Source organism: Excalfactoria chinensis, chromosome 6, assembly GCF_039878825.1.
Source record: "Excalfactoria chinensis isolate bCotChi1 chromosome 6, bCotChi1.hap2, whole genome shotgun sequence".
NCBI classification, from domain to species: Eukaryota; Metazoa; Chordata; class Aves; order Galliformes; family Phasianidae; genus Excalfactoria; species Excalfactoria chinensis.
Window position 1 is genome coordinate 2,331,896 of NC_092830.1, and position 278,007 is coordinate 2,609,902.

General features: G+C 44.5%; 6 protein-coding genes and 1 long non-coding RNA gene across 19 annotated transcripts; 4 read left to right on the plus strand and 3 right to left on the minus strand.

The window, feature by feature from the left end:
* Positions 1-8,412: 8,412 nt before the first annotated feature.
* Positions 8,413-24,083, minus strand: LOC140254221 (putative neutral ceramidase C). Its single transcript, XM_072340597.1, has 20 exons — positions 23,948-24,083; positions 20,629-20,738; positions 20,178-20,327; positions 19,440-19,616; positions 18,836-18,963; positions 18,236-18,313; positions 17,171-17,291; positions 16,166-16,291; positions 15,708-15,794; positions 15,062-15,166; positions 14,826-14,907; positions 14,267-14,382; positions 13,921-14,015; positions 13,546-13,585; positions 12,859-12,954; positions 12,209-12,304; positions 11,927-12,076; positions 10,926-10,985; positions 10,174-10,262; positions 8,413-8,590 (listed from the first exon to the last, which is right to left on the minus strand). Exons 1-20 carry the CDS (start codon positions 24,081-24,083, stop codon positions 8,413-8,415), a joined length of 2,220 nt encoding a protein of 739 aa, XP_072196698.1.
* Positions 24,084-29,084: 5,001 nt separating this feature from the next.
* Positions 29,085-99,398, minus strand: SGMS1 (sphingomyelin synthase 1). Of its 8 annotated transcripts, XM_072340724.1 has the most exons (7): positions 99,251-99,398; positions 84,307-84,418; positions 42,649-43,491; positions 36,782-36,899; positions 34,564-34,717; positions 33,290-33,456; positions 29,085-31,577 (listed from the first exon to the last, which is right to left on the minus strand). In XM_072340724.1, the coding sequence occupies exons 3-7, from the start codon at positions 43,269-43,271 to the stop codon at positions 31,398-31,400; spliced, it is 1,242 nt and encodes a 413-aa protein (XP_072196825.1). In that variant the 5' UTR covers positions 43,272-43,491; positions 84,307-84,418; positions 99,251-99,398; the 3' UTR covers positions 29,085-31,397. The 8 variants fall into 8 exon arrangements, with proteins under 8 accessions (XP_072196825.1, XP_072196830.1, XP_072196826.1 ...); XM_072340729.1 differs by lacking the exons at positions 84,307-84,418; positions 99,251-99,398 and adding an exon at positions 64,402-64,542; XM_072340725.1 differs by lacking the exons at positions 84,307-84,418; positions 99,251-99,398 and adding an exon at positions 56,595-56,812.
* A 78-nt stretch (positions 99,399-99,476) lies between these two features.
* On the plus strand, positions 99,477-105,000 carry LOC140254328 (uncharacterized). 2 transcript variants are annotated; one of them, XR_011904152.1, is made up of 4 exons: positions 99,515-99,604; positions 100,103-100,196; positions 101,215-101,818; positions 104,424-105,000. It is a non-coding gene; the product is annotated as an uncharacterized lncRNA (long non-coding RNA). The 2 variants fall into 2 exon arrangements; XR_011904154.1 differs by lacking the exon at positions 100,103-100,196 and having other exon boundaries at positions 99,477-99,604.
* Positions 105,001-113,104: 8,104 nt separating this feature from the next.
* On the plus strand, positions 113,105-132,350 carry MINPP1 (multiple inositol-polyphosphate phosphatase 1). Its single transcript, XM_072340732.1, has 5 exons — positions 113,105-114,181; positions 114,298-114,486; positions 115,315-115,412; positions 116,399-116,532; positions 128,588-132,350. The coding sequence occupies exons 1-5, from the start codon at positions 113,260-113,262 to the stop codon at positions 128,985-128,987; spliced, it is 1,743 nt and encodes a 580-aa protein (XP_072196833.1). The 5' UTR covers positions 113,105-113,259; the 3' UTR covers positions 128,988-132,350.
* Positions 132,351-144,012: 11,662 nt separating this feature from the next.
* On the plus strand, positions 144,013-167,577 carry PAPSS2 (3'-phosphoadenosine 5'-phosphosulfate synthase 2). Of its 2 annotated transcripts, XM_072340922.1 has the most exons (13): positions 144,013-146,744; positions 156,431-156,536; positions 157,723-157,958; positions 158,606-158,744; positions 159,014-159,132; positions 159,247-159,360; positions 159,800-159,911; positions 161,866-162,071; positions 163,416-163,551; positions 164,532-164,800; positions 165,121-165,350; positions 165,567-165,743; positions 166,255-167,575. In XM_072340922.1, the coding sequence occupies exons 1-12, from the start codon at positions 146,724-146,726 to the stop codon at positions 165,706-165,708; spliced, it is 1,830 nt and encodes a 609-aa protein (XP_072197023.1). In that variant the 5' UTR covers positions 144,013-146,723; the 3' UTR covers positions 165,709-165,743; positions 166,255-167,575. The 2 variants fall into 2 exon arrangements, with proteins under 2 accessions (XP_072197023.1, XP_072197024.1); XM_072340923.1 differs by having other exon boundaries at positions 146,415-146,744; positions 165,567-167,577.
* An 809-nt stretch (positions 167,578-168,386) lies between these two features.
* ATAD1 (ATPase family AAA domain containing 1) lies at positions 168,387-188,061 on the minus strand. 4 transcript variants are annotated; one of them, XM_072339459.1, is made up of 10 exons: positions 187,914-188,061; positions 181,190-181,365; positions 179,872-179,970; positions 179,453-179,573; positions 177,713-177,913; positions 176,487-176,593; positions 174,162-174,251; positions 172,976-173,026; positions 170,348-170,484; positions 168,387-169,599 (listed from the first exon to the last, which is right to left on the minus strand). In XM_072339459.1, exons 2-10 carry the CDS (start codon positions 181,349-181,351, stop codon positions 169,479-169,481), a joined length of 1,089 nt encoding a protein of 362 aa, XP_072195560.1. In that variant the 5' UTR covers positions 181,352-181,365; positions 187,914-188,061; the 3' UTR covers positions 168,387-169,478. The 4 variants fall into 4 exon arrangements, with proteins under 4 accessions (XP_072195560.1, XP_072195558.1, XP_072195559.1 ...); XM_072339457.1 differs by lacking the exon at positions 187,914-188,061 and adding an exon at positions 182,450-182,588; XM_072339458.1 differs by lacking the exon at positions 187,914-188,061 and adding an exon at positions 182,409-182,524.
* PTEN (phosphatase and tensin homolog) lies at positions 187,693-230,894 on the plus strand. The gene is made up of 9 exons (XM_072339461.1): positions 187,693-187,915; positions 201,452-201,536; positions 203,542-203,586; positions 209,597-209,640; positions 213,010-213,248; positions 217,666-217,807; positions 219,772-219,938; positions 228,886-229,110; positions 230,096-230,894. Exons 1-9 carry the CDS (start codon positions 187,837-187,839, stop codon positions 230,279-230,281), a joined length of 1,212 nt encoding a protein of 403 aa, XP_072195562.1. The 5' UTR covers positions 187,693-187,836; the 3' UTR covers positions 230,282-230,894.
* The last annotated feature ends 47,113 nt before the right edge of the window (positions 230,895-278,007 follow it).

A 278,007-nucleotide genomic window follows, 5' to 3' on the forward strand; every position in this document is an offset into this window, starting at 1 on the left:
CACACTAAGAAGACTTGAAACAGCTCAGCCTAGCATACTAACCTGGAGAATTTATGACCTGAAAGGCTGAATCCCTGCCTGGTTCTACCATGGCACTACCTCACCTCTGTGTTATCCTCCTTTGAAGGGTAAACCCAAGTTTCTTAGCCAAAATCATAGTAGCAGAAGTCATCCAGGGTGGGCTGGCATTGCCCGTCAGTTCCAACTTATCTGGCCCCCAGATTTACCATCCAGTCTAAATGAAGTACTGTGGCACCATGCGAGCGGTTTTGTCATTCGAAATGAAGCTTTTCCCACATCCCTAAAGCTGTACCAGCTATGATGGTCTGGGCAAAGTGCTGATGAGCAGGCTCCAAGCGTTTTGCATTCTCATACTTGGGCTGAATTGATTTTGCTTAGGAATGGAACAAATATATATAAACTGTATAGTTTGGGGCACTATGAGACTATTTCTATTTATAAAGTAGCTCATTAGGGTGGTCCAAAAGGTATTACAGCCCTCTGTGGTTACTGTTCAACACACTTTGATTTGCAGACAATGACAATCCTGTTCACAGAGGCTGAAATAACCAAGAGTGTTACTAGTACCATGGCTTTACTTTCTCTTCTGCCTATTTTGTGTTTGAGAAAACTGCCGATGAATAATATATCCAAGTATCTCTCTAAGAAAAAATAATGCTAAGATTGGCAGAAAACATTTCTTGCTTTTCATGTTCGGTAACTTCTGTCTGCTTTTTCAGTTATTTATAGAAGTTCAGAAAGGTGTCAAAGAAAAGGACAAGAAACAGTATTAAAGCGTGTGCATGAAGCACTTATTTTTGTACACTTAGTACAATGTTTGTATAGAGTTTTAACACTATGAAGTGTAGAAAAATCACATTATCCATTTACTGGAGGACAATCGTGTATGTTTAAAGAGAATTAAGTGAAAATAGCATCTTGATCATCCATTATGAGGAAATGATAACTGGGATTAAATTCTGTGAAGCAAATCTGTAATTCTAGAGTAATCAAAGGGCATTAACTGGACTTTGAAATCTCATTAAAACTTTTAAAACCAGTATGAATGCCTCTGTTTTTTCATACCATAAGTTTTACCTGAAAGAGTCATCCTGTACAATGTAAATAAGAGTGCACTTACCACTGCAGGAATGGATCTGAGATCATGCAGACAAGGTCACAAACTGCTTGGCAACACTGAATGTTTTCAACGTGCATTTTGGTGCCACCGTCATTTGTATGCAGCAGAAAATATTGTTGTACTTCTGCACATCTACATTAAAAATCAAGAGTCCGGGCTTTTTTCCTCCATCTCTTCAGTGAATATTTGTTTCCTTGTCACTGCAGGAAGCACTTTCATGATAAATGTATGACCTTTGTTCCTTACTTGATCCCGGTTAAGATGTCTTGGGGTGAAAAGTAAGAGGATAGACAGGGCGATACAGCATTTAAGGCTGGCCCCACCATGGGAAGAGCCTATCACCAGGTCTCCAGTGGGTAAATCTGCTACCACCTTGGCCATTTTAAGAGGATGAGGACTTGACAGATTTTTAACAGCTGAACAACTGAGTGGTAGCAGTTCCTGCTTCCACACCCAGCATTCAAACAGTGCAAGCCCTCAGTTCTTGTTTTACGCATTTGGGACCTTTCTCTAGGGAGACCCTGACCCCAAGAAAAATGGGAAAACCTACTGCTAGCATACAACATGTAACTCTGCAGGCATCCCTAGCAAACCAAACAGGATTTCTCCAAAGTAGTCTGGCATCGTTTTTAAACACTTACAAAGAGGTCAGCTGTATTCTGGTCTTTAGCAAGAGCAGCAGCTCTGCCAGTCCTGTTATTTCACCTCATTAAATGTTCCTGGTGTCCTGCTTTCATTTGTTTGAAATCAGGGCAATGGCAGGACTCACATTTGTGCTGTAACACTTCCCCTCCTACTTTTCAGAGAACACAGATTCCCTCTTTGCTCCACAGTTGGCTGATGAATTTTGAAGAGCATAACACTATAACAGGATGATAATAGCAGGGTCTTTGGCTACAGCAAATGAGAACAAGCCCAAACACAGCAGCCACAAATACATAAACAAAGGAAAAAAAGCTGCTTACCTTTAGAGGATCCCAGGGAGGCAGGAACCTCTAACAAAAAGTAGCCTCACCTCCACTCCCAGACTTTCAGTGAGGTCTGGGAAAAGGTGAATCCTGGCTCCACCCCTTGCGGTCATTCTACTGCATTGCTTACACCTGAGCTCCCCTGGGCTGGCCCTGCCTTCCCTCCAGGTGCTCAGTCACTTCTTCAGGCCACGACTCAGCATTTCTGCTACAGAGAGTAAGGAGGATTTTCAAGACAACTGGAAAACTGGAACTCACATTCTAACTTGAAATGAAAACAGTAATTCTGATTTGTAAAGGTAGTTTCCTATTGGATAGCGAGACAGAGCCAAAAATCATGGACATCCTCCAACAAATAAGTCCCAGATATGTTTCAGCTATGAGCAATAAGAAGACAAATGGTGAGAAATCAGCAGACTCCACTGGAGCTGGATAAACCCTGAAACATCCCACTTGGAAAGTATCTTTCATGTCCCACTGAAACCTCTTCTAGAAGCTTATGAAACAGAGTCTTCAGGGAGACTGAAAGTGATTGCTCTAGTTTTGAGTTTGCATGGCTCCCATAGCTCCCACAGACCATCTCTTCTCATCTCCCAATCACACACGTAGCTGGATCTCCCCTTTTTTGGGAAAAATACTCTCAAGTATGACATTAAAGTCGGGGACAAGCAGCCTGGGGTCACTTTTATGGGATGCTCCTTTCCTTTAAGGAGTGGAAATTATTGTCCCTGTCAGTACTGAGATCCACCACCTTGGACACCTCTCCAGACCCAGATCCTTGCTGTAGCTGCTGGCTGGTTGACCTGCAAAGGTCTTCCGTGAAACACGCAAACACTCAAAAGCCCACAAGAAAACCAAGAGACTGCAGAGCGAGATTCTCCTCTTTTTCTCCCAAGCCTTGGGTCAGATCCTAATTTATCATCTCTACTACAGAACCAAATACTGTTGGTAATTTGGGAGGGTCAATTGCAGCATGATCGAGCTTTGCAAAGCAGGTCAGCAGAGCCAAGATTAGCACAGACGTGTGCACCTCCTGGATAAGTTTCTGAAGTTCATATTAGTTTATGTTCTGTGATAAAAAAAGGTGGAACTTCTGCTCTCCTTTCTAGCACGTACGCAAGGCACAAACGGCTCTATATCAGAGGAGAGCAGCCCTGTCGAGCAACTGTGATGCGTAAAGCTAAATTTAGCAACTGGCAAGTTGCCTAAATTCTTAAAAAAAGTTGCATGTGCTTTGGCTCTGTTCAATAGAGAACTTGTTCTCATGTAAAACTGCACTGGCACCTAGTGGCTTCTGAATTCATCACAGCCCCTTAGCGTGGTGTGAAATACTCAAAAAGGGCCATTTTTTGTTGTATGTGAGTGGCAGATGACAGCCACAAAGCTGTCTGAAAGCAAATAACACAATGAGTGGTGCTCAGCAGCATTCCTCTCACTGCAGCACTTGAGCTGTTGAGTTCTATAAAAATAAAAATTACAAAAGTCTCCAAACACTCCCCCAAAACTTAAATAAAGCTGTGCCCACTGGTAAGACGGCAGTAGGGCAGCTTGCCACAAGGAACAGTACAGAACTCTCTTTGACACCCTAATTCTGACTCTTGACACTTCATGTAAGAAACACCAGCTTGGTGACCCAAACACTCTTATGGGTCAAATGTTGAAGTTTTAGAGATACACGTGTGCTATACAAGTATGGCCTAAAATTCCACTGTTACTGTAATGCAATTATGCAAACAAAAACATCAGAAGCAATGAAATTAACCATCTTAGTGCTTCCTGGGCTAGGAAATGAAGCGCCATTTCATTTATCTAAATGCATTTATTTTCAAAAGCACCTCCATGCAAAGTCTTATAAAGTGTAGAAAATAAGCTGGCAGAAAGAGAATGATAGTTATATTGGGATCCATCCAAGGCAACACAGCGTTCGGACCAGAAAACTCTTCCTGCGTCTCATGAAAATGATCTAATTCTGTTTGAAGGGGATGCTTGGTACTTTACTGTGCCTGCAAGGAAATGTGAGCAGAGCAAAGTAGGGAAGAAAACTGAGGAAACTTTCTGATAGTCCAACAATGGCAGAGTCATTTTGCAGACAGAAGTGGGGTGGATGGACTAATAGGGCCAGCTGTTTGAAAAGGACATTAAGAGCACCTCTGAGGATTTAATTCCCTGCCTTGTTCCAAAACTCTCTCTTTTATGATTCAAAATTGCAATTGCTTTGAGCTCCTCCACATAGGAGTCTCTGAGACTCACTGCAGATGGTTTAAAATGAATAATTCATTTTCTCCTACTGATTTTAAAGAGAGGCAAAATTATCTGACTGACAATTCTCTGAAGAATTAAAGAGATCACATACAAAATTAATATACATTGTTGGAGCTTATTAAACATTTACAATTGTTTAGCCATGAGACACTACAAGAATCAGAGAATCCAGCTTGGGCTGGAAAGGACCTCAGAGTTCATTCATTTCCAATCTGCTGGCTGTGCACAGGGTTGCCGTCCATCAGAACAGGCTGCCCAGGGCCTGCTGGAGCGCCCTGAGGGTTAAAGGTTCATGAGGTCTGAGTGGGCAGGACCAGTTTGACTGGCAGATCCCCAAGTGCTGACAAGCCAGGTGGCTTTTGCTGAATGTGTTTCCCAGTGTTTAAATGTCTCAGCACCTGCTGCTCTCAGCATAGCCTTTAAGGGTCCATTGCACAATTCAATGTTCCTGAGGCTGGTGCATGATAGGGGGTGCGATATACCCACTCAATGCCATGCTCTTTGGCCCAGGCAGTTATGAGATTGTTTTGGAAATGAGTCCCATCACCCAACTCAGTTCTTTCTGGGGTGCTGTGTTACCACAAGGCTTACCTCACAAGACCCAGGACTGCATTTTAGGTGGTGGCATGGGATATGTTTCCAGACAGCTGGTGGTTTCTTCCATCATTGTAGCATACGGTTTGCCACGGTGTGTTTGTGGGAGTGATATAACCTACCTGACAGGTATCTTTGTATTGTATTTCAGCTATCATCCTCCATACTGAAGAGGTTTTATCCCCTTGGCTTGCTTAATTGCAGTGCATGTTTCACATTCATGGATACACTGTGCAACAGCATCCATGGACAAGTCCATCCCATCTATAAGCTGCAGCTCTTCCTTGATGGCCGGTGTGACATGAGCCTGTTTCTGAGAGCGGTGTCCCAATGCTCCCTGAGCTGCAGCAGCTTGCGGCCATCCCCACTGACCTGGGCAGTCTTCTCCATGCCCATCGCCTGCTGGTGCAGACCCTTTCCCTCACCCCTGACAGCTCCATACCATTCCCTTGGGCCCTGTCACTGTCACACAGAGCAGAGCTCAGCACTGTCCCTCTGCTCCCTGTGAAGAGCTGCAGCCACCATGAGGGCTCCTCTTGGCTTGCTCTGCTCTGGGCTGAGCAAACCCAGGGACCTCAGTCACTTCTCACACACTGTGCCCTCAGACCCTTCCCCATCTCTGTATCCCTCCTTTGGACTCTCTACTAGATTTATGCAGTGGCACTCAAACCTGCACCCAGTGCTGGAGATGAGGCCATGCAGCACAGAGCAGAGCAGGACAGCTGCTTCCTTCACCCAGCAGTGCTGAGACACACCAGAGTACAGTTGGCCCTTCTAGCTGTCAGGGCGCACTGATGGCTCAGATTTGAGTTGCCACCAACCTGAGTGCCCAGGTCTCTTCTTCTAGCAGTTTATTACACAGTGGAGACTCTTCAGCACATCACCTCCTCTTCTGGTGATATTCCAAAATCTTTGCCTTCAGGCCAGTCCTGAACTGCCTCTAAGATTCATGGACAACTGTGGGATTCCCTGTTTAAGCCTACTGTGTGACTGATGTGACTCATGTACTCCACTTAGCATCAGCAGCGTGATGTATGGAGGGGACCCTTCCTTCAAACCTCCCACCCATCATAGGCAGTCAGGGTGTCAAGGGGAGTTGTGTTTTAGTACCAGTTGTTTCCAGAGCTGCCCGGACACCTTCATATGCCAATATCTGTTTTTCAGTTGCAGTATAGTGGGCCTCAGGTGGGGCATTCCCCCTGGCTGCCTTGCAGAGCACATTTTTACATCTTGTCCTGTCCCCAGACTGTCCCAAGGCTACTATGCAAACTGCCTCCTTTTTAACCTTTTCAGAGGCTGTTGTTGCTCAGGGCTCCATGTGAAATCATTCTTCTGAGCCACTCAATAGAAAGAGTTCACAATCAGATTTAATGCAGAATATTTGTTCTCCAGAAACCCACAACACCTAGGAAAGCTTGTATTTCCTCTCTGTTAGTCAGTGGGGAAATAGCAGTTATTTTATTGATCACATCCTCGGGGATTTGAAAACGTCCATCCTGCCATTTTATTCCTATGAACTGGATCTCCTGTGCAGGTTCCTTGTCCTTACTTTGCTTTATAGCAAAACTGGCATTCAGAAGGATTTGAATTCTCCTTGAGGATGCTGATCAGAACTCAGTAGGCCTGGGCCAGGTCCCAGCATCCTGCAGTGATCTGTGTCTCTTTAGGATTGCCAGGCTGATGGCAGACCTTTTGCAAATATTCTACTAGTTTTTCATAATTCTGCAGCTGTTCAGAGGTGAAGTTTCAAACCCCTGGGGGTGTTCACTGTTAGAGGCACCTGCCCATACCACCCCACACTCCCTGCCTCTCAGATCTATCCTGTGGCAGGGCAGAGATCTCTGGGTTATTTTAAAATAGTTGTTTAACCTCAAACATAACCTGAAACACATTCACAACACACTGCAATAGGAGCAGCCGTGAATGGCTTGGAGAATATGGCCTATGAAGAGAGACTGAAGGAACTGGGCCTGTTTAGTCTAAGGAAAAGGAGACTGAGGGGAGACCTTATTGATCTCTTCCAAGATCTGAAAGGTGCTTACAGTAGAACGGGATTGGTCTCTTCTCGCTGTTGACAGGTGACAGGATGAGGGGAAATAGCCTCAAGTTGCACCAGGGGAGATTTAGATTCAATATCAGGAAAAACTTCTTTACAGAAAGGCTTGTTAAGCACTGGAATAGGCTCCTCATCCCCAAATGTGTTTAAAAACTGTTTGGATGTGGTGCTCAGGGACATGATTTAGCTGTGAGTTGTTAAGTGTTGGGTAGTATTGCGAGGTTGCAGTTGGACTTGATGATCATTAAGGTGTTATCCAACCTGAGCAATTTTATGGTTCTATGATTAGTTTCTCAGCAGCCATTTTTTTGTGATGTAAGCCAAGACCACAGAGCATAGCAAAACAAAATCCTCAATCCAACACCCAGAGATGACAAACAATGCAGAAGAGAAAATAAGCAGCAAGCAAGGTGCTACACAATATAGTTCCATGAGAAGACTCTGGAAGTGCCCCATAAATAGGAAAAAAACAAATTAACATTGTGACCAGCAATTATCAAAGTACCACAGCACCCTGCGTTAACATGGTCAGGTCAGATCTGCTGTTATTTCAAGCACTGTGTTGGGTGCCAAAATCACCATGGTGGCTCATCCAGGCAGGTGGCTCAGCACCACACAGCTGCTCACTCACTGCTCGCTTCCCAGTGGGGTGGGGGAGAGAATCAAAAAACAAAGTAGGACTTTTTGGGCTGAGATCAAACTATCTACTAAGGAAAAGGATAATAGTTCTGACAAATATATGTATGTGAATGTATATAACAAGTGATGAACAAGCAATTGCTCACCATTTGATGATCAGTGCCCAGCTAGACTCTGAGCAGCGGAAGAGAGAGAGATGAACTCCCACCCCTTCGAAACTCCTCCTGCATGGCGTCATAATGGTGTGGAATATCCCTTTGGCCAATTTAAGTCAGTTGTCCTAGTCCTGTCCCAGCTGCAACTAAGACATCTTTTCTGATGTCTTCTGAATTCAGCAGTTCTTCCCTGCTATGTGGATTAGGCTCAATTTTATGGACTATTTTATTGTCTCGATTATGTCTCGTTATGCATTAGTTCTCTCTGAGAGCCTGTTCACAATCAATAAGCATTTATTTAGCGAGTAAAGAAAAACAGATCATTTTGTAGTACAGTAAGAATCAATGAGATCCATCTGGGACTGGTACTATTTGAATGAAAATATGTCAAACTAATGAGGCTGAATTGCAGGTAAAAGTCAAAACTTTGCAGAAGGCTGAGCTTTGCACAGCAAAGGACAATGAGAAGCACATAATGGACAACATTTTTCCTACAGAGGAAGAATGCCACAGAAAACCTCCCAGGTGTTCACATGAACATCACAGGTATCAAATCCACTGTTTGAAGGCAACAGTTCTTTTAATGAAAATGGTTGGCTACAGATTTGTAATTTCAAATGCTGCGGATGTGCCTTTAAAGGGATAGAATTGCTTGAACAGCTTCCTGTAGTGCCCGAAGTACTGGATCCTGTAGGTGCCAGGCTCTGTGCCACTAGGGATGTGCCATTCAATTGTCACGTTGCTCTGGCCAGACGACCCTTTGGTCCAGTAAAACCTAGAGGGCAAAACCAAACTGGAGTCAGAGAGAAAATACATTCGTTTTAACATAAGATGAATGTTAAATGAGCATATTTTAAGAGCTTCTATTACCCTTTTGCTCATATATTTAGGCTATCAGAGCAGCAACCAGCAAGCCAACCCCAAGCTCAGCAGGATTGACAAATGTTTAGAGAAATGTTTGGCTGTGTGTAGTGCTGTGACCCCAAAACGCTGCTGTGATGGACCTGTGTCACCACACTCTCTCTGTTCCACTCAACAGACTCTGAACCAGGACTACACCTCAGGGACTCAGGAACTAGAATTCAGCCTAGATCCCACCTGGGAAGAACTTTGGGTAGATGAGCTCATGGGGATCTAGCCACCGTTTATCTGTGTTGCCTGCCTTTAATAAAAGGCATGGCCAGACAAATTGCTGCCCATCCTCCTGAGCAGTTCCAAGGCAGCATTGACTGCCCACACTGTAGATGTGGAGTCTGGGCTAACGCTGGGCTATACTGTGCTGTATTTTTGGGAAGGAGGAGGCATCTTTTCAGATCTTTTTCTAGGCAGAGCAATATACCATCTGTACATCAGTGATCAAATGGCAGTGCTGTCTAGGTAGGAAACTTGATGGAAAGGGTGAAACCAATGAGAGGGTCAACACAGCTTAGTGCTAGTATTAAACAGAGGCAAAACACCCAGAGCTCCAAGTATGTCAGCTTTTGTCTTAGGGAGCCAGCACCATGCTTGCTTCTGTTGCCATATGAGAGAGTGCCTAGGAGAGGCTGTGGATTTATGCTGGACTCCTGGCTACCAGATTATACTTACAGAGCTGTCGTACATGAGCAGAGAGAATTCTGCCGTACCAAATGCTCATCATAAATTCAGAGTAAGGCTTTCTCAGCTGAGAACGTTGTCTCTCTGATGCCTGATGTTATATGCAGTGTGACACGCTAAAGCCAGAAGATCCCAAGATGGATGTGTTCCACTTTCTTATTGGTTTGTGTGTTCTTACAGGTGCATTGGAAGACAGGCAAATGCCTGGGTTTATTGTAGCAGGAGAGTAACTGCAAAATGAAACATCTGACCGAAGACTCCCTTGATGTATTTTATATATTGGCTTCTGGGACAGCTCTGAAAGGTGACATCAGTTTTGCTGCATAATGGATGTTTTTCCTCATGATAGGCATCTCTAACCTTGACTTTCTTTTTTTATAGACTTTTTAAATTGGTATCTGTTTCTGCTCTATGATGTACAGCAAAGTCAGACAGTCTTTTCCTATAAAAACCCTACTGCCGTCTGGGCCTCTTATTTGGTATCCATTGGCACAATGCAAAGGATGGATGGATGATCATAGGCTGTGGACAAATAGAACACTGATCCTGCTCCAGTTCTTACTTAGACTTATAAGCCTTAATTGCAGAAAATATGCCAAGGGGAAGACTGAATGTGTTGTTCTGGACACGTTAACCAAACAAATGTGGACTGATATATTCCCAAAGAGCACTGTCTGAAGGAACAAAATCAACCTAATATTGGATTAAACTCAAAGCCCGTGTAGAGACTATGAAGCAGTGAAATCTGTCAGGGACACAGACCTGGTGTCCCAGGAGGCATCGTTCTGTACCACCTGCCAGCTCCCTGAAATGCTGGTGTATCTCTCCACCGTCAGGAAGTTGTGTTCAGTCTGGAATAAAAACAAGAGAGTTGGCCAGATGCTGAGCAGACAGGCATGTCCCTGCTCTTCTGTGTCATTTCAAGTGGAGAAGGGGCTATGCTTCTGAACTTAAACTTACAAATGAAACAGGGAATATGTGAAGTACTTGACCATTGGACAAGCAAGTTATTTGCTACCAGTTTCTGTCTAAGATAACTGCTGGAGTGAATTATTTACATTTCTAATCTTCTTCAGCTAACTAAATGAATGCACTGGGCAGATAGGATGGAGACTAGAGACCACTCTTGCTCCAGCTGTAGGGCATTTTATACTGAGAAAGCATCTGGACTGTTGCATGGCATAAGTACCTTCAATAGTGTGAATAGATCATGGATGGTTTGTGTACGACATTGAGTGTGGATTTCATATTGAACATGTCAAATACGAGCCAACATGATCTCTAACAAACAAAAGACCAGAGTAAGGACTTTGATCCGAAAACCTTCTGTTGGAGTGAACTCCCCAAGAAAATCCCTGTAGGAAAAACTGTCTTCTGAACTTGCAGCAAAACAAAAAGCACTGGAAGCACACAGTCTTACTCCTTTTGAAATGAGAACATCAGTGAGTTAAATGCATAAGGCAGATGCACTAACTATAGCATCTCCAGCTCCAACACTGCTGTGTTATATTTACCATGTTCTCTGCAGAGTTCCTGGGGTTTGCACCTACAAAAGTTACTGTGGCGACTTCACCCTGAGGGGGAAATTGAAATTGATGTTAAAGTCTGAGCAGCACAATGCACATTAATAACATCCTTTGAAGATGCCTTAAGAGTATTTTGTTTGTTGTATTAAAATAATTTCACTTGTTGCAATAGCAGTGGACAGTTTATATTCTGAACTGGTGTTCTATGCCTCTCCTGGTTGTTGGACAAACATCATAGCATGTACAGTTTCTTTGTAAAAGAGGGAGGGAAATAGGTGAGATTTTGGGAATAGCTCCCTGCCTTCTTCCTATCTTACTGCTGGACACTGCAATGAAATGAAAGCTCTTGCTCTGAACTCCTTATCTACATTCTAGATATTGAGAACTGAACCCTTTCTGACATTTTTATTTCATTGACATTCCATCCCAGAGACATCAAAGGTGTCCTGATTTCTGCTTGTAAAGAAATCACTGTACAATTTTTGACCACTTCATTATCACAGTTACTTTATGTAGAAGCAGAAGGGGGAATCTTCTCCCTGTTGATTACCATAGGGACTTATTTTTTCCTGCATTTTAACCACATTCAGTACAATGACATTGGCATGAAAACTCTGTCTCTCCTCTGCTACTCTGATCTGAAGAGCTTTGTAAAATTATCGGTGTGTTTAACCATTTTGCAGAAAATTTCATGATCAAGGGGTAATTTTGGTTCATTACCAGAAATAAGGGAGAAGGGAAGCATTTTGAAGGAGCTTTTAAAATTCAAGAGGGCTGACTCTCTGAAGATACCAAAAGAAAGTGCACGACATATGCATGGATGGGTACAGCTAAAATCTGCTTTTTCACCTATGGCCAATAAGAGCAATGATGTCTTTTAGGTTTGAGATCATCACAACTGTTTAGAAAATTCAGACATTTTAGCAAGATAATTAAGCATTTAAAGATTATTTTCCAAACAGGTTTTTGCGAATGCTTGAAGTTCTCACCACTCGATACTGCACGTTCACTTCTTGAAGCACATCCCCAAATGTCTTATTCACCAGTGCTCTATCCGGAGTGACAGCAGGCACCAAGGTCAGGCTGGTTACATTGAAAAGTGGGGGCTCAGGGCCACTTGGCAAGTCCTGCACTGTGTTCTGTTGGAGGGAAGGTGTGTTCGTTATGCATAAGTACTTATAACCACACTCTCCGTTTCAAATCATATCGGTGCTCTGGTTCTTTATCCAAGCACATATCCAAGCATATGGCATATAGAAAATTTTGGTTACCATAGCAATAGCCCTTGCAAGTCTTCTGTACAGCTGGATATAAGCAGAAAGTGTGTGCGGTCCGTAAATTGTCGATGCTGCCTCATATCGTTGAACCTAGGAAAGGACAGGGTTGGAAAAGGAGGGTTGAAAGGACTCATGAACGGTGTATGTGTCTCATCCAGCTGCAGCAAAACAAGAACAGTACTGCACCAGCGAGGGTTTACTTAGTGATTAATATTTAATTTATAATCCTTATTTAAATAGTTGGCTTCCTGAATCTCAGTTAGGGGACAGTCCCAATGCTAACCCAGGTATTTCTGCTGTGACTTCAGGTTCTTCTTCTTTCTCCCGTCCATCCCAAACAGGGAGAACCAGCTGTCTCTCTCCTCTTTTTCATAGCTCTTTCACTCTCTCTAAGGCTTACATTGTAGGTTTTTTTGTCTCCAGCTCTTGGGTTTGGACAATCCCAGTTCACCCAGCCTCTCCTCCCAGGTCAGTTTCCACAGTCTTGGAAATGGTCTGCACTTTGGCACTTGCACCATCCAAAATAAACAAGATTGTCTTGGGATTTTGGCCACGGAATCTTCAGCTTTTCATAGCAAAGTATTCGGTGTGTGCATAATTTCACATGAATTATCATGCCATATAAGAAAAACTGAATCAGTTACCTGGTATTCTTCATAGGTGGTAATGTAATGGGTGTAGACATTACACAGACCTGCAATTACAACATCCATCCCTGCTGTACCATGAGAGCCAAATTCCTAAGAAGAGAAATAAATAAATCACTCGTCTTTTATCAACCTCTTAATGCACAGTATTATTATTATGTTGCAATGTTATTATTTACCAGGGCAGGTTACAAAGTTACAGTGGGTATGGGTTGGATGTTCATGAAAGCCACACTGTATTAATGATTCTTTTTCACTTTCCACACAAAGAGAGGAAAAATGGCCTCATGCTCCAGTGAATACAATTAATTTAAGGGTGTTGTGAAGTCTGATGTCTGTATTCTGCTAAATACCTTGGCGGTATAACACTGTGAGATATCCTCAGCGTGCTGAGGGAGCAGTAGGCAAAATTAAGTATTCAGAGCAAAAACTGAGAATGAGATGTATCCATCATGAAAAGCGACCTTAATGGATTGAAATCTAATCAGTTTGCCTCTTTGGGGGAGGATGTTCGTTATTTCTCTTACATATCAGTAAATGCATGCAAAGTGAGCATGAAGGAACCATGAGGAGAGCTCTGTAAAACACGAGGTGGGAGGGGGTGAGGGAAAGATCAGAAGGATCCAGAAATGTGAAGTTCCAGGTGCAGTGCCCCCTTGGGGAATCTCTGCTTTGACAACTCACGCTTTTAACAGCTTCCCGCAGCCTGCGTCCCGACATGGTCCTAGGGGTGTTAAGGGAACAATGTCAGCCTACAGAAACAGATGGAGCTGAAGCAGGAGTCACTTGTTCATCACACAGCACAACAGGGTAGAGGGGAGGCCACCAGAAGCTCACTGAGCACATTCATTTTCATCTTATTCATTTATACAACAGGGAAGAGAATGGGAATCTCCAAGGAACCAGAGAAGACAGCATACAGGCAGTTCAGTGCAGTGGACGTATACATGTGCTGCCTGCAGAGCTATCATGTATTTGGGGGACAATTTTTAGCCTGCCCTCTCCCTTTCTACAATAGTAATGCTCCCAGCTGTGATAAGTGGAACAAGAAATACATACGTAAACTCTCCAGGAACAGCAACAATTGCCAATGACCCGATAGTAGCAATCTGAACGTCTACGATGTCAGGGTGCCAGGGGTGAGGCCAAGTCATCTGAGAGGGAAAAAATACATTCATATGACCTTTATAGGAGAGCAGCAATCTAACCCTGGCTTCAAGCCACCCCATAGCATGGACAACACCATCCTTGAACACCGCTGAGCAGCATTTCAGTTTGAAAAAAAGCGACTTTAGGAAAAAAAAAAGAATGTTGGTTAAAGAGAAACTGAAATCAAGAACTTGAGAACGATGCAGAATCCCGCCCAATATGAAGGCTCAGAGCACACATGCTGCTCTGTTCTTACCTCCCCAGTGCTAAATAGGACCGGCTTTGGTTGGTGGCAAGCCTTTGTTTCATTGGATGGCTCTCCCAGGAGCTGGTCCCGGATGTTGTCCCAGAATGGGTCCCCTTCTACTGAGCCTGGAGGAAAACCATCTTTTAAACACTTCTGCTGCACAGTCTCTGCAGGAGCTGGCAGGCAGAAGTCTCATATATTGCCCACCCCTTCCTCATGTCAGGTCAGCTGTTTGGATTCCAATCATTTCCCTTCCTGGGGTGATTTGAAACGCCAGCTGTGGATCAGGGCAATGAGAACAAGTGGGAAAGCTGATCTTCTTCTACCCCGTTCCACATTCAGAGCTCCCCTTCCTGCAGGGCAGGACCACATCCTTCTCCAGGATCTCTCTAATGGACACAGACAAGCTTCCATGGGGCTGTAAAGCCACACCTTCCTCAAAGCATCTCTTTGGGGAATGTGGCTCAATGTGCTGTCTGTGTTTTGTAAAGAAGCAGTAGGATTTGAATCCAAATTGGACATGCCTTTATGAGCATACAGCCGCATTGAAACCCTTTCCCCAGATCACCTTGTGTGAAGTTGAAAGCCCCCACTCCATCTATGGTCCCTGCGGCAAAACTATGTCCCAAGGCTGGTTTGCATGTTTTAACCTTAATCAAAAGAGAAAAAAGGAAAAAAACAAAAAACAAAAACAAACAAAAACAAAAACAAACAAACAAACAAACAAACAAACAAAAAAAGAGATTTTAAAGCCGCTTCCCTCCAGTCTGTCACATATCACTGTGAGAGCTCAACACTTCTTACCGTGTGCGTGGCATTGAGCTGCACCTGGACATCACTCATGTTGACCCACTGGTGAGCAGAGCGGAGGGGCCCAGTGAGCTCCTGGGCAGCAGTGGCATACAGCTCCTAGGGGACACACTGAGTCAGCACCCCAAGCAGGACACAGTGCAGGGCCTGCTGGAGTGGGAGACCCCGGGAACAAGCAGAATTCCTTGAGGAAGGATAAATTGGGCATCTAGCCCTTCTGAGTTTCATTTAGAAGGGTCATTTCTCCATTCTGCAGATGTATTCCAGCAATGCCAGTAAGCAGCATGTGATGGTGTCCTGGAGCTCTTCAGGAGCCTCCAACACCCCTGGTTTTCCCATCTGATCTCTCTGAGCTGCATGCACTTGGAGGGAAGGCTGTAAGGGAGCAACACCCTGATTGTGTAGCAGCGAGGAAGAGATTAAAACCTCAAAAAAGCCTTTTCAAACTGCAAGGCCTATGATGGCATATCTAGATGTGTGCGCTTTCTGAATAACAGGGAAATTTTCTTCGAGTATATTAACATGGATTTTATAGAAATCTAAAAGAAAGAGCAAGTGCAAGAAATCTGCTCAGATTAATGCCTGTTTGTTTTTGTAATAAGAGCACTCAGGCACATTTGTAAAGCAGAACATCACTCACCTTTGCTTTCAAGTAGATATTTTGTGCAATAATTCTTGTACTGTCAAACATGTCAGTGCCAGGTCCCATGGCCATGCACATTGACGCCTGTTAAGAAATGTACTTAAATGACAGTGGCCTGTTAATATGGAGAGCATTTCACTGCCAAGCGGGTGAAGGCACAAGTGATTTTCTTCACATGGGAATTAATAGCTTCTTGTTAGCCACCTAGAACGTAGGAAATCTGGTTACAGCAGCACTGCAACTTTGCAGCATGACACTCTCGGATCTGGGCTGACTGGTCAGAAAATAGGGAGGACAACACACGTTATGCTTATTAAAAGGGTGCCCGGAGCAGTCCCAAAGGGGTCCTTTACATGAAGGATTGTAGGAAAACACCACACAGTGCTGTATTTGCAGCTCCAGTTCAAGCTTTCTCCTCTGTCATAACTTATGTGGACTGAGCAATCCATACGTACCCCCCCCACAGGACAGGTGCTCTGTGGGTTATCACACGATTCCCCTGTGTTTATGCAGAACGGACCTTTGGTGTTGGGAGACACATCCCCCAGGTTGGAGGATGCAAAGGCAGCAACAAAAGAGCCCTGTGAAACAAAGACATGGTCAGATGGGTTTTACTGACGTATAGCAATTGCAGACACCCCCTGCATCCTTTCTCTTGGGGCTGCAAGTGTGCAATTTACCTTTTCCTTTCTTGTGGCCCTGCATCACCAGCTCTGTGTGTTACTGATCACACACTGAGGGCTCATTGCAGCAATCTCATCTGGGTTTTCCTTCTGCTAGGCTCTTACCACTATAGATTTATAGGGTGAGAGCCATTGGATACAGATGCAGGAGGTAGCATCAAGAGCAGCAAGGCTGGGTGCACACCAAGTGTGGCTGAACTCAGCTCTCAGCTCACCTCCTCATTTCCCCCCTTCAGGAGATGGCATGTGTCAACACCAGCTATTTTCATCACCTATCAGCTCTTTAGTCATTTGTGAGACTGCTAGACAAATCTGTCCAGCCAACCATACAGTGAATGGTAAGTCCTACAAACATGTCCACACATACCTAGCGTTGTGTGCATGTAAGCGTGCACCAACTTGCATCCATAACCATGAGCTATGTCAAGGGAAATAATGCTTTATAAAGAAGCTGTCTTTGCATCTGGACGTATGAAGACCAGGAGACCAAACTGGCTGGAAGCCACAGTAAACAAGCAACCAGAGGCTTGATCCTATACTACATATGCAGTGTATGTGATCTACTACTATCCCACACTTGCCTTTCTGGTGTTTTCCAGTGTTTCCAGTAGTAAATAGATCAAGGGATGCATCTTCAGCCTCCTTTTGCTGCATTTACCCCACAGTCCTATTTCACCATTCAAAGGAACCAACTATGGACCACAGTAAGCATCACCCATCCCCTCCCTGTTGCACTTTTTTACCCCATTGTTTTCAGTCATCTGAAAATGCTCCCACCTCTCCAGGAAGCATGCCCTTGTTCTTCTCCTGCTCAAACAGGACAGATGCATAGCCCATGTTGTCACTGTTGACGAGATGGTTTGTATTGTTCATGCTGACAGGGTGCACAGCAAACCAGCTGAAGAGAAGACACACGTGAGGAAATCCATTATCTAAATGCATCGTAATCACCAGGGCCACCGAGAGTTAACTGAACCCCAAATTAGCTCCAAGGTTCACTGCAGCTTGGAAGGGCCCTCCCTCCATGGATAAAACTGTTTTCAGCAGATTGCTCAACTCCCACTGGGCAGAGGTTTCCAACAGCACGTTTAATGATTGTGCATGACACCCAGTGGGACAGGAACATACCGTAAGACTGCTGAGCCTTGGTTCTTCCTCACCCCATTGACTGTGACACAAGTATTGGGAAAATCACAGAGGAAAATGCTCCTCATACAGACAGACTCAGTTCTGTTTCCTGAGTGTAAAAATCACACCACTGTTTTCCAGGACTGCCTCTGATTTCACTGGCCCAGCCTTGAGCTCTGAACTTTGAACGGCCAAGAAGATGTGCTGATAGGATGGCTGTCATAAATGGGCACCAGGCACCCAGCACCAGGAACAGCATGCTTTGAGTGAAATACAGAGTGTTGAATGAGCCTCAAGGGCTGGCAGTGTGATCTTCATCCCCTGTTCTACACTGTTGAGCTGGATGAGCCTTAAACATCCAACATCCAGCTGGTAGGAGGTTTCTGCACTCCTGTAAGTGAAATCCAGTCCTGGTCATCTTCCCCAGGCTCCTCTGCAAGCCACAGTGTAGGAGCTCCCATTGCAGTTCCATAGCAGATGAGAGACACTGACCTGCTTTATGCCCTCAAGGACTCTCATCATTACTTGTTCTTCCCTCAGATACTCTTGACTGACCATACCAAGAATGGCATATAGGAAAGTCATGTAGACCTTCCTGAAAAGCGGGAAGGCTTGTGCAATTAGGGAAGTACAGAACTGCCCCTGAACCACATTCCTGGCATTCTCTGGTTTATGTGAATTCGGAGAGAAGTGTGTTGCTCCAGTATTCAGTACCTGATGAGTCCTAGGTCATGTCCATCCTCATCTACCATCTTCAGCATCACCATTTCTTTATCTGTGTTGGCTGAGTACCTGAGAAATAAAGTGGAGAAATCGCATTAACACCAGGGCCACAATCAGAATCCATGTTGTTAAATCTCCAGTGGGCTGAGCAAGAAAACAAAGAGGATATTACAGATATTACCAGGACATGGTGAGACCTTATGGAACCATTCTAAAATAGCTGTGAATATAAAGCAATTATGCTTCCTTTAGTGACAGAGAGAAGCTCTCTTCAAATACAGCCTCATGCATTTTAATGCTGTCTGACATACAGTGTCTACTAAGGACATTCTTTTTCTGTTGTAGTTAATAATGCAGAAGGTCACATCTTAAGCCAATTCCTCACATGCTTGGAAGGAACAACCACAACTTCCAAGCCTGCATGTACAACTCCTTTTTGGGAAGACAGATGCCAGAGGACCCAGGATGGTGACAGTGTCATTCTGCTGAGGACTTGCCTCCATATTTGAACCATCCTATAAATGACCAGGAACAACTGGCAGCAAAGACAGCTGGGCCCCAACACAGCGTGTCTCTCATTTTTGAGTTTACCTGCTACGTTCAGATGCTGGATTCTGGAGGTACGAGTAAGGGCTGCGGTTGATCTGACTGTTTTCTACCATGCCTCTGTTTAAAAAAAGCCTTCCTCTCTTCATGTTCTGATGTGCTATATCGATGCTCTGAGAATCAGAAGGATACCAGACCACAAATGTGAGCAATATATGAGATTTGGTCAATTCCTTCCCTGCCAATCCTAACACTTGGGATTTTGGGGGTTTTGTTTGCTTTGCTTTTCTTAAATAGCTGAAAATCTCAGAAAATTATAAGCTAATTATAAGTAGCATTTCAAAATCAGCCACAGCCACCTCTTTCTAAAGGAACCCTTTTGTTTTCTGACCTGATCTCGCTGGCAAGCAGAAAACCACTTCTGAGTGTATTTTAAGGCAGCGATTGGAAATGGATGATTTTTAAGGCCTCCTCCACCCAAAACTGTTCTGTGATTTAGAGGTTGCTTTGATTTAGAGGTGCTGCATCCCCAGCACCCTTGAGGTGCTACCGTGAACATCACCACAAGGGTTCATTTGGTCACAGATGCATCTCCCCTACCTTTTCTGTGTTCATGGACTTTTGTGTCACCCATCCTGGTGACCCCTACCTTTACAATGCCATTCACTATAGCATTGAGGTTTGGTTTGATCAACCCCTTGCTAGTGATCCAGAAGAGTGTGTACTGGAAGTAACCACCAGGTCCTGAGTGCGTGTGGGTGCCGCTCAAGATGACGTTGTCCCTTCGGTACAGCTCACCATACTTACTCTTCAGTACCTTCAACACCTAGGGGAAAAGAAGTGGTCCTAAAACCCCTTTTTCATGTCCAAGGGCTGTGAGGATCTGTACCAAACCCTACAGTAAACCCAGCCTCTCTTCTGGCTTCACGCTTCTCACTTTCCAACTGATAGTCTTATACCAGTGGCCAAACAAGTAGGTTGCAGTTGTTGACTTGACAACAGTCTTAAAACAATAATATATTAAATAATGATGTATTTAAAAGTGAAGACCTCTATGGCCAACTTGCAGCCCACCCCAAGTTATCCAGGGAGTCTCCACTTCTTAAGGATCTCCTTTCGTCCTCTGTGGTGCAGGTTTACTCAGGCACCAAGTGTCACATATTTTTTTTTACATAATTTTTCTGCTGAGAAAAGCCTCATTTTCTGAGGAATCAGCAGCTCTTCTTCAGAAGAGGCAGGGCATCTCTCAAGATCACGGTGCAAAGAGATACCCAAGCAAACAGTCATGGTGCTGCTAGATTCATTATTATTTTGTAGTATCTACAGCCTTAATACTAACACCAGCAACCACTCAGACCTTGCAGACTGATATCTTCCAACCACATACCTCCAGCCTCAGCCTCTGGGACACCATCCCTATGTCAATGCTGACAAACACCATTCTCCTGGAGTCGCTGGGCTCAGCCACGATGAAGGCTCGGCTGTAGAGGCGTGTGAGAAGCCCAGCACCCACCTGGTCAGGATTGGCATAGCCCATCTGGAAGGGAGGAGCTCCATCAGACAAAATATGGGATGTGTTCGTTGGCATATATTTTTCTAAGCATATTTTCCAGAAGATCAGAGAAATCTTTCAAACTCAGAGATGCAACTATCTTGCCTTTTGATTACAAGACAATTCACATTATGATTAATGAAGACAACCATTTGTTAAAGCAGAGCTTGTAAGTCAGAAGTTCTGGGGAAAAAAAAAAAACAACAAACAACAAACCCTCCACACCACTTAGAGGTGATGAAAAATCAGCATTTAACTGGACTTCTGAGCAATTCCCCATACATACCAGAGGAATTTCTGCCACAGGCCCTGTGCAGTCTGCGCGACCTACACCCAGTAAGTAGTTTTCTGAGCCACCAGTTGTTGGTTTCTGGGTTGGTGATGGTTCATCGTAATCTGTAATAAGAATAAATAGAAATTTTATTTTAATAAATAGGAGATGATAGTAGATTTCAACCACTCAGAAATCTACTGGGAAAATGACACAGCGAGCTGCAAGCGATCCAGAGTCCCATGGGGTCCATTGATGACAGTGTCAGGTGTTGGACAAACTCACTAGAGGTGAAGCATTGCTGGACCAGACACTCCTCAATGCAGAGACCATTAAAGGCATTGAGATTGGAGGCAGCTGGAGCTGCAGCAACCATGCACTGGTCCAGTTCATGAACTAGAGGAATGTGGGCCTGTCAAAGAGTGGATTCAGGACCCAGAACTTTGGGAGAGCAAGCTTCAGTTTATTTAAGGAACTGTTGGATGAGATCCCCCTTACAGACAAAGGAGAGGTGCAAAGCTGGCTTGTCTTTAAGGATTTGTTTCTGAGACAAGCAAGAGTTCTCCAGCCCTCAGAATAAGAAAGCAGGATGGGAGGCAGGAAACTGGCTTGGCTAGGCAAGCTCATGGAAAAGAAGGGCAAGTACAGACAGTGAGAGCAAGGATATGTCACCTGGGAAGAATATAGGGATGCTGTGCAGATGTGCAGAGATGGGATCAGGAAAGCCAAGGCACAGATGGAATTGAACGTGGTGACGGATGGTAAAAACAACAAGGGATTCTATAAGTACAAAAGTCAGAAGAAACAGGCCAAGGAGAGAGTAGCTTCTTTGGTAAATGAGAAGGAGAAATGGCTACAGCAGACATGGAGGAGGCTGAGGTACTCAATGAGTTCTCTGTCCCAGCCTTCACTGTCAGCTAGGCTTCTTGTGTCTCTCCCATCCCTGGACCTTTTGTCACTGAAGCTCTTGGTGGGACCCAGGGGAGCAAAATTCCCTCAACTGTTAGAGCAGACATGAGATGACCTCAAGAGGTTGAATGTTCACAAGTCTCTGGGGCCAGATTATACGCATCCCAGGGTTCTGAGGGCACTGGCTGATGTAGTTGCCAAGCTGCTCTCCATCATATTTGAATAGTTGTGCCTGACAGGTGAAGTCCCTGGTGACTGGAGAAAGGAAAACATCACTCCATTCTTAAGAAAGGGAGAAAGTAAGATCTGAGGAACTACAGCTGAGGAATCTCACCTCTCTGCTTGGGAAGATCATGGAGCAGATCCTCCTGGAAGCTATGCTAAAGCACGTGTGGGATGAGCAGCTGATGGGAGACAGTCAGCACGGCCTCACCAAGGCCAGATCACACCTGGTCAACCTGATGGCATTCTTTGACAACATCAGTGGACAAAGGAAGGGCAACTGATGTCATCTACCTGGACTTCTGCAAGGCCTTTGACATGGTCCTGTGCCACATCCTTGTCTCTAAGCTGGAGAGATTTGAAGGGTGGACAATTCAGTGGATAAAGAATTAGATGGAAGGTCACAGCCAGAGGGTGTGGTCAATGGCTCTGCGTCCAGGTGGAGACCAGTAGTAAACAGTGTCCCCCAGGGGGCTGTCTTTGGACCACTACTCTTTAACATCTTTATCAATGACGTAGGTGATGGGATTGAGTGCTTCTTCAGCAAGTTTGCCAATGACACCAAGCTGAGTGGTGCAGTTATCATGGCAGAAGGAATGAATGCCATCGGAGGAACCTTAATAAACTTGAAAGGTGGGCCCTTGTGAAATTAATGAGGTTCAACCAGGCAAAGTGCAACACTTTGCACTTGGTTTCAGGGGAATCCCTGCAATGTATACAGACTGGGAGAACAAATCCTTAAGAGTAGCCCTGCAGAGAAGAACCTGGGGGTTCTGGTTGATGACAAACTAACTGGCCATGAGCCAGCAAAGTGCTCTTGCAGCTCAGAAGGCCAGTGGTACCCTGGGTGCCATCAGAAGAAGGGTGGCCAGCAGGGACAGGGAAAGCTGGTACACCTCTTATATGAAGACAGACTGAATAAGTTGGGCTTGCTCAGGCTGGAGAAGAAAAGGCTGCGGGGAGACCTTATTACAGCCTTCCAGTATTTAAAGGGAGATTATAAACAGGAGGAAAAACAACTTTTTCCACAGGTAGGTAGTGATGGGACAGGGGGGAATGGTTTTAAACTAAAGGAGGAAAGATTTAGCTTAGATACCAGGGAGAAGTTTTACTGAGAGAGTGGTGAAGTGCTGGAACAGGCTGCTCAGAGAGCTGTGGGTGCTCCATCCCTGGAGGTGTTTAAGGCCAGGTTGGATGGAGCCCTGGGCAGCCTGATCCAGTGCTTGATCTGGTGGCTGGAACCCTGCCTGTGGCAGGGGATTGGAACTGGATGATCCTTGAGGTCTCTCCCAACCCAAGCCATTCTATGATTCTGTGAGATTAGTGGCCACAAGAACAAGAATTAGGGTCAGAAGAGTCAGTGTAGCCTTTGCAAAGTGTGTCTGAAACCTGCTAAACATCCTTGGGAGCTTAGGAAACCTACGGACAAGAGATCCAGTTGATGCTCAAAGCATCTGGACAGTGTCACAGAAGAAAAAACACTGAGGGTTAATAAGTGAATAAGTAAGTAAAATTCTCTGTGCTTCAGGAAATCCCACAGCCACAAATCACTGTCTGCGATAACACCATGGGAAAATATTTGTGTGTGCTCAATCTGCTCTTCCTGCTCTGCTGGGATTGGTCTTCTCACCAGGCCCTTTCCTTGGCTGTCATGTAAAACGCAGGAGAAAAGACATTGGCCACAGACTGACCACAGGAGCAGCAGACAGATATTGCTCATGCTCAAAGCAGCATAAAGGAAGAGGAATCCCATTAAAACCTCCCCTACCAGTATTTTATCTTTTCCGAGGATAAGAATGGGGTATATTAGAAGTGATCCAAGGGTTCCCTTGGGCAGGTCCTGCCACCCCAGTGTCCCATGCCTGGTGATGGGGTTGGAGGCATAAATGGTTGGTGATGGCATTGCAAACACGTGTCAGGCGCATGAAATGTGGCATCCCTGCTGAACTGGGCAGAAATGGGGCTGGTGTTCAGATACAAGCAAAAACCATTGATTAGTGCAAATAAGGAGCACATCTGTAAAGGCTTCAGACTGAGAATGATTTGGAAATGAGACAGCACCATGTCGCTGTTTCGTTGTGGTGTGGATATCACTGGTTTCTGCTTTAAAAAGAAATCTGATGATTGTGCATCTCCACTCCCTCCTGATCCACCCTCCTTCCCAGCAAACCCTCTTGAGCTGAACCAAAAGAGCTCAACTTGCCATTGCTGGAGCTGTTCTCCCCAGTGACAAAGTGGAGGACAAGGAGGGCCACAGTCACCGCCGTCATCAGCACCAGGAGAGTGATGAGGACTATCTCCAGGAAGGAGTAGGGGAGCTTGGTCCTCTGTCTGCACATGGCCCTGTGTGAGCAGAGAGGAGCTGGTGGGATGGCAGACAGGACACCCGCAGAGAGCCAGTGATGGTTTGTGTGCTTCACATCCCCTCGTTGAACAGTGACGCCTGGCATGCTTTCCTGAACAAATCTTTCAAATAAACCCCAGGTATTTTGCCAGGTTGTATATTTGCCAAGCAGCCAAAGGAGATGCCTGAAACCTCACTGAATTTTTGCAGCTTATGCTCAGAACACACAATATTTTCATCACAACAATGGTTAATTTAGGAAACTTCAGGCAAGACAAACATCTCCATGGCATGTGCAAATGCATTTCTCTCCAGGATATAAAAAGTAGTGCTTGCGATAGCTTTCCTAGATAGGCCCTATTGTAGAGATGTTAGCCTTCCTGCTATGCAGAGCTTCTTGTCTTAGAAGTATCTGTGCAAGGCAGAAATAAGCCTTTAAGATAACTCTGGACATTTTCAGACATGCTTGGGTGTATCTGGAGGCAAAATGGCCACAGATGCTGTTCCTTTATATACTTCTGCCCTTGACTGATGCACACACCTGCCCAAAGGGGCAGATTTCTGAGGGTCCTTGGGGATCTCCATTCTTGGTGGTGGCCCCAAATTTCCTGGAGATGGCCCCATGCAGTGTGGGAACTACCAGCAACCAGTGACTGGGTTTTGCCCCTGTGGCTATGTCTCAACATGGAGGATGGACACACAATTGGAGAGGGAATTTATGGTCTCAGAAGCACGGCAATGAGAAATGCCACCACCAGCCGGTCACCCAAACTTGCTATAGATGACCTCTCTATCAGTTTATTTTACAGCAGTGAGATAAAGCAGCTGTGGTCACTGCTGAACTTCACCTAACAGATCTTGTAGTGGCAAGAAACCTTCCCCTTTCTTGGCTTTGCATTTTATTACAGAAACTAGGAGCAGGCAACCTATCAAACATCGCAACCTATCCAGGCAATCGATATCACAGTGCCATCCCGAAACACATTCACACAATATGCAATTTGTTTTTCCAAGTGATTAAATAGCTGAAGTAACAGTAAAAAGCGAAAAATAGTACCAGAGAATCTCAACAACACCTCACGCAAACTCACCTTGCAGCGCAGCCTCCAAGGGTTTTGGTGCTCTGGGTGCTGTCAGGCTTTGGTACACTCAGTTCTGTCTCTGTACCTGTGGTCTCTCACGTGTCCCAGGGGTTGGAGGAACATCTTCCTGCTTGAAACCTGCTGAAAAGTCCAGCTTGAAAATTATTGCTGTTACAGCCCTGTGAGTCAGGCTCCACGCAAGATAAGGGGAAACAGATCAATAATTTTTACTGCAAAAGCAGGCAGAGGTTTTCCGTGCATTTAAGTAATGAATGGTGCCCGTCTCTTCAACGCAACCTTTTTAGGACTGTGTAGATCGCCTCTGGTGCACCAGGAACTTGGGAACAGGCCTGTTTCCTCCTCTTTGCTTCATCACTGCCTGATCAGCCTGCAGGATCCTGCTGTGAGCCCCAGTCCTCATGGAAGATCGGTCCCAATGTTTTACAGACTTCACTCAATTATAGGGTTGTGCTCTTCTAAGGCCTGCTTTATCCAAAGAGCTGTGTCTGTTCTTCCCAAACGTGGTGGGAGCCATCACATCCCTGAGACAGCAGCCACTTGCTCTTGCTTGCAGTCGGGTTAAGGCCCTACAACTGATTGGGGGTTTTAAGGATGGGACCACATACATTTTCCATCCCACTCAGCTTCCCAACATTAAAGGAGACACGATTTTCCACTTTTATCCCCATTTTTATCATACTCCTAATCCAAAGGGTTCATATATCAGTGAGCAACCTGAGTCATGGCTTCAAGGTCCCCTCCAGTATCTTGCTCAGTCTCAGCAGATTTCAGACAGGCTGGTGGGGAGAAGTAAGATTTCTCGATACGTTATCTCCTTGCTGTGATACCAATGGAACGTGCTGGCCCTGCTGTTGGTGGAAAACAGCCTGCAAGGCAGGATGCCACGGGAGCAGGCGGGGCATTGGCAGAACATGAACTCTTTCCAAAGGTGATGTATTGCTATTCATTGTGAGACTGAATTTTCAAGAGTCGGTATAGTGATGGTCTGCTCATCTTATAGAACCATAGAATGGCTTGGGTTGGAAGGGACCCGAACGTCCACCCATTAACAGGCATCCTCCCTGGATGAGGCTGCCCAGGCCCCCATCCAGCCTGGCCTTGAGCACATCCAGGGGTGGGGAAGCCAAAGCTTCTTTGGGCAGCCTGTGATAGAGATTTACTGCTCTTCTCTTACAAACTCACAGGAGGCCACAATCTTCTTCATGAACCTCCTGAACCTGAATCCTTCCATCCTTATGGTCCAGCGCTGGCACTCAGGAAAGGTGATGGAGGAGACACAACTGGAGGTACCCATGGGACATCATCTGGGACTTCCATCTGTCCTTGCTTTCTAGATGCTCTTTCAATGGGGAAAACAAGAGACTAACTGAATAGAGTGCTTTTTTGTCTATTCTTCCCCTTTGCTTTCCTTCTCTCTCAATTCTCATTCTAACCCAGCTCACTGGCCATGTGGTAGACATTCATGCAAACCACTGAGACTCCTCACAACTGATTTTGGTAACCCACAGGCGTGCAGTGTCTGAGCCCAGCCAGGATGCCATTTATCCCCACCAAGAATTTACCTCAAATTTACCTTTCCTCAAGAAAAAAATGCACAGCACTGCCCAGGCTTCTCTTCCTTAGGCTGGAACATGCTGTGACACTCTGACACCTGGTTGGATTTCTGCAGACACTGAGACCAGCAGCATCAACACCACATTACTTGGGACTTGGGGAAGCCACAGCAGGTAACCCCAAAGCAATGACACACCACAGACCTTGGCATTCAGAGAATGGAAACATCCGTTTGGACCTGTTCATCAAAGCCCAGCTGGTGCCCATAGCAGGGGCCTGGAACAAGGATCAGCTCTCAGTAAGAGTTTGCTGTTTGTCCAGGCTCGGGATGTCCACCAAAGCTTGGAATCCCAGCTGTGAGGAGGGAAAGCAGTTCTGAAGCCTTTTGCATAACGCTGCTTATTTAATACAGAACGTCCAAAGTCCTTTTTATATGGATCCTGATGGCAGGAGATAAGGTTTCTGAGCAGAGCTATCAGCAAAATCCTTTGGGGCTCTGGCAGAGACAGCAGGGCGACTCAGGCAGCACCACGTAGATCTCTCCTCCTGATTTCCCAGCCAAAGCACCCGGACAGCAGCAGGTAACTCCATCAGGTGAAGAGCTGGCCTTGGGGAAAACCATGGAAATGGTGATATGTAGAACCAGATGCCATCTCAGCGACAGCCTCTGAGCTCCTCCTCGTTCCATTTTCCTTGTAGCCTATAAAACACTAGGTGGGAATGAAAACATAAGTAATAGCAGAGGCTCAACCACCCTGTCTGCATAAGCAGGCAAACAGATCTGTCCGTGCCCAGATTTACAGTCCTGGCTGCTGAACCCACATACAAGAAGCTGAGATAGACCAAAATTAACCTAAACCAACCGCTACTCATTGCTCATCTGACTGTGCCAGATGGGCAACAGTGGTAACGCACACAAAGCTTTGAAACAGCACCTCAAAGGTCCGCAGCAGTAACCCAAAGCATCACAAGCTGCAAGGGAGACCCCTGGGCTCCAGAATTGCATTGCAATGTCTGGGGATGGAGATGTTCCCTGCAGCTGCAGAAGGACTGGTGGGGGTTGGCAGAAGTGGAGGCTGGGACCCACAGGGCAGCCAGCAACGCTTTCTGTACTTAGGAGACATCAGAAGAAACCACGGAGCAAATTTAGGCTTCATTCAGCCCATGCTCTCCTGGATGAAGCGCACTGCCCCAAGCTGATTCCCTCCCCCTGGAGGCCTTCGCTAACTTGGTGTCTGGTCATGTTTGGAAGCCAAATTGCTCCACTACAAGACCAGGAAACTCTCCTTGGGAATCTCTTCCAGCTCACTGTTCCAGAGATGGGAACATGACAAAGTAGAACAGGAGGGGGGCCTTCCCAAGCTAGCATCAGCTGAATTTTTCTGGTCAAAAATTGAGCAGAAAGCAACTCAGATGGGCTGCTCTACATGCATCCATGCCTGCGCTTCAGCTGCCTGCCAATGATGGCAACCAGCAGGGCTGGGGATGCTGCTTGCACCCTGTAAGCAAATTTCACAAAGTGCCAGCAAAAAGCACCTCCTGCTGCAGGACATCGCGATTTCAGCCCTGTGCTCACCAGCCACACTCAGAGCACAGATAAACTGTGGTTTGGAGAAAAACAGAGGTGCTGACCAAACACTGGGCTGGTGCAAGAGTCCATTTTCTGCAGTGTGTGTCCCTGCTGGGTTACAGACACGTGGGAACACCAGGAGGCACCATGCAAAGGCTTCCCCACCTCTGCTCTTTGCAGAGAGTACCAAAGCACAAAGGTTTTGTTGCCCTTGCTTGACTTGCGCTCAAGAACCTCCCCTCTATGCACTTTAAGAGTCATGAAACCTTCTCCACCTGGAAGGGCCAAGAACAAAGCCACAGTGGCTTGCAGCAACAACGTGGGGACTCGTCCACATCCGCTCCCAGGGCAAAGACCTCGGCTTCTTCTCCCGGACACCAACTACTGCAGGGTCCTTCTCAGCTCCGAGACCTCTTTTTATTCTCCAACTTGTACTTCTGGACATGCTATTTTACCTCAGAAAAACCGTCATGCCTTAAAACCTTGCTTCTCATTATTTTTAAGTGCCCTTACAGATGTCCATCGAAGGAGGAAGTGGGTACACACACCATACCTGAGTGCCCTAGGGGAAATGCAGAACTCAACATAGCATTACTGGGCTCAGCATTCCTGCCTGCCCCATTGATTTCTCAGGACAGCACAGCAAGCTTTACCAAAGCACAGCTCTGCCGCCAACAAACAAAACAGAACCACGTTCAGCAAGACCCATGCAGTAAGTCAGACACTACAATGCAGAATTTAGCAGATTCCATTTAATGTCATGTGCATATATCCGTACATTACTTATGTCAATGGTTTTGATGTGCGTGATGCCAGGTCTTGAAAAATCTACTTATTCATTTACATCTGGGAGCGTCAATTCTCTCAAGCAATCGCCTCGGGATGGATTTGCTGTTTTAAAAATCAGCTTTCAACCGCACACTTGCAAAGACAATTACTGTGAACTGAAGGCAAAGCATGCAGAGCTAATCCCTACAACTTGCAGATGGCTCTGCAAGTGCTGCTGCAAAGGGCTTTTGCCAAGAAACGTGGAGTAGGAAGAAATCCTCTCCCTTCCAGGGAGAGCTGTGAAGGAACGGGCTCGTCTTGCTCAGCATCCCAGGCAACAGCAAGGCAAAGCAGCAGAAGTAACACAGAAATGATTCAAGGAAGTTGAGAAAGAGGGCGGAGAAGTGAAGATAAACCACCACCAGCAGCAGCAGCAGCCCTAACATAAAACAGAAGGAACAAAAAATGATACTGTCACCATGAAGTACTCACAGCACTGGGCCATTTTTGGCAGCTCCTGGGGCCGCTAGGCCTGCCTGCCCTGCCACGCGCTCTGCCACAGCTCTTTTGGGGTAGATTTTTCAAGCCCTGGGGATGGCTCCAAGGAGGGCTTCTCAGATCCGCTCCCAGCTCCCCCGCATGGTCAGAATGTATTGCATAGTACTTATTTCAGATAAGGCACCGGTTTGCCAAAGGTGAACAGCAATTCAACAGCAATGCAGTTTCCATACAATCCAAATTTGATGGCCTACAGTGCAATTACATGTAAAAAAAAATCAAAGGCAAGGTTGGGAAAATCAAGCCCAGGTAAAATTTAAGTTTAATACTAAAAACATAAAGGAAACTACATTTTTCAAAAGCCTTTTTATTTTCCTTCACCATTGTTGTTTTACAATACAAATATCACCTTGTGAATACACAAAAACCCTACAGAAGATAACTCTGCTTCACGTAAAATACAGAATGTATATATATATATATTTATATATATATTCATATATTTTTCTCTTCTTCATTCTTTAAAAAAAACTATTTTGTTCTGCACATTGGCAAGTTTAGGATAGAATACTTCCCCAAACATACAGTATGTATGGTAGGAGTGAAACTTAATAGTTACATGCAGTTTCTGCACAAGTATTTTAAAGAAATAGATTATCTTTGTTGTTTTTCCAACAACAGCTCAATATGGGATGGAGAAACCATTTATAGTTCACTCAGTGATCATTTGTAAAATTCTTAAAAAACAGGAATTCATGGCTGTTTTCTTATTAAAATACAGCTACCAAGTAGACAATAAAGTGATTTCTTTTGGTGTGACCTGCTCACAATGTGTGAACAAGATCTGACCCTTCTCATTTGGTTTATCCCTACCCATGGCAATTTCAACATCATAAGCAAATTTCCAGTTTAATTTAGCTATAAATGCAAAAATTAGTAGTTATACAGTATATATAATTCTGCTTTCATGGAATACTTTATTTTAAATAAAAACATTAAAGACTGCCTACTGACCGTACAATCAAGACAAGAAAGGCACTAGAAACATAGACAAATCTCTCTCTCCCAAGAAGCATCTTCTTTACATTTTAACTCTCTATTCTCTGACACGTAAAAATCTGTTTTAAATTGAATTTTCATACACATTTTGAAAAATAAAGTTAGGAAATACTTAGAAAATCACTTTACAACTCTTTTTTTTTTTTATTCTTTTTTTTTTTTTTTTTTTGCACTTTTTGACACAGTCACTGCAGATTCTACAAAACCAATGTTAGCAAACCTTCCTGTGTCTATCATCTCGTTTGTAGCGCGGTGCAACAGGTAGAAAGACTTCTCGATTTTACCCGAGGCAGGTATTCAGAAACCTTCACAGAGTCATTAGCTAGAAAATGGCTTACAGCCCAATCTTTGGGGCAAGAGATATGAAAAGTATGTTTTCCCAAGAAAATAATACGCATTATTCCCAGACGTGACTGGAAAAGACCAGAACTTATGATATAAAAGCTTTCATTTATGCTGTCGCATCATATACAAAGGAACATGGTGATGGGTAATGTAAATCCCAAATCTATTAACAAGAAATGTATAACAGTGCGTGGTAAGTTAAATTCTCTTTATTGTTGTCCAACGCAGATCCTTTGGAGAGAAAAAAAAGATCACAGTGCTTACCAGGTAACTGAATAGGTTAAGTCAAGGGAGCTGTTAAAAGAAAAGGGTTAGGGAGGGGCTGGGGTTCTTTTCTTGTTTTTTTATGGCATCTTGCATGGAGTTTTAGCACTTGGGACAGGCCCTTTCCCCTCTGTCCGCCAACATGCTGTTATGTGTCATTCACCAGCCGGCTGTACTTCACCTGCCTGCCCCGGTGCAGCACTGGCCAGGGGAAGGGCCAGTGGTAGGAGCGAGGTACGATTCCTTGGACATTCTTTTCAAAGTACTGGAAAGGCTTGTACCACCAGACCCTTGCGAGGAGGTTGGTTTGGGAAGCTTCTTTTAGCACCTGCAGAAAGATAATCAGAAAACAGGATTACAAGAGAGCACATCACTTGCATGGCTTCACTGTTTGCCAATTACTACCATCTATCAGTGGTGGTCTTTGTTTACAGCTGTTCCCAAAAACCTCTTGGCACCTTCAGGTATCTGCTGAACAAATCTGTACAGATAAAGATCACGAGGAGCCAAGCTGCTTTTCCACAGCCTTCCCGCATGCAGGACCTGCTGCACCTCCATGACACTCACCATCATTTCCAAGCCTTCAGCTGCTCAACAACAGCCCCAAGTGGAAAAACTGCATGTCAAAAAAAGTCAATCTCACCTCTCTACTGTGAGCAAAAAAACCATCCAAAGTGTGTCAAAACTACCTCTGAAACTCACTGTGGCTCCAGAATTATTTTTGAGCCCAACTGTGTGCATGCCTTGACTCATCTGGAAGAGGTAAAAAGCCCTTCCCTGGCCTTGGTGTGCTCTCACACCACAGCCACCACCACCCTTTTTACTCCTCATGGCTATGAGCAAGCCACAGCTTGAAATAAAAGGAGTGGGCAGGTGATAACACAGTCATGCGAGCACCTTGCTGCATGTCCACTGTGCCACAGCAGGAAAGCCAGGCATCAGCCCACTGGGCAGTGCAAGCACAGGGCCTGCACACCAAGCTTTCTTTCTATGCCATAAACTCACAAGTAAAAAAATCCACTTTCTGGGAGCACAAACAAGTGATGGCACAGGGAGCAGCACCAGGGACAGACAATAAGGACAAAAACACATGCTCAGGAAAGGATCCAGCAATCAGTATTTCCCAGCATCTTAGCAGATGAGGGAAATGGTGCTGAGCCATCTCCTTTGAGCCTCAGTGCACTGCAAAAGAGATACACATCCATACAGTAAGGCAAAGAGCTCTTTCTAAAGCACGTTCTCATCAGAACTCAAAGCTTCAGTAGCTTCCCAGCTGGAAACATGGCCACTCAGCACCGCCATTTTGATAGACTTTGGGAAATCTGAGGCGTGGAGGTCAACCGAGTGTTGTGTGACAATAGGAAGTTCAGGCACAGACTGTTATCATACACAGTGGCACCCTAACTGAATGAGCATGAAACTGCGTGACCTGCAGTCAGGCATTTGAAAGCAGAAATGTGCAACAAGGTTGCGGGTGCTGCCTCAAGTAGCACAAAAAATAGGAACAGCACACAACACAGGAGCTACCATAGATTTTGGTATGAACTGAAAATCAGCACCGCTGTAGTATGAACTCATTCCCTGTCATCATACTGGGTCTTTGTCAAACATAAACTGGAATTGAATGCAGCACCTATGTAAAATACCTTCCCCATGTTGGGCAGAAAATATCTGGACACTGATTAGTTGTTACAGGCCTAAGAGAAGCCTAGGATAACTTCTCTCACTGCGTGCAAAAAACATTACCTCTATGAGCTATGTTAAAGCACAACAAAAGCTGCCAGTTGGCTCAAATTCAGAGGGATTTCAAAACCTGAGGTTACACAGCCTACATCAAGCCTTCAGATTTTTTGCAGTCCAGACACCAGATGAAACCAAACAACAATGACTCTTCACTCCTTCCAGCATGAAAGGGGAGCGCAAAATGCTCCAGAGGGGCAGGCTCCTGCAGAAAGGCTCGGGGCAACATGTGGATATTCACCCCCCCGCCGCAATATAGCAAACAGAGTTATGAGGATCCAAAGACTGGGAGAAACTCACTTGCTGGTTGGCCATTGTGTGATACCACCAGAAAAGTCTTGTAGTGATGTAGTAAGCCACCACCACGTCCACAGTGTAGTGGTCATGAGCAAGGAGGATGCAGAACATCCCAACCATGCTGAGTGTCCAGCAAAGCCAGTGATACCACCAGAGTCGCCGTGGGGAATCTGCAAAGAAGCACAAGCAGGCGGTTAAGGAGCATGCAGAGGAGGGCCGCCAAAATGACCCAAGGGATGGAACACCTCTCCTAACAGGGCAGGCTGAGAGAGCTGGGGCTTTTCAGACTGGATGAAAAAAGGCTCTAGGGAGACCTGAGAGCAGCCTCTCAGTATCTAAAGGGGAGCTGTAAGAAAGAAGGGGACAGTCTTTAGCAGGGTCTGTTTGACAGGACAAGGAGAAATGGTTTCAAACTAACAGAGGGGAGATTTAAATTGGATATATGGAAGAAGTTTTTTACAATAAGGGTAATGAGGCAATGGCACAGACTGCCTGAAGAGGCAGCGGCTGCCCCATCCCTGGGGTCAGGAAGGGTCAGACTGGACAGGACAGGATCTGAGCACCTGATGGAGCTGTAGGCATCTCTGTTCATTGCAGAGGGATTGAACTAAATGACCCTTAAGGGTTTCTTCCAACGCAAATGATTCTATGATTTCAAAACATCATCAACACTCAGGACTATTGCTGTAATTAGAAGAGGATGCAGACTGCAATCCTGGGTAGGTAGACGAGTTAAGATTAAGAGCAGAAATGCTGAGATGACAGAAGCATCACCATTCTGTCAAGGTGCAGCTTAACATCGTACTTAGAGGTAATGAGACACTTGAAAAATAGAAGGGTTACGAAACCTTTGAGAGACAGGCCAGATACATAAAAATCTAACATATCCTGGTATGTAAAATTAACTGTTGTGAACTTCAATATCAATTCTACATAGATGACAACCCATTCCTCCATCTTTTCGCAGCTCTGGCATGCATCCCTCTAGACAAGATGATGCTGTTAAAATACCATCCATGGGGCATGATTCAATGAAGGTATAAACTATATTCTAGACAAAACACTGGAAATAAATTTTATACTTCAGACATGCATGGGAAGGTGTTGTATTTTGCCTCCAAAGTTTTCTTTTTCAGTAAAATCCATGTCCTTGAAGTTACATTTCTTTTATTTAATGGGAATGGGTGCACTTTCACTTACATGGTATTCACCAATTGGCACATTCTTTGGTGAGCTGGGAATTTATACAGCAGGAGATTCCTGACGAACATACTTACACTCTTTGATAAATAAGTACGTGAGAGTTAATATGACGGTGTGGCCGCTGTACAGATAGTCGCCGCACATGTTGTGGGATCCTGTGATGGACAATCCTCCGCCAGCTATCAGCTTCATTATCCTTCGCAGGTGAGATTCCCAGTCTCCAAAAAGCTGGTGGAAGAGCAAACTGCAAATGAATGACGTCAAAGCACTGCTAGCCTTCCCAAATTTAAAGCACGCCATTAGTCAGCAACTTTCTGTTTCACTTGTCCTCTCTTTTTGCCTTGATATATAAGAATTTACTCAGTAATGTGTGCACAAGGTCAAGGCTACATGCACCTGCTTCCATTTGTTTTTTGAAGCATTCTCAAGAGAGAAAAACAAGAAAATTATTACAACTTCCCCACAAATACAGTATCCCAAAGGATAGAGTTTTTTCTCCTGCAGGAAAATACTGTGGTGGGAATCTTCAAGACCACATAAGGGGTTCAGATTTTTCATTGTTGTACCCTTTTATAAGCCTCGCATGTACAGCAAGGAGCAGAATAATGACTACTAGAAAACCTGCGGATCTTGTAATAGTCTCAAAAAATCCAGCTTCACAAAAAGAAAAGGAGATAAAAATATTTCCAGTTATAGTTAGAAATCTCTCACGAATCATCTGTTTCCCTTTCTGTGCAAGAGGCAACACAATTTAAATAAATCAAGCTGAATTTAATTCATCTTGTTCATAACAAAGCAGGCCCTGCAGATGATAATCCAATATTGAGACAACCTGCCCAAGCTGTACATCCAAGCTGCCTAAAGCCAGATTTAACACGCATGTTGAGTTTCTCACTACAAACACCAAAGGATCCCCCTGCTCTGCCCTGAGAAGTTATAAAATGATTTCTTTCCACTTCACATCAGAAAAGAAATATAAATGGTGTTTGTCATAGCACAGTGCCAAACCTCCGCATGGGCACCAGCTCACAACATCCACACTACCAATAGGGATGGACCTCCACACCTGAGGGGTCTGCTCAGCATGACCTCCAATTTATACTGTTGGCTCAGAAGGCATTCCTGAAAAACTTCTATTTGCCTCTAGAAAGCCAAAGCACGTCAAGTCTTGGATTTGTTGCCCGACAGGTTGCTGGCACTGTCCCAGCACCATGCATTTGCTGCTCACAGCTCTAACATAAATCCAGCCATTAAAGAAATCCTCAAAGATAATGTGGGGAAAGCACAACTAGGAGGTACTGAGCGCTGCCAGGACCCAATGGGACACAGGAACCATCTGAGTTTGGAGGAGGCCAAATGGATCAGCATACTCAACTACACGTCTGCTGGCTCCTTACCTCATTTCACTAAGTTTTACAGTCCATTTAATGGTCAGAAGGGAACACAGAATGCCCTGGTTGGCCATCGCAGGAACCTTGTTCCTTTGCTTTAAAGTTCTTTCTTGCTTCAACAAGTGGAAATTGTACTTTTTGGACAGATCTACACAGAAACTTTATAGCAATTAAATATTTCCTGCTAGCAATTCCTTATAAAACATTAAAGTGCTCCCAAAGCACACCCTATGATTGTTAGGAGTATAGTAATGAGACGATATTTTTTCCCACCAGGGTACTTAAAGCTTTCAGGAAAGCTCAGCTAATCTTGCCTTTACTTGAGTAATGAGTCCTACTCGCTGTAAATTTCCGGAGGTGACAGATTTACTCAGGTTAGCCCATAAATATCCTTGTGGGTTTTTTTATTTCATAATGGCTGACTGATCAAATACATTGTTGACTCTATACCCTCTACTTCTTTTTACAAAAGACTGACGTCCCTCATGAAGCCACACGTGGCTTGGCAAACCTCTGTGCTGCCAAACAAACAATAAAGCACATTTGTTGGCTTTACCTCCCTGAGGAACCCAAGTGTTTTAGCTCTGTTTGCACCACAGGTTTGTATGTTTCAGCAGACCTCATAAAAACAGTGACAGCACGTGCCTCAAAGTTGAATCATGGGTTCGATTTATGGTTTTACTGCCTGTCATCTGCCTTATGGCTGTGCACACAACCTTGTTGAACTCTGCATGACACAGACGTTTCACACAAATTACGTTTCTGTCCTTTCTCCTACTTAAGTTATAGCACAAACAGCAGAGGAAAGGAGATGACAATCACTGTGAAACCACTGCACACAGTTCTGTCAGTAGCAGGTAAAGGGAATCATTAAAATACAGAAAGTCAGTAAGAAGTTTACCTTTGGAGAACACTTGAAATGCATGCCAGGTACTGGAAGTGTAGTTACATACATCGTAATACACCGATACAGGTATAGTGTGCCAACTATACAGAAAAATCTTCTGCTAATTATAGACCTAGAGGAAGGAAAAAAGAAAAAGAAAATACAGTAAGCAAAGGTAAGGAAAACACACAAACTTTGGTCTTCTTGATGCTCCACCTAGGAATACTGACTTCCTTCACAAATGTTCCCACGCTTTGCGGGTCAGAAATACACAAAGGACTCAACTAACGTTACCCATGAAGTTGATTACAGGAAATTTAAGGATTAGAATACAAATGCCTGAGCAGATTTAGTGCTGAAAACATTCCAAAGGATTTCATGCCCGCACCCTTCCATTAGCTTAGAATGGTCACTAATTTTCTATTCAAGGCAGGGGATAAACTTACAATATTTTCATTAAAAGATGAAAAGGACTAAGTTAATTTCTGCTGACACGCACCTCTTAGTAATTATAAAGGAATGCTGTGGAAGGAATAGCTTGTATGACCCAAATGAATGAGAACATTTATTTCCTGAGCAGCATTAAGAGAGAAAGCAGATCACATCAGCAACAGAACATCCAAAATACCAACTAAGAGCCTCAACAGCTTCAGAATGGGGTGTTTTCACAAAAGGGCACTCTCCAGGCAAGCAGTCACAGTTGCAACCAGATTCATTCATTGAAGTCTGACAGAAAATTGCTCAGTTTTGGGGTAACGTAGGGAAGTTCCGTAAACACGGTGAGAGCAGGGCACAGAGAGCTGTAAGTTTGACTCAGAAGCAACAGCCAGCCCCAAAACAGGCCTACTGTTACTGCTACATATCGGGCAACACCACCACAAGAAATAAACTTCCAGCACATCCATCAGGATGGAAGCAAACTGCACACAAGCTTGCACAACCTTTCATGAAAAAAAAATCACCAATAGCTTTACATAACAGAGACCAGACCCAGCTACAGCAGCTCAAGACTTTAACCACTGCTGTATCCTGCTGGCTACAGAACCAGCACTAAACCACTGTTATCTAGAGTTGAGGTTACTTGGGGAATACAAGGGTTACAATACGAGTGCAAGTCCTCACATTCATGTTTTCCTGTTCTGAAGCTTTCACTTTGAAAGATACGATAATAATTTTTCTACAAAGTTGAGCTCTTTCACAGTCCAACATTTGTCATCTTTTCCTTTTTAATAGCTTTTGGCAGAGTTATTAAACTGAAGTGCTCCGCTCTCAGAGGAGTTCAACTTTGCAGCTCCGGATCAATAACCTTAGACTCTACAGAACTGGTAGCCCAGGGTAAGCAGCCGAGTTCCATGCATCCTCCACACTCCTGCTCTATGGTGAAACCAACCTAACCCCCTTACCAAAACTACTGGGGCAGGATTCTGTGAAGATATGCAAAGAAAGAAGGCACTTATCTTCCTGTAACACACCAAAGCCCTTGCTGCTGAGCAGACCCACTCAGCAGGCAGAAACCTCCAGTATCTACCTTAATTTAAAATTATTTTTCAGAGAAAAAAAGAACTAGCAGGAGCCAGTGGAAAATCTGCACCACGGTTAGGTGGATGGTTACAACCAGCATCCACTTCCACTTCAGGTCTGGTTTTGTAGCACATCAGAAGACACATAGGTCCTGTTCACCTTCATCACGTAGTGCCTGGACAAAATGAGGAAGAGATCGCTATCATGAATGATACATCTCTGTCAGCCTCCATCACTTGGGAGAAAAACATGGGCTATTGGTAAATAACAGATACAGTGTGAGAAGCAATAAGAGATTCACTGCTTAACAGTGACAGCCTCATGGGTAAACATGCTTCTGGCTCATCAGTGATCCTGAACTTTCCCTCAGAGACATCCACGAGTAGCAGCTCTGTCAACCAAGTAGAAGAAACGGATCTCCTGCCTAGCAACCACCAGGCTTCACAGCTCACCCTCACATCTGCTACAATGGCTTTCCCTGACACCGCTGATGCTCAAGGAAACGAGAAAAGTCCATCTGCCTTCCTCCCTTCATTCCTGAATTAAGTTTCAAAGAGCATTATCACTGATAATGCTCTCCACAAAATGATTCAGTTCTTTTCTGGCACTTGGTGGATCACCAACCAAAGCCATGAGAATGAGGTATTCTAGACAAAGCTGTAACACCAGACCCTGTTCCCTTCTGTTCCCTAGTGACAACCCAGGCCTCTCAGACCTCGACGGCTCTTTTCTATATACACAAGAAGAAAGGCCTCTAATGTGTTATGTGACCAGTACTCACGCTGACTGGCACAGAACAGCCATTCCAGGACTGATACTGAAAATGGAAAGCCCTGTTATTCTATGACATTGTCACCTTATAGCCAAAGCAGAAGAACACACAAAGCAAATGGAAGGAAAACTCTCCACATCTATCAAGGATGCCAAAATACTTTGTCATTACTTCAACCCACCTCATTGCTTTGAAATCTCCAAGAACATCATGGATTCTGCTGCTCTTAATCCATCACAGTGTACTTGAACACTGCCCAATTAACCCAACACACTTTTGAAAGCAATCCCCCATAGCCTTCTCTAGGTGCTTCCCTTGGTTTTGAACAACATTTCTGCTCTGGGACACCAAGTTTAAGGCTCCCCTTTTCATTGCTACAGCAGCAAGGAGAGCTCAGTATTGCATCTACCACCATGGGAGCCTGATACAGAAGCCTACACAGCAAGAGACCATGTAAGGATAGATGCTTCCTCCTGTACGTACATGAACACACACAAAAAAAAGCAATTTCACAGTTTCTAAGCATCCTACCACACTACAATAAGAATGGACTAAATTAACCATTCTAGAAACTTGCCTTTAAGGAGCTCTGTGGAAGTGCACAATGGTCTTAAAATTCCAGCAGAGAAAATGCAATAACTTGTATAAAGCAACAGTAAAGGTGAATAAACAGCAGTCTCAAAAATGATTTATTTTTCCAGTATTCATTAACGACCTTTGCATTTCATAAAATAAGGCGTGAGGGTTTTTTTGGATAGCAGGTGCTTGTCCACAGTTAAAACAAAAAGAACAGGCAAAGAAAGAGACCTCGCGTTAGCAGAGGAGGAAAACCCCTTTGGATGAGGCAGCTGTAGGGCATACTTCTGCCTGGACTTAGAAAGGAAAGGTGACATGCCACCTGATATTACTTAGAGCCACCTGACTCTAAACACTCCTCAGGCACAGCAGCACGAGCATGTATATCAGACCACTCATGCTAATACAGTCCATAGTATGGCACTGTAAAGAAATTGAATTAAGCATCCACTTCCACAGTAACTTTGTAAAGGATGAGAGGTAGGTGATTGGCACTGGCAAGCAAACTCACTGTTGCAATTCTGAGCAGGTATGAGCAAGTACCCAGACAACCTTGCAAATTCACTATGTATCTGCACTTCTGCATATTTTATGATAAGCTTTCAACATACTCTGTTCTTGACATTACCTGTACTACCTAACGTCAAGCAGAAAATGCCCTTTAGAAGTTTTAATGCAGCACTGCTTCGGTTCACATCACTGCCTGCCGTTTAGTGCCTGCTGAGGCAGCCTGCTGATGAGGCCTGCTACCTCCAGCTACAAGAGGCATCGCAATCACAAGTGCTCGTCCTGCTGGGGGACTTCAACCACTCAGACATCTGCTGGAAAACTAGCAGGGAGAGCTGCAGGCAATCCAGGAGGCTCCTAGAATGCACTAACTTTCTCAGTAAAGTAATATGTGGCCCCACCAGGGGGGGATGCAATACTGAACTTCCTCACCAATTCAAATGACCTGGTTGGTGACATTGGAATTGGAGGCTGCCTGTGCTGCAGTGACTGTGCTAAGGTGGAGTTCATGGTCCTGAGGGATATGAGACAGGTAAAGAGTAACATCAGAATGCTAGATTTTATGAGAGTTAACTTGTAGCTCTTCCGAGAGTTAGTCAACAAAACACCCTGGGAAACTGTCCCATGGGTAAGGGCATGGAGCAGAGCTGGCAGATCTTTAAGGAAGCTTTTCTCAGTGCACAAGAGCTCTCCATCCCCAGGTGAAGCAAGCCAAGAAAAGAAGGCAAGGAACCTGCTGGTCAAAATGAAGAGCAAGAAGAAAATGCACAAGCAGTGGAAGCAGGGACATATACCATGGGAAGAGTATAAGGAAGCTGCTGGGATGTGTAGGGATGGGGTCAGGAAGCCAAGGCCCAGTTTGAACTGAACATGGCTAGGAATGCCAAGAATACAAAAGACTTCTACAGGTACCTCAACCAGAAAAGGAAAGTCTAGGAGGGCGTACTCCCCATAGTGAGTGACACAGACAGGCTGGTAACAACAGACAAGGAGAAGGCTGAGGTACTTCACAACTTTTTTTAAGGGATTTTATGGGTGGACTGTTCAATGGATAAGAACTGTTCAATGGATAAGAACTGGCTGCAGAGAGTGGTGGTCAATAGCTCAACATCTGGATGGAGATCAGTGACAAGTGGTGTCCCACAAGGGCCAGTGCTGGGACTGATATTCTTTAATATCTTTATCAGTGACAATGACAGTGGGGTTGACTACACCCACAGCAAGTTTGCCAATGACACCAAGCTGTGGGGTGCAGTGACACATCAGAGGGATGGGATGTCATCCAGAGGGATCAAGACAGGCTGAGCAGTGGGCCCAGGTGAGCCTCACAAGGTTCAACAAATCCAAATCCAAGATCTTGCACCTGAGTCAAGGCAATCGTCACTACCAATACAAGCTGGGGGATGAAAGGATTGAAAGCAGCCCTGCCAAAAAACACCTGAGGCTAATGGGGGGTGAGAAGCTGGACATGAGGCAGCAATGTGCCCTCACAGCCCAGAAAGCCAATCATACCCTGGGCTGCACCCAAAGAAGTGTGATAAGCAGGGTAAGGGAGATGATCCTGCCCCCCTGCTCTGTGCTGGTGAGGCCTCACCTGGAGCACTGCATCCACATGTGGAGTCCTCAATACAGGAGAGACACAGACCTGATGGAGTATAACCAGAGGGCCACAAAAATGATCCAAAGAATGGAATACCTCCCCTATTAGGACAGGCTGAATGAGCTGGGGCTGTGCTGGAGAAGAGAAAGCTCTGAGGTGATCTGAGAGAGGTCTCTCAATATCTAGAGGGATGCTACAGCAAAGAAGGGACAGGCTCTTAACAGAGTCTCCGGTGATAGAACAGAGGGAAATGGCTTCAAGCTTAAAGAGAGTAGATTTAGGCTGGAAAAAGTCTTACTGCAGGTAAGAGTGGTGAGATACTGGAACAGGTTACCTAGTGTTGTGGTTGATGTTTTATCCCTGGACACTCCCAAGGTAAAGCTGAATCAGGTCCTGTGCAACCTGATCTAGCTGTGCATGTTCCCATTCACTGTAGGGGAGCTGGACTAGATGACCGTTAAAGATCTCTTCCAACTCTATGGATTCTGTGAAAAATACTACGATCTTAGAATAGGATCTTAACATCAAGTGAACTACATTGGGAATAAATATATCCCAAATCAGTTTACAGATGACGACTTATGTGTTTACTCTTATACAGACAGGACAATCAAACGAGTTAAGAACATAGTTATACTCAGTTCAAGGCTTTTCACATGTTAAAAAGGCTCACGTTAAATCTGCAGGCAAGCAAGCCATAGTTTCTTATGTAGCAGTTAGACTAACTCCCTGCTTTTGTACAAGCAGCCCACACAAACTGCAGAGCCCATGGTGTGGCATCTATTTCAGTTTGGGATACCAAAACCTGAAAGACCACAAGAAACTTCATTTTACTTGGACTGTACTTGACCTCCAGATCCACCACAAATACACCCTAGCACCCGGTTTCCAAAAGGTTTTACTTACTTGTATTTTAACAGCAGCCACTGAACAAACCACAGTCCTACAAGGATCATGCCGTTAATTTCACAAATAGAAAAGGCCCATTGCACCCGATCAAAACGATCAAAAAATGCATCTGGTAGGGGAGGCTGCACCTCCTTGGGAGGCACTCGTTCATGAACAACTGAAATTGTCACTGTGGTAAAGACAAAACAAAAAAGTGCATAAATAAAAGCCAGGAAAGTCTTCCCCCATTCCATGGGATACTGCAAGCGCTCTGGCTCTGGCATAGGGATCTTTATCATCTCCTTCTTATAACCATTTGGCACTCCGTTCAGCTTTGTTTTACTGCTAAAGCCATTTTCATGTGCGGTGTTGTTAATGCTGACACGGACGTGCCCGTTGACATGCCCATTTTTGTGAGCCTCTATGTGATGAGCCATTTTCAAAGTCTCGATCATGTGCAATAGCTGCTGGCCGCTGTCGGATGACACTCGGGAGAGAGGCGTCTTCTTGAAATCCTCCTCCGTCAGGTTGATCAAATCCTGCCCGGTGAAGCTTTTCAATGGCTCACAATACTCCGGCACAGCATTTTCCATTAGCCAATTTGTCACCTCCTCGGGTGACCACAACACCACTTCTTTCATCCTGCCAGGCAGCCAGGGCACAGTCTTACATCGATTTTAAAGTGGGCAGCAGTCACTGCGGCTCCAGCGCATCAGAAGGCTCCTCCTTGGCTTCATCTTGTCCGAGGAAGCAGTTTGGCAGGAGACAAGTCCCTGTCTCTAACCATTTGATGTGAGCACCCAGGTGCTGCGGCAAGCGTAGCAAATGGTTCACTTCATATTCGTGTTGGCATTCTTCTTCCTGGGGAGGGAAAAAAAAAAAATCACTTAGCATTTACCAAAAGTTTGCATTTCCTGTTCAAAGACAAAACTACCACCAAAGAGTAGACAGACTGGCTTGGAAACAGAGATTGATTTAAGTGCCAGCCTCGCATGCACAAGCCCTATCCTCTCCAAGCTCGTTGCCACTTATTCCAGAGCCTTAACAATTTTTATTAAAAACAATGCTTCATAGCTGATTTTAGGACTTATTTTGCTCTGAACTGAACAAGACACGTGAGATGCAGCTTTTAATCTCTTTCTCTGTGGAATCACCTATGTCTGATGCTTGATAAAAGACAAAGCTTTGGATGAAGGCTCACAGCATTCCAGGTACACCACTTCTAATTTGGTGTGCGTGCCGAGCATGTGCATACACTAAAATACACAAAGCTAACAGAGATAAAGATAAATGTTCTCCCTCACAACTATCCTCACTATTTAATTCACAGCTAAAAAAAAAGGATACAGCTCTATTTTCTTTCTTCCTTTTTTGCAGTGGGATCACATGTACTGAGAAAAGCTTTTAGACACAGATCGCTTCATTATTCAAGTGGTGTTTAGCAAATTGGTGTTTAGTTACAGAGCTCCGAACATGGAAAAACAGGACTGATTGAATTATGCATGTTAACCCACATTACACACACTGAGCAGACTCTCACCGGAGGACAGCTTGGCTCGATACCACTCCATGCTGTGCTGTACTCACTGTGCTGCATTACCAGAAGGCATCTGAGCTCTTGGGTCCCATACTGGCTGCAGCATGAAGGTTGGCCATGAACCTGCACCCTCACACTATGCCATGCTACCATCCATTTTGATGCCCATGATATTCCCATCTCAGGTGATATGCCACCAAAGAGTTCCATCAGCTGCCTCTGCAAGCTTTGCTTTACAAATTCAGCATGGATTTGGGGCTGTCGGAGCACTCAGCACACACCATGAGGTGGGGTAGTATTAAGGCTTTGCACTCATATAAGCTGAAGAGCAAATGCTGGCTTCCCAAACACTCAGAAAGTTGGAAAGGGGGAGAGAACTAACCATTTTCTTCTTAGCACATCAGTTTTTGTGTCAAGCCCCTGACAACATACTGCAGCTTCCTGCTTGCTTAAGGAGTCAGGATCCCCAAGACACAGAACTGCATTTATCTCTGCACAAGAAACTGCAGCTGATCCCGACATTACATCTCATTGCTTACTACATGTACACCTTCTCTTGCCTGGGCTAAGCTAGTAATTTTAAGATGAACTCTACATGCAGTGTGAAAGAACAAAAAACTGTTGCAAATGCTATTCTCATTCTGGAACAAAAGTCATAATGCACTTGTATAATCCTATGAGACCGGGCCTAGCGCTCTATGAGAAGTAACAAATGTGTGCTTCCAGCAGCAAAACTGTGGGAGCCTGCAACGCTGCTTAAAGAAAATACTGTCAATTCAGAAACACGCATGTGCTTTCTTCTTAAAACTTATAAATAATGCCTTTAAGAGATACCCTGTGGAAAAATAGATGGCTCAAGTCCTGCGTTTTTGTCCTGTTAGAGTATAAAAGCATTTCTTCCCAGAGACTACTGGTTTTAAAACACAGAGGCCAAAGATGTCAGCCACCACTCATATGCACTGGGGCTATGTGCATTGGGTTGGGAGCTCAGGCAGGCAACAAAAATGCTCTCTCCATCTGCATCATACCTGCTTCACTAAGGAGCTGGTATCTGATAATGAACGATAAATACAGATGTGATTAGCATAATGATACCAATTGCACCACCACAATAACAACACAGGACAAAAACCGGTATCTCAAAAAACCCGTCACAAGACTGAGAGAGATGAAGCAACTTTGGCAAGTCTCCCAGCTCCCACCTTCTTATGTTGACACAACCTTTTCTCTATATTCACAGCAAATATTAAAGGAACTTACAGATCCTCTTCCAATTGCAAAACAGAGAGTGCTGTAAGTGAAGCTCTTCCCCCTACCACTTCAATCCCACCACAGAGAGGCTGGAATACCAAAACCACAGTTACACCAGGAGGTTCGACAAGCACTAGGAAACCTCACAGGTTTCTCACTGGAAGATGCAGTTGAGCACAACAAGCATCAGAGAGCAACTAGCTCTTTGATTAAAGGACAAGATCTGCCTGCTGCCTTCAACTCTGCTCTCAGCCTGCTGGCCAAGGTACAGGAGCCTGCAATTTTCTGCCCACAGGTCTGCTTGGAGGATAACTAAGGACCCACGCTACATGTCATGATCTTCATTTCAAAGTCCACCTTCTCGCTGCTAAGCAAGTGATGGACAACCCCAGAAGTACAGCCTCTGGGATGGCTGCGTGGGCCACAGTGCTGTCATCTCCCTCCCAAAGCTGGCTTGAAATTTAATACACCACTCCTTATTACTTCTAAACTTGCAGCAATTCATCATTAACACTGTCAAGCTAGAAAGAGCAGAAAAAGACCCTTTGATGTTCCCTTGGCATCTGAATGAAGAGAGGTTAAGTAGAAGTAGATGAGGAAAAGGGACCACTGATCCCTAATGCCTTCCTCATGCTTGCACAGTGCTTTTATTCTCTAAGCAAGGACCTTTGCTGCCAAGGCAACAGTCACTATAGAAATCCACCAAAAAAACCAGCCATCTCAGAAATCTCAACCAGCTCCACACAGCCAAGGAGATTCACAAATCCTTTCCCATGCAGTAGGTGCATTTTAGTTGCAAAGTCTGTCGTTTGTCAGCACCCCCAAAAAGCTGAGATGATTGAGCCATAAGCAAAAGTATTGCTAAAACAAGCAATGCCTGGAGACAGGTAAGCACAGTTTAAAGATAAAAGGACGACACTTTCTCTCTTGAAAACTAACATACACTGACATACCCACTGATGATGACTGCACACATGACCAGGAAAAAATTGAGTGCTGTAACGACTGAAGTTTTAATGCTCCAGCAAGCAACCCACCAGCCAATTCCAAAAACTCACCGGCAAGCTGAAGTTACATGGACACTAAATGTAGTCTGGAGGAAGCTCTCGTTCTGCAGTTTTACAGCACAAAACAAACTGCTTGTAACAGCAGCATGTGAGTCACAGTAGTAGTCACCTCCTCTACAGGAATTTTGTCATCACTTACAATAATGCTCCCACATCTCCTCAACTGGATGTCCTGCAACTACAAAGTGCCTCTGCCTGCCAGTCTCCCTAGCATGAGCTCTCAAGCAATGCACTGAACCATCTCCCTCTCTGCAGGACATTGTTGCTTCCAAACCAGAAACTGCCCCTTGCACAATACTGCACTGCCGGCAAGCAAGAGATTACTGGCATTTTAAAACACTAAGGGATACTTGCTTTGTGCCGTAAAGACAAATATTTGCAAATAGAAGCTAACTGTAAATATACAACAGAGGCATGGACGAGTGTACAAGTTTCACAGAGCTCTGAGATAGGTTTCCAAGGTCAGCCCCAGACAGAAAACAAGCAGAATTACTACCAAGACAAAACAGGCTGCAATCGAACTGCAAAGAAACTCCCACATACCCTCAATATCTGCTCACACAGTTTTAGAGAGAAAAAATTACCTGCATGCTACATAAATCCCCAAGCAGCCCGTTTTTGCCTAAGTAATTCTACAGGAAGGAAATAAGTCTACCCTAGTTTATAGGAGCAAAGCAATGCAAAGTCCACTAGCAAGCAGGGATCTCAGCAGTACAGCTCTGACTCAGTGTCAGAGTTCAGCAGCAAGGATTTCAAACTGAAAGTATTTGCACTGAACCTGAATCAAGAAACGAGTTTCAGAGGAAGCACTGCTAGCAGGTATCCTTAAAGCTGTTATACAAATACATAACCTATATGACATACGTGTGTATTATACATACACACCCTGTACTAATTCACAGAGACTTTTTCCTCCAGCTCTGATGAGAAGGAAAGCCTCATTCTTGGCTTCTTTGTAGGCCTAAATCTGTCTGCTCAACTTTATTCCTCACCCTTTCTGCAGCTCTGTAGTAGTTATAGAAACCAGCAAACACTTGGAGAAGGCTTCAGCTGACCAGCAAGCTCATTATCTGGCCAGTTGCTAAGCAGGGCTTTTGTTCTGACACTACGGAAATCCTGCTTTTAGTGATCCAGGGGTGGACAGGATGGGGTGGGGAGAGTAGCTGCTGGCTTTGCTTTAACTTTTGAAGAATTATTTCAGCCCCAAAAGACTCATTGTGCACCACAGGACCAGAAGAGCAGCCAGCATTTGTAGGAACAACTAAGGGCTTTCCACCTATTGCAAGGATAGTCCAAGCACATATGTCATTTTGTACTGCATGCTGCAGCCCTGACATCCAAGTTCTTCAGTACTGCAACGCCTGCAGCGGAAATGGGATAAGATATTAGCGTTTTTTGAATGGCTGCAATTGGAAACCAGTCTTCTAATCCCCCTACACATATGTTTTTAATTCTGTACGAAAAAAAGATGCAAACAACAACCCACCTTCCCCCAGAGGCAATTTTCAACGGGAAAAATATATATATATATCTAAATTCAACTTCTAACAACTCTGTTTTGCAATTCTAACAGCTTACCTCACATATGGGTAAATCTGCTTTGACACTGGGATCTATAATTCTTCAGCAAAGACTTCCAGAGCAGTACCAAAGCTGTCCAACAGCACCCATCACTTCTGCACTAAGAAGAAAGCCCCCACAGACCCCACTCAAACCTGGCATGTGTGCTCTCTGGAGAGAAGCAGCCTGCACTCAGGAAGCTCCAAGGGCTGGCCGTTGTCTACATCACAGCTAAACCACATCCGTGCTGCACATTGGGATCTGGGTCAGGCAGAGGTAGGGCAGAGCTAGAAATAGAGCCCATGTCCTCGTGCAACCTTGGAGCTATCACCAGTACTAAAATGCACATAGTGATACTTGCCTGCCTCTTGAAATTGTACAAACCTCCTTACATCTGTATGGAAACAACTGGAGACCTCAAAGGGAAAAACGATGAAACACTGAAAAAGGCAGAAAAAGCATCATTTTCCCCCAAGGCACAAAAATGGGGAAAGCACGGGATAGAGCAAGAGGATGGAAATAACAAGGTAAGAAGGAAGAGACACAAAAGGCTTGTCAAGTGTTCCACATTTTGGCTTGGTTAACCAAGTTGAGGTGGTTGAGAAAAAGAAGGAAAAGAAACCAACAAACACCACACATTTATCAAAACAGAAAGGGAAGTTTTGCCTAGGGAAGCCGAGAGCAGTCTTGTGACCAATGGTAATGGAGCTCTAAAATGCCAATGCCAGCACATTTGTAAAAACAGTCACGCAGACCAGGAAAATGAAAACCAGCAGAAAGTACAGCAAAAACAGAGCTCGCACTGAGGGCCTAAATCGGTTAATTGTCATATTTTTTAATATTTGGTCTTGTTCCTGAGTATGAACTAGACAGCATCCAGACCACAACAGCTGCTTCCTCCTGATGGCCTTTCCTTGAGCTCCAGCTAATGCAAAAGAAAACTGGGTTTGTGTGCCTAGAAAACTCAACCTAAAATATGCTTTCATTTCTCACTAGAGGTATAAATATTTTATTTCTAATACATTACTTTTGAAGCCTGTCCCAGCAGAACCAGATCAAAAAGCCTCCAAAGCCAAAGAGTCGAAATATAAGAAAAAGAAAACAAAAATATCCAGCATCATTTCTGGTGTAGCTATCCCTAGCCTGATTTTTGAACCCACATTCCTTCTTTATCCAGCAGTAAACTGTTCAGGGTTGCATGCATCAAACGCTGAGATATGGAAAGCATATCTGCATGCAGGAGATGAAGATTGCTCTTGTGCAGCTGGCCCGGATCAACCAGAAACCTGGAAAGCCTAGAAAAAAAAAATGGCATTTTGGACTGCCAACGAGTTAATGATTTTCAATCCTATTGATGGGAACCTGCCTTACCAGAGCCAGACCTACTGAAAATTCAGACAAACTGCCCTGGCATCTTCCTTTTGTGGTTAATACTAGAGACTATCTCGCAACTCGCTTGCCAGAAATCAGCTGCATTCCTTCTCCTCCTCACTGCCAGCCACGCTGATGCCAAATCTCCTGTCTGCAGTAGAGATCTGCCACTATCTGCCTTCAGCTTAATGGCAAAAACACTTTCACGTCCATTCAGCAGAATCCAGCACAGCTGGAGATGCATCCCTTCTCCACCCCAGCGGGGTCATGCGCCACCTGCTCTTAAAAAGCAAGGAGTACCAGAGAGGGAGAGCAGTCAGAGCAGCTCTGTTTCCCACTCTATGGGTCCCTGTTTTTATTCTTTCCTCTTGCCTTTACAGAGATGACTTCAGGATAGTTGCAATCCCTCCCACTGGTTATAATACATGGGCAACTCTACTCGGATCTTCCTTCCAATAACAATTCAGCATGGAACCCACACAACAGACACACACAACTTTCCTCCCGAAAATGTCATGCACTCCTAACACTTTTCATTGTTGGATATTAGCAGAGCACAAACAGTGCTTACAAACACACCTGCTTCCACAGAACCAGTAATAGTAACTCTGTGTCACCAGGTGTTGGTGGCCAAGACCATTGGCAGGATCACCCGAAAGCTTTGAGGTGAGTTCAAAGTCTGAAAAATACTCAGTCTTTCCAATACTCATCTCAGTTTATTTTCAAAGATGTGATCAACTCTGCTCACCAATAAAGAACAGATGAGAGATAAGATAACAAGCTTGCATCTTGTTATCTGACTGCTCTGGAAATCACGAACAGTAACAGACCAAAAGCTTCAGAAGCTTCTCCTGCAGACACCCTACTATCTCTCCTTTTTTCAGTCCTCTAGTTTCCCATACACTAAGGGTATAAGAAACAGCTGTGTCGTGTTTGTCTTACAGCTGCATGGTGATGCCCACAAGCTGCTCAGCAGCTCCCACTGACATCTCACGGAGCGCCTGAGCAGGGCAGTTGTCAGCATTCCCCTTCCGTCAGTTCAAAGAGTAAACTATAATTCCAAACCAACACAAGAACTTCAGCCGCAAGCACTGAGTAAGAACTAGCGGCCTGTATTCATTTCACAGGAATTAAGCTCCACTAAAAAAAACAGTGTTTAATGACAGTAATCTTTCAGCTCCTACTCGCTATACATTAAAACCCAGGACCCACCCGCAGCCCATAGAGCCCTCACAGAGTGCCTCCAAATAAATGCAAAGCATGCTCGGCGGGCACTCCGCACTTGTCAAGCAGCACTAATGACAAACAGTCAGGCAGGTACCTCTCTGGAGATGGTCGGTGGAACGATGCCTCTGTCCTGCACAGAGGGGATGGAGAGACAGACTGCCGAGCTCAGGGCATGATTCCACAGCCATGAGAGTGGGCACACGGCCTCCAGTAAGCCTCGCTAACCACTCCAAGCATTTGAACCAAAAGAAGGTACACAGAGCTGCTTGCTACAGATCGTCCAACAAATCCCTCCAGGATCCATCCCCTTGTACTACACACACAGAGGGCACAGCTGACAGCTGACAGCAGAGCAGTGCGCCGCCATGACCGCGGCCATGTAACGGGCTGTGTCACTGTGCACGTGCTGCGCCGAGCCAGCAGCGGCAGCTCCCTGGGCTGAGCCACACGGGGCTCCCCATCTGTGCGCTGTGTGCTGCCAACAAATCAAATTGCTCGGATAATTTCAGCTGGTTTAGAAATTGAAAAGCATTCTGGTGGGGTGTGTGAAAGTAGGCATGTGGATTAACCATTTAATTACAGGATGCTGTCACTCCAAGAGGATCGCTGAGCTGCTTGTCCACAAATAAATCAGCCCACAGGAGACCCCAGTCACAAATTAACATAATGAGACCTTCATATCCACAGCAGCAGCAGAAGTGCTCAAACCCAGGAAAGATGAACCCAAATAAACTGCAGCAAAGGAGATGAAGAATTTAAATCTGTGCTCATGCGGATGGCAGAACTTTCCTTAAGCAGATGGGTGACACTCAGATTAGCAAGGTATTAAGGAAAGTAAGGCATTAACACCAGTGAGGTGCTGCTCAAAAATAGCCTAAGCCTGACCTGCCTGTCCCAGCCACATCGGTGTTGACTACAAAGCCACAGCTCCTCTGGCCTGGGGGAAAGGAAGAGAGCTGGCAAGGAAGGCAGAGTACAGCTGGAAACAGCCTCAGCAGTTCAAGCCAAAAAATGAACAGCAGAGCAGATAATGAAGCAGCAGCCATGTCAGAGAGCACTGCTCCTCCGGCAGTGAGACGCAGAAGGCCCTTCCCTCAGGTATACGATCAGGATGGAACACCTCTGCTGCAAGCAAAACAGTGGGATCACCTACATGGGGGTATCGTCCCTTGTGGGAAATCTCTGGCAAGATGGAGCTGAGAGCACCACCAGGAGGGAGCAGTTACCAGTTCAGCAGTGACCCAGTCACATCTCAAGTTTCCACCAACCATCCAGTGTTGTGCTGCTGGCAGGGACACCTCCCAGTGCCCTCCGTGTTGCAGAACACACTCACTATTCCCTATGGACTCAAGGGACTCGCATGCATGAGTATTTTAGCCTCCTGAACAGACTATTTTAAGAGCTCAGACCAAACAGGGGCCAACCTGACACTGCTGCTGCTCTTTTGACCAACATCACATTCAGCTAGTCCTGCTCCACAGCACTGCTCCTTGATCTGTGCTCTGGCAAGCATGCCATAACTAGATCCAGTGAATGAAAAGAACATTTTTAAGACCTTGCAAAGCTGATAAAATATGACATTTTAAAAGGAGGTCATAAAAAAATAATCTTCCATGTAGAAAGACTGTGAAAATTGACAAGCAGTCCCCTGGCACTGGCAGCGCTTCTCATGCAAGCCATGCAGACTTTCAAAGTGCTGCTTGGACTGCTAAGGAAAAAACTGCACTATTTTAAAAGAGATAAGATCAGGTGATATCTAATCTTCAAACCAAAACATATCAAACAGTCACTGTAATGTGCATCTGGGGTTCGCTTGGGCTTCTTTTGCTTTGGTGGTTTCCATGGTGGTGAGGGTGGGGCTGCACATGCAAAAGCTGCAAAGAACAGAAACGCACGTGAAATTTGCTTTTAAAAGCAAGTGTGTTGTGTTGTTATCTGTCCTCAGGCACTCCAAAGCCTCCACTGGCTCTGAATATACCCACATTCACAAATATTTCATGTGGGCAAGGGGATGAAAGTACCGCGGCATAAATCCCAATGAAGTATGCAGCTCACCCCAAGTTGCAGCACAATAGCAGTAAAAAACCAACCAAACAAAAAACAACGCAGGTTGTTTTTTAGGTTTTACTTCATGTCATCAGTGACATAAGGCAGGGACTTATTTGATTCAGAGAAAAAACTGGTGCTGGTCTGACTCATTCTTGATCAGCTGAATTACCAAAGCCTGGCAGCATCTGAAGGGCAGCATTCAGGATAACCCTGGAAGACAGCACCCCTGGGCTCACTGTTCAACACACTGCTCACTGCATGGCCCAGCAGTAAAACAGCATCTTCCATCAAGTATAGGCAAACCAAGACAATTTTGCATTCCCATCTGCCTCACTGGGATTTCTCGGCCTGCCCAGCGGGCACAATGGATCTGAAGGAGATGGGCAGTGCAGAGCAGAGCTGGAGGCTCTCCTCATTTTCTAGATGAGTAACAAGGAGGGATGAATGTTTACAAAGTGTCAGGAGATCCTGGGAAAGAACAGCATGAGCAGCAGGAAGGACAGGATATATAAACAGCACCAGGACAAAACCAGGAAACTTAAGTCACAACTTCACTAAAAGCCATTTTTTGCTAAGTAACCAATTTCCTTGCACTCTGTTAAATAAAATATGAAGGGCAGGCAGGGACGTAAAATATACATGCATGCACTTACATAAGCAGTAGGCCCTGTTACTGTAGGTGCTGCACAAACTGTTGATGACAATGGGATGCATGTCTCCTGATGGAGGACACAAACCTCAGGGTCAGTCAGTAAGCAAAGAAGTTTCATACCAGCAACTGCTGCATCCTGATTCACCTTGGTGATCCACATTGAAACGAACACTACAATTAAGAGAAATCTCTCTTTTTAAAAGCAGAAAGCTGACAAATAATTCAGTGCTCATGTTTACAGTGCACATCTTTCCCTTCTTGCTCTTCCAAAATTTGATTCACATTTTGCTGACACCTCAGTCTGCAAAAATTCATGAAAATTAACTGCATTCCTACTTGCAAGCAATCTTTCGGCTACAAGATTATAATGTGAGGTGAAGTATTTTCACATTATCTTCTTACCACCCCGTATTTCCAAAGGGGACTTTGTGGTGACCTTTAACTTGCAGACAGACAAGCAAGTTGTGGATGAAGGCTGGGCTATGCTGTCCCAGCAGCTTCCCTACAGCAGGACATCCAAAGGTCCAAGACAGCCGTGTGTAGGTCTTCAGGGGACCCCCACACTACACCTTCCCTCCACACAGGACTATAAAGCACAACAGTTCCCTGCTGCAGCTCCAGAACTAGGAGGTCTGTCCCAAGCCACATGGCAGCCTGCAGCTGCCTCCTCCCTAATTACTCAGAGGCTCTGTTTACCTGCGTTGAAAGGGACTTGTAGACAAGAGTTCCTTCATATTTCAAAACACTTTTCAAAGCTCTACGTAAAGCTGCATTTATTGATACAGACCCGTGATGTGTGTTTGATGTCCGGACTAGATGATCTTAGAGGTCTTTTTCAACCTTAACAATTCTGCGATTCATCAGAAGAGCAAGCCGAACTGCATTACACCAGAATCTAACAAAAATAGGAAGAAAGGCAGTATTCATCCCAAACCAAGACCTAGACCAAAACAGCGGGTGCTCATGCCCTATGGAGCTCTTTATTTCCTATTTTTTCCCTCTAACCAGCAGCAGCACCCGCTCTCTCCTCCCTCCTTTCCCCACTCTGCTGCAGTTCTCTATGAGTCCCGCCTAATTCCTCTTCCTTTCCCTCTTTCAAAGGTTTTCAAAGGAAGGAGAACCAACCTGAGAGGATCAGGAGGTCTGTAAAGCAACGATGGCCGCGTTCAGCAGTGATCTCTGGCTGCTGAAATGAAAGGCACAGCAGGCTCTGTAATCACTCAAAATAAACTCCTCTGACGGCAGCTCCTGTGCTGACCGCTCGGTTATGCCTCTGCAGACTGTTACAGAACATTAAGCATTAACAAAACTTTTTCCCCACATAAATCTCATTTGGTAACAGAGCCTTCAGTCTGACTAACTGAATTACTGGATCCATTCTTTTCCCACCCTTCTCTCACAAGCTGCAAAAACCAGGCCGCTGCACAGCATGGAGAAAAACACTTGTAAATAGTCCCTTTGCTAAATAGCTGTAATTTTATTACACGGGGAAGATAATCCTACCATTGAAAAATATTTATGGTTTAGGAGAGGGTTGTTTATGTAAGTTTAGTAGCTCAGAGATCAAAACAGGCGCAAAGTTTTCTCCTGGCTGAGGGATTACTTGGGCCTCCTGGAACAGCTCTTTCGTTTCACCAAAACACAGCCCCGTGCAAACAGCTGTAGCTTCAGAACAGATGTGCTGCAAAAGGAAATCCCTGAAAACAATGAACCTTAACGCAGCTGAAAGTTGCTTTGAGCTCTGGTTTTGAATTTGCAGTAGAGTATTTGCACCTCCTAGCTTCACCGCTTCCCAGAAGCAGATACCCTCCTGACAAGCTCAGAACAAACGGCCCTCAGAAATCCTCTCAGACTAAAAGCAACACTCACTAGCCACAAAGCATTAGCTTCCCCAGTATAAATCAACTGGGTTGAACTGAGTTAAACCTCACGGTTTCTAAAAATTAAATCTAACACTGCCGTCTTTACCGATGAAAAATGTACTTGCTTTGCCAAAGGGATCTTTTTAACAGTATGATGTGTACTGCTGGTTGCAAGAAGCTGCCCAGTACCAAGGAAGAAAGCATCCTGACACATTTTGAAGCTGAACTGAGTGAAACCAGCTTCTTGAATGAAGAACTCTCATCCAGGGGTTGAAAAGAGGACCTTCAGTTGTTAGAATTCACTTGAGAACACAGAATTTGACTTGGTACAGGATTTCACTGAGTTCGGGACAGGTTTTTCTCTACAGCTGTATGCACACAACCTGCTAAAAAGAATAAATACAGTTTTTCTCCAAGCTGTTTGTCCAGGCAAAGTGTTACATTACAGGATTTCTGGACTAAGAATTATACTGCTAAACATTACTAAGGTGTGCTGAACTAAATGCTGTTTTCCTTCCATGTCCCATGCAGAAAGACAGCACCCAGTGCAGCACACTTGCTGTACCAAGCATGTGGAATGCCCCTGAGTATTCCCCTCTTATTTTGGCACCTAATTGGATGTGTCACTGGTTACTGGGAGAGCTACAACATCAGGTGCTCCACTGAACCAAAAGGCAGCTTGAGAAATCCCACTGTTCTCAACATGACCAACAAAGGACTTAACCCAACCAATCAACAACAAAACACCAACCCCCAAAGAATGATGACAAAAATTAAAATAAATAATTTTTAAAATATATATATCAGAAAATAAAGTTTCTAGCAAAGAAAACTGTAGATTTCCTCAACTGGCTTTTGTCCACATTTTAGAAAGGCTATAGAAAATAGTTACAGGAAGCAGTTCTAAGTACAAAGACTGGACACACAGACAGAGTGAAGAGCTGCTGACAGGACACCAAATAATGGAAACTTTCTAAAAGCAGTCCTTCAGAAGTACACAGCCTGCAATGCACACAACATATTCACCACTGGATAACCTCTTGCCAGCTTCCTCCTAACATTTCACATGCCTATTGCACAACGAAGTCTCTTATGAATGTATAATACCATATCCAGGCAGAACACATTCAGTAAGTGAAAGTAAGGCCCCAGTACTTCTCAAATGTTTTCCAAACTACCCCAATAAACCTCCATCAACTATTAGAATATGAGCAATACAAACAGCAAAGTCAATCTCCTTATAACTTTGTACTTCAGTTACACAGACTGACATGAAAACTAAATGAGCCCCAGCTAGAAACAGCCGCACGCATGCTGCAGCTGCTTTCACCCCAAGCTGAGCAAGCTGAGAGCCAACAATACCAATGCCAAGCATTTGAGATGCTCACCTGAATCCAGCTCCTGCACACCTCAGGTTACCTGTTCCAGAGGAGTTAAACAGTCTTCTTGCAGGCGCTAAGCACTCAGATCCCCTCCTCTCCGGCCCTACACTCCCACTCTTCTCTCATGTACGACCACATGGTGGAAAACTCCTGTTTTCCTGGCTGGGCTTTCTGCTGGGTGAGGCAGCCAAACCAGCTGCGCAGTCACACAAGCACAAGCAAGTCCTTCCCCTTTCGGTGGCGGCAGCGAGTCATCAGAGCAGCTCAGCTGAATGTCGAAACCGTACCTTGAGTTTCCTAATCTCCCTTTCTATTTTTAACTGGAATCCTTTCCTCCCATCCCACCCCCCGCCCCTTCCCTGCCATGCAGGCAGCTGCAGAGAGCAGCTGGTGACAACGGAGAACTCCATCAGGCCAGTTTTCCTGGAAAATGCCATCCGCAGTCCTACAGCAAGTGCACGAGGAGCAGCTGATGTGCTCTCCAGTGCTCTTCTGCACATACAAATCAAGATAGCTTAAACTTGGCTGTCTGCCCTCTCTGTCCTTCAGGTCTTGTGCCCAGGACAGTGGAGCATCACTACCTAAAGGACTGCTGCTCTCCTGCCACAGCTCATGCAAAGCAGCTGAAGTCCCAGACAGCACCTCTTATCCCTAAAAAATGTCCAAGGAGAAAGGCACAGACAGGTACTGGAGAAGCAGCTCACAGGACAGTAGCCATCAGCCAGCCCCTAACTCTGCTGCATTAGAACCTGAACCACCTGACAGAAGTGGGATGCAGGGCTACAGTTTGAGCTCATCTCTTCCACGTATCCAATATTAGGCATAACACACAAACTCTGAATTCTCTCCTCGTACAGCGGAACAGCTTTAAAATGATTGGCTTTAAAAGACAATACACAGTCACCCAGTACAGTCAGCCAAGCAAGGAAGGCACTTTCCTATTAGGCCAGAGTTGTTCTGAACCTCTGCAGGCTGACGGAAGGCAGGGGATGCAGAGTACAGGCTGTGCAGGGTGCCCAGCCACATGGAACAGCACAAGGCTGGGCTCTCAGTCTTACCAGGAGCACATGCTTCCAGGAGAGAAGTGGAAAGCAGGTAAGTCACCCACCTAAGGGGGGGTCTGGCTGAGAACTCAGCATCTCAAAGGGTACAACTTGGTGAGAGCAAGTTAAAACACTGATTCTGGCTCAGGGCTGCACAGCTTCAGCCACGTATGCTTTTGGACATGGGCAGCTGGAACAGTTTGAGTCCTTTCTGGATGAAGCCCTTTTTCTTTCATCCTAACAGCCACAAACAGGGAAAACGAAGCTACTTTTTCTTTTTTCACATGTTTTTGTATGTTACCTGTTACGTACAGTACAAATTATTTGAACAAAAGAAGCTTACTGGAAACATCATTGATAGAATTGAAAGCACACGCAGACAGCACAAACAGGTAAGTATTAAAACACTGGAGAAATCACTTTCTTAAATGCCTGCAAACCCCAGCGTGGATTTAAGCATGGCAAGGCGCAGCAGCTTAGATGGCTCAAACTGACAGATTCAATCCACCTGGATTCTAGGAAACAGATCAGCCCACAAGTCATTAAGTTATTTAAAATTAAGCTTTGTTTCTGAGTCACAGTACTTACGGGCAGCTGAGTAATGCTGCTGTGGCAAAAGGTGATGGGACTCAGCGGGAGCTCCGAGGCCGCTGCTGCCCGAGGAGCAAAGCCACAGAGAGCACCCAGCCCTGCCGGCAGAACTGAGAACTGCTCCCCTCTACTCAGCTGCAGCCCACAAGGACAGTGCTTACTGCTGTGTGGATAGCTACCCGTCTTTATTGCTGTTTTCTGCAGAAAACCCTTCCTGGCCTCCAGTTACTTCAACAAACAGACAGTAATTTCCCCATCCTCCCAAGCTGCTGCAGAACATTTCTTGTTTGCTCCTGCGACATAGAAACGTTACCTACAACAGCAAAATGTAAGTGAACTCGACGGAAAGCCAGGCTTTCCCCCCCTTTGCCTTACCTTCCTGACTGAATTTGAAGTGAGGGCTGTGTGCCTTGGCACAGGGAATGAGGTTCCCCCCTGTTCCCAACCCGCTGAACTCTGTTGCTTTCCCAACCAGAACAGAATACACGCCAGCAACAAAAGCTTGCTCTAAACAAATGCCTGCAAATCACTTTGCTTCTTACCTCCTGGAACAGGGGAGTTTTAGGGGAGAGGAACCTCTCTAGCGATGTTTGCGGGCACCGGGACCTTGTGTTAATGATTTACCCACTAGTGCTGGATATGTGGTTTATTGTTATCTGCCTTCCTGCCTCAATCTGCATAACCAAATCAGCTGGCACATGAGGAAGGGACTTTAAACAGAGGTGAATGCCTCAAAGCTCACTTATCCAATCTGAGTTTAAAAATACATTCCATTTATGTCTCTCTGTGTGTATACATATACACACACAAAAAAATCAATGCCTGGAGGTCTCCTCGGTGTGTGTAAACATATGCCTGTGTATGCAAACCAACACCTCACTGATGAATCTGCCCAACCTATCCCACTTCCACAGAGAGATTCTAGAGCAGAATTACCTGCAGATGTCTTCCATGTCACTCCATCAGCATCAATTCTGTGAACTCTTCCCACTGAGCACATATATGAGAAATGTCAGGACTAGTTACATGGCACACTACAGGCCACAAATTCCCTGTTGCACAAATGACACCATGTCTACCTGGGTCAATACGTAACAACAGGGCAGAGGACAGCAGCCAACTTAATAAATCACTTCTCATAAGACATGCATTCAATTTTGACCAGAATGCTCCTGCATGCTCCCGTAGGTCCTACCTTTACGCTGTATTTTCCTAGCCACCTATGGCTGTGTAGATTCAGAAGCCAGAAGGCATAAAGCACAGCCAGCCTTGTTCTCCCATGGCTAAGGTGGGGCTAGGAGGAGCGCAGCTTGACAACTATTGCAGGTAATTAGGAGCGAGCTTTTGCAATATCTTCTTAACACGTTTAATCATTATGCACTTAAATATTGCGTGTCCGTGCAGATGCAACTTAATATCATGTACAGCCCTAAACAAATTAGAAGAAATATGCTTAATGAACTTTTCCAAAGTACTTGCAAGGCTTTTTTGTTGTTGTTTAGTTGTCATTTTTCCCTTTCCTACAGACTTTGGCCAGGACATATTCAGACAAAGGGCTACCAGGGAGGACAGCCTGAAGTGGTTCCAGCATTTTCCTTCCAAAGGACAGCAGATCTGGGAGTTGTACTTCCAGTTAAGTAGCTGTTGCTTTGTTTCACATCTACCTTCCCCAGCACTGCTGTGGATGATGATCACTGCAAAAATGCCTCAAGTCAGCCATGGAGTCTGTGCCTGTTAGCCCCTAATCAGGAGATGAGCTATGTGACAGAATGCTAGATCTGAGGCTGATTGCTGGCACTTCAAAGAAATAGCTACTACTGAGCCTCAGTACAAATGTTTCTTTGTGGCTCCAAGCAGCACTGACACTGGCTAGGGAGCATCCTTCCTGAAGGCTGTCTGGGGGAAGGCCTTCCTTGCCCTGACATCTTAAATCTGCCTAAGTACTAAAAGCAAAAGGTCACAGCAAGTAGATCATATTGGATCACCTCCTTCCATGCCCATAAGGAAGGAAGGCGGGAAGTAAAGCCTAGTGGAAGCAACAGGTCCTACCCACTCACACCAATGTGACCCAACTCAAGTACCAAGCGCAGCAACACAGATGAAAGAAAATAGTGGGATGGTACAACCGCTTTAATGATCACTTCCCAACTTGAAATACCTGGAACTTGCAAGCTTTTCTGCAAGCATGGCACTCCAGGTGACAACATTACCTCCAGCTGAGCCACAGGCTTGGCCAGGAAACCAAAAGCAGAGAGCTATAAAATTGGTTTTGTATAAGAAGAAAGAAGAATGCCCAAGAAGGCAAACTCTGTGAAAAGGTCAGCAAAAACAAAATTTAAAGGCAACTGATAAAGAAGAAGTAGCTTAGAGGTGAGATGTGTCAGTTATTAAAGGGCTTCCCCTTAAATTACTAAGCAGCTCTCCTTACAAAGCAGGGCTTCAATGAAGCAGCTACGCTCCTGCCTTTTCAGGATGCATTTTATGGGGCTCAGCACAAAGGCACACTTCTTGCTGTCTACCAAGGATCACCACCAGCACAATGCAAACGCAGGTACGAGCTCAGCTTGGTTCTGTATTTCTAGGATCATCATCTGCCAGAGAGGTGCCATTCAGATTGCTACACATGAGCAACATAAATCCCCACATTCCCCACACTATCTCACAGAGAAAGTATCCTAAAAGCCTTTTAAGTATTGTTTTTCCCCTTTAAGTTATCTGATTCTGGTCACTGGTGCAACAAAACAGCAAAAGCATGCCACAAGGCCATAAAGAAGTTAACCCCATCACCGTTTGCTTTAGAACACTGCATTCAGCAACAGCCTGAGAACATATTTTTAAACACTTTGAAATATATATCCCATTTCCTTCAAAGTGAAGTTTTTTTGCTCTTAACCACAACGCGACTGCCTGATCATTTGAAACATCTCTGTTTTCTATGACCATCAGACCCTCTCCTCCATTTAACACTCACTGACACAGTGTACCAAACAAGCCACACTGGTGGGAAACTGCTGCCTATTACTCTTACTTCATCCCCAAATCTAGTGACCTAGTTTATAGTAAACCCTCTGTGCAATCTGTAGCACAGATCTCTCCAGAGATGCTGTGAATGCAACAAACCCTATCTCCTCAAGCTTATTCTAGCTCCAAGGTGGATTTTAAAATCACTTTCCCTAAGCTGAAATGCCTTTCTAAAGGAAACACAAAGTTGAGAACGTTGGTAAGTTTCAAACAGCTTTGAACGACTGCTCAGTGCTCTCAGCTCTGTGACCCCAGAAATGAAACACTTCTTATCAGTGAGGTAAAAATCCATATCTCTAAAACAAAGCTGTTCTGGCCATTGCTTCTCTACGTTCTGAGGGGTTTCAGACAGCAGATGTGTATATGCCTCCTTTATATAATGTGATCTTAAACAGGCTAGTAAATAAAAAGACAAGTGCAGTGGACCACCAAAAAATAAAAATAATTTAAAAAAAAAAAATCCTATCATTTTCCTAATGAATTTAAAGAGGAAAATCATCTGTATTACAGCATTAACAGCCATTATCTTTTCTATGAGCGAAGGAGTTAAGGGAGGATGTTTCCTTCTGAAAGGGAAATATACCATAACTGGGTTCTGACGTATACTGGAAGCATTAATAAACACCTTGTGGAGTTGCAAGTCCACCTTTCAAACAAACTTTCATAACTGCCTGGTTAAGTATTTAGCTGCATCCAACACAAAGGGTAACTCGGGAGGTCCATGAGACACTCATCAGCTCCAGCAATTGCGCTTCCAGGGAGGAACGCTGTGTCATAGAATGTGTGACTCACATAGCAATGTCCGGAGGAAACCACACTTTTGCTTCTCTCCCTATAAAAAACTCAACCTGCTTTTAACTTTAACCACCTTACATGAATAGAAATCTTTCTGCCAACAGAGAAGCTAATTTCAGCTTGCTTGAACATGTGCGCAAGACCAAAGGTGTACTTTAAATCACCAGCAAAAATGATGGGCACATAGCCTGCCACTAAACCAGAGTCACCTGCAAGCTGAGCTGAAAGCTTCCCCTGCTGCTCCTCCTGCAGAGGGGCACCAGGGAAACACACTGTGCTGCTGTATCTACACACGTGGCTGTACTCTGACCCCATGCCAGTTTTGTAACCCCCAGCACTCTGGCTGGCTGATCTGTCCCAGGGCAGCTCCCCAGCCTCCCTCCTCTGTCTCACCCTGCACACAGTCACGAGTGAATTGCAATGGCTCAGAGGGATTGCAAGCACCCATGCTCCCTGGGTGTTTGCTGTAACAGAACTCTAAAAAGCTTAGCAGAAACACCAGCGGGGTCCCCATGGACCTGAAGATCTTCCAGGCCACAAGACCTTTCACTGCAGATAAATGAGAGTGTTGCCAGCCACACAAACAGCCTGAATTTCACTGCAGCCTCATCTCACTGGAAGCATCTTTGTGAAGCTGCTCGTCCCATGTGTGCACGGTGTGTACACCCTGCAGCCATTCCTGGTGAAATGCCACAGCTGTTGTCCTTGGGATCACCAGTGGAGCACCTGCATTGCCTCAGCAGGGACTCTGTCATCCACTGGGCTCTGGGATGGCACAGCAGAGTGCGGCTCCTCAGAAACAAACATGGTGGCACACTGTGTTACTGCATGTGAGACACAGATCAGAGCAAGAATTTAACACAGCTGTGGTCACATGTTAGTTAGCCTATAAGAAGGAAGCTTTCAATAACAGCTACAAAGAACAAGCTGCTACTTTCAAACTCACCATTGCAGCCAGTGGGACACTTGTCACATGGCAGGGAGTTCTCCACGTGTGACTCCATCCCATTTCCACACCTACAGTCTGCCAAGTGCCACTCCTATTCTCGATCCACTTATTTTACTTCTGACAAGTTCCATTATGCAGGTGTGTCCAAATCATCCGGCTGAAGAAGTCACCACAGGGGAATGTCAGACTGGGTTAGATGTTTCAAAACCAAAACCTCAACCCAAATGCCTCTGTTACAGGCACCTAACAGTTTGTTTTGTCACCAAATACTGTAATGGGACACACTGATTTTTCTATCAAAGAGTTAATTCCTTTGTTATCTGCCCTACATCTCACTACGACCCTGCTGGTTCTGTGTACCAGCAGTTTGGGACATAGCAAGTGCTCTGGCTTCTGAAAAGCCTTTGACAGAGCAAGTTGTGTTTTGCCTTAATCAGAAACACGACACGTAAGGATGGAAGGCAGCTGCTGCCATCCAGGAACAATAAAGAACCTTTCCAAAAAGCGGCCTCACTGATCTGAGGCAAGGCTGGCTGAATATAGCAAGTCACTGATTTATTATGCATAAACAGAGCCAAAATGGCCATACTTGGGACTTACGCACAGCGCTGCAAGGCAAACATTCTTCCTTTCAGAAAATGAAGCAGTTCATACTGAACACACATCTCACTAATGCACTGAACTGCTGCCTCACAGGCCCGCCCAGCAATCCCTGTTCTGTAACAGTGAGATCTGAAATTGTTAATGCTGGTTTCTAAGCAAAGAAGGTGCAGAGAAGTGAGAGAAGTATTTTGTTTCTTCAGATTTCCTCTACCCTTCAGCAGCAGCACTGCACCCTCCTGCAAATGCCAACTGCAGGCTTTGCAGACACTCTGACCATCCAGACGAGTTTCTTATTAACCTACAACACCTGAAAGCACTTTCCAGTAAAAGTGAAAATCAGTGGAAAAAAAAAAAAAAAAAAAAAAGGCAAGAGTTAATATGTGCCTGTTTTGTACCAGAGGTCGGTGCCAGGGTTTCTGCCTGTGGAAAAGGCTTTTTCCCATAAACCAGCTCAGCCTCACATCCTGAGCACTGTTTGCATACCATGAGAGTTGCACTGAATGCAAATCAGAGAGAAATCCAACTCCTTAGCCTGCAAAATATTTGCACAGTGTGTCAGCGGGGTGCTTAGGAGGGTTAAATGCTCCTAAACACACAACTGACCCCTGCTGCTCCCACGGCAAGCACCTTGTCCTCTCTGGCAGGCCCAGGCAGCAGACCGTGAGGGCTGTGTACCCCGCTTCAAAGACTCTGAAGACAAAACCCTAGTTAGTTTTTGATTAATCACTGCCTCCAGCTCTGTTTTTTTCCCACTGGCATAACTGAAAGAAAATATTCAGAGGTTAAACAACACCGACTCAGGTATACCTACCTATCCAATGGCATATTAATAAGCATGAGGCGTATTAATGGCACAGAACAGGGCTTCAGTTATCCATTTCCACCATCCTAAGGGCAGGGGGAACACCACCAGAGAAGTGATAAGGAGCAGTCTGCAGCACGGCCTGGTGTTACGCACCCCATGGCAGCGCAGCAGGCACTATCAGTGCCTCACAGGCGGGAGCTGTGCAACATCATCACCTCACACGTGTTCTTTTGGCACCACTTCTCCCAGGGACACTGCAAGCGCTGGTTTCAAAGGCTGATCCAATGAACGTGGATCAACAAGCAGATGGAACGGAGCTCAGAGATCCTGAGGCACTCACGGCAGAAGGATAAGAAGATCATCAGGGCGGTGTGCATACACAGCCCTTCCTGCTCCTCCCCAGGAAGGGTAAACACGCGCAGTGCAACATCACAGGCTGCTTCTGGAACAGCCCAAAACGTGGCCATGCTGGCTGCTCTGCCAACTGCTAGAGTGAGATAAAAGCATTCCTGCTTCCTATTTTTGTAATACCGGCCTGCTTTTGTTTTTATAGCCCTGACTGCTGCGATGCAGATGAGAAACACAAAAGGACAAAGATCGAAGTGCTGGTTGCTTAGCACAGGCTGTGCTGACCCCAGGGACATCAGCAGGACATGGTCCTACCGGGAGAGCATTAATGCTTCCTGTGGAAAGCACTGCTTGTGCTGCAGAAGCACAGGGTACAGGCAAGCATGAAAAACAGTGAAGAATCTATTACAGCAAAAGTTATGAAATGTCAGACATGCCTTATTTCAGTCTGACTGCTTAACACTGGTTAAAACTATTGGCAGACACTAACACCGCACAGATTCCCAAACTAACTAGCCTTGTCACCCGTGGCTGCTTCGCAGGGAAGCATTCACCAGTCTCCTCTGAGATCTCCAAATGGGACCTCTAGATCACAATGGGTTTTCTTTTTGGGAAAGGTATTTACAGATCAGGCTGCCATTTGCTCTAGTCCCATTTCCTCCTTATAGGATGTACAAGTATTCAGCAGAAACATTACTACCTGGTCCTTCCACCAGCACCGTTAGATCTCCGTTGCAGACATATCCCCTCAAAAATTCAGCATTTACCAAGATGCCAAATCATTCTATTTCTTATATGCATTACTACAAGCACCACAATTTGTGCTGAGCACTAAGCTGAGCAGGGTCAGTCACCCTGCTCCCACCATGGCCAAGGCTCAGCAGCTTTGACCCCAAAGAGGATCCTGTAGCACAGACAGAAAGAGAAGACTGTATTTTTCTGTCACATTTTGAGTTCTGCTAAAAGCACTGCATCAATTTCCTAATCTTAGGGAGCTGGGAACTTAGGAAGGATGAATGTGCATAGATTTCATTTGCAAGCATCGGGTTTAAGTCCAACTTGCTTCTCCGTAATACAGTTAGCTTTAATGACCAAGAATAGGTCTACAGCCTGTGTCCAGCCCTACTAGAGAAACTACTAGTTCTCTCAATACTAACAAAACAAATATACTACACTGTATACACAGTACAGTGATTGCTAAATTAATCTAAGTATCTTCAGTTTCTCTTTGCATGGTGCCATTTGTGTTGACTTCTTGTCTTAATTTGACACTGGTCAGAAAGGAAAGACTACATTCATAACTTCCAACATTTACCAGATCACTTCTTTGCCTCTATGCCTGAACAAACCATTTTGCCATTCTGATCTCAGTACTGATCTTCCAAGTCCTTGTAAAACCAAAACAGAGACGAGGAGAATCATTCTCCTTGATATCCTGCAGCGCACAGTTCTTCCCAATGGATCATCCAAATCCAGAAATACTCAAGTTAATTTGGTCCATGCTGGGTGAGGCAGACGTGTAAATGAACTGGACCCCACCGCTCTTCCCGTGCTCTTGGAAATTCAAGCCACAGGAAGCATCTGTTTCTTTTTAAAGTTCTTTGCTGCTCCCAAAGGATGACACTACTTGGATACTATCACGCTGCACGCGATGAATTCCTAGAGTAAGAAGAAACTATTTTTTCCCCACCCACACAGAGAAGCTTAATTCAGAAGACTATTCGGCAGAGCTTCCCTTGACAGTTAAGCACCGTGCTTCAGAAGAATCACCAAGAAAGGCTTAATCTCTACAAGCACAGCTCACGAAAATTTAATTCTACAGTGAGTCTAAAAGAACTCAAAGGAGTAGTGATAAATATTCAAGTTTTCTGAAGAGAAAAACTTGCTCTCTTGTCCCACTTATTTATGTAGCAATTAAAAGTCTTTTGGCTAGCTGCATTTTTGCAAACATACAGTGCTTAAACATACTCTGCTCCAGCTGAGTTAAAACCTCACAACTTGAGGTGCTACTTCATCTCCCACAGCTCACACAAAGCAAAAGGTAGCAAATGCATCTTAAGACCTCGGATAACACATACTTAAATGAAAAGCAAGGTGCTTGCTTTTGCAAACTATCCTATAAGCACAAACAAGGACTATTTAGTCTGTATAGAGCTTTATTCAAATAAATTGTTTAGACTGAACACAAAAAAATGGAATAGCAGAACCTGGAGACTGCTCAGAATGCCGACAAGGAGTTAAAATTCAGTCTTACTACAATGAAATCTTCCATGGCGCAGTAATGGTTTTTATTGTTCTTTTCAGTGGGGGAATTTCCTTGGCCTCCCTAGACAAAGTACAGTAATTTTATGTTTGCTGCAGCAGCTCTTACACAGATGGGAGGAGGGACTCGCAGTTACTGAATGCTGATGCTTTACATCGAAACTTTAGATGACTAAAACTTGCTGGATTATTAAAAATCCACTGTACCCACAACAAAAGGCTTTAATCATCTCGAATCACTGGTCCTTTGTAAAACACTGCCTCCATACTTAACAATATGGCTCCAAAAAAACCTTAATTCAAGTTCACAGTTTTGTGGAGTGCTTGTTACTGGAATAGTTAAACAGAGAAAGACTCTTCCCCTTCACCAGCTTACTGTCCTTCCCAAGTGATAATTTTCTGCCATTCATCAGGCTCTTCCTTCTTGTTAAGAGAAGATAAAAAGAACGCTTTATCTTGCACATTTGGCCTGGGTTTGCCTCAGATGGAGGGATTCCTTCCAAAGCAAATACTCCTGCAATGTAACAGGGTGTGTATATATATACACATACCAGGGGAGAAGGAAAAACCGCCCTGCTGTAGATACTGAGTTACATTAGAAAAGACATAAGGAGAGAGAGAGAATATGAAACAGAAATAAAGACTCTATTTTTCTATAGCTACATGCAAGACACTGACTCAGACACCAAAACCAGGTTGATTGCTCCAAAGTAAATATCAAATTCATCCAATGGCAGGGTCACTTTGTTACATTAGGAAAGACATAAGAGGAGAAGAACACAAAATAGAAATAAAACCTTTATTTTTTCTATAGCTAGGTGCACCATGTTAACTCAGTCACTAAGTCCAGGTTGAATGCTCCAAGGAAAATACTGCAGCTATCCAAAAATATACTCGATTCCTGGCTTTTGCCAAATGAAGTGTTATTTCTGCTTAGGACAGACTGCCATCCTCGTAGTTTACAAACTAGATTTCTGCATGTCCAAATTAAACATCAGGAAAGCCAACCCCACCTGCAAAACGTGAACAAGGTGTGTAAGCAGATGGAAGTACCTGCAGGCCACTAAGGGGAAAGATCTCACACCCTTGCTAAAAACAGTTCAGAAGGTGGTGATCAAAAGCATAAAGCACAGTTGGAAGCCAGTTACTAGTGGTCTACCAGTGCATTGGTATGAGAGCTAACTCTGTTGCACCTCTCCATCAGTGAGCGACCTGGGTGGTGGGCAACGTGTACCCATAGCAAGTTTGCAGATGACACAATGGGGAAAGGTGACCGATACAACAGAGTGTCACACTGCCCTCAACCTTGGCAGTCTGGAGCAAAGGGCAGACAGGAACCTCATGGAGTTCAAACAAATGCAAAGGGAAGTCCTTTGCTTGGGGAAGGATAACCCTGGGCACCAGCAGACAGCTTTGCTGAGACGGAGCCATGGTTCTGGTTGACATCAAACCTCCATAAGTGAGTAACACAACAATGATTAAAGAACTGCGCTCTCTCTGCTATAGAGGTGAGAAAGCTGGGAGTGTTCTGCCTGCAGATGAGAAGGCCTGAGGAGAACCAGAAAAAAATAACAAGCTGTCTCATTCTTGGGGTGGAGATTCAGCTTCCAGTACTCAATAGCTCACCTTTGCTACACTTCAGCTCAAACTCTGCTTTCACAATGGCTCTTTTCTTCCCTCAGTGACAGAGAAGTCAGAGATTGGAAACACTGAAATACCAGTCCAAAATTTCATCAGACTGCCTGGTAGCATCAGATTCCTTTTATCTCTTACAGCTCTAATCTCTCCGGCCTGTTTTGTGTGTTTTGGAGCTGTTGTTTTGTTTTGTTGTTGGTCGGTTTGGCTCCATTGTTCCGTGTGTGTCTTCTTTTATTATTATTTTGAACATCACCTTTTCTATGAACACGCTTCCTCACCAACAGTTTAAAAACCCCTCAGTTACACAAGTGCTCTGAATTGCACCTACAAGCTGAAGGATGAAACTTTTCTAAGAAAGCGAGAAGAATGAGACATGGACACCTATCACTGACCAGGCATTTACATCTTGTTTGTGTAAGATTAACAGAAGTCCTAACATAGAGATGACCACAGAACTCTTGGATTTGCAAAGAGAATGCTAATTACAGATCAACTCACCTCTTCAATGCCATAAAATGCCATCAGCAACACTGTCTCTATATTGCATATTGTCACTGGTGTTTCATTAAAGCTGGGATTTTGCTTCTCATGGATGGAGCAGCCTTGAGATGGGGAGAGCTGCATCAAGTGATTGATGCATCAAGTGCAAGCGGGAAAGTCTCTGACCTTCAACTCCCAGCTGCCTTCAGCTCTACTGCAAAGGGTGAACACAGGCTGTCCTCCAGAACAAAACTGCTCCCAGTGATTCTCGGTCAATTAACTTAATGCTTAACACCACCATTAGCGGTCACCACCACTCAGACACCAGCCAATTTAGGCTTCAGGCAATAGGGAAAATTCTCAGTATGTAACAGTGCCATGACCTGCTTTCACAAACAAAAGCACCCAACACTCAGACACTGCTCTGCAAAACATACAGGGACACTGGGACATCCAGCACATCACTGCTGCACTGGATCAATCCAAACTGCATTAGTTCCAAAAGTACACTGTGTGACAGGACAGATGACTCAGATAGACACAGTGGCTTTTCCTCCTGTATAAGAAAGGCTAAAGGCCTTCCCATAATCAATGATTTTATGAACTCAAGAAGATTTCAGTAGGAAAGACCTACATTATTTATTAATTGCTGGCAATACCAACATATTCACCACAGCCCTTTGTAAGTCACTGTGCTGCCTAGTTTCTCATGGTGCTCAGCACACAGCTGAAGAATTCAGCTGCTATTCAATTAAGCAAATAAAATGTCAAGTTTCTGCAGCCATCATGCACCTCTTAAACATCAACAATAATAACAGCAAAAAACAGTAAGATCTGCTGCAATCCCCAGTGCTATGCTGAGGAGCCTTGTTCATGCAGTTTAACCAGCATTTAAAACCAGACTGCAGCCTTCCAGGGCTTCCAGTGTCATAAGAAGGGCTTGGAGAATATGCCTTACGAGGAGAGACTGGGCTGTTTAGTCTGGGAAAAGGAGGCTGAGGGAAGACCTTACTGCTCTCTTCCAGTATCTGAAAGTTGCTTACAGTGAGAACAGGGCTGGTCTCTTCTCACTGGTGACGTGAAAGGGGAAATGGCCTCAAGTTGTGCCACAGTAAGTTTAGATTGGCTATCAGGAAAAAAGTTTCTTTACAGAAAGGGCTGTTAAGCACTGGAATGGGCTCCCCAGGAAGGTGGTTGAGTCACCATCCCTGGTTGTGCTCAAAAACCATTTGGATGTGGTGCTCAGGGCCATGACTGAGCGGAGGGTTTTCAGTTAGGGTAGGATGGTTGGGCTGTGGTTGGACTTGGTGATCTTTAAGGTCTTTTCCAACCTGAGTGACTATGATTCAGTGGTTCTACATGCAAGCTGATTGCAAGGGCTGGCTGGTAAAGGTTTATTAAAGATTTATTAGGGGCTTCCATTCTAATTTTAACCTATGGGCACTTTTAGGGTCAGTAAACCCAGGAGACCAAATAATCCTCACGCAGATTTTTCCCTCCTCCTGCTATTTCAGAAAGTAATTCAGAATTTCAGGGGCTGTGATGTGCTACTTTTTGTGTCTTTGTTTTGTTATTTTTAAATCACTGCTTAACTTACTGTACAGGAAGCAGTAAATTACACCATACCAGGAAAGCAAGCCTGGTTGAGAAGAAGGGGACACAAATTCCCACAGGAAACAACAGTTTGCACAGAAATCCTTTGCAGCTTGTATAATCCATGGTAGGGAGCAGAAACTTCCATTTCCTTTCCTTCCCATGCTAAAATGTAGAGGAATTCTCCATTCCATTCCCAAATAGTTGTGTTTAGCATCATATGGGCTCAGTCAGTGCCTGCAAAACTATTTAATCCACCCCTATTTTCCAGAAGCATTCCAAACAACTTCTCAACTCTTTATTTCATCTTCATACATGAAAATCAGCTATGCTGTTATGGCTCTGCAATTCTCCCGCCCAGTTCCACAGCTTTCAGCAGAATACCATAGCAGAACAGACCATAAAATTGCTAACAGAGGCCACTGCTTCAGCCCTACCCTGTACCAACCAGCGTTCATGGCTTCAGGACAGAATCTCTGCAGCTGGGATTACCTGCAGATGTTCATCATTGCAGTACACCTCCTTAAGCAGCTGCCATTACCAGCCATCATGGAGGTGCACAAGCTGTTTCCATGGACTAGAACAAGTCCAAGATCTCTGAGTAAAAACTCTCTTGCTGAAAAGCAAGAAGTAGATCTATTGGACACAGGGGATTTGTTCTTCATTTTCATTCCCACAGAGGTAATTCTTTAGGTGCAACCTAGCCAGCTCATTGTTGCATTTAGAAGAGTTATGAGGCCAACAAGAAACCAAACGAAAGAAAACTGGCCAGCCCCTGCACAAAGCAGCTGCCTACTAGGATATGCCTCACTTTTGGCACTGTGCCACAGCCAAAAGGCTTTCTTTTGCCAGTAATTCTGACCACGTCAGCACCTACGTTTATTCCCTGGTCAACTGTGTCCAGAAAAGAGCAGTGAGAAGCAGGATTCCTGGGTCTCAAAACTGTGGTTCTACCAGCTGTACTGCAGCCTACAGTATTCACTTCTTCCAAATTATCATCTGTCCAAACAACTCCTCCTCCTTTCAGCTTTCCGCTCCACACCTACAAGCTCCCCACATACAGACCAATGGAATCCCACAAGCTGGGTGAGATCTTTCTGTGCTTTCAGAAGACAATGGACTCTTCCATATGAGCCAGAGGAGCTGTCAGTTAACAGCTGCATCTTGCTTTGTTCTACCCTCGACCTGAAAGCCCATTCCTTACAAAATCAAAGTTCAGTTCCCGTACTGCAAGTCAGCAGCGTGTGCATGAAGACAAAGAAATGGCAGATGACACCCATGCAAGTGGCTGGGTGATCTCTGGGGAATCATCCCTACCTGTCTAGGTCCAACTGAGTCCTCTCCTAATCTCATTTTCCCAAATGGCGACCTTCTGCCTTTCTAATCCAGATGCTATGCAACATCTCTTCCCCAGCCACCTCCAAGGTCCTTTTGCAAAGGCTGCAGGGACAGTGTAAGAGCCATATGGGAGCCTACAGATCCTGACAGGCTCTCTCAACACTCATTTTGTAGCTGGGCTCAAGCACAGCTACAGTGCAAACATACTTGTATACATGCCTGTGGGATCAGCTAACAGGATGCAGTGGCACCATGACTCAGTCATCTAGAAACCCAAAGGCACCAGCCAGTATTCCCCATTTCACAGGCACCCCACCACAGTTACCACAGGGAAACATCCCTAATGGCAGCAGCTGGCAGAGTCGACTCTGTGTTCTATGGCTTTCCTTCTGTTGCAGTATTATGTAAACAAAAGAGGAGACCATGGCAATCCTCCTCAGAGAACGGGTGTTAGCACAGCACCAGGGCTCCACTTCCCCAGTTGTTTCCGGTCCATGCTGCTGTGAGGAAGCTGTGCCTTGTCACAGCTCCAGTTCTGCTTGAACTGGTTGGCTTGTTTTGAGGCTATGCCCTTCCTCCCTGCTTGTGTCTTTTAAACCACCAGGCATTTAATTCTTTTAAACAATAAACCTACATGTCCATGGCTCCAAAAATAAAAACATAAAAGCTACTCCAGACAAAGATCTTCACAACAGAGCAAAAACTTAAGTATATGCATTTAACAGCACCTGCCCATTCAAAACCTCAGCAATACCAATGAAGTGCAATTTTAGAAGGGTTGTAGGTCACTAAGACAGTACCAGCTACAAGGTAAGCACATGGCAAGCTGCAGATATTCCTTGGGAAGAAAACAAGCGCTGCCTGCTCGTGCCATTTCAAACATAGTTCCTCACCTGAATGTACGATCCCCATATTAATTCATTTCACTGTGTATCATGCAGTCCTCCCCCTTCCAGCTCCAGCTTCTCCGATTCAGCTGCTACCTCCAGCCTCCCTGAGTGGGAAGCTCACTGCTGCGTTGCTGGCTGCTTCCTCTAGCATAATGAAACAGAGAGGAAGCAGCTCCTTGTTACCTGTCTCGAGACAGACCCAGATTCAGCAGCTCAGCATATACAGGCCATGACAAAGCCTGGGAGATAAATACGAGCAGCAGGGAATGTTGGAGATGAAACATAGGTTTTTGCTGGGACAAAGAACTGTGAGGTAGCTCATACTGCGTTCAGTCTTATCTAGGTGAAGGTGTCACCTTCTCTATCTACTGACTACATTTATTCAAATAACCAAAATCATAAACCTCCGGTTATAGGGCAGCAGTCCTCTGGCACCGAGCCTGCACTCACACAAAGATGCTACCCTCCTCTCTCTGAACGCATAGATGGTTTTGTCCTCAAAAGCAAACTTCCTGTTACTTGTTTCAGTAATCTGTAGCTGTGGACTTTAAACTCCACACCTCTCTTCTGATGCTTTTGTTTCCAACACAGTCATCCACCACACACACTTCACTTTATTTGCATTACATCAGCTTTCTGTATCATATCCCATTAAACTGCTTTCTATTACATCACCAGACCTTCTGATCTTTTCCTTTAGCACAATTCTCTCTTTCCCCTAGTTTCAAAAGTCTGGCCAGTTTGGGAAGGGACCCTCAGCCTCTTCCCTCCCCAGCCAGTGTGTGAAAGGCCAGCACTACCACCTGGATGAGACAAGATAAGAAGCAAGAGATATGTCAGACCTTTACCAGTAAAAATCAACTCAGAAATCACATAAAACAATCAAGAGGATAAAAGAGACGACGGAGTTTAAACTTAAGAAGGAAGAAAAAAGCATCGCCTAATAAGTTTCCAGAGCCCAACAGATGTATGCAGGAGATACATTTGTGGTTTGCAGAGTATCTCAGATGAGTTTCAATATTCTGAACAGCAAATGCACAGCCAAAGGCCCAGCCAATGACACATATATGTTGAGAAGTTATGTCTGAGAGCCCCGGCTGGGCATGGGGGGATTTTATGTTATTTTTAGATGGGCTTACACTGTATATAATTTTAGCATAGTGAAAACACTTCATCCAGATCCTCACCTTGTGTGAGCCCTAATCCAGATCTAATCCCACAGGTGGGTTATTCTGTCTGGTGGCAAAGACAAAGAGCTAAAAATGAAGGACGGGAGAGTTATCTTGGGATACCGCAGTGTGTCATTTCCCCTGGCTCTCCTGGCATCATGGGACACCTCAGCTGCCAGTGAGAAACTTGGCAGGTGGGACAGAAGAAAGTGCAGAAAGACCTCTAGATTGCAGCTAGGCCTTTTAAATCCAAATTGCTAACTGCTTATGGCTATGGAAACACAAGGGAACATATTTATCTATAAATCAAACTGTCTATAACTGTTGCCACTGTACACGAAATACGTGCTGTCCCAAGTCATTTTTTATGCTTTCCCAGTTTCTTCCAGCAAATGTAGTCCAAGTGCTTTCAGAAATACTGTCCTTACTGTGTTATAAAGTACTATTTGCATTTTAGAGGGAGGAAAGCAAGTCAATAGTTTTCTACCTTGCGTGGAAACACACTTCACTGTAATAAACACGAGCAATCATGAGAAAGCAGCATCAGACAAGAGGTAAATCATTCCAACCAGCTCTCAAGGTTCCCATGCAGGTTACCAAATCCATGCCTTGGGATAGAGCCTATCATGAACCAAGACTTACCAGTGTGCTAACCACTGCCTCTTCCAGTTTTAGGGCTCCTCTGGGTATACTCAGGAGCTTCAGCTTTGTGCCCCTGCAAAAGCCCCAAAGTCTCCAGGAAGTGTGGCTGTTTCACATGGTAACCAAGCAAACAAACTCTGCAGCACTAAGCAGCATGTACTGCAAGGTTACCTCCTACCTGACTCACCCCAGGCACCAGCTCACAGACCGCAAAGCTTTGGTCAAGCAAGGCACCAAGTTATCCAAGGCTACTTCAGCTATCATCTGCTCTTAAAGACCAAGCACCTGAATTTTCTGCCAATGCACATCTGTTCTTCATTAGTTACCAGCAACCAAGTCATGCAGAAGCCAAGAAATCTCACATTTAATCTGCTCCTCCAACGTGCAGCCCCAGATACACACTAGATGACAAGACGGTATCTCAAAAGAGCAAAGTGGTATTAATTACATCCATACAAAATTAAAATGCACACTTCTGCAGCAAGTTTAACATAGATGACATTACCTTCCTCTAAAGCATAGCTCTGATAATGTTTCTCTGAGCCAGAACCAGCTTCTCCTATCCAAAAGCTGCTCCATGCCTTTGTCTACCTACCTCTGTTGTCCTTCACTGAACCTATTCTTTTTTGGGAACAGAGGAGCAACTGACATTGAAGACGCAAGGAATGACAGATACAAAAATGTGTTAAATGTAAACTGTATACATGTTATACATATGTATATATATATTTTAACAGCCCTGCAGTTGCCCAAGCCAGTGACGCAGCGAGGAAGAGGCCATGGGCAGGTAGAAGCACGGACCCCACACTCAGCTGGGAGTATAACTGCCTATAAAATAAGTCAAGCATACACCTTGAGCTGCTTGTGCTTCTGGGAAAGAGCAGTCCTGGTCACCTGCATGTGTTATTTCCTGATACAGCACCAGCAAAACAACCCCTACCAGAGTAAACAGGAAAAGACTCAGCTTCTTTATTAATTACCTGTTCAGCTTCATTAATCATTCATTAGTACACACACATTTTTCACCTAGTGTAGAGTACACACAAGCTTCCTTTTCTCAGGTGCAAACTGCGTACCCAGCACAGCATGCCAACACATGGCTCTTTATCTCCGAATTTCTGCCCAGGACGTGGATTTTTTTCCCCCAATTTCAGCACCTCAAACTGCGAATTTCTCCCAACATGGGACGTCAGTAAAGATCTGCTTTGAGGCATCTATCTTCACTCAACCCCAGATTACCAGACAGAAGCGAATGCTGGCTGAATAGCAGGACTCGCAACTTCTCTGGGAGCCTAAGCCGGGGCCTCATGGTCCTCTGTAGAAAGAATTTCCTTCTAATTTATAACCTAAATCTCTCCCCCTAGGTCAGGTACAATCTTCCCTTGGTGTAGCTCTGCTGGCTGACTTGGACCATATCTGCATCTCTCATGTACCTAAACATCTCTTCCAGGAGGATCCTCTCCATGATCTCCCCAGGCAGAGACATGAGGCCCAGCAGCCTGTAGTTCCCTGGGTGTCCTTTTCTTAAAAACAGGAGTGATGTTTCCCAAGGAACTTCATCTGATGGCCAGGACTTATCAAACATAACAGAGAATAGCTTGGCAACCCCATCAGCCAGTTCCTTCAGAACCCTGAGATGCATGTCACTGAGTCCCATAGACATAATACACACACAGCCTCATGAAGCCATCTCATATTTGCTCTGCTTTTACAGTGGCTGGCCCGACCCTCCTCCAGCGGTCAAGGACCTGAGATAAGAGAAGTCTGACCCAGTGAAGACTGAAAACCCTCTCCTATGTCTGTCCCGAGCAGTTTGCCAAGCTGTGAACTCCCCCTTGAGGCTTTCCCCTAATTTGAATTACTGTGCATCCTCTCTCTGTTGCAAGCTCAACTCAACTCAACTTCCCCCCACCAGCTACTCCATCAAGATAAGGGAAGCAGATGGATCTGATCTGTGTAAAAGAAAGACCTGTGAAAAGAGACCTTCTGTCCACTTCTTGGATGTGTAACAATTCAACAGCCACTACAAAACCCTCCAGCTAACACTGGTGCCTCCCGTTTCACAGTACGCTGTCTGGCAGACCCTGCTATGAACAGCACAGCAAAACCCAGTGCCCCAGCAGCCCACCTCCTGCAGTAGCAAGGAGCAAAGCACCAGCAGGGCATGCACAGGGCTGAAAGCATTTTCAACACCAACTGATGAAGAGAAGAATAAAACCCACGTAGAGAACTCTAAAAGCAACTACTGTCTCTCAGCTTCAGATCAGGTTTTCCAGCAGTATCCTATTTTCACAAGACAACCACCACCAGAGCTCTTGAGTTAAGTTGCAACAGCAACCCAAATGACCTACATTCTGTGTTTAAGAAGTTTAAGAGCTGTAGTTTTTGTTTGAGTTTGGATTACAGCTAACAATGCCCAGAGCAGAGGAGAGAGACTGACTAAAGCTCCCTAGTTAAGCCACTCTTTACAGTGAAGAAATGCAAAGAGTGACTGTCATCTGCTGTTGCCCCTTTCCTTTTTACTAGGCAGCTATGCGCACACAGTGGTGCATTTGAGTTGAGAAGCTGAGCACACTGCATACTTCCACCCCCCCCCCCCCCCCACACACACACAGAAATGAGCTTCCTTTCTCACTGGCAGATGTAAGTCTGTAAAACTGAAAGCTACAGTCAACCTACTTAGTCAATTAACAGACACAAAAGTGTTAAGTTTAGTCTACCTTGATTTCAGCAAGGCATTTGATACTGTCTCCCACGACATCCTTATAAGAAAGCTGAGGAAGTGTGGGATAGATGACTGGACAGTGAGGCGAACTGAGAACTGGCTGACTGGCAGAGCACAGAGGGTTGTCACTGGTGGTGCAGAGTCTGGTTGGAGACCTGTAGCTAGCAGTGTCCCCCATGGGTCGGTGTTGGGTCCGGTCTTGTTCAGAGCCTTCATCAATGACCTTGACGAGGGGATAGAGGGGATAGAGGCCACCCTCAGCAAGTTTGCTGATGATACGAAGTTGGGAGGGTTGGCTGACACGCCTGAAGGCTGTGCTGCCGTTCAGCGAGACCTGGACAGGCTGGAGAGCTGGGCAGTAAGAAACCGGATGAGGTTTAACAAAAGCAAGTGTAGAGACTTGCACACAGGGAGGAAGAATCGCATGCACCAGTACAGGCTGGGGGATGACCTGCTGGAGAGGAGCTCTGCTGAGAGGGACATGGGCGTCCTGGTGGACGACAGATTGGCCATGAGCCAGCAGTGTGCCCTTGTAGCCAAAAAGGCCAATGGCATTCTGGGGTGCATTAAAAAGAATGTGGCCAGCAGGCTGAGGAAGGTGATCCTCCCCCTCTACTCTGCCCTGGTGAGGCCTCATCTGGAATACTGTGTCCAGTTCTGGGCTCCCAAGTACAAAAAAGACAGGAATCTCTTGGAGAGAGTCCAGCAGAACGCCACAAAGATGGTGAAGGGCCTGGAGCATCTCCCCTGTGAAGAAAGGCTCAGTGAACTGGGTCTGTTTAGCCTTGAGAAAAGAAGGCTGAGAGGGGATCTAATCCAGGTCTATAAATATCTGAGGTGTGAGGGGCAAAGTGGGGAGGTCAGACTCTTTTCAGCAGTGTGTGGAGACAGGACAAGGGGAAACGGACAGAAACTGGAGCACAGGAAGTTCCGCACAAACGTGCGCAAGAACTTCTTTTACGGTGAGGGTGATGGAGCACTGGAACAGGCTGCACAGGGCGGCTGTGGAGTCTCCTTCCCTGGAGATATTCAAGACCCGCCTGGACACCAAACTGGGGGCCTGGTGTAGGGATCCTGCTTTGGCAGGGGGTTGGACTCCATGATCTCTGGAGGTCCCTTCCAACCCCTACGATTCTGTAAAGTTCATCATCCTTGTATTATGCTCCTTTATTTCATTATTTTAACATAACATTCAGAGTGAAACAGACAGCACTATATTAATAGTATTATTAAATCTGATGAGTGAGCTATTTCTCAACAGAACGCTCTGGGGAAAGCTGGGGAATAAACTGTGTTTTTATAAACAAACTGCAATTTTGCAATTATGATATTTGTGATGATCATTGTGATGCCTCATGCAATTTACCTATAGCACCATTGCTCTAAAAATGGAGCACTTACAGAATCTGAACTCAGTTTGGTGGGGTTATCCCCTCACCAACAGCCCCCAGTCCTACCTTGTAGGCACTGCTTCACAGCTAGTAGTGGTTTAAGGACCTCACCTTTGCCAGATCTGCTCATAGTGTTAAATTTGTCCTTCAGGGTTATTAACAGAGAGGTTGCTTGCCGGCTTTGCAAGCTGAAAGCAAGCTGATATCCTCACCAAGCACAAACATGACCTGCTGCTGAATATTGCTGGAGTATGAAAAAATCATTTAGAGAAACAGCAGCTACAACACAGCTCCTTGCCTTATCTCCTTCGTAAACAGCTTTCAAGCTGCCAGTACAGCTATGGTTAAGGAGCCGGAGATGAGAAGAGACATCCCCATAGCTACTGACAGGTAAGTTATCTGAGCTTCAGAACACGTCTTAACGATGAAAGAGCACAAAGAGGATGCCGAAAGACAACTGACAGCTCGAGGAACACACAACAGTTTTCAAGTAATTCCTGTGATGTAGAGCAATATTTAAGATCACAGCATTCATTGGAAATTAGATCATCTATTTAGCAGTCGGTTTGCCAGATAAACTGTGTGGGGGTTTGGACAGCATTAGCAAGAACTGTAGAGCAATGCAAAACCAGATTCTGTGCTTTTGCATTCCCAATTTTCAACTGCCTGCCCACAGAAACTCCTCAGAAAACTAATTCACAGAACATAAAACACATCGAGAGAAGAGCAAGCGAGGTACCACAACCGATAAGGAGGTGCTACCCCTGCTGACTGCTGTGCCCAGACCTGTCAGTCTGAATCTACCCTGCCTACTGAGATTGATTTCAAAGCTGCTTCTGGTTTCCTTAACACTCCTCGTGCATGACAAACAGTTTCAGAACAGGGAGCCGGACAAACTGGCACAATGAAGAGCATTTATGGTGTCAGATGCAGACTGTCCAGATTTTAGGCTAAGGAGGGCACTGCCTTTATTGAATCAGTGACAGCTTCTACCAAGCAACTGGAGCAACTTTAGGAGTAGAGAACATATCTGAGTAATAAAAAGTGTTTGTGCAAGGCACCTCTGCTGCCAGCTGCCCTTCCAGACATGCTGTACAGGTCAGGGCGTCCCCAGGCTGCATTTACAGGAGCTTTCCAAGAAGCAATTAGCAAAGCTTGGGGAATTTAACAGTACATCAATGTCTGGTGGCTGAAGCAAAGTGCTCTGCAGCCCAAAAAAGGTCAGGGAGGAACCCAAGAGGCATGTCCACACAAGATGGCATTTCAACCTGCCAGGCTGCAGCCTGGACACAGATGTTCTTTAACAGCTGGGACAAGCACCCATCAGCATTTTAAAACCAAATACTCTACCCATCCTTTCCTACATACTTATCACCATGGAACAAAAAGAATCAGATATAGCAATTTGGCTTCCTAAGAACTACGTGCAAATCTCCTGTCAAATCAGTTGCTGAAAGCCTTTCAACTATTCACTGGAAACAGGGACAGCAGAGGAAGGCTAGGAAAAGCCTTCTCATTTAAAAACATCTCCTAAATACAAATCCATGAGAACACAGAAGAACATTTAACAAATGAACTGATAGGCTCTGAATGAACACAAGTTTCCCTTAACTGCACACCCAGCTTGCTTTAGCTTTGCAATTCTAACACACAGCCAGGCAGTGAAAATGTTAAAATTAGAGATCAGCAAGATGGTGCCCCCCATGAAATCAAACAAGCCCATCTTGTTCACTTCCAGCATGACTTCAACACCAAACAACGTTTGCTGTTAGTAATAATAGTTGAAATTTTACTTGCATGCTAAGAGCTGGGGGAACAGGCAGCAGCCCCAGGTTCATGCTCAGCCTCCAAAGGAAGTGAAAGAAGTTCCCACAAAGTTATCACTAAGTGCTTTTCAGATGGAGCACACACATCTGTACATCGGCTCTGCAAGCAGGGCACAAGGGCAGCTACCAGCAGTTTTGACGCTTGCCCATGATGGGACATCAAACCCCAACAAAAAGCTGGGAACCTTGACAGAAATTCAGGGAAAACTAAAAAGGAACGTGAGGAAACAGGACACAAATCAGGACAGAAGGCCTGTTCCCTACCTCCTGTATGCCAAGAACCAGCCTCAGATCAACTCGGAGCCAGAACAGAGGGCCAGTCCTGTGCTAACACAGCACCGCACAGCACAGAGAAGGAAGATGCACTCCATGGATTAGGGACTAACTACAGGCAGGTGTGGCTTATTTCCATAAGCTGCAGTCACTTCCTGCTGTTGCACCCTTTGCCTCTCCCAAGCCCCATGTTCTAAGGAAATGCATGAGGAAACAAGGCTGAAACTGCTGATAACACCCTGCTTTGTGGCACTCATTTGCCAGGAGCCAGCTACGCTATTTAATAAGCAGCAAAGACCAGGGAAGCTACTGGGGTCAAATAAGATCCATCTGAGCAAAGGATACACAAAATACCTGCTCCAAACTCAAGTTAGACCTTTGTTTTCCAATTACCGCCATGACAATGAACCATCACTCCTCTCTGGGACTTACCTCCTCAGGGTGCACAACGTGGCAGAGGCAGCAGTTGCACAGATTAGATCCCAGTATTCCCAGGTACTGCGGACTGCATGGATTCACTGTAGACTTTAAAACGCAACCTGTGCACCACTTAGAGCCAGAGCCACCTGCAAGTCCTGCTGAGCTGACCTGCTGCTTCCACTTGTGCAGGAGTTCAGATGCAACAGTTTGTGTGCAGCTGGGAAAAGCAGGGGCAGGGCTGCAGGGGAGCAAAGCAAAACTGAGAGGAAACCGGAAATGGTCCGGTGCCACTGCAGGGAGCGAGCAAGGACTGAATACGCAGCAGCTCCGAGCTCAGGCATTCCTGGCAGCAAAGTAATCGCTTAAACACCAGCACCACAAAACCCTATTTGACCCAGAAAACCTATTTGAAGGCAGTTACGTGACTAATCACTATCCCCAAGGTGCTCTCAACCTGTGCAAGCCAACACCCAGAAACTACTGACAGTGCTTTTCATAGAGACCATCTCCCATGCATTTAACATTTCAGTGGTTTTCTTAAACGTCGGTCTGAAGGCTGGAAACCTCAATGGCTGTTAACTATCAAGTAGCCTGTGCTGGAATTTAATTTCAAGCATTTCAAGCCCAAGATATATTCATACTCATTTTTCTGTTTCTAAACAGACAACTTCAGCATCAATCTTTACAGAAAGACACACATACCTTGGGGCTCTGTTCAGTGCAGTTACACGTGGTATGTACCTGGCATTAGTAAATTTCAGCAGAAGTCATTAAGACAAATTAAGTTCCGGCCCTAAAAGACAGCTTTGAGCAGCATAGTATCTGCTTGCATTAGTCACTGTTACACTCATATCCAGCAAACACTGGCTTGCATGGAGAGCAAGTTTTGATTTAAAAGAAATTCAGCCAGCAAGTTCAGTGTCAAGCTGAAGGACGAGTTCTGTTTCTACAAGAGGTTCCCTGGATTATTTTAAGGCTCATGTTCTACAAATCTAACAGGTGAGGAAAAAGATATTTTTGGAACTGATTCACAAAAGAAATGCCATTAAGAGCCAGCAGTACCTTCATTTCCATGATGTTAGACCCCTAGATTTCAGCAAGGAGCCGCCTATGTATTTTGTGACCCTGCAGCACTGCCATACAGTGAGACAAGCACACAAATCAGACAGACCTTGGAGGTATTCAGGTGTCTGCAAGGAACTCCTCAACATGAATTACAAGGCATGCTGCATCTCCAACAGCACTCGGTTTGAATTTTTCTCAGATAGTGGGAATACAGTAGCCTTGCACTACACCTACTTATGTTCAACCCCTATTAAGCCTGCAGTCAACTCAAGTAATAGATTACTCTGTTATTTACCAGGTCTGTATATTGAACCCAGAGGAAATAAAGGTTGAATCAATACAGCAACAGACGGTTCTGCTGTCTGGCACAAGTGTCTTCAGTTCTCAGCAAGCTCAGGTTTCATGTCTAGAACAGCCACCACATAGATGCCAGCTTTTAGAAAGCAGCAACAACAGAATTAACTCCCGCCCAGAACAATTAACCTTACCTGCAACGCGCGCACACACACACAGATGACTCCTTTTTAGCAGCTTTGATTTTAAGTCATGGCATTCTTCTCATTATTTGTTTACTGACCATATTGTTGATGGTATCTATAGAAGCACTACCCAATGTTTACAGCAGTTGAGAGTTGAGGCACGCAGTCCCGTGACTGTGGTAGGAGACCGGCTAAGCCCAGCTTCCCTAAAACCAACCTGGCTCAGGGCACTTGTAGGGAGAATTACAACTGGATTAGGAGGAACCACAGCAGAGAGCTGCTTTTCTGCTCTATCCTTCAGGACCAGCCAGTTTAGTCTCACCAGTTTTCAAGCACTTCTAGAGAAAAAGCACTTTCCTAGCCAAAGGCTGTGGGCACCAATGCCTTGTTTCATTCAGTGTGCTAGTCACTCAGGTTAAACAAATAATTGCTTCTCAAACATCTCTACAGTCCAATAGCTCTTGCTTTCGTTTTACAGTTCCTGCATTAGTCTTGGAGCCTTTCAGCACATATCAAACCCAACACAACAGTAAAAGAACTTTAAAAGATGCCCCTCAACAAATCCTTGGGCAGCTTCAAAGCATGACTGAAAGGGGGAGGGGGGGCAGGAAACAACAACAACAAAAAAACAAACCATAACGATAAACAACAAGAAAGGGAACACGCACAGTTTATTTTTCTCTGTGTGGGTCAATTTATTTATGTTTAAGTCAGAAATGAGAACAGAAATTAGGCATTCCACCTCTCTGTCTCGTCCACTCTATAGATCACTCTGATTTCAACCACCATGAGGGCAAAGGTTGCCTTGTAAGTAGCCTTTTTATGGTATTTATACACAAACTACACCCTCTGAAGTTCTGTTCTTAGTTAACCTCAGCAGGAAGGAAAAAGACACCAACCAAACCCATCTTTATGTTGACTTCTAAGATTTTACAATTCAGTATTGGAGCTGGACTGTTTTCTTGAATGGAGATTGCCAGACTGGCACAAACAATATCTAAGCTAACAGAAAACGGACTGAATCATTCTACGTTTGCTAGCAAGCACTGATTTTCAATGGAAGGCTCACTCAGAAAAACCAGCTGGCACGAGTGCCAAAAGAAATACTGCCATGCAGCTGCAGGACATGAAGTCAGTTGTTACAACTACCCAAGTGAGGACCACAGGCTGCTTCCAGCACTGAAGGCTGCCACTGGCACACATGCAAAAAATGATTAATCCAAAGCAAAATGGATACTCATCTGTTTAAGTCCAAAACAAGAATGCATCCAAATCCAGGTCACATTTAGTATCAGTTTACAGTAAACAACATATTGAAAAGTGCACCGCTCCAAAACACACATCCTTCAAAATGCAAAATCTCCTTGCTTACTTGGAATTGCTTTCCAGCGCAGAGTGCTCGACTCATCAGGTTAGAAGCTCGCTGTGACCATGACAGCCCAGAAGACCTGCTGCTGGCTGCTGCTCACGTCCTCAAAGGGTCACTGCAAAATCCAAGACATTGTGTGTTAAGAAAGCAGGACTACTGGCCAGCCTCCTATTAAAAACATTAAGGGGATTGCAACACAAAGATTCTCTCTAGATCTACCCACAGCTGGGATATACAGTAAAGCAATGCGCTGACACAGGCAGCTATTTTTAAAAGTATTTCCCTACAGATATGGAGACAGAAGATACCCATGTCTATACAAGGTCTATGGCGGCATTTGTTACATCTAGAGGGGTCTGGAGCACTTCTTGCCCCTTATCCAGTGGAGCACGACACTGCACGGAGGGAGGAAAGGCTGGAAGGAAATATATCCCCATATAGTCTCTGAGTGGAGCTGGTAAAGCCACCTCGGTTCTGAACCAGGCATCAGAAATGAGATAACTGCTGAGCTGGCACAAAGGGAGCACAGGAAGAGGGCTGAAAGCCTTCTGTGGTGGTCCTTCAAGCTAACCAAGTTCACTTACAAGAAGGAAAGCACTTGCACCAAAGCAAAGACAAAACGTAAAACCAAAATGTGCTCAACCAGCATCCTCCAAGGGTGGCACAATGGCAACAGGCTTTTTCCTGTTCCTTAGTCACTCAGCTCTTATCAAGTTTGTGCACCAGCCAATGGTAGGGCTGGCAGCAGCAGACAACTGAAAGGAATGCGCTCGTCATCTAGTCCTGCACTTTCTGAGGGAGACCAGAATGGGGAGACTGGAGCTCTGCCACTTGCCAAGAAGCAGCAAGGCAGGGCCAGCTCAGCACAGTGAGTAGGTAAGGATAAACAGATGGCCCTGTTCCCCTCTCATTCTTTGGAAAACTGCTGCTCAGACACTTCCATCCAAACACCAGCGGGGAAAAATTCCATCTGAAGCAGAACTGAATACAAGCTACTCTCTAGCAAAAAGCAAGCAGTGATTCCTGCCCAGATGGACTCTAGGATTGCCTGATAATGTTCATTTGATAAAGCTCATTCTGCCTGCTTGTGGCGCACACGTGGCCATGCAGTGCTTTTTGAGCAAACTGATCCTTGATGTTGGGAGGTCTCTCCCAACCTTGGTGATTCTGTAATTTGATGTATTACATGCTGTGTGCATTTCAGAAATAAAGGCCTCCCTTACCTCCCTTATATGCCCCGTTTCACACTGTCTGATCCAACGCACTGCAGCAGCAGGTATGTGCACACCCACCCACCTCAGGCTCAAAGCAGGCTCAGGGCTGAACCTGCACCTACTGCACTTAAATAGACAGCTGCTTGGAGAAGCTACAAGACTTCCAGAAAGAGCATGCAATCTCTTCCGTTAACATCCAGATGTTTTAGAGATGAATGCTACCACCATGATCATCTGTGCAGAACTGTAAGTGAACCAACAGCCGAAACAATTTCAGAGAGCATGAGTCTGTAACTAAGTACCAAGAGCCACTATCAAAGCCACAGAATTCCTCCTTGTCCTGTATGTCAGCTCTGTCTGCAAAGCACAGATATGGAGCTCTGGAGACAGGGATTCTCCTCACCCAATAAGTACACACAAGCAGCAGCACTACAAACGTAGTGCAAGTAGGCTGTTCCTACACCCTTCTCTAGTATAAAGAGCAAGATCAGGAGAATGTCTGCAGAAGCTGGATTAACCAGCTGCCAACTGCTGGGAAAAGCATCTTGCTGCTATATCCAATTTACTCTTTGACTTTGTTTGCAAAAGGCAAAATATTTCGGCTCCTACTTCCATTTTAGGAAGCTTTAGAGGCAATTGCCCACTGCCACACACTGGATTTTTAATCACTGCACAACAAAGTGTTACATCCCCTTCAGCTTTTTTGCACGGGAAGAAATTAGCACAGCAGTTGACATGCTGCAAAAGCCAGCCCTAATTTTTCAAAACCCCAAGAAAGCTGATGGTCTTACGACCAATGGCAACACAGTCCTGTGAAGCAGCAAGACTTATCCCGAGGATGAGCCCCTGAGCCCATGAAGAGATCCAACAAAACAGAAGATGATGCGTCCAGCAAGCACTTCCATCACTACTGAATGGTTCTGCCCTTCTGTGGAAGGAAACAACTAGGATCATTCTCACAGCTCAGACATCTGTATGATGCCAGCAAAAATAACACACCACCACATCTTGATTATGTTTATTGACAAAGCATGGCACTTAAAAGTGTCAGCACCAGTTAAGAGGCCATAATGTTTAAGTCCCTTACTGAACCACAGCAGACACAGAAGTCATAGGCAGGAAAGTCAGCTTCCAGTGAGAACTAAGCAGACCCCAAACGCCCTCTGACCACTGCCTGGATTTCCTTTTGGGTCACAATGTACAAAACTAAACCACAAGTACACAAGAAACAACAATTCCGCTCACATGAAACAGTTGATCTTTTCCACTGTTTCCAGCATCACCATTCCTCTCTCAATGAACAACCAAAAAGAGAGAGAGAGAGAGAAAGAGAGCATTTCATAGTTCAGCCTGGTAATTTTCAGCATATTCGGTGTTTTGTTCAGCGTGGACCTGCCTAGATGATTACCGTGTGTTACAGAAACACGAGGTCTCATTATTTAGACAGACCGTATTTTCTGAATCAATACTGGAAAAGTCTTCAGCTTTGATGCTCATCTCAAGGTATCCTGCTGCAACAGGGCGAGACCCTGCTGACAGCCTGAGAGAGCTGGGGCTCTTCAGCCTGGAGAAGAGAAGGCTCTGCGGGGACCTTATAACAGCCATCCAGCACCTGAAAGGGGCCTGCTGGAAAGCTGGAGATGGACTTTCTATAATGGCAGGAAGTGACAGGATGAGGGGAAATGGTTTTAAACAGGAACAGGGTAGATTCAGACTAGATATTAGGGAGAGATCCTTTATGTGAGGGTGGTGAGACACTGGAACAGGTTGTCCATAGAAGTTGTGGATACTCCCTCCCTGGAAGCATTGAAGGCCAGGCTAGATGGGACTGTGAGCAACCTGGGCTAGAGGGAGGTGTCCCGACCTACAGCAGGGGGTTGGAATGAGAGGATCTTAAAGATCCCCTCCAACACAAACCATTGTATGAATCTATGATAAGAGCTTTCTGAATGATGCACTGTCTGCTGCTAAACAAGCTTCCAAAATGCACACGCCTTGAATACTGGCAAACCCATCATGGATTTCCTCAATTTGCAACCAGGAAACCTACGTAAAAAAGATAACATGCCTCTACCCAAAAATCAACCAGGAAATTACAGGCCTGTGTTTCATTCCATGACCTTCTGTGTAACATGCAGTGTGTTCACCAGGCAAAGGCTGTAGCAACAAGGAAGCTGCTGCTCTTGGAATATATGGTAACAAGATTGGAGTTTCCCATCTTCTGTCAGTACTGACAACAACTTTGAACAATACTGCTTATTTCTGCCCACGAAACCTGTGACTGACATCGCAGCTGGATCATTTTCCATCAGTCTGTACTTGTTTTGACCTGCTAGAATCTGGAAGAAAACTGGTTATGAGCTGAGGACTCCATGCCAAGAATAGGCCACATGAGGTGAAGGGGATGGAGACAGAAATGGTTCACCTCCACCGAAAACCAATATTGTGCATCAGAATTTATACTGAGCTCATGACAGAAATGCTTTCGGGTGTGAGATCAAGCTGACTCAAAAGCAAACCACATCACTTTAAACTCAGCTCTTTCCATTTCCCACATGTTTGAAAACAACAGACCCTTCAACGTGTCCCATCTTTGCATCCTTACAATGAAGAATTGATACGAAACACCAAGGCATCACTTTCCCTTCCAAACAGGAGGCTTCAGTGTTTCTACTGGACTTTGTGACACCATTTACCATTAAGTACTTGGGGTTGGTTTTGTGATGAGCTCAGTTACAGACTGCAACCTGGAGAGGTGAAAAGAAACAAGTGCAGCACAAAACCAGACCTGTTGTGCTGGTTTTCAGCTCTACGAGGGTTAAAAATGCTAGTTCAGATTCGCTTTTGGGAACATGATCCTTCAGTGGTGACTGAATGCCTGCTTTGTCAGCTACCCAGCAAGGGTACAGGGCGCACAGCACTTACTGCATTCAATTCCAGAAGTACTACTGGATGCCAATGGCTTTCTAGAGCAGAGAGGCCAAGGTGTACTTAATAGGACAGCAGATGTGCTGGGGAGGTTTTTGGAAATAAACAAAACAAAAAAACCACACATCAGCATTCTTCAGTTACCCAGCAAATATGCCAAAAATGCTTCCAAGCAGCCTTCCCTAAGTTACTGAAGCAGTTAAAGACCTTCTGAATATAAAATATGTACTGTTAGCAGCATTGACGTAGAATTCATAAAGGAAACTTCTTGGCTTAAAGATGAATACATTAGCTTTTAAAATATTGTTCAATACTTTGTACATGGACCATATTTACAGAGCACATTTACAAGACAATCGTGATAGTACCGAATAGCTAATATTGCCATATACACAGTGCTTGAGCAAGCATCCATTTCTGCCTCCTTTTTCACTTCACCTCACTGCTCAAGGAAGCTTCACCTGCGAGACCTGGGTGTACTTTTTGCAGAGATTCCCTTTGGTGCTGCTATGAACCACTAAGTTTGGCATTCATCTCTTCTGTTAGTAGCCCTGAATCCAGTCACCATAAGCTTCAGTACTTTTATTTTCCCACCATCCCTGTGCAACAAAACAAGTTCACAACTGTTCTACTGCACCAACCCAACCAAGGTGTGAGCGCAGCTGAGCTGTGCACTCCGACTCCATCGGAGCCTTTGACTAATTACAGCCACAGGAGTTTCCTGAGTCTGTATTTAGAACCCTTCAGGACTATCTTATCCAAATATTTGTTCAGCTCCCCTTGATTCCATTAAAACGTGTCCACAACATGACCTGGCAAAGGGTTCAACACATCCGTTGCAGCGTTGATGGGAAGCCTACATGCTACTGTGTGCAGCTTGGGTTTCCACTCACTGCTGCTTCTCATCTCCCAAGCAGATGTGTGAAAAGAAATCCCCATTTCTGGTTTCCAGGCTACTCACAGATTCAAGCAGGTACGTTCACACCACTACCTAGTTTTTAAGATGTCACAAGGTGTTGGTTTTCCCCCTCTCACAAACAGAAGGCAGGTTATAATCCACAGGTTGAGAACACACTGTAATAACACATGGGAGAGGTCTGAGAACACCTTTCTTCCCACAAAACAGCAAATACCAGAAATGCGAGTTTCCTCCACAAGAAAAATTATACAGAAACAGGTTCCTCCACCATTCCTAAAAAGCAGAACTAAGATCCCCAAGCACCACAACTGATCCTCACGATCACACGCCCTTATCTCCAAGTACCTGGTGCTAAACTATACTCACCAGACCCCTTCCCAACCACATTGCTGCCTCTGCTCCTGGTCTGTTTTTCTAGAGCAGAACGTGATCAGGCTGTCAAGATGGCATTCCTCAAGCACACTGCAGAAATACATCATGTGGCTTAGCTGCACAGTAATATTTGATGACAATTTGGGGGAGAAAAAATAGCTGTCAGCCATTTCATACAAAAATAAAGCTGGTTACAGAATACAGAAGTTTTTCACATTAAAAAATGGCTTGGGTTGTAGCACCCCAATCAAAATGGACATCTGCATCTGACACATCGCCCCAAGCAGCCCACTCCCAGCCCTCAGCTATGCCAGGGTTCCTTGTTCTCCTGCAGCATTCCCAGTGGCTGCATTCCAGGAGGGGGCAGCCTGCAAATGCTTCATACAGTATGTGAAATGCTTTGTTTATCCAAAAACATTTTAGCTCCAAGAGATATGAAAGCAAGATTAAGATTTCAGCATTTGCACAGTAAAGAGATGCAACTCCTTCAGATACTGCCAGCAAGTTTCTTCCTTGAGCCTTCCGAGCTCTGCACAAACAAAATTACAGTAAACCAAAAGTTGAAGCACAACAATAATGGAGAATAATAATATATATATATATTTTTAAGTTGTTATAGCAAGAAGAGAGAAGCAAAAACTATTCAAAGGGTGCCACTGCATTCTTGCTCTCTTCATTAGGAGCAGATCAAGGTAGGAAAACCTTTCTGCTGCTGAGAGTAAGACAAAACTTATGGGATCCTTCTCACTAAGTGGCTCTGGAAAACCAGAATAGCATAAAACATAAGGAGCTTCCTTGCAGCCTGACCCCCAGTTCAACTGCAAAAGTGAAATCTAGCTACCAGTAGATCATCTATAAGCACTGAAGTTTCACAATGTTCATACTATCTTAAAAATAGAAATCTGCCCCTAGCTTGTTATTTTAGTGGTTACTTAAGATGGGGAATTAAGGCTATCAGTCATCAGAGACAAAATCATGACAGTCAACAGGACTTTCAAATAGAACACTCAGTTCAACACAACTCAATCACCCCCAGTTACAGAGCTGGAAGACAGGCCTATTTAAAATATTATGGCTCAGAAGCTGCAAGAAAGTACCTCCTTTTCCAGCTGAAAGCCCTTTTCACTTAAAGATGGCATGCCCTCCATATACTTGGTTCCTTGATCTCGACAACCACAGCGGCCCCACCACATAGTCCCAGCAGCAGCTGGTGATTAAGGCACTTTTCAGTACCCAGTCCTCACTGAGCTCCACTGGCTCTTTGTCCCATAGCTCCAGGTGCACGTTTCTTTGGGCTGTGGTTTTGCTGTCGGCCTCTGCCAGGAAATTCCCAACCACAGGCTGACTTGCACCAGCTTCCATTAGTGGCTTTATTCATCAAGGAGGTTATCTCAAACGGCACTGCTAATGTAGAAGCAACTATATGTAAAAAGTCCATCTCTTAAGAAAGTGATTTGGAAGTTATGGAAATGCTTTTCTGCTAAGTTCACTAGATGTAGGTTCGCATCAAGGCAATACCATAAACTTCAGTATGTTTATGTTACAAAACACTAGCAGAACCTAAGGAGCGTGACAACAATAAAACACCAAGTTATGACACTGCCAAAAACATACACGCAGAAAGCTGTGCAGTTTGGTCAGCCATTTCCTTTGTTGTGAGGTAGTCACCCAGGCAACTCATCCTCACAATTTGGGTCTCACCAACAAGCTGGGGTTCCCTCTGTGTGGTCAGAGACCTCAGGCACGCAGGAACTGCAAGAAGTAACACCACTTCAGCATGCAAAAAAATGAAAGCAACAAAGAAAAGAGGTTGGAATCAACTTTGGTCAGCTCAGTGAGTCCTCTCCATGAGCGTCCCTGATGAGACTTTTGGCACTAACAAGTAGAATTAACCGCAGATTTTATGTGAAAACTCAGCTTGGGCCAAAGCTCAGAATAATTTCAGTCTCTAAAATACCAAAGAGCGTGTTACCACTTCAGCATTTAACAACACACAACATCAAGAGCAAATCACAACTGCAACACGACAGTAAAACCAGGCTTTGCTGTCTCTTTTTCTTATGGCAGGGACAAAATTGGTTAGCACAAGGCACACTAAGTACCAAATCAGCTTAAAAGCAACATGCAAAGCCATCTGCAGTATTTCCTGAAGCACAAAACCAAAAGCAGTACATCATACAAGATTTTGCACAGTGTCAGTAAAACCAAAAATAGAAAGGAAGGGTTGAGCCCTCCTCCACTGGCTGGGGTCAGAAAAGCAGGCTTCCTCTACCAACAGGACGTCCAGGTTTCACCACAGCCCTGCTATCTTAGAAAATGTAGGGACTGCTTTTTTTCATCTCTAGAGACTTGCCCTACAGCACAGTGGGAAAAAAAGCCTCGCTCTGAACCTAACCGAAACTGGCATGCAAAGAGCACCAGGGCTGAAGCACACTTTGAAGTGGGACAAAGTAGAAACCATAGAGGCCTTAGCCTTTGGAGTCAGTGCAAAGAGCAATATGCAAAGCTGCCTGGTACTGCTGAATTTGCATGTCAGTCTTAAGGCAGACAGAGGATGCAGCACAGAAGTCACCTTCAGGCTCCCTGTCCCTTCACACTCTTCTGCTCAGGCTCCAAAACCCACACAATGATACCAGCCCACAACACACACTCCGATGAAGTCACCCATCCACCACAGACCAAACAATCACTGCCAGGCACCTATCAGGCCCTGATTATAATCAGTGGTATACCAGTTCATTCGCTTTTCACATCGCTGCAGATGAAAGAAGAGAAAAATGTATACCCTTCAGTTCCAGAGATTTACCAATGCTACACTCCCCACAGAGAAACCTTACAGAACTTATGTCTTCTTCAAACCTTCCTTTTTTTCAAACACAGAGGCCGAATGAGCCATAAGCACAGAGAAGCACAGCTGAGTTTGTGAGCAGCCCCAACCTCACCAGATTTTGCTGACCAGAAACCTCTCCCCACCTTGCAAATGCTGGTATGAGGGGAAGGAGGGCTGAGATCTGGCACGCTAACATGTTACCCACTCCTTTGAACATCCATCTTACTTTCTGGATCTGAAGCAGAAGGTAAAGAAAGGATGACAAAGGCACAGCAGCTGCCAAAAGGTTTGAAAAATCCCAAGAACAACATGTTTCCACATCACATGTAGTCACATTATGTAGTCACATAGTAGCTTCATCTTCTGCTTGCATTCAGCAATTCCAGAGTTGCAGCCACAAGCCTCACACTCTCACTGATGTCGCCTTCCCACATGGCTTCCTGCTGTCACAAGGTGCTCACAAAGAGCCTGTCACAAGCCTCACCAACTAGATTACGCACTGCTCTGCTGCCTCTTGCTTTATATGGAAACAAGAGGATTAAACAAGCTGGGGTTGGAGAGGGCAGTTGGAGCAGGTGACTTCCGAGTGGTGCTCTGCAAGGAAATCTACAGTAAGAGAATACAGAAGAATAAAGCCCTTTTGTAACACTTCGTCATAGCAGAGAGGTGCAGGTAACACCTTAACTCAATGTATACTCAATCTCTGGAGTACAAGAAGCTGCTGGAGAGGAGGGCTGGTGCTGGGGCACAAGATATTTTAATGAGCCTACTAGTCCCCAGCCTCACTCTGGGTTTCCAACACAACCTCAGTGCTTTTGCACTCTGGAGAGTTTTGCCACGCTTCTTGTATTTGACAAGGCCTGAGCTCCTTCTTCATTCTGACAGCTGCCATGGATAACTCTGATGCCATATCCAGCTGCCAAGCTGTGGTTTGTGACAGGCGTTCCCTGAGGGAGGTGAGGTGTGGAGCAGGAGGAAGGGGACCTCCCTGCTGCGGTCCTCTCCCATAACACACATCGCTGCAAGGCTGAGCTGCTGCTGCACAGACCTGAGGGATTCACTGAGCTTTCCAAATGAGTTTGTCAACAATGAAAACATCACTTTGGCATTTACACCACTGCCCTTATTCAGAGGCCGTCTCCTGTCATACAACTGTTACTCAAGTTTTCCATTAAGTTAATAAACGCCAAACGGCCTCTTCCAGTTCTAATGATTTAGGAATGATTTTCCCAACTGACTGAGGAAAGCTGCAAAAGCACTAAATTGGCAGGAGAAAGGAAAATGAGCTCCAGCAATGTATTTGCAAATCTGACCAGAACACAGCACTGTATCCCTTAAAGGAACCAGGAAATTCTGCAAAGGGACCAAGAGCTGCTGGGGCCACAGGGAAACCTCATGCTCAGGACAATGACTGCCAGCAGAAAGCACCTCCCATACACACCACAGACTCTGAATTGCCTCCATAATGCCTTGTTCCCGAGGGATAACACTAACCTAATTCCAGAAAGAGCCCTGGTGCCATAAAACAGCAGAATCACATTAAACAAACATGTTTGAAAATGTCAGTTTCTGCCCATTTCTGTATAGCAATCCAATGACTGCCTCCAGTCCTAGCACTGATACCTGCAGTAAAGGATGTATTCTGGGAGTTGGTCACTTTCAGTCCCCAACATAAGAAATAAATATATGCACCAGCAGGAACCAGCTCCTCAGAAATACCGGCAGTACAATAACCTTCCCACAGAAGCCACCTTTACCACAGACCCTACAACTCACATGGCCTTGGCTCTAGCAACAGCCTGCTTTTTAGCAGCACCATCCCCAGCAAGAGGCCTCTAAAGCAGAGTCAGCAGCAGGAATCTGCTCCCCCCTCCATCTACAAGCCCACTGGCCTGCCAAGGAACTGACAACTTCCACTGGACCATCTCCTGCGCAAGGAGGGGATGCTCTTTTTCCAGACAGTAGCCACACCAGCTCTCTTCTCCTGCCCCGGAGGGTGGAAAGCTGTGCCTGCAAGCAAGGTCCTTTCTGACAGCTCCACTGCTGTTGTGTTTTGGCTGCTAAAGGAAGAAGGGTTTGAGCATCCTCCCACATTCCTTGGAAACCAAACAACCACATCCACAGGCAGGGCAGCTCATGGCCCTGCAGGGTGCTTGCTAACAGCCCAACAGCTGAGCAACAGCTTAGCACATCGAGGTACACAATGAGGCTGAGCAGCTGGGGAGGCTGCAACAGGTCCCAAAGTAGCAGTAGGTTCTACTGCCATCTGAGGTCTCACCAGTAGGTCTTTGTTCCTACCACAGGTTAAGGATGGGTATACTGACCCAGCAAAGGCTGTTGTTTAATCACAGAGTTCCTCACCCCTCTCTCCTTCTTGCACATCCATGCTCAAGCTATGGGAACAAACCACACACCCAGGGTACAAGCACCCAGCGGGTCTCTACAGTGAGCTGGGTGCTGCTCTGCAGAGGGATCCCTGCAGCCTGCCATTGGAGGAGCAGTGCTGCCCTCATCCTGCACACCTCACTCACAGCAATGGAACACTGATCCCACTTGAAAGGGGCTTGGCTCAGGGCCACCCAACAGGTGCCGGGTGATCCATTTATTCTGCTAACAGTCAGTGTGACATCCTCACTTCAAAATATAAAAACACTATGTGAGCTACCAGACCTGGCTTTAGTGATGTCAAACCCTTCCTAGGAAACAGACCAGCCAAGGTGCCATAGCACCACTGTGGGATGCTATTTCCAGTGTCCAGAAAGGAATGAGGTGAGTATACGGATGCACATCAGCACACCCAGCATCCCTGCAGTCCTGGCTCAGTGATGACAGGATAAGCACTTTCCCTACCGCACAACTTGCATGGTTTCTGGCTGAAGGGTTATTATTTAGTCTGCAAACACAGGTAATTAGTTCAGCAGCACATCTGAACGTCAGCATGGAGTTGTTACATGGAACTGCCTGGAGGACCCCAGAAACATCCTACAGTTCTTAAGGATGCGCTCTGCTATAAACATGAGAAGATCAAAAACTGTTCTGAACATGGAAACACGATTCCCTTACTGCCAACAAATGAAATCTCAACCTATGAATATAGGTTTTTGCATACAATTCTCTTGAATTTTTGTTCACGTCCAGCTACAAACAGACAGTGTTAAAGCAATTACAGCACGCGAGGGATTACAAAGTTACTGCAAACAGCCCTCACTTAACATGCTGAGCACTGTGTGATATTAGCTCAGGTCTAATGGGAAGAAGCACAGAGGGGTTTTAAAGACTGGCAGACGCTCAACTAAACAGCAAAGGAAGTTCCCTGCAGGCAGCTACAGCAATGCCAGGCAACACAGTGTGCAAGGATGAATGGAGCACTTCTGGCTGTTACAGCAAGACCCTCAGCTTCGGAGCCCTCCAAAGCCCCACATGGAAACACTAGCCGCCACTGGCATCCCCTCCCAGCAACACTACATATGCCTGTGGACATCAGGACGTATGGATCTCTGCCTCCTCACTGCAGACACACGTTTTCTTGCAAGCGTTCCCCAACAAATGCTGAACAAAGTATCAGAATGCAAATAATCCACATCTGATGAATGTCCTTTGAGCTCTTTCTAAAGTCTCCTTTGATAAACCGTCTATTTATATTTCAAAAGGGGGAAAAACTGAAAGAGGAGATTATACATGCATGAAAACAAAAGCAGTATTTGACAAATCTTTTTTTTTTTCTTAATTTGCAGATAATTGCTCATCACTGCAAAATACAGCTTTTGTGCTGTTTCAAAGCAAGTAGATAAGGAACCCTAAGCTATTACTAAATATTCCTTATGGCAAATAAAAATCCCTCCCAATGTGGCTGCGTCGCTGTATAACCACATTTTGAACAAGCACCCCTCAGGCACTGCAGGACACAGACCACCACACTCTGCACAGGTGTTTCACAGAGGCCTTCCCACCAGGGGCCTCCCTCCCCATCCTCACCCTGCTGCACTTTCTCCTCGCTGGCATCACACAGAAGTGAGAGATTATATGGAATCAGTCCTAGGCAGAACTGCTGAGAAGCACTGCTCTACCTATGGAGGCATGGGTTTATGCTGGTAGGAGAAGCCAGTAAACACCACTCTTGCGACTCCTTTCCAACCAAGGGTAGTACTTTAACATTCTGCCTTAGAAAAGGTGCAGGGTCTCCTGTAGGTGGTGTGAGCTGTTTCTCCATTTAATCCTCAGTTGTTTTGCTGAGGTTAAGAAGTAAAAAAATATATGTTAAATTCTGTGCGCTGTCCTCTACAAAAACACCACTTTGCACGTAGCAGTCAAATAAAAGGCGGTCATGCATTAAATAAAACCATACATACCGTGTCTGCTCAGGGCTCCCTCGGACAATTGCAACCTTTCAGTACTCTCCCACCCAAGCAGTTCATTGTCTCAACCTGCCATTTTAACAAATCCAAGCACGAGGCATTAAATTCCACTAGAACAAATCTCAGCACTCCCAGCATTAAATTTGCAAGTGACATTCAATGGCATAAAGTGCAGGCAAAGCTGAGCTAAGCCACTAATGGACCAGAGAGGAAACCTCTGTGGCTCCATGATGCAGTGCTCTTTTTAGCTCGAAGAAATGATGGTGTGGGCTACGCTGGGCAGGAAGAGATACCAGCAGCTTAAAAATGTGCTTCAAACTACAGCAGACAGAGCTGTGTCCTGCAGACCTACTGCCCGGCATCCTCTGCAGACAGCTCAAGGGCAAGCAGCTCGCACACCGCCCTGCTTCCCAGCTGCAAGGTGCTCTGCAATCCTGCTGCTTTCTGACCACACACCCAGGCACAAGTAAAGCCTACTGTCAGGAGAGATGCTTTTCAGGTATTTGATTATTCACCTACATTGTAACAAACTACACACAGCACAGGGAATCTAGTTACACCCAGGGGGCTCCTTAAGATGGATATTACCTTTAACAACCAAAATCAAACTTTGAGCAATCTGATTTGTGAAAACCATAAAGCATATTTGGGATGAAACACATAAAAAATCCAAGGTTTTGTGCTTTCGTCTCTCCTGCATTCCTCCCAGCTGTCTGGTGGGGGAAGGAGACTTCACTTAAAGAGCTGAATGACCCATCACAGCTTCCAGCCCATGACAAAAAACATGGTGTTGGCTCATGCCAACACCTGTGTGCAAAACTCCTGCGACAATGCCAAATCCTTTGGACAACACTGCCAGTAACGTGGGAGCTCTGGACACAGGACTCTGATGCTCCAAAAATCCACAGGGCTCAGGCTGCAGCTCTACCATACACAATTGGTTTCATTGTACCACATGTGAGTCCTATAACTAAAAGCAGCATCTCCTGCAGTTTGAGGAGAGGTTAAGAAAGCAACAACACAGGGAATACAGGCATACAGGAGGCATTACTGAGAGGCCTCGGCTTCTACAGGCCCTGCTGGCTTGAGCAGCCAGGTGGTATTAACAGATACCTGCCTGAAAGTTACCTGGGCACTTTGGTTAGTTACATTTCTAGGCATCAAAGAGGCCTTAGAGGTCAGTAACACACAGCGACCTGCTGTCTCCAGGCTGACCCACGGAAGCCAAAAGAACAGTGACAAGTGAATCACGGTTGTTACACAGCTCACAACATAGTTTTAAAGACTCCCCCAGCAGAATTTAATCCTATTCTACATGCAGGAACCTGGAAAAATATCAAGGTGATCTCTCTGGGTAGGAGCGGTTTTCTTATCAGTATTTTAAAACTGGAATCTACCTCTCCCCTGCCACCACCCAGAGCCGCTTGTGTTCTCCTTCTAAACCCCAACCTCTTAATGGAGCTGTATCTGTTTCAACACCCAGTCAACTGCTGCAGGGAACAAACCAGCTCCAACGGCAGCCCGCTCCCAGATCGAACCCCATGCACAGGCAGGTGGACACAGGGCTGTCAGCAGGCAGAGCCCTGCTCCCCAGCCATCCCCAGCTCTTCCCACCGCAGCTCACACCCTGACAGCGAGGAGGCCCTGAGGCGTTCCTTAATGAGGCTGCCACACAGGGCAGAACAAGCTAGAAACCTTGATGGGCGCAGGGCCTCCAGCAGGCACGCAGCAGCAACGTGGAAGCACGGCCACACACACACCAGACACCAGCCCACCTATGGGCAGGCCGCGTCCAGCCCCAGCCGCACACCCACCTGTCACAGCGCCAGCGGGGCGAGGCGCCCACAGCGCTGCCCCATGGGAAGGAGCCCACGGCTCCGGCCGCAGCGCCCCGCTGCTCCCGCTCACAGCCTCCGTCCTCCCGGTGCCGCCGAGTTCCGACAAGCACCGACGTTACCCAGGTCCCCAACGTCCCCTCACGGGGCCCCGCGGGGGCTCAGGGCCGAGTGGGACGGCACCTCCAAGGGTACGGAAACCAGAAACCGCGGGGCTGAAGGGGATCGCGCCGCGCAGAGCCGCGGGGGATCGAACCCGGCAGGGCGGAGGGGATCGGATCCCGCGGGGCTGCGGGGCCCGGAACGCGCGGCCGCCCGGCGCCCCCCGGGGCCGCAGGTCAGTGCCGCACCGGACCCGTCCCCGCTGCGCCGCTCAGCCTCTCCTCGGCCGGCCTCGCTCCCGGCCCCGCCGCCCCCGGCCTGCGCCCGGCCCCGCCGCTCGGCCCGGCGCGAAGGGAGAGGCGGCTGTCCCGCTGCTCGCGGTGTCTGCTCACCGGGAGGGCGGCGCGGAGCCCCGGGGCTTGGCGGGCTCGTGGCGGCCGCCTGCCGGGCGGCTCTCCTGGACGGCGGCGGCGGCGGCAGCTCCGAGTCCCGAGCGGCGGCGGCGGCGGGCGGGGCGGCGCGTCACGTGAGCTCCGTGTCATCTCCCCGCCGCCATCTCGTGCGCGGGGCGCGCGGCCGCGGGAATCGCGGCTGCCGTGAGGTGACGGCGGTGCTGTGGGGAAGGCGGCCGGGGCCGCGGGGGGGACGCGCAAGGCGGGCACCCCCACGTCCGTACAGTGGGCAAGTCCAGCGCGAAGCTCCGCCTCACCTTTCTCCCGGGGAATCGGAGCGTAGAAACACAGTCGGTAAGGTTGGATCCTCTAGGATTACGCAGTTCCGCCACCAGCCCGGCCCTGGCAGTGCTGCCCAGTAACCGCAGCCCTCGGTGCCACATCTCCGTGGTTCTGGAAGCACCCCGGGGACGGTGACAACCCCCCTGCCCGGGCAGCCCATAACCGCGCTCCTTCAAAGACTTCTTCCCTAACGCCAGCCTGAACCTGGCCTTGTCCTGTCGGCGTCACATGGGAGCACAGGCTGACCCCCCACATCACCACAGCCTCCTTTCAGGGAACCGTACAGACCAATAAAGTCTCCCCTGAGCCCCTCTGCTGCAGCCCGACCCACCGCAGCGCCCTCAGCTGCTCCCCATATGATCTGTGCTCCAGACGCCTCACAACACCCTTGCCCTTCTCTGGACACACAGGTCCTGTGGTGGACTTGACAATCCCCACCACATCCCATCCTTCTATTTGCCTCCCTCCCAGGGCAGGCACGCTCTCAGCAGAGTTTCTGCTTTTTGGCAGGGTGCTGCTATCTGCTTGCTCACAGTCACTTCTGGCAACCCCCTTCTACTGATGCTGTAATAGGATTAGCGTTGTAGCTGCCACTGCCCCCAGGGTAAGCATAATAAACTCTTCCCCTCTGGGGTTGTTCCTGGGTATGGTCATTTTTTGGCACTTTATGAACCCGAAGACTGTGCAAATTGATTCCCAGGGAGCCTGACCTCCCTGTTGGGAATGACAAAGAGCAGACCGAGAGGCTTATATAGCTGTCCCGGGTGGCTGCCTGGCCTTAATCCTGCAGATCGCATTGTGATCCTGACAGCTCCCTCTCCCACAAGGCTGCCACCACTCCCAAGGCACCAGGAGTCAGGGAAATGCCCACATGGACACCAGGTAACGCTGTGACGGGGCTCCCTGGGGCCGGGATGCCCAGTGGGAGCAGAGGAGATGGACAGCAGCTCTGCTCAGCCCAAGTTTCTCCTCCAGGCACTTGGAGCCCAAGTCCGGCTCTGTCTTTTCTTCCCTGAGCGCCAAAGGGGAGAGGAATGATGAGTGTGATGGCTCTGACTCACCCATCAGCTCAGCTGAGATAGGAACGGTCTCATTAAGCAATGCTAAGAGCAAAGAAGCAAAGCTATTTAAATCATAATCAAACAGCAAAGGCATTCTCTCTTAGAGGAGACCTTGGGGAAGAGAAGGAGGTTACCAGTCCTGAAGCAGTTCATTCACAGGAAAATCTAAGTCTTGTTCCTGGTGGGAGGAAATGTGCTGAGTGGTGCCAATAAGTTTATAGTGCATAAATAGGAATTCAATTGAAAATTAATGTTTGCATTAAAGGATAGAGACTAACACACTAATAGATCACGATCATCAATAAGTTAATCAGAGATCAATTAGTAAGAAGTGGGGGGGAACTTTTTACACAGCCTGACAGTGATAGGACAGAGGGAAATGGTTTTAAACTAAAAGAGCTTCTGTGAAGCAGGCTGAGGAGTCTCCCTGTAACATCCCTGACCTGAGCCCCAGGGAGGCAGCACGTTTCCCTACAGGTGGGGTCTGGCTGCCATATGGGACCCACCATTCCTCTCAAAGGGAGTCACCTATGCTGATTACCCTTCTTTCCTTCTTGGCAGAGCAGTCTCGAGGCGTGGAGTCAACCACCCGGCCATAGACAGCCTCCTGGCTGGACCTGCCATGGCATCCGCACCTGTCTCTGGAGTTCCAGAGCCTCGAACCTACAGTACAATGCAGATGGTATTTCTGCCATCGTGCAGGGGCAGCAGCAGGCTCAGGCACCCTACAGACCTGAACAGCCGCGTTTCTGGGTAGCCACGTTCCTTTTGCCAAGAGCTTTCTGCCCAGTGGAGACCACGGCTGGATTTGTAGCCTGGGAGGCAGCCGCCCGGTGAGCCGGCCCGCCGAGAGCGGGGCGCTCCTCCGTCCCCCTGCGGGCACTGCAGCGCCCTCTGCCCGCGCTGCTCGCTGCTCCCCCCTGGGGCCGCTCTTGGAATTGCAGGGCGTCACGCAGCTACTCCCGGTCCCTCCGCGTTGGAGCCGCAGCCACATGGGGCGGTACATCTGTCAAAGCCCAACGAGAGGTCCGAAGGCGAGCTCAGGGAGGGCAGAGACGTCCCGTGGAGCAAAAGGACAAAAGCTCTCTTCATCCTGATTTTCGGCACGTGTACAGACTGTGAAAATGTTTCAAAAAATAAAACGAGAAATGCTTAACAGAAGCAGGTCAGTAGCAACCATTTCCCCACTCAGAGATTAAAAAAAAGAAGGAAAAATAAAAAATGGGCATGAAAGACAGTTAAAAGATTCGCCCTGTGATAAGTTTGTGGGAAACAGCCACACATTCCCACAATGCACATCGCTTCTTATCGGAATGGCGCTGTGCCTTGGTCCCTGACATCAGTTCAAGGAGCAGATTGGTTTCCAAAAGGGTAGATGGTATTTTGCCATCCACATAAGTGGCCTGGAATGGATCAGCTGGGCCTGGGCTGCTGCTGGTACCGCAGCCACCTCACCACATCCTCCTCCTGCAGCAGGGATGGCATCAATTCCTTGCTCAGGCTGGATTTTCTGCTTCGCTTGTAGGGGCCTTTCAGGTCAGTCTAGAGAAGAAAGAGATCTGTAGTTATAAAAAGAGGGGAAAAATCTTGTTTTAGTGAATGCAGGAATAATGTCAGCACGAGTCTGTACTGAGTGGGTTTAACAGTTACCACTTCTTTTTAATGTTTAACTCACAGCCTAAATCTGATCTGTGTCCTGTACCACCATGCAAGCTGCTCTCCTTAGAGGTCCACAAATCCAACCTCCCTTTAATAATGATAAAAAAGGTATTATGATCTTTCTGACTTACTGTGAGGAATAGTTTTACTCTGAACTGGAGACTTCCAGAGATCCCTTCAACCTTCTCACTATTGCCAAGCATTGGAGAGAGCTTAACCTCTGCAAACTGCTGTTGTTGTGGCTCTGACCTTCTTCTCCCGGGGCTGTGAGTGCCTGTCAGAGGAGCTGTTAAACAGACAGTTATGCTGGGAGAACGCAGGCGCTGGAGCAGCTCTCACCAGTGCCAGAGGGAGTTTAGTGGTGGAGCACCACTGGACACATCAGTCTTTTTAGCTGCACTATGCACGAGTCAAAGCAGAAGGACTGAAGGCTGCATGTGTTTGTTCTGCAAACTGGGCTAATGTTGTGAAGAGCAAAAAAGGGGGTATGTATCATGTTTGGCCTCCTGCCGGTAGCCAAAATTGCAGTGTAATACATTTCCTTGGAATTGCATTAGCTCAGATCAAATTTTGTGGTAACTTACATCAAGGAAAGGTTTCTGTTTCATTAATGATGGCCGCCTTCTTTTTAAGATTTAATATAGTGTAAGTTGTAAAACTTTTTCTCTTCATTGGGAATGAGATGGTAGGAACAACTACATCTGAAGTCCCTCGGTTCAACCAAGGCAGAGACTCGCTCCTGCCAGGCAACCTGACAGCCAGCAAAGCATGAGGCTGAACTGAGGGCAAAAGTGCAAATGGTAGTGATGGCACTGTGAGAGATCACCTAAAGCTCAGGTCAACTGATCAGCCCCGTCCTCAAATAAGCAGTGAGGGGCTTACAGGCCTCATGTTGGTGGGCTGCATGCATCAGCCCTGCACCATCAGCTGGGGGGAATCAGGTGGCAGTATCAAGCGCTGCTGCAAGTACATTGGCTTCACCATCAGTCATTTTCTCTGCTGCACTCGCCTTGCTGTAGCACTGCTCCCATGACATCCCAGGTGCACCACAGCCACAGGCTAGGAGCAGTTATTTCTATAGCAGTCATTTGATTTCAGAGCTTCTCCAGGTGTGGTGTCACTCCCATATGTGCATCCTCGGTGCAATAGCAATACATAAGACACTGCAAATCATAAAATCAAGCATAGTTGTTTCTTCCTTGCTTGCTTTCTTCCCCATTACTATACAATGACAAACTAGACTTTCTTCATGCACCTTACAGCACAGATGCAGGTGCTCTTGCTGTACAGGAGCCTGACTCACTCTGTGCATGTAAGAGGATTTACCCTGCAGGTTTCTTTACTTTCTAGAAGCCTGTTCTCCCAGCAGGTCTTTATGAAAGCAAGGGCTGATTGCCAGGTGATGTGGTCACTTTCTCTCCCACGGTATTTTTGAGGCAGGAAGGATGTTTGATGTAAATTTTGTGAGAATAAATCAGATTTATCCATGCACAAATACAGATGTAACTTGGTTGGGATGCACAGGACATTTAGAAGCCGAAATGTAATAATCCTAGCAGTAATTCAGGACTATTAGAGCAAAGCTTAGGGTCTTTAATCAGTAAGACTGTATTAGCGTAACAGAGTTAATCTCAATAATGTAAATGATGCTGATTAAAGAACACTTTTCTCTACAGAAGACCCATTAATTTCAATATGCAGCAACACCGGTAGCCTCTGATTTGTGGAACCCTTCCCTTTCTCACTGAGTCAAGGAGGGAAAAGGAGGTTTTGCCTCCTGCAAGACTGTCCCTGTGTGACATTGCTTCACCCTGATGACACAGAGCAAGGAGCACACACTGCCCTTCGTGTGCACCTACCTACCCTGGATCAAGCCTTTACGTGTGTAAATAGCAATCACTGCAATAGTGAAATAAGCAGTTAGATAGGAAGCTATACTGAAGGTACCTGTCTGGGTTTTCTGTAGGCATGGCTCTACCATTTGCTGGAGCAGAGCACAATGCATTCCCACTGCATGGACCTGGCATTGAAAGCCTGTTGGGGTAGGATTTGACCACTTGTAGCAAAAGTCCAAATGCAGTCTTTGCTGTGTTACTTTTCTCTCTCTGCAGGGCTAGGAGGGCAGAGTCTAAAGCCAAGGGTGAAAATGCACAGCTCTTCTGGCCAGTGTGACAGAATCCCAGCTGGAAGAAGCACAAGGCCCAGACCTGCTGTTATGGGGATGTGCCTGGACCCAGGAGCCTCTCATACACTTCTTCCCTTACTGAGCTGTGGAAACAGTGACATCTAGTAGGGCAGCAGCAGCCAGCTGTGAGGGCAAGGCAAAGAGCAGCCACAGAGCTGTAACTGAGAGCAGGGACACCGCTGTTCTTTGCCTTCTCCACCCCAAACCCACAATGCCACAAGCTTAAATTTGCTACAAGCTCTGCTCCAGTGCTGTTACCACAGAGTGTTTTTGATATGCATCTGCAAAAACATCATTTGTGTTTGTCCTTTGCGAAGATACTTCGCTACAGGCCATGTGCTGCTGTCAGGGCAGTATTGCTTGTATCTCTGTAAAATATCCATTGATCAAACAGTTCATTCTGCATTGATCATTTAAGATGTGGAGCAGTGTCATGCATGAAACAGTCTCATTCTTAGGATCAAAGTGTCATCACAATGCAGGACCTCATGGGGTCCTACTCTACCACCTGCCAGTGTGTCAGTGTGGGTGCTCCGGCCCTGACTGGTTTGCTATCAGCAAACAAAGCAGAAGACACGTCCTTTCCTTTGGAAAAATCTGAAGCTTTCCCTTTTCCTGAATCTGTTGGTTTGAGAAGCTTGTGGGTTCTGGCCAGGCACTCCTGCAAGGTCTCTGTGTCACGATGCTCCTTCTCAGCTGACTCACCCCATTCGTCTCTTTGGGAAGGGTGGCTCAGGATTATTGCACCGAACACAGAATTATACTGAATTATGAGCACAGTTATAAACAATCACACATTTCTTAGGGCTGACCTGCTTTGCTGATGCCTTTAATTCAAGTACAAGGACATCATCTGCCATCATGGCTGCCCTTGTCTATTTCTGTTCTCTTCCACAAACTCCCTATATAACGTTTAGAAAACAGCTTAGACCAGATCCCTTTCTCCTCACATTGTAAAATCGAGCTCTGTATGGACATCTGGCCATTTCCATGAAGAGCAGAGAATGAACTGATCAATTTTGCTGACTCCTGATGTCTCCTTTCTGTCTCCAAAAAAGCCTTGTAGTTTTTTGATGCCGAATCATTTAAAAGAGGACAGTTTGCCTTGTCTGGGTGACACATGCACATCGAGTTGATGCAGGAGTGGCCATACAGGGAAAGGCATGCAGTCCCATATGTCTCCACCAGCGCGAGACTGCTGCCGTGAGACCTCCGCTGTGCTGCATGCGGTGCCACAGGGCTTCTCTGCACCTCAGGTTCACTTTGTGCTTAACAGCCCATGATTATTTTTTGGCTAAAAATAAAGTGCTCTGAGGTCCAGGAAGAATAAAGCATCGTTCTATGCCAAGAAGAAGTGCTGACTTTCTGTGTCAGTTCAAAGTTATTCTTGGTAATGAATTAGCTCTTGTTCAGACCACACATACTTTAATGGGCTCTTTGACTCTGCCTGCCCCGTTCACAGCAGCCTCAGGACCAAGTGCCAGTGTGCACACAGGAGTCAAGCACTGCAGCGCAGTGTTCCTTCTGGGAAATAAAACCTACCAATGCTGCTGACTTGTCTGGAAGGAGGTCTCCAATGCTAGCTGACATCAAAGGTTTTCTTCCGTAAATGCTTCTGTGAGAGTGAAAGCACGCCAACAACAGAGGGAGCAGGCTGGCTTAAAAACTGTCCACCAGATAACCAACAGCTTTGCCCGTCCACCTCTTTTTCATAGCACAAGCATGATGTTGCAGTGGAATTTTACCTTATGGAAAGGTAAAGGTAATTTGGGAGCTCAGGGGATCAGTAAGGAAGGAAGGCAGAAGTCACCCTTACCAGTGAGACTTGTTTTGTACATTTGCTCTGCATAAGAAGACAATCTCTGCTTGTAGACAGTTGTCTCTGACGTCAAAGCTTAGCTGGAATTTCTCAGGCCAAAATTACAGGGAAGATAAACCAGAGTTGCTATAAAAGGAACCGGGTGCAACCTTGTCACGGAAGAGGGACTCTTTCAGAGCTAGCAACAAGATCCAGCTGTCACATTTTATTTTAATCTCATTTCTGCTTCATGGCTTCCCCAGAATAGACTCACTCTGTGGGAATGTTACATTCCTCTTCATTCAGCAAGTGATATTTATACTTTCATATTGGGTAGGATTAATTTTCCTATCCAGCTAACGCAGTATGTAATTACTGAATATCTTTACTTTGCACATAGACATATACTTTCTGTGTCAGAAAGGGACGCGACTGGCATTTTAAATTACTGAAGGACAAACAGGTGGCTGTTTCTCATGAAGACTGAGGAATTCTTTTTAATATGATAACTGGTTATCAGACTCCTTTTATACTAAATCACTCTGCAAGTGAATTTATTCTGTAGCCACAGGTTGTGGGTTTATTGAAGAGCAATCTCAGGGCATACATAATTGGTGTGACACCATGTAACAAAATATTATATAGAAGAGTTATTGAAATGTGACAGATTATGGTTTTCAGTACCTTATAACTAATATGAGGTAATACACTAAGTGTACTAATATATACTTTATTATACTTCCATACTAATATGTATACTATGAAGTAGTAGAGCCACGAAGAAAAATGTTCTGACTGTATTATCAAGTAGCTGCTCACCACATAGAGACTCACTAAGCTTTCTTTCCTCAACCACACCAATAACAACAAAGAAAAGCTTCTGGAGCATTATTTTGTCTTGCACACAACCTGAGAAAGAATAGAATTCGATTGTCTTCTCCTGTTTCACTTTTTGTTCATTTACCTTGAAAAAATGTATATATTTTAAGGCCACCGGAGTTTCAGCTCTGGTGTTTTAGACACATTTTTCTTTTTTCTTTTTCTTCTGAATTTGAACGGATTCTTCATACACATACAAATAAAATAGGGTGATTTGCATGGTTTTCATCAATGAACTCGAAAAGCACTCCTGACTCAGGACACATTAGTGCTGTTTCACTACCCTTCTCGTAAGCTCCTGCACACAGTTACTATACTACACATCACTTTTCAACCTGAATAAAGAGAAGTAAACGATTAACCTTAATGAACAGTAAATCCAATTTTCGGCTCCCTTCTCCTTTATCCAAGATAAAAGTGCTACTGGCATGATCTGATTTTGAGGGAGAAGCAGACAAAAGTTTCTAATTTGTTATGATGGACTTCAGCTGGGAAGTTCAGGATTTTCTAGACAAAAGGCCGGGACTCAGCTAAGCACGGCTGAATACCTCTTTCTATTCATTTTCCTTTTGTGTTGCACAGCTAAGGGTGCTGAAAGAAAGGCCCCATGACCAATGTGCTGGCTCATTTGTATTACTGAAATACACACTTTGAAATGCAGAGAGGATCAACTGAGCTGTAGGCAAAGGTGCCAGACATATCAGCATTTTTCCTCCGCAGAGCCCTGTTTGCCATCAGTCTCAGCCCGGCTTTGGGTGGAGCTGAACGTTTCCATAATGTGCATGGATTACATCATTTGTTTGCAATCCATGCTTCCGGGACAACACCCAAACGTCTAAATACACATGTACTAGAACCGAACAAATGATGAGTGTAGAAAACAGACCTGCAGTTTCAGTGTGAGTTAGAAATAGAATTGGTTCCTGCCTGCATTTTGGGGTAAATTCATCTCTTGATTTGAATATGAGACCCACTGTATGGCAAAAAGAAGGCAGTGACAGTGACTTCAAATGGGATACAGGCACTATGGAGCAATAGCAAGTAGTAAAGAAGGAAAGTCGGCTCACACCTTCCAACAGCCAGTGACAACTCAATTGAAGCACAGCCTCTATCCAGAGAGATGTTGCTCCTGCAGCTGCCAACCATTAAATGAGGGTGAGGAGGAATGGATCCAGGTTCCAACCCTTCTGGTCACTCAGGTGCTTTGCTCATACCTGTGTTAGCAGGTCATGGTTTCTCATGTGGTGCTCAACTATTGGTTCAGGCTGTAACCTGGCAGTTCTGATGCACCCAGTTAATTTGCCATCTTCCCAAAAGAGCTTGCTTGATAGCTTCCCAAATGTGCCCAACCCAAAATGTTTTGGTGTCAGGTATAGCAATGGTTGACACAGCCACCCTTGCTACCAGAACTCTGATGTACTTCTAGCAGTGATGCAGACTCAGGGAGGGCAGAGCAAGTATCTGGCTTTTTTCTAGCTCTGAAGTGACATAGAACTAACTTGTTTCTCCTCTTGCAAAGGCAGCAAAGAGCGCTCAGAGAAAAATGAGAAGTGAGCCAGCAGTGTGTGATTACAGGATGTGGAAAAAAACAAAAATGGGCCGACAAAGTTTACTACTCTACGTAGGGAAGAGATTTTGAATGGAACTGAAATTGCCTCCAAGAAGGAGGTTTAGAGGCCATGAGAAATATCTGTGAGACAGCCACCTTCTGCAGGTTTCCTTATGATAGCACTGGTGATCAGTGCTTTTTTAAAGAAAAGAGGGTCTATGAGAAAGAATGGAAAAGGTAGAAGGAATTTAATAAGTGTATCATAAGGTCAGTTTGATACCCTTGGATTGGGAAAAGTGCTACCGGACTATGTTTTATTTACTGAATCTATCAAAGAGGCAGATTGAAAATGAAGAAAATCTTTCACAGGTGATGGCTGCAGTTTTAGGAAGCTGCTGACCAGCCATGACTGTACATCTGCTGAGCACGTTGGCAAACAGCCCCTGTCTCCAGTTCATCCTGCCCAATTGAATGCAATGTGGCTTTGAACACAACATAGGACAGTTGGATTTGTTTCACATCAACTCCTGACACTGAATTTTACTAAAGCTCTTTCAAAGCTCTTCTGTCCCTCCTTTCATGCGGGGATGAATGGCACTGGTCAGGGGGAGTCACGCTCCCACTGTAACATCCTGCTGCCCTGGGCAAGAAGCCTCATTGTAAAAGCATGCTGCAGGCTTGAACCTGCTGCTGCTCTCTGGCAAGAAGCAGAGCAGCATCAGGCAAAGTCCCTCATTCATCTCACCAATCTTGATAACTTTACCCTGAGCTTAGACAGGTCTTCTATGTGTGGGAGACTGTTTCCAAAGCCAGCCCTTCCCAATAAGAAACCTCCTGTCACCCAGCCCCCATTTACTCAAGTTCCGTTTGCATCCACTGCGGCGTCCTCTCCCATGACGTGCACCGTGCCAGAGGTGACTGCTGATGGCCAACACTCACTGTGCAGATTTCTAGATGCAATCGCAGCGATACCTGCTGTGGGTAGCATTAATCTTTCCCCATCTGAACAGCTGCTGTTTCCTCTGACCTACCTCAAATGTGTACTTGCCGTTACACAGCAGTGCCACGCAGATGGCTCACAGTTGCCTGGAAATTAGCTGGCCTGTTTTTGCGTTCCTCCTCTCATTAGTTTGAGTTGGTGGGTTTGCAGCAAGAATCCCTGTTGTTTGTTACAAGAGGTAAATTTCAGCCCACCTCCAACTGGTTTTCTCTGTTGCTTGGCTCAGTGCAAGCAAGTTGCCCTTGTCACGAATGTGTATGCCCATCCTCATTCTCTCTTCTTTAATATTTACCCTGTATTGCACCATATGAAAACTGTTAGCATTTTTTCATGCTTTTCTATTTTGAATGTATCTTAATTATTCTTCAGAAGAACAGACTGTGGAGGGCAGAGGAACAAACCTCCTCAAGCTCTGACGACTTTTGCTTGAAATATACTTTTTATTATTCCTCAGCCACCCAAGGCTAAATCCAGCCTGAGAAACTACTATAAGAAGTTCCCACTGAATGACACTTACTAATTCTTCCAGTATTCACTATTCTAAGTAGTCCCTTGCCTTGAGTGCAATAAAATCTTTGAGGTTTGGGTGGGATTTTGTTTTTTCCAGTTTTTGTTGGTTTTGTTTGTTTGCTTTCTTGGTTTTTTTTTTGCTTGCTATTTGGAGAAAATAAAACCCAGCAGTTTACCTTTTCCATATATTCAACACGCATCTACACTGTAAGTTTTCTCTGTGTGGGAGAAGAAATGTATTATTTACCTTGACTCTTTTGGAAAACCCATCTTGGCTGGGTTCTGAGGGTTTCTGAATGTATCCCTACATTTTTCAAACTCCAAGCCACTCCACAGCCTCAGTGTGTTTGCTGTATGGGAACTGGAAGGGTTTGACGTGCTCCAGAAAGACAAGCCACTTAATTATGGGGTTGCCATCCTGATATAGATGCCCACACAAGGTGAAGCTACAATGCAAGACCAGAAAATCTGCTTGAAAAGAGGCCAAAGCGGTTAGGAGCCCTAAGGCTGCTCTACTTTCTGGACAAACAAACCATGTGATGTAGAGTGCCATGCAGCTACGTCACATCAGTCAAGCACTTTAAATAATGTAATGCCAGAAGTGACTTGAGCCATGATCTTATTCATGTTATAACACTCAGAGTATTCCAAGAGCGCTGCGCTCCCCATTTGTGACCAAACCAGACTGATACCCCAACTGCCGAGCAGCTAACTGAAACAGCAGAGTAGGAAAAGGCCACAAGAACAGAGATATAAACACGGCTAGGGATGTAGGCAAACTGAAGGTTAATCAAGGTTGAGGCTGGCTGACTCCACCCTAGATAAAAACCATTAAATGTAGCAGTCAAATGGAAAAGTAGGCCTCAGGTTGCTCTGGGAAAAGCCTCTGATCTCAGCCTCAAAGAGATCATGCTGTGAGCAGCTCTAAAGTAGCCAGCAACCTTTGGCAATGGGAGCAAGGAACTGGAAAGGTGATCTCCAGAAGAAGCAGCCCAGTCATGACAACTGCTGATAGGCTGCAGTCCTGCAAGCCCCAAACCAGCATGGTATGAAAACTGCAGTGTAGCCAGACGTATGAGGAAATGGGCCCTCTCTCTTCATTAGGGTAGAACGGATGAGGTCTGAACTCCACGCTTCCTGTGGAAAGCAATAATTAGCAGTGTATACATTGTTCCTTTTCCAGCTGTCAAATCACTAACCAAAATGTGGCATCAGCTAAGGAAATTCCCATCCCTTTCCACAGGGATATGTCTTCATATACATGGAAGACAAAGGACTTCCCAAGAAAAGAAAAGGTGCCTCTGAAGAGCTCACACTGCAGCAAGAAGCACAGAGGGTCTGTTATTGTCACCACATGAAAGCAGTTTTGGACTTAGAATACGAAAACGTGCACCCAAATTGAGCAGCACTGCTGACACGGCTCTGTGCCGCAGCACAGATGTGGCATCAATTGGCTTCTGGGTGCCATCTCATCCAGCAGCTGCAGAGGCCGCTCTCCAGCCAGTCAAGTTCAGGGCTCCCATCTTTGTTGGCATATCCGTTACTTGTGATTGTGGCCAACAACAGTTTCTCTTGTTCCTTCTGCTAAAGCTACAGTTGGTCAGCAGATACTAAGGAATGGCTGGCAGCCAGCAGGAAGAGTTCTTTTCTTTGAGATATGCTCCTCAAAATTAATGAGAATGAGAGGACAGGTTGAACGAGGTAAAAAAAGAACACAAAAGGCCAGCACATGTTCTTCCCCGGACAGTGTAATTAATAGCATTGGTTTAAAAAGCTCTGTAAAGAAAGGTGGAACATGGAACCAATCCTCATTCCTACAGCTGCCGGCAGAGAATTCTGTATTATCTGAATTATCTGAATGTTTTGTCTGGCAATGGGAGCTGCTTCTTCACTCCTAAAAAGAGCAGCTAACATGTTTTCTCTGCCCTTTGGCTGCTAAAGAAACGTATTACCATTAGTGGTAATTACAGGCCATCGAAGCACTGAAGCACAAGGCGAATTTATAAGAAATAGGTGATTTCAGTAGAGCTTTATGTGTTAACTTTCTCAGTTGCGTTTCAGATATAGCTTGGTTAGAAATGTGATGTGCTCATTAAGAACAAGGAAATTATGCAGGTCGGTTCTTTGGCACTGATTTGACTACAGTGCAACTGACCAGGAAATAAAACCAAACAAAGCACTAGCAAATGGAAATATGACTTATGAATTAACCACATGCAGCATCGTCATACTTGAACCTACAGAACCTTTGCAAAATGGAAACTGCCATCATATACCAGCCTTCATTTAATCACTCTTGGAATTAACACCTGGTGTTTTCAAGCTTTGTACATCTGAAGGAGTTCCCATCTCTAACGAAAAACTGCAAGTGCTCTTCTTCTTGCACAGCTAAGCTCATGCGCACACCACCATAATCTGCAAAGTCATTTGCCTGCTCAAATCAATTACAGATCGTTAGAGTGAGTAACTACGTAGAAGGCAGAAGCTCCCCAGGATCATTTTGGAAGGTTTGTTTGCATCTAGAAGAGCTGTGCTAGACAACACACTTGTATTTGTCCCACTGACTTTGATTACCACTGTGTTACACCATAGGCTGCATTTCTTTTTAATAGGTATTTGTTCACCACACTTTCCCACACAACCATTCATGTTTTAGGCGCTTAAGTCGAGCTCTTTGCAAAACATCTCTGCAATCACTGAAATGCCTTTGTAATCACTAAGTTTGTTTATCTGCTAATGTACTACTGGGGAGGTCATTTTCTAAGTCACCACAGGACTGTTTGCCCTTCTTCAGATCCTCAGCTTCAAGAATCATAGAGCCATTAAGGTTGGAAAAGACCACTGAGATCCAATCCAACCGTCAACCCATCACCCATGCCCACCAAAGCATGACCCTACAGATATGGTTCAATGTAACAGAGACAGCATAGTGCATGAAGGCAAGGCTTGTCTTCCTGGTGTATTGCTTGGCATTTACCCGTAAGCAATAGGGATATCAGGAGCTGCAGGAGCAGTGCAAAGCCCAGATGAGCAGGTCCCCCCGCACACAGCCCTGCCTTCAGCGCTGGCCCATCACTGCTTCACACCCCCCGTGTCAGACACGCAGCTTCCCACGGGACGTCTCTTTTCGTCCTTTTCCCCGCCTTTCTGTGCACACGATGACAGCACCGCGGGGCTCCCAGCCGCACCAGCGCCCCGCCGGACAGACGCACCTCCCGCCCACATCCCTCAGGAGGCAGCTCCGCCCGGAAGGCAGCGAGCTCCGCCCCGTGCCGGGCTCCGGCAGTTCTCCGGCCGGCAGCGAGGCGCTGGGGCGCGGATCTCGAAGCGAAGGGAGCCGAGAGGGGCCGGGAGCATCCCGGAGCAGCCCGGAGCTCGGCGGTCGCGCCGCTCCTCCTCTTCCTGCAGCCGCCGCCATGGAGCCGCGCCGCGCCGCCTGCCTGCTGCCGCTTCTGGTAGCGGTGGCGAGCGCGGGGCTGGGCGGCTACTTCGGCACCAAGTCCCGCTACGAGGAGGTGAACCCGCACCTGGCGGAGGACCCGCTGTCCCTCGGGCCCCACGCCGCCGCCGCCCGGCTGCCCGCCGCCTGCGCCCCGCTGCAGCTCCGCGCCGTGCTCCGCCACGGCACCCGCTACCCCACGGCCGGCCAGATCCGCCGCCTGGCCGAGCTGCACGGCCGCCTCCGCCGCGCCGCCTCCCCGTCCTGCCCCGCCGCCGCCGCGCTGGCCGCCTGGCCGATGTGGTACGAGGAGAGCCTCGACGGGCGGCTGGCGCCGCGTGGCCGCCGCGACATGGAGCACCTGGCGCGCCGCCTGGCCGCCCGCTTCCCCGCGCTCTTCGCCGCCCGCCGCCGCCTGGCGCTGGCCAGCAGCTCCAAGCACCGCTGCCTGCAGAGCGGCGCGGCCTTCCGGCGCGGCCTCGGGCCCTCCCTCAGCCTCGGCGCCGACGGTGAGCGCGGGACGCGGGGGCGGCTCTCGGCGCGGGCCTCCCCGGCCGGCCCTCCTCCGTCCTGTCCGCCTCCCGCAGGGAAGGAGCCCCGCGCTGAGCGCTGCTTTTCCTTTCAGAGACGGAGATCGAAGTGAACGACGCCCTGATGAGGTTTTTTGATCACTGCGACAAGTTCGTGGCCTTCGTGGAGAACAACGACACGGCCATGTACCAAGTGAACGCCTTCAAGCAGGGCCCGGAGATGAGGAAGGTGTTGGAGAAGGTGGCGAGTGCCCTGTGTCTGCCGGCCAGCGAGCTGAATGCAGGTAACGGAGCCGCCTCGGGTGCGCTCTGCTCCGTCTGACGCAGATTGCGCTGTAGGTAGGCAGAGGTTGTGCTTAAAATACGAGCTGAGCCAGATGCAGCCGTGCAGCGTTTGTGTGGGGCTGCAGTAGTGCGCTCTTGTTGGTCAGCAGAAAGAAAACGCCTTTGGAAGTATCTTTCTTAGAGATGAGTGGGAGGTATCGGCTGTACCTTCCATTTAGGGGCTCAACTTTACCGTTGCTGTGAGTTATGAGTGTGTTACCTTTTAATGTAAACGTAAAATGTTGCAATTCAGGCATGCAGATAGCTGGAGGGAAAGCGTTGCACCTTCGCTTGTCCAGAAGGAGCACTTTTCCCATGCTCAAAAAGCCCCCAGAAATAGGCACTGCTATCACTTCCAGCATTCCCCCAAAGATGCGGTCCTAAAACCATGGCGTGCTGCGGCTCAAACCCAGCCAGCAGTGTGCAAGCTGAGCATGGCAGCCAGAGTCTGCTCTGCGGTGAGCAGGCACACCTCCACTTGTCTCTCTAATGCCTGTTGTGGTAGTAAGGTTATCCCAGAAGCTGGCATCTATCACTTGTGCATCAGCATTCAGTGTGGAATGCGTTGTTTTGTTTCCCCGTCGTACCAACTGTAAGGCGAAGAGCTTACAGTCTGAAATACGCATGCTACGCAATAGCTCTATTGGAAACTTTCTTGTTTGGCATTTGGACTGGTGATTGTTTTCAACACTAAATTGTACTTACTTGTTTTAGGGGGAAGTTGGGAGAAAGCTGCTAGTCCTGTGGTGGTGGATTTATCTTCTGCTGCTTTCTTGGATTTATTGCAGATCTTGTTCAAGTGGCTTTCCTCACTTGCTCGTATGAGTTGGCTATAAAAAATGTGACCTCCCCGTGGTGTTCGCTCTTCAGTGAAGAGGATGCTAAGGTAGGTGCTAAATGCAGAGGGCAGAGAGATTTGAGAAGCCTTCAAAAGATGCCTCAGTGTTCATATGTTGTTCTGTGGGCAGTCAGAAGCTGAAAGTTCTGTGCCCCTTGTTTTACAACCTTTGTTAGATTCAGTGCTTCATTAGCGCTGCATTGGTCTCCAAAGAGCTGAGAGTTAATCAAACAGTAGGACTGAAATACCTTCTGCATTCCAACTGAAGTACTGGCAGAGCCTTTATTTGTCCTGATTAAAAGGATCTTTTCCTATTGCATGCTTAATTCATGTAATGCTTTTTATTTCTGTAACATCTGAAATGCTCTGGACAACTTTGTTTTGCTCATATTATTTTTATATGATAAAATGTCTTGTCTCTAGAGGACAGCAAGTAAGGTCTTTTAGGTTCTCTGTGACTTCTCTTTTAAAGACCATCCTAAATCTAATTCCTGCTAATAAAACTAGTAGAACCTGGATAAACACGACTTGCTTTGGGTTCACCTTTATTCAAAAAGGACATCCCCTTTGGAGGGATTTAGAGATTTGGGGATTAAGAATGATGCCATTTATTTTGCACTGCAAAATATGTTCAGCTTCTAAAGGATGCTTAGCAGCCCTGCCAAGGAGAGAAAGCCCCTACACAGGGACATGGTTGGCCAAAGGGTGGGCAATGGAGTCAAGAGGAAGTGGTCTCCACTCAAAGAAGAGGAGGATCAACAGGAATTTGTGCTGTTCCCTTCTAATAACTCAGCTCGCTGATTAAGCAGTTACTTGGCATGTTAAGAATACGGGGTGTTTGAGCAGCTCTGCAGGAAGACTCTACAAGGTTGAATAGCCCCGCAGTGCAGTGGCAGTTGGTGTTCAGTGTGAAATTACACATGTGAAGTAAGAAGTTAAAGCTCCGTTAATGAGGTGGTGGGCTCTCAAATCCTTTTTTTTTTTTTTCCTTCACTGTATGCAATGGTAACAACTTGTAAATTGTTTAACTTTAGGTACTGGAGTACCTGAATGACCTGAAGCAATACTGGAAGAGAGGATATGGCTACGACATTAATAGTCGCTCCAGCTGCATTTTGTTCCAGGATATCTTCCAGCAGTTGGACAAAGCGGTGGATGAGAGCAGAAGGTAAGTTTGCAGAAAAGAAAAGCTTTTGTGTTGGCTGTAAGCTGTCTGTGGTTGATCCTGAGTTGGATTTAATTTGAATAAGAATTAAACGCTTCAGACACAAGAATGCTAGGGAGTTTGGTTAGGAGAATTTGTAATAGGGAGAATAAAACCCTAAATAGATCCTTGTTACTGTAGAGTGTAAATAGGTTTGGGTTTTTTGGCTTTTTTTCCCATTGATGCTTTTATGCCCAGCAGATTTATTTCCATCTTTTAATTTATTGCTCTGCACAGGCCTTCAAGGGACAACCAGTTACTGTGTCAGACAGTGGTGTTTTTTTTTTTTCCTGCTGAACAATGAACTTTTTGTTTAAAATGTCTTTGTTAAAAGGCATTTGTGATGAAAGTGGGAAGGCTGTGGGTTAAAAAAAAGCAATGTGATGCATTCTGCTTTCTGGTTACTTAAACACTTCAGCATGAAAGTCCTGTTTACTTTCCACATGCGTTTGATATCTCTTGTGCTATTAAAGCTTTCTGTTCGGGCTGAAGGTGCTGAAATGCGATTACAAAAGAATAATTATTCCAAGTGAATCCAAACACTCGGTGACCCTAGATGGCTGTTGCAGAATCCAGCAAGCCTGAACAGTAAGAGCAAACCAGCCTTGTCATGCTTGCTTCTTTGTAGCTGCAGAAAGGCTAACCCAAGTGGTATACTCAGTGCCCTGTAGAAATATAAGAAAGGCATTTGAGCCCTGAAGCTTTTGTAAAAGCCTTGGTTTGTTGTACAAACATGAGGCCAGTAATTTAGCCAACCAGCTCAAGAACTCTCTCTTGGATGTTTAGTTTCACATCCTTACTCATCCTCAGCAAAGCTGCCCATTGGGAGCAATGCTGTAGGTGTAGGAAGTTGTTGGACCTCACAAGTATCTGTTGACAGACTCAAAGATAGCACAAGCAAGAGTCTTCAGAGAAGAGTGGTCTGATGCAAAGAGGTTTGTGTTCAGCTAGTTCCATGGTTTGGCAAGGCACTTTGTTTCAGAGAAGGAAGGACAGCAGTGGTAGTCCTTCCAGCAATTCTTACAGCCTTGAAATTGCCTTTAACGTGCCTTGGAAGTACCCATGCTTCCTTAAAAGTTAAAGACAAGATGCCTGTGTTACTGTATGTAATTGTTTACTCCTGTCAGCTGGTATCAGTCAGTAGCAGTGATCTGCTGTAGTGTAGAGAAAACAGCATAGAAAACAAAGGCTTTGGTTAGAGGTTTGGGTGTTGATGTCACAGAATTACCTGTAACTGCTTTCACGTGCCAGTAATAAAATCTTTGAGAGCTGCATTAGGCTTAAAAACAGTGTGTTCACATGGGAATAATTTATAAGCTGTGTGAATGTTGTTCAATCAGAGGAATTACAGATTCATAGCTTGGTGATCAGCCACGTGAATCAGTACTGGAGCAGGTAAGTGTACACGTTTACAAAAGTACACCAAATCAAGGAGGTGGTATCAGGATTATATACACATTGTACCTTTAAATAGTTTATTGGAATCAATGTAGCTTAAGGTGACCAAATTCAGCTTTGATATTGATGTAGAAACAGTAGTTGTACGCGGTGGATGTACTTACATTCCTAGCATCCTCGGGGCTTTAATGCTAAATTTAGGGTACTAAAGTAGGTCAAAATATGTAAATAATTTCTTATTTCAGGAACAAAATCTTAAGTCACTGATACTTGAAGCTGTATGTGTGTATTTTTTTTACTTGATAACATGTAAGAAAGCACTTTATTTTCCCCTGTTGGTTGACAGATTGAAAGCAGAGGTAGCCTTGCAATTTTGCATCAGAGGAATGATCTATAAAATTGTGAAGCCTTCCTCCTTGGAAGAAAAGCTTCAAAAGCTGCCCTGGAATGCAGCCTCCAGATGTCACTTCCCACCTCAACCATTCTGTAATGCCAATCATTTCTTAGCAGAGAGGACTGCAAAGAAGTTGTTTGTTGAGGTTTTTGCCCACTGAGCATTTGAGTTAGACATCAACAGTGATAGAACTAACAACTGAAGCAGAATTCCCTAACAGTCAGTTGGCTTTTTTGTTGTGCTTCAGTGCTGGATGCAGTTGTAAGATGTAACCAACGTAGCACTGAGGACTAATTGTGAAGGAAAGGTGGGCAGAAGGAAGTGGCTGTTGATAGCAAACTCTCTGCAGCCAGCCTGGTCATTGTGCTGTCAGAGCATTCTGGTTTTTGGAAATCTAAGGCTGTGACTGCTGTTGATCCCTCTCATTTTGAGAGTGGTTTAGTCAAAGCTGTAGTTAAGCTAGATTGCCCTTTAAACAAGTATCTCCTGTATCCTTTCTTCAGCCTACTGGGAAGCTAAATAAAAAATGCATGAGGCAGCGGGTCATTAACATCCAACTGAACAGACTGATAAGCACACTGCTGTGATTGCTTCCATATATGCTGTGTCTGCCTCTGAAGACAGAAAATACAGACCGAATGAGGAGATGAAGAGCAGGTTAAAAGTGAGCAGACAAGCAGAGCAAAATCCCTCTGCCCTTCTGAAACATTAAAAAATAACTGCTTAATGTAGCTTGTCTCACATAAGCAGAATGATCAGTTCTATTTGCTTTTAGTGTATTTAGTCTGTGAACAGTGAAAGCCTTTAAATCCTTAAGTGCTACTTAGAAAGTAGCTTTAATTCTCAACTGTGTATTGAGTCTGTAAGTTTAGTAATGATAAAGCTATAATTGACAAAATCCACATCTGTACTTCTAGTTTATTGGCAGCTCATTCGGCAGCCCCTAAATTTCTTGGGAAGAGCAGGTGTTGGATGCAGAGTAGTGAAGGACTGTGATAATCTCATCATGTCTTAGAGCTTTGGCCACAGAATCAGAAGCACAGAACATCCCAAGTTTGGAGGGATCTATAAAGATCATTGAGTCCAATTGTAATGTTTAAAACATGTCATTTGGCAATGAGATGTTGAGGAGAAGCAGTGAAGTCCAGCAGATGGATGTCCATCAGGTTGGTCCCTCCTCATAAGAACGGTCACTGCTAGTCCCTTCTTCTTTGAAGGCAAACACCTAAAAACTCCACTGGTTAAAACTTCTCTCTAGATCCCATCTAGAAGAGTTCTGAGCTTCTGCTGATATATAAAACCGTGATCAGACGTGGTCAAGTGAGACACTTCTAGGGATGCCTGGAGGGAAATGACCCACAGAGGCCAAAATGCTGCTATACAACTGGGGTTTTCTACCTAAACTGAGGTGCTGAAAGTTCGGACAGGCACCCCATCCTGTGTCACCCTATTGTTCATCATGGGTGGTGTTGCAATCCCTTGTGAATTAAGCATGTGTCTCCATGAGGCTGGCACCAATAAACCTGGACCTCCAAATGACAGAGTACAACTGATGTAATCGCTGGGGCTGGAAGACACCTTAAAAGAGCATTGAGCTCAACCAGCTCATCCTTGAGCTCCCATGGCTGCCTTTGGAGCTGCCACACCCTTATCTCTGTTCATTATCAGGTCATGATTATGTGGGAGGAAGCTTGCCTCCTCCCAGCCTGGAGAGCCCTTTCAGCCAATCTGATATATGCTGGCAGTGTGCAGACAGCCAACTAGGCAACTAGGCAACTAACTACTGCCAGTCCCCTTCCTAAGGGGACTGCTGGTCTCCCAGGGATAACTTCAGGAAAGTTGTTTCATTTGGCATGGAAAGTTATTCTGTGGCACCTGCTGCAGGGCATGTTGCTGACAGGGAGGAGCCCTCCCAAGCACAGGAGAAAATTTCCCATTCTATGGAAGCACCAAATTGTGCAGGAGATAACCAGCTGGAAAACATGAACTTCACAGAATTTGCATCCTAACCCAGGAGATCATCTCTAGTAGTCCAATTTCTGATAGACAAATGTAAGTACAAATTTACGTCTGGTAAAGGCCAAGAAAATGAATCAAGCAAAATTTATCCAAAGCACATTGTCTGAAGAATGATGTGATGTAGTCAGCGAAACCTGTGTTAAGAAATTGGCAGAAGTTTAAAATCATAGCAAATGATTTCAAATATTTTCAGTGATTTCTGAAATATATTATAAAAGCAGAAATATTTGCACAGATCTATGATATTTAAAGATAGCATGAAAACGTATTTGGGATGAATCACTGTTCAGTTGCACTGTGTTGTTGTTAGCCCAGACAGAAGCAGGTAGTGAGTTTGTGTGCATGCATGAAGAACGGAGATCTGGCAAAATTCAGAGCTGGGTGAGCAGCCTGTGTACCCTGTGTCTTCAGAAGTGCCTTCTGCAAAAGGAGCATGTAACCCCATCCCATGACGTCAGGTGGCAGTATTAAAGCACTGAAGGCTAGAGTACATGTTAGGCAACTTGGTTCCTTTAAAAATAGCTGGATATCTTGCCACCACCAACGTAGGAAAGCACCTTGTGTCTCCTGATCTTTAGCCACAGAAAATATTTGGTTGTGTATGCATGCGTTATTATCCCTATATAGTGTTATCGCTATATCTTTAATGATATAGTTCAACTTTGGGGCAACAGATTAAATACATCTGCAGCTGCTCTTTGCTCAGAAAACGAGCCTTTGTGGTGGCAAAACGTTGTCTTATTAATCTGTGTTTAACACTGATATGTGTCTCTGATTTGTTCTGATACAACAGGAAGAATGATTTTATTTCTAGAATCTTACCGTTGCTCCGAGTTTGTTTGGTTTTTTTTTGCTTTGTTTTGTTTTTTAATGAATAGTTTTGTTTGGGCTGTCCAGTAGGAGCAGTTAGGACACTTTGCTCCAGCGAGGGAGTGATGGTGTCTGGATTGCATTTCTGTTCTAGGCTTGATGGTAAAGAATGGCGTTGACAGCTCTGCGTTTTATAGCATATTTCAAATATTTCTATTTAGCAGTTTGTCCCGTTTTCATTCCTCATTACAGCTGAAATAAAACGAGAGCTTATACTTGAAACCCTGGTTCTTCCATGAAGATTTATTGACCCAGCAATCTGATTGCTCATCAGATTTCCAATTATTTGCCTAATTAGTTGTCTTGTTGAAGCTCTTCTTTCTTCTGGGAAAACTATCTTCTGGTGATTAGTCAGCCTTTAAGAAAAGGATGAAAATTACTCAAATTCTCAAGATTTTAACTATAAAACCATTTGAGAGTTAGTATTTGAGTTACAACTTTAATGTCTTGGACGTGAATGTTTAGCGTCTCAATTCTCCTGCACCTTCAGTAGCAGTAAAACATTAACATCCAGTAAAGGTTAATTACTTTTCTTTGAGATCTTACCACTGTCAAATAGGTTCTTCCAAGACCACTTTGCTCTATGCCTTCTTGCCCATCTGTAAGGCAGTACAGTGATGACATGTCTAGAGAGACTCTCCCATAAAAAGTTTCTTATTTAGAATAAAAAAGAAATAATATTATGGGAGTGAAGTTAAACCAGGTGAGTTGTGCTAAAATGGCATACTTGGGAAGTTGTCCAAGTCCATAAAGAGCTCTATTTTTGTGAAAAGGAAATGATTAAATTCTTCTTCTGTCTGTCTGTTATGGATAGCAAACAAGACCATGCAACTGTATGGCAAAGAAGCCAATGGGGTAATGCTCTTCCCTGAGCAGTTGTTTTTTTTCCCATAGTGGAACCTTATAGAAAATGTCAGTTTTGCCCACGTAATGAAGAGTAGGGACGGGTAGTACTGTGCTTCTACTGCTACACTTGACATTGTGCTGCTACGGAAGAATCTCGAAAGGCTGCTCTGCATTTGATTGAAGAGTTAGTGTCCAGTTTCCCAGAGCTGTGGTATTTGGGGAAGTTTTAACAGTGGTAGATAGAGGAGCAACAGGTGAGCGGCTCTCTGCCTTGGAAGAAGCTTTGAGTTTTTGGTTCGACGTGTTTTCAACTCAGTATGAGTTGTGTATGTTGTGCACAGTTAGTGAGTGAAACCTACTGCAATTTCTTTTCCTTCTAACATTTGCTGAATAGCCAAAACTGAATCACATCTGGCCTTCTGAACTGCGCAAGCAACTTATGAATCTGTTAGCCAAGCTTTGCAGTAGGCTAGAAAGTATGGGAGAGAGCACCTGCAAACCTTGGAAAAACCATTGTGGCACCCTTCAAGGATATCAGCTATTCACTAAAGCTGTTTTACCCTTTTTCTTCTAGATTCAGATGCTTATCAAGTCTGCCTTTCTTGCTGCTGAAAGAGATCATAACATACCTGTCTGTACTGTCCAGATTAAATGCTAGAAGGCTCTCAGAATCAGGAGGTGTGCTTTGTAGAGCCATCTCAGAGTTTGTATGGCTGGTGGTTCAAAATACTGACTTAACTGCATATACAAATAACAGAATATTTGATGATTTCCTCCAGTATAGAGATTTTAAGTTGTTTTTTTTAATTATAAAAAAAAAATAAAATAGACATATCTGAACTTTGTTCAAGATTGAGGTTGATCTTTGTAATTGTACAAGGCTGAGCCATAATGTAAACAGATTAGTTTGCCAATATATTGATGGCTTTTATTATTCTCTGTAAATTTCCTCCCTCTCTGCAGATCCATTCCCGACACAATTGATAAGACTTATGGAATCATTTAGTAGTAAATACTTTTGCTTCTTATGAGACTGCTTTGGGGGTGTTCTCTTCATATGGGACTGCCTTTTGGGGTACTAGGAGAGCTTGTGACTAAGGTGGCAGTTACCTCGTCTGCTAATTACATGGTGAATATATAAGGTACCAAAGAGTTGCTTGATCTGCTCAGAGAGAATAGTGCTGGATGAAATTTCTTCAACAAGATGGTCATGTCAGCTCTACAGGTGCATAGACAGTACTGCTTACAATGAGACACCTGAAAAGCATTCAAGTCTCGTTTTGATTTCAGAAAATGAGAGGAATTGGTGACTTCCACTAATACTGCAAACAGCTCACACACCTTGGCCCTGGCACTTTGTACTGTATGGTATGTTTGAGCTCGATAGCTTCATCGTTCAAAGATGGGGCTCTGGTGTGCTTAAGGGGTGTTTTTGGAGACACCAGGTAGAGACAGTAGTCTCTGGAGGTGCTTGCAGTGTGTACAGCAGCATCCCTGTGCCTGTGTTTGTGAAGTATGATGGTGGTCACTGACTTTTCTCTGGACAGGACAGGGGACCTTCTCTGGGAAGGTGCGGCTTTTCCTAGACCTGGGTATTGTTTGTGACTTTGAAACTTCCCAGAATGTACTTAACTTCAGATTAATTGCCTAATGTTTCCTTTCTCAGAATTCCTCTGAAAAGAAATCTCAGCATTTTTATAGGGTCATAGTCTTTTATCGAAGGAATTCAAAAACAACAGAAAAAAAAAACAACAACCAGCTCTTGGCAGCTAACATACAAATATTTAGCATCAGCGTGCTGCTGCTGCCATGGTGCAATTGGTCTCAGAGTGCCTGAGGAATGTGGGAGGTGGGTTCATTAGGAAGGGAGCATTTGAAACTGCAGTATCTCTGAAGTTAAGTGTATTGAAGACTAGCTAGCTTTGGGTCGTTTGCTTCTATGGAACTAGATAAAAGGCATTGCTCTTTAACTGGAACTTTAGATGAACTTTCAGTGCTCTTTCTCAGCTTTTCAAGCTTGCTTTTTCCATAAAGGAGCTCATGGGCATCCTTGCTGGACCAGAAGGAAATGTTCATCTCACCAGTGGTTTGTGGTGGCCTTTTGTGTTGGTGCTGCTTCTGACAATGAGCCAGCACAGCAGTCTGTTCTGCTATTACAAGTGAAACTTTCATGCACAAGGACTTAATACTGTTTCAAAGGTTTTTCTTTCCCTGCCTGTTAACAGCACTCAGAACACCTCTGAGATTTCTACTGCCCACTACTCCTGCATTCCCTGCTCTCTGCTGTTCTCTTGCAGATCTAGGGTTCTTCTGGCTAGTTTTACTTTCTTCTTCTTTTTCTTCCAGAAATAAATCACTGAGGGTATGGAATTGATGGAGAATTCATTCCATAGCTGAAAATAGAGGGGTTTGAGTCCGTTGTCCTGCTTTTTATGTCAGTCTGGGATAAGATGTGGTCTAAGCCTTCTTGTTTAACAGTTGTTAAAATTTCTCTTCTGAAGTTGTAGGGGGAATTTTTACGTAACATTTGAAAGTCAGCCAGTGAAATGTTGCTGCAGGAAATATTTCTTCTTATCCCACTGTCTCTCGGGTTTGGGGTTATCACCAGCCAAAAGTCACATTAGTGCTTAGGAAATGAACTTTTTTTTTTTTTTTTTTTAAAGAAAGGTTTCTTCTTCCGTATCTAAGATGGTAAATCAGTAGATCTAGAGAAGTAGGAACAAGCTACTGTTGAAGATGGGTGTGCTGATGCAGAAGAAACTGAAAGTTGCCTGAATGATAAATCCCATGCTTCTATACAGGCCTTCAGGGAGCAGGGGGATTGTGCTGCTGAATGTTCTTCATTTTTAGCTATGGTCAGATGTACTTCCAAGGTTACAGCAAGGGCAGTGCTGCTGCTCTTTCTGCCCAGTGTGAGTAGCTTCTGCTCCACTGCAAGCGCTTTGTAAAATGAACATGATACCAATCACCAGTAATAACTTGCAGGCAAACTCCTAATATTTTATGGCAAAGTTTTATTTATGTACAATTTCTTCAACTCGCTTAAAAGTTGGAAATTAGATGGTTCTTGTGTTTTCTCAAGTCATTTATTAATGTAAGGGGGGGAGGGGGAGCTTGGATTATCACTAGCATTAGTACAGTATTGAGAACTTTGTCTGCTACTGATAGACAACGCTGAGTCATTCTTTGATCCCAAAGAAGATTGAGTGTGGATATCTTGACCCTTCAGAATTTGATTAGCTTGTGCTACTGTTTGGCATTCCACTGATTGCACTGTGTGCTTCTGTTTTGACTTTATCAGAAACATCTGGACAGTAATAACCTTTGCACATGCTGCAAATAGGCAATGCTTATTGACTTCACTGTAATTAAAAGTGTTACATTACCGTTGCTCTTTTAACCTTACTGGTGATTTTTATTGTCCTTAGATAATAAGAAACCTGAGTCTGAACCCTAGTCATGACCATGGGGATTAAACAGGGAGTGCTTGAGTAGTCCTAGACAAGAAATCAAACATCCGGTGCTGGTGAGAGTCCAGGGAGATTTTCAATTATACAGTGGCAAGGAGGCTGTTGAAAAGGTGGGGTTGTATCATACAATGAAACAGTTTTAATCCTTATTAAAATAATATGCTGGCACTGCTGTGAATAGCAGAGGTTTGTTTTGTCTCCCAAGTGGTTTGACCTGTCAGCATGAGGATTTCAGGAGACAAAATAAAAACTGTAGTTAGAATGAGAGCCACCTCGTTTGTTCCATGTTTGTCTTCATGAGGTTTTTGATTGTTCTGTAACACTTCTCTTGGTTAGTATGTGTATGTGCTATAACTTCTTTCCCGTTCTTGCTGTTTTGATTTAAGAAACGAGTTAGGTGTGTTTTTGTAGCTTACTTCCATTCTAGAATTCCTGCTGGTATCAGCTGAAAAGCAAGGCCAAACCTTGCCGTAAAGCCAGTATGAGTGTCACAATGTTAAATACCTTTCTATCTTAGCATCTTATACGAGGGCAGAGAGAGGAAAAGAGGATGGTGTGTGGTGGTGAAATCCAGTGCAGTAAATAATGCCTTTTGGAGACTCTGGCAGCCTACGTGTGTTACTGGCTTCCTTGCTTAGTAAACTAAAAGATACAAACTTCCACACTTAGAAACAAGCAGGTAGGTATAAAAGAGCACGCTGCTGGAGCAAAATGAAAATGTCTTCTGTCTTCTCCAGGCGTGCATTTTTGTTGTTGTTTCTAACTGTTATCTGGCAGGAGGGGTGTAATGCACCCTAAAACCTAGCGAGGTGTGTGTGGAGGGGGCTGTAAGTGGGCTGGTCAGACGAGCAAGAGGAGGGAATGAGGAGTGGAGCAGGAAGGAAAGAGGCTGAAGGATCCACAAGCTGTACAAGTTCAAAATGAGGTAGCAAGGGAGAAAGGCCTTGAATAAAATGGGGAGAAATGCAGGCAGAACCTCAGGTTTTGGAGGAGTCGGCAGTGGTCTGCAGTGAGTGGACGCCTCGATGCAGAAGAGGTGCTTGTGGGCTGGAGGAAACACACAGAGCCTTTCTGTGGCTGTAACATTTCGTTGGAGCAGGAAACAGGCAGGTTTCTGTTTTTTCTTTATTGTATGATGTTGTCTGAGGGACGAGTGTGCGTGTCTGCATGTACGTGTACAGGGAGGGTAAGCAGAAGGCTGAGCAGGGCTGTGCAGGCATGTTTCACACTGCACAAAGACTGGTTGTAGCAGGTGGGCAATTACAGAGCCTGTCCTGCCAAGTTGGTCAGAGTTTGTGTTTGCAGGTAAGTCCCTGAGTTCCTCAGTTGCTTCAGAGCAGAGGAAACACCTCCTTCCCAGGCCAATCGAGACGTGCCCTATCTGTGGGTGGACTTCAGTGGTGACCTGTGAGCAGGAGCATGGCCAAATGTCACCCTTTGACAGTGTGTGACCTGGGCTTCTGAGCGCCCATTGGAGGTGGTTACAAAAAGCATGGGGCAGCTGCACCCTGGGCTGCTCCTTCCAAACTGCTGTGAGCCACTGGATAAAGTGTAATGCCCCATCTGATAGGCCGGGTTAGGCTGTTGGGGTTTGATCACTGACTGCTTCTGCTGGCTGCGTGTGGAGGGAGCATGATCTTTTGTGTGAGCAGGCGGTCGCAGGGATCAGCAATAGCAGCACTGGTAACAGGCACTGACAAATTGTGGAGAAGGAAAAGCAGGTTGTGCGTTAAATAGTAATCTGTTTGCCACGTGGGCAGTCAGGTGGTTGTGGTTTGGTCTGAGGGAAGTGGGGTTTCACTGTAGTTAATGTGTGGATAAGTCTGTGGTGTAGTTTTCATACTGAAACCAAATTGTTGCTTGTCCTTTATTACAGCAGGTGGGCAAAGCTTTGATTCCCAAACCTAGCAAAAGTAACGTGAAAGCCTTGAAACTTTCCAGGTCTGAAGTGATGACAATCTGTGAGCTTCTCTTCACCACACTGTAGATTAATTTACAAAGAAGCTTATTAAAAAAAAATTATAAAAATTAAATATATGTATATATATGTATATATATTTAAGTATTCAGAGTTGTTAGATCATGTTTCAATAGTAAATCATTTGTGTTTGTGAATGAGCTCACTGCATGGTTCATTGCGTTTTATTATTTGGTTACCTCGGTGCTGTCAAGGAACAACCACCACCAAAAATCACTCAGATTGTTCCTGTTAACCACACTATGATATCCAGGGAAAAACTGTTAGATGTTAGAGACAGGTTTGTGCTACAGCAGATCTGTGAAACCTGTAGTGCTTATGGAGTTACAATAGAATAAAATCACAGGGAGGTTTTCCACGTGGTCTGTGATGGGAGAGTGGTTACACCTGTTCACGATGGATCAAAGCCAGGCTGGATGTGGCTCTGGGCAGCCTGGTCTGGTAGTTGGTGACCCTGTACATAGCAGGGGGTTGAAACTAGATGGTCATCATGGTTCTTTTCAACCTGGGCCATTCTATGATTCTGTGATCTGTGCTGAGGGAATTCTGTGTTTCTGGGATGCCCTGGAGCCCTCCACATGCTGACAGCTGAGGACTTGACTTGGTTGGTGCATTAACAAAGCTTTGCATGTTTGCTGCCCTTGTCTAAAATCCTAAATGGGAGGAGGTAATGCTGTTTACAAACCATGGACTGGATGATTTTGTAGGTCTTTTCACAGAGGAAGCCTGACAGCTCCCCCAAGTGTACTAATATACACCTTAAGTTCAGGTTTTGCTTGTGTTTCACTGGTTTATATCAAGAGCCAATAGCTTCAGGTGGCACAAAGCATAGGTTAGAAAGCCCAGGTGCTGTTTTTTCTGTCTTTCTTTTAAATGAAAGATTGTAACGTACTGAAATCCCGAAACAGGCTCTTATCGCAAATTGAAGTACAACAAGTTCAAAGTCTACTTCTTTAAGCCTCTGCTGCTGACAGCTGTGGTGCTGGTATGTTTGCTTTGAAGCTCAGGCTCTTGCTGATCCTTTCCTTTTTTTCTTTTCTTTAGTTCAAAACCCATTTCTTCACCTTTAATTGTACAAGTTGGACATGCAGAAACACTTCAGCCACTTCTTGCTCTTATGGGCTTCTTCAAAGATTCTGAGCCTCTCCGGGCAAACAATTATGTCCGCCAGGCACATCGGAAGTTCCGCAGTGGCCGGATAGTGCCTTATGCAGCCAACCTGGTGTTTGTGCTCTACCACTGTGACCAAGCGAAGACCTCTAAGGAGGAATACCAAGTGCAGATGTTGCTGAATGAAAAGCTAATGCTCTTCCATCACTCAAATGAAACCATCTCTACATACGCAGACCTCAAGAGCTATTACAAGGACATCCTTCAAAACTGTCACTTTGAAGAAGAGTGTGAATTGCCCAAATTCAATGGAACTGTTACTGACGAACTCTGAGGGAAAGAAATGGAGGGGTTGATTTGGAAACTGATCTCAGTTTTCTTCAACAGATGTTGTGAACAAGCACTTTGGATGAAACATTGCTGCTGTGTTGGCTCTCTAAGCTTGCAGATTTGATGGCTGTTATTCACCTGGGTTGTCTCAGTCAGCTCAATGCACTGTTTATTTATTGCATAAGATGAATGACAAAACCAAAGTCTGTAACGGGGATGTCCCTGAGCATTTGTAGTGAATGTGGTGAATGACAATGTGTGCCTGTATATTTATGTGTACAGACAAGTAATTTCCTAGGTCATTCCTCTTATGAATAAGCTGTAGATAGAATTTAGAGCTGGGAGACCTGTTTATTTTATCAGAGCTGAAGGTGCTTGAACTGATTCAGTATTGCTTTGTGCTGCCTTTTTGCTAGCTCTTGCTTTCCTATGGCAGGCGTGAAATAATGTAAATCTGTGAGCTTTTTTAACTCCTTTCCTGAGCCCCTTGGAGGGAGAGAGTATATGTTACTTCTCTATAGCTGCCCAACTTTTGCCTGGACAGCACCACATGAGTGTCTCGCTCTGGCACTGACAGCAGGAGGAGTTGCTGTGTGCACTGTCTACCTGTAAAGGGACAAGGATTTATGTTTCTTAAGTTCTCATCGACTCAACCAGCACTGCAAGTTAGCCATCGTGGTAAGTAAATTCTCCTGAGAGAGAAGGGAGAGACTCTGAGCAGTCTGGTGTTTCCTTTCACTTGACAACATCAGTTTCTCCTGTTAATGGTTGGGCTGGGGCATTCAGGTGAGGCTGTGTGAGTAATTTGAACATCTTTGTCTTTCTCAAATGCTGAAAGTTTTCTTAGAACTTCTGGAGGACTCCAGCACCTCCTGCTGCTTGGAACAGTATAGTTGCTAACCCTAAATCTGGGCAGGCTTCAAACTGAGAATTATCTGGCTGGGATTTGACTTCTGCAAACTTAAAGACACAGAGCCTGGTATCACTTAGGCCTTATCCACTCGATAAACCAGCTTGTTCTTGAAATTGAGCTGGTTTTAAAGAAATTAACTGCACAAAGGTACTGGTTATCTTTCAGTGTATCTGCACTTAAAGTAAATTTACTTGCTGCTGAGAAAGTATTTTAGAGTTCAACAGTAGAGCAGAAAAAGGAGAAATCAAGAGAATTGTCCAGAAATGTCCAAAATACAGCAAGTCAAATAAAAATCCCTTCGTTGCTCAGAAGGGAATGGCTGGTTAAACAGGCTGTCCCAAAGCAAACGCAGGTGTGGCTTTATGGTGCTGGTAGCTCTTGACATGTGTGCCCTATAAATAACAAGTGCTCCTGAGCTTAACCCATAAAGTGAGGGGTATTTTGCAGTGTTGTCTGGGGAGAGGGTGAAAGGGTGGTGTAAACTGTTACCACAGGAGTGCCATAGGCACTATAAACATTTATACCCTAATTTACTTAGGTAGCCTCACCAGCAAAATTGAAAACTTAACTGATGGAGGGAAAGGGAAGAAAAAGGGAGAGAAACCTGAACTAGTTTAAAGTTTAGAAGTTTAAGTAATTGCAGACTTAGTTCTTTTTTTTTTTTTTCTTTTTTTTTTTTTTTTCCCTAGAGCACATCACTGTGAGGATTTTTTTCTGTCTGTTTTTGTTGTTGTAACTTATGTGCTCTTTATAGAGTAGGACGTAGGTCCTCTTTCCTTAGTGCACTGACCTCTGTGGAGGCTGCGGTTCTGCTCAGCAGAAGCACTGATTAAAGCTGGTGGATATTTTGGCATTGATGTCCTGGTAGAACTCTTGCATGTTTTAGGTCTGTGGGTCTTTTACAGAAACAGAGGAGGTGGCTAGGGAGGACAGCTGTACTGAAACACCTATAGGAATATAGGTCAGGATGATTGCCAGCTCCAGCATATGACTTTTACTGCCATTTTATATCAGCTTTGTCTCTTTTTTAGCATGATCCTGCTTTGAGACTGAGTCAATTGAATGTAATTACTCTGTGACAGGTGCCTGTTACAAACTTTATTGCAAGGTGGTGTTTGAGGCAATCCATGAAGAAAGAAACTTCTGTGTAAAGGTGGTGAGATTTGGTAAACAGCAGACATGAGATTGAGAAAATTCACCTTTGAACATTATTTTTTTTCCTGGTTGAGTCATCCTGTGATCATTCATGATATGAACAGAAGAAATGTGAGCTTTGCTGCTGGAGATAAGCGGAAGGTTTTTGTTTGTCTGTTCTGTTACGCACCGTGTTTGTTAAAGATATTGTGTTCTTTGCAGAGGAAGAGTTTGTTGCCCTAACTGATTTTTATTGGATCCTGAACCCCAGATAAGGTGGAAGAACCAAACAATTATTTCTATGGTGAAGTATCATTTGTTTCTGCATTAAAGGTGACATCTTGATAGAAAAATTCTGTGCAAGGGAACAGACTTTTCAGAGACTGTTTCCTATTTTGCCTTGGCTTAGGGGCCTGTTGTATCTCCAGCAAAACAGGTGTATCTGCAGTGGATATCACCAGTTAACCGAGAGGGAAAAATGTGCAATTTGGTTTGTGAACTGTAAAGGCTTACATAATTAGAGGCTGAGCACAGAAATCTTGCACAACTGCTGCAGCAGCTGTGCTGGGATGTGTATGTGTGCTGAGCACTTGTTCATGTGACTAATTCTGACTGCTAGGGATATGACTTCAGATGATTCACTCTGTTGTTTAAGAAGAACAAAGAAACATGCATCCCCAAGTAACCACAAATAAATTTGTACATGGGCTCAAAAGGAAAACCAAAGAGGATCAAAGTGTTTCCATAAAGTTGGGCACTGGCTCTGTGAGCGGGATGCAAACAGGCTGCCATGTCTCATTGCACCGCAAGCTGCCCCATCCTGGAATAGCCCAGCAAGTAAAAGGATGCCTTTGCCTCCTGCATGCAGCTCCAGAAAGAACCCCCTCACCTCAGGTCTCCAGTGACAGCCCTGTGTGTAACTTCACCCAAACTGGAACCTTCCATTGATGGAAGACACAGACTGTGTTCTTGGATGCTGGCATTAAACACACTTGAAATATATTTGATTTTGGATGTCTAAAGCTTTACTAATGTTTCTGGAAAACTCATTTTTTTTCCCTCATTTTGCTGTAATTTTGGCTGGCATGGAGCTCTCTGATTGCTGCATGCAACATGACTTTTGTGATCTTATGGGACTAACTGGGTGAATTTGGATAACTGCTTTTGGATTTTTAGTGCTGTGAAATAAAACGGCACGCTTTCTTCATCTGTTCTATGAGCAACAATAATGAACCTGTACCATCATGCCTGTATTCTGCTTCAAATACATTTGGCAGTTCCTTGCAGTGTGTCTCTGGTTGTTTTGGGTCTTCACACTGCCACATGCTTAATGTTAAAGTACATTAATGGACATTTTACCTTTCCATTTTGACTTGAGTTGAAAACTTCATCTTCTTTTTCCTGGAGCACTGATTTAAAACCAATGATAGCCTCCTGGCAGGCTTTTCACAGGTATTACCTAATGGCTGAAGATGCCCTGCGTTCTGAAGCAGACAGTGCACATCTTTCTTTGTGGCCCAGGATCTGATGTGGTGTTATTTTCTTTCACATGAAATTAAAGCTGATTTCATAAAGAAGAATTAGAAACAAACCTCACGCAGTACATTTTAACCTGTCCTTTTATAGATACTTACAGTATTTATATTACTGAGTTCCAGTTAGTTTGTTAATTCTCTACACAAATGCTTTGCCTGCAGCGCTTTCCTAAGCATGCTCTGAGTGTACTCGTATCTTTGATCAAAGGCTCTTTCCTCATTTCTCCAAAGTCTATAATATTGGGATAGAAAACAATTGACGCTGCTTTGATTCAAATACCCGTACAGGAATAGGAAAAAGAGTAAAATTATTTTAACCAAGCAGGACTTGCTTCTTGGGAATGGAAAAGAAGAGCAGCCCTGCCGTATAAACACTTTTAAAAGATAGATTAGTTTGAATATTATGCAATTATTTATATTATTATTATTTATATTTATAGTTATCTATACATGTTATTTACATTTATGTTAGCTGTATATGTTTTCAAAGGGAGGTTATTTTAATCAACTGTTAGTTTGTAGTTGCTGGTATGATAGAAATAATGGTTTCTCTGCCTTCTTGCTTTCTTTTCTTGGACATGAAGTTACAGGCAGTGCCTCCTGGTGCTCAGTCACAGGTCATGCTGACTTTACTAGGTGTGCTGTAGTCCTCTATCTTCAGCGAAGGTTAATCAGTTATGGTCCAGAAAAAGAGAAGGAACTCTGAACAAATGCAAGCGGTACGTGGTGGTAAGACCACTGTAGTGCAGTGCCAGCAATTGGCCAGGAGCAGGCAAGCCAGCAAGAGAGCTCCTAACTGTGATTTCTGGGGAGAATTTTTTCTCCAGCCTTTCTTCCTCTTGTGATTTTGTCAGCTTGATGCCAGAGCTTCGTTACCCACATTGACGTGTGCTTTGCTTATGTGTGTGGTTTGGAAGTGGGTTTTGTTGTCACCAGAAGTCCTGACTGGTTTCTGTGTTGCTTTGACAGATGGGAAGTAGAGCCCCATCATCCTGCAGCAAAGCAGAAAGGGAGATGTAAGAGTAAGGAGAGCAGATCTATGACTAGTTTTTTGTGTAGCTCTTAGTGAATTTCTCTTCTACAGGGTTCTTCCATTGCTTTCCAAACCCAGAGCTTTAGATTGCCTTGCAATGGGACGTGGTGGATGCAGTGGCTTTGTAAATTTCCTATCTTTCTATTTGAACCTGCCACCCACTAGCCTGGAAATCCAGCTGTGTCTGCAGAAGCATAGATCAAAATATATAACAACTTTCTGACATAGTCAGTTAACAGAGTTAATTGAGTTAACAATGCTTAAAAAGTTGATCATGTCAGAAATTATGCAAATATCCATGTTTGGAGTGTATTCTTGAAGTTCTTGAATCATTCTATGTGATACGGATCTTGTTCCAGTGTTGTCCTAAATACCAGCAGTTCGTCAGTCCTTGGAGCATCCGTATTGGGAAAGAAGTGAAAACATTTAATCTCCTCACATCCAGCTGTGCTACTTATGGCTTCTACTTTGTCCCTAATCGGAGGCACCTCTTGTTTATTTAAATGAAAGAGACAAACTTCTCTCAGACTAACCTGATGGAAAGAAAGCATGTTCCTCCTGTCTCGCTTGAGAAATTGCTTTGATGCTGAGGGTCTGAGCATCCCTTGCATTCCCCCTGACACTTGGCTGATGGGCCAAATCCAACTACTAAACCTAACCCTGATAGGCCAAATCCAACTGACTAATTCCAAATGGCAAACAGTACAGCGTTCCATGAGTTTAATGACAGCCTGAGGGGACAGCTGCCCTTGGCTTTAACCAACAGGAAAAGCAGAGCTAAAGTGATTTTTTTTTTCTACCTTCCAAAGTGTCAGAAGTGTTTCCTTTTGAGTTAGTCTTAACAGCATTAGAAAATATTAACAATCAGTGTTCTATGGTTGGTTTTCAAGGAAACAGTATCCTCTGTATAATATGTTTCTTCCTCTTGTTAGAGGCATTTTAATGTTACCTCTTTGGTAACATAAACATACGTGTAAAAATAGGAAAAGTTTTGTATTCTAACATTGGTGGAGTTACGTTATCATTGGCACAGGTTGGAAGGAACCCTAAAGATCATCCAGCCCCAACCCCCTGCCATGGGCTGCTTGCCCCCACCAGATCAGGCTGCCCAAGGCCCTGTCCAGCCTGGCACTGAAAGCCTTCAGGGATGGGGCTCTTTTTCCCAACATCTAATCTCAATTCTTTTTATTTAAAGCCATTCTCTCTTGTCCTATCATTATTAGACTGCGTAAGAAATCTCCCCCATCCTGCCTGTAAGCTCCCTTCAAGTACTGGCAGTTGCATTAACTTGTATTTTTGTTCTAGAAAGGGACTGAGCAGCACTGAACTCAGATCTGATTCTGGTAGGAATCTCTCCACTCCAAGGGTGAGCTATGCTCTATGTCTGGTTTCCGAACAAGTTCTGTATCAGTGCTTCCTTTGCCTTGGTGAACGCATCACTTGCTACATCGTCTATGAGAGCATCACAAGGCTTCTCTAGCCTTGGTGCTGGTTGTGCACCCACAGGTTTCGTTCCCTCTGTAGAACAAAACTGGCTCGTTTGCACTACAGTTTGCATTGGGCAGTCCTTGCAAGCTGTTACCCATCTGAGTGTTGACTCCTCCATGCCTACAAAGAGTTTAATCATTTGTTCAGCTATTTTTTCCTGGCAGCCGTATCTGTAATCCCTGTCTCCTCTTAGTGCTAAAAGTCTTTGGCCAATGCACAGGTAACTGGCTGGCTCTCAGCTCTCTCCAAACAATCAGCTGTGGTCTGTTATTTTCGTGCTTTTAACTAGGTGTGTTTCATTTCATGCATGTGAAGCGTTACTGTTGAGCTTATGGAAACACGTAGTGGCTCCTTGTCAGGTGAACAGTGTTCTGTTCTCAGCATATGGATACTATGGTCCTCCTGACACTGCAGAGCGGGCTGAGATGGGTCTTCCACAGCCCCTGCTTTCCTGAATGTCTTTCACAACTTTGTCCACCTCTTGATTTTCAAATCACTCCCTAGTTACTGCTTCCTTGTATATCTGCCAAAAGATTTGTTAACCTTTTTCTCCTGATGTCCAGCCTATGTACATCCTCCAGCATTGCCACCTACCTGCCTGGTGTCTTTGTAGGCAACACTTGAATCTCATTTCAGCCCTTGCTTTGCCAGATCTGATGGGCTGATCTCTCTTAATCCCTCCCGTTGCCTTTTTTCCTCACCTGAATCATTTCTTCCATGCACTGGCTCTTGTTTCACTTCAGTTCTTTTGAACATAAATGATCACAGTTGTGCTCTGTTTTCCAGACAAGGTCCAGCTCCATGTGATTTCCCTTTGTTTCCCTCCTGGAAAGGTTAATCATTATGCAGGTTTGGTTTTTATATTTACTGGTGTGGCTGAGGGCTGTTTTCTGTGGCATGGCAGAGGTCTTGTGCTTTCACTCCCATCTGCTGTGGGGAATGCTCACCAGGTGTTATAGACCACTTTTTGTGTGGGGGTTTGTGCATAACAGATCTGTGTATGATATTTAGTGTTGTCAGTTACACACATGGGAATGTTCCTAGTTGCCAGCACGCTCTGCTTTGATGATCCAGCACTGCTGCATAAACTAGTGCCTGGGGCCATGTGCCTCCAGCCCTCTTAAACACGAAGCATATGCAGAGTCCTGCCAAGGCTTGGCTTTGTGCTAATGCCTTTGGGGTTCAGATTTCTCTTACATAACCCAGAATTACAGGTCTCTTCTCCATTGCTTGGAGGCCTTGCTGTGGTGCAGAGCAGCAAGCCTTTCCTCTGCAGCCAGTGGAAATCCATCAGCCTGAAAGCTCTCCAGGGATTTTTCAGCACTTGAAGAATTAATACCAGAAGATGCTCCCTTTTGTTCTTCACAGTTCTTCTGGAGCTGAGGTAGGTGAGATGTTTCTCCCCTCCTCTATCTCCAGGTAGTCTTTGTGCTTTCTGCTTGTGAAACTTGTCCATACCAAAGCAGTGATGAACATCCCTCCCAGTGTGCCTGTGTGCCCTGTGTCCCTGGTCAGTCAAGGAAGAGGGAATCAAATGAGTTCTTCATAAGTTCAAGTCCTTTTCCCCTGTGTTAGGTTGTTTATTTTTCCCTGTGTTGCATCTGCTGATTTCAAACCAGCTTTTGGCACGGGGCTTGAGAAAGAAGTAAAACCCAAATGGAAGTGGTTCTTTGAGCTGCAGGCATCCAAAGACAAAGCTAACTGCAGAGGTCCACGTGACCTACTTCATAAGTTCTCCTGGGTAGCCTTTAGATCAGGAAGCTAGACAGGAGGCAGCTTTCATGGTAAATGAGAAATTGCTTCCGTCCTGCATGACAATAGGTTCTTTTTAACTGCATCACTTTGTTTGCTGTAGCTTGAATATCACTGCAGTTTGATCCTGCTGAAAGTTAAAGGGCTGTTAACCCATTTTGAGAAACATAACTCCTTTCCCTGACAGTGATGTCACACCCCAGCTAACTCACTGTGGCAGTCCGGCAGCTGTGCGTGATATTGGACCTGGCCACAGGGAGAAAAAGAAGATTCTCATTCTAGGCTGGAAAATGCACGAGTAGGTAGCTACTCGCACAGAATTGCTTCAGAAAGGCTGAGCAGAAGGTGACCTTTGTGTAGGAGAAGGACAGATATCTTCCCACTGCAGTCTGAATTGTTTCCTCTTGCCTTGTATGTCTACTTACATGCCTTCTGAAACCCAGAGGGAAAGCCAAAGTCATGCAACAAAGCAGAGCAAACAAAACTCTCTCCATCTCCCTGCGTTATAGCAACAATAGGGATGGAGTGGCAGGTCCAGCAGTGTGACTCAGGGCAAGGTGTTCTGATGAAGCCAGGCTATGCAATCTAGGAGCAGGAAAGCTGCTGTTTAGCCAAGTCTCTGGGTCTCCCTTCAGCAGGCAGAACGTGCCTCGTCATTTCTGCTTAGTGCCTTGGTTTTTGTTTGTTTTTTTTCCCAATGATTTTCTAAAGGTGAACTGAGAGTAAGGGAGGGCGGACTGCTGGACTGCAGGCCTTCAGGAAATGTGTGCTCAGTCTAGTTCTATCCTGGACAAGGTGTACAAGTTCCACCACCCCTGGATGCTCTTTTTAGGGACGTGAGCTGATGTGAAGCACTGAACTGCTCTCCCAACCCACTTCTGGCTGGATGCCAATGAGTGTGTTGGCAACAGTGTGTTTGAGACATACATACCTGCAGCCTGTTGTGAAATGTCCTCATCTGTTGGGCAGAACCACTACAAAACAAAGCATGCAGTATGCTTTTTCTGCCAGGAACAGCACAGTTGTTTGATCAGCTCTGTTGGGTTGCTGAAGATGTGCTTGTTCTCATTGCTCTTTTCCTGTTTCCCTTTTGCTCCATGGATTCAAACTATGATTAAGGTTCATGGGAAGAGATGTCACTTGCTGTTCCTTTCCCAAAGGACTCACAGAGAGCAGTTGGCATTGTGGGCTTGGGTGTCCTCTTAGTGACTTGAAATGGAAATAAACAGTTTAAGAAAGAGACCTTCTTTTCTAGTATTTCCTTGTTTGCAGTATGCATTTTGAAAGACACTGCTGATGTTTAAAAATGCTTGAATGTTTCACAACTAGTAAATAATAAAACAACTGGGTGAATGACGAAGCCAAACGCCATGGTACTGCATATAAATTCACCATGTATGTAGGAAAAAGTTCTTGGTACTGAGAACTCATGTTCATAACTGCCTGGAGTCTGAAGAAGAAGGGAAGGTACAGGTAGAAGAAGTTCTCTTGCAATACTCCTTCCTTTGCAAGAGGATTAGGATGATCTTAGATCTCAAAACGTTGTGATAGGAGTTGACTGCTACCTGCCTGTGCTTGTTGATCTGTAATGCCAGCTGCCCCTAGAAAGGTTGTGTTTCCTTGGCTTTTCCTTAATCTCTCTTTGACTCTTCTGTAGTGATTGCTTTGTTGACAGTTTTATCCACAAAGATACCAGGTTGCCTATTTCATGCTTTTTTTTTTTCTGCTTTTATTTATTTATTTTTTTTTTTTTTGGCTGTAATCTGCTTTTGGAAGAAGACATCCGTCATGGCTTTAAACCTCCTCACCTGAGCCCCCAGAATGCAGCAGTCTGTAGGGAAAAGGAGTCTGTGAAAATGAACCATTGGTTTCACTTCAGGAACTGGGCTCTTTATCCCAGTGTTGTAAAGGTGAAAAGGCAGGGGCCAAAGTCTATGAAAGGGACAAGAAATCACACGGGGCAAAGGTGATAAAACCACAGCAGAAAATTACACTCAATAAATAAATATCTTTACTGCAATATGGCATCACAAAATGATAAGAACCCTCGCCTTTTGTTTCAGAAAGTCCATCACTTTGTAAAATCGATTGTTACTAAATGATAATCCAAGGTGAGTGCAAAGAAACCTGAACTTTTATGGGCAGAACAATCTGCAGAGCCTTGTCTTAGCTGAATTCCTTCGCGATGAGATCTACAACTGTTGAAAATCAGTCAGACAGAAATTGCTGGCTATTTCTGCTGCCCTTTTGCAGATAAGTACCCCTTCCCTTGTGCCATACAAGGGAGTGATGAACACCAGCTCCTCTGCTATGCAAGTTGTGTTTTCCCAGATGTCTCCATGCTAGCTCACCAGGCAAATCTACACACAAAGCCTGGGCCTACACTGGGATATGGAGGTGCTCCAGTTGTGTTTTGGATCCTCACACCTACCCTGCCTGGATGATGCTTTGGGTTTTTAACCTGAGTTAAACTGTCAACTCTTCGGAGTGAAATCCTCCTCCTAAACTACCCCTTGGTTGCTATTGCAGCCATGCCATACAGGTGCAAGGAGAGCCTGCAGTCTGCCTGCAAAACACGGCTGAGAGTTGCTCTACAGAGCAGGTAGAGAAATCTCAAAAGTGGTGTTGGATTTTGAAGGCATACAAGGAAATAAAGAAGAGAGAAATAAAGAGTCTGATGAGAAAAAAGAAGGATCGTTGTCAAGACTTAGTTCGGAGGTGTGGGTATTGAGTGGTGCTGGGAGGGTGAGAGTAACATTGGTACCTGCTCAAGAACAGGACAAAGAAACCTGCCATGTAATTGCAGAATGTTCACTGCCACCCGTTCCCTAACGATTATGGGACTTACTGCTCTGTGAGGCCATCATCCCAGCAGCCAGACCAGCTGGGATCCTTCAGAGCCGTCAGCTGTAGACCAGAGGGTGTGTAGGAAAATCATGATGATGAACATTAGCAGTTGCATCACCAAGGAGCAGTGACTAAAAAATGCCCTGGAAATCACAGATCTGAGTTGTTTGTCATGAGCTCTGAGGTGTGGGTGGAGAGCAGGCAGCGTGTGTGCCAGTCGGTCAGGGCTGCATGATGGTGGCTGCCAAGCTGTCATTAGAGGAGGAGGTGGGTGTAAAGATGGCAGCGAGTTAAAAAAGCTCTCTCCTCACCCTTGTTCTGTGATGTGGTCCTGTACAGAAGGATGAAAACATGTTGGTGAACTTAAGCTGAAGTTTAATATATCTTCTACTTGGGTGACAGGAGGATGTCGATTGCCCTTTCTTCCAAAGTCAAAGAGCTGCCTTTTTGTTTTCCTGGCTTTCTGTATAGCATTCTAAAGATACACGAGAACTATGCTAGTACAAATCATGCTTCTGGCTCAGACTCCTTCATGACATTGTGAAATCTTTGGCAAACTGGTTCTGAACGTAGGATTTCTGGCTGGCTGTAGCAGTCCCCAGCGGCAGCGGGTGTTGCTAAGACTGGAACTTTCTGTGGCTTAATTTGTGTAACTTCTGGAGCTTTTGGGTTTTGGTTGTTTTTGTGTTTTGTTTGTTTGGTTTTTTTTTTTGAGCAATTTTCCCAGTGCTGGGGATAACCCTGCACTTTCGAATTACAGAACAAGAGGAAAAATCCTGCTCTTAATAAAAGGCCATCTTGCTCATGCCAGTAGCCAGTGCCCTGCCAGCCCGTGTCTGTGGTCAAGCTTCCAACACACGGCGCTGTGCTTTCCTTTAGTAGTTCATAAAACTCTGATTTAGTGTCTTGCGAGCATAGTTTGAGGGCAGCAGATCCAGGCATGCATTTTACACAGGATTAAAAAACTGTTTATGAAAAGCCATGTGTGAAAAGTGAGGTACGTAAGCAGGAACTGCTTGTTGGGGCAGTTCAGTATCGAAGCTGGTATCTTTGTGGGCATGACAAATGACAGGGATGATGCCAAAGGGCCTACACTTGTTAATCTGTGGAACACTTCGTTTTGAAAGGTGCCAATCTTATGTTCTGTATTTGGTTCACCTTCCAGTGACTGAGCCAGTGACACTAGCTGGGGTGACAAGCCTCCCTTGGGACTGCTGTCTGCATTTATTCTCGGATCAACTGCTGATAAGCCCGAGTCTGCCGTTCTTAGGTGTTTCTGCACTGATTTCCCCTGTGGGCTCCCACCTGAGAGTTGTCTTTGCACTGTTTGTGTTCTGCACAGTCTTTTCCTCACTGTTTGCAGAAGAGCAGCAAACCCTGAACCACTTTGCCCAGGCTGTTCTTGTGCTTTGCCTGGGCCTGGTCATCATACTGGCTCTATACAAGTGCTGCAGCAGCTCTGGACTGGAGAAACACGGAAGTGCAGGCAGCACAAAGCAGAAAACACTGAAGTGAATGAAAAGAAGACATGAAGAAACCATGCTGAGTGTCTTTGTGTCCATTATCTGTAAAACAGAGCGAGACGCTCAAGTTGAAGCAAGTTGAATCCAGTGAGTTCCCCAGATTTAGGAAAGCAAATGAAAGAGAGAAGACATCATGTGGTAGTGGAGCAGTTTGAGAATTGCTCATAGGGCTCACATAGTCCAGTATGCAGGAGAACTCAACTCCCATGGCACATACATTTGATCTTGGCCATCATTCCTGCTTCCTCCACCCTCTGCTTCTACTTTCCCAAATGTACAGCGCAGAGCAGATGGGAGCCACTATGGGAATGGCATCACTGGCAACATTGCAACTGGTTTGTGGGCTCCTTCTGAGGCTTCTGCTGCTAGATACCAGCATGGTGAGGGAAGTCATACAACAATTTAGGAGTATGTGGTCATGCAAAATGAGGGAGAGTGACCCACTTTATATCTTTCAGGTGGGAGAGTGCTGCAAAGGATACCTCTCTACTTCCTGAAGGCTGCAATGCCTTTAGGGATGATCCAGTCCTATGAGCAAGGTTGTGTCCTGTTTCCGCTACTGCTACCCTGCAGGTGCATAAGGGCTGTGAGTGGCAAAATATTTAGTTGCTGGCAAACAGTTATGCCAGGCATGTTGAACTGAGTGTCGTGGAAGCCAGCAGTCATGCTGGGCTTGCAATCATTCAAGTAAAAGAAACCAAAAAAAAAAAAAAAGCTTTTTTTTTTTTTTTTTACAAATATGTTAACAATAAGAGGAGGGCTAAGGAGAATCTCCATCCTTTCCTGGCGGCAGCAGGGAATGTGGCCACTGAGGGTAAAGAAATGCCTGATGTGCCCAATGCCTTTTTTACATCTGTCTTTAAAAGTCAAACCAATTATCCTGACTGAGATTACTCAGTCTCGTGACCAGGAAGTTTGGAATGGGGAGCAGGATAAACCTCCTGCCATACAGCTGGAAACAAACAGAGAAGTACTACTCAACCTGGACTGTCACAAGTCCATGGGGCTGGATGGGATCCACCCAAGGATGCTGAGATGACTATCAAGCCACGTCCCACAATCTACCACAGTTTCTGGTCAACTAGCAAGGTCCCAGAGGATTGGAGGCTTGCCAGCGTGACTCCCATCTACATAAAGGGTCATGAGGAGGATCTGGGGAACTAAAGGTCTGTCAGCCACACCTCAATGCCAGTGTTATGGAACAGATCATCTTGAGGGAGATCGTATGGCAGATGCAGGACAGCCAGGGGATCAGGCTGAGCAAGCATGGGTTTGTGAAAGGCAGGTCCTGCTTGACCAACCTCATCTCCTTCTATGAAGGTGTTCGAGAAACATTTAGTTGTGGTACTAAGGGACGTGGTTTAGTGGGGAAATACTGGTGGGAGGTGGCCAGTTGGACAAGATGATTTTGGAGATCCATTCCAACCTAAGTGTGTTTTGATGCTTATTAAAGCAACTTCTTGGTTTACGCTGTGTGAGATTTTTTGTTAGGAAAGTGTGGTGGGTTTGTGAGCAGGGAGCTCTCTGTAGCAAACACCTCGCAGGCAGTGGCTCACAGGGCCTGTTTGGTGGAGTTTATATATAGATTTTCCTCTCTGTGGGTCCTGTTAGTGAAACAGTAGGTTGCACAATAGGCTCTTAAGAGAGCTGTTTGTCTAGAGATTTATTGCTTCTCTGAGATCAGAGTATCAGGGCATTATAAACTTTCTGAGGGAGTGCTGGATAATCCCTATTCTCTGTGCACAAGGGCAGATACCCAGTGAATAACCTGTATCTGCCCCCTCCCACTAAGGACAGGAACAAAAGTCTTCAATCCTGTGAGCAGAATGAGAGCACTCGCAAATAATAACATTCCATTTAACGCTTTAGAATACGTAACAGGGCCCAGAAGTTGCATAATCATTCACGAGGCTGTTTTTTTTCACTGAGCAAGGAGGATGCTTGAGTGCCCTTTTCTCCATCTGGAGAGATTTTTGTCCCTCTGTCTGCCTTGCTCTGGTGCCGCTTCTCGCATTGACTGTGGTAAGCTGGAGCTCTTATAGCTCATTAAATAGCATGAGAGGTTCATTGGTGAAAATTAATTGAGTGCTGCTGATTCAGGTGTCTCGTGTGGGAATCAACTACATTTTTTCTTTTTTTTCTTTTTTTTTTTTGTATTATCTGTTATCTCCTCAAATAGCACATTCAAGTGAAATCTGGAGGCAATGGCCACGCTTTTTAATAAGTGGATGTTGAATTTCATACCCTTCTCTGCATTGTACATGGGGAGACAGAGGAAGAAAAAATCTTTATCTATTTTTAATGCAAAATCTATCTCAGTGGCTCAGATTCTCGGGAAGATCGTGCACAGTCAGTTTAATTCCTAGAAAGGAGGTTTCTTCAATGAAACGTGAAATGAAGAGTGACGCAACAAATGCAGATAGCACTGCCTTGTTCACCATCTCACTGATTGATATCTGAGGAAGACATGGAGTTGTTACACTGCACTTAGTGCTAATTTTTCCTGTTATGTAGCGGCACAACTTCTTCTGTCTTTTTCCACTTACCTTTCTCATGTTATTTTTAACGGGAAAGAACTTATTTTTTTCTCCAGAAAATGTCCTCACTAAAACTAGTCCTGCTGGACTGACCAGAACATCATTTTGTGGGAGACTCACAAATACAAAGAAACAACCCCAGGCAGGCACCAGGACATGCTGGTGGCAACCCAGCAGGGAAGCAGCTTTGTAGAAAAGGCCCATGGCTGGAGGTCACAAAGTTGAACGTGAGCCTGCGGTGTGTCCTTGCCATAAAGAAGGCTAATGGTACCCTGTGCTGCCCCAGACAAAGTACTGTCAGCAGGCTGAAGAAGCTGATCCTCCCCTACTGCTCAGTGTTGGTGAGGCCGTACCTGGAATGCTGACTACAGGAGAGGTGCCTTTTCTTTCACAGACCCTTTCTCAGAGGGTCTGACAGTTCTAAATGTTTTTTGTTACTGAAGATACACAAAGGAAAGGTGACACGGTAGGGGTGTAAAGATGTCTATTTAAAATTAATCCCATACAAGGACAGTATTGTATATTTTTATCCAGCTAAGCAAACAAAAGAAATCACCTAAAAATAACCCTTACAGGAAATTAAGGTGTGTAATTAGTCCATCAGAGATAGTTACACATCTTGCCGTGTTCTTATAGAGCAGAGCTACAAATACAATGACAGTTGTGGTTAATCTGGAATCACTGTTGTTTTCCCCAAGATTTCTTGTTTTGCCTGCCATCTCAACATCGATTTGACCACTTCTGAAGCTCTCACATGGACAAATTTATTCAAATCCACACATAAAGAAGAGATGAGATGCCTACTCTGGGACTCTGATTTGGAAATGGCACCAAGTCATTTCTGAGCACCAGCTGAACAGACCAGGCAGCTTTAGTCAAGTTTGGCTGCCACTGTGCTTGAGGGAGAGCTTAGCAACACCCATTTGCTGTTCACTCCCAGGCTTTGTCATCTAGCGTGTCCTTCTGCAGATGTCCTCAACAGGACGAGGCATAGCCTGTGTCCTGGTTGGGCAATGGTCGTGGGAGGGTTCCTTCCACCCTGCCCTTGTACCAGGGCATAATTTTCCCATGGATAATGTGTTTATGCTTGGTTGTCTGCTCTTCCAGCCATGCTGTATTGTTTTTATGGCAGGAACTTAATCTGTAGCTGGACAACTGGGGAGAAGGGGAAAAAAAAAAGCAATCTGAGAAAAGGCATGAAATGAGAGTGGCTAAAATGTCACCTTGGTATTATTAAGTCAAATTAATCCCACATGTAATGCAATGAGTTTAATTGGAATTACACCATGGATTAGTGCAGCTATCACACTGTAACAGCTGTGTGGCTTCAGGAGTTGGTTGAACTCCTTGCTTCCTTGCTTCCTTTTATCTTTCCAGCTTCATTCCTTCACCTCCAAGTCATCCCTGCTCCTCCATTTGAGGAACTACATTTACTCTATTGTCTTTCATCTCTCTTTCGGGGTTTCCTCTTGTTTTGATCCTTATCCTACATATCTCAGGAGCCTGGCAAATTCTCACCATCTTTTTCCTTTAGTGGTTTCTTTCTTTCATAGCACCAGCATCTTTAAGGTCCAACCCAAGCCATTCTGTGATCTTAAGCTCTTCTGATCAGAAGGGCGGAGATGAAACAGGAATATATTTATGGTGATGGACACACTGGCAGTTGTGTGAGGAACAGGTACCAGCAGGCGCCCACAGTTGCCATGCTCAAAGTAACATCCACATATTGGAATTGGGGAGAGCTCTTGTTCTTTTGGAGATGATTAGAAGTCAGTTATCTCCTGCTTAGTGGGGAAACAGCCCCGTTTGCATAGTCATCTTCACAGCTGTGGGCTGGACTGATGGATGGATGGATGGGTAGGGACTAGGGAATGGGAGGAAGTGGTCAGAGAACAAGTGTAGTGCTGGATGGGGTTGTGCATCCCCGGGGTACATGGAAGAATCCGAGCCATCATGTGCAGAATTACATATCCACTGTGAGCATTTCTTCCTTTACCGCTGGCTTGCAGGTCATCCCAAGGGTGCTGTGTGGTTTCCCTCCACTGTGTCAGCCTGTCCTCTGGTTTGGCAAAGTCCTGGGCTCTGGGCTTTTTTTTAAACAGTGGAAAGTTCCATGGGCTAGCTGTGGATTTTCTGAACAGGCGTGGTATTCACCGATGGGTTTTACATGGCACTGGGCTCCTGTGCGCTTCTTCCCAGCCTTCTTAGCATTTCCAGAATGAACTGGGCCAGCACTGAGGGCCTGAACGCGGAGAGGACCGGCTTTTGGCAGTACTGTTATCCTTCAGACGTGATCCTGTGGCTGCTGACTTGTGTGGAGTCCCAGTCCTTCCCTTGGCTGTCCCACCTCGCAGTCACTGGCTGTGCAGGAGGCCTTCCCAGCACGGCGGTAGGGAGGACAAACCCCACCTTCTGTTCAGCGTTCAGAGAGACCTTTTTCTCTCGCGCGCCCCCTCTGCGTCCCCGCACCAAGCCGGCAAGAAGCCTTGCCGTGTGCCGGCGCCCCGTCTGGTAGCCCAGGCAAAACCAATAGGGAGCATCCGAAATAGTCACCCCGAGTTTATAAATAACCAGGCTTCGGGGAACGACAGATTTCCATCCCGCCTTGGCACGAAGGGCTTCCGTGCCGTGCCTCGCTCTGACGGACCACCCGCGCCAGGCAGAGCAGCGGTGCCAGCAGCGGTGCCAGCAGCGGTGCCAGCCGCTCCGCAACCCCACCGCCGCCGCCCCCCGCAGCGCTGCGGTCCCGGTCCGTGCCCGGCGGGAAGCGGGAGGCCGCGAGGGAGCGCCTTCCGAGCGCCCCGGGACCGCTCCTCCTCCGTCCCCCGCCACGTCGGTGGCTGCAGCGGGAGGAGGAGACGGAGGAGGGCTCAGGTCGGGAGGGGCCGGCCCGGGGCCGCGCTACGTGTCGCTGGAGCCCTTATAGCCCGCTGCTGCCCGCCGGGCCCTGCCCTGCCCCTCGCTGCCCGCCCGGCACCATGTTCGGCAGCCAGCAGACGGTAGGGCTGCGCTCCGCCGCGGGGTCGCTCTCTCGGGGCTCCCGGAGCCGACGGCCCCGCACGGCTCTCGGCGTCCCCGCGGAGCCCGGGTTGTGGGGACTGGGAGAGGGGTCGGTCTGTGGGCGGCAGCCCTCTGGGCATCGCGGCGTTCTCGTGGCCGGCTGGAGGCGCGCTCCGAGCGGCTCCTCCGTTCGCCCCCGCAGGGCAGGAGAACGATCTTCATCAGCCGGGCCGCGGCCGATCTTTGTTCCCTGCTGTCAAAGGGATGCTGACTGCCTGACAGCTGTGGGCGGAACGCCGTGCGCCGGCCTGCCCGGAGAGCGACAGAATAGGGCTCGCTGATCCCGGGGCTTTGCGGTGGGTCCCCGTCAGCGATGTGGGCTACCGGTGGGGGCGGCTGCGGCTGGGCGCCGTAGCGCTGCGGTGGGAGATGGCACGTGTGGCACGTGGGTGGTGTCGGTGAGCTCAGAGCGCGGGACGGCCGTGCTGGTCCGGAGGTTCTGCTGCAAAAGGGAGAAGCGTGCTCTGTCAGCACAGCCCTTCTTTTTCTCCTTCCTTAGCCTGCTTCTTTCCGTCCTCCTTTCCTGTTAAAATCCCAGTTGCTACCACTTCTTCATGGTGTGGGTGATGCGTTCGTCTTCCTCCTGCAGGAGCTGAGGCTTTTCAGGTACGCTCCGGGGTGAGAATGGATTCTTCCAGTTTAATTCACTGCCCGCTGACACGTCAGAAATGGGTTTGGTAGGTGACACTGCTTGGCTGCCCACCGTAGAAAGGCAGAGTGGTGCAGCTACGAGGTGAGCTGGCGTGACACGACTGCACTCCCCATTTTCTACGCTGAGTGCCCATAAGCCCGCTACTTATAACATGTATTCACCCTGCACGGTGCATGCAGTTTGAGGTTATTTTCACCTAGCAGCCATTTGTTAATGTGAGGTTATGGTGAGATGCAAAGAAGAAAGCTTCACATTTTTGATCTTTGCATGTGTTACCTTTAAAAATCAGTAAGGCCCCTCGGCTCTGGATATGACCCAGCACTCGATAAGGGGAATCTTTCTTTTGCTGGTAATATGGTGGCACTCCCTTTGTTTCTGCCTGGGACACCGTAGAAGGCATGAAGATCTCCCTGTGCCTGAGTTTCCTTCAGTTCAAAGAGCTCGTTGACAGGGGGCAGTGCTTATTCCCGACCCCTCTCACAGGTGACTTTTGGAGAGAAAGAACAATCTTTAATGGCGACCTTATATAAGCCTCCTGTGTGCCCATATGGTGAAATCTTACTCCGAGGAATAAACGTGCCTTAAAGTAATTGCAGTGAGTAACATGGAGCTGTGGAACAGCCCTCATTTATTACACAGTGCAGCATTCATGGCTGAGTAGTTCTTTCAGTCCTGACGAAAGAGCAGCTTGTTCTCCCTACACCTGCGGCACCGCAGGTATTTCCTCTGCTTGGTTCCCCTCTGCACTGAGTGTTCTTACAGCAAGCAGAAGGACACAGGCAGTGCAGTGTGCCCCAGGAGGCAGGCCCAGCCCACAGGCACAGCTGTGTCCTTAGGGACCATCTGCTTGCCAGGGCAACCGGCTGCACATCTCACTCCTTCAACAAAACACCAGTGTGTGGAAAGTGCAGCTCAAAATTCCTTGTGGAATCGAGGTGCTTGGTAAGCATGCAGGAGACTTGGCTGAGCACAGCTGGGAGCATCACGCGTGGGACAAGGCAGTGCTGGGCATAGAGCGGGTGTCCAGGTTTCTCCTTGGATATCTTCACAGATGCTGTGGGCAGAATGAAAGCCCCTAGTGAAACCTCCTTCTTTGGGCTAAGTGCTGCAGCCTTGTCATCTGCAGGCGCTGTGAGGGTGCCTCCAGCAGCTGAGTGATGTGGCACGCAGCATCCTCTGGCTTCATGAAGGAACTCTTCCAGTAGCCCAGCAGATCCCAAAGCTGTACCTTCTGAAGGCTCACTTTTGCTTGCATGGGGCTTACTTGTGCAAGTTACGGACCCTTATTTAAAGGTAAATTAACATGTAAAAAGGATTGTGATCTTGTGATCTTTTTATCAGTTTACTTAAATTAAAAAAAAAAAAAAAAAAAAAAAAAGGGAAAAACCTGCAAGATTAGATGACAGCACTGAGGAAATATGAAGAAAGGGTCATTTTTTGTGCCTAAGAACTGTTTTCATGTTGAAAAAATTACAGCCACAGGGCAGAGTTCAGACGAACTGTGGTATCACAAGCCGTGCTGTAATGTTTGTACAGCTTTATCGTTCTGGTTGGGAACCAATGTGAAATAAGCAAAAAGAGGTTGTAAAAGTTCTTTTGTCTGCTTGTTTTTTTACTCCTGCCTTAAACGTAAAGAAATCAACTGAGGGATCTTCGTACACTTCTAAGGGTGTTTATATTGAGAGCAGCCGTGCAGAGCTCGTTGAGCAGATGCTGAGGTTGGTGAAGTGGCACAGCTTGCCCTTGGTGCACCCATCAGGACTGGGCTTAGAGCTGCGATGTGCTTTCTGAAACACGCTTGTTGCACTATGATAGTAAGCAGTGACTGTGTCCTAATTGCTCGTTGCATGCTTAGGTTGCCTGATATTCCTTGCATTGTTTTATGTCACTTTTTTGATTTCTCTGGTCTTTGAAGTTCAAGGAGATGTCATGAGACTGTCACAGTATGTTGGTGCTTCAACTTTTGTTGTTTCTTACAGCTCTCTCTGTTTCTTTTCTAAATCCTGTGCTGTTAAATGTTCTCTTTTTGGTCTGTTTCTCTCGCCCTGCTGTTTCACTAACTTGTGCTGTTTTGCAGGGCTGCCAGCATGCCAGCCACTAGCTGTGAACCGCTCTCTGTCCTATGAAAGCAGCACTGTTCGTCTGGGGGAGTTTCATTCAAGAAAGGACAGAAAAAGTTGCAGGCTCCCAAATATGAATGGCTCTTTCTTTCCACGGGAGGTTGTTGAATCACCCAGGGGATGGGGAACAAAGTGATCAGTGTGGTCCAGCCCCAGGAGCTGCTTGCTGGGGATGGGCGGCTGTGCTTTTCTGCAGGGTGAGTGGTCCCTGCCTGAACGGCCCCGCCAGGTTTGTCGTTTTCCTTTCCATAGGGACAAGTGGCTTGTTTGTTCTCCTGCTGCCTGAACCCTGGATCAGTAGCATCCTGCCTCGTCTGTTCTTCAGGCAACACCAGTGAAGTCATGGAGAAGCTGCCAGCCAGTTACAGCCTGTGCCAAAACCCATCATTCAGGCATAGGTTTTCAGCTGCATGCATCTTGGGCACCTCCTGCAAGAGATTTCAGGCCATACAGGGAACAGTTTTGAAGACCCCGAGCTATCTAAGCATGTGCACTGCAGCTGCAAGTTAGATTTAGGTCACAAGGATTTTGTTTTTCCTCAGGATTTTTAGGAGAATATTGGCATACTTGCATATTTTGTACTGGGATGATGTTGATCCTGGAGGGTGTTTTTAAGTCGTCTTTAAAAATGAAAAGACCTTTTCTATCTGAAATCTGGTATTTTAGATAAACTTGCAGCTGTACATGCCCACAAAAGATAAGGGGTTTAGGGCCTGTGTTAATACTTCTCCAATGATATCTTCTGCCTTGAACTTTGATTGCAGTGCTCGTACACTTCGGTACTTTAAAAGCCCTTTCAGAGAAATGTCATGTGATTTGGGTTATTAGTTATTACTTTACTGTTAGCGTGAGTGTGGTGACTAACAATTAATCTCAGATTTAGCTCTGAATCACAGCTGTGGGAAGTGAGAAATAGCTCCTTAATGGCCTTGCAGCTTAGTCATTTTTAAGTGAAAATTTACTCAGTGTGCATCATTAGCAGAAGGAGGGAGGCAAAAAGAAGGAGGGCCAAAGAAACTGTTTGGATGTGTGTCATGAAACGGAATATTGGTGATGGGTGGATGGTTGGACTGGATGGTCTTGTAGGTCTTTTCCAACCTTGGTGATTCTGTGGAATCCAGGACGTTAGGGTTTGCCCATCAGGATAGTTCTGCTGCCAGTTGTGCAGCCTCTCATCCTTGTGGCACGGTCCTGTTTTGTTTGCTTATAGCTTGGCAGAGCTACAGCTGTTGGTGTTGAGAGTCTTATCAGCTGAGCAAGTGCCAAAGCATGCTGCCCTGTTTGAAGAGCAGAGCTTGGGAGGGAAGGCACCCTAAGTATTCTCTTTTTCTTAGTCCTACCCAGCCCTACCAATGGGCAGATCATCTGTTTGTGAAGATACAGAGGATGGGAAGAGAGACAGACTTGATTTTAAGGGAGGTGAACATGGAATGGGGGGGACAGTATTGCACCCAAGGGAACGGCATGTGGCTGTGCCATGGGAGGGGCAGGTGGGGGTGAGGGAAAGGCTGTGCCCCAGAGGGCAATGGGCATGGAATGGGCACGGCCCTGAGTGCCGGGGCTCAGAGTGCGCTGGGACACTGCTCTCAGAAATAGGGTTTGGATTTGGAGTGGTTCTCTGTAGAGCCAGGGGTGTGACTCAGTGACCCTTACGGATCCCTCTCAGCTAAGGGTGTTCTGTGATCGCATGCTTCTGTAGCAGCTGTATGGACTGGGTATGCAGGCAGGCCAGGAAGCCTTGATCCCAGAATCTCCAACCTGGAGAACAAGCTTTTGGAGCCTGGTTCATGCAGCTGGTGATGTAGGTGGCATGGCAAATGGTGTCCCAGTGAATGCAAGCTGTCACCTGGCTGGCAGCAGTGTGGCGGGGATTTAGGGGTGCTGAGCAAAGGAAAGACTGGTTTGGACACATCTACAGTCTCCAACAGCAGCCGCGTGTGGGGTGCATGGGAAAGGTTACAGCTGAGATTTATGTCCTGGTGTGTTGTCATCACAGCTCCCATCTGTGACCTGAGGTACCGGATGGTGCCTTGCAGCCTGGCAGTGCTTCATAGGCCTAATAATCCTCAATTCTTCAGTTTATCTAATGATTTTTTTTTTTCAAGCCAAGCGAACTCTTGGTGTGTCTGGCATCCAGTTCCATTGAACCGTGTCCTGTGTTGCAGTTCTGTCTGACTGTCCCTAACTATTTGCACTTTGCAAATGTTAGGTTTTGAAATAGAAAATGCCACTCTGAAGTCAAGGACGTGCAGACTGGATGACACCAGACCGAGGACTGGGCCCCAGATGAGGTGGGGATAGGTAGCGTTCGAGGTGGCACCGAGCCCCAAGCAGCCCAGACTCGTGTCTGGGAACAGAGCCTTTGTTGTGGAGAAAATCATAAGCCTGATGTGTTTTATGTCATTTTGCACATCCAGGACTGGTGGCAGGTGCTGCTAACGTGGTGGGAATGCTCAGGCCTCTTTCAGCCGCAGCCTGGTGCCATTGCTCTGGGGGCAAGTGGCCTTGAGTCCTTGGGTTTTGTCTTTTCAGCCCACTGCCTCAGTAGAGGAATGTAGAGGAATGGTGCAAGAGGACTGAATCTTTCATGGCAATAAGTATTTTAAAGCTTGGTGAAGCTTGACATGCCTGCAGATGTTCTGCAGCTCCCACTGCTTAGGAAGTTACTAAAGCTTCTTAGAAGTCACAGGACTCCTTTCCTGCAGGAATACAGCTGCTGTCTGTGGCAGCGTGGCTGAACTCTGATGGGCTCAGTTCAGCCTGTTCTGGTTGGGGCTGGAGGAGATCCTGCTTTCCTCAAGGAAGATGGTGTTGGTGTCTTACTCTTGTGCTCTTGGCCTCCGGGTAAAATCCAGTTGGGAACTCAGTGAGTAGGAGTACAGAGCTGCAGTTTTGTGTCAGAGCAGTGCCACCAGTTCAGCTTTTAAACAGTGATGTATCAGACTTACTTCTTGGGCTTGCAAACAAAAATGAGCTTGATGAAGGGGCACATTGCTCTGCCCTGTTGGCTCACAGTGCAAGCTGTCACAAGCCTCAGCTCTGAGCAGCAGAGCTCGTATTTTTAATCTTATAACTTGGAGCCCAGTAGAGCTCAAGGGATGATTGCCTGGTGCTGTATTGTGGCTTATACTTTGCTTGCAGGAATCATCATTATTTGATGTGTGAATCCTGACTGTTACCTACGCTGTGGCTGCGCAATTCCTTTCTTTGCAGTTTTCTCTACAATTAAATGGACATCTGTGGGTGTCCAGCCCCAAAACAGCGGTGCAGACATGACTTACGTTCCCTTGTTTTGCAAGAGGACCATTTTTTTATTGGCTGTGGTCACATGGGTCCATCAGATGTCTCAGCATCATCCAGAGCAGCCTTGTAGCACACATGGACATCAAAGCAAAGCATGTCTCCTCCTGTCATGCAGAACATAGTATTTGCAACGTACACATGAACCAAGCTGCTGAAATGGGTTAGTTTAGTGGAGGTAATTTAGTAGAACATGTATGTATAAGAAACAGGGAATTCACGAAAGGGCTTCTTGTTCAACATGTTATTTTTTCCAGCAGCTGTCAGGCTGCTCTGGCTGTGAAATACTTGCTCAACATGCAGATGTCCCTTTTGGAAAAAAGTTGGGAGTCATTTTTATTTTATAAGGCCAGTCCTGGCCTTCCAAGCTGGCTGTGGAGATGTGTGAGCACACAGTGACTCACTGGTTGTAGTGGGTCGAGGAAATTAGATTAGTGACATCATCTGTCCAGAGATATTAAAAACCAAATGTGTGTGGCTTCAGAGAGAGAGCTTTAATGCCCAGCCTGCTGCTTTGAAGTCATATTGTCATGAAATCAGCATGATTGAGAGGTGACAGGCGTGTGAGCTTGTGTATTGAGCCTGATTTTTGTTTAAAATTGTATAAAACCTGATTGTGTCCACCTCAAATGCACAGATGTACTAGAAGAAGAGTGTTTCAGCAGCGTTCAGAATTAGGCTCTTACTAAGAGCTCAGAAATTCCTATGTGTTAAGAAAAGAGCACTTTGGCTAGCCTTGCCTTGAAAACTATTTGTGTTAGCAAAGTTTAGCATTTCAAAGCATCTGCCTGCAAGCTGAAAGCCTGCTTGTTTCAGGTAGCTGGAGCTCTCTGCTGGGCCCCTGATGGTCTCTATGCTGGTCTCTATGCTACATTCCTGGCAGGGACAAGATGCTGTCGCAGCAGTGCCAGGACAAGCAAGAGCAAAAGCAGAGCTTGCCAAGGACCACGCATGGTCTGCTTGGCTCTGTGAGAGCACTGAAGAGCCTGGTCTGGAGGTTGGTGACCTGCTCGTGGCAGGGGGGTTGAATCTTTGAGGTCCTTTACAACCCAGGCCATTCTGCAGTTCCATGAAGAAGGATGGGAACCCAGTTCAGCAGTCTGCCTGGTGTGAGCAAATGCTGACACCCCCAGCAGGATATTTAGTGACCCAGTGCTGTGTTACTCAACTAAACCGTATTGTTTTGTAATATCTTTATGACTGCCTGAAGCTAGTGCTCTGTCCTCCAAGTCCAGCTGTGGCAGTGGGATCCTGGCACTTGAAGCAGGCAGAAATTTCCAGGGTAATGCTGGCTCTCTGGGGGTTTTTCCTGGGAAAGAATAGAGGCAGTTTTGAAACACTTCTCGTCGGAGCCCTTTTCAGTAAGTTATGCTGATGTTTGGGAAAAGTCAGTCGTTTTTAGGTTGCAGGAATTAAGTCAGGACTTCAGAAACTCTGAGGTTTCTCCATCTTCTTTGATTCTGATTGTAAAGGTGAACCATCAACAAGCAAAACCCCCCTCTTTGTGTTCTTCCTTCTTTTCTATATGGTAGGTTTTCTTTAATGCAGCAAATGACTCTCACACAGAAGGGTTTTTCCCTGTGGTGGTGATGGACTCTTCTTGTTGTCAGTGCACCCATTCTCAGGGGCAGCCATGGGAATTGCCCTGGAAGAAGAAATTTTCTACTTAAGTAATAGACCCAGAAACACAGTTTTTATGCGTTGAGTTCTGCTAACAAGACAAAAACATTATTTTTTATTTATTTATTTATTTTTTCATTAAGATGGCAGAAAGTAGGAGAGGGTTTTAAAACAAAGGTCTGTCCCTGTAGGCTTAAGAGTGTTTGATTTCAGATGATGTGCTGTGCAGCTGATGGCAAGGACTGGGGTTAGTGTGAGTCCTGCTGTTTCAGAAGTGTGGTGCTGGGGATGCCTTGCCTCTTTAGCAGTGAAATTGCTCGTAACATAGGAGCAAAACAGGAGGGATCTGGAACCAGCAGTTAGGAGTGTTCTGGAGTTAGAGTCACGGACTGGCTTGGGTTGAAAAGGACCTTGAAACCCACCCAGTTCCAACCCCTGCTGTCAGCAGGAATGCCACCCACATCTGGAATTGCTGCTGGGTTGCTTTCCCAAGCTCCAGGAGATGCCACTGTGAACAAAAAAACCTGCTCCAAGATGGGCATGGCGCAGATTTGCAGCAGCGTCTGCTTTAAAGATAATAACCTCATGATGTCAGCCAGGTAGGAGCGTGTTAGCACAGACGTTATCGTAGTCCCTGTCGTGCTGGCTAGATTGATGCCTTGCAGAACCTCATTGCAAGGAAATCAGCAGCGTGCTGCCGGGGTTCCTGCTGACACAGGCAGAAAAAGGGTGTAGAAAGGATATTTTGAGTGTGTGGGTTTCATTTCTCTGTGCTGAAACACCTGCCTCTTCTGTTGTTGTTTGCAGATAAATTGCAAAACTGCTGCTCTGCATGCTGGCGCACTGGAGGGCTGTGCGGTTATGGCTCGGGCATTGTGCTGTGCTGAGCAGCTTCTCTGCAGGGCTGAGCCGTGGTGGGCTGGCACAGGGGCAAGCTGGGCACTCACACCATGGTGCCAGACCACTGTGAGGAGTAAAGCTGCAACGTTTACCTTTGTGTGTTGTGAGCAGGGGTTATCTTGGTGGCTGTTACTTTCTACATGTGCTCGTTAGTCCTGCTTCAGGAGTCCAGACCCCTGGGGACAAGCACAAATTAAACCATATAAAAATATTAAAAAAGGCATAAAAAGAGGCTGATTCTGATGGTTTTATCTAAAGTGGAATATAAATTGGGTGTGAAGTTCTGAGTCTGGCAGATGATATCTCTGTGGTAGAAGTCGGATCTCTGCTGGGATGCTGGCCTCTGAGGGAGAAGAGGAAAGGAGGGTGTTACTTCTGTTATGGAATGATTCTCCCTTAGATTTTTAAGCAGACAGGGCCCTCTGTTGCCTGCAAACACCAACTTTCCAGTGAGTTTTTCTGCCTTTGCTGAATCGGGCTAAAATGTTAATGACTCAGAAAGCAGAGGAAAAAAAGGCTATTCTGCAAATAGGTTTAAAGGAGAACTTCTTTGTCTCCCATGCCTTTTTCTTTTCTTTCTCTTTTTTTTTAATCTTGTCAAAAAACCCTCTCTGACACATAAAATATGATCCCTTCCCTGCTGTGACTTCAGATGGAGAAATATTTACATAGCATGACACAAACTGTGGGAAAGCCCAGCCCTGCACCAAAGACTTGAGAGGGATGAACCTGCATTGAGCAGAATATGGCTAGGGGAGAAAATATTTCTGTGTTTGGAGTCCTGCTGGGACTTTTCCTTTCCCCTAACTGGCACCAATGGCAAATATTTTTCTCACTGTTAGGCCAGTTTTCTTCCCATTTTACCATGTTGGTTGTAGCATTTTCCTGTACAGCAAAGTTCTCAGCACTTGCTGCAATGGCTTATACTGATTTTCAATGAATGTACTTGTCTTTTCTGTCCTGGCTGAGATTTTCTGTTATGTGGAGTGCAGCAGGGTAACAAAAGCATTTTGTTTTGCTCTGTTCTCTTTAGGGATCAACCAATGTGGTTTACCAAGCCCATCATGTCAGCAGGAGTAAGCGAGGACAAGTTGTCGGTACCAGGGGTGGATTCCGTGGCTGCACGGTTTGGCTAACAGGTATTTTCACCCACATCACTGCACACACGAGAGCTGCATGGACAGATGTGTGGACAGATGGCTTGGAGGAGGTGATTTGGGGTCTGCAGGCAACACCAGCATTCCTTGTGAGCTGGTACAAGTTTGCAGAGTGACTGTAGAGGAACACAGCATCCCCTGGCAAAGTGAGGTGGTGCCCGTGGCAGCAGTTGCCCCTAAATAAGGCTTTTATAACTTTTGCAGCTGTTGCTGGGGCATCCACTTACTGGCTCCCTTGACTGAACACATGGAAAGCCCTACAGATTGCTCTTGGTGTTCCAAGCTGAGGAACCCTTGGCTCAAACTCACCCAGCCCCTGGCAGCAAAATGCACCCAAGATTGTCCAGAACCGCACTCAGAGATTTTCATCCCGGGTCAGTGGAAAGTTGATGGGGGCACATAGGTTTCCTGTGTTTCAGAAACCTTGTGAGTAGCAGAACAAGTTGGTCTTCTTGCCTGAAAAGGGAATGCAGACAGTGAATCGTGCCAGAACTGATTTCTTGCACAGCACTTCATGCATCTTCTGACCTGCTGCCTTTCTCTTCTTCTTGAAAAATAAACTCAAGATCTGGGGCCCAGGGAGCATTTATTTTTTCACACTGACTTTTACACAACTCCCTTTTTTGACACTTGTCCAGGTGTTTCTCTGCTTGTTAATTATTGCTATTCTCTTTGACTGACAGAAGATGTTGCAAGACATGAGTGGAAGGGTTTGTAAAGCCATTCTGACTCACCACATCAATGTGCTTGCTGAACACTGGAATAAAGCACATCTCTGTTTTGTTCTCCTCTTTGATCTTGGAAAGAAGGCCCGCATCTGATCTGTTTTAACACCATTTCTGAAGCCAAAACGTCCTATCCAAGGCAATTCCCTTCTTTATAGTATCAATTAAGTACCCTGTATGTGAAAAGTTCAAACTTATTTGACTGATGATTATTCTTTGAAGTATACAGTGGTGTCCTGTCCTAACTTCCTGCCCACTAACACCTAAGAGACCACGTGGGAGGACATTACACGGACTGTATAGATTAGATGTGTGAGTGGACAAAGCTGGGTTGGGATGCATCCACCTCACTTCGGATTGATGACTTTCTGCTGGTGCCCCCCAGCCATCCTGTTCCTGAGCCTCACTTTCAAACCAGAACCTCACTTTGCTGTCCCCAACAGGCCTTTCTGGAGCCGGTAAGACAACCATTGGCTTTGCTCTGGAAGAGTACTTGGTCTCTCATGGCATCCCCTGCTATTCCCTGGACGGCGATAATGTTCGGCATGGCTTGAATAAAAACCTGGGCTTCTCAGCTGGGGACCGCGAGGAGAATATCCGCCGCATCGCAGAGGTGGCCAGGTTGTTTGCTGACGCTGGGCTTGTCTGCATAACTAGCTTCATTTCTCCTTTCTCAAAGGTAAGCTGTGTGCATCATATTCCGCTCTTGGCTGAGCTGCTTTGATCTCATGAGCGCTCCTGGGAAAGATGAGTTCATGTAGAGGACCTTCTATGTGTGCCACCAGATGCTCCCGTGTCTTCTCTATTCTGTGCACAAAACTAAACACCATCAGTAGTTTTCTGGAGTGCCGTTTGGCAATGATCTTGCTTTTAATTGCATTCAGAATTGGTTAAAAGCTCAGTGACATTCGAAATCTCATTGTGTAGGCTCCTACTGATAACCTTGTAGGGAGAAGAAGCATAAAATCAGTAGCCTGTCATGGTGCCATCAATATTCTATTTGAAGAGGTTATTGTATTTTTGTGCTTCCTGAGAATACCAAATGTCTGACAGTATCAAGCCAACGCAAACAGTTGCTTCTTTAACACAGAGCGGATAATTATTCACATCCTAATTTTGGCTGTCCTACTTAATGGAGAGGTCTTCTAAAGTAACTTCAAAGGAAAAGGGGTAACGGGAATAAAAGTGCTTATTAAAATAGGTTTTAATTGAATAAATCTATACCAGAAAGTGATTTACCTCTGTCAAACTTCAGGAAACATCAGGGCGTAGGAAGGTGCTCATTGCAATGCAGCACAAACCATTTCCCCTCCTTTCTTCTCACAGGACCGTCAGAATGCACGGAAAATTCATGAGGCTGCTGGGTTGCCTTTCTTTGAAATCTTTGTCGATGCTCCTCTAAATATTTGTGAAAGCAGAGATGTGAAGGGCCTGTACAAAAAGGCAAGAGCCGGAGAGATCAAAGGTATGGAAGAATGAGCTCTTAGTTTGCCTTTTGCTTTCCAAAGCTTTAGATAGCTAATCTTTGCAGCTCTGCGTGTAGAAAATCTTGAGGTCGGTTCATAAAGGCTCTTTGTGGCACACAGGGGTATCGTGTTTCCCTAATCTCACTGTCACAAGTGTCACTTACAGTGCTGAGTATGGCTGAATGCTCGTTGGTTGTTTGTGTAGTGTGGACTCTAGGACATGGAGTATTACATTAAATATGTTTGGTTTGGGTTTAATTGTCAATAGGATTCACAGGGATTGACTCAGACTATGAGAAGCCGGAATCTCCTGAACTGGTGCTGAAGACGAACATTGCCTCAGTGTCTGAATGCATCCAACAGGTCGTGGAGCTCCTGCAAACACAAGTAGGTCACTTATTTTTACCATCACCACTGTCAGCCTGTAAATCTGACTTCACATTCTGGGTTCTTGGGGTGCATTTACAAACCAGCATTACCGTTGCTCTCTCTCTCTTTCAGAACATTGTGCCCTGTGCATCAGTTAAGGATGTTTTTGAGCTATTTGTACCCCAGAATAAACTTGATGCTGTCCGAGCTGAAGCAAATGCGTTGCCATCCGTGGAAATCACAAAGGTATGGTCTTGTCAGAATGCTGTGCTCAGTCCTTCTGCTGCTCGAAGGGCAGAAGCTTTGTTCAGTGCCTTGTTCGTACAATAGTGGAATGGTTAGGGTTGGAAAGGATCTTAAATCCCATCCAGTTCCGACCGCTGTCATGAGCAAAAACACCTCCCACTAGATCAGGCTGCTCAGGGCCCCTTCCAGCCTGGCCTTGAGCGCCTCCATGGATAAGGCATCCGCAGCTTCTCTGGGTGTCACCACCTGTCCCAGAGCCTCACTGCTGTCTGAGTACAGAATATCCTCCCAACGTGTGATCTAAGCCATCACACCGACACGCAGCACCACTTTTCCCCTTTATTCATCCTTTATTTAATGCAGTGAGACTGCTTTCACAGCAGAAGGGAGGGAAAAGCAGAATGACTTGGTGACAGAGCCATCTGGGTTTGTTTTGTAGCTGGATCTGCAGTGGGTACAAGTGCTGAGCGAAGGCTGGGCCACGCCACTGAAGGGCTTCATGCGTGAGGCAGAGTACCTGCAGGTCATCCATTTCGGCACGCTGCTGAACGGTATGGGCCCACCTTCGTGTTCACTCTGTATGTATGTATACAACATACGTATGTGTGACTCATACCGTGCTTTGTTCTCCTGGGGTAAATAAAGATGCAAACTTCAAACCAGGGGAGGCTGTATTTCAAGTGGGAGCAGGGGGCAGCTGCTCCTTGGAAATGAGGCCAGAGTCTGATTTTGCTTTCTTTTTTTTTTCTTATTTTCATATTTCCCCATTACCTTACTCTAAAATAAATCAGATTTAGCTATTAATTAGCTTTAATTAGCCAGGGGTCTTTTTGTCTCTGGAAGAGGCAAATATACTCAGGCAGTGCAGATCAGTTCCTGAGTCTGGTGTGGTAGATCTTTGTGTCCCAGGTCTCAGATAGAGATGCAATTCCCATGCACGTGGTGCAGACATTGGGTTTTACACCCAGCAGAGGTCTCTAGCCTCAGGGGTTCAGGATCTTGTTGCAGAGTGTCCTTTGGGGAGTCTTGCCCTCCTCGAGGACGCTGATACTGCCATGGTCATGCAGGGCTGCAGCTTGATGCTGGGTTTGGGCGCTGCACATGACGTGCAAAGGCAGTGCTCAGCTCAGGATGGTCTGCACTTGGCAGAGCAGGGTCTGCAAGTGGGCATCTGGAGCAGTTCTCACATGTTCTTGTAGCTTTTTTCACACTTTGAGGAGCAAATCTGCGCTGAGGTTTTCACTGAGTTGCTTTGATTCTGCAGACTGTAATGGGTGCCTGTGAGTGTTAATTATCTTAATTATATTTTTGTTCTCCCAGGAAAGAATCCCTCTGTAGCTGGTATGTATATAACTATCCTTAGGTTATATGGAAATCACTACAATTAGAGTTTCTGCTATAATGTTTTTGCTATTGAAATGATGAAGTCTGGACACAAGCACATCTTGTTTATGATTCAGCTGTTTACCCTGCATCCTACTGACCGGTCCTAACGAAAATCCCACTCATTTTGTAATCATTCACCTCCACTGGAGTGACTTTTATTAGCATTTTGCATTTGGAAGTGTAGCACGGAGATCCTCAGCTTTGGCGTCGTTTCTGGGTTTCATAATCCAGCTTTTTCCACACTGACTTTATTGACTGATCACTGGTTGGTTATATATAAAATAGATGTAATATTTAAATAAATATTTAAATAAATAATAACATATTTAGTAAGATTATTCAATTAACTTCATAGATTTGATTGTTTGATTGGTTCATATGTGACAGTCGTTATGGGTACCCAATTACTCATCAAGGTGCTTGAAAATTGCTGCTTGTCAAATGAATGACGTCTGCTCATGAATTAAAGCAAATGGAAACATTTAAAAAAGATTAAACAAAAAAGTCAAAATCCTCCAATTAAGAATCTCAGGTGTCCAGTGTGATTTCTGTCAGATCCAAGCAAAGTGAATCAGTGATTGATGATCTGTTTGTTCTTGTTTGTGAATGGCAACTCATGAAAGAGACTGATCTCAGTGCGCTAATGCTGGTGGGTCCAAGTAGAAGAGGTCTGAGTGGAGGCTGTTGTCCTGGAAGAGGATACGAGGGTTATAGCCAGGGCTGTGATCACCAAGAGCATTGACACTCTGCAGGGACTTTAAAACAACTAACTGGAAAAGGACAAATCTTTCTGGGAGAAAAAGAGAGCAATGAGATGCTCCAGGTGTCCTTGGGACATCTCTGATGCTGAGAAAAGGAGCTTTCTTTGCCCACTAATGTTGGCATTTGTTAATAGCACAGAGCAGGAAATGGGCATTGAATAAATTCATGTCACTGGTGATGAGTCCCTGAGATAATGGTAGAAAACTTGGCCTTCCTCGCCAACGAGAGAATTTGTGCCTCTGAATGCCTCAGTGCACCCCAGTCTCTCCCACTAACCCTCTGTAGTCCATCCCAAGTGCCAAGAGGATGCTGCTTTAGGTCTTTGGAGAACGCTGACACCCACCCTTCTCTTTGCAGACGGTGTCGTCAACCTGAGCATCCCCATTGTGCTACCAATCTCAACGGAGGACAAGCAGAGGCTGGACGGCTGCAGGGCGCTGGCGCTCAGCTACGCGGGTCGCAGGGTGGCCATCCTTAGGGACCCTGAGTACTTTGAGCACAGGAAGGAAGAGCGCTGCGCCCGCATCTGGGGCACCACCTGTGCCAAGCACCCACACGTCAAGGTGGGTCGGTCCCATCCCTGCTGCTGGAAACCTGGGCAGGGTCAGAGGTGTGCACAGGAGAGCCAAACCTTTCGAGGGTTTCCATGTTGTTAGCCCTTCAGGCCTAGCTCCTCTTGGAGGGTCATGCTTCTCAAGCACGCAGGAAGACCGAATGCTTAGGCTTACATGCAGTCGGGTAATAAATGATTCAGTGAGACAGTGATCATGCTGCTAAGGAGTTGCTGCTTTCATTTCCTCATCTTTACTGGTATACCAACAGCCAAATGTTTTGAGCACAGCCAGCAGCTCAAGGACTTTCTGAACCTGGGGGTGTGATGATTTCCTAGAATCATAGAATCATTAGGATTGGAAAAGACCACGAAGACCATCTAGTCCACCAGCAGCCCATCACCACCATACCCACTAAACAAGCTGTGTTACTCATTACCACATCTACCCTGTCCTTGAGAACCTCCAAGGATGGTGATTCCACCACCTCCCTGAGTAGCTTATTCTAGTGACTGGACCACTCTTTCTGACAAGAGTGATGCTATCAAACACTGACACCGCTGACCCCAGGCTGTGCTCCTTTTAGCTACAGTCTACTCCTCGATTTGCCTGTCTCAAAGCCAGCAAAGGGGTTGTTCCTGATAGTAAATGAGTTCCCATCTTTCTCACTGTCATGAAGCGAGGGACTGTTCCAGGTTACGCCAAGTGACTTAAACTTCAAAGGCCAAAGCAGTGCTAATTCTTTTCCTCCAACTTCAATTAAATATTTAGCAGAAGTTGCTCTCATGAAACAGGCCACTTTTTAGGTTAGTTGTGAAAGTATAAAGATGCCATCGGTGGTGAGGAAAGCAGCTGTGACAGTGCATTAAGGCAAATTTGAGGATCTCATGCAAGGCCTTGTGGTGCAATCCTAAGTGGGTCAGCGCAGGGTCAGGAGCCTCATTATTGCAGCTGAGGGAGATTTCGTTAAGTGGTGGGGCTGTGTACTCCCATAGCTGTGCCCCAGGTGGGAAACAGCATTTCCAGCACTGGATGGAACGGAGGGTGGATGACACCGTGGTGTTACCATCACCAGAGTGCTGCTTGCAGAGGGAAGGCTTTGCAGGAGCAAGGGTTGAGGTGGAAGAAGGGCTGTGCTCCCCCCTGGGCTGCAGAGGGGGGCACAGCACGCAGCTGGGTGTGGTGGTGCAGTCACTGGTGCCTTGCCATTTTTGGTGGTAGTTTTGACCTACAGTATGTGGAGGGAGAAAGGAGGATCACTCTGCAAGCAGAGCCGTGCCCGATGTGCTTCGGGGGAGGCTGGGAAATGAGAGAGGGGGCTTTTTGCCATCCTGATAATACACGTGTAATTCACAGATGGTGATGGAGAGTGGAGACTGGCTGGTGGGGGGAGACCTCGTCGTGCTGGAAAAGATCTGTTGGAACGATGGGCTGGACCAGTACCGCCTGACACCGCTCCAGCTCAAGCAGAAGTTCAGAGAAATGAATGCTGGTGAGTGCCCTGGGTTGGCACCCGTGCCACCACTCCCACTGCCAGGAATTTTCACAATCGGTGCTGTTATTTTGCAAGTGCCACCGGGTCCGACTTCACACTGCATCATCAGAACCCCACAGCAGAGCACAGACCTTTTGTGGCCTGCAGCTGCGTCATTTCAGACTGGAATATTTCGGGGGAGTGTTTCTAAGGGGGTTCTGCTCAAGGGGGTAGGCTGAGATGTAGGAAGTATTGTGCACCCTGAGGTCAATTGCTTCCTTGCCAGTTCCTGTTTCTGAGCACCAGAGGTGTCTGTGTGGACAGCCCTGGCCAAGGAGCATTTCTGCAGAGTGCAGCTGTAGGTGGAGCAGCCAAATCTGGGATCTCTGTTCTGTAGCTCTGGCATTATAATTAGAGCCATAAATCTTCTGTTGTACTTGACAGCTCAGGCTCTTTCTCATCTCTGCCACCCCAGACACAGCCTTTGTAGTGCTCCTGCAGGATCAGTGCATTAGGGCTAATTAGGTTTCATGTGCTAAATATGATGTTAACTCTTTACACCCTCTCCTGCCACACTGTGCAGTGCCACAGCGCCCCAGCAGCAGATCCCAACCCCCTACACACTTGTTTCATTGCTGTGTTCAGAGGGGAAGAGGGTGTTGGCCCTTGTGAAGATGACATTGTGAGGTTGCAGAGGTGACAGATTACTTAAGGAGCCAGGAAACTCCTCAGGGATTTGTATTTGTGTCCAGTGCCAAACAGAAACAAGGCAGAATTGCTGATGGGACTAAAATCTGCCCCAAAGGAAGGATATGCAGTGAAAATAAATGTGACAGAGCAATCCAGAACTTGTGTATTTAAGGTCTGTTTCATGTGAAGATAGGACAGCAGGTCTGTGCCTGTCTCCTGACTGTGTCAAAATGTACTGAGCATTTAAAAGAGGCAGAGCAGAGTGAAGCTCAGCGCAGGCCTGTGACCCTCTCACTTTCCTGTTTCAGATGCTGTTTTTGCATTCCAGCTGCGCAACCCTGTGCACAACGGGCATGCCCTGCTCATGCAGGACACACGGCGCCAGCTCCTGCAGAGGGGCTACAAAAACCCCGTGCTGCTCCTGCACCCTCTGGGTGGGTGGACCAAGGATGACGACGTTCCTCTGGAGTGGCGGATGAAGCAGCACGCAGCGGTGCTTGAGGAGCACGTCCTGGACCCCAAATCCACTGTTGTTGCCATCTTCCCTTCTCCCATGCTCTACGCTGGCCCCACAGAGGTAAGGTAGCTGTTGGATGCTTGCCGATAGGCCGTGTCTTTGTGCATTCAAATAGCAAATTGCTTCCTCTGCTCACTGTCGCGCTGGGACAAAATTGGTTCCAGTGCTGGCACTTCCCACTGACACACGTGTCCACAGAAAAGCTGAGATGTTGCCCCAGGTCCACGCAGTGAGAGATGAATCTGTGTGTGCTGACATGAGAAGTGGTTTGGCTGCTCCTATCTCCGCCGTCCTTCCCTGCTGCACACGAGGTCTGGCTGGCCAGGAGCTCCCTGCAGTCAGGGCTGTTGTGCTCAGCACTCCCTGTCTCTCCTTCCCAGGTGCAGTGGCACTGCCGGGCTCGCATGATCGCAGGCGCCAATTTCTACATCGTGGGGCGCGATCCTGCAGGCATGCCTCACCCCGAGACCAAGAAGGACCTGTATGAGCCCACGCAGGGAGGGAAGGTGCTCAGCATGGCACCGGGACTGACGTCAGTGGAGATCATCCCGTTCCGTGTAGCGGCTTACAACAAAGTGAAGCGAGCTATGGATTTTTATGATCCAAAAAGGTAATGTGAGCACCGCAGTCTTCTTTAGCCTACGCAGCTGCTGGGGAGGCATCTCACCACAACTATGCTGCTGCTGATAGGAACCTCAGCATGGGATGTTGCTGGTGGGGAGGTGGCAATGGGAGCTTGCAGCTGCATTCCTGGCAGGGCTGAATGGCTGCTCTGGGACAGCTCGGGCTACTTGGCTGACCTCACCTGTTCTCTGTTTTGCTGTAGACACGATGATTTTGACTTCATCTCAGGAACGCGCATGAGGAAGCTCGCTCGTGAAGGGGAAAACCCACCAGATGGCTTCATGGCCCCCAAAGCTTGGAAAGTGCTAACTGAGTACTACCAATCTCTGGAAAAAAAGAATTAACTCTGCTTCTCCTCCTAGGAATACTTGTATTAAGAGTGAGCGATGATTGATTGATTCCCTATGATAGAGATCAGCTACATGGCATTTTCACTATTCTGACTTGTGGGACTTTCCTGCCCGGATCAGAGTAGTTTTTAATAATCAGAAATACTTTGAACTGAGTCCTCCTCCCCTCAGAGCTGGAGGAGGAGGGCAGCTGGCCCTTTGCTCCCAGGCTGGTGCAGCTCCAGGATGCCTGCCGCAGTGTTGGATGGGGCCAGCTGGCTCATTTGGTGCTGCTGGGGACACTGGGGCTAATCTGTGCACCTGCATGGAGCAGAAGCAATGAAGTGTCCTGCCTTTACTCCTTGCCCAGTGCTGCCCCAGGAGAGGGAGCAAGGAATGGTTGCTGCTGGCCCTCAGTGCTTGGATCCATTAGCTGCTCTTGAGGTCGTGCCTTAGACAACATTTGCTAACAGTGAGACTTTTTAGTGCCTTTTTATAAACAGCCTCGTTGCTGAGTCAGTGCCTCACCATTCTTTTCTTCCTCCTGCTTGCCTCCTCCAGTGAAAACTGGGTCTGATCCTGGTGCTCTAAGCTCGCTTCCCATGGGGACACTGGGACTCCCTGCGCTCATAGCCCAGTGGGCACCGTGGCAGCTGTGCAGGGCACCACACAGCTCAGACAGCTGAGAAGATGCTTGACCGCACAGGACAGTGCGAAGGGCCGAGTTGGGGCTGCCTCTGCCTGCTGGAAAGCTCCTGCAGTGCTACGCTGGTTTTCCCCTGCCACGGACTTTGCCGTCACACCTTGTGCCTTCCCTCTGACTCGTGCTGCCATGACGTTGGGAAGGGCGAGCTCTCCCTGACCGCCACACTGGGATGGGAGGATGTAGCAGAGGGAAGGCAGCTGTGCAAGCGCTACCACCAGGTTTTGTGGCCTTTGCAGACATCCACTTCAGTCAGTTCCCCAGGGCCACTCAGCGTGGGTTTCACAGGAACTGCTCCGTGTGCCTTCATTAATGACAAATGGGTCCATGCTCAGCAAGAACAGCTCTGGTTCTGCTGCTGACTGCACGTCGAACAACGCTGCAACTTCAGACTGTTTTGCTGTGGCCATGGTGCAGTATCCAAGCCTTCATATGCAATTGGGAATATATTCATAAGAAGTGTTTTATTTTCCACTCGTCACCTGATGTTGTGTTGGCTTTTTTTTTTGGTGTTTTTGTGTGTGTGTGTGTAATCTTTCTATGTACTCAAAGGGAAGAACAAGAAGCTGCTATACCTCAGTGTCGTGCTGCAGCCACCCTGGCAGTAGCCGAGAGCACACAAGCACCAGTGCCTTCCACACACACACAGGCCCTCTGGCAGGGACCTGGAAGACAAAAGCAAGATGCCAATGTTTAATTGCAATGTTGGCCATTTTGAAGCAGCAGTTAAGGCTGTTGCCTCTCATCCCAAAAGAATCAAGCAATGCAAGACAATGTATTTAATCCAGACGGTCACAGCAAAAGGCAATTGTTGTATTGTTCTTTTAAAATAGCGTAATATGCCAATTACCTCTGATTAAAATAATGTGGACTAGGGTTTTTTTAGTGTATTTATTAAAGACATGAGACTAGAATTTGTACCTCAACGGATGCATCTCCTGATCTAATATATTCTGACCTTGATACTCTGAGACACTCACTTTTAGTACAAATAAATATTTATATGTGTAAACCAATGCTTGCATTGTGATTGTTGGCTTATGTAGGTGGATGAGGCGCATTCAGCAGCACTAAGCGCTGCCTGCTGCTCCCACACCACCAGCACCCCTTGAGGTGAGTTTCCCACTGAGGGGGTTTCCCATCTCCAAACCTCACTCCAATAAGGCTGTAAAGCAGCAGCATTTGCAGAATTCAGACACACACTCGTTAAGGTCACACACTTGCACAAATCCTGCAGTATCACCAGGCTCCCTGGCAAGCTGTTGGGGTGTCCAAGGAGGAGTCCTTGGAGAAGTGAGAATGGCTGAGCTGCAGGAACTATCCCTTGGGGCAACTGATCACCCCATGTGACCCCCCGTCCATCTTGTAAGCCCACAGGATGCATTACAGGCACCTGGTAAAGGCAAGATGAGGCAGAATGCCATCGGCCCCATTGCTGGGGACATGTGGACAGGACTGCGGTGTTCAGCTGGGGCCCAGGCTGCTCCTGCAGCCATTCCTGTGTGCAGGTTTGATGTTTAACCTCACACTTGGTCTGATTGCAAACAGGATGAAACCACTCCCCCCCCCAGGCAGCGCACACTCCGAAGAAGGAAGTAACGCAGCTGAACCGACAAGAGCTCAAGCTCTGCTTCTGGTGCACGTGTGATCCCGGCCTCCAGAGACACTGCCATGATTGATTATAAAGATCAGGTGTTGCAGCTCACTCCCGCTGTAGCTGGGAGGGTGGCTCCTTGTCTTCCAGGGGCTTCCAGGTGCTCCCACTCCTTCTTCAGCATACAAGCTGAACACACTCTGTCAGCAGTGCCTGACACCAGATGACGGCTCACCCCGGTTCTCTGCATTGCAGCTTGTTTCATTTTCCATCGTCACCCCGCTTACCTCTCTGCAGCCAGCAGAGCTGTGACAACGCGCTGCCCACCCCTTGGGTCGGACCATTGTGCTGATGACATTGCGTCAAATTACACAATTATTAAGAGAAAATTAAACTAGTGAGAACCTCCTGACAATAACTTTACCAAAACACTTTGCCACTTTACATTTCAACCCTTTGCCTTTATCACTACATAGCGTTACATGAATTTACCAAACTGTTACCAACATGTACAGCAGAACATGGCCAAATAATATTTATAAACCTGAAACTGCCTCCTCATTGCCTTCAGTTTCGCATGGAGGAGCAGGTGGCAAAGCACCACAGAACCTCCCCTCACCATGGCACAGTGGTTCAGTGCAGCAGCGCCTCTTCCAGAGAAGATGAAATAGCAGTGGGCCACCATCATGACACGTAACACATCAGAAAGCACAGCTCCAAGAACCTCTACAAGGTGGGGCTTAAGGAAAGAGCAATTAAGCAGACTCTACTCTTAATTAAATTACATTGATGGGGAAAAATAACAATAAGAACAGCATTAAAATGCCTCCAAGAGCATAATTCATACAAAAGAAAAATATATTCAATGAATCATTTTTTTACAGTAGTTACTAACTTTACTCAATGGCACCAGGTTTCAAGTGATGACGTGAAAAAAATATACCAGTAACATTTCCAATTTGCCCTCAAAGTTATTCTAGAAGCAGAATTTCTACCTGCTACTTGAAGGAAGAAGTAAGTGTGAGCTGAGTATCGATGGATCTATACATCTTCTGATTTGGTTTCATTCAAGAAGTAGAAAAGATTTTCCATACTCAAGTTATCTACATATTATGTCTACATATAAAAAAAAAAAGTGTGGATATATACATGTAATACATACACACAGCCCAGCAGCAGGCGGCCGCTGCCCTCACACCACCCCAGAACCTGCTTTAAGGCTACGCAGTGCATCCATAAGGGACAAGACACAGGCAGTTGCTCTTGGTCTGAGCTGTAATTGTTCCACTTCGTGATCTATTGTTACATCTCTAGTTGTGCATGACAAAAACTTCAATAACTTAGCATTTGCTGTATAAAAACAATTCCGGAAACAGAACTCCCTCTTCCAAGGAGTATCCCCCCTCCCAGCCCCTTATGTTGCTTTCGCTAACTGATTATTGAATACAAATCACATCACGTCAGAAACAGCAAGCGCACTCCTTAGCCTTAATCTATAATGACATGCATCAGGTCATCGTGAAGCGTGGCCTTCTTTGATTTCCTCATCTTCTCAATTGCCCTGTGGAGATCCTGCTGTTGCACAGGCCGAATTTCATCTTCATCACGGCTTCAGGATAAAGAAAGAAAGAAAATCAAGAGAGTCATGGTCTCATAGTATCATAGTATCGTGCGAGTTGGAAGGGACCTTAGAGATCATCGAGTCCAACTCCCGGGTTTCGAGCCCCCTGTGTAGCGAAGCGGCACTTCTACCCCTGCGCCACAGGGGGGGGATTCGAACCCGGGCCCTTCAGTGCCGCAAGCAGCAGCTTATACCACTGTGCCACTGGGGGCACACAATTGGGGTCATTGGAGTCATTGGGGTGATGTGTGGCAGCAAGTCAAACAAAGAAGTAATCTCTGAGAACAGCAGCTCTGACTCTGACCCAGCATTACCCTTAGAACATGTCCCTGTCTGTGCAATCGGTCTACCTGCAAGCATGGGAGATAGTCAGAGGAACATAACAGAGCACAGTTCCATGTGTACAAGAGTGTTGTGTTACCAGCGTTTCAAACCAGGAGCACACTGCAGTAATGTTACTCTCCTGCTGGTTTTTGCCAGCTCAAGCTTGACGCCTTGGAACAAACTCTCCTATTTTCATGGTCAAAACGAGTAAGATAACTTATTTGGCTTTTTTGGTTGCATAATGGCAGCTTGTTAAGAACCTCCTGCTTTCTGTCAGTCAGGGCGAGGTGCGACAAAATTGCTAGAATCTGCCACTCGTATCAGAAAACAAGACCTAATAACTGCATGGTATGTAGCACCAAGAGCCTTCCCAACTGCTGCTTAGCTATCATAGCAGAATAAAGGCACGTACTTCTCTTCTTCGCAGGCAGAATTAACATATTCCCTGACACAGAGGAGCGCTGCGTCCCGGCACATTTCTTTCAGATCACTTCCTGAGAACCCATCAGTCTCTTTGGCGACTTGGAGGAGATCTACATGCATGTCCACCTGTCCAGGAACAAGAGAAAAGAGCACGGAAACCCTGAAGTTATTGCTTTGTTCTACGAGTACAACAAATGGTCACCTCCAAGTATTTTTTCCTGCCCTAAGGTGGGTTCTCTTTTTAACATCTTGCCTTTTTGAGAGTTAAGAAGAAAATTATTTGATTTGAGTTCTGGTCTGAACTCTCCCAGGTAACCAATTTCATTAAATGAAAGTGATGTTCCATCCAATAGATCTCTGAAGCATGAACAAGCAACCACATGTGAACCATCACACTGGTACTGTCTGTTACTCACAAAATTCCTGGGCAGTTTCAGAAGCCTGATGGCTAGAAAACAGGATCACAGAAATAACAACTCAGTTTCCCCAACACCCTCATGAGTTCCTTGCAACTCACAATGAACACCACTCCATGGATCCCCTTTCTTAGCCACGGCCTTTTTAGTTTGTTTTTAACACTTTCTTTGACCAGTAATACAGTAAGACAGGAAAAAGTTTACCTTTTGTTGTTGCCACCTCTCAGTGCACAGTAAGAACTTCAAAAGCTGTTGGTTGAGTTACTGAACAAACCCTATTTTATACAACTATAAAAGGGGAAACCTGGATGGAAAAGAACACCTCCAATCCCATGCACTGGCTCAGACTAGACTCATTCTGATAAGAGATCTCATATTTATTTATCCAGCTTACAGCTCCTTCCAGCAGATTTTCCACGTACCCATGTTTTCCTTTCAAGAAGCTGCAAAGATGGAGTGATGGCATGACAGCATCAGTGGACAAAGGAAGGGCAATCGATGCCATCTACCTGGACCTGTGCAAGGCCTTTGACATGGTCCTCCACCACATCCTTATCTCTAAATTGGAGAGATATGGTTCTGAAGGGTGGACTACTCAGTGGATACAGATCAGTTGGAAGGTTGCAGCCAGAGGGCTGTGATCAATGGTTCTATGTCCAGGTGGAGGCTGGTAACAAGGAGTGATCCCCAGGGGTCTGTCTTGGGACCAGTGTTCTTTAACATCTTTATCAGTGACACAGATAATGGCATTGAGTGCACCCTCAGCAAGTTTGCTGGTAACATCGAGTTGTGGTGTGGATACAGCAGAAGGAAGGGAAGCCATCCAGAAGGACTTTGATCAACTTGAAAGGTGGGACCTTGTGAAACTAATGAGGTTCAACAAAGCAAAGTGCAACATTTTGCATTTGGTTTCAGGAGAATCCCAGGTATGTATATAGACTGGGAAAAGAATTCCTTAAGAGTAGCCCTGTAGAGAAGAACCTGGGGGTTCTGGTTAATGACAAACTGACCATGAGCCAGCAGTGTGCTCTTGCAGCTCAGAAGGCCAATGGTACCCTGGTGGTATTCCAGGTGCTTGGTCTACCTTATGCTCTCTCAAGGCCACATTCAGAAGCTGTTCGAGGTTTCCCTTCAATGCCATAAGAGCAAGGTGCTTGAACTCACAGGCCTAGCAGTCCAGGCAAGGGATCTGCAGAGTCTACTTGCATACAAAGGCTGGCTGCAGATACTGGGGGAGCCTGCAATAATGTCTGTTATTTGGCACACCTTCCTAACAACTCCTGAAGGAGTACTGATTTGGAACCACAGTTTGCAAGAGAAGGTTTAATTTGTTCGATGCTTGCTGCAAATAGGTCAGATTTTCCTCCACAACTCCCCTGGCATTTAGCATCAGTTCAGTTTTTGTATATTGTCAATCTGCATTCCAGTCCAACACAAATGATGTCAAATGACCACTTGAAATATCTGCCATTCATGATGAGGAGCTGCAACTTCGAAGCCTCTTAAAAATATCATTTGTTTAAAAAAATAAAGAAAAACTTAATTTTTTTAGAATATACATCAACAGACCCCTCGCAATATTAACTTGATGAAAATAAGTTCTGTAAGATTTCTAGATGCACTCACTGCTCCTTTTCTCCTCATCTTGCAACCCAGATGGTGACAGGAATAATACATTTAATATATATGATATAATTTCTAAAAACATCCATAGTTGTTTTCCTGAAAGGAAGTATGAACTATGAATCAAAGTGGAAAAGCAGCACTGTCAAAATAAGTCATTCCTTCATTCTGAATGGGAGCCAACAAATCACCGAGCTGAAGAAAATCAGAATGTCTTCTTTTCCTGAGTGAATGATGCTTCATAATATTTCTTTCACTGATCAAAGCTATTTCCAATCATGGTTCACCTTTAGCTGCATCTTTAGTGAGATGAACACATCTCGTTTTAAGACAAGAAAATGAGGACAAAGAAGTTATTTTCCTCACTGGCTCTCCCTTAAACCAGTAGGGAACTCTACTGCTTCAGTTTGACACCACACTTGAGAGTACAGAAGATTCCTAGGTTACAATCAGGAATACTCCGGTAGATCACTGCTACCTTATCTCAAGAAAATCAATTACAAAATATTTGCAACAATTTGCATGTGCTCACGACAACAGTATTACAGTAAATTAACCATTAAGAGGAGTCTACTTACATTTTCATTTTTCAGAATTAGCTTCAAGATTGCTTCTCTTTGTTTCAGAGCCTTAAATGAGAGATTAAAGTTATTGGAAAACAAAAATAAACGTAAACAATATCTTGCACTAAGTGGGCTTTTGGTTCAATTTCAGTGACAAAATCTGATTCCTCAAATGGGAGACATGAAACACAATAAGGAAACCTATCTGACAGCAATTAGGGAAACCACTCAGCAAAATCTAGGGCACTCTGACTCCAGGAGCACATACAGTTGAACACGTGAGCATAAACATTTATGTGAACTATAGGGAAAGAGAAATGCACTGCTGTGTTTAGTCTTACTTTGCCCTAAGTACAATCACCTGTCCCCAGAATGTCGGTTATTATACCCTCCTCTCTCCTTCAAGACTAAGTATCATGTATCTAGAAACTGATGTCCCTCAATCTGGTTGTCACCCTGCCCCATAAAGCAGTGTACACAGAGAATTCTGTGCCTTTTGTGGTTGTTTACAAGTTAAAACTAAGCTCACCCCAAAAGGCAGCCGGTGAAGTGAGCTGTCACTCACCTCGGCGCCACTGCCTCTGAAGTTCTTTGTTTAATAAGTTGTTTTCTAAGATGCTGCTCCTGGTACAGACCTTTTGGCCCATGCCCTGACTGCAGCCATCTGATTTACTCCCTCCCAGAATTCAGTAATTACCATGCACTGCAGAGGAGACAGCTAATGTACTCAGAAAGAAGGCAAAACTTCAATAGCAAAGCTGCACTGGAAAACAGCACAGTATTACTAGCATGAAGAGTGCCCAGTGCCAACTGCTGTGAGCACAGATGGTATATAACCAGGTCTTATGCGAAGGACTTTCTTAAGCTACATAAAAATGTACAAAATTAGTTTATTCTGTATTTTTTATCCCACAGCAAGGAAAGAGTGACTGAGTACAGCATCTAGATGGGATGGAAACTCTCAGGACAGACAGATGGAGTTCTTTTAGGTAGAAGAACAAAGGAACCAGCTTTTTCTGGGAAACTTCACCTTAAAAGCAGAGTTCTACATGTTTCTATAAACACTAAAAGTGGATCAAAACAATACTCCATCTCTACCTCTTTGAAAAAAATCAACCAGATACATGCCTTTTGTGGCTGATAAAGTATTTGCCTGTTGCTAGTCCCCAGGCACTGTTTCAGCAAAGTGGGCAGGACTTACAGGTTGGTTGATATGAAAGCGGGTCGGCATCCTTCTCATTATTGCAGAGTCCAGGTCCTGAGGACGGTTGGTGGCTCCCATCACAATGACCTGCATACACAAAACAACAGCTTAGCCTGATACCTGACTTTAAAAACATTATCATACTGCAATTTCAGAACAAAAAACGTGACTCTTCCACACTTTATCAAGAGCATCAACAAATAAATGACATAAGGCTTCTTGGTACTGATTTAAACAACAGGATTTAATCACACAGCTCACAAGAGCATTGGTACCACACAGCACCACCTGGGTGGAGATTTTTATGTGAGTGTGATGCCCTTTGATCCCAGTTTGAAAGTTCAAACACTGAGCTGTAACTCAGAGCTTTTGGCTGTAGGCAGCGGTCTGGGAGGGACTTAAAGAACGTACATTGATCAGGTATGAAAAATCTTTTCATTTTTATGCAACTTTAAAGGAAAAAAAAAAGGAGGCAATTAGTTCTCCAAAAGGACCAAATGGGCAGTTTGGTGCTAAAATGTTCTTTCCTCTTTTTTTTTTTTTTTTTTTTTTTTACCTTTAGAAAGCATTACAAATGGAGCAGAACAGATATACCTTCAGCATACCTGTGGTACACCTACAGCATACTGAAGGAGCAGCACGGTAGGTGTGTATAAGCCAAGTTCCACACAAGGAGAGTATTTACCTCATTTGACTGGATTGCAGTTGTTAGTTTAAGGACAAATTTACTTCCCACTGACATCAATCTTGTATTCTCATTTGTTATTTTAAGTTATGTACATTGTAAATACTCAGTCACAACAGTGAAAAATGTCCGGAAAATAAATTTCCTATCAATAGACCTTCCTGACACACTCCTGCTCCTTTGTCTGGGGTCACTGTTCTGCAACGAGCCCTGGCACCTCCTGCATCAGAGCCGCCCTGCCACCTAGAGGCTTAATTGCATGGTGGCAAACTGCTACACAGAAAAAGCCAAAAGGGTTCGTTTTCAGCTGGGGCTCAGGCAGTCTTAACCACAACTCTGTCTAAAAAGGGTTGTGCATACAAATTCCGTGGGCCTGCTTGCGTGCCCAATGCTTGCTGACACAAGAGGCGCCACTGCACCCCTGCTGTGCTTCCTAAGGGTCTGTCAGGAAGGGTCTGAGGGTCTGTCTGCATTACACTCAAGGTAGTTTCCCTCTGCACCAGGGCTAGGAGCCTTCCCAGAGCTGGCTTTGTCAAACATAGGCTCCTCTAAGCATGAATGCAGCAACCAGGGCTTGCAGCTTTGAGCAGGGTAGCCCCGTCATACTCAAGATGACACTAGGTTCAGTCCAAAGCTGAAGACACTTTTCAGCTGCAATCAGCAAAGGAAAAAGCAGTGCTCATTACGGCGCTTTTACAATATCCTTCTAACACTGGCAATTTTTTGTACAGTAATAAAAGCCAAATTTAGTCATTGCTCAAAGGAAATTTGTTTGACAAGAATCAGACAAGCAACCCAAACCTCCTAAGAAAACATTGGTATGAAACAAAAGAGCCCTATGAGCTCGCTGTCATAAAAGAGATGATCCACACGTCAAAACCACTGCTTCAGGAACACTTCCCAAGCACGTCAAAGGGAGGAGCCTGAAATACTGTACCAAAAGAAAACACTCCTGCTAAAAAAGCTCATCAGAAACCTGAATCAATCCCAGTGTCACCAATCAATTTCTTGCATTGCATTTTATTCCCGTGGCTTCCCGCCATGCAGAGTCATAGCAAGTAAGGCACAACGATAACTTGCTCAGGCTCAGCACGCTGAGCTGGGGATATTGTATATTGGCCACATATTGTCTTACTGCACGGAACAACTTGTCAACAAAAAAATTTAGGGAACTTGATGCTGACTCAAAGATTAAGAATTTCAGTCTAATACTTATCTAAAGCTAGTCTGATGCTCTTCTGAAAACAAAATAACCTACCTGCAACTGAGGTGAATACTCACATTTTTAATACCTTTCCTGAAATCAAAGGCTCGCTTCACCTGATGAAAATTTTGTTGGCAACCTGTGTTTCCAAACAGTTCAAAATTCCAAATTTTGGAGCCTGAGTTTTAAAGCTGCATTATTGAGACTTACGACACTTCTGAAAGTAGCAGCTCTAAATTGAAAACAAAACAGTATTCTGAAGACGAAAAATAATTCCTTAATATAATTCATTTCATTCCCATAATACATGGGCATTCATGAACAGGTAGAGAAATTCTTTTTGCAATTAACATGCAACCTGTTACCCCTTCCCAAATGATCCAGCACACCACAGCAGGAATGAAAGAATCCCACTGCTTTTCTCTCTGCTCACCTGGCAGTTGTAATCGGTGTCCAGGCCATCCCAAAGACTCATGAACTGAGCTTTCATCATAGCTGTTGCTTCATGGTCAGAGCTGGAACGACTTCGCAAGAAGGAATCTGTATTAAAGGATTCAGCAAAGTAGTAGACTTACAATCCTGCCTTGTTTTTAAAATAAATGCTGTCAACAAATGAAGAATATTTAAAGGAATCATAGAAGCACTCAGGTTGGAAAAGACCTTAAAGATCATCGAGTCCAACCACAAACCAGTTCAACCATTTCTTATGATGAACACAGCAGAGGAGTCTTATTGCATTTTTAAGCTTACCTTTTATGTTACATCACCCAAGTATGTAACTACCACATGAGATGGTTCCAAATCTTAGCTCCTAATTTTCACTTTCCCAAATTCATAGAAACTTAAATTCCACTTCAATTTCTTATGTAGAGATGGAATCATTAGAAAACCCCAAAGCACAAGAGAACAGCAAGTTGCAGGACTGGTGTGAAGCAGGCTAGGCATTTTTGTTATGCAGAGCTCTAATTTTTTTAGGAGCTGCCTAAAGAACTTCCACCAGGTAGGAAAAAGCACATTTTTCCTATGTACAGGCAGGACATAAACATATCCTAAGAAAGCAGTACTTCATAAACACAAACTGCAAAAAAGCTTTGTCATGCAGTTTCTACAAACTGCACAGTTCACTCTGTGAAATGCCGGTGCTATGAGAAAGCTTAGTTTCAACTAAGCTGCTTAAAGACAACAGTGGCAAGCCCAGCTGCATAGAACAACTGCACTTTTGCTGCTTTCCTATTCCTATTCCTTTTGCTGCTTTCCTATCTGGTGTTCCCTTCCTATTTCATTAGCCTTATTATATTATTATTCCCAAGCTTTTCTAATCCCATATTTTATTGCCCATAGCGTGCCTTCTTGGAAAAAAGCTACTCAGTGTTGAAGTGTCATTTTTTTTCCCCTTAGAGAAGAAAGGTTTTCCTAATTAGCCCAACAAAAAAAAAATACGCAGCAACTTACTCTTAATTTCCTGCACTGACACAAACAGAAACACGATTCTTCCTGCTTTGCCAGGATTACTTTTCAATACCATTTGTATTACTAAATCTTGCGTCACTACCATTCTTCTTAGGGAAAAGCTGACAATAGATCAATATAACCATCAACTTGAACCTACAGTTCAATGGTACGCCTCTATCACTACTTACAAAGTGCACAGATTTTTACCTATTTCGTCGATAAAAATGATGGATGGTTGGAGCTTTATAGCAAGGGAGAAGACAGCAGCAGCCAGTTTCTGAGACTCTCCGTACCATTTGTCAGTCAGCGTTGAAGGCTGGAGATTAATAAATCGACAACCTGCTTCCTTTGCTGTAGCTTTGGCGATCAAGGTTTTGCCACAACCAGGCGGACCGTAGAGAAGAACTCCTGCAAAAGTCATGGGTGCTAATGTCCTCTGGTTGCAATGCAGAAAACATGCTTTGGCACAACAGACACGAGAGTACCCAGGATTGTATTCCATCCAAGTTTTGAGAGGAAGCCAAGTTGCACAGTGTGTTCCATCATATCAAACACATTTAAGATATCCCTATTACAAGATCAAAACTAAGAGCACACTCTCTCTCTTTCTCTCTCTCTCTATATATATACAGTGAAATTGAAAGAAGACATTAGTCTGGAAGATGAGTGTTTTATTACCATGACTGTAAATGCTACATAAGACTAAAAATATATTTATTTCTTATAAGCATGATGGTAGGCCTTGTTAACAGCTTCAAGTTCACTAAGAAAGCTTAGTACAGAGGGGTTTAAAAACAAAAAGGAGCCCACAAACATTTTAAACATATCATGCACAAAGGAAGTATGATGCCTCTCGTTACTTTTAAACTCACTGTATTGAAAGAAATCACAGTAATGTTTTCATAACACAGTTGTAAAGAAATCAAGAAATATCAGTAAAGGCTGAAACAGATAAATACTGTTTGTTTTTTTTTCTGTTTATGCAATTGATGATCAGAAAAATAACTAATTCCTATTAACACTTGATGCAAGCCACTAGGAAAACAGGGAGCTTGTCTTATACGGAAAGAATGCTTAAGAAAAATTAATTCTTCTCCTTCCATTTATTAGATCATTAGAACAATTTTCTAGACAGATTCTATTTGTGATTAAAGAGAGAGTAGCCAAGAGAAAACTAAACCAGTTACAGAACTGTTTCATTTTCCATCTCCTGGTACATGAAACTGAGAGGAGATGGCCACAGATATAGGCAGCAGTTAGTTTTCAGGGAATTCTGGGAAGGCCAAATTCTGGGGATCAGAGTAGGAACAACAAAATTTGGCATTTTGTCCAACACCACAGGTTCAAAATCTGTGTGTTTTCAAGAAGCATACAGCAAATATGACCAGCAGTATTCTATCACAGATAGTTCTGATCTACCCAACAGCCTCAATATTATCCAGATCAACTCCAGAGAAAATCGAGGGAACTCCAAAATAAAAATGATGCCTTTAAGGACTGTAATTTTAGCATTAGGAACAGAGAGCTGTGTACAAGATCAGCTTAAAGCAAGTATTCACATTTGTGACATGTGTTTCTATGATACTACAAAAGAACACTGATAAAGCGTACCAAGTTGTATAGCAAATGACAAGATGAGGTCTAAAAAGGACAAAACTTCCATAACTTAAGTGGTTAAAAACGCAAATTGTATAGATTAATGCACTAAGATGCAACATTAATAACTAAGAAGCAATTATTGCTTCATAATTAATATGAAACATTCACTAGAACTTACTTTCATGGCAATAGAAGAGGGAAAACTGGAGGGATATCCCTGGCATCAGTCCTGTTATACGTTGGAGCTATCAGCCCACCTCCTCCTTCCTAAGTAATTCTAATGTGGTTTTTGTTGTTGTTATTGTTTTTTTAATACCACTACAGAAATTCATAACATATCCTTCTTACCTTTTGGTGGTTGTAAGAGCCTGGAGTTCTCAAACAAATATTTCTTCTTGATGGGCAAGATGACAGTGTCTTTCAAATCTGTAATGACATCATCTAAGCCTGCAATATCATTCCAAGTTACCTGGTGTGGAAAAACAGTATTAGAAGTGACTTTAGTCCCCACCAAGAAAGCATACTCACAAATTTATGCAGTGCTGGGCCTTCCAAAACAAACAAACAAAAATCCAAACAAAAAAGAAAAACAAAAAACCCAAAGATTAAAAGTTCTATTCCTAACGATGTCACCTTAGTTTTAAATTCCAGAATCACTTTCTGTGTATTTCCACAGACACATGCAAAATAATGTCATCCAAAGAAAAAAAAATAACACCTTCCAAGTCTGAAGTGCTTTAATAGGAATAAAGTGGAAAACATCTTACATGCATGCTTAGTGGGTCAACGAGATGTGCAGCAATACTCATTTCGTATTCAGAAAGCTTGACATTTTTCACTCCAATTTGTTTCATTAGCTTTTCAGCCTAAGGAATAAAACACAAAGAAAATCAGAGGGGGAAGCAGATGATAACATAATTCAAAAATTAATTTTTGAAGGACTGCTACTTGGAGTCTGACAGTTAGAAATACAAACTTCTCAGTCAATTGCATCAGAAAAGCGTCTAAATCCTTCCAAAGAAGAAAGTTCTGCTGTCTCCAAATTACGTGCTGTCACTTCAGTGAAACAATACTGCTGCATCAATGAGGAATCACTGTATTTTCAAGGAAAGGAGAGAGAGAAAAAAGAAATGCACCGAAGCCAGATATTTTTTCTAAGCATTCACTGTTTTCTTTCTCCCACTTTATAAGTCATTTGTTGTGGCAACATACTTTTGCCATTTGTTTTCTTTTTACGCTCAAACCTGTGGTTAGATCTGACGTGCTTTTGGGATACTGCAACCTCTTACATAACACCTGGCACCAGCACAATTCTGAAAGCTGATTTTTAAAGTGGACCAGTAAGATTTCATTTAAAAGGAGGAAAAACAAAACAGAATTAGGTTGCTCAAAACTACTGTTTGAATATGTGAATTGGAATCAGATCTAACAAACAAATAAATAAATAATTTTTGCAATATTTGCTTCAATACTTTCCAAAGGAAACCTTTAACATCTGGTACACAAAGGCACCTACACCTTTTCTAAAAGCATTAACACCCACATGTACCTCGTTCCAGTCTATCATAAGGAACAAGGCTTCCCCTTTTTTCTCCCCTTTCCAGGGCATTTTGACTGCCACCAGGTGAAGAGACAAGCTGCAGTTGTTCTTGAAAAAACATTTGGACAGCAGCATTTTTCTTTGCCACGAGCTACTCCAGCCCTGCCTCTGCCATTAAGTTGCCAAAAAGCAGCAGAGAACTAAGTTATTTCTGGTCAAGGTTTTTAACAAGCAAGAGAGAGCTGCTGCTTAGCAAAGCTGTCAGAAGCAGAAGAGACAATGGGACCGTGCACTTGCAGATAATTAGAGACAATATCGCACCACAGTTCAAGCAGCTTTTCCACTACTATGAGCTAGAGATTTTAACTTGTAACAAGATGTAAGCACTGAGAACCCTAATAACTCGGATCCTGTACTAAAATACACTTTCCAGCTTTTTATTATTCCACACTCACAAGCTCTCTTTAATTATTTCAGTGGCTAATCCTAGCCCAGTTTTCAGATGAAACGGTGTTCCACAAAAATATTTGTGGATAAAATCCTACCTGTTTCTGAGCTTCTACTTTTTGCTTTCTGGTAGGGTCGATGGCATCAACCATCCATTTAATGGTGAAGTACGTTACAGCACCAAATATTGTTAAACGAAAGATCAATCCAACCACTTCGTTCCGGCTTAGGGGGCGTGAAAATGTTTCGGCGTGGACCATCCTGCCTCTCAATGCTAAATGCAAACAAAAGAGAGAGAGAAAGGAAAAAAAAAAAGTTAAAGCTAAGAAAACACCTACTTTGTATTTAACCACCTTTTTGTCAGATCTATTTCCACACAGATGTGGAGCGCAAAGTTCACAAAGTTACCAGGAAGTACCTCAACAGCAGCACAAAAAAGGTAAAACGAAGAAGCTGAGCTCCGCAGGGCTGCAGGCAGTGACAGCATGGTTTCACTTCTACTTTCAGTAAGCAGAGAACAAAGGACAAGCATCAGCTGGGGCCTAGCTGGACTGACGGCAAGAAAAACGGTCCCGGCTTCAGTCTTAAGACATCTGCATTCCTTTTGGCCCTATAATACCTCCACAGAAAGACTGCCTCGGTGCCAGGTGCACATTCCCTTTAAGACTGAAGCGTTATGTCTTGTTGACCTAAGAATGCTATGTCACAGAGATGTGATAACCACACTGCTTACACGGAGAGCTCCGTTCCCTAAGAGGAAGCTGAAGGGAAAGTCATCCAGGTGCCACGCACAAGAGAGATCCACGGCTTGCATTAATACCCCTGGGCAACGGAACAGGCTGGACTGGCACACGGCTCTCAGGGGAAGGGCCGACTACTGCCAGACCCGAAGCCAGAAAGTACAGCACCTTCAAGTCAGAGCAATGGAGAGGAAAAAATCTCCCTAAAACACAGACAAAAAGCCCTAAAAATCGGGGTCCTGCAGCCTTCATCTACCTTCCACACAGCCGCGGGTTTCTGAGAACCCCGGAGCTCGCTGCAAGGGCAGCACCACCTCCAGCTGCCCCAGCTGACCTCCAGGGCAAAACTCCCTCCCCACGTTCTCCTTCATCCCCCGCCCCGGGATGGCGGCCCGCTCTCACACAGGGACGAGCGCAGTGTCACGCGTGGCTCCCCTTTACCGAGGCCCCGCGGCGCGCCCAGCTGCCCGCAGCCCGGCTCCTCCTATCCCGAGGACGCCCTGAGGCAGCGTGCTGGGCCCGGCCTCGCCGTCAGGGCCGCGCCGCCCGCCCTGCCTTCCCGCAGCCCCGAGCGTACCGAGTACCGACGGCGCGACCGCGCTCCGGCCGCTCCCTCACCTGGCCCGGGGCCGCTCCGAGCGACGCGCAGCCGCAGCACGCTCCGAGCGGCTCAGAAGGGGGCGGCGGCGCGGCCCGGCGCGGTAAGAGCCCGCTTCCCGCTCCGGCCGGCAGCCGCCGCCGCGCACCAAGGTTCCGGCCCGCCTCGGCTTCTCACAGGGCGGGCCTGGTGCTGCGTGCTGAGAGTGCCGGGCGGTGTCGGGGTGCCGCTCCGCGCTGCGTGCCCGGTCACACAGCCGCAGGCGGATAGCGATACACGGCGGTGCCGTCTGAGGCGGGCATTCGGTGAGCAGACATCAGCGGCCGGCTCTCCTCTCGAGGGCCTGAGGTGGAACTGCATCACAGCCACCCGTTAAGAGCAATTCGCCGTTCTTCCTGCGCTTCCCAGCCCCCATCCTTCCCAAACTCGTAACTTTTTACAGCAATTTACAACTTCGCGTAGCTATTTATTGCTTTTTACAGCTCTGCAGGACGTGGCAGGTGGCACATCACCAAGGCAGTGCGGCGTGGCCGTTTGTGGCCATGGTGCACTGAAATGCAACCATCAAACGGCCACTGACATACATACATAGATCTCCACAAATAGGTGTGTTTGTTTATATAAAAGCGTAGGAAATGCCCAAAAGATATTTAACAAAGAATGAATGTTTAACCAGTGGTTCAGCTTCCAGACTGTTCTCACTCTGTGGCTGAAGCAGTCCCTGTGGGACTCCTAGAATTGCTACAGCAAAGATACATCACTGTATATTGGAAAGGTGTTAGGAGGGGATGTGGGACTTGTGTTTTCAAGAGCAGTTAGTTAGCTTGTCATACAATGTTAACTTTACTACAGGGCATTTTGAATCATCATCCCTTGTACAAAAATGCAGGAGTTCCTTCACCTACAAACAAGCCTACTGAGCTTTCTTGTGGCCACTGCAGCTACTGCATTTAACTCTCCCCAGATAAAGAGTTCCTGTAGTGGATCTGTTTAGTGCTGATACCTGGGCACACTGCACTGACCCAGGTGGGACAGATATGTCCCATATAAACCATCCGCCATCATATCAGTGATGCATGGAGCTTTCATCATTAAATCAAAGTATATATGTATATATATGTAATACACATATCATATATATAACATATATAATATATATATACAGTATAATATATATAATATATAATAATATATATATAATATATATAATATGTATACACATAATTCTATGTAGATTGTGAGAGCAATTTACCTTTGATTATTTAAAAGTGAGCTAGACATAATCCTTGATGATGACAGCTGTTGTTATTGAGACTTGAGTTTGTTTCCGTACGTCAATAGAGGTTCTGGTAATTGCCCCTCTTGAATAGGAAAAGAACAATCAATTGTTTCACTGTCTGTATTTCATGTACCAGGAAAATGCTGTTGTGTTTGAATCACTGCTGCTGTAGGAAAATATTTAGGACCCTTCTGTTTTTTCTCCCACTCTTAAAATATGACATCTGTTTTGTTGCAATTAAGGATAAGCGCAAACACACACAAGTAGTAAAAACTTGAAGCCTACATTTTCTCACTGCTATTCGGCAGCTGTAGCATGAGCTCTTGAAAGAAACCCTCTGCTGAAAAACACATTTAATTTTTTTTAATGAGATGTCAAGCGGGGTCAGGTTGCAGGTATTGTATGGAATCCATTGGGCCCTGATTTCTCACAGTATGGAGATATTATTATTTCTTAACCAAATATTTCTTAAGAGCAGTGGGAAATACTGAATTCATTCTGCTCTACTAAATACACTTTCAAGGCCTTTGTGTCTTGGGCTGAAGTCTCAACACTAGGACTTGCTCTCCAACCTAATCTGACAAATGCCTCCGTACCTCTTCCATCACTGGACCTTTCCCTCTTTGCACAGAACTGACTGTTGCAAGTGTTGCTCTGCCATCACTGAGGACGCGTGAGCTTAAGTTCTAACATTTCAAATCCAAAGTATGGATAACATGGTTTGCCTCCAGAAGATTACAGTTCCTCAGTATGGCACTAGGAGGTCACTGTAGAGACCTAGCATGGTTTAAGAACTTCTAAGTTACTAGAGGAAATGGGATGCTTGGAAACAGTTTTGATAACTGCATTATATACATATATAAATATATGTTTTGTTATTATTTTCCCACAAAAAGCTCTGCTGGGCTTCAGCTACTCGTGTACCAAAGACTTCAGGCATCAGAGATTATATTTTTATATTTGCAGCCAGTTCTTCCAAGAATTTCTCCTCTTTCCCCTTAAGCCCATGTAAACTTCTGGCACCCATAGCATTTTGTGCTAAAGTTCCACAGTTTAACTTAATGGATTTGTTAAGGCAGGTCCAGAGGATCGCCAGTGATGATGTTCAGAGGGTGGTGCAACTCTCCTTTGAAGACAGGCTGAGAGAGTTGGGGTTGTTCAGCCTGGAGAAGAAGGATTCAAGGAAACCTTGCAGCAGCCTTCTAGTACCTAAAATGGGCTGGAGGGAGGCTGAGGACATTTTCTTTGTCAGGGGATGTAGGAATAGGACAAGATGAGATGGTTTTAAACTAAGAGAGGGGAGATTTAGGAAAAACATTAGGAGGAAATGATTCACTCAGAGTGGTGAGACCCTGGAACAGAGTGCCCAGAGAAGTTGTAGATGCCCCATCCCTGGAAATATTCAAGACCAGGCTGAATGAGGCCCTGGGCAGCCTTATCTAATTGGAGGCAATGAACCTACAGCAATGGGGTTGAAGCCCAGTCATCTTTAAGGTGCCTTCCAACCTGAGCCATTCTGTATTTCTATGACATAACACTAATTACCGCTCTTTGCTGTTCTGAATTTATCACCAGCTAGTTTCATCTGCGGTCCCTACATTTTATACAGAAGAGATGGCAAAGAAAGGTAGACCCTGACCAACCTTTTTGAAGTTTGGGAGAGGAACGGTATGGTCTCACTGCACACAGTAGCTGACCCCAAAATAGCTGCCAACATGACAGGGAAAACAAGGCCGTAAGAGATCTTCGGAGCACTATTCCTAACAGACTTTAGAAGGGATTAATACCATTGTCCTTGTGTCCAGCAAGATACTGTCAAGAACACCGTGATCTGTTCTGGTAATGTATATTGAAAAGAAAGAATACTGAAGCAGGAGCAGCAAGCCACTTCTGAGACCAGTCAGATAAAGGCCAGGAGAAACTGTAAACACACACAGGGTAAAAAGGGCAAAATGCTATGGAGTAGGAGCTATTTAAGGCCAACACTGGTACAAGAACATGTGGATACAAACCAGCCACAAATATATTTAGCATGAAAATCTGAAGGAGGTTCTGGGAACAGCTTCCCAGTGGGAATAATGGTGGCAAAAGATCTTAAGATGAAACTTGATACGTTTATGACAGAATTATATAATATAGCATTTGCAAAGTCTGAAAGCTACAGCAACCCAGGAAACCCCTCCACCGTACCAGTTTATTTTGAGTTCTTAAAAGCAAAGCATAACATTTCACCCTTCCATTCCTCCTCTGCCCCAACCAGCTGCATCTGGACCTCTCTTAAAAAGCTTGTTTAAGACTGAACAAGACACTGAAATTATCCATTTGAATTGCATCTTGCTGTTCCTTAGGGAGATTTTGTAAAGTATCACCTAGCGTGTGTATGTATAACTTGCTATTCGTCTTTTCCAGGATGCTACATTTTATTCACCCTCACCAAAGTGCTGCTTACCATCAAAATTCCCCCAATATCCAGCCAATGTGTAAGCCAGCATTACTTTGCTCAGGCTGATAGCCGTTCCCCAGGTAATGCAGTCACTGAGCAAACCAGACATTCTCTGCCGGTATTCCTGTGACGGCTGCATTCCCTGTGCTGACTGGTCTAGCCAAATACCCACTTCCTCGGCAGGGTGTCTTCTCCTACGCCTCAGAAACACCTGCAGTAGGTGTATGAGTTAGAGCCGGGATCTGCTCTCTAGGGAGACACCTGCCTGATCGATGCCATCTGCTTTGGCACATCCTGTCGTTCCTAAAGGGAGTGGGGCTCACGGGTTCTCCCCCTCCCACCAAGCTGCTCCTTGCTATGATGCGTTTCTTCTATCTGGATAGGAAACGGATTCTCTCCCCACGCAGCAGGGCTCCACTCTGCTTCCGCTCCTCTCAGATTCCGGGAGATATCCCTCACCCTATTCATAAAGAACTGCCTTCTCGAAGGCTTCCTCCGGCGCAACGCTACCGCTGACATCCGGGCCCCGGGGCTGCTGCAGGGGGCAGCAGGCGCCCACTCAGCGCCCGCTCAGCCCGGAACGAGCCGGGGGCCAGCCCAGCCTGCGCGAGCGCTGCCCGGGGGCGGGGAAGGCGACTCGGAGTCGCTTCTCACCGTCCCGTGGGGAACCACCGAAGACGGCCGGCCTCGAAAAGGCCGCGGGAGAAAAGCTCCGGCCGAGCGGCGCGGCAGGGCCGATCCCCGCAGAGAAGCGGAGCGCCGCCCGCAGCCGCCCGCCCCTCCTGCGCGCAGCGCTGCGCCTAGGCCGGCCCGGCCACTTCCGCCGCGGGGGAGGGGCCGCCGCGAGCGCAGCGGGCAGCCCACGTGACGGTCGCAGCACCGCCGCGCCGAGCCGCTCTCCGTCCGTATCCCTCCGCCCGCCCCCCCGCCCAGCCCCCGCCGAGGGCGCAACGCCGGCTCCCGGGGGACGGCGCGGCGGAGGAGCGGCGCGTGTCGGGGCGGGGGCGCTCGGGACGGCGCGGCGCGGTGGTGGGAAGCGGCGGGGCGGCGATATGGCGGGGACTACTTTTCCGGGGTGGCGGAGGGGGGCGGAGCGGAGCGGCCTCCCCTCTCGGAAGCTGCAGCCATGATGGGAGCGTAGCGCTCGCGCGGCGCTGCTGGGCGCGGGCAGTGGGGGTATGAGCCAGGCCGCGCCGCCAGCCCGCACGCCCTGAGGAGCCGCCGCCCCGCCGCCGCCCAGCAGCAGCGCGGCCCCACCGCGCGGCGCCGGACCCGCCGCCGCCGCCGCCGCCCCGGGCGGGGAGCGGGGCGGGGAGCGGGGCCGGGCCGGGGGGGGGCCCGCACCGCTGTCACCATTGCCGGGGCCCGGAGCGCCGGAGAGCTGCTCTCTCCGCCTCGCTCGCCTCAAAGACGGCGGCGGCGGCGGCGGCTCCCTCAGGGACTCGGCCCGGCTGCGGAGCCCCCCCGCTCGGCCGCCCCGGCAGCGGCAGGAGGAGGAGGAGGAGGAGGCGGAGGAGGAGGCGGAGGAGGAGGGGGGGGGCGGCCGCCGGGAGCCGCCGCCGCCGCGGGGGGAGCGGGAGGAGCGGGAGCCGGGCCCTGCCGGGGCTGAGCCCCGGGAGCTGCAGGCCCCGCCGCCCGCCGCCCGGCCCCGCGGCCCGCCCCGGAGCGGCCCCCGCCTGCCAGACATGACCGCCATCATCAAAGAGATCGTCAGCAGGAACAAAAGGCGCTACCAGGAGGATGGCTTCGACCTGGACCTGACCTGTATCCTCCCGGCGCCGTCGAGCCCCGGCGCAGCGCGCCCGGCGATTGCATCAGACCCGCGCCGCGTTACCTAACCGCCGCCGGGCGGGTAACGGAGCGGGCCCGGCACGGAGGGGGCACCGTGGGACCGCCCAGCCGCGGGAACCGCGTCTTTTCCCGTGTGAAGATCGTATCGCGTGTTCACCGGCGGCGGCGGCGCGACGTGTGGCGAACGGGAGCGCGGCCTGACGGAGGGGAGTGCGGTTCTTAGGATGTGTCATCCGTGCGCGGTTCTGGCTAACGAGTCGGAGCGTCGGCTGGCCCGGCTGCTGGGCTGCGGCTGTGGCGGCCCGCGGGGTGCGTGCCGAGTGTCCGCGGGGATGCGGTGTGGGCTGAGCTAGTGGCTGCTGTGGTGGGGAGGCTCTCGGGAAACTGCACACCGGCCCCGAATGTTGAGCCGTCTGGGAGATGCGGTGCCCGGAGCTGGGCGCGCGGCCTGTGGTTGGGCCGTCCTGCGTGGAGGCAGGAGTTGCGCTCCGTGATTTCTGTGGGCCCTGCCAGCTTTGTGTTGGTGTAGTTCCTGTCTTGTCCCGATGCCTTGGTTCCAGCCTTATGTGCGTAGAAAGAGCTCGCTGCTTTACAACGGGGTCAGGGCAAGAATTGCAGTTTTGAGAGCTCGTGTTGTACCAGATGCTCCCGAGGCAGCCTAGTTCTGGGCAGGAGCAGTAGGAGCAGATCGTGATCTTGCTTTAGCGCTTGGCCTAAAGTGGTGATGGCCTGGAGGGTGCTTGACTTCAGCAGGGGACACTGAGCTTTCAGTTAAGGAGCCCAAATCCTTCTCTGCTGTGTGTTTCCCACGGTCTGTCTGTGGTGTTGATGAAGTCCAGTGTTAGACTAGCGTTTGCAATGTTTGGCCGTGGCTTTTGTTGGCCTGCTGCTGGGCTGACACAGCAGTGTTTGGTGCTCACTTAAGGACAGTCTCAGCGAGGTTTGCCATTCTGGGAGTAATATGTTGGATGGGAGATTTTGGGGAACAGGTAAGTGGTAGCAAAGTGGTGATCTCTTGGCTTTGTCCTTGCAGATTTTAGTGTCTGAGGTACCACTGTCCAAATGCTGCTGGAAGATGGGGCTTTTTGACCCACGCACATCTTCTTAATGAGTGATCCACTCTAAGCAAGAAAATAAGTGAATTTTGAATCTGGATTTTCTTCCTCGAGGTTGTTTAGGTTGTGCCTGTTTGATTTTATTGATGGATTTTTTTCTACTTTTTTGGCTTTGTTACGTTTCTTTTTTTTTTTTTTTTTTCCCCAATGGTAGCTAGGCCTAACTAACTAGGCTTAAACTGGTGTTTCTGAGAGCAGTAGCTGACTGCAAATCTGGAATAGAGTCCATGAAAAAAGTGTTCATTTTTTTTTAACACTTGTGAGGGTGTCTTTGAAATGAGCTTATATCCAGTCCTCCTTTTTCCTAGCTTCACATTTAATGGATAATTAATGAGTAAAGACTGCTGCATGTGCAGTATAATGGCTTTACGTGGAGGCTGACACTGCAGAGGTGAAAGTTGACTATTTTATTGCTGTGCAGGCTTCTTGGGGATGCTCTTTTTACAGAGTTTTCATGAAATTGTTGGTTGTCATACTTTGAAAGCAACCTGCTTATTACTCATGTACCTAGGCAGCGGACTGGGCTGGAAATCAGCGTGGTATCAAAGAAAAAAACCTGAAACCTCAGTGAGGTATTGGGTAGGCATGTGGTGTGTGATAGGAGGACTGGGATCTCAAAGGCACTTCTCACCATGTGGCAGAGCTCGAAATGTTGAGGCTGAAACAAGCAACCACCTGTATTTGGCTGTGCTTCTCAGCCGTCCCACATTTGTAGGAGCATCCTGTGGCTAAGTCATCTTGGGGGAGCTGTTTCCCTCAGCCTAAAAGACTGAGAGCGGGTGCCTAGTCCTGTGATTTGGGCACTGAATGGGGTGGGAGGAAGTGGGATATGAACCCCTTCGACAAATGAGTGGTTCACTGGAAGTTCCAAAACATGCAATGGCGGGGCACTGCAGCATGTGCCAAGGGAGATGCATTGTGAAGTCCTCCAGCGATCCAACTGGAACATGGGCTGGAACCCAAGAGAGGTATCCAGTTAGTTGAATGTCTCTTTTTTCCTTTTCCTACCGTGTCTCAGCATCCCAGATGGACAAAGGCCTGCAGTCTTTATAGTCAGACACAGCTGATTCTCCAAGGAGCTGCAGGGAATACCCAAGTGCCAAAACAGGCTGATTTTTTTTGCTGGACTGTTAATGTACCTTTTGAGGAGTTGGGCTAGAACATCAGTGGTGTTTCTTCTTATGGGCTGTGTTACATCCCTGTGAAATGAACACATGCTCATCCATTGGACTTGGGACTTGTGGGTCCAGGCAGTTAAGTTAGGAGTTGTTCCTTTACTGGTAATACAGGATTTAAGGAAAGGGAAATGATAACTTCTCAAAATCAGTAACTTTGTTTATACTAGATGAAAATAGTCCTATATGTTGGTCATGAAACGTGTCTTTAAGAACACAGTGCCACAGCTTTTCATCTGATCAAACTTTCTTTTCCCTGAACAACTTAAGGCACTGTTTTTGAAAAAATGATTCTGAAATTGGGGGAGGAAATGGTTCTTTTTTGTGCTTCAGTTCTGATTTATTTGGGTTTGTACCCCATTTCTGTAATGCCAGATACCTTTTGTTGCAAATGAATGAGAAGGAAAGGTTGGATTAATAGCTTACTTCTAAGATAACTGTCTTTGCATCATAAAGAAATGCAGGTATGTTTTCTGAAGTACTATTATCTTTGGGATTTATGTAGTGATGCAGCTCAATTGTTGACCACTTTACAGTCAGGAACAGTGGAGAACATCTGCATGCATTGCAGTGCTTGCATTTATCTTAGGCATGTGTAACTGAGTTTGACAGGAGGCTTAACTACATGAGATCCAAGTGAAAAATCAGCTACTTGTGCCCATTGCGGAATCAGGTGAACTTCCTTCAGATTTGGAAGCCTTCCACTGTGCATGAGCATGGCAGTCTGGGCTTAGCATAGAACGGTGCTTAACTGTTGCGTGTGCATTTCATGACCTACATAGCTGTATAAACTGCAGTAATATTCAGTAAAGATTGGATGTTGGATGCTGTTAATTTCCAAGTATTGCATGTGTTTGTCTAACATGATGGAAGGCAGAGAATGTTGAGCGTGGAAGCAGCTTTATGCTATCTGCAGTCCCAAGGGCTTTTTGTGTTTTTAATGAAGTTTTGAATTATGTGACTTGAGTCAAAATGGTTCAACCTTCAGGAAAAGAAGTGAGTTGGTGGCATGAGGTGCATGCTGAGTTTAAAAATAGAACTGCAGTTGGAAACGCTGCTCCTTAAAATATTTGCTTTCCTTTTAAAACTGAAGTTGGTTGGATGCTTTGTAACAAGTTGTTCTCTGGTAAGGTTTGGTGAGGGTTTGGAGGAAACCCAGTGGCAAAGCTTTTACTGGTGGAGAAGTGTTTCTTTGTTCAGGAGTGAACTGTGTTACTTAGTAGTGTTAAGAGCTTTACAGACTCATTTTGCTTGTGGAGCCTGGATAGGTTTAGGTTTTAAAAAAGGAGATTAGTGTCAGTTTTGCTTCAAATTCATCTAAAAAGTCTGCCTGAGCTGAGAGTAGTAAAATGGGACTAGCTGCAGTCTTCTCAGAGCTTGATTCAGTTATTAGCTGCTTGAGGGAAGGGTGTATTTGATAGCGGGAGAATCAGTCTTTCTGTGCTGACAGAAGATTTTTGAGTTGTCCAAACTGAGGAAGCAAGTTATCAGTAGGTACAAGTGCTTCTATCCATTTTCTATTCTGAGGTTAGTTTTGCTGCTCGGGTGATCCCTTAGTTTTCCCTTCAACCTAAGAAAAAACCTGTGACAGCTTGTTCTAGCATGTGCATCTCTGTTGATAGCGTTTGACAGCTGAAGCCTATGCACACAAAACCCCATTGCAGCAAGTGCTGGGTTGTGCATCCCTCACCGCATCACTGATGGGCAGCCCCTGCTCCTCTCTGCCCAGCTTTTCTGCTGTGATTGCTTAGGACAGGAATTTAAGGTACTTGGCAAATTTAAAGGTCATCTCACTTCTTAAACATTGTGCAGTGCTTCCCATTGTGCTTCCCAATACACTACTTGGTCTTGCATCATCACAAAATTTAATCATTGTGCAGCATTGCTGGAGACTGTTTGCACAAGCTAAATATGAAGTTAAAAAATAACTGCTTGTGGACATTTTAAAATCAACTAGAGCTGCAAACTGATTCTCTGCTTCATGTAGCTCTGCTGTTGAAGTGATGACTAAATGTGCTTTTCAAGTTGGGGGGAGAAATAGGTGTGGATAACGAGAATGCATTAAGGGTCACTAAGAAAATTTGATACAGGAAAGGAAAAAACAAACAAACCGTACCACTGAAATCTGTTTGCAAGCTTAGTGAAATGTGTCTAATTTTCAGAACAACCAAAGCTTTCCTTTAAAACCTTGTTTGGGTCATGCTGAATGAGGCTCAGGCTTTACTGAAAGTGGATCTGGTTCAAGTGTGATTTTTTTTTAATTATTTTTTTTATAAGAATTAGTCTAGGTGGATTTTTGGCATCTGCCACCCACTGATGAGGTGCTGTCACATGGGGCCCTGGAGACAGAGTAATGTTAGTGCTCAGAGGTTTCAGCAAGGATGGGTTGGTTCGCTTTGCGCTTCTGAAGATCCCCTGTTCGGCTCTTTGGGTAATTGGTTGGACCCCATCAGCACTGGATTGAACTTTGCTTTGTCAAGAAGTTTGCTGAATTCTGAAGATGACTCTTTGGAGAACTTGTGCAAGCCAGAAAGACCCTTATGTCCTCAAGGTATTACAGGGACTTCCATGGACTTCATGAGGTAGTTACTGTATATTTAGGGAAAGGATACAGTCCCCAGAGTGGTGCCTGTGCAGAACTGTGATTGCCACAGTCTGATACATGTGGAAGAATTAAGTCTTGGTGACTGCTAGACGGACAGTGAGTGTGTTTCTTTGGGACAAAGAAGAGTTTTTCCTGTGCTGTGCAGTGCTGCGCTTATTATATCTTTTTTTTTTTATTTTTTTTAGCTACCAAAAGGCTGTGAAGTACAGTGAGTGCTGCACAGAAATCCGCTGTGTACTAAATGTTGCATTAAAGCACTGTGAAAAGGAGTATAGGATTTCCTATAATTTTCTTACAAAAGAGTAGTGATTGTATTTTCTGTTTAACTCTTTGCAGGATTACGTGGATGCTTAAATCCTCTTGTAGGAGTAGGAGCAGTTGGTTTAACTTGAGCTGTAATAATCTTACTGAAATTATGTTTATTAACAGATTATGTGAAAAACGCCATGCTAAAAAAAAAAAAACAAACAAACATGGCCACGCAGAAGCTTGACTAAAGAATTTAGCAACTGTGAAATTGAGATTTTATATTTAAAGTTTCTGTGTACGGAGTTGCTTCTGCCAGTTGTGGATTTGAGTAGTTTCTTATAGCTTTTTAAAAGGGAAAAAATATCTTTAGTGGATTTGTTATTGCCATATGAATGCTGCATACGTTGGCAAATTATATCTATGATAGCTTGGCCTAGAATGCTCTTTTAAAATGTATTTAACCAAGAAAATGATTTTTGGGACAGCGGTTGTGTTCAAAACCCAAATAAAAGGATGGGAATAGACAGTTGAGTCTTCAGGCCCCCTGAACTTGCTGTTGTTAGTCATAAGTAACATCATTTTAAAGCCCATCTCCTTTCTTGTTTGAGCACACAGCTAGCAATGTGGATCTCAGCTATACGTGATTTGTGTCTGCCTGATGTGGGTGTTGGGTTTTATTTGACATTGGGTGTCTTTTTCAAGGGAGTAAATGGGATGTAGGATGGAGCTATGGGTGCCTGATGCCGTGTTGTAAGTACTAGGAGGGTTCCTGTGATTTGGCACTTCTGACATGATTTGGGGCCTTAGCTGTGCAAGTTCAGTGCATTCCTGTGAACTGCTGGGATGATGCCTTCTAGGCTGTAAGAAGGAAATTTAGCTTAAAATTTGGGAAGGTGCATACGTGGCCTAGTAGAGCATGTTCTTTTCTGAAATGTGAATGCTTTCTGGATGGTTACCTCTGCTTTGGGTACAGTTTGCTTTTGGTTTTTGAATAGGTCCAGCTATACACAAAGCCTTGTTTCAGTTCCCATTTTAGTCTAGCATCCTCCTTTCTCCTGTAGTCTTCTGCCTTGTTGTCTCACCTGTGAAGCCATGAAAAAGGAGTTTTGTAGAGTGTAAGTATAATAATCGTGCAATTAGGCCCTGCATCGTACTGCATAAATCCGAGTTATCTTAATAATGGTTTTTCAGCACTGTAGCTGAAGTAGTGTGCTCTGTGATTTCAGGTGGTAATCGATTGTGCAGCTAAAAAATGAAACGTGACTGCTCTGTGTTTGGGATGATGACTGCAGCAAATTTTGGCATTGTTCTCTGCCATATGAAGCCCCAGCTCTGCGGCCCCAACATGAAGCAGTGCATAAAAACTGCTTCATATCCAATTCTTTGCAGAGAAGTGCATAAGAGATGTCTTCATAAACCTAATTCTGCTTTTGTGGGTACGTGGTATAATAGCTTTTAATCACATGGTTAATTTTTTTTCTTAGAGGCCTGTGCTTAATTCCTTGCTTAGGCTGGGTACGTGTTGGGCTAGAATTAAACTGGTTGTCTATTTTCTATTCTGTGTATTTTTTATTTTATTTTTCATTTTATTTATTCATTTATTTATTTTGTGAGAGAAGTAACACCCATTTTTGTACTAACACAAGGAGGAGGCAAACTCTGCATCCCGTTAGAATTCAGTAGTATCTACTTGGAGCTGAATGACTAAGAAACGGTTTATTAGGCTGGCCCGAAGCCTTGTTTTGCTGCTTGTCTTTATATTCTCTTGTAGCTACCCCCTGAAGTTAGGCTAAATCCTAATTTTTGTAGCTTAGGTTTTGTAAAGCATTTTAGTACGACGTATTTGTCCTCCAGCTCGAATTCTAATTTGAATTCCCTTGTCTCTGAAAGTTTTGGATGTCTTTTCAGCCTTGCAAAAAGTTGAGTCTGAGCCATTTTTCACTTCCTGTCAGTAAATATCGAAGTAGTGACTCTCTGTGCTGCATTCTGCTGAATAAAATTCTTGTATTTTTCTGTGGGTGTTTGAGGCTAGGATATGCTTAAGCATGCAGTGGTGCTTCTCCAGAGGAGATTGTGCAAAGCATGGCCGTGTTCTGAGAACATTGCTGGGGTCATAACCATGTTCCGCCCTGATGGAGTTCATGCTGAATTTGATACGTAGGTAAAACCGGGTACATTTTAAAGTACAGTGTGAAAGCCAAGCTTCTTTATAGGTTTCCTGTGCTGAAAAAAGTCATACAGCAGGCGTTGTCCTCTGCCACCATCTGCATGGCTTACTTGGTCTGCAATCCCAGGCCGTGTTGAAATGGGAGTTGAGCAGGAATTCTTCTTGGTTCTTGTCAGGACAAGTTCTGCAGAGTAAACATCCTTTTTCATGCTTCTCTTAGTGTTTTGTTTTTGTTTATTTATTTATTTATTTATTTTTATTTGTGTTGTGAGGTTTATGAGGTTGAGACTGTTTTAGGGGGAAAAAAAAAGTGCCTGGTTATTCTGTAGATTCAGTGTTTTTTCAGTCTTCTTGTTCCTCTTAGCTGTTCAGCAAAGCCCCGCTGGGGTTGAGAGCTCCAGTGTGTATTTCATACAACTCACGAAGCTGTGAGAAGGTTCTTGCTGTGAGAACGGGTCTGTAAATGCAGCATCGTGAGCATGTGTGGGTCCAGAAAGCCACACAATGGGGTGGAGGTGACGATGCAGCTGGTGGTAGCTTCTTCTGATTTGCTCCTTCCTACTGCTGGAATCTGGGAATAAAGGGGCCACAGTTCTGTTATTCCTTGTATGGGTTGCTACATTTAAATCACAAGCTTGAGGTTTAGAGAGAAGAACAAAGAGTTGTCATTGAAATGTTGAGTGTTAATGGGTTAATGCCTTTCTCCGAAATCATAAAACATTTCTCTCAGCAACATCTGAGTTGGTCTCTTCTCTTGTTCTTGAAGGCACAGATGGTAGCGTTGGCAAGTGCAGCTGGCTGGCTACAAGGAATCCTCCTTTGCTCCCAAGAACATTCTTCCTGTTCATTTCCTCTCTACTTCCTGATTACCCAGCCTTGGAGAAAAACAGTAAACTTATTTTGTATTTTGGGCTGGCAGCCTGTTTGCAATGAGAGTATGCGTGTGTACAGGCTAAACAGTATATATGATGGGAAACTCTTCTTGATTTGGCTGGGCATATTTTCCTGTCTTTTTTTTTTTTTTTTAATGGATGCTGTCAAGCAACTCGTGCTAATAAAGAGTTTGGCCATTTGTCAGGACACTTAAATCTGTTTGAGGATGGAGCGTGGACACTTCTTGTAACACTCCCTCTGTAGCTTCGGGCTGTCAAGCTGTTGAAAACAGCTACAGAGCAGTTCTTTTAATTTAATTCCTCCGTTGCTATATGGATGGGTTTAAGTTGGAGTTAAAAGAGTTGAGGTTAGTACGCTAATGTTGCAAAGCTGGTAAGGACAGGTGTGCTGCTAGACTACATTGTGTGGCTGCTGAAGGCTGAGGTCCTGAAAATTGAAGAAAAATTGACACAACAAAGCAGTTTTGGGAGACTTGAAAGTAATGTTGTTCCCCTGCTCTTCAGAGTGTTATCAAATGGAACTTCACAGTTTTTCGCTCCAAAGCTTGGTTTGAACACTACGCATTATTCCCAGCGCTGGGAATCTTCAGCTTGCTTTAAATTTCTTTTTTAAAGAACAATGATTAGTAGATCCTCCTGCAACCTTTGGTTGCACAGGTCTAATAGTTTTAAAGTTGTCTTTTATTTGAGCTTTTGATTTAAAGCCTGTCAGTGTTGGTTTAGAAAGTAAAGCCGTATGTAAATTCTGCGCTGCATGCTGGAGCATGCTTACAAAATAGGAAGGCTAGGTCATTAGCTTTCTGGTTTTCTCTGAGAGTAGAGCAAGGACAAGAGATTAAATGCTTACTTTGTTTGAAATAGCACTTCATACATTGCTTAGAAATGCTAATGGGTAAAGGTCTGGATATTAATGGAGAAGACTGGTTGTTGCATGAGGGGCCACGGCTGTATATTTTTGCTACTTTTTGTGTCTGCTTAATAACTGGGAAATATTTCAGTGTGCTTTTGGTTGTTTTGTTGTTTGTTTTTTTTTTTTTGTGTGTGTGTGTGTTTTTCTTTTTTTGTTTGTGTGTTTTTAACTGTGAAATCTCAACTTACATAATTCCCAAGTTGAGAAAGAAAGTTCTTTAAAAGGTATTAAAACCATTTTTGGAAATTAGTTTCATAGGAAAGCATTGCTGTGGCAAAGCACAGCAGGTTTTATTTCTTTTTTTTTCAGTAAGCCTGCTTCAGTTCTGTTGTAGTTTATGTTGTTGGGTTTACTGTGCGTCTGCATATGAGCTGGAAGCGCTGTAGAACTATCTTGGTAACTGACTGAGGTTTTAACCATTTCCATTTGTCTCTTTATTTAAAGTGAGGCTGGAATTGATGATGAACATCTCGTACACACTAGGTCATGGAGCTTTCTAAAATGATCAGTATCGTTATTAATTTCATGATGGCTTGGAATTCTTGCCTTGAATGGAAGCCCAGCTTCCATACACCCATGAGAAACGTCATCTTACTAGTGACTCATTTAATTTGATCTTTGGAAATCCCTATTAGTTTACTCACTTATGAAAAGCAGTGTCCCCGTGCCTTGCAGCGTGGTGATGATGGAAGCAGTTCCTTGCAGGTGATGCTCTGTGGTGTTACCGTAACAATTTCAGCTCTGCACACTTCGGGATGGTAAATCGTAGCTGTGTCTGGGGAGGAGCCCAGCATCAGGAAAAGAGCATGCTGGTACTGGTGCAGTAGAGATAATTGCCTTCTCAGTGCAGATTTATCAGGAAAGGGTGGAACAACTTGGTTTTAGGGCTTGGATTGTCAGCACAGGCAGTAAAAGCACTTCAGCTCCTTCTTACGTCTTACTTTTTGCAAAGCAAAGGAAGTTTTTTTGGCTGTTGGAACCAACAGGAGGTTTTCAGAGCAATGCTCTACTTCAGCATGCTTGTCAGAAGCTTGTGTAGACTCCGTCAAATGCTCTTCCCCAGCAATATGAGTATTCTTGTTAGTGTTGTCACTTCCTTTTGTTTGGTGCAGGGAAAATCCTGTGGCTCAATGAGTGCTGTGGAAGCGTGATGCTGGTTTGCTGCACCCACTGTTCCACACAGCCTGATCCCTCACAGACAGCAGTGAGTCAGCAGTGGTGTGCGAATTGCATTCCAGCCTAGTGTGTGGAGATAAGGAAGGTACTTCAGGACACGTATATTTAGGTGGAAGAGAGACTGGCGTGCCTGTTAAAAGACAATCATGCTTGCCTAAAATCAGAACCCCTGCTGAGCTCGCTGTTGGATATTTGTTTTTCACTAGTGCTTTAGTGTTTGTCTTGTCCTGTTCCAAAACCTTGAAGCACACGACACTTCTATTGAATCAGCATCAGTAAACAGTTTGGCACATTTTTCCCCTTTCCTCCCTGTTTGAAGTCTTTTTCTGTTTGCTGGCATTTTCTGGAACATTTTTTTACCATACAATCTCTGGGAATAAATTTTCACCTGTAGTTCTGTTACATGATTAAGCTTCAGTGTCCTCAGTTCTTGTTGGTTTTCCATGATTTAGAAAGAGGAAGTGCAAATGAGCTGTGTGCATGCTGCATGTGTAGCACCCTTGAGGAGCCATCTGAGAGTCCAGGGCCAAGAGGGATTGCACCATCCAGAAGTGTGAGACTGCCCGGTTAATTTAAAACCTTTTATCTCCTTCTGCTTGTATGTTCAAGGCTTTTGGTGTTTGGACACCTGTGAGCCTGTGAAGTGGAAATGCTGCTAAGATGTTCTGTTCTCTGCCTCCTTTCCATCTTGTACCATCTGGGAATGCTGGAATGTATCTCCTTCTTTAGCGTCTCAGAGACAGCAAGAAGAAAAGCTACTGAACTGAATACATGAAGAAGGCGCTTAGTAAGTTGTGTGGTTGTAAATAGAGATTTGAGCAAGTTGCCCAGTAATTCTGGGAAGCCGTAATGTCTGTGTCATGGGTGATATTGTAATTGAAACAGGTTTCTTTTTGATACAGAGCTTCAAACGGTTTTCATGTAGTGTGTCAAAATGAATTGATTTTTAACCCCATTGCATGTGTGAGTGCTTGTCTTCCATGCAGAAGTGCTGCGAAAACCAGACTAATGTACTGGATTATTTTGTTACAGTAATCTATAGTGCCCTCCTGCTCAGAGCAGTGTATGGATGGAGGTGCTTTGAGCAAAAATAGAGCTGCAGTGGATAGATATGTGCTCTGTGTTCTGCAAACTGGGAGCAAGGAGGGAGCAGTGGGATCTGATAGCTAGATGTCAGGTAGTTCACTGGTGTGTGATAGGTGTGGAGCAAGTGCACATGGCTTACAGCTGCTTTCTTAGGCTTACAGCAAGTAATAACTGATAAAATAGTAAATGCATTGCAAATTGTATCACACTTTTGCTACTTGAGCTAAGAGGTGTGGTCTGCTATGGAGTAAAATCCATTCAGAGCAAAGTTCAAAGTTGAAGATTGATGCGATATGGTAGTATCAGAAATTATCATGGGATCTGAATGCTGAGTGATTTAGTTTCACCAAGATAAGCTTTTTGTTGAGGTTTAGGGAAGTGCAGAGTGAATTGGAAACCAGGCATAAATGCCTTTTGTGTGCCAGTGTTTGAGGAGGTGGCTACAGATACTTGTTTGGATCTCTCAGAAGCTTTCTTTTTTTTCCTTTATTGTTGTCTGCATAACTCATCTAGAGCAGTCTAGGCAGACCAATGCTTATTTATACTTGGATACCGCTCAGTAAATGCTAGATTCTTTTATTTTCTTTTTCAGAGAAGACATAATTTCTGTGTACTGTTAGAAAAATTTGCTCTCCAGCTGGCCGGCCAACTGCAGAACTCGGTCCGTGCTGCTTTATGCAACTACTCGGGCTTGTGGGATCTGTCAGGGCAGGGTTAGGTGACTTGCAGCATATTTCAGGCTTTTTGTTGTGTGCAGGTAACTGGAATATGAATACCTTGGAAGTGGCTGCAGTGCCTTCATCCTGCTGCCTGCTCTTGGCAGTTTTGTTGTACTGTTGGTGTTTTAACGAGGACGGTCATTCGTGTAGTTTTAGAATAATTTAAGTTGAAGGGCACCTCTGGAAATCACCTGCTCCGGCTCCCTTGTTTAAAGTGGGGCCAACTGCAAACATATTGTTCTTATTCCTTCTAAAATTAGTCTGAGGAGGAGTATGTTAATGTGGTGGGGTACGGGCTGCTTTTGAGCTGCTGGTTTCATTTCTGTTTTGCTTTTCAGTGAAACTTCTTCACTGCATTAACTTTTCTGATGTTTAAAACTAAGGAGTGTTCTCTTGTTTTGTGTTTAAAAAACAACGACAACATATATCATTACACCACCAGGATACTAAATCCTGATCATTTTCTGGCAAACTATTGTGAATTCTTCACACATCTGCTCTGGATGTAAGCTTATTTTTTTTTTAACTTTTATTTTCTTAGCAGTGTTGTGTTCTTCTTTTCTGGAGTTCATTATCTCAGGTTGTATTGCTTTATTGCTTTTGGTAAGTGAATTGCAGGTAGTTCAGAATAAGACATTAGATATTTTTTTTACCAGAAATGAAGATTGTTATTATTAGTGTGAGTTTTTTTAATTAAACAAGCTCTATAATTTATCTTCCCTTCTCTATGTTCCCATCTTTTGCATTATCTCACCTTCAGTGGCTGTTCTGTTGGTCTGTTCTATGGAAATCATGGAAAGGGATGAATTGCAAGGATTGCATGTCTGCAGTGTGCTTTTTTGTGTTTGTGTTGCGTGATAACTGGATTTGGAGATTGCTGGGGACTTTACCATGGCACTGACTTGGAGCATCTTACGATTTAGTCACCCAGGACTGTAAAATAATTTCCCACTGGATTTAACACACCATTCAAACTCTAGAGAGAGGGCAGCATGTAGCGTACATACAGATCTAGTGAAATGAGGCATGGTGGGCATGGGTAACACAGTTTGGCTTTTCTAGCGCCTTGCTTTTCTACTTTATGTTAACATCAGCTATTCGGTAGTACAAATCTCTATTAAGTTATCTGTGAATTATAAGCAGGATTTTGTTATGTTGGATGTAGTACGGTACTGTTTATTGGAAAAAATTCTCTACTGATTCTCCTTCCTCTGATCTTCTTTTTTTTTTTCCCCCCCCCTTTAATAAGCCCCCTATTGCTGCATAAACAGTGTTGAATTGTTTCAATATGGAAGTTGCTCCAGGCTGTTTCTTCGACTGGTACAGGAGCAAAGAAATATTTTGCAATGTCCATTTAATGTTATTGTACATGTCTTACATATTTTAGAAGAACTTCCATAACTCACATATTCAGATATTTATCCAAACATAATTGCTATGGGTTTTCCTGCGGAGAGACTTGAAGGAGTATACCGGAACAATATTGATGATGTAGTAAGGTAAGACTTTATTTTTCTTCTTTAAGTTATTCTTGACTGAAGTGTCCTTTTCTACACTCATTTATGTCTAGCTTAGGAAAGGATGTGCGGCCTGACTTGCAGAAATGGTGTTTTTTTCATCTCATAGATATTGCTTTTATTGGTGTTTCTGAAAAAATGTTGGAAACACTGAGAATAGTGTTCTCCAGGCTGCTGTTTTGGGCTGAGCCCAGATCTGCTTTTTCATGTAAAAAAATGAACTTAGCAAATTGTGTTGCAGTAAAATGAGATTCTTTGCTTTTAGAAAGATTTGCATCCATGTGGTATCGAGAGTTTCCTCAGCTGATGGCATTTCAGGGTGTTTTCACATAGTCTTTCTTCACTTGATAAATGAAGTGCTTGATAAGTTAATTTTGTTTGATAGCAGTAAGTAACAGATGGCTCTAGGTAAAGGCTGTGTTTTAACTTCTGAAGAAGAAGAAACAGGCAAAATTCATTACTGCTGATGGTATGTTTTGTGAAAGCTTTGTCTCTAGCATGAAAGTTATGCATTCTGAGCTGCTGGATGCAACTGTAAGAGATAGTCTTAGCAATTTAGGTGCATCACTGTAATTTATTACCTTAAATTCCTGTATGTCTGCTCAAATTGTTGAGATGCATGAAGTCAGCATTTCCTAATCGCGAGGTTTCTATTAATCACAGAATAACTAAGGGATTTACCAACATTTGTTAAGTCTTCCATAAACGCTATTGGTCAGAAGGACCAATAATAACCTCCAGGTGTGACAAGCCACACTGAGACATGGAGAGATGCAAATGAAATATCTGTAGGGAAATGGATGCTAAAATAGCATTATATTTGGAATATTTTTTTATCCAAGAGCTTTGTATATCAAAATTCACTGTTTGAGCTCTGTAGAAATGGGCTTTGAGACACGAGGGATATGCCAATGGGCTTTTTCTGAATAGCTACTATCCTGACCAGTTTAACTGTGTTACTGTATGAGGAGCACGACTGGGTTGCTGGCTGTCTTCTGAGGCTTCCACGTTGGATGGAATTTTGTCCTTAGAAAAACACTTGTGTGGAAGCTTTCCCTTAGTCCTGCAGATGTTATTGGCAGAAGTGGAGCCAGCTCTCCTCTCCCTCCAGCTGTTTGAGACCTGCAGGAACATCTCCTGGAATTAATTGCTGTTTGCAGCATCTTCCTTAATCTCCCAAAGTCTGCCAGCATGGGCACTGTGAAGGATTTCTGCCAATGAAACTGGAGTCCCGTATTCAGTGCTGCCCAAGGAGCACTCACACATTTGTTCTTACTTAAAGGCATGACTTTAACCACAGAGTTCTAGGTTCTTCTGGAATATTACAAGTGATAACCAGAGCTCGTTTTTGCTTGAGCTTTCCAGGATTTTAGCAGCTAGTGTTTCTTTCAATTTGAACAGCATGTTCTGTCATGGCTAATTAAATTCTTTCTGGCTGATGTGCAGATACACACTGTTGATGATGTTAAGTGTAAACATTTGTATATTATTTCTTCTTGAACATTACTGGGTGACACATCATATATAATCATGGCAATTTTGATAAATCATGTTTGCAGTTTGACTCTCTGAGACTTGAAGGGGAAGTTTTCAATACAAAATTAGCATGAAAATGAAATGAGTGCAGAACAAAAAAGGAGAGTGGTGCTTCTGCTTTCTGTACCCATAATGTTACTGGGCACTGTACTTTCTGCTTTAAGAAGAGTCAACCCTTCTCCCTTATTATCTATTTATGTGCAGATGGAAATCACATAGATGGGTGCATGCAGTAATCACTGGGTTGTGGGTCAGGTCTAAGCCTCTTCATTGCACAAGTAGCCTTACTCAGGCTGGTGGATTATTTTGGAGGGGAGAGGTCTGCAGCATGCTGCCTTCTTGCCTGCCTTGGGATAGTGTGTGCTGGTGGTGTTCTAATGATGCTGTAAGCTGAGATCACCATTACTGCACTGTATATTAATACATGCCTTTTTCTTTTTCCCTATTTAAGGTTTTTGGATTCAAAGCATAAAAACCATTACAAGATATACAATCTGTAAGTACGTTTGTAAAGATCTATTTTCCAAAGGGATCAATTCTAAAAATGGCTTGGAAGTGAGAGTGTCTTGCTGCTGTACCAAAGCAGAGCTAGAGATATTTTGTGCACTTCTTAAAAACAATTAAGCCTGATTGAGAGCACTGTTACTTCATTTAGTGAAGCTGAGTGAGGTTAAATGAAATGCTGGTCTGTATTCATATTACTTGAACACTTTTAAATGACTTGGCATCCAGCCCATCTAGAGCTTGTACTGTGTGATTAAAAAGTGAAAAGTAGTTCACTGCAGGCTTTCTGTTCGTGTATGTATGTCTGAGTGAAGAAGTTAGCAGATGAATACTGTCTTGTACTGTCTTGTGTGTATTGTGTTTCTGAGCGGTATTGAGCTGTATTGGTACCCAGGTTCTGCATGTGTTCCACGCAGTCCCTGCTCATTATTTTGATTCAGCTATTGCACAATCATAGCATGATGATTGCTTTAGAGGGAAGAATGTTTTCCTCAGGAAAGTCAGTTATTCTGAAAGCTGTTCCTGTTACATAACAAACGCTGCTGCAGTTGTTGTTCCCTGGTCATTTTATATGCTAATTTAACCTAATTTTATTTGTATAAGTGATTTTGTAATGTCAGTGGATGCTGAAGAGCAGGTCCTGGTTTTCTAACCCTGTATTTTTTTCCCCAAAAATCTGAGTTTATTGATTCTCTGACCTTTTAGAGCTGTTGCTGCTTCTTTTTTCTAAATAAATCCTCCTAAATATCTGTAATTTTTCTGCTAATTGCACTTATTTATAAATATTTTTTAAAAAAGAAAAACCAACAGAAAACAAATCCATAACAGCTTAGGGTAGTTGTATGTAAATACAGGCAATGCATTGCACTGCCATCTGAAAATCATTAAAATAAGTGTTTAAATACGTCTCTGTATTAGTTGAAGGATCATGCATCAAGCGGCTCTGACTTCTGATGTTGGAATGAAGCAGTACTGGAATCTGAGATGTGGAAAAATGTTGTTTGAAGTTCTCTGTGAAGTCTACGGTAGAACGGGACAGATTTCTAACTAGAATATGCATTAAAATTAATTAATTAATTGGACACCATTCATGCAGTTCAGTAACAAAATTATTTTCTCCATCATAGCTATCCAGAAAGTTTTTGTTAGCCTTTTAATAAATATCTTGGTGATGTTCACAGATGGAAAGGACCACACTTCCAGGATAGTTGACAGCTTCTGCTGTGCATAGTTGCAGCTATTTTGGGAGATAACTTTCTGAGTATCTTTCTTTGCTGATCTTTGTTGAATGTCTGTGTTGTGTAAAGCATACCTGCAGTGGTTTTGCTACAGCACCCTACCCTGGGTGTGACTTAAGCTTCCAAGGGCTGGAGTTATGTAAGTCAGTCTCTGGGGTCACCTAGATGACCAGGGTTTGCTGAACCACTGTCGTGGGTTAACCTAAAATCTACCTGCACCCATGACAGGGGGCAGTCGGCCCGCAGGCTGCTGGCCCAGAAAGAAAAGAAAACAGGGAAAAAAGAAAATAAATACAGCGGCAATGATCTAAGGAGGCACACTTATTTACTAAATACTATATCGGAATACAGCATAACACAATATAATACAATATAATTGGAATTAAGGCTAACGAATCAAGTAAAATAAGAGAGAGTGAGTCCCGAAACCGAGAGGCCTACTGTAACTCTAGGCGAAATGGCTGGAACGCTCCCACACGGCTCTCCCCCTGGCTGGCAGGATCCAAGAGAGCGAGTCCAGCACTGAAGTGAGATTATATGGAGTCCTTGTCATATGACTGACCGTGATGTTCTCTGGGACATTCAGTCTTCTTCTGTGAGCAGCAGATTCGTCAAAATTATCTGTGCTTAACATGATGTTATGATGTGGAATACTGATAGCAAAATTGCAAAACCATGACAACCACATAGTGCTGAGCTTGTTGCTTCAAACTGGCTCAAGAAGGGTCAGCATAAACTATAGGTTGTGTGTTGGCTTCTAGGCTTGATCAGAGAGTAGGAATTCAGTAAAAAATTCCTGGCAAGGATTTTTAGGAGCAGGGATGGAGCTTGAAGTGTTTCTGTTAGCTGTGTGCTAGCAGCCTCATTTTACTTAAAAGGGGGGAAAAGGGGACAAAAAACTCCATCCCCTACATGCTTTGGAGTTAAGTGATGAGACAAATGCTTTTGATATTTTCGTTGCTGATATTTTCAGCTATGTAGAGAGCTTGTCCAGGTGTGTCGGGAGGTTTTGTCTTCAAGTTCTTTGTATAAAAATTTCTTCTTATTCTTTTCAATTGCAAGAATCCTCTCAGATTCCATCAATTTCCTTGCTGCTAAATTCAAAATAATCTCAAATAAAGCTTCCGAAAATAGAAATATTTCCCATCAGATCAAAATTTTCACAGAGGAAAACATCCTTTTAAAATGTGTGTATTCTCTGTGTCCTGGAAACACCAATTATTTGCTTGCAAGAGGAAATTGAAGTTTTTAATGCTGTTTGGAAAGCTCAACGTTTAGAAGTTTCTGTGGCTGCAGGGACAGGTTGTCTGTGTACATTAATAAATGCTATTAGGTGAACTGTTGGAAAGTTTGATAATGAGTAGAAATTGCAGCATTTTAGGTATTTCAGAGAGCATCATCTCTGTATATTTGTCCTACCCTTTGTAAATAATCTTTTTCTTTTCTGCATTAGGAGAATTTTAAGGATGTTACGTGGAAGTTATTCAGAGTGATTTCATGACATTTGAGATCCCTTATGGTAGCTGTTACATGGAGTTGAAAATGCTGTATATATCAAGCAGTTTTATTTGAAAGGATTTAGGAAGACTTTTCTGAGCAGATGCTTAACTGATGTAATTTATTCCTTATGCTCACATCCTAGATTTTGACTTCTAGTGAATATTTGAGCAGTTTGTTTCATTTTGTTCCTTGTGTTTTCTCGTGTAGGCTTTTAACTTTCTGCTTTCTTACTTTAACATGTTCATTCACTTTTGCTTTCCTGCTTCACAACCTACCAAATTGTTCTCTTCGCTTCTTCACCTTCTCCAGTGTAAACACGGATGCTTGAAGGAGTTAAAATGAACAGTGTACATTTTTGTGCTTATTTCTATGTTTCTGTGTACAGGGAGTTAAGCACTGGCATAGGCTGTTGTCTTTTCTGTAGTCTGTAGCCCTGTCAGCAGGTTTCAGATAGAGTCTATTACAGGTCTCATCATGTTTAGAAAACTGATGCTTTGAAAATGCTAAGTAGTGGAAACATCTCCAAAACATGTGCCAGTGGGATCTCAAACATGGGTATACATGTGTTTCGTGTGAGGAAAAGGGCTGTGTCTGGAGCTCTGCATTTCTCCTATGCTGTGTACAGCTCCCATATGAGGGCATAGAGAGTAACGTGGCTATCTTCTGCGCTCAGTTTCTATCCTTGGTATCAACAAGACTCTTTTTGATCCCTTATGGTATTCTACTCGCTACTCTTTCAAACCTTGTAATTTGAAGGCTTTTTTGCCCGTGTGTGGATTCTTTTTATGTTTTAAAGTTTCATCTCATACTATTCCTTTGAACTGGGTGCTTCTTTAAAAGGGAGATTAATGAAGCATGCAGTTGGATGAGGTGCTTTGTGTTAACTGCTTTGCTTCCTAGCAGGTTCTGCTTCCAAAGTTCAAATGCTGACTAACTTGTACCAGTCCTTTGCCCAGCGTGGTTGATGGCTGCTCCAGGCATGCTGACTACATCTTGGGCTTGCATCCAGGGTCTGACCTTTCTTCTTGAAGGCTCCAGTGCCAGATAATAGTTCTTTGAGACACACCTGCCACTCAGTCTGCTTCATGTCACTTCTGGCCCAGGGAAAGTGTCAGCAATGTGATCAAAGCTGTAGAAACCACCTGGCTTTTTGCCTAGTGAAGGCTGGACTCAGGAATGCTCAGCAGTGCAGAAAAAGGAAATCGCTGTCACTGGGGCATGATGACCCTGGCTATATGTATGGACTGGAGAATAAGAAGCCGAAGAGGAGTCTCATAGAAAGGAATCTGGGGGTTCTGGTTGAGGCAAGTTGGATCTGAACCAGCAGTGTGCCCTGGCAGCCATACTCTGGGGTGCATCGGGTACAGCATTGCCAGTGGGTGAGGGGAGGGCTTGTCCTGCTCTGCCTTGTGCTGGTGCAGCTGCACCTTGAGTACTGGGTGTTGTTTTGGGCTCCACAATATCAGGTGGACATAAAGCTATTGGAAAAGCATCCAGAGGAGGGCTATGGAGAGGAGGAGAGGCCTGGAGGGCAGGAGGTGTGAGGAGTGAGGAGTGGCTGAGGTCTCTGGGTCTGTCTGGCCCAGAGCAGAGCAGGCTGGAGGGAGGCCTTGTGGCGGCTGCAGCTCCTCACAGACTCACAGGGAGCGGAGGGACAGTGCTGAGCTCTGCTCTGTGTGACAGTGACAGGGAACGGTGTGGAGCTGTCAGGGGAAGGGCAGCCGGGGGTGAGGGAAAGGGGTCTGCACCAGAGGGCACTGGGCATGGAATGGAATGCGCAGGGCAGCGGGCAGAGCCCTGAGTGCCGGAGCTCAGGGACTGTTTGAGCACTGTCCTCAGACATAGGGTTTGAGTTTGGCTGATGCTGTGGAAGAGCTGGGAGTTGGTTTCAGTGGTCCTTGTGGGTCCCTTCAACTCAAATATTCCCTGATTCTGCGATTCACTGAGTGCAACCCCAGAAGATCTGCCTCTATCCCTGGCTGAGTCTTATGGACCAAGCTCAATTCAGTGCCTTTGAGACTCTGGCTAGGTGAAACAGTCATACAGCAAGACCTAAAAGTCTGCATGTCTGAAAGTGTCAAGTAAACTCTATACAGCTTCAAAGGCTGCATTCAAAATGTATTTACCGATGAAAAGATAAGGTCATACTAGTCCTGAAGCTGGGGGGGATGTTTGAACCCTATGAAAAATACAGGTTATAATCAGAATGGAAGACCTAGGTATGTTTTCTCTACTGAAATGACTTCCAGTCATTGTTTCAAACTAGAGTCCTGTTGTTTTGAGAAAGAGTTTTCATGCCTTTCCTGCTGAAGTTCATTTTCACTTGCATTGTGTAGGGACACAACACTTTTCCTGCAGAAAGCAATCTCTAAGGAAGATTGCAGAGAGCCTGCTGTTCTTACTTTCTTTCCCCTTGCCCCCAGCATCAGCTCTAGCTCTTTTCCTATGGCATGCCATTTTGGCTAGTTCCTTTATATCCAGCTGGTGATGCTCATCTCCAGGCCTGTCATCCTGCACAACTAAGGTCATGTGGTTTGTTTTGCTGGTAGCTAGCTAGGCCAGTTCTCGTGCAGCATAGTAAAGTAGATGCTAGTGCAAGTTCAAGAAAAAATACCACACTGGAGAGCTGTATCGCAATCTGTTTGGTATGATTCACATGTATTACTGTTCAGTGGTGTTTTTAGATACTGCTGTTTGGTTGTGTCATGATTCTGTAATTGAAGGAAGAGTACGTATCTAGGTTGCTCTAGCTGAGTGTCTTCTAAATGTCCTTGTGACTACCATATGCCCTAGCTTGCTCGTTACTGTAAAGGTTTCTTGACATGTATTATGAGTTCAGAGAAAATTGGATGAAGGTTACAGTCATCCGCTCATGGGGTGCTTTAAAGCTGCTTGAGTGGCTGGAATAGTTAAAGCTATTGCACTGAAAATAAGCATATCTTACATTACTTGCACGAATGTCTTCATTGAGAGTCACGGTAACTAAATCACTGATGGACCACAGTTACTTTAGGGTAAGTGATTGCTTTTCACTAAAATAACTGATACCTTATATTTTTGCAGATATATTAAGTTGGTCTCTTTCTCTCTCTCTCTCTCTCTCTCTCTCTGTTTTTGTATGTACTCTCTAGCTGTAGTTGCAAATGATAACTAAGATGGATATACATTATTTTCTGATATGTTAATCTGTGTGCTCTGAGGTGTGGCAGATGTTAGGAGCGCCTTAAAGGATGTCTTAAACTTCTGTCTTATTTTTCTTTTTAGATGTGCTGAAAGACATTATGACACCGCCAAATTTAACTGCAGAGGTATGTATTGATATTCTAGTGTGTGTTCTTCTCTTTATATTTCTCTTTTTCTGGATGATGGTGTGAAGTGGAGCTCATAGTACTGTATAGGAATATAGAATTTTACTACACATTTAGAATAGTACTAAAAATAATGCTATAGAATAATAACGTAGGTGATTTGGGAGCAAAGAATCATGTCAAACAGCGTTTGAGTTTTGGAGAAACTCAGTGTATTCCTTATGTTTTCAAAAAACAGTGTTCCTAAGAGTTAACTAAAACAAGACCTAATGTGGCAATCAGAAACCTACTGTTTGAAAAACTGTTGCAGAACAAGTTGTATAGAGACTTCTATTAAATTCTGTCAGCAAACACCTGTAAAATTTAGCTGTGAAATTTAAGGAGATCTATTTTTTATTTATTTTTTAATCCGGAAGCATCACTTACAATAAAAATGGAGAACACCACTAAGCTATTGTCAGTGTTCACATGGAAGGGCTTTCTGAAGATCTCAAACATATCTTCTGTTGCTTTAGTAAAAACAAATTTCCATGAGATGCCTGTTTGAGATAAGGTGGTTCTTGGACACTTTGCAGAAACTGTGGGGAAGCTTTCAGGGACTCCTTTTGATCAGGCCCTTTGTAGTAAGTAGAAACCGATGTTCTTGTCAGTATTAATGCTGTGGGTAATAAATAAATACAGATTTACCTTTGTTCTTTCTGTGGAGAAACATCTCTGTGCGCTGTGGTGAGACTTGTAATTCCTCTTCACGTTATGTATCAGAATGGCTGGGTAGAGAGAAGGGTATTTGTGCATATGAAACTGAGGATGAATGAGTTTTATCCCAGCTGACTGATACTGGGTCCTTAGCAAGGACTTTTTTATTAATGAATTTATACATCCTTCTAGTTGTGAACAGGTTGTTTAGGAGATGACCGGTTGTCTGCTTTAATGTCTGAATACAGAAGGACTGAAACCTTCATTTTTGAAGTAATCATCACTCTTGCTTTGCTCTGATTATGTTGAACAGCAACGTTCTGAAACTTTGCTAAATAAATACAAGGGAGAAAAGAGGCATCTTACGATCTCTTTGAGCACTTCTCTGGGTAAGAGGAGAAAATGTGTAAATGGAAAGGACATGCTTCTTGTATCATGTCTGGTACATGTGCTTGCATTAATTTATGCATTCAACTACAGAGGTGCTCAGATCCCTTTGCAGTCAATTCCAGACAGATTTGTTGTTTGTGACACCACTGTTTGCGGTTCCTGTCTATAAGACAACACTGTTTTAGGGAACTTTGTATTTTTTATTACTTTCATTCCCAAATTATTTAACTTAAGTGATCAAATCTGTGACTTGGGGCTTTTAGCAGCAGCAGAAGTATGATTGTATTTTAAAATCTTTGGGAGTGAAGTAATTTCAAAAGGAAGTTCTAATTTCTGTTCTGACTGTGAAGCACCATAGTAGTTTTCAGCTGGGATATTCTTGCATCAAGATGCAGAAACAAATATTGAAAGCTCTTTGTCCATGGACGCAAACTTTCTGTCTAGAGCTTCTGTAGTTTCTGAAGTACCCCAGTGCTGGAAGTGGCCTTTGGCTTTGTCATGCTTTTTGGTTTTGTTTTCCCTCCTTATGTGCAATGTCTGGGAGCTTGGAGGGAGGTGTGAACTGTTCTCCATGCTCTCCACTTTCCAGGACTAGCAGCCTTTATCCACGGAGCACCTGCACCCTCCTCAAAACAGATCAAGGTTCTACAGCTTGGTGTTTTCTAAGGTTGCTTTCTAGTACACCCATTTCAGTCATTCCTCATTCAACCTTTGCAGAAAGTCCTGCAAGGTTTGTCTGTTATTTCAGGTCTCTCAACAAGCTGTTGCTACTTCTGATTTTTCATGCAGCTTTTTTAGCATTATGTTGTCTCTCCTCTTCAGAGGAGCCTTTTGGGATGTAGTTAAAATAGAGTCAAAGGTCGGTAGTATCTCCTGAGTGATTTCCTCCTAGGGGTTTCTTAATAAATTCCTCCATTCACTTATACCTGCAGCAGAAAGTAACATCTAAATAATTTTGTATGCGGTGATCATTGGCCGAGTATTTAGATCTTCACTGTACAAGAATTTATTAGTAGATGTTTGTGTCCGTCAAGCTTTTTTAACGGATTATTCACTTTAAAAGGCTTTCCTTTTGTTCTCCTAGGAGAGGTTATGTGGACAGTCTGTTCTGGGGAAGAATAAAATGTCCTTGTAGCTCCCTCTGAAAGGCTTCAAACTTATGCTGTGGTGATTTAGCAGTTCCATAACTTTATCCTGTACTTCTGCATTTGAAGTCCTTGTGCGTTCATCAGAGGAGCCTTGCATCTATGACAAAGGAGTAGCCTTTAGAAAACAATTACAGACACATGCCAAAAATTGAAATGTATTCTTTTTTTTTATTATTTTTATTTTTTCTTTTTTTTTTTTTTTACACCAGAAAAGGAAATGGTATTTCTAGATGAGAATTTTAAAATGAACCAGGCTTGTATTTTTAAGATCCAAATTCTGTTGAATAAGAATTGAAGTGTGCTTTGTGAAATGTAATTCTGGCCAAACTAGTACAATTCCATGTAGTTCTGCCAGCCAGCCTGGCATTGTCTGTCATCTGATTTGGCAGGTCATGCAGAGGTTTGGTTTTGGGTCCTTCTGCCAGTTGCTTATTTTTGTTCTCTTCTGAGATTTTTGTTTTAATTTTTTTTCCTGTGTGCTTACTTGAAATTCTTTCCATCTCTAGATGGAAAAATTATGCGTGAGTGTCTCTGGACATCCAAAAAAAAAAAATAAATAAAATAAAGTCAACTGCATTTGATGGGTTGACCTTAAAACACATTGCAAGTGCCTTGCATGAGATACCTTTTTGATTCCTGTTTTTAGTATGGAAGTTACCATTCCTTATTTATTTATTTTTTTCCTCCAAATCCCTTTGAGCAAATTTTGAGTGTTTGTTCCCAATGTAGACCAAACTGCAAAAATCTTTGCTGCAGAGTTCCTCTCTCAGCAGGTAATCTAATTGTCATCTTACAGGTTTTCACAGTGATGTTCTTTGTGCTGGTACACTCTTAATTCAAGTAAAATCATGGTGTAAGGTGCAGTTGGTAGTACTAACTTCAGAAGCGCTGTGGAATAGTCTCTTTGTGCAGCAAGTTGCTTACGTATTACTAGAGAAACATGTGATGCATTTAGTGTGCAGCATGCTGCTGAATAACAGCAGAATCAAAGCTGTGTGGATACAAATTTGTATGCAAGACTGTTTTTTATTTAGAATGTTAATTTTTTCATGCTTGTCACAAGTTTCACCTGTCTAGTTGCCCTTTTGGTGATTTTTCTTTTTAGATTTTGATAAGTTATTCCTTCTCATTGCAGTTGCACAGTACCCTTTTGAAGACCATAACCCACCGCAGTTAGAGCTTATCAAACCTTTTTGTGAAGATCTTGACCAATGGCTAAGTGAAGATGACAATCATGTTGCAGCAATCCACTGTAAAGCTGGAAAGGGACGAACTGGTGTAATGATATGTGCATATTTGTTGCATCGAGGCAAGTTTTTAAAGGCTCAAGAAGCCCTAGATTTCTATGGGGAAGTAAGGACCAGAGACAAGAAGGTGAGTTAGTTTGTGCTTCTCTTTTGCTGCGTACATCTTCAGGCTTTTCCTAGCCTGTTTGAATAGTTAAATCCTTTGAGAAATGTTCTCTGTCAATTGTGATATCTGGTTTGGTTTAGCTTTAATATTACTGGATCAGTGCAGTCCTTCTCAATGGAAAAGCGTTCTTAAGTAGCAGAAGCAATTAATCACAACACTAAAATGGACTGTTTTTTCCATCTCCTGTTCAAGATGATCTGGACAGTTTATTTTAAATACCCTTCTAAATAGCTTTCTGCTCTGTGCTGCATCAAATGGGTGGTTGATGAGTGAACTTTGTCATTCAGCATTTTCAGCCCAAATAAGAGGATTGTTCTAGCTTGTTTTGTCTGAATAGATGAGCTGTTCAGTTCCTCAGGTTCTCTCAGCTTTTGTGATGTTTTGAGATGCATAGCCATTAAAGCGCTTTTTACAGCTCAGTGTCCTTACTGGAAGAGTATCTGTGGCTGAATACCCCTTTTCATTAGAAAGAGAGTCAAGGGTGGCACTGGCCACCTCCGACTCCTTCACAATGTTTGATTTCTTGTATTTGTGGAGTGTGGAAGAATCTCAGAGAAATGATGTTTGTGGCTGCAAGAACTTTTTTGTATGACCTTGTCAGTGGTAACTGTAGATTGGACAGATTGGACCTTTTTGGAATGATTACATATTGTTTATGGAAACTTAAACTTCTTTAAATGAAATTTCCCCAAATACAGTAAGATGTGCTTTGCAGCAAGCCTCTGCTCACCTTCCTTGTTTCCTTGTACATGTTGGTAAGAGCAGCCCTGGGGAATCATCTCTGTGAGCCAGTTCGAGCCTATTCAAGTTCAGAGCTCTCTGTGTTCCTGTAATATTTGCATTAGGTGTTCATTTCACAGCATGAATGCCTCTGACAAGTTGAGTTTTGTGTTTGAAGACACTTGAGGGTGGAAGTATTGTATGAGGAATTTCAGGATTTGGATGTTGATTCATTAAAAGGAGCAAGTGAATTGTTAGTTTGCTGTTTTTATGAGATGGAGCTGGTATTCCAGCTTAGAAGATGGCTGTGATGTCATTCTTGAAAGGAGACAGTGTTGATTTCCCATCAAAATTTGTGGGTTTAGATAGGAGTGAGTGATAGTGAACGGAAGTGAGCTGTGTGATGAATAAACAGTGTAGGTTGCTCTTAAAGGTTATCTGAAGATACAGTGACATTGAAATCACTCAGCTCAAAATGCAACAAATACATGGTGAAGCATGCTGTACCTCAGCTTACCTTTCTATAGAGTGTGATATTTCTGTGCATTGATGTCTTGAGGACAAGGATGGTTAGTTGTTCATTAGTTATCTCCAGCATGTTTGAGGTAGCAGAGGATTTATTAAACAGGAATGGTGAGAGCCTTGTTTAGCTTTGCTGTAAACATTATCTGTAACAAGCAACTTTGTTTTGGTTTTAATATCTTTTCTGGAAGAGCTGTTTCGTTTTGTTGGGCTTTTTTCCCCAGTTCTTGACCCTGGTTAACTTAATTTGGCAAGTGGACAGAATGTGATTCACATGGTTGTAAAACATGTGCTTATAAACAGGTATTCCAGTGTAGATTCTGGGAGCTTTTTCTTTCCTTTTGGGCTGCAAAGTGCTGCTCTGTGATTTGATTCTTTGCCACACCCCTATAAACTGACTTCCTGAACTCAAAGTAGTTGAGCCATCAAAAGAGCTGCTTGCACCCAGGTGCAAGAAAATGTTATTTTTTCTTATTTTCGCTGGGCCAAAACATGATGAAGGAAATTTTTTTTTAATTAGGTACTGGGTCTTATTTTATAAAAGCAAGCACAAAGCGCATAGCAACTGAGAAGATCACAGCTCTAGTCACTGTTGCCATTAATGTGCATGGTAGACTGATTCTTGAGTGGGTCTGTAGCCTAAGCTGGCAGGAAGTGCTACTAATTACAGGAGGAAGTTTGACTAATTAGTCAAGAGAACAACCCTGAGTACTTCTGTAGCAAGTTTTTCTTTGGTGTCTGGTGAGAGAAACACCTCCACCAGAGGCCTTTGTGACATCCAACAGAGGACACACAACAAATGGACGATTCCTAGATTGTCTACTAATGCAATGTCATCCTGGGAAGGGTAGTGGATATTGAGGAACTGAGCCTAAAAGGCTGTCTCCAACTGAAAAGCAGCCTCTTTCAACTTCTGCAGCTCCTCAGGGGAGGGTTCCTTTTCCAGAAGGAGGGAACAGGAAAGATTAAAAGCATTGTCTAAAGGATTTTATCTATCACTCCCCACCGCTGTGGCAGAATAGCACTAATTTCCATTTCTCCTTTGAACTGCATGAAGACATGATTTTCTGGAACTTGACAAAGAATTGTGGTTGTCCTTCCTGTTTTCAGAACTGGGGAAGAAGTAAGCCCCCAAATAAGTCTTCTAAAACAGCTGCTACATTTTGAACTAGTTAGCTTATTCCCTAAGACGGACACCAAAATCCTGCTGTGATGATGAAGGCTGGCAGTTTGCCAGATGGATGAGGTTTTTATTTCTTCCCACTTATGTGGAGTGTTCTGTGGTGAAGAGTAGTCCCAAAAGAAAGGACTGGCTACTCCTTAAGTAGTTATCAGGTAGGAAGAACTTATTCAAGTGCTGAAACTGGAGATGATCCATTCAGGAGTGTTCTTTGACCTCCATGTCGTTGCATTTTAGGAATGGCTCCCAGTAGTGACTGTAGCAGCGGTTACATGTAACTGCTCAGGAAACAGAAACCAACTATTGTCTGCAAGGAAGTCTAAGAATGACTCTTTCAGCGGAGTAGATAACCAGTGTCAGATGTGTCAGAGATGGTCCGTTACAGAGGCTGTTTGTTCAGCAGACCCAGGTGACATCCTCTGCTAAACCCAGTGCCAATTACTCAGTATGAAGCTCCAGATTTAGCAGGGAGAACTACTTCCAGAAGTGCTTGTTCTTCATACTACTGCCCTTGGTATGATAAGAGGAGTGCTAGAAGCAGCAGCTGGTGACTTTTGTGATGCCCACACAGCACTGTATTGTGAAACTGTCACAGGAATTAGAGGAACTCATTGGATAACCATTCAGAAAATGTCAGTGAGGGTAGGTGTGAAATATAAGCTTCTCAAGAGAAAGTACTTAAACTGCTTTCCTGTGCTCGTGCTTTGAGACTTTGGTGTGAAGCTCAGATTCCAATAAAGCAAACTTTAAAGCTCCCTTAAGACATGAATCTCTTAACTACTACCAAGATGACATCTGAACCACAAATATTGTCCACATATAAGCCTACCTAAGAATTACCATTGTACAAGTGATACTGGGAGAAGTCTTTTGCTTAATTCTGATTTTTGAGTAGCTGAAGTGGTAAGGAGACATTACTCAGCACTTTCTAAATAAAGGCAGAAAGGTGCCTAAGTATTCCAGCCATCTTTCACCTTCTGCCTGTTACAAGGGAATGCAAGTATTAGGACTTAATGCTTATGGAGGTAACACAGAGATATTGTGTTCTATGCTTTGTGACAGAAAGACTCATGTATGAAAAACTTCTGTTATCTTCAGATCATTGCAGTTTCACATCTAGCTTTAGCATGAAAGTATACTCAGTTACGCTGTTGCAAATACATAGTGTGGGTTGATATCAAACATGACATATTTTGTAAGGAATTAAATTCATCTTTTGTCACTTTCTCTTGAAAGTACTAGCTTCGAGAGCTCTAACACTAATTATCGAAGCTTAAAATAATTACAAAATTGATAATAAAAATGTACTTTGGTTATATGTGCTTAAAGCAAGTGCTTACTTCACGGCAGTAATTCAGTTGAGAAGTCCTTCATTCAACAATTGGGCCATCAAGCACATGTTAATGAAACTTTCCACTCTGGATTTTTGTGAAGATATTTCTGAAACACATTTTGTAGCAGCAGGTAGTGTCAGTCATGAGAACAGTGATATTAGCTAAAAAAAGCAGGCTCCTGTGACTTGTGTTTCTATTGAAATGTAATTCCAGTATCAGTGCTTAAAAATTACTGAGGCCTCCTGCTCACAGTGCTGCTGGGAGTCTGACACCCCCTGTCTCTGAAGTCTTTCTGTTTGTGATACAGAGAAGCCTACCTTCTTTGCCTCGCTGTTTGAACTGGATGTAGGAAATACCCACAAAAGTGCCTGGAGAACCAGGGTCCCACGTACTGCCTGCGTGGTGGTTAATGTGTGTGATATCTTAAGCACTGCAGGACAGGTGAAAGGGGTGCTGCAAAGTTGTACTCTGCGCAGACCACCAGGGTACTTTACATGCCTTTTCATTCTTGGTTTATTATTTATATTATTTAGTTGCATTCTCAGATACTGGGCAGGGGTCCTGTTAGTGATTGCCAGGAAATGCTCTGGGTGGCTTTTGATGTTTGTTTCCTTTTGTTTAGGGAGTAACAATTCCCAGTCAGAGACGCTACGTGTACTACTATAGCTACCTGTTAAAGAATCACCTTGATTACAGACCAGTGGCACTGCTGTTTCACAAGATGATGTTTGAAACAATTCCCATGTTCAGTGGCGGAACTTGCAGTAAGTACTCAGCACTCCCTCATTCTTCATTAGCTCTCACTTGGAGCTGGATATGTGAATTCTTGGGTGACTGACTTGTATTGTTGTTTCTCCAGAATCTTAAATTGTACAAAACGTAAACATATTTGGATACTTGCTTTTCACCTTTTTAAAAAGCTGTTTTTAAAAATACAGCAAATTTTGGGAAATGGGAATTGCTGAATAACATTTGTTTGCACGTTGGTTTCAAACGTGGCAAGGTCTTTTTTCCTGTTATGGCTTAAGAAAGTATGTAACCAGTGAGTGTGACTGCATATTCTTTTATGCCCTTCTGTGGGCTATGTTACAGAGCAGGAACTGCCTGGTGTTGCGCGTTCTTTTTGTTGCAGTGGAAAATTTTTTTCTAATGGTTTTGCTATGATGATTACTGCAATGTGTAATTAATTCCAGTGCCTCCTGTGGTTTTGATTAAAACTGCAGTATTGGTGTTGTTGTAAGATTGTTCCTGAACATAATGAGTAAAAGGAACAACGCAGCAGCTTGTCAGGCTAGCTGTATTTACAAAGGAGGATGAAGAGGGAAGCCTGCCAGAATACCTTACTCTGGGTTAGAGGTGTGGAGGTTGTGTGTTCTTGCAATTCAGTGTTTTGGATAAATTTCTGAAATTGAGTTGCACGAACTGTGGATTACTGCATGAGTATTAACCATTTTGCACATACCAGACTTCAGCGTGTTTATCCCAACAACCTCCTGGAAAAGTAGCAAGTCTTTGCTAAGCATGTGGCAAGACAGAGTACCTACCAATTTCAGCATCTTTGAGTAGTGCCACCTTTTATGTGTCTGTGGAGTCTGTGGAGTTTTTATTCAGGGTTTTTTTTTCTTTTTTTTTTTTTTTTTTTTTTTCCCAGAAGTGAAAGCAATGTGTTGCTCTTTATTCTTGTAACTCTGATAGTATTAATCTTAGCGGCAAATGGTATTTTTTGATCTTTATCTTTGTCATCTTCCTTCTGTTTTAAAGTCACAGAGCAGAGTTGTGTCTGTCAGGCAGAAAAGAAAGGATGTGAGGTTTCACGTTGCTTAGGATTTGAGAGAGATAAGTACGGTGTTAAAGACAGGCTGCTCAGCAAGATAGTGTGAGTAATCTCAGTTGAGATTCCCACAGCTCCTCAGTGGCGGTTTCTGCGTGGCAGATATGGTTCACCATGTGTTGTCTAGAGAGCAGTCTACATCTGATAGTAACAGAGAAACCAGGAGAAACAATTAAATGAGGAAAATTCTAAAAGAGTAAATGCAAGAAGATTTCTTGGAATAAATTTCATTTAATATTTCTGGCTTTCATGCTTGCTTCCCTTGGCAGTTTCGAAGTTACATCTGCTCAGGCTGCAGCAAAACCCTCATAACTTCAGCTGTTACTTTAATTTAGAAAACTACACTGTGGCTGGCACTCTGGTGCTGGTGGTTTACAGGACAGACTTATGGGCTTTCTGTAGCCTACTGTCAGTGCAGATTGATTTATGTATTACTGTTATATTTTTTCCTTGTTCTTGTCTAACAGCTCTGATTGTGTAAGAGTATAAATCAGTTTGTTCTGACATTACTACCTGCTTTGCAGCATGGAGAAAAGACAAAAGAATTTCCATCTAACACAGCGATGAGAAGAAATGTGTGAGGGAAAAATCAAGAATTTACTATATATATATATATGTATGTATGTATATTTGTTTTGTACTCCACTATAAAGAACCTTCAGCTTTCTAGGAATCCTTTAGTTGTGTGAGCAAATTGCTACAAAATACAGAAATCTGTGAGGCTATTTCAAGTGACTCCTTGTGAAAGCTTTTTTCTTTACCTTGCAGTGCTTGACTCATAATACACACTGAACTTTCAAAATACTATAGGTTATGGTTGTGATTCTGATTGCATTTTTTTTTTTTTGACACTTAAAGGACATTTCTTGCAAAGTGACACTCTGTTTTTGCATGCAGATCCTCAGTTTGTGGTATACCAGCTAAAGGTAAAGATATTCACCTCCCCTTCAGGACCCTCAAGACGTGAAGACAAGTATATGTACTTTGAATTCCCTCAACCTTTGCCGGTATGCGGTGATATCAAAGTGGAGTTCTTCCACAAACAGAACAAGATGTTGAAGAAGGTTAGTTTTCTTGCTTTTCTGGAAAATGTTATCAACTCAAGCCTGATACAGGTCTGGGACACTGGTTATTTTTCAGTGATGTGCCATCACTATTGTCTAGTTTCCCTAACTAGAGAATCGTTCACAAAATTAAAGCTGGATGTTTCGAATCTGTGAGTTTAAGTACAAAGGTTGGATAAAAATTATGCTAGATATATATTGGAGTAGTTTGGGTAGTAGTGAAGAATGTAATTGAGGAAGAAACATTTGCAGTTTAAAAGTAGATTTTCATACTGAGCTGTTTTCTTCACTAAATTTTCTTGAGGTTTTAGCAGGCAGGGATAATCTTGTATGTGTGCTGTTGACTGATTTCTATCCATCTGTCAAATCTGGTTGAAATTCCAAGGTAATTTAGTTCTTAAGCACTGTGTCTCTGCAATCTATTCGGCCATTGCTTCAGTTCATATTGCAGTGTCATCTGCGTTACCTTGACTTCAGGCATATAGAGAATTCATTCTAAACTGAGAATTTCACTTGTAGGGGGAAAAAAATTAATCTGGAACTTAATTTGACACCAGTCAATGAGTTCTTAAAGATGAATGTCTGATTTGTGTTTGTGCTTATAGAGATAGTTTGCATCTACTAAAGTGAAGCATGGGGCTGAAAACCTTGTTGCTTTAAAGGTTACCTTTGTATTTACTGTTTAAAATTCCAATCTTAGTGAATGATTGTTTACTGCTTTATGGAATAGAACTTCAGAACATTACTTGAGCAAATATTGCATGCAAACAGACAAAACATAACCATGAGAATACTAGAGTGAACTGGGAGATGAATGTAAGTTTTAAGATGCTAGTTGCTAGCTGTGCGTACAATACAGACACATGCTATTTTGTTTATGAACCTTGTTACTGTTAGCTAGTTTAATGGTAAATTTTCAGTAGCTGAAAATGTCCTATTCTGTTGTCCGTCATGTGCTAGTGTCTGCAAAAGTTTAAGTTGTTGCTTAATGAGAATGCTTTCTTCTGCTTGTTTAATCAAATGTAGTTTGTATTGCCTAGTTGCCCTGATTGAGAACTGTAAAGCATTTGGCAAACAGAAATGACTGCTTTCTAGGCATTATGATTATCAAATTTACAATTTCAGTACACAAGAACCAATTTTAAGGGCACCCAGGTAAGTTCTGTGTTCTAGACATGGGGAATGCAGGGAGGAGATGAAACTAAACCCAAGCATCTGAGACAAGCTCCTGTTTTAACCAGTCTTTGTCCTATCCAGCCTGGGAATTGTGATTACTGTTTTGGGTAACAGATTGTGAACATGCTTCCTAGGAAGCATTGTGCTGCTCCTTGTCAAGTAAGGTCTCAGAACACCTGTACATGGTTCTGATGCTGGATCTTGGGCTTCTAGCACCCAGACTGAGCTTTCCTATTAGTTTTACCTCTAGAGAGAACACTGAGATCAAGTGGTAGCATGAACTAGATGTGTTTGTCATTACATATGATTTCTCTAGTGTAAATTCAGGCTAGAAATGTTTGTTTCAGATCATCTGCAGAAGTGTAGCAAGTGTGTTGCTGTGCTGTAGTTTCATTTCAGACACATATCAGCTGTAGTTCAGTTCCTGCGAGTCTTGCAGTGTGAGTAACTAGTTTTTTAGTTTTTTTCACATCAAATCCCCTAACTATTCTAGTTCTGTGCATCACAAAATCAAGATAGAGAAGAGCAACTCCATACTGCTTTTTATTTTTTTGGACAGCTAAGGCTGAGAAGTGAGGAGTTGGTGAAAGCTGTTCTTTCTACATCTGCAGACTTCCCTGAGAGGATGAAACCCTCTTTTCCAGACAGAAGTCTTTTGTAAAGAAATGACCTTGATAATCTGCTTCAGAAATCTGTTGAATCTAATACTTAAATACCCTCAACAAAGAAATCAAGGCCAAAGGAAAATTGTATGCTGTTACATAGCTCTGATAATATCACCTCTGTTAGTTCTAACATAAATGTGAACACAAATTGAAGGCATATGTAAGGTGTGAGCATCCTGGTCTGATTTGTGAAACCACTGCTGAACAATTCTTCTTGAGAATTAGCGAAATATTCCATCTCTGGTGTTTGCCTTGGCATCAAGGATAGTCTTTCCACGTGGTCTCTGTAAAGTTACATAAAGTGTCTGAGATGAGAGTAGGCCAAAGGTGAATGAATATTAGTGGCAGAAAACCTGTCCTGGAAGAACTTTGAACACATTTCTGTGTTCAAGTGTTTCACATCCGTGAAGTCCCCTTTGTTTTGCGCTTAGTGGAGCCTGTTTTTTTCCAGGCAAATTGACTCTACTGTTTTTACTCAAAATTCAAAAAAGTGAGTCTTCCAGTTAAGGAACTTTGCAAATTGCAGAGCTTGCCATGTCTCTGGATTGATCACCTGAACTATGAGTTGTGGCTTAATAGGAGTGACAGTATCATCCTTCGGAGATCCTAGCTTACTCAGGTATGTTTCTGGAAGCTGGAATGACAGGTGTGCTGCCCAGCACTAATTCTTCTTCCGAGAGAACTGTGAGTTTGGCAGATTTATACATAGCTGCCAAACAAGTTTACTGTGTGTATTTGAAGACATCACATTACTTCTCAACATTTTAACTTTCCCTAAGAATCCTTACCAACAAACTAATGACATCATTTGAAGAGTAGTTCTTGGTCCATTCTGGGCCTTTGGTTGGAGAAAGAGTATTCTTTCATTTTCAGAGATGAGATATAGTCTGTGCTGAGTTTGTCTTTGTGTACGATACCACTGGTCTCAGGTAGAGCATTCTGAATAAGCCTATGTGCACTTGCTTTCAGACTTTGTAGTCTTCTTTACAGCAGTATTATCTGCAGGTTACTCTAGTGTGGAGAGTCCTCAGGTTCGATAAAGCTCTTAAATTATTCAGTATGATGCGAAACAAGCTTTAGTGACCAAGTGATTTTGACAGTGCAATGCTAGGTTCTAAGTGAAAAATTTAAATCAGTTGTGCCCTTTTATTTTAATGGCAAAACTTAATTTAAGCAAATTCAACTAACATCTGCCAAAGAATTATGCAGTGCTTCTGAGAAGGTGCTGATAAGACTGCTTTGGAAGAGTTGCCATGTTTCAGTTGGTTTTTTTTGCAATGTGTGCCACCTGGCACCAGCTCGGGATTCCAAAACTTTTTATTCTTTCTCGTCTAATTAAGGTGTTTTCTGTATTCTTAGCCATTTTTCAGTGTCATGTAGTTACTTCCTTTCCTTCTGTATGCTTGCTCATATGAGAACAGAATGGCACAATATTTTAGTACAGTTTATATATAAGAACTTTTGACCAGCAGAAGCCAACATTTTGGAGTTCTTTGAGCACGTTTGTTTTGTTCCCCTCTTCTGACCTATAGCTTGCTCTTTTTCCGTCTCCAGTTGTAGTCTGTAGTCTGTCTAGGTTTGCTTGTGTTCCTATTTGAAACAGTTTTCTTCACTTATTGATGTTGACATGATGATATTAAAGGGTTTCAAAGTAACCTTAAATCACTTGATTAAACGGGAGCCTGTTTAAAAATAACGGAAGGGATCTGGTAGTTTTCCTGCCTGAAGAGCCTGGAGGTAAAAGAGACCTTTGAAGAGCACTCCTCATATTGATGGAACATTGGTCATTGTAGAAGTCATTGCTGGTTGATACCCAGAATCTCGTGTAGGTGGTGCTGACAGCATTGTTTTGAGCTGTTGTCTGTGCCATTGTGTTTCTTTGAGTTTGTAGAGATGAAAAGCTCTGCTACATGGTTAAAGAACACTTTGGGTCTTGGCTTTTTACCAAACATGGAGGAACAAACTCTGCAGATGTCAGAGGACTTCAACTGCAGATCTGGAAATGGTACAAGTTGCATCAACCATGGTTATGGGAAGGTTATAATCCTGGCCCGCAACAGCTTGAAACATGTTCTCCATCTTTTGATTGTTGGATAGCATCTGTAACAACCCTTAGCTGTTGCTGCAAAGCGATTAAATGCCTGTAGAGCCCTCTGCAAATTGAAACTCTGGAAGATATGGGAACTCTTAGCTCATGGTTTAAATGAGTTTAGGTTTGGCTGTAGGTTTGCAGTTAGAAGCAGGTATCAGCTGTAGAATGAGGTGTGTTTTCCTGTCAGCCTGAGAACTGAAAAGTTACTTGTACTGATAAATATTGTATGTCAAAATACGCTGAATAATTCAGCTTTTGTCTTAAATGTCAGGTACTGCACTGTAGATTTTATGATTCTGACTTGCTTATGGCAAGAACTGTTTTTGTTTTTTTTAAAGTGGATTCCTGTGTTGTAATTAGAAGTGAAGCGACACTTAAAACAAACAAAAAAACCTGAAAAACCCTACCTAATCGTTTTTAGAAGCCCGTTCATTAAACAGTTTTTCTTACTCTGATACTCAAATTTGATAAACGAAGCCCATGCCTTCATCTCTCTCTCTTTGGCCTGTACTACATCACTTTTCTTCATTGCCTCCTGTGGGAATATCTTTGAGTCTGCTACTTGAAGCTCAGTCCTTTCTTGGAGTAATGGGTTTTGTTTCCCATTGAGTGCAGTGACAAACTTACCAGCTTCAAATGTGATTCTTGGAAACATGACCGAGTCTTCCCCTAGTTTGAGTGTTTGTGCCATGTTTCAGTACCCATCAACATAGTTTATTAAACTAATTTAATTAATGTAGCAGGAAAGGAAAGAAAATAACTTGATGCTTTAAAGAAACTGCAGAGAGATGAGATAAATGACCTGAGCCAGGCAGTAATGTTATACGTTTAAGCCTCTGAAGACCTCTTCAGATTTATCCCAAGGAGGTAAATGAAGAGATGTCTGCTGAGAATTTTGTCATTAGTCTTGTCTGAATCTCATGATTGCTTGTTCAGGCTGGCTCTGATGTGCCAAATCCTTCCTGGTTCTGCTCCACCTAATCAAGCTTTAAACTTCACGAGTCCATGCCTTCTGCTTCTGCCAGTGTTTGTTTGCATTCAGTGACCTTGTTTGCTTTGGCACAGCTTTCCTCCAAAGCTGCTTCAGCACTATTGATATAAGCCATTTTCCAGTTCTTTCCATTCAGTTGCTGCAATCTGTGTTTGTTAGCTTAGTCCTTTCCTCTGTTGACCTCACATGGTGTGGCACTGAGGATCAGCACCAAAGTATGTGACTGCTTTTACAGTGTGATTCTGAAGGTTGGTGTCAGTGGTACTGTCATATGCCTGCAAGGAGTGGGATCTCCCTTCACTTGACCTTTACACCAGCAGTGGGACTGCAGGTGATATTTCCACTTGCTTACAGAATTGCCCTCAGGCTTGCCCTCTCCAACTGTTTATCACAGCAGCTTGGACTCTAGTCCTTCCTGTTCTGAAGCTGAAGGACTGATGCCCTTGGTTGGTTCTGGTTTGACCTGAACTAGCTAGTCTTTTGGTTTGATCAGGAGTGATCATTTCCTGGGTGAACTTTATTTTTTTCTCTTGGGCACTCCACTTCAGGATGGAGGAGCATGGACCAAGTTATCCTGAAAAATTCTTTGTGAGGATTTTTCCTGCTGCCATATGAGGCACTACGAGGAGTATGGAAGAGTAAAGCCTTTCTTCCCATGATGTACATCCTGTACTTCCACATTCTGCGGTGGACATTTTTAAGACTTTGAGATAAGCATTAGTGAAGAAGTGGATGCTAAATATCTGAATAGGCTCGGCCTCGCGGTAATCTACTGATGGCTGAGTGGAATGGATGAGCTCCAATGAGATTTCATGAGATAACTTGAAGGGACTTGGTAGCAGTGACAAGCATCTGTCAGCCTCTCAAGACAACTGTAATTATAGCATGTTAGTCTGGTAGATTAGATGCTGGTGAGGCATGTGTTGAAGCGGATAATTGTTTAAGTGCCAGAAGTGTTTCTGGCTGAAATGTTTCACTTTTGCCTTTCCCCTTGCATTTCCTTAATAGGTACTGGTGTCTCAAGTACTTAAAGGAAATGCATACAAGCTGGAAACTTTTTCTGCGTGCCTTACCTAAAACACTGAAAGTGGGGCTAATGAGCTTTGGATAGGGAAGACAGATGCTGGTTGTTTCATATACTTTTGAATTCTCAGTGTTATTATACTTACATGGTTATATTGATTTGTAGACAAGAGTATTAGCTAAGCAGCAGTCAAAATCTTCTCTGCCCCAGTACCAATGCCCAGATAATAATGATGACTTGCAGGTGCTAAGTTGCCATGCATACGGAAGCATGCTCACTCACCCACTCTTAACAGAAATGCAAAACTTTGGCTCCTGTGGGAAGACTGGCCATTTGCATTTTGGATCTTTGCCTTAAAGCTGAAAGCAGAGTGAAATAAGAGTTTCATTTTTACGAAGGAAGGTAGCTCAGAGTTTCCTATAAATAAGTGGTTAATGTGCTAGTCAAGACCAACTTATTAATGGTTGCTAATCTTTGAAATGTCTACTCTTGACTGGCAGAGGTGTAGCAAGTGGTGGAGAGGTAGTACAGGAGCATTCTGTGTACCTTACTGAGCTGTTTAGCTGAAACTGTAGAGGTGAAGTTTCTGGGCATACCTTCTTCAGAGACTGCCTGTCCCAGAGCAAAACATTGTTGCTGGTCATAGAATAGAAAAGATAAAATCCTTAGAGGTGGAAGGAATATCTGAAGGCCATCTATTACAACTCTCCTGCAAAGAACAGGGACACCACAGTTCGATCAGGTTGCCCAGGGCCTTATCTAGCCTGGCCTTGAAAGTCTCCACGGATAGGACATCAAACACATGGCTAGGCAACCTGCTACAGTGCCTCACCACCCTCACTGTAAAATATTTTTTCTTTATATTTTTGCTAAATCTTCTCTCTCTGAGCTTGATACCATTTCCCCTTGTTTACCCAGATCCTGCTAAAAAGTCTGTCCCCTTCTTTCCTGTAGCTCCCCTCTCTTAGGTCACCTCACAGCCTTCTCTTCTTCAGACTGCACAGCTCCAGCTGATAGGGGAGGTGTTCCATCCCTTGGATCATTTTTGTGGCCCTCCTCCGGATGCAATGCAACAGGTCCATGTCTCCTGCTCTGAGGACTCCTCATGTGGACACAGTGTTCCAGGTGAGGCCTCACCAGCACAGAGCAGAGGGGGAGGATCACCTCCCTCACCCTGCCTGTCACACTTCTTTGGATGCAGCCCAGGATACTATTGGCTTTCTGAACTGTGAGGACACATTGCTGCCTCATGTCCTGCTTGCCATCCACCAGCACCCTGAGGTCTTTTTCAGCAGGGCTGTGCTCAGTGCTTTCATCATCAGCTTGTATTGGTAGTTATTATTGCCTTGATCCAGGTGCAGACCTTGCAGCCCTGTGGAGAAAGACTTGTTGGGTGGACAAAATCTGGACATGAGCCAGCAGTGTGAGCTTGCAGCCCGGAAGGCCAACTGTGTGCTGGGCTGCATTAAAAAAGGGGTGGCCAGCAGGGAGAGGGAGGTGATTGTTCCCCTCTTCTTGGCTCTTGTGAGGCCCCATCTGCAGTACTGCATCCAGGCCTGAGGCTTCCAGCACAGGAAGGATGTGGAGTTCTTAAAGTGGGTCTAGAGGAGGCTGCTGAGGTGCTCCCTCTGATCATCTTTCTATGAGAAAAGGTTGAGGGAACTGGGCTTGGAGGAGAGAAGGCTCTGGGGAGACCTCATTGGGGCCTTCCAGTACTTGAAGGGAGTGTATAAATAGGAGGGGAAATAACGGTTTACAAGGGTGAACAGTGATAGGACAAGGGGGAGTGGTTTTAAACTGAGACAGGGGAGGTTTCGGTTGGATCTTAGGAGGAAGTTTTTCACCCAGAGGGTGGTGACGCACTGGAACAGGTTGCCCAAGGAGGCTGTGGATGCCCCATCCCTGCAGGCATTCAAGGCCAGGCTGGATGTGGCTCTGGGCAGCCTGGGCTGCTGGTTGGTGACCCTGCATGTAGCAAGGGGGTTGAAACCAGATGATCTTTGAGGTCCTTTTCAACACAGGCCATTCTATGGTTCTGTGATTATTCTATGATTTGGATTTGTTGAACCTCATGAGGCTCTCCTGGGCCCACAATGTCACTGACGAAGATATTAAAGCACTTATGTCCCATAGCACATGTGGAAATGGACACTTGCATCACCCCTGTTGATCCTAGTGACAGACATAATATACTGGCTGGTATCACCTAGTTCTTTCAGAATTACTAGTATGTTTTTATTTTGCCTCTTTGTATCTGGATACCTGTTGTGGTGTTACAATGGAGATGCTAACTTGTACCTTTCCAGATAGCTGGTGATGGTCATCTGTCAGGTTCTGCTTAAGAATGATCTATATGAATGGTCAATCTTCTAGTTCTAAGCTGCCCTTTTTGGTAGGACAGCAATCACTTTCAGAGTTAGACTTCTCTTAGTAATGGTGAGCAAGCTCTTAGAACTAGAACTGTCTCCATGAAGCATTAGTGAATTCACTGTGATGGGTCCTCTACTGTAGGGTGTGTTTGCTCAGTTACAGCTATTTCTGTATAAAAATTAAAATGTTCTGTTGCACAGAAAGCTGTAGAGGATGATTTTTTGTGTTGATAAATGTTAGACACCTATAATGCTTTGCACAGGTTGTTTGTCTGGCTAACCCTCGGCAGGAAAATGTCTTTATGCCTTGTGGTTGCAGGTTTACCACTTGTCTAATTTGTCGCCTAGTTTTTTCATAGATAATTGATTTTATAGCTACTTTTTAATAAGAAGCATTTTCTGAAAGCTAAATTGGTTAAAATTTACTTTGATTGATGCAGGGTTCTGTATATTGTCTAGGGAAATTGGTGAAAATATCTTTGCATGCAACGTATTCAGTGATGTCCTGTTGTCCAAACAAGTTTCATTTAATATTATTGATTTGTTTTTGACCAGTTGATATTTGTCAGTTTAATATGCTGCTAGAGAATACTAAAGCAAGCTTGTTCTTTGTGTTTTTTTCTCCCCTAGGACAAAATGTTTCACTTTTGGGTAAATACATTCTTCATAGGACTGGATGAAAATTCAGACAAAGTAGAAAATGGAAGTCTAGTTGCAGATCAGGAACTTGATGGTATTTTCAGTACAGAGCGCTCAGATAATGACAAGGAATATTTAATCCTTACATTAACAAAAAATGATCTAGACAAAGCAAATAAAGACAAAGCCAACAGATATTTTTCTCCAAACTTCAAGGTCAGTATACGTTTCATGTAAACAAAGCTGAAAAGCTGCATGAAGTTACCTGATTTGTTTGTCTTGCTTTACAGAGGGGCTGTTTGAAACTGTAGAAATCTAATTCATGTATGCATTTCCTACCATTTAGCAAAAGTTCTAACTTCCTAAGTGTATTGACTTTTCCAGGAAGCCAGTAAATGGTGTAAGAGTTTTTCTGTGTAAAACTGGTGAGAGACTGGGGGACAAAAGCTTCATTTTTCTTTTTTTTTTCTTTTTCTTTTTTTAGGCGTTTATCAAAGCCATTAGGGATGATTAGTAAGAATTCCAGAGGCTCTGACAGCAGTTTTTCCAGTATCTGCTGCATTACTGTTAGTGCTGAGCTTTATGCATAATTTGAGTTGATTTGTGGAGGTACATATTTGATGGGAACAGTTTATTACCTGAGTTTTAGCTTTGAGGAGAGTGAGGCATTGCCAGCATTGTTCTCAAAATGGAAAGGACGTTTTTGGGCATGCTGATAAAATGTCAGTAGTCCACAACTGTACATATTTGAATGCAACAGTTATAATTACCTGAGTGTCGCATGGATCAGACCTTAATGCACAAATACAAGTCACTGGTTACGGTACTGAGAGAGTACTTTGTTCATTCCTGCAGTGTTATTACAATCTTTGTGTCGTCCGTGATTTAGAGGTAGGATGGTTGAGAAGCTGACATGGCTGCAGCGGTACAGCCAGTTGCTATAGCTCCAGAACACAAACGGCTGGTGCAGTTGCCCAGAACTTCAGCAGAGCTTGCTGGTGGGTCTCTCTTCTCTCGGAGCAGTACCAAGAGCTGGGCTGCTCTTCAAAGAGCTCTTCCTTTTCTTTCCAGAGTAGGGAGGAGAGCGGTTGTGTCATTCAGGGTAGTGAAAGGAGCTCTGCTGTTGCAGATAGCAGTTGTTAACCTGTGCTGTGCTGAAGTTCAGGCTCCCTTTTTAAATTGTTGTTTTTTCCTTCCCCAGGTGAAGCTATTTTTCACAAAAACAGTAGAAGAGCCATCAAACCCAGAGGCTAGCAGTTCAACTTCTGTAACGCCAGATGTTAGTGACAATGAACCTGATCATTACAGATACTCTGACACCACTGACTCTGATCCAGAGAATGAACCTTTTGATGAAGATCAGCATACGCAGATTACAAAAGTCTGAATATTTTTTTTATCGGAGTTAAAAAAGAAAAACAAACAACAGAAACCCGCGAAGAATGGCAAACTTGAATAAACTGAAAAAAGGACCTTTTTAAATGGCAATAGGACATAGTGTCAGATTACCAGTTATAGGAACAATTCTTTCCTGACCAATCTTGTTTTGCCCTATAAATCTACAGGTTTGACACTTGTCCAGTTGAATAAAAATGGTTACGTAGCTCTGATATGTATATACCTTTTTGTGTCAAAAGGACATTAAAACTTCAATTAGGAACTATAAATATGGCACTTTCCCATTTTATTCCAGTTTTATAAAAGTGGAGACAGACTTAATGTGTATACGTAGGAATTTTTCCTTTTGTGTTCTGTCACCAAACCGAGTTTTGGAAAAATGCAAATATACAGGTTCACATCCTGCCCCTTTTTTTTGCACTTATGTGGCAACAGAAAAGTCTGCAGTTGGCTAAGAGATGTCTCTAGGAGGTTTTATTACATTCTAATGCATGTATTTTGGATGGGGGATGGAAAGTAATGCTCAGAAAGGAATACAGTCTGCTGGAGCTTGGCCTGTGTACCATATCCGGCTATTTACTTGCACCTTTCTTTAGCATGCTGCCGTAATTCATCCTGGACAATTGAAGAGTCGCCGCTGTCACTGCTTGTTGTTTGTGCATTTTATTTTATTTTTTAAGTGTAATGGTGCTAGAAAAGGCAGCTAGAGGGAGTGATTCTGTATAGGGGTACAGGAATGAACCTTCGCAACATCCTAAAGACCTGCAAAATGAAGGGAGAAAAATTATTGGGGTCACAGAAAGGAAACACAGCAACAATGACTTAACCATACAAATGTGGAGGCTATCACCTTAAAATATGGGCTTGAAACAAATTGCTATAAAAATTGTCGGTGATTCATTAACTGTTTTTCTGAATTGTAATGGCTGCTCCATCTCCTGTGTAATCAAGACCAGTGCTAAAAGTCAGTTGCTATTAGTGCGTACATCAGGCAACATCTTAACGTTTCTTATAAGGTCTTCAGTCATATTCCTGCTAAGAATACTTCATGTGTGCTGCCTTGCAAGCTTCTTTTTTCCTCATTAATATGAAAATATTTTGTAGTGGTGCACAGGAAATTTCAATTGGAGATCCTCCGGGTTAGTGTTGATTTTGAAGGTTTATGATGCATTTATTCAATCAAACCTCTGTCAGCCATTCCACCCCTTTGACCTTACACGTTGTGTTACAATGAGTTTTGCAGTTTTGCACACTTTCTAAAGATGTCGTTAACTGTTAGGGAGTTTTACTTGAATACTCAGTACCTACAACGTTTTAAATAGAGACGTTACAGAGGAGACGGTGCTGAATTCTCAACTCTGTCTCTGTATGAAGATGCGTACTTTCCAAAAGCAGAACTTGTCCCAAATGAATTGCTTGCTATTAGGAAAAAAAAACAAAAAACAAAACCAACAAAACCCACAAATCAAAACAAATTAGATTTCTCATCTAGCTGCGTTGTGTTTGTTCATAGGGCTAGAGCTAGCAGTAGGGCTCAAGATTGACTTTCAGCATATAATTGCTGTGCCCAGACTGCAGATGACTTGAGGGTACAACTACTGTTGTATGGACACGCGAAGAAGCTGACAAAAATGGTTCACTCTGATGTACACCGAGGATTGCCATCCCCAAATTTACACTTGCTCAATTTAAAATTTCTGCTTACTCAATTAACTTAATAGGGCTGGCATTGAAGTTCATTAGCTGTGTTCTCGCCTAGATGACAGCAGTGTATGGAATCCTGAGGGTCCTGTATGACAGCATTAATGGTAAGAATTTGAAGGAGACGAGGCAAGACTCACTCTTGGCGAAGGAAGGTATCAAGTGCTTTTTTGGGATCCACTGGTCAACTTTGCTCATCACATTCACGATTCTGACTTGTAACAGAGCTGATAAATGTTTTCTGGCATAGAGACCTGGTCAAGCTGTAGTGTCTCAAGTGGAGCAGGAGGCTGGTTCCAGTGCTCTCTGCTCCCGGTGGTGTTGACAAGCAGGAAGTGGTTACCTGGGGACATGATGTTAACTCTTTACCCTTTTAATCATTTTTCATCGTGTCTGATTTTATCAGTTGGAAAAAAAGGTTGTGTTGGCTAATAAACAAACCTGTTCATGCTTTAAAAGTACTGAGATACTGACACTGTTCTGTGTCCCGCTTTGGAGGTTGTGATAACAAGATGGGGTCGGTGCGCTTCCGGCACCTAACGCTGAGGGCTGGATTGGAAATGACGTGATGGGCTTTTGCACTGTTATTTTTCCTTTGGAATGTGAAAGGTTGGAATGAGGGTTTTGATTTTGAATGTTTTGATGTTTCTGAGAAGCCTTGCTTACATTTTATGGTGTAGTCATTGGAAATGGAAAAAATGGCATTATATATATATTATATATATAAATATATATTATACATACTCTCCTATACTTTATTTCAGTTACCACCCCCATAGAAGTTGACAAGAATTACTACGACTGAAAGGTTTTTGAGTCCTTATTAAAACTTTATTTATGACAGTATTCATAATTAGCTTGAAACGCATTCTGTAGGTAATCTCTCCTTGAGTTTCTGGACTGTATGCTTAAACTTCTGGATGTGCAGCAGCTTACATGTCTGAAACTACTTGAAGGCATCACTTCTGTAAGAGCTTACTGTTAGGCCCTAAGCATCCCTGGTCATTGGTAGCCCCACTCAAAATATTTGCCACAGCTCTTAAGGGCAGCTGTACAAATAGCATCTGGATTTGTGGCACACGTTGGGAACTGGAGTTCACATGCAGCATCAGATGTTTCGGCTTGGAAAGCAGAACTAAAAATAGGATGCTAGTGTGCAAGTTCCATGTTTAGTCGTAGCGAATGTGTGCAATATGCTAACGATGCCTGTGGTTGCCACGAAGTGCCTCGTTTACCTTTTCGATACCATTAAGAAGCGTCATGCATGCAGATGGATGGGGTGGAACTGTGCACTAAAAGGGGCTCCGACTGCAGTGTTTGGCAGAGCTGCCTTTCTCTGCTGGTTCTAATTTTCAGTCTGTTTTCATATAGCATATATATATATAGATACTAAAAGAAAAAAAAAAAATCAGTCTGTTAAGCAGCCTTACTCTGATTCAGCCTCTTCAAATACTATTGTGCTGTGCAACAGTGGCTCTGTGTGTAATGCTATGCACTGAGAATACACAAAACAAAGTATGACATGTACAGGATAATGCCTCATACAAATCGGATGTCCGTTTGTTATTGTGTTTAACAACCCTTTATCTCTTAGTGTTAAAACTCCACTTAAAACTGATTAAAGTCTCATTCTTGTCACTGTGTGGGTGTTTTATTGAAGTATTCTGAGTACAGAATGGTCAGATAACGTTCTGCTTGTAAGCAAATGGTTTTCAGCGTGTTCCTCAGAGCCAGCGATGCTTCTGGAAAGAGCTCCATGTGTGTATGGGGGTTTTGAGGCAGCTTGGAGCCCCTTATATTTTTATATTCAGGACCTTTCAAGGAGGCGCTGGCAGAACAAGCTGTGTGCACTGACCTCCCCAACCTGTTTCTAACCTCCGGTACAGCTGCGGTGAGGTGTGGGGCTGCCTTCGAGGGGAACTAAATCCTTCAAGAGCACATTTTCTGAAGTGCACGTGCCCCTATTTTTAACTGGTTAACTGGTGCATCTAAGTTGGCAACAAGCTGCATTTTCCCAGTGGAATATCCCTGTTCTACAAGTACTAGGCACAAGTTTGTGTTTTCCTATTCTTATTGCTTGCCTGTTTTCAAGCTGGACTTGGTTCTCTGCACTTAAATTAAGGAATACCTGCTCTTATATACCTTTGGTTTTAGGATCGCCCTTTGAGCCTCCAGGAAGAAACTTGGTATTCTTCCTTCCTGCTGGTTTTAATGTCAGCCCTGTGTTAAAACTGGCTAAGCATCAAAATCTATGAGACGTTTGGTGCCCTGGCCCTCTTTGGCAGCAAGAAAAGTGGGAAGTATGCTTTGGTACTTCCTGATGTGAGTTCTTGTCAGCTGTTTCTGGCCCTTCTTTGTGAGTGGCACAATTTAGGACTTCACACCATTCTGGTAAAGCAGCTAACGCTGCTCTGTAGTTTGTTGGTACGCATTTACTCTCTTGGGTAAGCTTCGTTTTCAGCCAGAAAACAGAAATAGGGTACGATGCTGTAGAAAGGAAGGATGGGAGGCTTGAAGGAAAGCAATCTGGACAGCATTCAGTCTGTTCAGTGGCTCGCTTAAATTCGAAAACGTGTGTTAGGGGATCCTCATGGAGACTGGTAGAAAGCGATGGTGGGATGTGGGTGGAACATCTTTTATTTATTATTATTATTATTATTATTTTATTTATTTTATTTTTATTCCCATCCTGTTGCTGCTAGAGGGTGTGTGATTCAGCGCTTAGCACATCCCTGCACTTGCTGTTCCTGGTAGCCCCTGCTCAGCTGTGCTGCTGGTGCTTGCTGGGCTTTCATTGCCCCTGTGGTGCAGGCAGCAGACAGCAGCGTGCCTTGTGCAGATCTCTTATTAAAAGGCTGCCATGATGCAGTTGTTAATAATTAACCAGATCTTTTTTTAATAACTCCAGACTGAATCTGGACTAATCGCCTCTTTTGGGAGGAGTTACGTTGGGACCAAACTGCTTTAAAATGCTTTTTCTCATTTTTCTTTAGTTAGTTGGCATTTTGGTGATAAAATGAGTGATGTATGCTGCTTGCCCCCTCCCCAGCTGCTGGACGAGTGTTTCTGTATGGGTTGAGCTGCTTTCTTTTATGAGGACTCTTGTGCTTGGTCACTTGGCTTGTGTCACATAGATAGCTCTGTGGGGGGAAAAGGTGATGCTGAAAATTGATGGGTGGAGGCATGGAACTTGTGAAAGAAGCGATGGATCATGTTCAGAGAGATGTGATGAGGCTTTGCAAAAATAGTGTAACACAGCTGTTGAGAAAGATCTGAGAGGCATCTGCAGAGCTGAGTTCAAAGGGGAGATAGATTGGAGAGAGGTTGCCTTGGACATCACTGATTATAATCATTGCAAGAGGGATGTGCTGGAAACGTGGGAAATGCTGAGCTGGAAAATACTGAGTAATACTGAGGAGTAGAAGAGGAGGGAGGTTCTTTTGCCAGGCTGGGGTTATGCAAACTCCAGAGGGGCTGTCCGCTCTACTGGCTCGCAGCTTAGCTCTTCTGTGTAGAAAGGAATGAAAGGTTTGGTGCAAGAACTCCGCAGAACTGGTACATTGTGCCCTGCTTAATGAACTAGGGAATTTGCTGCTTACAGTTAGTTTCCAGAATGATGTCCTACACTAGCAGGCGGTACGTGAACAGTGACACCTGCTGCAATACAGACTGCAGGTCCAATGGAGGTGCTTTGCTTCATCATTTCTGGAGTCTTCGTTGCATCTGATACCTTCTTAAAGACCTCCTTTTGAACTGTACCCCTTCTTGAGGGTTTTGTCCTCTCTTCGGTGTCTCGTCACAGCCTGGAGGCTCCTCTGCACTTCAGAATCAAGGCCCTTTCCCAAAGTTTCTACAAAATGAGACTTCAAACTTGGAATCTCATGGCTTGAGTTTGCAGAGAAACATCCAAGATTTGGAGATCATGTTATAGGGCAGTAAGATGGGACAAGGCAACTTCTGTTTAAATAGGATGAAAAACCTACTTGATAAAAATCCTAACTTTGGCATTGTTTCTCTTGACCAACATCTGGAAGATTTAATAATGCTGGTGGAATTAAGGACTTCCTTCCAGCCTGTAGTTTGCGCTGCTCTACAGTACCCAGTTGCTGTGTTGATCAAGCAGGTAGAAGCAAATCCCCACCATTTTGTTGAGGCCAGCTTCTCCATACTTAGTTTGCTTGTCTCCTCTGCTGTTCCTGGGATTGATGGTAAGGTTCCAACACAGCAAGAAGTCAGGACCTGTGTGTTAATTTATTGTATCGGTTTATGAGGATGAGCCTGTCCGGGGTTGGTTGCTCAGGTTGTATAAGTTGTATGACATCTTGACTACCAGAGACAAGCTTGTGGATCCTAGTTAAACTATCAGCCTATGGAGGGTATTTTGGGTCTTCTGAAACACTAAGGACAGTGACAGCTGTAAGCAGAACGAGCAGTGCTCTCAGGAGAATACTGCATTCCTGCAGATGTCTATTTTGCAGCATCATGGAAATGTTGCTTATGCTCTGCAGGGTCTGTAGTTCAGCCTCCTGCTTGGAACACAACTAGTGTCCTTCCTCAGTCTGGCTTTGTCCGGTTGAGCTGTGATAACTGAGAACAGATTTTTTCCTCCTCCTCCTTTTCCTCTTCTCTTTCACGGCTGCCTGCAATGGAAATGGATTTGAGGCCTGAGGAACCCCTTCTGAGCTGTTACATCTGTTGTAAGACTAGATTGGATGGAGAAAGCCCTTAAGCAAAAGGGGAAAAACTGAGAGTGTAGCACATGCATGTGAAAGCCATAGTGGTCAGGGTCATTGTTGGGTATTCTTTCCTCGCTAAATAAATTCTGGAGCAAGAAATTTGGATTATTTAGGTTCAGAGCAATGCAGGAGGACAACTCCAGGCTCCTCCAGGAGAGTGGGACTTGTCTGTTAGGGCTTTGGCACATTTTGCAGTTCCAGGGGATGGATGGGTGGATGCTGTCCTGTGTGGATGCATTCCTCTTGGTGCTCATAGTTCGGTCCTGCCAGGGAAGTGGGAAGAGGCAGCACTGGGAGGTATGTGTGCCCTGGAGCTGCTTTGCTCCAGAGGGGGGCTGTGTGGAGCAGCATGCAAGAGAAAGAACGCTGGTTTGGAATCTCAAAGCCAGCCCTGTTTTATAAGTGGAGAGAGGAGGCAAGATGGGAGAGCTGGATCCAGGCTGGTAATTGCTGTTATGCTTTCTTTGGGAGGCAGTTGTACTGCTGTGGCTGCAAGAGGTTTTGTGACAGGAGGAAGGAGTGCCTTGTTAAGAGGTGTCCTTGTGGCAAACAAGTTTGAGGAGGATTGCTTACAGAAGGTGCAGTATGAGCAGTTACTGAGAGAAAAGAGCTGACCGTAATCCTCAGTACCATGGTATGAAACATGCTGGCCACATCAGCAGGGTGAGGAAGTAGTAAGATTCTGGCAAGCCAGAATCAAATCACCTGCTAGTGGTAAGACGTCTAGGGTGTGATTTGGTGTACCAGTGGCAGCAACCTGATGTTCCTGCTTTGATACTCAACGAACTTCTGAAGAGGACGTTTTTCTAATCAGGTTCATGGCCTTTTTTTTTTCAGATGAAACAACATACCCAGTTCATCTGATAGGTGCCTGCAGCTGAACTTTTTATCTATTAGCCCGCTTCCTGCAGCAGTTGTGTGTGAGCTCGTTTGGTCTTGCTCAGCTCCAAAGCCACAGATTGGTGATCAGTGCTGTGACTGCTTCTTTGGTGCTCCCAGTCTGATGCTTGCTGCTCCGGGTGATTTCTCTCCAAAAAACTGCTTGCAAGGGTGACTCATGGCAGAAGTGGGCCTGCTGCTGCTTGTCACTTCCTTCTGGCAAAAGCCATTGGTGTTCAGTCTGTTTGCACATCTACTCGTTGAGTTAGACTGATTTATTTAAAACTGTGTGTATTCAAAGTTCGGTTCCCTTCTGCATGGAGCACGTGGTTCCTTTCTGTTTTCTTAATGAATGATTAAGAAACCCCAGGGATGAGATGCAACCTGATGATGGGAGCAGTCACACCACTGTGTGCTTGGTTCATAGCTTCTGACTTCACTCTTCCAAAAGTTCAGCCAAAGCAAGCTTGGTGTAGCAGCAGGGAGAGTTGGGAAGGTGGAGGTGAGGCAAAGGGAAGGAAGATAAAATATGCCATGTGTCCAAATAACTGGATATCTAAAGGCAGACTTGAAATTTGACAAGAATTTGATAACCTGGAACAGTGGTTGTTTTCTTTTTTCATCTTGACATCTTACTGCAGAGCATTAAAGTGTGTAAGAATGACAGTTTTGAGTATGCATCTGTGCAGCATACAACCGTTTGAGTTTCTGCTTACTGAAAGTGGTGTCCTGCCCCTGTGGATGGAGGCGGCTTTTCAGAGATGATTAAGAGCAGGGTGCATGTATAAGAGATCAACCTGCACCCAAAACCAGTTGGTGGCACAGGACTTCCTGAGCCTGCTTCACTATTTAGTAATTTTCTGTGTATTTCTCTTCAAAGCACAGGTCCAGCATCCCCTCAAACTGATGCATTCACTCTTTACAACCACTGCCTCTTTGGGTAAGGGTTTTCACAGATCCTGAAGCTCTAGGGCGAGAAGCAGCATCTCCTTAATGAGCTTTACTACAGAGTGCAGTTAGTCTCTTCTGGTTGTTGCGTAAAAGCATCTTTATAGAAGTGATTTGCATGGCTACTGTGTTGTGCCTTGGTACTTAACATGCAGCTGTGACTTATGGTCCTGTAAAAGGTTTTCATTTCCCATGAGGTCATTCAGTTTTGGGTCATCCTCTGTGTGAGGGATGTAGCTGGTGGCACATCAGTGACAGCTTGGTGTTTATATTTCAGGAGTCCAGCATGTGCAACTGCTGTGGGTCCACAAGCCATTGCATATGCCAACAATGTAGTTCTGTGGCAGGGTATACATATAGCTTACTGCATGTATAGTATAGGCAGATGGGTTGTTGATGTAGACAATGCAGTATTGTTGGTAAAAATGCTATTTCTCTTTGGACTGTTTGAATCTAACATCCTAAGAGTGTAATCATCATTTTCAATCTCAAGCTCGTGTTTGCTTCTCTTCTATTGAAGCTCATTGAGTAGCTTAACTGGGAGACTTGCTCTTGGATAAACATTTTGAATAGTGAGACATTCTAGCGGTGCTTCTATCTAATAATATTTTTTATCTCATGCTGGATTTGGTGCTCTGTCTCTTCTCCATGTTTATGAGACACTCCAGGCCTATATTCCTTGCTAAAGGCTATCAGTTGCTCCTTCGGCCCCATGCAGGAGTGCTGCCCATCTGCAGCCTCCAGGCTTGTTGATCTCTCTGTGGCTGCAGCTTGGCTTTCGTTCCACTTGCTGCCGAAAGCTGATTTTTATCTTATCTGTGGTTGTTCACTGCAAGTTGATGTGGTCCCCACTTTGATTTCTGGTGCAATGCGTCAGACTCACTGCAGCTGGCACAGGTTTTGGGGCTGCTGCAGAACAACTGGGGCCTGAGAAAAATCTGGTTGATTTGATCCCTTCTTCCATGCAGAAATAATCTGCTCTTTGGCTACTGCTCTAGTTTTCTTTAAATTGGTACCTGCCTCTTCAGGGTAGGAAAAAAGCAGCTGTAATCCTTCAGTCCGACTTCCACAGGCTTCCTCATTCGGAGCCACTTCTGTATACCATATCAGCTTGAGCCAAAGCATCTTTTTAAGGATTTTTGATCCTAAATATGCTGATAGTGGACCATTTCAGCCTAGAGGTAGCAGACATCTGGCTTTGATCCGCTACCTCTTATTGTAGAAGCCTCTAACCAACCACAAGGCCATATCCAGCACCCACAGACCTCAGATGTAAGCTGTTCCATCAAATGATAAATCCATGGTAAATACCATCAGATGGCTCTCTCCTCCATGGGCATGGCCAATCAATACAGGCTTTGCTCTTCCTGATGCAACAGTGGATGCCAAATAATGGCCTGCTCCATCTCCTGATATTTTGCAGTGCCCATCTTTCCTTGCCCGTCATGTGCTCCTGGTAATGTGTCCAAATCTGAAGCCTGCTGTTCATTCTTTCTTCATGAGTGTGTGTTAACTTTACTCCGTATAACAAAGTCAAATACACTGTTTTGGTCTGGGTCTCTGTTTTGTGTTTGTATAACAACGGTTCGTATCAAAGATTGTTAGTGAAGTGGAAGGAGATGCGAGAGCAGCTCTGCACTTAAAATGTAAAATCCACGTAATTACTATTTCATTGAGATAGACACTAACAAAGGAGACCAAAGCGATTTTTATTTCTTTTTCTTCATCCAACAAGCATCTATGCCAACATATCTCTGACACTCACCAAAACTTGGGACCTGAAAAAGCATAAACCCATCAGCTTTTTGTGGGGCTCGTGCTTGGTCTTTGCCAGTTCTTGCACAGGAATCTTTTGGCTGTTTGGATTAAACTTGAAATAAATTAACTGAATAAATTAACCTGTATATGCCACACAGACAAAATATGTTTTTCACACGTCTGTTAGGCGATAGGTATGGGTCAAACCAGCAAGAGATGTCCGCAACCTCATCCAGGGGCCTTCCAGCCTCTCTCCCTCCTCCAGGCTACCAGAGTTGTCTATTGGGCTGAGATGCTGGTGGTTTTCCAAACCCATGGATAATTTGAATATTAAAAATTCCTACTCTTTCTATTCTTTTGAAACAAAGAAAGAAAACAAGATATGTTCAGGTTTTAATGTCCCTGTGTCTGTGACAGACAATGCCAGTGGAGCAACCTGCATTCAGTCACACTTGGGATGCGGGTGCCTTACATTCAGCTACTGGCCTTCTGTTGGGTGCCATTGAGACACAAGCATGTGGTTTTCCTCTGAAGCCTGGGACAGAGCTCATCCACTCCTCCACTAAGCACTGCTGGGGGCCCCACAGCTTATACAGCAAATCTTCCATTCAGATGGATGGGTTTTTGCATGAAAACTTTTTGTCAAATGGGTGAATTTTTTCCAACAACAATAAAATCATGAGCTGCAAATATTTCTCATGAGTTCAATTTAATAGCAATGATCTTCCACACTGCACAGTAAAATGCGACTACAAATTTGTCTAATAGAGTAGGAAAATATTATTTTTCCTCCTGTAAGTGATTGGATTAACAGGATATTTCAGCTCCAAAAATGCTACGTGGAAGTCTAGTAACACCCAGCTCTGCTCACGTGTGCAGGAACCAGTAGAGCAAGGTCTCCACTGCCAACAAGCTGGAAGCTGATGTGATAGGAAATGAGCCTAGAGTTAAGATGAATGTGGCAGCCAGAAGGAAGCTGATGCTGCTTCAAATTGCAAGGGCACATCTGCTTGAGCAGTACTGGGGTCTTGCTTTGAGTTGAAGGGTTCTGGTGTGCAGTATCTGCTTGCTCTCTGGGCATGTGACAGTGGTGAAAACTGGGCATCAAGGACCTCTAAGATGTGACCTGCCAAGCTTGGGTTAGAAGCGTTTGTTTGTTTCTCCTTCTTATCCTCAGGACAGCTTTTGTTTTCTCAAAGTTGCATTATTTCTGCTGTTTGTTCACAATGCTGTCAAAGGACTTGAGCTTTAGATGCAAATCATTTCATTGTCAGTGCGTAACTTGCTGCTGGTTCAAGCTTGGTTGCCAGTATTTGATTAATGAAATCATCAGTAAAGTTTCCATGTGTCCAAGTCTGCTTCAAGGCAATCAGGGATTAAAGCATAGCTGAAGGTCAGTGAAACTCAGGATTTTCCCTGCCCTTCACTCTTAATAAAATTGCCTGGAGGCTCCTAATGTACTCAAGATACCTTTGAAAGCAGAGCTCCCTGTTTGCGTGGATGTAACCAGAACCCATGTTTCTAAACAGATTCAATTAAACCAAGATCATCTCCCAGGGAAATTCAGATTCCGAGGTTTGTGATTAATTAGGTATTAGACTCACTGAAAATTTTCCTGGACAAACTGAAAATCATCAGAACTTTCCCACAGTACAAACCTTTTTTTCAGCAGGGCATGGTTTCACTATTACATAGTTTTATTTGCTACTGCATATATGAAAGAAAATATAATCACTATTATACATAACTTTAATCTATACAGTTCTGGGAAACCCCGTGTGCTTTCTAATAGAAAATAAAAATGTAAGCCTTGCTAAAAATATCAGCGTTGATTATTGTGCATAGTGACAGCAGGATAAGGCTTGTGCATTAGATTTATACAAGAGACATTTCCTCTTTTAAAAAGCAAAACCCAGGAAAATGACACACCATCTCTCTGGAGAGCAGCAACACTTTCTCATGGAGAAAGACATAGAAAGTGATGTGTCACTTTTGATCTTATTCTACACAGTAGTGGAAGAAGGATGCCGATTGCTTTCCTGCATCAGAGATCAGAGCAGATTTGGGTTGTTCCAGACTGTGCTGGTGTCTGTTAGAAATTTTCTGACCAACACTATTTGTCTGAATTCCCAGGAATGCTGCTTGCTCTTTGGAATGGAAAAATGTTCTATTTTTGGCCACAGCAGCTTTTCTGAGAAAAAAAAAAAAAAAAAAAAAAAATTATTAAACAAAGCATGGCAAGGGTTCATGTGTGTAGATCTTCATAGTGTGTAATGGGAATGGAGAGAGGCTTGCAAATAAACTTCAGGCAGTTACATGAGGAGGCTATTAATGCTCTTGTTGCAGCTGAAGGCTAAGAAAATGCATCATTAAGTGGGTTATCTGGAGACCCTGGTGTGTTGGAGTGGAGGCAGGCTTGGGTATATGTGAAAATATCTCTGACCAAAAAAGATCAAAACAAATAAATAAACATAGAAGCACGTCTCAAGAATGAGAGAGAGTGGTGGTGGATCAAAAAAGCAGCATCATTCAGGAGCTTCGGGAAGCCCTGGATGAGCAAAGGGACAACAATGTGGAAATACCCAAAAAAAGCTGTTTGGAGCTGGCAGCTCAAGTCTCCAGCCATCCCTCTGGTTCCTAATGGGGACATCAACTGGCAGTGAGGCTTCTCATGCCTCCCCACCCAGCCTGTGGGAAGAGGTGATCTTCTCTGTGGATGAAGCAGAAGGATGTTGCCTTCTATAAAGAACAACAATTTGTTCTTAGGGGCTGGCTGTGGTTACTTCAATGGGTGATGAGCTGTTTCTTAACATCCAAACAGAACCCTTAACCTGTGAACCATGGCCATGACCCCTTGCTGCATCATCTTTCATTTCCAAGAAGAGCACATCCACTGCTGCCCATGTTGTGACTGAGAACTGTTCCTCACCCTCCTCAAGCCCAGCTCCCTTTCACCTTCTCTTGGGCTGGTTGCTCCAGCCCTTGACACAAGGCCTAACCAAGGTCTTCACATCCTTCGTGAACTGGGGAATGTATTTGGAAAGATCATCCAGACATCAAAAGCAGTTTGCCAGCATGTACATGAATGTTAGCCCTGGGCAGTAGGTTGCACACTGTCTACAGGGGGAACTATTTCAGAGTGGTCAAAAATCTAGGTGTGGGTCAGTGTATTTCAAACTCGAAATTTCACGTGCATTTACGCAGCTTTAACTTTTTCGGGTGAACTGGAGTTAGACACCAAGACCATTTTCATCAGAAGAATCAAACTGGCTAGTCTGCTTCTAGGTGATGGTTTGGAGGAAGATGAGATCAACTCCTCTTTTTGCAGTCAAAGATGATGCTGTGTGCCAGCAATGTTTCATGGATGCCTTTTTGCTTCCTTTATGAATAAAAACATCAACTGGGGGATCCTAAGTGTGTTTCAAGTCTGAGATGGATGACCCTCAAACTGCTTTCCTTTAGCAACCGCTCTACAGAAATTCTGGTTTGAGATCTCTCTGAAACACTTTGAAGTAGTGCTAGAGCAGGAAGTTAATTAGAACTGCTTTGATATCTTACAGCATGTTTTAACAGCTGCTTCAGAGGCAGCTCAAACAGCAAGAGCTAACATGGTTTACTGCATGCTCCTGAAAGTCTGCACTGCCTCCACCAAAATGTCTCTGCGTACCACTGCTGGGGCTGGTTGTTTTCTTTCCTAAGAGTTTGCGTGCATGGGGACTTGGGAAAATACAATAACTAAAACCTCACTGTACTGCTGCTTTTTGTCTTTTTAAAGTAAAAATAATAATAAAAAAATAATGCTGTGGTGCAGCAGCCATGTTAGAAAATGTCCCTGTTTCTCGTGTCTGTTTTCAGTTGTCATTTTCTCAGGCTCTCCAACAGGCTAACATTTTCCATGGCTTGTTTGTAGTTAAATGACTTCCCTGGATATTTTTGAAATAAAATCGTGGCAGAGAAGAAGTATGAGCTGTCTCTTCTCAGTGAAGAACATTTATATAGACCAGAAGCAAAGATTTGCCCCGCTGATCTGCTCACTTACAGCAAAGCTGTCATGTTTGCCTTACTGTCATGATCAGTGGTTGGATGTGGGCAATGTGCTCTTAGCATGGGAAAAAAAACCAACACTGTCACCTACTGAAGGTTTTCTTTCTTGTAGCTGTAACTTTTATCCTTCTATCTTGGTGTGCTGGTTTTTCTTTGTCGGTGTTGTTTTTTCTTTTTTTTTTTTTTTTTTTGTTTGTTTGTTGTTGTTTTTTTTTTAATTGATCCTTAAACTATTCACAACTTTTGTGTTAGATCTTTGATTGAAAGTCTGTAGCTTTAGTTTGCATGCTACACCTCTATTTGTAACCCTTGAAGCCCATCTTTACATCACTCAGGAAGGAAGAAACAAAGAAAATGTTGTTTGATGTGCACGTACAAACTTGACGACACTCAAGCAGCATTGCCACCTGTGCTACCCTTGGTTGTATTCTGTCCACCGCCTTGGGTTCATCTTAAGGAAGGTCTATGTCTGGCTACAGTGTAAAAAGTGAAATTAAACAATTGCTGACTGTGCAGAGACGAGTGATGATTTTATGGAGGGGAAAAACAAACAAACAAACAAACAAACAAAAAAAACCAACAAAACCAAAAGGCTGGCCAGAGGTTGTGCAGGGAGTTGTCTGACTTGCACAGCACTCCTCTCCTTGCCTCTGGCCTGTGCCGTTGCTGTCATTGATTAGCAACAGTTTCCTTCCCAATCCTGAATGTTTGCTGAACGTCAGATTGGACTGCAATCTGCAGTCTGTACCTGCCGTCACAAAGCCACAGTGTGGGTGTGCATGCACAGGTGTATAAATAACACTGATTTGTTGCCCACCTAGGTGTTTCAGGAACTCTTCTGCTCTCATGGAAGTTCAGATTGCCTTCAGATATCTTCCCTTTTAGCTCATGACTATAAACTTATTTCATTCCTCACCAGCTTTGACTCCTGTCAAAATGTGGTTTACATTCTCGTGTTTGCTCATTTCTCTCGTTCAACTTCAGCAGTTTTAGTACCAGGTACCTTTTAGCATCTCTGTTTGCTCCCCCATCACCACCTCATCATTTTGCAAAGCCCCTTGGAAAATCTCCCTGCCTGGTTTCTGGATGCAGACCTCAGTGCAACCTAAAGATGCAGACCTCAGATGCAGACCTAAAGACAAAAATACTGTACTTAATTTAAAGCAAGCTGAATCCAGGGCATGGGGCTGCTGTTAATTACATTTTGCAGATGACGTGGTTGTATGTCATCTACTTGGATAGAAACTAAATATGTGGTTAGTAACCAAACAGATGATTTGGTGAGCCTTGGAAGAAGAGTGTGCAATAATTCAGTGCTGTCTCAGAGCTAATGTTTCATTTTGGGGTGAAAACTGAAGCTTTTCTTGCAAGAGTCAATAGAGACTACTACAAGTTAAGTTGCTGTGAGTGAGCCCAGCCAACATATTACAGGGTATGGAAGGGGCAAAAACATGAAATGTTTTGTACCTGATCACCTGGTAAAAGTTACCACTGCTGTATCTGCAATATTTATACTTATTGTATAATACGATATATATTATTTTATATATAATATATACTATACATATTATTATATATATTATTATATATATTACTATTTGTTAATTCTACTTATCATGCTCTTTGTGTTTCGCAGGAAACACCACTGGTTTCTCCTGCACTGGAAAGCTAATGCCTGTGTTACTGTTTATGAAATGCTTATCATCTTCTTGGGAAGAAAGGAAAGTTTTTAAATGCTTTCTTAAATAAATGATCTCTTGCACCCTTAAAAATTTTTCTCACCCGGTGACCCAGACCTGTGACCCTTTAAAGCTCTAGAAAAATCAACCATATTAAAAACATTTTTATTTATTTAATTACCTATTTTAATTAGAAGATTGCTAACTATTTCCTTTATTATGAAGCCAGTGCCAAACCTCTTCACCATTAAGGCCACACCCAGTCTGTATGGCCAAGCCCAACTATCTGGGACACTTTCCAGAAGAATGAATGGACAAACATGGAGGAGCTCTTCTCTGGCTTGGTTTCTCCTTTGCAGGTTATCTGACCTAACCAATTTTCCTATCCAGTCTCCAAGATGAAAAATGGTGACATGAATCTGCATCTGAGGCTGAAGTGCAGTGGCACAAGCTGGTCTCACTGTGTCATTTCCTCCTCTTCTCCTGGTTGTCAGGATTTGCAGTAGGTAAGCTGCTGGGTAAGATGCAAAGTTCAGCTCTTGCGCTGAATGGACACACTGGGTTTGTCTAACACAGCATATGGCTGTATTACATTGTTTATAAAGGAGGTGACTCAGAAGCCATACCTCCATTTAGCAGAGTATCATGACATGAAAGTGAGCCAAAGCACTTGAGAACATGAAGAAGCAGCGCATAGCATAGGAGTGAGGGTGGGCCTTAGGATCAGAAAATAATCTAGGCCAGAAGAGCTGTCTGGAGGCCTCCAGTTCATCCTTTGCTCAATACCAGGTCACCTGTGAGGCTGTATCATACCAGCGCCACTAGATTCTGACTGCTAACTGAAGTTGGGTGGGACGGCACTTCGGGTACAACGCTGAATTTGAAGACCTGCTAAGGTAGGCATGTGACCTCCAGGGTCATTCCTGTTACAAATGTGTCTGCAACAAAGCTTGTTATGAGGAAGGGAAAAATACTCTTGAGTGTCAATTTCCTTCCAGGAAGAAAAAATGGAAATAGTAGGGTTTGGCTCAAACAAGAGAGCAAACACATCATCTCCCCAAGTGTCTAACTTGCCATCTGTAATAGAGAGAAAGGGTAAGGCTTGTTTACCATGGCAGGCTTGAGGGTGATGGAGTCTGTCAGAATTACAAAATATTCTCAGAACTGCTAAATATTATAAATGCTAATTCTACCTCAGAAAGTATCCTGGAGCAGATGAAATCTATTGAACATCAACTTGACACAAAACAACATGGCATCAGTGTAGGAATTAGCTCTTGCTTTGTCTCAGTTTCCTGGGACTTGCTCAAGGATGAAATCATCCTTGCCAGATGCTCCTAACTCTATAATCCAGCAAGGAAGGCTGCACTGATAAAAAAGACAAGTTGAGGGGAAATCAAACCCAATACTTAAACCACATGAAGCCTCAAAACAGTCTGTGTAAGGTGGAATGATACAAAGGTAGTAACAGATATTCAAAAGGTTGTTTATAAGGAAAGACTCACCAATATGGATGCCTTTGCTGGGAAATGCAGAGGCAATCTCCACTAGGGAGCAATCTTCAAGAGATGCTGCCTTAGTGGTGGTCAGCCCTAAAATGAGGTCTAGAGGAGGTGGAGTCAAGCTCCACCATTTCCAGGAGCACAGCTAAATTACTCTCACCTGTGCTCCCACAGCTGACCCAACACTTGCCTCCGCTGATTAATCAGAGGTTCAGGCTGTGATTACCAGTTTCCCATACAGTCTGCAAGAGGAGGAGATAGCAAATGGAGAGCCATGGATGTGAATGAGATGTTAGAAGTTGTTAATAACAAGGAATCTAAAGGAAACAAGAAGACATTTTTTTGCCAGTGGCATTAGAAATAGAAAGCCTGTGCTAAAGGTTTGCAGGTGGAAATAAAACAAGAGAACTGCTCTCACAGAAGTGACCATCATGCTTTATCCAGCCTATGCAAGCTTACTAGTTACACAGGACCGCAACCTGAAGCATGCAAAGCCCTCCCAGCTTCAAGCACTACCATATCACACACTGGGTATTTGCACTGTACTTCATTCCCAGTAGTGTTTTTGTGTTTTCCTGAACTGATGAGCTTTCTCAGACCTTGGCCTTGATCCCACTGCACAAATATCATTTGGTGCTGGTGCTGGTGCTTGCCAAGTAGCATCCAGCTCTGTGTTTCACAATGACAATGGGTCCCATCTGCTGCTCAGGCTCCAGGTCCCAATATATGAGTAAAGGGTTATTTTGGAAAAAAAAAAAAAAAAAAAAAAAAAAAAAAAAAAAAGGAAGCTATCTTTTAAATAAGTCTCACACTAATAAAATCAAGGTAGAGTTCAGAAAGACCAAGTGCAGAATTTGGGTAAATCATGTAGAAGCCTCCTCTTTCGTTTGCTGCCCCTCCCCCCACCCCGTGGCCATCTGCAAAGCTAAATAACAGCCCTGGGAGCAAGCCAACAAGATGTTGTTCTTAAAGTCAAAAGAAAAATACCCAGGCATGCAAGAACTCAACACCTGTTCATGACCTTTGCACCGTAGACATTACAGCTGGAGCTGCGGGTCCTACCAAATGCTGAAAGCCTCCTGAGAAATCTCCTGAGCATCAAAGCTCAGAGTCTGGCCACATCCAGCCACCAGCAGAGGGAGGAGACGGCAGGAGGGTGCTGAGTCATTGCTTCTGGTGCTGTAAATTAGCACTGATTATGTGTAATTCACACAAAAAATGTGTACAGTGGAACAGAACTGAACTTCCTAATGGCAGATGTTGGGACCAATGTGTGACTGGTACATTGATTTTAAATAGGCATGAAGCAGGCGGTTTTGAACTATGCAAAACTTGCATAAAAAATGCAAAATATAACATGATATGACCCTTTGTGATGGGAAGTCCTAGATGGGCAGACTCCTTGAAGTCCTTTAGGGCCCATGGCCAGGTGAGCTGGGTCTAAACCCAAGGATGGTTCCCACCATCACTCCTAGGGATGTCCCACTTGTGGGGAGCTTCATGCTGTCCCGTGCAGTGCTTAATGCACCCAGGTAATAAACCATCACAACTCTCAGCTCCTAAGTTTGTGGTTGACATCTAGAATTCTTGCTTAAATCTGTTCTCCCTTTGAAAATCAAATTGTTTTCACACAGGAACAGATTATGACCTTGTTGAACTATGATTCCCTAAGAGCAACCAAACCGCTAATGGCAGGCGTGCGGTTATTTTTGGATGTTGAGTTCCTATTACTTGGTTTGTTTTCAGTTTTTCTTGACTGACTCTGGCTATGGAGATCTGTGGTCTCTTTTCTGGATTTGATAAGAGGGACAAAACTGAGGGACACTTGAAACTTCAGCGTGACTGAGGAAATTTGGGTGAAATAGGAGCTTGCCTTTCAAATGCAGTTATGACAGAGAGCCATATAAAGGAGTGAGGAGCAACAAGCATAAAGAAAACTATGCATAAAATTCATACTGAATGCTAATCTGGAAGCAGAACTATTCTCTTGCTAATGTCAAGAGTGACTCAGTCCTGTCACCTGACTGTGGCACCAAGAGTGCAGGCTGGGTTTGCTCTTCAGGAGGCCAGCAGGTCTAAACCTGTCTGAGTAGCTTCCAAAACTTTGTCTTTAGAAGTGACACCAGTGCTGCCACTTTGTAAACATACCACGATGATCTGGATAGCCTGTGAGGTACGGAACCACATGGGTGACATTGGATGGAGAAATGGCAAGGGGAATGGCAAGGAGTGGTGAGCTGATCCAGAGTCATAGTGTAAGCAGCCGCTCAGGGGTAGGGATAACTCTCTGTACATGGCACTGGGGAGGCCTCACCTGGGTCCTAGGGAGGTCTGGAAATGGAGCACATGTGCCCTGGGTCCCATGGAACTAGGGCAGGAGCCCAGGCTTCTTTTCAAGGAAACAGAAAACGATGGGTTTTCTTTTTGAAGGTGTTTTGAAATGGGTGTAAGGAAATCCTCCCTGCAACACACATTTCTCTTCAACGAAATACAGGGAACCTATATGCCAATATAACCAAGACAAGAAGGAGTCTTCCAGAGATGGTTGCAAGCATCTATGTGCAGCTGCACAGTTGAGATTCCACAGACTGACTCAAGATACAGAGGTCTGAATGACTGATTTTATGTAGAAAGTTTCAAATCCACTTACTTTCCAGCTGTGCTCGTTGTGCTCAATTATTAACTTCCTTCACCTAATTTACAGTGTGTCAGATGTTCACACCCAGGAAATGTCTGCTTGCATAACTGAAACTTTTGCAACTCGAATGTTCAGTGGTAACTTCAGCTTCTGTTTTTTTTTGTTTTTGTTTTTGTTTTTGTTTTTTTTTCCTAAACTGTGTTTTGCTGCCTCTGTGTTGTGTGCAGATCCATAGTAATAGCTAATTCCTAAGATGAGTCAAACAGACTTGCTCTCTTCCTCTGACAGGTGATTGGTGATCAAAGTTCTGAACAACAGCCATGTGTAGCATGGGAAGTGGCTGTTTTCTGTGTGTGTGGGGGGGGGGGAGGGGAGGGAGGGCCAGGAGGGGTGGCAAACCAAGCACACTGAGTGAAGATGTGAAGCAATGGCACACAGCCAGGCCACTCGGGAACCAGATCTGCCTCTGTGCTGATTCTTGAATTCACTTGTTTCATTTGGGTGATCGGCATTGCTCCTTATCACAGACTGATAGCCAAGCGTGGATGTCATGTTAGAAAAATATGAGTGACGCTATATTTTAATTAATACTTGGCAAATAATCTTGCCATCTACTGATACTTTCAGTAGATTTAGGGTTTCATGTGCAAGTAAAGCAGAGATGAACATCACATCCTGTAAAGGCGCTGTTGGCTTTGATGTTGGATGCACAGCCCCCATGTGCAGGAGCACAGATTTAGCCCTCTATTTCTCTGTTCCCAGCACTGCTCCATACTCTCATGCTGTGAGATCTCAAGCCCAGGCTCAGCAACAGGGTCAAGTTATGCATTTGTGTTCTGCTAGTGGTCATCTGGATCCTTTGGAAAGCCTTGGGTAAACAGAAGCAGTGTCCTACGTGCAGCCGGTCCAGCTTCTGGGGCTTGGGAGATGATGACCACACTGCTGGACTGCTTCTTATTTTGGATTTGTTGGAGTATATCATAACCAGGCACCAAGGGAAAACCCTAAGTAAGCATTGCAGAAAGAAGAATTGTACCATATGAACCAAGTATGGGAGCTATGGAGAACTACCAGACAAATAGCACCTGCTCCAGCAGCAGAGTTAGCATGAGGTGCATCAGTGCATCTTCATATGGGTAACTGATGATAAATTATTTGGGGTGGAGAGAGCATCTGAATGATCCTGTCAGTGTCTGCTACAAGACAGAACACGTGGCTTCCTACCAAACCTCTCTAATCCAGGGGGCAGCACAGAGGCTCTGCTATGGACCTAACTATTTTGAGGCAATTACAGCTCTTGTACAGCATACGAACAAAGCTATGTCCCGATTAAACGTGTCTGAGGTGTTATCTACAGCCCGATTCTTTGCTTTCCATTTGATTCCAGTCTCAAAAATAACCAAACATATAAAGATATGAGGTGGGATGGGTTAAACTGCCATCTAGCAAGGTGCTGAAACACGTGCAATGATGAGAGAGTTACACGGGCTCTACTGGCTTCTGTATTTAATAGATGTACAGATAAAGTTTTCCTCAAAGAAGAGATCTGATGTGCTTTTCAGCAATGCTCCTGTACCAAAGCCCTGCAATGCAACGAGCCAGCTTGCACCTACCCCATGCTGCCACTGCCTCACACTTAGAAAACCTTGTGAGCTTCTAGAAGGAAAAATTGTGAAAACTAGTGTTCCTTAACTTACTATGATACTTCAATGATGGCTCAAGATTATTTTTTTACTTAGTGAACAGCTTGAGCATTGCTGATACGTGTGATATAATGAAGACTTTATCTGAAATCACAAAAACAGCTGCTGAAACAAAATTTGTGCCCCAGCCAAATATGTGGAAACAGGAGCTCATCAGATCTAGAGGTGTTAAGGGTGCAATGCTGCATTTGCTATGTGATAAATAAATATTACAACACGAAACACTGCAAAGGTTCAAAGGTGAAATAAAAAATGCACCGTAGTGGGTGAAGCTGCACTCAATATTTTGCAATTTATAATCAGGGTTGGGTGAGAACAAATAACTGAGATGGTGGGTAAACCACCTGCATCTCTGGGGGAAAGGGAAAAAAAAGCTCTCTGAACAGCAAGCTGGACAGCGAGAAAACAACTTGCTGCGAGTGGTTTCCCAAGCAAAAGATTCAAAGCCTGGTGAGATTGATGACACTTTGCAAATGAACGACTGGAGGTAGGATCACCAGGGAAAAGGGTTTGGAAACCCCTGTTCCCTCACCCATGGTGGGGGGTCAGAGCCCTCAAAACATGCCAATTCCTTAAAGGGAATGTCTTACCCACTGGGTCACATTACCTTGCCAAGCTCAATAAACCAGATGCAACCACAAGCCTCAAGAAGGCAGACTTTGGGCTGGGAAGGGAGGAGAGAGTTGTATCTCAGATCAGGCACTAAACACAACTGAAAAATCCATGCATGAGATGAATTAATTATAGTAGGAATTCAAATCTGTGCATCCTTTCCTCAGCCTTTGAGAACCAGGCTGCTGCTTATTCCCACAGGCTTTTATGAAAAACTGAAGGTTTGAAAACTGTAATTCTTTTTTTTCCAGGAACAACATTTTGTTGAGAAAAACCGTCAAAAGCACCTGAAATTAAAGACAAAAGAAAACAATAATTTCCATTATGGCGGAAACAATAATTTGTTGACTTGTTAAGGTGAAAGAGAGCCCATGGCTACGAACCAACTGCTCAAGTACTCCGAGCCCTCATTCCGGCATATAAGCTGGTGTCCTGCTTAGAGTGGAGATTTACAACCTGCTCACCGTGAGGGTTGCATAAGTAAGACATGTGCTCTCCTCGTTTTCGTACATTAACTTGTTTTGGGTGGGGAAAATGACTGCTCCCTTCAAAGAAATCCCTGCCTTTGCTGATGCTATCTAGCATTTTCACAGTGTCATCATTTTGCAACTCATTTCATGATCCAGGACAAATGTGCGTCAGAGCATCGGGACTTTGGTACACCACAGACATCGTCTGCTTCTCAACTGCCACTAGCTTGAGAAAGCTGTCAAAAATACAAAGGTCTCTGCTACAGAGGAAAGCGCATTGCTTAGAAAGCAGTGGGAGCTGCCTGTTTTCCTTTTTGAGGGATTTTCAGAATTTGGTCAGAATGTGGTTGAGCTGTGGAAGAAGATGGACTTTGATCCTAGGGAAAATCGACTTTGAGATAACAAGCTCTACAAAACTCCCCATTTGTTTGGTACATTCATTTGTTTTGAACTATGTATGAACACATACTACGAATATAACTATATATACAAAATGTCTTCCATCCTTTTCTCTTTGTGACCACAGCAGGAGGGAGGGCCTTTACAGCAGCCACCAAAGGACTAAGACGTACAGCAGAGAGAACAGTATGTTCTTCCAGAGCATGAAGGTTGGCTCTGGTGCTTACTTCAGGTGGCTACATGCATGGCATAGATGCCACGAATGACTCACAGATGACTGCAATACTTAACATTTCTTGTGAGAGGTTGATCTGAGGTGAACAGGTAAAGGAAGGAGACATTTTACATAGCTCAGTGGACTGGTTGTTCAAAGGTGATGCAGAAGTCATTTGCATGTGAAGTTCTCCCTCTGGCAAAGCTTAGTTTTACAGAAAAAAAAACATTCTCAGGAATTCTGTTAAATTGTGAAAGCCACATGAAGGAGGCTGCCTGAAAGCAATACAAGATGGCCAGTGCATCTGGCAAACTAGAAACTTCCTGATTTATGTGTGAACATGACCAAATGCTATCTAATATGCCAAAATGCTCTGAAAGCACATTTGAATCAGAATTAAGTTCATGCATCTGGGCCATCCTGCAGCTGCTTCTACAGGAATGTGTTCATAGGCTTACTTTCAAGCTTGACCTGTCCTCTGTTGCTTGTATCTCTTTTGGAGTACTACAAGAGATTCAAAAGAAACAGCTGTGGTTCTTATAGTCATCAGTAGTACTTCCAACTTGTTTCAGAGATGCAGCTTGCCCATTCTCCTTCCGTGCTGCAATTGGGAAGGTTGAATGGACTCAAGACACGACAAAATGATGCACATTCAGTATCACTGCAATTTTCAGTCCCTACTGCTTGTCACCATAAGTAGAGTTGTAACCATATAGGTGCTGCATCAGAAGAAAGAAAAGCTGGAGCCAATACTAGTGGAATCATTTGACCTGACCTCAATGGCAATGAACAATTCCAAGACATGAAAACTGAAAGTTCCTGTGACCAAGGGCAAAAGCTTTGGAGAACCCAGAGGGTAAAGTAGCCATGCATTTCTTGAGATCTACATTCACATCTACTTTTAGTGGCTTAGGCCAAACCTTAATGTAAGCAACTGCTTTGGCACGCTGCAACTAAAATTTTATCTGGATAGTGTCGCAATGTCCTTTGAGCGGTGGGAGAAGACAGTGCTTGAAGTATGCATGTTTGAGCAAGTTCAATGCAACTTGCTTTTGCTGGAGCCTGACTTCCTTTCCTGGACAAAGCCAGAGATTTGTGGGCTCTAATAATGTGGCAGCAAACCAACTTGGCATATAGAAATGAGAAGGGCGAGTCCCTGTTCCAGTTGCATAAAAATGTCAGAGTGTGTGGGGAGCAGTTGAAGGTAAAATTAAGGCATAGTTTATTTTCTTTCCTTTAAAGTGTATTGTGTTTCTTGCTGATGAGAATGATTTCATAATTACAAGCATATGGAGAAAATGTCTGGGTATCGGTAGAGAGCTGAGATCTGAACTCAGGTCTGGTCTAGACTGTATTCCTGTGGCTGCACAGTAGGTAAATCTTATGGCACAATTTCTTGATATTTTAGCACAAGAAACAGTGCCAGCACGTGATGACCTAGCTAGACCGTCAGTGATTTCAAAGAGCATGGCCTACTTGTTTTCTGGTTTTGCTGACGTGCTCGGGGTCAGTGATTTGAGCCATACCCTTTAAGCATGTCCTAGACATTTTCTTCTGACACCAAGGAGAATTGAGACTGATGTAACAACCAGTTTTCAGGAGCGCAAGCTTTGAAACAAATAATCAGAAGTATAAAAGCTTGTTGTAAAATTGACCGTCCATGTTTTACTTGTTAGTGTTGTTCCAAATGTAAAATTGGAAAGTGCTTTAAAATCGTTACAGTGCAGTTCCCCATGAGGCAAAATGCCTTTGGTCTGCTTGGAATGACAAACAATAATGGCAGAAGGAAAGTCAACAAGGCTGGAATCAAAATACTTGTATTTATAATTGCTTTTACCAAGTTCCTGGAAGGCCCCTGATTCAGATGCAGGATCCTGTAGTTAGGTGAAATAAAACAGAGCATGATCCCAGTCACCTATGAGCTATGCAGGACTCTTCCACTGACCAGACTGCCACAGACACACTTGGAGACCATGTTACAGACATTGCATTTCTAATTGAAAAAAATTTTTTTTGCAATATATGTAGTTACATTCATGGAGACACTACATATATAGTTACATTCATGGAGTTTTTTTCAACAGCAAATTATATTTCTTCCATCTTGTTAATGACTGCTGGATGGCCAATGCAAAGGATCTCTTTTGCAAGACAGAAAGGCTACAAAAAGCTGAAGAGATGTTCAGTTCACTCACCAGTTGCAGCTGAACAGTTTGGCTGGGACTTGAAAAGTTTCCTTTGGGTATGAGCCAGGTCCTGCTGAGGTCTGCAGGAATTTTGCCCCCCAGCGGGGCCAAGCTTTCACCCTTGGAGGCCATGTCCTGAGGAAGAATTTAGTCTGAAATAGTTTTCAAAACTCGTATTGTTTGCTTCACAACCAAGCATTTTGTTGAGACTGAGTGGCTTTGTATTTCTGATTGACTCATGTTGCTCATCTTATCATCTTCCAACAGTGATCTCTCAAGGAAATTCAAGCGTGAGAGAGGACTGCATGTGAGTAAGGTTCCTAAACCAACAGCTTCTTGAAGGTCTTCCCAGGTGTCTGCTTAAGCCATATGCTTTTGGGAGGAGATGTACCTTGGAGCCCCAGCACATCAGCACACTGCACTGAAGCTATGGCCATGATCTGTGGCATGACTGTGATATGCCCGTCCAGACCCTGGTCATCTTTGATAGATCCATGCCTCCATTCTGCAGATGCTTCTGTGGGTGAAGCAAATATTTGAAGGAAGAATAGGGAAACAGTAAAGTGTTTAGATTTCTACCTCACATGAATGCTCTTTTGTATTTCACCCCCCTTTCCTTGGTCATTTTTCCTGTAGGCCCCAGAGACCACATTGGAAATATCAAAGTGAGGTTCATGCCTTTCTTCTTCTTCTTCTGATTAGAGCTAGGACAACACCCTAAATAGTCAGACTGAAGCTGGGCATGAGTGAGACAGAACTACTATACTCTTAGCAGTGCATGTTCTATATAACTTTAACATGTTGGTCTTGCATTGTTGGACTGCACAAGTGTAGTAGTGTTGGGTTTTGTTGTTCTACATCACCTTGTGATGAAGCATGGTGTAATCAGTGGAGACAAAGGCTCATTTCTTACAAAGCCTGAAGAAACACCAAGTGCTTGTTTGGTCCCTCAGAACATAGAGCTGGGGAAAACAACTTGCTCTGTTCATGGCCCTGAAACCTCTGGAGATGCACGGCTGGGTATTTTCCTTGATTTTCTGTTTTATTATGACCTGTTCTAATATCACAGTATCACAGAACTGTAGGTGTTGGAAGGGACCTCTGGGGATCATTGAGTTCCAGCCCTTGCTAAAGCAGGTTCCATGGAGGAGGTTGCACAGAACAGTGTTCACATCCAAAGAAGGAGACTCCATGACCATCAGCCTGTCACATTTAAGCAGTTTGTTGTTATCAAGATTTAAGATTTTCCTAATTGGTTTCATAGTAGAACCCAACAAATTGTTTTTTTTTTTTTTTTTCATACTGAAATGGAGTGTGATATCATTTTAATGGCTCCTTTTTGAAAACCTTGAAACAGAAATCTGCTTGAGAAACAGATTTACAGTGTATGGGCTCAAAAATTATCTAGAGACTGCAATACAGGAACTGTCAGCCACCGAGATGCTCTTTTTAAACCTCGGCAGAGCTGTGCTCTTTGAAAAGTGTGTGTTTGTGTGGGGAAGAAGAATAAAAAGGAAATCTGAGAAAACTGATTTTTTTATTTTTAGAAAAATAATTTTTTTTTGCTAAGGAGGATTTTCTATTTCCCGTGCTCTAAATGAAGCAGTGATACGGTCATGTTGTGCCTCAGGCTATCCATTTAAAAGAAAGGCTTGAAAGATGGACCATCTGTAAGCCTGTGCAGGAGCAGGCCAGTGATGTCTGATGTGGAAGAGCAACCTTTTGATGTATTTTTGCACACTGCTCAATCCACTGAAGGTTTCTGTGTGAATGTTGAACTGATGGGACATCTCAGAGGATTTTGTTTCAGTTGGTAATGCTGATCGCTTCTTTCTTCATTAAAGGAAAGCTGGGAAGTGGTGTTTCTCTCTAGAAGCACTTCTGAGATCTGTTGGTGATCACAACACAAAGGGAGCCAGGGCGCTGGTTGTACGATCTTGTCCACATCTTCTTTATCCAGGGCACAGAAAGAATTTCCTCGTCTTCCCAGTTTTTTCTGGTCTGCCTGGTTCCTGTGAGGTCAATGTATAGAACAGAAAGTTCTCTGTTTTGTTGTTGTGGGGTTTTTTGTTTGTTTGTTTTTGTTGTTGTTTTTCAGTTCTTTTCCTGATGTGCTTTGCTTCAGTGCTACATCTGAGATGAGAGGAAATTCACCCCTGGTCCTGGGATAAGGGGTTCACCCCCAGACCATGCAACGTTTCTCTGAGCTTATGTTCTCAGATGCTCAAGTCCCATCCCTGCACATATTAGTGACCTTTTGGCTCAACCTGCGCACCTGACAGCCTATGCACATTGCCCTCCCATTAATAGACTCCTCATGTATAAGGAATTAGAGACTTTTAGTTACAAGCTTCTGCAGGGAAACAAAACCACTCTTTTTTGTAAAGAACGTTGGACAGTTCATTTATTTACTTACTTATTCATTTATTGGTGGAAACTTGTGAAATAAGCAAGACAAACTCCACCTTCTAAAAGGTGCTCTAAGCGCTTTGTGCAGCCTCAGAGAGATGACTCGGGTTTATTTTGTTGGTTTTTTTTGGGGGGGGATGTGGCGGTCAGGGGTGTGGACTGAGGTGGAATGTTTGCAAGCTGGTGAATCTTCTGAAAAGGACAAGTGTAGGCACTTCATCTCCTCTCAGCGTGGCAAATGGGAAAGCAATGAAGGACTAAAGGACATTGCAATGTCGTGGACATTCATGCCACTAACTGCTGTTGCTTTCACCAGCCATATGTACAGCTGCATTCTTTTTATAGTGCTGCATATGGCACTATCATAATTGAATTTTTCTTAATAGTTGATCTGACCTGTATCATTCTGTTCGCTTTAGCACAGCTAATTCAAGCAGATTGAGATTAGGACTAAAAATATGGTCTGGTTAGCGGAGGAACCATAAAGAGCATGACTTCACAGTAATGATGACACGCAATCTGTTTTACCAAGACAGGCTCATACTATTTATATGCAGCACACCGTCAAGGCTGGTGCTTTGTCTGCCTTCCAGTAGTTGCAATACATGGGGAAGTGGTAGTCCTGTGCTGGAGAGCACTCTAATTCTCATGTTTTGGGATCTTCCCACCTTATCACTCCCTCCAGCAAGGCTGTCAGGTCCAAGACTGTAGCCAACGTCCCTGTTTTTTGTTGTAGTAACTCTCCAACATGCCCATGTATATTAGGAATTGGATCTGCACTGTCCCAGCCTTGGACAGGGGAAACGCAAAAGTCCCTAGCACTGTGAGCTTAGCTTCATTCAGCGAGCTATGGAAATAGCAACAAAATTGGAATAGGTGAGATGGATGCAGCCTCGTGGTAAGAAGTGAAAGACCTAGGGTGGTCTCTGAATTGCCCTTTGCTGAAAAGAGTTTGGCTGTTTGGTTCGGACTTCCAGGTGTAGGAGTGGGGGAGGTGGGACTGCAGACAACTAAGAAAGCTAGAAAGGTCCCTAAAGATTGGGAAGCTGCAAAACAAATGGCAGCTATTTCACTCCCAGAGCTCTCAGCTGCAGCTGAGTATCTGGACCAGACTTTATTTTTGGCAAGTGGGAAAAAATAAATCTCCTTTGATACTATGCAAAAAAAACCCCAAACAAACAAACCAAAAAAAAGGAAAGTAGATGTTCAGACCTATGCGAGGGCAAGGATCTCCTCTGTTGTATGGCAGCAGTGCTTTTAGAACTGAAATCCACTTGCTTTGATCACTGATTAAAAAAAATGGATGTAAAAGGGATTTATTGTGAAATAATGGATTTGATCCCCAGTAATCCTTTCTTTGGGATTAGACTTGGAATATTATTTTTGTGGTCTGTGGAATTAGACCATACTGGCATGACAGACCAAAGCATGTGAGTTTAACTGCAGGATGAGGTTGAGCTGCAAACAGAATGAATTACTTGTACAGAACAAAGCAGCTGATAAATCTACAGCTCTATATTTAATGAAGCAAGATCCACATGCAAGCATAAAAACAGAAAAAAAAAAACAAACCTTCTCCTAAACTGAGGGCAAGAAAGACCCCTTCTTCTCAGCTGACATTGCAGTGAAGCACTGTGGTCACAGAATCATCAAATCATAGAATGGCTTGGGTTGGAAGGGACCTCAAGGATCACCAAACTCCAACCTCCTTACCGCAGGCAGGGTTGCCAACTGCACCATCTTTGTGGACTGTTGGCTAGAGCTTCTGGTTTGAGTATTTTCTGCCACAAGAATTACAAGTCATAGCTGCTCCAAACAGAATGACTGAGGGACTTAGAATGTCAGTGCAAACTTGGTGCAAGTCTCCACGTAGGGCCACAATACCTTCCAGTGAGATTTGGCAAACCCCAGTCTTGCTGCCCAAACAGCACCTGCATGCACAGCTCCTAGGTCTCCCAGCACACTGCTGATTTGGCCTGATGTGTGCTGTGAAGTCCTCCTGAGTGGTTCATTACGGGTATACTGTAGCAAAATAGGTACAAAATGTGCCCTGAGTCCCTGGTAGGTAACTTCTGTCGCTTCGAAATCCCAAACCTTTCACAGAAAGCAACTCCAAGGAACTTCCCTCCCCTGCCAGATTTTGACTTTCTGAGCTTAAAGTGGAGCTGGAGATGGATTTTAAAACAGGGAGAGTTCCTCTGTGTTGTGCTCTGAAACAGCTGATCTTCAAATCAAAACAAAACACAAAAGCTGTGGGACAGAAAACAAGTGAAGCAAAGGAAAAATATCCCCTGCCAGACCCATTCCTGCATTTGCTGCTGACCTCACAGCCATACTTCTGTTTGCAAAGGTCACTTCTGCAGTAGGACATGACCCAGGCTCCTGGCTTGCACAGCCATGGGAGCTGCTGGGCGCAGTGTCACCCCTAACCATAACCTAGGTCTGCTTGTAGTAGGCTTGCTATTTTGGTATTTTGAGGACTCTGCTTTTGCCTCAGGGCTTGCTAACACACAAAGCTGCCTGCTCTGCCTTAAGAGCTGCTGCTGCAGGACTGCTGTGCTGACTTGAGACATTCACCTGGATTCCCATTAAAACTTCTGCTGCTAGCATAGGATTTCCTACAAAAAACCTGCAATACATCTTAAAAGTGGGCAAGGCCCACCATGCAGACTCTTGGGAAGAAGCTGGTGACAAAAGCCCATGTTCCAAGTCTCATGTTCCTTTTGTAGGATAAAAATGTGTTAATTATTTCCATTTTTTTAATTATTATTATTTTTTTTTAATTTAGAGGGAGTTGCTTTTCCTCACAGCAATGTATATCAAAGGGTTACAAGTGGTGCACAAGGAGTTTGGAATAAATCTTGCCTGGCGGTTATTCAGAAGGTTTTCTTGAGCACACTGTGTCTGATTATTGCAGCTGACAGCCCTGCATATGACATACGGCATTCATCACCCAGCACAGCACCACTGCACGCCACCTGGCAAAACTGGGGCAAAATTCAGAGACAGCCATCAGAGTGTTCTGCCACAGTTTGTGTTTAATATTCCATCACCCTACCCCGTTCCCTGAGCCTTCCCCCCTGCCTCCTGCACATGCCCTTGGATGAAGTGCACCTGATTATTGTCCACCGTGCAAATCTGGTAGGAGCGGCTGACAAGCTGATCAGCAGTGTCAGTCCAGAGGGACCTTGAGAAATGTGGAGATTCAGCCAACATAAACTTCCTGAAGTTCAGCAGTTAGATGTGCACTGTCCTTCATGGGGAGCAGGAAATACTCACGTGCAGTTCCAGGCTGAAAGCAGCCAACTGAGTGACCCTGCTGGAAGGGGCATGGGGTACACAGTGGGTGTTGTGCTCATTGTGAGCCAGTGTGTGCTGTCACCATGCAGGACGTCCCATCTAGGGCTACTTGGGAGCAGCACAGACCAAAGGAATTTGTTATCTCCTCCATTCAGGCCTCAGCTGGATACCTGCAGGTATGCAGCACCACAGAGGACATGATGGTGCTTGGAGCATTCTACCACAAGATGCTGAAGGTGCTAACCATTTCCATGGGCTCAAAGGGAGCTGTAATGAAACCATGGAAGACAGATCTGCTGGGAATACATTCCTGGAAAAAATACATGCATGCAAATTTGTACCCCCTCTAACTGGGAGATAGACTTGAGCTTCAAATTGCCTGTTAGAGCTTTCTGAGGTGGTAGATCTACAGGTTTGTTCTTCAGCAATAATTGTGCATTAGTAGCCCCTGCTGAAGGCATGATAAGGATGCAGGTTTGATCTGCAGCAATTTCCTTTCTCTTCAGCATCTTCCTGGGAAGCTGTACTTCAGTGACAAGGGTAGATGATGTGTGGAAACTTGCAAGTTTGGAGAAAACTCAATTGGAAGTGAAGGCTTTGGATAGTTCACAGGAAAAAACTGGGTAGTTTTGCCCTGTACCCTGAGTTCACACTCAGCAGAGCAGTGAAAATAGCTGCTTTGGGAATCCCTCCTCTTGGAGTCTCTTCAAAGAGAAGACTCTAACTTGGTGGCTATGGCCTTGTCACCCTTCTATTTGTGTCCTTGAGCTGGCTTTGCTGCTTATTCTCTCATGGCCCTCTGTTAAACCCACTGTTTTTTGTCCTCTTCCCACAAAGGCACACGTGTGTGCAACGTGCCCTAGCAGCCTTCCTGGAGCACCAACTCTCTGGGAAATCCATTTCCTTGTGGGTGCCAGAATCAAGCTCTTTCATAGTTCTCTCTCACCCCCCCTTCCCCATATCTTGTGTTTCTTTTCTGCATTCTGTCACACTTCAACGGGAAGAGGTGTCCAATCAACTTCCTTGGACAGGACAAGCTGTGTGTTCTAGTCCTGCAAGCTGAGATGGGAAGTGAAGTTTCAAGATGATAGCCCCATGAGCAGGCAAAGCAGGGAAACCTTTAGAGGAATGATATGCTTGCTCTACAGAACCACACAGCTCCCCCCTGGGTGAGCTCTTCTTGCTTTTACAGTCATTTCAGATGTTCTGGGAGCAGTTGAGCAAGACATGGTCATGGTGATGCTGAATATGGTACATCTGTTGGAGGAGTTGATCTACACATAGAGGTGATTTTTCTTTTTCCCAAAATGGACCCATTGTTCGACAAAATTTGCTTCCTAAACATAGTATGAGAGCACTGGTGCCCCCTTGAATTAGTGTGGTTGGAGGAAAGTTTCTAGGAGAAGTATCAAATTGTCTGCAGTCAGCAAGAGAAGGACATTATGATTTTACTGGGAAGTCTCCACTACTGCAATCTTGCAGTTCAGATCTTTCAGCTGCATGAATACAAGAATTTGCTTTGGACATGTGAGCTGTAACTCAGCTCGTGACCAGAGGTGGAAGAACAAGGAGCAGGGAATTCTGTCTGCAGGTTGTGGATGGAGGTCACAGAGAAGGAGCACTGGTTGCTTCCACACCCATCAACCCTTTTTTTTAGTGGTGAGAGACAGTTCTCAGAGATAACAGCTTATTTAGAGAATTTTTGTTTTAGAAAAGCAAAGGAATGGGAGGAAGGAGAAAACCACAAATACTTCCTTTCAAATGTCTGTGTTATCAAATATTTGGAAGTTTAGAGTCTGATAGTAAGTATAGTAATAACCACATGGTTCTATTAGCAACCACAGCTTGACAAATGAATCCACATGCAAGGCTTCCAGTAGCTGGGCAGCATGGTCAAACTTCTCTTCTGCACTAGCTTTTTTCAATCCCTGTTTCATTTCTAGAATTAAACTCTGATTCAAAAATGCCTATCAATGAAGTACTGATGCTTGAGAATGTTGATGGTGTTGGTGGCAATACCTGCATTAGGGATCGGTGCCAAATGTAAGCTATATCTGTAATAGCAGTTTTGCAGCTCATGGTTTGGGATGTCTGGAATAAAGACCACACAAAGTCTGTTTGCTTCCAAGGAAGTGACTCTTTATAGGGAATGAAAACACACCTTTGCCTTGAATTCAAGCAGTACTAATGGAGGAAACACTCATCTGCTGGGGAGGACTATATGGGCTGTGAATTTTGGTGGTGAACTCCTTCCAGCTTGCCAACCTGGCATCCCACTTATCTGCCACAGCCCATCATAGACTTGTTTTCCTAGGGATTTCCACACCATCATAACCTTTGCATGAAGTCAGAAGACACCACAATTAGAGATTCTGGTGTTTGCAAATCATGGCATTTTTTGTTGTTTTTTGTTTGCTTGTTTGTTACTGTTAGAGCATACTTTCTGAATATCCGTGCATGTAATTTTTGAGTGGCTGGGAAGAAGGTAGCCTAGGTCAAACATATGCCCCTGTGCTAAAACCCCTTAGCCTACAGCACACAGTTCTTCCCCGTGTTTAGAACATAGAGAGGAAGCTCTCTTTGGTAGTTCATACAGAATATCCAGCCACTGACAGTGTGCACAGGTGGAATACATGCCAAGCACCTCTCAGAATGAGCATATGGAATACCAGAGAAAAATGGGGAAGACCCCAGGTATCAATGATGCAGATATAAAAGACCATAGAAGCTACAGAAAATCAGAATCTTGAAAAACACGCTCCATTGTTGAGAAAAGTTCTGCAAAGATATCTGTGTCAATGATAGTGTTCTCCAAAAACCTAAGGACATTTCTCATGTTTTGTTTTAGAGCATTGTGCTTTAAAATAAAAATTAAAATGCAATTTAGTTTAGTTTGTCCCTGCATACAGCAAGGTTTGAGCAAGGGAACTGCATTTTTGGCATCTAATACAGAGGTAAAGAAGTCTGGAAATCCAGATCATGTATCCCACCATTTCACCAGCTGCTAATACTTACAATAGCAGACAGAATTAAATAATTCCTTTCTGCCACCTCAATTTCTGCTCCACAGGGTCAACAAAGGACTCATCTAATGCAAAGATACTCATTTCATTGTACTACCCCTTCCTAACTCCAGGCAGCAAAAGAATGTCAAAAGGATATCCATGAGAAGCTGCCAATGTGCTTTGATTGCTTGTTTTTTCGTGGAAGCAAAGGAAAATTCCCCATTCCATCAATGGAGCCAGTGTTCCCCAGTTGCTGTTTGCAGGGTTTTCACCTCATGCATTGGGTTGCTTCTGGTTATAGTCATGCAAATCTCTCTGTGCCACTCCAGAAACACCCCACACATCATCTGCGATCAGCACTCAGGGTGGTACCTCAGTTGTGCTTTGCTGTTTGCCAGCCATGCTCAGTGTGGTTAGCTGCAGAGAATCTCACTGTTCTAATTTACCATTTATCACAAGTAAGATTTCAAGTATTTCCAGGTAATTGTGGTTTCTGCCAGTCTAGGTGGCATTTCAGTCAAACGCATTGTGGAGAAAGACACCATATTTTGAAACTTTCTCACTCGTCTTCTCAATTGTGGTTCTCATAAACCCCTTTTGATCACTTCCCTAACAGATGCAGTGCTAGCTGCTGCGGTTCATGAGTTGCAGTTGACTGCTGCTAGACTTGAAGTCTCCTGTTTCTACCCTGAGTTCTTCTCTTTATTTTCCCTGTGGCCTGCTTAAGCATACACTGATAGATGCTCCACTTAACTCTGGCCATCTTCTGACTACTGTGCTTTCTTTGTGGCTCCCTGGTATTCATCCATTTTTCTTCTCAGGTCTTAAGATGACTTTGAAAGAGTCATATACACACACTTGGCTGACCTGCAGCCATGTTCCTAACCTCTTTGCTGCCCAACCGGTTAAAAATAAACTCAACACACCCCAAACAACCAAGAAAGTTGACTAAGTTCTTCTAGGGCCTGTTCTAGCTTAGGAAATCTTGGTATCAAAGGATGCCTTCAAGACACTGGTATGACCCCTTGGGGCTGTGTTTTCATTTCCACACCATGCTCAGTGTGTTTGTAGTTCACATTTTTTTCCCCCCTTCTTATAAACAACAGAGGAGGTCCTGAATTGTGCTTTAACCAAGTGGGCATTGACTTCTCATTTTCTAGAAGCAATGTACACCGTGTTATAAGTTCAGGCAGTTGCTTTTGTTTGACTAAAGATTTAGTCCCAGAGAGTTCCCTGGTGAATACATATCTTATATGAGAGCTTGAGTCAACATATAAGAGAGAAACAGACTCTGGGGTATCTCTGAGCCACTTGCTTTCCATGACAGAAATGAGACAGCTGAGGTTTGATTCTCTTTACATCATTCAGATTCTTCTTCCCTTTTTAACTGCATTTACTGCATGTTTGTCCTGCCAGACATCCAACTTATAGAAGATTTAGTGGAGGGGTTAGTGGGAAGGAGACGCTCAACTTGAGAAAAACACAAGAAGACATATTCAGTTGAGGAAAACTAAGAAAATTACACAGAAATTTCACAAAATTCTTGAAGTTGGATGGGATCTCTGTATATCATCTTGTCCTCTGGATGCTGGCAACATCCTCTCATCTTTCAAATGTCTTCTCCCAGTAGGGATCTCTCTTCCTCCTTCCTGTGTGTCCACAATAAATCAGGCAATCCGTTCGGAGTTCAGTCACACATGCAAATGTGGGGATGTGGGATTATGTCTGGAGCTCTTCTCCAATGTAGTTGTGATTTCAGACTTGAAGTTAGCTCTCAGTTGCAGGAAATGGCTGGATGCCAAAGATTTTCTAAGAGAACACAAGCTGTCTGATAGAGCTAAACCTTGGGAATATTTTTCTTTGTGTAGGATAGGATCATTACTTTGTTATGTCAATGGAGATGCAGATGGGAATATATACTTTCAAAAGTTTATGCATTCAGACTACTTGTGGTCACCCCATTTGCTAAAATCAACTACCTCTGGCAGGAACGTCCTATCTGAAATCTGGAGAAATATCTTTTGTTTCCAAAGAAAACTTTTTGACCCTTTGTACAGTTGACAGGTAAACAGAGGTTAAACCACACGTTTCATACAAAAAAAGTATCGTGATAGAAAAATAAAGAGGGAATACTCACCAATATTGAAGGTTCACAAAAGACTCCACACAGGAGCAATCTCCAAAGAAAGAGATCCTGCTGTAGTGGTGGTCAGCCCTTAAATGAGATCTGGGAGAGATGGAGCCAAGCTCCACCCCTTCTGGTAGCACAGCTGAATTATCTTCACCTGTTGCTCCCACAGCTGGCTCATTGCTTGCCTCAGGTGGTTAATCAGAGGTTCAGGCTGTGATCAACAGTTTCCCATACACACTTATTTCTGTCTTCACTTGCTTCACTTTTAGGGCTTCTCCCACACTGGACAACTGTTGTATGGACCAAATGCAATGTCTACTGTTTGCTCAGAGAATGAAGAGCAGAAAAATCTTGATGTTTCTCAAGATAAAATAACACTCCAGCAACATCATTAGACCTTTATTGTTTTCAGTATCAAAACTCTGCTTCCCTTTGACTGGATTTAGGACATATAACATACTATGAGCTGTATGCCTTCTTTTCATTCTTCCATTTATTTATTCATTTTTAATATTGTGAGTCAAAGTGCTGGATTTCTTAGAAAGACTGAAAAGACAAGAACACCTAATTTCAATGGGTAAACAGAGTACTAGCATCTGGACAGAGTTATAGCAAGCAAAAATTTTATTCAGTGTCTATGGTTATGAAAAAATCTCAGTTTCTTGACCGTATGAGGCATTCAGAGCTTCAGCAAGAGACATAGAAGGCTCAGCCTTTCATTAAATGTGACTTTGATAGAAGAATAAAAACAGACCAATAGCCAGAAATGTGCTGTCAATATCAACATCTGCTCTGCTGCCTGTTTTACTAATGCTGAACTCCTATCAGCTGTCAGGTGTACAGGTGAATGGCCTTGTTTTGTCTACAGGACCATCCTGTGCCCTTTGTTGTCAGAAGTGGCCCATTTCACATTTCAGTATTCCTGAAATTCCTTTGAATACTTTTTTTTTTTTTCACATTGCTTATATGAGCCCGAGAAATGTTGAATATTATCCTGTTTACAGCTTCTGTCTTCTGACTTGAGGGTATATTCTTAACTGACAGTATAAATCCATAGAAGATAATGAAAAGAACTTCATTCTCACTATCATTAGCATGCCAACCATTAGTGTGAGAACACATACAACAATCTCAGGCGCAGTTTCCATTACTCATTGTTTTAGTTTTACGTAGTCAATTTTCTTGCCTAAATGGAGCATCATAGACATGATTTCTTTCTGTGACCTGCTGACCTTGGAAGCAAGGTCACAGTTTGCTGATCTAGCAAGCCCTGATTTTAATTCTAACTCACCTCGATCACACAAGATAGTTCTCAAAGATACCTCAATGCTGATGATTAAAGAAACCGTTTCCATATAGAGAAACAGGCAGCTACCAGGCAGTTTTCAGTCTAGTTAGAGCAGGAACCAAATAAACCACAATATGCAAAGCCCACCAGGCAACCTGAGGAGTGATGCAGAGCCTTCAGCCGATGAATGTGAGAATGTAGTGGCAGAACAATAACATGATAGAAGAAAAATATTTATTTGTAAATGATTGCCTTCCCCAGAGCTGCCCTGGAAGAAACATCTACACACCAAGGGGACTCTTGACATTAAAACAAGCACCAAAAATTGTTTATTTGCATGGGGGTAGAGACTGAACTCCCATTGTCGATATTTAAATACTGTGGATCCAATTCTGTTTTCATGCTGTACAGAAAATCTTACTGAAAGAACAGAAAACAAAGAGACGTGTGTTGGAGGTGCACTGCTCTGGTGACTTCTGGTGTGGCTGCACCTAGGAGAATTGTGGGAATCAAGTGTTTCTGCGTTAAAATTAGATAAGATTTTTTTAATATCATGGTCTCTGCTGCCATAGTTCTTTTTGGGAGTCTTTCTACTTTACTTGGGTGGGGGGGTCACTGATAGTTTGTATCACTTATGCTCTAGATGAACCTTCCCCAGGAATGCACACTCAGTATATAGGTGACATACATGTGTAATATTTTGTCATGCACGCTGCAAGAGAATAAGTCATGACATGCCCAAGCAAGATCCTGAAGAGACAATGGGAAGGCCAGGCAGGAACTCCTGCAGCAGGAGCATGCAAGAACTGCGTCCATGAGGTGCATCAGCAGACATGAGGTTTCCAAACTGCCCAAATAAACCTGTGCCTAGCCCCACCCCAGCCGGCAGCCCCACAGAAAAGATCATCAGCATTGGCACTGGCAGGAGGAGGTGACAGCAAGAAATGTTTGGCCTTCTTGCCACATGCCAAAATGCTAATGCAGTCCATATGTTCCTACATGAAAAAAAACCCAAACCAATATCTTATGCAAACCAGCTGTCCCTCGATTGGCTTTGGCACTTCCATATTATTTTACCTTTTTTAAGTGAGGTGTAAGGTTAATTAAGAAATTACTGTAAGGGCTCTTAGAAGTTCACTCAGCCCAGCTAAATTCTTACCTCCAGCTGTACAAGCACCCATGGCAGGATAGGTGGAGCTAGGGGAAGGATTTTGTGGCTAGGGAAGGAGGACATCACAAAATGGATGGAGCCCTGCACAGCGAATTGGGTTTGCTGGGCTGGCACTTGTGGGTGCAACCCCTAGTGGAACTGCTGGGGGCCTCAGCCAGCCCTGGGACTGCAGAGATGTTGAGCATGGCTGAAGCTGAATGAGCATTCTCATGCTGCATTTATTTTTTCTTGGAGTTTCAAAAAGTCTCTTTGTAAAAACGTCTTCTGTTAATCATGAAGTGGTGGCTAATAAATGAAAAAGTGCTAGGATTTCAGTTTCCATTTGCTGAAGTTCACTGTATTCCCAGGCACGCTTCCAGAAAAGCACAATAATGGAGTGGTTAGAACCAAATACTCTACTACAAAATGTATTGCTGTCCAGTACAAGATACAAGGGAGTACTTGATATAAAACACTGCCTGCACTCCCTGTATTGATACCACCTCCATTATTTTGGTCCTAGAAGGTTTGTGGCCATCTGAGGAATAGAAACTGAACTGCCTCTGATGTCCAACAAAAGGAATCCTACACAAATAAGGATGTTCATCATATTTGCATTTTAGTTCGCAAACTAGGACAAAATTCTGGCTTACTGCCTCTATGGACAGGCAACCCAATTTTTTTCCTTGCCATTGCAGACTTCAGGAGTTCCATGCTCATTCCTCAGGGCTTAAAGTTAGAAAGACTGCTGGAAGTCCTCCTTACCACTCCTAGGTTTCCAATTGCTGCTGTGGTTGCATAGTTCTTAGCAATGCACATACAAACATCTTGTATGAGGTATAGCCCTATTTATCCTCCCCATCCTTCCCTGCCCAGGCCAAGATTGGGGGCTGCTCCCCACCCCTCCTAGTGTCCTCCAGCACCTTCCCATCTGTCCCTTGTGGTGGGTCCTGCAGCACCTCAGGACCACCTCACTGTCATGCCAAAGCCCAGCATGTGTGGTGCTGACTGCTTTCAGGCTTCCAGGCAAAGCTAAGAAGTTGCTGATTGGTCACCCAAACAATAAACTTCATAAAGTCCCTGAAGAGCAAAGTTTCAGAAGCTGTAAGAGCACCCAGCTGAAATTCCCCCGGTGTGATTTCCTTGTTTTTATGCCCTTCCATATGTTCTTGGCTGCAGTTCAAGACAGCGTCCCGGGTTTAGTTTGAGCCAATACAGCCATTTTCGTGTTCTTCTGACACAGGAAATCAAAGAGACAGTCCCCTGTGAAGATGGGTATAATAAGGCATGGTGCATTTCTGCTTTACATCCTGGTTCATGTTAAACATTATTTGAAGCCCGAAGTCCAGAGACTGGAGGATGGAAAAAAACTCATGTGGAAGTATGAAAAAGCGTTCTGTTTCAGAGAACTTGTGTTTTTAGGTTTCTTTGTGAAAAAAAAAAAAAAAAAAAGAAAGACTACAGGGTATCTCACACCCCATAATTCATGAACTGAGTCAGTAAGCAACATTGACAAGACAAAAGCCTCTTGCAGCAAACTGCTGAATAAGCAAAGAAATGCATGTTGTTTTGCAATATATTCAGTGTATTTTGCCAGCAGAAGAGGGTCTCAGTCTCCTGGGCGATTCACTTGCTGCAGTTTGGCTCCACTTCAGAGGTGAAGGTTTTGAAATTACTCACAGACACATGCTAATAACAAATAGGAAGTCGGGTAATTATATTGAAGTATGTTGCAGCTTATCCCCCCTTAAACCCATAGACATTCAGAGTAGATGACTTAATGAGATCTTACCACTCTTTTATTTCTTTTTTTTTTTAACCAGTGTGACTTGAGTTTCATTCCAGTTCTGCACTGGTCCTTATTTTAGGCCTTTTTTCTCATGGCAGACACTAATGACTCGATTATACAATCTTGGCTCTTCACTGTGAGGAGATGAGTGGGCTTTAAGTATTGGTCTTACACTCAGGAGAACCTCACTGGTGAGGTACAGATCCAGTGGAGGAAGATAATAAGACACCCTAAGTTCAACTGTACATTTGAACTGCATGGAAATGTATTTAGTTCATCTTCTAGTTCATCTTTTCCTTGCATACCTCGATAGCTAAGATACCTACAGACAGCCATTAAAGCAGTGCTCATTTAGTGTGATGTCATATGGGAAGCTGTGGTGACATCAAAGCAGGCATGTCCTGCAGGATTTCCTCCAACTGACTTGTGCTTCTCCATCAACAAAGTGGACACAAGAAGCTTTAGAACGGGTTGAAAAAGCCTGCTGTGTTTTTTCTGATAGCAGGAAAGCCTCCATTATTTTTCTGCAGTTTCCAACTACATGAACACCTTTGTTTTTTCCATGGAGCTCCCTTGGCCAAACAAATATTTTTATTAATACTCCTCAGCAAAAATACAAACAGATACTAAATTATATCCACAGATTCTGTTCTGATTATTTGACCTTTAGTTTCTATTGGCAACGGCAAAGTAAACAATTTCAGTAGTGACTCAATGCTGATTTCAGCCAGGAATAAACAAGAACACGAGACGCACACCATGAACTATATGCTATTAAAACAGAGACCTAAAGCCATCTAAGCAAAAGTGCTGATGCCAAAGGAGCAATGATTCTCCAAGGCAAAATGCTGCCTTTTTACAGCCAGGGTGGGATTCATTAGCATGGATCTGCCCAGTTGTTATGGGCTTAAAACACTGTGAAAGGGAACTGAACTTGAAACACGCATCTTTCCTCCTGACCATCCTTCAGGTCAGATTTACAGACAAGCTCTTGAGCCAGCAGCTGCTTTTAGGAGGTGTGAATGAGAAGTAAAGTTTCTGGGAAGCCTGTGGTGGTTCTTGTGCATATTTACACGTCTGAGTATCTACATATGAAACCTTAAAAACAAAGCCACTAAATTCAAGGTCTGGATTCTGAAGACTTACAAGTCTGCAACTCTTCAGAACTTAACTAAACTGCACACGTATGTAAGTTTGCAAGATAAAGCCCAAATTACTGGTGCCTGCACATGCATGACACTACATCTACAAGACAAAAAAGACCTCTGCAAAGCCAGCTTTCAGCTTACATGACAAATCTTCCAGGCTTTAAGTCTCAGAAGTGGGCAGTGGTTTGCACAGAGAGGTGAGGAGGGGTATTGGTGAAAGGAGGCCATGAGGGTTAAGGGCCAGGGCTGAACAAAGAAAACCATCCAGCGTGAAATGAACAGAAACTGATGATTATTTGGGAAGACTTGTGACACCATGCACATGTTTTGTCTACTCTACTGAGGTGGCCCTTGGAGGACTCCAGACCCAGCACCTGCTTTCAGCTACCTTGTGTAGTCATTTACCAGAATTTATGGAACTACAGGCTCCAGCTTTTTTTCCCTGTTTTAAACCTGTTTTGTAAAGTTCCATATGCCTGATGGCAATTTGATGGGAGAGAGCTGTCTCTGGATGTTGCTCTAAAGAAAGTTCAGCTTTAAATTCAGCATCTTCAGTAGGTAAATGCAAAGTGCTTGTTAAAACACCAATGTAGCACCCATCTCTGAGCTGGCTGGCTTTGGCACTCCACTGTGTGATTTCATACAGTGCATTCCAGTGTACAGTTTGAGACCATGCCGTGGGACTTGTTTAATTTTCTGATGTCCCAAGATGGCAATGTTTGCAATACTTCTCAGTTTTGCTACAATAAACAGATACTTCTGACACTGGAATGAGAAAAAAGTCTTGTGGTAGGTGAGGACTGGAAGCTTATCTGCCAGCATGACCATAGAGCCTCAGCCTGCAGGAACCTTCATTCTCTAGAGTGGCTGGTCCTAGAATGACCAGACTGTTAGTAGATTGAAGTGAGAGCAACAAGAAGCAAATTGAGTCCTTCCTTTGGCCTCACAGTGGTCTCTCTCTAATCACTGTGCCCAAAACCACTTTGATCAGATCTCCTTGTAGGAAGATTTCAGTGCAGGACAGTACAAACTCCTCCTGATGGTCTGTTCCTGTTTGGAAAATCAAAAAACACTTTTGTTGTTGTTGTTGTTGTTGTTGTTGAGTAATAAAGGCTACTTTCCACTTATGGCACCAGAAGGATAGACTACTCTACTCAAGGTAGGTAGTGGCAACATAGAAACAGCCCTAAGAAGTGACCCAACAAAACCAACAAAATCACACCCATAGGCAACTCACAGGATGAGGTGCAAGCCACAGGACAGAGCTTGGATGTGCTGCTCTGATGTTCTGCCTTTGCTTCAAGCAAAGGCAGTGTGAGTACATTTTCCTCCAACTAACTTGCACTTCACCATCAGCAAAATAGAAACAAGAGGATTTAGAATGGTTTGGTTTCAGCATATTCTTTAGTGCTGCTCAGAAATTTTTCAGCGGAAACCAGCCTCTAAACATTCACACAGGGATTTGCTGGCATTTCTCAAAGCCTTTAGTAGGATGTTGAGGGATCCATAGGTTTGAATGTGCTGACAAATATCTCCTGAGCACCTCCACCTTCCTGCAAAGCAGCCGACAGATAGACCAGGCATTTTCCTCAGATGCACGGAAGGGTTATTTGAAGGAAAAGTGCCAAGAGGGAAGGCTGCCTAAAACAAGAGGAACAGCCTTTTTCATGATTCAAGACTAGGAAGGGCAAAACTCAGTGATCTGAGGTTTGCCTTGCATTTCAGAAAATGGCTCAGGTTGGTTTTAATTGGCTTTAGCCTGTTTGGATAGCTTTACTTTTCTCATTGAGCTTTCTTTCTCTCTGCACTGGGAACTTTTCTGCTCCAGCTCCCAGCTAACCTGCCTTAGAACCCTCCTAAAAACACAGCTTTGTGACTGTATGCAGAGCAGGGAAGTGAAAGAATATTCTAAGTCTCACTGCTTTAAAACTAGAAAGAATAATGCTAGTAACTCACAACTAGTCCCAAGAAACCTCAAATACAGAAGAGCCCACAACTACCATGAATAATTTTGAATGCTGTGCAAAAAGCCTGATTAATATAATGACTGCTGTTATCAAAGAATATTATGCATGTCTCAATCTGAGATAGCTATCTGAATCAGATAACACAAACTTAGCAAGCTACTCAATGCCTGATATAGTCGGAGGGTTACGGTAGCTGCCTGTGCTGTGCTGACCTTTTGGTAGTTGCAAACTGGCCAGAAACCCTGTCCCTCCCCCACAGGCTGAGACAGCTGTAAACATGCCCGTAATAAAGAGACAATTGTAATATCCTATTTATTTCCCATTAAGAATCAGCCCAGTGCAGGCTTAGGTGGCCAGATGGGCCAGCAGAACCTGTTTATGTCTTCCTACTGCTACCGGGCCACTGCTCAACCTGGGCCTGGAGGCATCCTGGGGTAAAGGGTTCTTCTTCAGCTCCACTCACAGTAGGGCCAACACTAGGGTTCCAAGCTGCTCCAGGCTGTGTTCAGTTGTGGTGGTTTAACCCAGCAGGTGGCTCAGTACCATGGTCATTTGCTCACTCCCACCTCTTCCCAGTGGGACTGGGGAGAGAATTGGAGGAAGGAGAAGTAGAGGTTTAGCTCAACACAAGTTAATTACTAAGACACAGAAAAGGAAAAAACAGTTATAACTATATATGTATGTATATAATTATATATATATAGATATATGAATGGATATAACAAGTGATGCACAAACAATTACTCACCATCCCTTGACTGATGCCCAGCAAGCCCCCAAGTGGAGGAGAGTGAGATGAATTGCCTTCAAAACTCCTGCCACATGATGTCATGTGGTATGGAATATCCCTTTGGCCCGTTTCAGTCAGCTGTCCTCATTCTGTTCCCTCCCAGGTCCCTGGGAGCTTCACTGAGAATGGCCTTGGCTCTGTACAACACTGCAGCTTGAAAGTCTGAAGAAAACAATTCTATCCCAGCTCAAACTAAACACCAATACATTATGGTCTTCCCTGGAGAGAAAGAGACCCCTAAAATGAACAGGTAGGATTCAGGGTTGGTCCATGTGCCCTCTGATGCAATGATGCTTCCATCAGGCCTCTGGGAGCAGGCCTGGCCCTGGTGTCTCCAGGCTCACTTCTGTGCTGTGTCACCTCTTTGCATCTCACCAGCCCTTCCCATCCCAGATCTTCCCTTGGGTGCAGGAGCAAAGTGTGAGGAGGACAGAAACCCACAGATGTGTATTGTGCATTTCTGTTTGGACAGAGCCCCAGAAAGGAGCAACAAGTGCAAACAGTTAAGGAAACATTTCTTGTTTCGTGATAAGTCCACCTCACCATGTCACTGAGCTTTAGAGGTTTTGACAATGAAGAGAAAGACCTGCTTAGTTGCTCTGCTTAGACTGGAGCAGCTCAGATCCTGAACCCCTTCAGATCCTGACCATCGAAATCAAATGTAAGAAGGTGAAAAGCACAACAGCAGCAGGGCAGCAAGATCTCAGGTTGAAACAACTGAAGACTTGATCAAATGCAACAACCATAGGCAAAGAAATAAAGAAAAGAAGCTGCTCACCTTCAGAAGACCTCAGGTAGGCAGGGTAGGCAGAGATCTCCACTGCCAGCACTTCAGTGAGGTCTGGGAGGCAGTGGATCCTGGCTCCACCCATTCTGGTCACCCAGGTTCATTGCTTGCATCTGAATTCCCTGCCTTCCCACCAGGTGCTCAATCACTGTTTCAGGCCGTGACATGCATTTCCACTACATTAACTCTCTCCCTGAGGGTAGGCTGGCAACTCCAATATGATGCTGTGCAAGGTGTCAAGTCAGTCATGGAGTCATAGAATGGCTTGGGTTAGAAGAAACTGTAAAGATCATCTAGCCCCATACCCCTGCCTTGCCCTGGCATACCAGATCAGGCTGTTCATTCTAACCATGGCCGTGGTCATTTCCAAGGGTGGGACAGCCTGTGCCTTTCTTCGCCTTATTTAAAACCATTTCCCCTGTCATAATCAAACTGAGTAAAAATCCCACATAGCAAAGACAGCACATTCTTGTCTAGGGGCTTACAGGGCCCTGCTGTCATGTTTAACATTGATGTAATGTTCTAAGCTGAAATAGAAATGGTTGAGTTTGTTGTCTTATTTTGTTTCTTGAAAGAAGATCGTTAAGCAGTTTTCTTGCCATGTGCTGAAGAGGGAATTTCTGCATACTGACGGACTCTTTAAAGCAGTGAAAAAGGGCCTATCAAGTTCTGGTGATTGAAGCTGAAGACAGTTATGTTAAAAGCAAGACTCAGGAACTGGCAATGGAATGATGTCCTAGTTTCACAATTACTCAACATTTTAAGGTTGTAGAATCATAGAATCTTTTCCAGTTGAAGGGCACTTTTAAAGGTCATCTAGTCCAACCCTTCTGCAGTGATCAGGGACATCTTCTTTATTTTGTACCAGAAGAGGTTTAGACTAGACATAAGACGGAACTTTTTTTCTCAGAGAGTGGTCAGGCACTGGAATGGCTGCCCAAGGAGGTTGGTGGAGTCGCTGTCCCTGGCAGTGCTCAAGAGTCATCTGGATGAGGAGCTACGAGGGATGGTCTAGAGGGTTGCTGTAGCTATGTGAGAATGGTTGGACTAGATGATCTTGTAGGTCCTTTCCAACCTTGTGATTCTATGATTCTATGATTCTACCTGCAGCTCGATCAGGTTCCTCAGAGTGCTGTCCAGCCTGACCTTGAATGTCTCCAAAGAGATATCCACCACCACTTTGGGCAGCCTGTTCCAGTGTCTCAGCACCCTTATTATAGAAAACTTCTTCCTTATATCCAATCTAAATCTCCCCTCCTTTAGTTTGCAACCACTTCCCCTTGTCCTGTCACAGAGACCCAGCTAAGGCATCAGTCTTCTTTCTTACAGCCCTCTTTAGATACTGAAAGGCTGCCTTCAGGTCTCCCTGGAACTTTCTCTTCACCTGACTGAACAGCCCCAGCTCTCTCAGTTTGCTTTTGTAGGGACAGTGTTCTGTCTCTTGGAACACTTTTGTGGCCCTCCTCTAGACATGTTCCACCTGTACTGAGGACGCCACAACTGGACACGGTATTCCATAGTACTCCACAGTTCTCCCATCTCCTTTTCAGCAGGGTTGAAAGACTAGGAAGACTAGGAAGGAAAAGAAATCACACTAACAAAATGAATGAAGTTTAATAAAATCAATGAAGTTTGAAAAAAGAAGTATAAATGTGGATCTGCCTTACTTTGTGTGCAAATATGCTTTACCTGCTGCCTTATCCAGCTTTTTACCCAGTGGTGTATGTTATGAAAAACTGAAACAGCATGTTGCGTTATTCTTCCTGTGACTTACTCAGATATACCATGTTTGCAATTTCTATCAGACAAGATTGAGAAGAACAGGCAGATGGTATGACACTGATGCATCAGGAAGAGTTTATGCTAGGCAAGTTCTCTCTGGTTCTCTCTTCTACATACTGTGTTGTGCAAGGAGTTGGCTCAGGGCAAGCAATGCCTTCATCATAGGACAGGCAGGTTCAAACTGGATGGGACCTATGGAGATCTCCAATCAACTCCTGGTCTGATCAGAGCAAACTCTGAAGTTCAGTGATATTGATTCAGGAGTTGTCCAGCTGAGATTGGTTTCACTTCTGTTTTAAATGGACATTTGCATTTTACGAGGTGAATGTCTTCCAACTTGGCCTGAAAGAGCAACAAGGAATGCTATGTCCACATTTGATGTCATGTGAGTTTCCCACTCTTGTCAGGAGACCTGTCCCTGTGAGATAGAAGCAGAAAGGAAGAAAATGATTGAATGTTTCTTGGCTACATGAGGCCTGAAAGTCAGGAAGGAGAAGGCAGCCGAATATTATCTTTCACAATACTGATTTACTGAAATAAACACCCAACCATGTCCAAAAACAAATCAAAAGCCTTGGAAGAGTGCTGTTTGGCAGTGAAGGTGTTACTGGACCTTTTCAGTGTAGTACTCCGGGTCCACCAAATTTACTGGAGAGTTTTCTGTTATCCCTATGAGCTGGGCTGCTACAAGAGAGATGAA

Coding starts and splice junctions, on each gene's coding strand:
- PTEN (XM_072339461.1), top strand. CDS start 187,837: ATGACCGCCATCATCAAAGAGATCGTCAGCAGGAACAAAAGGCGCTAC. Junction 209,641..213,009: donor CGCCAAATTTAACTGCAGAG/GTATGTATTGAT, acceptor TTCTCATTGCAG/TTGCACAGTACCCTTTTGAA. Junction 229,111..230,095: donor ATTTTTCTCCAAACTTCAAG/GTCAGTATACGT, acceptor TTCCTTCCCCAG/GTGAAGCTATTTTTCACAAA.
- LOC140254221 (XM_072340597.1), bottom strand. CDS start 24,083: ATGTGCAGACAGAGGACCAAGCTCCCCTACTCCTTCCTGGAGATAGTC. Junction 19,617..20,177: donor CCCAGAGGCTGAGGCTGGAG/GTATGTGGTTGG, acceptor CTTTTCCCCTAG/GTGTTGAAGGTACTGAAGAG. Junction 13,586..13,920: donor GCTGTTCCTGGAGAGTTTAC/GTATGTATTTCT, acceptor TAACACCCCTAG/GACCATGTCGGGACGCAGGC.
- MINPP1 (XM_072340732.1), top strand. CDS start 113,260: ATGAGCAGGTCCCCCCGCACACAGCCCTGCCTTCAGCGCTGGCCCATC. Junction 115,413..116,398: donor TCAGTGAAGAGGATGCTAAG/GTAGGTGCTAAA, acceptor GTTTAACTTTAG/GTACTGGAGTACCTGAATGA. Junction 116,533..128,587: donor GCGGTGGATGAGAGCAGAAG/GTAAGTTTGCAG, acceptor TCTTTTCTTTAG/TTCAAAACCCATTTCTTCAC.
- PAPSS2 (XM_072340922.1), top strand. CDS start 146,724: ATGTTCGGCAGCCAGCAGACG. Junction 157,959..158,605: donor TCATTTCTCCTTTCTCAAAG/GTAAGCTGTGTG, acceptor TTCTTCTCACAG/GACCGTCAGAATGCACGGAA. Junction 164,801..165,120: donor TCTACGCTGGCCCCACAGAG/GTAAGGTAGCTG, acceptor TCTCCTTCCCAG/GTGCAGTGGCACTGCCGGGC.
- ATAD1 (XM_072339459.1), bottom strand. CDS start 181,351: ATGGTCCACGCCGAAACATTTTCACGCCCCCTAAGCCGGAACGAAGTG. Junction 176,594..177,712: donor CATTTTTATCGACGAAATAG/GTAAAAATCTGT, acceptor CCTTTAATACAG/ATTCCTTCTTGCGAAGTCGT. Junction 170,485..172,975: donor TAATTCTGAAAAATGAAAAT/GTAAGTAGACTC, acceptor GTTCCTGGACAG/GTGGACATGCATGTAGATCT.
- SGMS1 (XM_072340724.1), bottom strand. CDS start 43,271: ATGAAAGAAGTGGTGTTGTGGTCACCCGAGGAGGTGACAAATTGGCTA. Junction 34,718..36,781: donor ATTTCAAGTGTTCTCCAAAG/GTAAACTTCTTA, acceptor CTCTTCCACCAG/CTTTTTGGAGACTGGGAATC. Junction 31,578..33,289: donor ACACAATGGCCAACCAGCAA/GTGAGTTTCTCC, acceptor ATCTTTCTGCAG/GTGCTAAAAGAAGCTTCCCA.